The sequence below is a fragment of the Bubalus kerabau genome, chromosome 19 (assembly GCF_029407905.1).
Source record: "Bubalus kerabau isolate K-KA32 ecotype Philippines breed swamp buffalo chromosome 19, PCC_UOA_SB_1v2, whole genome shotgun sequence".
Taxonomy (NCBI): Eukaryota; Metazoa; Chordata; class Mammalia; order Artiodactyla; family Bovidae; genus Bubalus; species Bubalus kerabau.
The window spans coordinates 65,239,930-65,458,418 of record NC_073642.1 but is presented as its reverse complement, the minus strand read 5'-3'; the positions used below and the strand labels follow the sequence as shown (position 1 = coordinate 65,458,418).

General features: G+C 48.2%; 1 protein-coding gene across 8 annotated transcripts; it reads right to left on the bottom strand.

The window, feature by feature from the left end:
* Positions 1-14,322: 14,322 nt before the first annotated feature.
* Positions 14,323-211,657, bottom strand: EML1 (EMAP like 1). 8 transcript variants are annotated; one of them, XM_055556811.1, is made up of 24 exons: positions 211,473-211,657; positions 210,514-210,643; positions 100,543-100,725; positions 82,654-82,789; positions 68,791-68,925; positions 51,956-51,984; positions 50,983-51,039; positions 48,488-48,617; positions 43,068-43,217; positions 42,030-42,099; positions 38,503-38,616; positions 37,597-37,692; positions 36,020-36,154; positions 35,214-35,313; positions 33,344-33,498; positions 31,027-31,152; positions 30,425-30,556; positions 26,930-26,997; positions 24,282-24,370; positions 19,677-19,774; positions 19,480-19,567; positions 17,904-17,999; positions 16,356-16,486; positions 14,323-15,844 (listed from the first exon to the last, which is right to left on the bottom strand). In XM_055556811.1, the coding sequence occupies exons 2-24, from the start codon at positions 210,527-210,529 to the stop codon at positions 15,719-15,721; spliced, it is 2,460 nt and encodes an 819-aa protein (XP_055412786.1). In that variant the 5' UTR covers positions 210,530-210,643; positions 211,473-211,657; the 3' UTR covers positions 14,323-15,718. The 8 variants fall into 8 exon arrangements, with proteins under 8 accessions (XP_055412786.1, XP_055412785.1, XP_055412789.1 ...); XM_055556810.1 differs by lacking the exon at positions 210,514-210,643; XM_055556814.1 differs by lacking the exons at positions 50,983-51,039; positions 210,514-210,643; positions 211,473-211,657 and adding exons at positions 72,869-72,925; positions 149,562-149,728 and having other exon boundaries at positions 38,503-38,613.
* Positions 211,658-218,489: the final 6,832 nt, after the last annotated feature.

Sequence of the window (218,489 nt, the reverse complement as noted above, 5' to 3'; positions counted from 1 at the left end):
CAAAGCGCTGTCAGCTCTGATCTTTTCATAGCACTCACCTACCAAAGTCCATGGGTTTGCTTTGATAACCTTCTGGTCTCTTAGAATTTTAAAGATGTTTATAAGTCCCTCCATGGTGATGGGGGCTTCTGTGGTGGCTCAGGGGTAAAGGGTCTGCCTGTCGATACAGAAGATACGGGTTTGATCCCTGAGTCAGGAAGATCCCCTGGAGAAGGAAATGGCAACCCATTCCAGTATTCTTGCCTGGGAAACCCCATGGACAGAGAGGAGCATGGCGGGCTACAGTCCATGAGGTTGCAAGTCATCAGACAGGATTTAGCAGCTAAACAACAACAGCAAGAAATGGAGATGGTTGTGTGTTCCTTCTTTCACAGAACTGCTGCTTAATTTGGAACATGATTTAAATGTGCTTTCCTCAAATGACCCAGAACTAGGCTAGCATGCGGAGCTGATGGGCTGGTGAGGCGGGTACACTGTCTCCATCCATGCCCGCCCGCCTTTCTCCTCTGAGAAGGATGCGCTTCAGAGCCTTTCGGTAAAAATAGTTTTGTGTGGCTTCCGCCAGGAAGACACTTGAAAAAGGAGAGAGGATTCATTTGCTAAAAAAGAAAAAGCCTCCCAGATTGTTACCGTCATTTTGGAATTCATCTTTGCAAAACCTACCAGGGGACATAAAGATGTTTCTGCCCTCTAATTCAGCAATTCCACTTCCTGGACATTTGCCTTGAAGTAAATCTAAAAGGAAAACCCAGCAGATGAGGCTGTTCTCTGCAGTGTGGTTTATGACAGTAAAACTCTGGAAGCAGGAAAAGATGCAGGGTTAAGGGCAAAGGTTTAGGAATTGAATGCAAGTCCAAATGCTCACCTGCCCATTCATTCGTGTATTCCCCCTAACACTTACTGATACTCTGTCCACACACAGGACTGTGCCAAGTGCTGGAGAAGGAAGAATGAACGGATGCACACTGTTTATGTCTCAGGCTGAAGGGCTACAGGCAAGTAGACTAAGTAAACCCACACTTACAATTCAATGTGATAAGGGAAGTACAATGTGGGGAAGAACACATGAGAGAGGCCAGACATCAGACTAGGCACTCATGGAAGGCTTCCTGGAGGAGGGGGCTTTTTGGCTGAGTTATGAAAGTCATGGTGGTTGGCCAGGAAAAATGGGAGGAAGAGTGTGGGGACAGACACCACCTATAAAGACTAGTGAAGCCTGGGTGGTGAGAGGGAGAATGCTGGGGTGTGGGAACAGGGAGCGAAAGCAGTTAGAGGTGGTGTTGGAGAGGAGCCCAGAACCCCCTGAGTAGGTTCTGCGAACAACACGAAGGAGAGTTTCCCTGAGAGCTGCTGAAGGGGTTCAAGCAAGAGAGTTAGGTATTCAGAAAGCTCACTCTGACTGCCGTGGGGAGAAAGGCCAGTGTGGCTGCGGCCGGGCCAGCACAGGGGCAGCACAGATGAGAGCCTGCAGGGGTGCAGCTGATGGCTCCTTCAATCCTGGAGATGCAGAATGGCTGAATGTGGACTCTGAAGCTTTGTGGTTCAAATCCCAACTTATGCACTGTTCAGCTCTAGAAAGTCAACTAACCCCTCTGAGGGGTGGAGAGATTTCCCTGGTGGTCCAATGGTTAAGACTTCACCTTCCAATGCAGGGCGTATGGGTTCAACCCCTGGTCAGGAGCTGAGATCCCACATGCCTCCTGGCCAAACACTGAAACAGTGTTGTAACAAATCCCATAATGTCTTTAAAAATGGTCCATATCAAAAAGCCTTTAAAAAGAAAACCCAAAAGAGGGGTGGAGGTGGATGCCCACTGCTGGCTTGGGCAGGTGGGAGGATGCAGCACTGGGTGTGGGGAGAGAAGAGGATGAATTGATGTGGGACAAGAAATCGAGGTGCTGAGAGGCTCGATGGACATCCAGGTATGAGACTAAGGAAGTTGACTCAAGGATGGTTACTCGGAGGGTTATTGGAGCCAAAGAGGTGACTGAGACCCCAGGAGCCGAGGAGACAGCCAGAGTTGGGGGGGAGCGGGAAGTGAAGAGGGCAGAATACCCAGAGTTGAGGAACAGACCAGGTAGGTTGTCCTCCAATGGGAAAGGGTGAAGCCTGCTTCACTGCTGATGGAGGGAGCCTTCAGAGAGTGTCTTGTAGACAAATGCCCTCTGTAAATGTGGTCTTTATTATTTTTTCTTATTATCATCATTGCCATCGTTGGGATGACAGTGGTAAGGACAGAGTAAAGGGACAAAGTAGGTGATTAAACAGTTAACCCCACTCGGGGATTGTAAGTAGAAAAAATATGGGAGAACATGCAAGTTAATGATTGCTTAAGGAAGCAGATTTGCTTAACCACAAAACCAAGCAGTCCTGCTTAGTAACAAAACCATGCCGCAGAAGCAGGGGACGTGCCCCCAAAACAGTAAAACAAGGGAGGCCTGAGACCCGCATCCTGCCCAGAAAGCTCAGTAAGTTAATGACCCCTAGGCTGTGCTCTCTGCACACATAAAAAACAATAGTTGATGGAAAGGGGACACTTCAAAGTAAAGACCCTCGGTGTACTGAGACCTAAAATAACATTTCGATGGCCATGACACTACATGCTTGGCAATGCGGGGACAAGAAAACTCCTCTGCCCAGCCTGAAGGAGGAGCTGATGATGGAAGCTTGACTGCCACTCAAGAATGAGGGGAAAAGTGGTCTTTTTCCCCTCCCCACTTTTCCTTCGATTAATGAATCAGTAGCCCAGTAAGTTCCCAGGCTGTGGCATTCTTGCCCACCTGCTTGTAAGCTTCACCCGCGTCCAGTTCTGATGAACCATTTCTTGTCTTTGACCTTGACTCTCACGGAGTTCTTTCTGCACCGAGACATAAAGTACTATGCCCAGAGCTCTTTGGAGCAACCGAAATGACACCTAGTGGTTTCAAGAGGATTTGAACTAAGAGTGATATCAGAGAAGCCTGTTTATATACAGCAGATCAGAGTTATTTATAATGAAGTTATAATGACAGGGGCTAATGCTTATAAAGTTACATGTAAAAATCAATATAAAGCATTGTCTATGCAATATGCTAACTACAGAAACACATCCCAAAATGTACTCCTAAGGAAAAAAAATGCAGGAAGGAAATGCACTGAGAAATAGTGTTATTTCTGGGTGGGAGGGATACGGCAGGGCTTCCTTCTGAGTTTGCTATGAAGAGTATGTATTAGTTTCATCATGACAAAGTACCATCAACTTGACACTATAAAAAGAAACACTCTAAGGTGGCTTCATGTAGGGGGCGCAGTGCTGCCATCCCTGTCAGGTGACCGTGGGCAGATCCCTGTTGCCCCAGAGCTCTGGTCTCTACATCTATAGAAAGACAGGGCTGAACAAAATAGCATCCTCCCCACCGTTTGCCCTGGAGACTGCCTTGAAGACACATCCCAGGAAGGAAAGGCAGTGACTGTGGTCAGATAGTCCTGGGGGACTTTGTGCACTTGGGGGGTCTCCCCAACATGGCCTTGAGCCTCAGGTTCTCATTCTGCCACTCTACTCTCTGCTCAAAGGCCACCTTCCTGAGCGTCCTGGCTCCATCTCTGTGGGCCTGTCCTGACTGTGGCCAGCTGTGTGGCTCCACAAGACCAAGAACTGTGCTATTCTCTCTTTTTTTATAATTGTATGATCATATTTGTTTGTGAAATCCAAACACAAACTAAACTAAAAAAAAAAAAATCATGCATCATGCTTGTGGTTACCAAAGGCAGAGAATTGGCAGGAGGAAATACAGGGTTCAGGTAGGCGAAAAGTACAAATGTCCAGGTATAAGATGGGCATGCTCAGTTGCTAAGTTGTGTCCGATTCTTTTTGACGCCATGGACTGTAGCCCACCAGGCTGCTCTGTCCATGGAATCCTCCAGGCAAAAATACTGGAGTGGATAGCTATCCCCTTCTCCAGGGAAGATCTGTGGTATCCTTTGGTATCTGTGGTCCTACTATAGTGCCTGGCTCACAGAGGGGATGGTACTTACCGGATGGTTGGATGGATGGATGGATAAATGGATACAATAGTCCCTCCGGACAATGCACATCAATGTATTGATATTAAAACTCTCAGAAGACCTACACTAAAAGCCTGCTCAAACCTGTTAAATTCATTGACTCCAAAACCCAGGGTTCATTAACACTCTGTACATCAATGTTCCACGGAACACACTTGGGGAAATACTCCCCCAAGGTGCCCCTCCTGAGCTTCCCTGCAGCCCAACTGTTAAATAAACAGCCCTGCCGTTGCGGTTGGCCGGAGTACCTCGGGGGAGGTAAGGGTGCCCTAGCTTTGTAGCTTCCCCCACGCTGGACTCCAGAGCCCCCCCTCTGCTGTCCTGAGCCTGCCGGGTCCTCCCCTCCTCCGCTTCCAGCCGATGTCTGAGCCCACGAGCTGCCTCAGCCTGGAAAGGAGACGCACAGGAGTGATCGCGCCAGAACCAGGAAAAAGCCTTCCCCTCAGTGTCTGAGTTTCTGAAGGTGGTTGCACACCGGTCCAGTGCCAAGGATGACTGAAGGTGAGGATGGTGCAACCTCAGGGCTCCGGAGGCAAGAAACGTAAGGGACACTGTCTGGTTTCTGCCACAGTTAGTTTCAAATCCAGACGACGAGCTGATGCTGTGGTTTTAAACCATCACTTCTGCCGCCTGCCACTTCTATGCCAATCAGAGTAAAACAGACCACACGAGAAGAGAGTGCTATGCAGTGTGAAGGGCGTGTATGGGGGGTGGGCAGCCTGCTGGATCGTGACTCTCACAGCCTCTTCTGCTTGTCGGTCATCGTGGCTTTAAGGGTCCTGGGGTTATCTAAGGGATACAGAAGCCCATTTGGGAAAGTGGATCTCAGAAATGCCACAGACTGTGTCAAGCAGGGAGTCCAGCAATTTCGTAGCTCAGGCCTGGTAAGGAGGGAGAAACTACCCCTCGAAGTTATAAGCCGACATATTCTAAGCAAATTCGTTCCCAGTGTCTGCCATTTTGCCCCTTGCATCGCTATGGCAACTTGACTATTAAAAGGCTTGTTCTTGCCCAAAGGCTTGTTGCATTGCACCCTAGCATCTCTAGTTACAGATTCTGAGCATCAGCGAGGCTGGCTGCTGTAGACGGAAGCAGGACAGAGTCTAAAGGAAGTGGCTGGGAACACGCGAAAGCAGAAAAGCCCTTGTGCGCTGTGTCCCTGCTGGTCAGCATATGGCCCTGAAGCCCTTCCTAACACAAACGGTGGATGGAGGAGGGGATGGAGAACCACATGGCCTCTGAGTTCCCCCCTTTTTTTTTCAGCTGTGCTGGGTCCTCATTGCTGCGCACAGGCTTTCTCTAGTTGGGGTGTGTGGGGCTCTCCTTGCGGTGGCTTCTCTTGATGCGGAGCGTGGACTCTCGGACATGCAGACTTTAGTAGTTCAGGCTTTAGTAGTTGTGGCTCATGGGCTTAGCTGCTTATGGCATGTGCAATCTTCCTGGATCAGGGATTGAACCTGTGTCCATCGCATCGGCAGGTAGATTCTTTTTTTTTTTTTTTTAATATTTACTTATTTTTTCAGCTGCATCCGGTCTCAGTTGCAGCACGTGGGATCTTCGTTGCATTCAGCAGGATCTCTCGTTGTGGCTCATGGACTCTTGTTGTGGCACAAGGCTTAACTGCTCCACAGCGTGTGGGATATTTTCTTTTCTTTTTGGCCACGTCATGGGGCACGGGGAACTTCCCCGACCAGGGATTGAACCCAAGTCTCCTGCATTGGAAGCACAGTGTCTTAACCACTGGACCACCAAGGAAGTCCCAGGTGGATTCTTAACCTCTGGACCACCAGAGAAGTCTGGAGTTTCCTTTCTTCTTGGCTACTTTAAGCTCCTGGGTGATGAACCTTCTCCCACAGCATTTCCCCAGATGGAATATTCATGGCCAACAATCAGTGTATTGGGAGCGCAGGTACCCAACGCTCACATTTGGGAACTGCTGATGTAAACAGGTTTGATATGAGTTTCCTGACGCCTTGTGTCCTCGTAGACCACACACTGTACTTAGCTCATGGTGTTTCTCAACTTATCCGTAAACCTTCTCTTGCTACTCCTTAAATGGCGCTCTGCGGAGCACAGGCCTGAGAACTGGGAGTTCAGTCTTGGCTCTGCCACCAGCTCACAGAGTGCCGTGGGCATGCACCTCTATCTTTCTGGCCCTCGGGCTCTTCCTTTTGGAAGATGGGCAAGGTTGTGCCCAGAGGAAGTGGAATGATGGGAACTTGGCTGCCCTGCTGGTATGGCTGCCAAGGAGTAAGGTTGGGCAAGATCCAGTGAAGCTGAGCAGGTGTGAGCCTGTGTGTGTGCACCTGTACACGTGTGTCTGGGTGCCTGCATGCCAGCAGAGTCCTGGGGGAGGAGCTGAGACCCCGTGGACCTGCGTTCTGAAGGAGCTGCTGGGCCAGGGGCACAGTTGACAAAGGAGGTCCCCGAGAGAACTCTCAGCCTCGCATATCCACATGAAGGGTATGCGAGAGTCAGAAATTCCAATTCTTATAAAGTATTTGTTAGGAGAATTTCTTTGGGGGAAAGTTGAGCTGTTGATTCCAATCCCCTTTCTCCCAAAAGGGAGGGGTAGGCATGGTTTCTATTGAGAGCTCAGGTGTGTCCCCTGGAGTTTGCAGACTTAGTGGCTGAAAAATCTAAAGGCGACAGGGTGGCACTCAGCAGACGCCGGAGGAAGCTGTGCGGCGAGGGCATAACTAACCCATCTATAGGCGTCAGGGTGTCAGGAGCAGGACCATAGTGAGACAGGGTTGGGTCATCTTAGGTCCTGTCCACAGGGCTGTCTGCAGGGTGGTGGGCTTCCACAGAGAGAGGACAGGAGGTGGGCTTCCCTGCGCTCAGGGCTACGGGAGAGGGCAGCTGCCAACAGAACGCCTTTCCCCAGGTCAAGGGGCTCTCTCTAGGGCTGAGAGGACATGGGCAATGAAGGACTCTCCAAGAACCTCTGAAAGCTCCCTGGGAAGGGTCAGCCGAAACACCTGCCCACAGAGTGAGAACCAGCATTGTGGGATAAGAATTTCCTTTCTTGTGGAAAGATATCCCATGTTCTTAGACTGGAAGAATTAATATTGCTAAAATGGCCATACTATCAAAAGCCATCTACAGATTTAACGTCAGTTCAGTTCAGTCACTCAGTCGTGTCTGACCTTTTGCGACCCCATGGACTGCCGCACTTCAGGCCACCCTGCCCATCACCAACTCCCGGAGCCTATGCAAACTCACGTCCATCGCATTGGTGATGCCATCCAACCATCTCATCCTCTGTCGTCTCCTTCTCCTCTCCCCTTCAGTCTTTTCCAGCATCAGGGTCTTTTCCAATGAGTCGGTACTTCACATCAGGTGGCCAAAGTATTGGAGTTTCAGCCTCAGTCCTTCCAATGAATATTCAGGCTTGATCTCCTTTAGGATTGACTGGTTGAATCTCCTTGCAATCCAAGGGACTCTCAAGAGTCCTCTCCAACACCACAGTTGAAAAGCATCAATTCTTCGGCACTCAGCTTTCTTTATAGTCCAAATCTCACATCCATACATGACCACTGGAAAAACCATAGCTTTGACTAGACGGACCTTTCACAGATTTAATGTGATGCCAAAGCAATCTTAAGGCAAAAGAATAAAGCTGTGGCATAACCCTCTCAGACTTTAGACAGTACTAGAAAGCTATGGTAATCAAAACAGGCTTCTCTGGTGGTCCAAAGGTTAGGAATCCACCTTGCAATGCACGGGACACCAGTTCAATCCCTGGTCCAGGAAGATCCTGCATGCTGGGGGGTAAGTGAGTCTGAGAGCCACAACTACTGAGCCCACCCTCCCTAGAGCCCGTGATCCACGACAGAGGCGGTGGGGGTGCTATTGCGGTGAGAAGCCCTTGAACTGCAACCCTTGAACTGTGACTAGAGAGTGGCCCCCGCTCACTGAAACTGGGGAGAGTCCATGCTGAGCAGTGAAGACCCAGCACAGTGAAAAAAAAATTTTAATAGTAAAAAAAATAAATACTGTGGTATGAGCGCAAAAACAGACATAAAAGTCAATGGAATGGAATAGAGAGACTAGAAATAAACCCACACACTTATGGTCAATTAATCTTCAACAAAGGAGGCAAGAATATTCAATGGAGAGAAGAGTTTTTTCAGCAATGAAGTTAAAAGACTTCCTTATATCACGCATACAAAATAAGCTCAAAATGGCTTAAGTACTTAAAATATAAGACACGATACCATAAAACTCCTAGAAGAGAGCACAGGCAAAACATTCTTTGACATAAATCATCACAATGTTTCTTAGGCAGTCTACCAAAGTAAAAGAAATAAAAGGAAAAATAAACAAATGGGACCTAATCAAACTCATAAGCTTTTGCACATCAAAGGAAACCATCAACAAAATGAAAAGACAACCTACAGACTGGGAGAAAATATTTGCAAATGATGCAACTGACCAGGGCTTAATTTCCAAGATATACAAACAGTTCATATGACTCAATATTAAAAAAACCCAAACAACACAATCAAAAAATGAGCAGAACACCTAAATAGACATTTCTCCAAAAAAGACATACAGATAGCCAACAGACATATGAAAAGATGCTCAACATTGCTAATTATTAGAGAAATGCAAGTCAAGATTACAATGAGGTATCTTACACTGGTCAGAATGGCCATCATCAAAAAAAAAAAACAACCTATAAACAATAAATGCTGGACAGGGTGTGGAGAAACGGGAACCCTCACCCCAGTACTCTTGCCTGAAGAATCCCATGGACAGAGGAGTCTGGAGGGCTACAGTCCATGGGGTTGCAAGAGTCGGACACGACTGAGCTACTGAACCACCACCACCTACACTGTTGGTGGGCGTGTAAATTGGCACAACCACTATGGTGAACAGTATGGATGTTCCTTAGAAAACTAAAAATATAGTTACTATATGATTCGGCAATCTCATTCCTGGACATATATCTAGAAAAGATGAAAATTCTAATTGGAAAAGACATAAGTACCCCAGTATTCATAGTGGCACTATTTAATAGCCAAGACTAGACAACAAGACACAGAAGCAACCTCAGTGTCCATCAACAGATGAACGGATAAGTAAGACGTGTTGTGTACACAATGGAATACTGTGGCGTGTGCATGCTCAGTTGTGTCTGACTCTTTGTGACTCCCTGGACTGTAGCCTGCCAGGCTCCTCTGTCCATGGAATTTTCCAGGCAAGAAATACTGCAGTGGGTTGCCATTTCCTTCTCCAGGGGATATTCCTGACCCAGGGATGGAACCTGTATCTCCTTTTTTTTTTTTTTTTTTTGAATCTGCATCTCCTGCATTGGCAGGAGGATTCTTTACCACTTGCACCACCTGGGAAGTCAATGGAATATTACTCAGCCATAAAAAAGAATGAAGTAATGCCATTTGCAACAACATGGATGGATCTAGGCATTATCATATTAAGTGCAGTAAGTCAGACAGAGAAAGACGTACATGATATCACTCATTTGTGGAATCTAAAAAAAGGATACAAATAAACTTACCAAACAGAAACAGATTCACAGACATAGAAAATAATCCTATGGTTACCACAAGGGAAGGAGGGGGAAGGGATAAATTAGGAGTCTGGGATTAGCAGATACGAACCACTACATATAAAACAGATAGACAGCAAGGTTCTGCTGTACAGCACAGGGAACTATATTCAATATGAAATAACTTGTAACGGAACAGAATCTGCATATATATATATATATATATATATATTATATAACTGAATCATTTTTCTGTATACCTGAAACTAACACAACAGTGTAAATGAATAGTACTTCAAAAAAAGAACAAAGAATTTCCTTTCTCCCACACTCCTAGCCTAAGGAGGTCGGACAGGAACTGGTGAGCTGGGGAAGACAAAGGTGAGCTCTGCTTTCTGCCACCAAGTGGCGTATCTCTGGCTGGTGGGGTAGGGCTGGGAGGGTTTACACTTAAATCTCTTTTCAAGTTTTTTTTTTTGTTTTTTTTTTAAGTTTTGTTGGTTGCCTTTTCAGGGAGAAACGGTGGCTCAGACAGTAAAGCGTCTATCTGCAGTGTGGGAGACCTGGGTTCGATCCCTGGGTTGGGAAGATCCTCTGGAGAAGGAGATGGTTACCTTTTCAGCCTTCATCTTATAGGTGTTATGCACCTACTTTGGTTTTAAGCAGAAATAACCAAATTTGTTGTTAACTTCCCCACAATTTTGTGCTCAGGCAAAATCCATGTTCACGAGCTCACCCCTCCCTTAGGCTTCCCCAGAACAGAGTGCCCATCTGATGGAAGGTAGGGAGCAGAAAGTCTATATGCCACCCCACTCTTCCCCATCCCCATGGCCCGGCCCCAGCGTGGTCTGAGCTCAAGTCCCATTTTTATTGAAATATATAGAAGAGCATGGAGGAGACACATTGAAATAGCTGGGACCCCAGGGTGGGAGGCGGCGGTGGATTGAACCCCTGCCAGGAAGGCTCACCTTGAGCAGGGCTGGTTTCTCAGTCTCCTTGTTGGTTCTGGTCCTGACTGCCAGCCAAAGAGAGAAAGATCCAGGCTGGGTGACCCAGGAGGGAAGCAGGGGGTCTGGGACAGGGATGGAGGAGGGGACAGCTGAGCATTCCTCCCAGGGGTGGAGGGAGTGGGAGGGGAGGTGGGGCAAAGGGGCTGAGAGACTCAGGGTCAGAGAAGGGTCAGGAACTAAGCCCAAGTGCAGGCTTGAGTCCCCACCCACACTTTCAGGGGAGGGGGCACGTAAGGTCGCTGTATGCCCCAGGCATACATATGGCTCTCTCGCACCCCCAGTGCTTGGCATTGAGACCTGGTGCTGGTCTGACACCTGGAGAAATCTGCATATGGACCGGGTATTAGACAGTGGTGAGGCGTCGCTATTAAGTCTGTCCTCTGTGATGATGTCTTGGTGGTTACACAGAGTGTCCTCATCAGAAAAGCAACCTGAAGGATTTCTGGGTGAAATGACACGGTGGCTTGGGCTTACTTTTGTTCATTTATTTTTGGCTGCACTGGGTCTCGGTTGTTGCACTCAGGCTTTCTCTAATCGGGGGCAGCAGAGGCTCCTCTCCTGTTGTGGTGCCCGAGCTCCTCATGGCAGTGGCTTGTCTTGTTGCAGGACGTGGTCTCTAGAGCGCGGGCTCAGTAGTTGTGAGGCACAGGCTAAGCTGTCTTGCGGCATATGGGATCTCCCCCGATCAGGGATCGAACATGTGTTCCCTGCATTGCAAGGAGGACTCTTAACCACCGGAGCACAAGGGAAGCCTCTTGGATTTATTTTTAGTGTACTCCAGTCCCCCCACCCCATCCACAATCAGGAAGCTGCTGCTGCTGCTAGGTCGCTTCAGTCGTGTCCAACTCTGTGCAACCCCAGAGATGGCAGCCCACCAGGCTCCCCCATCCCTGGGATTCTCCAGGCAAGAACACTGGAGTGGGTTGCCATTTCCTTCTCCAATGAATGAAAGTGAAAAGTGAAAGTGAAGTCACTCAGTCGTGTCCTACTCTTAGCGACCCCATGGACTGCAGCCTACCAGGCTCCTCCATACATAGGATTTTCCAGGCAAGAGTACTGGAGTGGGGTGCCATTGACAATCAGGGCAGATAGTAGAAATGAGGCTTTCAGGATATCAATCATTTTTGAAGCTGGGTGAAAAGTTCTCTTTACTTCTGTGCATGTTTGAAATTTTCTATTAAAAAAATTGAAAACTAGTATGAAGACCCATTGGGAAAGACCCTGATCCTGGGACAGATTGTGGGCAAGAGGAGAAGGGGGCCAACAGAGGATGAGATGATGGTTGGATGGCATCGTTGACTCAATGGACATGAGTCTGAGCAAACTCAGGGAGATAGTTAAAGGACAGGAAAGCATGGAGTGCTGCAGATCATGGGGTTGCCAAGAGTCGGACATGACTTAGCAACTGAATAACAATGAAGAATAGCCTGGATCAGTTTCTCCCTCGCAAGAGGTACAGACTTATCTGCTCACTTTCACCAAAAAGCTGCCTCCCGGATTCTGCACTGGACAGACTCCTTCTGAAGAAGCCAGGGGGTCTCCACAAATTATTTCTTCTGTGTGCTCTTCTGTATCAAAGACCAGATGATGGTGTGTTAGTCAGCCAGTCGTGTCCAACTCTTTGCAACTCCATGGACTGTAGCTCGCTAGCCTCCTCTGTCCATGGAATTTTCCAGGCAAGAAAATACTGGAGTGGGTTGCCATTTCCTTCTCCAGGGGATTTTCTCAACCCAGGGACTGAACTTGAGTCTCCTGCATTGCAGGCAGATTCTTCTGTCTGAGCCACCTGGGTAGCCCGTTTCCAAATCACAGGAAAAACAACCAATAGGGAAAACGCACAACCTCTGGAAGCGCAAGTAAAACGTAAAACACGGTGGTGGGGGGAGGCGTGAGAAGATTCCTGAGGGGGCTTTCCGGTGAACCACAGACCGCCCCTCCCCACTGCTGTCAGGGTGCACCCACCCAGTGGGAACCACAGATGCCAGGATCTGCTGAACTTCCCCCACCACCGGCTCCAGCTGGCCCTGATGGCCCCCTACCCCACGCTTTCACCCCTGACCTCGTGCCCTCTCTCCTTCACCTGCCGAAGCTCTCCCAGTGTGTTTGGATCCCCTGCCAGCAGCACTCTGCACACAGATGCTGGAAAGCTGTTTACTCAACAAGTAAAGAGCCCACAGCAGCTCCAGAGGGAGTACCGAGAGTCAAGCCACCCAGCCGCTGAGCCGTCCGTCCGTACCGCTCAGTGCCGATCTGGTTTCTGCCGCACCCAAGCCCTTTGCTGGCTTTTCTCCTTCCTCTCTGATCGCTTGTGTTTTACCCGCCCTCAAAGTCATCTGAGCCCCGCTGGCTGGGTCGAAGGACCCCCTCCCCACCCCGACTCCTTGCCCTGGTTGCCCAGCATCTGCAGATTCAGCCACATCTAGATTCAGCCATTGCCGGCCTCCCGCAGAGAGCATCACTCACAGTGCCATCTCCAACCAGAGTTGCGTTCTGCACCTGCTGACCGAACGCCTGCCCGCACTACACTTGGATGTCTCGGAGGGCTCCTGACTTCACCCCAACTGCCCCAGGCCCCCCCATCATCCTCTTTCAAGCTCGCAGTGCTCCCCATCTTAGTCGACGGCACTAACATCTGCCCAGAGGACAGTCAGGGGCCTGGGCCTCACCCACTGCCCCCACCCCATCCACCACCAGGCCCCCTGCCGATGTCACCCCAGAAACCTCTCTTGACAATCCATTCACCTCCCCCACATTCACTGCCTGCACCCCAGTCCACGGCACCATCACTTCCCTAAGTTAGAGTCTCAGCCCCTCACCTGTCAGTCTCTGCAGTCGGACTGAGAGCTGATGTGGCCACAGGCCACTGGGAGGAACACATCTGGCTTTGCTCCTGGGGTCTCCTGTTCCAGCAGAACCCTGGGGTCCTAGGCCTTGTCTGCCTGAGAGGTGGTGAGTGGTGGTACATGACTACTGCTCAGTATGTTAATGAATACCTGCAAGGCTAATACTGGGCATTATGTTGGGCATTTTGTTTAAAATGCAGGCAAGTATGAAGGTGGCAATAACGGTCTAGATACATAACTTTTCCATTACTGAGCTTCGAAAACAGTGGACACATAGAAATACAAGGAGATCTTAGAACTTTTAAGTCAATAATGGGTTCCTTTCCCTTCTCTGATCTGGTTATTCCTCAATTATTAATTAAAAAATCATTATTTTTGCCAGTATTTACATAACCAAGTTAAATAACAACTGGATATGACAATTAAGCTGAATTCTTCTCATTTTTTATTTTTGGCTGTACTGGGTCTTTGTTGCTGTGAGCGTGCTTTCTCTAGTTGCGGCGAGTGGAGGGCTATTCTTCATTGCAGAGCTAGGACTCCTCACTGCGGTGGCTTCTCTTGTTGCAGAGCATGGGCTCTCGAGCATGTTGGATTAGCAGTCGTAGTGCACAGGCTTAGTCACCCTGAGGCGTGTGGGATCTCCCCAGACCAGGGATTGAACACGTGCCCCCTGCGTGGGCAGGCGGATTCTTAACCACTGGACTGCTAGGGAGAGTCCTAAACTGAATTCTTGGGAGTTATCTAATCTGATGAAAGCTGACACACCACATGCAAACTATAGTTTTATTTGCAAGTGACCCAGGTGAGAAAAAAAAAAAAATCTGGATATGAAACAGAATATAGTGTGAATCATATCTAATTTTAAATATTTTAATTTATATACTTTTATGATTATAGGTTCAATAAGAAATTCACTTTTCAGATTTTATTTCATTATAGAATATATTTGATAAGGATACATACAAACAGAATCATCTTTAATACATATTGTTTACTGGTGCCCGGCACTTCCGCGGCAGGCTGGAGATGTCATAAAAAATGCTTCCCAATGTCCAGCTTCATCGGCCACTCTAAACAAGCAGTGCTGTAGAGCTGACGGTTCAATTCACGTACTTGCCTAGAACAAGTAGAAATCTTAATACTCGCCTTGAAGTCTGTTTATTACTCTTCTGTTTTAAAATCTGAGATACATTCCCCAATGTAAACAATAGATTTCAATCTGTCACACAATCGAAATGGATAAGGCCTTCTTGACAACGTAAGCCACCTATTGCGTTACCCATCAGAGTGCAGTCTTAGTTCATAGTGGAACAGGCCGTCCATGCACAGAAGACAGGAAGAGAAGCTGCCTTCAGAACCTGGTGGAGCCTTCCAGACTTCTCCCGGCCACGGGTGTATGGTACGCTAGAGAGAGACCTTTGTGACTTGGTCTACTTGGTCTTAAAATACAAATATACAATGTCCATAAGCATTAAAATAGTAAAGCCTAGCCTGACGTATTTATTATGAATTGCTAAAATCCTATACAATACCATATCATGCCAATTAATATACAGAGGAAGGTGGCCAACTGCTTCCACCACTCACCCGGGTGGGGGACAGAGGGGATGAGACTGGTGTAGCGTTAAGCGGCTGACTGCATGTGGTTAGGCAGACAGTCCAGGGACTCCAAAAGGCCTGGGTACGCTGCTGCAATAGTTAAGTTAATCTGAGGCAGAATTTGCTTGACACGAGAACCTGACCCCTTTTCTCACCAGCCTCCCAGAGGGACGACTGAACAAAACCTTAGAAAATGTCAACCAAATAAAGTCTTATTTGCATTTCCTGATTCAGTTGTGCAGATCAGTTATCCATTTGCTTCTCTCCATTGATTTATCCTTTTAGGACCAATTAATCAACAGTGATCACGATTCAGTACCTCGTTATCATAAATATTTGACTCAGCAAGCTCGATGGCGAGACACTAAAGCCTATATACAATCTTTGAAAAAGGCATTCTGTGACTGTTTTTGAAGAGTTCATAGAAAAGTTACGAAGGATACGCCAGTCACTTCTCAATGTCACTGTAACGTAAACCGTGGCATCTTTTTTATATTAAATGTTTCATATATCGTACAACGAAAGAGAGACCTGAACGGCTGACCCGCTGTGACGCTCACCGATCCGCTAAGCTAAGGTGACCGGTAAAGGGCATGGTTTTCCTGAGGTTTGTGAGGACGTTGCAAACAAAGCAGAAATCACAGTGACCGAGCGAGATGCGAGTCTGAGCCCCCCGGCCGTTCTGTGTCCCCCGGGGCTTGCCGGGACTACACGACCCGCCACTGCATGATGCTTGTGTCTTTGCCGCCGGTGGAGATGAGGTGGCTGTCATCGCAGAGGAAATCGACGTTGGTGACGTGACTGCTGTGCCCACTGTACACGTGGCTGGGAGCCTGGGAGGAAAGACATGGAGGGCAGTGAACGTTAAGCCCGGGAGAAGGGTCAAAAGTGCTGGAGCACCTGCACATCGAGAGGCCGATCTTGTTGGGGGGATGGATGTGGGCAAGGAGAAGTTCAGCCCCAGAGGCTGCTGCACCAGGCACCCCAAAGGAGTGGGAACCGGTTGCAGGGGTCGGGGGTGGAGGGGAGGGGTCTCCTGGAAGGAGAGGTCAGGTCTGGGGAGGATGAGGAGGAGCGGTCCAGGCATTGGCTCAGCTCAGCAGGGTTAGAGCAGAGGGAGCTGTGGTGGAGGGCAGAAGGGTGAGGCCCAGGAAGTGCAGAGAGGGAGGAGCCAGAACCACGCTGGGGACAGGGCTCTCTGTGGAGGGCAGTTGGCTGATGTCGCCGCTGCCTGGTTTGTGCCCGGTGCTGCCACCCGCGCGTGATGCCTTTCTATTCAACTACCAGCGGCCCGGTGGGGGGAGTGCACGCCCTGTCGGGGGCGATCAGAGAAGGGGACTCTACCCGGAACTGTGAGCAAGGGTATGAAAACAGGTGCACTTTGCCAAAGTCGTCGCCGGTCGACAGGAGTTTTTTCTCGTGGGCCCGAGAGGCGGCGTTGATGTCGGTTCCATCCGAGCCTTCTGGCCACACTCCTAAAAGAAAGACCCCGGACACAGCACTGGAAACACGAGGGCCACACTGCGTGGGGACTGGCCACTGAACTCCCATGAGAATAAAAATGTCCCGGATTTAGAAACCAGGTCCAAGGAACGCTTTGTCTTGGCTGCCAGCCTCGGTGATCATTTCCCTGCAGGCCACCCCTGGAAATCCCCATGGCAAAGCCTGTTCTGCTGAATGAGAGCTGCAGTAATGGTCCTCCTGGGCTGCCACCTCTCTGGGGCCCCTTCTCGATGCTACAGCAGAAAGTGGGACAGAATCCCTGGCTCTGGACGCAGTGCCTTTCCTTTATCCCCAAAGCATCTGATGGGAAGCTGACTAGTCCTTAGCCTGCAGTTTCATAACTCTTCTTTTTGGGGGGTAACTCTTTACATATGAGAGTAACTTCTGAGACTGCCTGTGCCTTTCAGGTGTTCCTTGGTGTCAGCCCTTCATGGCTGCTGCCTGCCTGGTGGCACTGGGCAGGTGGGGTGTGGCCTGGGGTCTCCTGATCATGGCTCCAGAAAACTCTATTAGTCCCAGTAACTTTGGATATGAGAGAGTAGCACACACATGGCTTTCTCAATACAAAGTCTGCAGTAAACCCAGGGCATTCTGACATTTAACACCAAAAGATGGTGAAACGCCAGCTGTAAGGGAACTTGTGGAATGCTGACCGACTTACTGACTTATGGTCATACATAAAGAATCTCTAGGTACTGCCTTTTCTTTTTAATTCTATTAAACTGAGGCAATTTGTTTTAGATCATTTATGAATATTTAATTTAAACTCCTAAACTTTGAAGGAGGTAAAAAAATTAGTTTAAGGGTCAAAAAAACACAATCACTCTAACAAGTGACAAATAAACCGACTGGGTGCCATCTGCTTCATTGGGCGTCCCAGGTGGCGCTGGTGGTAAAGAACCCGCCTGCCAGTGCAGGAGACGTAAGAACCGCAGGCTGGATCCCTGGGTTGGGAAGATCCTCTGGAGAAGGGCGTGGTAACCCACTCCAGTATTCTTTCCTGAAGAATCCCCATGGACAGAGGAGCCTGGCGGACTACAGGCCATGGGGCCACAGAGAGTCAGACATGACTGAGCGGACTGAGCACACACGTACATCTAGCTCGTTGATCTCAGAAGTCTGACACAAGCTCGTATACAAGGATTCTACTGAATTCTCTCAGGACCCACTGTGTACAAGAGCAAAGGGCTCTGGTTCTTCTTGCCTGGCCATAGCTGGACAAGCCCGGCCCTTCCCCAGGGCAGCAGGGTGTGCATCCTGAGTCCTGTGGGGTCCATGCAGCAGCAAAGCAGCTTGAAGCCAACCAAGAAATTGCCTCACTATTGTACAGTCATTCTCAAAGCAGACACACCTTACGTTGGAACAGAACAAAAGGTGCAGAAACCTTACCGAAGACGTGGAAGCCCAACGTGCAGGTGTATGTGGCCCACTCGATGTCTCTCGTGGTCTCCACGCTCACGACTTGCTTACAGGCAGAAGGAACCCCTGGAAGGGCAGACGCAGGTCCGGTGACATCTGGGCCGAAGCCCCCCTCCTCCCCGGGCAAGGCTGGGCCCCCAGAGCCAGGCCCCATCGGCTACAGAGCCCCCTGGGAGAGGGACACCGTCCGCCTCCCAGTCCCCTGGGGACCGTGCTCACAGCCTAAGCCCCGAGGCCTCGGAGGGGACCCCTCTTTCACTTCTTCCATTTCTGCTCGTCTCCTTTTCTGGGTCTGTTCCCCTGTCTGGCTTCTTTTCTTTGATAACCTCTGGTTCTGAGACCTCCGTCTGCTCACTGTCCCCCTGGACACAACTCTGCCCCCTTCTGTCAGGCTCCCCAGCCTTCTCCCAACACACGCTTGGGCACAGGCGTGCACCTGTGCACACATATACACACGCACACACACACACAATCTTTTCAGCTCCGAGTTATGAAAGCTGATGGAAACTGGTCATAACAAGTACCTGTAACCTCACAGGTGATTCGTGTGTTCCTCAACTAAACTCTCGCTGGAGGAGTTGACCAGCGAGACCATGTCTCATACTATGACCAACTCTCATAGACCATGTCTGAGAAGATTCTAGACCCACAGCCCATCCCTGGAAACCATCCCCTGCTTCTGCCCTGCATCAGGCAGGGCCACCTGCCCCGCCTAAGGGAGACCCCTTTCCTCCTTTCTCTTAACAGGGGGGTGCCCACCTCCCCACCCACTGGCTCTTGATATCTGCACCCTTTTATCTGAGCCGACATGTCCTTGTCTCCGGAACAGGAAGAGCTGGAACGTGCTGTGGGCCACGCGAAAGCATGTGGGTGAAGCGCACTGCACTTCTCAGTGCCTGCCGGTGGGGCGGAGACCGGACCCCCCTTGGCCCTGGGACCCCCGTGCTCAGCACATGGCAGGTGCCTGACGGATGGCGGGGGCACCAGTGCAGGGAACGCAGCCTGCACCGCCCATCACCCGCGTGTGGCCTGGCCCTGCCTGGGCTCTGACTTGGCCGGGAGGAGCGGAGGGCACTGCCCATTACCCACATGTGGCCTGGCCCTGCCTGGGCTCTGACTTGGCCGGGAGGGGCGAGGGCACCGCCCATCACCAGCACATGGCCTGGGCCTGCCTGGGCTCTGACTTGGCCGGAAGGGGCGGAGGGAGAAGGAGCAGGGGCCCCAGGGGCTGCTGTCCACTCAGCAGGGCAGACCTCACGGTATCAGCTGGGAAAGGTGACGCCTTCACAGGGCTCTGGCCTCTCTCTGGCACAGCTCTGACCCCTCTTTCTGCCTCTCCCTGCAGGGCCGGCCTTCTCCTCTTCAGGGCCCAACCCCCAAGTATCTCAGTGCCAAGCAGGGGGTTGTCCAGCCTGTCTCCTCTGCTGAACAGAGGAGGAATTGAGGCCGAGAAACACGGGCAGGCAGTGGGTTTCTGCAGGAGGCCCCATCTGGAGTCAGAGTGGAGCTCCAGGAGATCTGCACCCAGGCCTGGGGAGCCACTCACAGTAGAGGATTTCGTAGTCTCCGGAATTCGACACGAGGAACTGTGAGTTGACAGACCAGTCCAGGTGGGTGATGAAACTGGAATGACCCTGGGAGAGGGAAAACTGGGTGACCTCACTCGCATCACAGATTCCCACCCACGCTGACCGGACGTGTCGAATGACACGGAGACCCACGAGGAGTGACCCGCGTGCTCACCGAGCACTTGCCGACCCGCGTGTACTTCCTCCCGTTGTCACTGACTCCATATATGTAGATGCAGTTGTCGTGGGAGCCTATGGCTAAGAAATTCCCATCTGCAAAGACACGCAAGGTTACGCTTCATTCGTTAAGAATAACCGTTTTATCAATGGCAAAGGATAATGCTAGCGGCCATCACAGATGTAGAAAAAATAGCCACGAATTATTTCAAAGAGACAATATTGCTTTTGAATGAATCTGATACCCCTAGTGATGGTAATTCAGTCTTAGCCAAGTATTTCCAAGGACTGAAATCGCTTTTTCCGAGAGTGTCCACAGAGCTGAATGTCCCGCGGATCACACAGAGAGTACTTCCTGAAGCACAGGCATAAATGATGAGGCTAAGAAACAGCATCCTACCTGGTTCTTTAGTCACTCAGTCATGTCCGACTCTTTGCGACCCCATGGACTGTAGCCTGCCAGGCTCCTCTGTCCATGAGATTTCTCAGGCACGAACTCTGGAGTGGGTTGCCATTTCCTTCTCCAGGGGATCTTCGTGGACCAGGGATCAAACCTGCATCTCCTGCATTGCAGGCAAATTCTTTATCACTGAGCCACCTGGGAAGCCGCTTACGGCACCCATTTGCCATGAGCATTTCCAGCACGCATGTTGTCAGAAAGACTCAGGAACCAACCTGAAGTGGCCAATAATGGATAAATTGTTTCACCTATCATAACCATCACAGATTGAAACATACCAAATACACTTAAGTTCATAATGACACCGAAGCTACCACCACTAACAACTGATCATTGTTAAAGTGAACAGAGGACAAACTCATTATCCTGAAACTGGAAAATAAAGTGAAAGAAACCAAGTGTCTATATCTTGACTTCCTATGTGAACTCTGCCATATATCTTGGTCATACTAACAAAATAGTATCTTGTTTAGGTAACAAAAACATATTAATATTATGGATGAAGAGAAGTCAGTCTTCACAGACGTATTATATCTGACAAATGAAGAAAGGCTAAAATGGGAAAACCAATCATCAGCCTCTGTTTAGGAACTGAAGTGTTGACCAGCAATGGCTCTAAAAGCACAGAAAGCGAGACGAGCAGACTCCCGAGTCTCGGGTGGGAGGGAGAGAGCGGGATGCACTGAGCCGGAAGAGGGTCTGCATTCCAACTGACTGTACAGGAAATACGGGGACAGAGGGACATGTGTGGACGGGGGGACGTGAGGGGACAGGGGGACGTGAGGGGACAGAGGGACGTGTGAGGGCAGACGGAGGTGTGGGGACAGGGGGATGTGTGAAGCAACACCACAGAGATGCACTCAGCAAAACCCAGGGTGTGGAAGTTGCTCCGGGAAAAACGAGCTTCTTTAACACATAAACTGTAAGCGAGGATGGCGTGTGCGTCAGAGAGGGAGACAGAGAGAGAGAGAGAGACAGAGACAGAGAGAGAGGGAGGGAGGAAGCACGTATGGATTAAAAAGACTTACAAGTACAAAAGGGGCTTCCCCGGTGGCTCTGACGGTAAAGAATCCGCCTGAAATGCAGGAGACCCGGGTTCGATCCCTGGGCTGGGAAGATCCCCTGGAGGAGGGCATGGCAACCCACTCCATTGTTCTTGCCTGGAGAATCCCATGGACAGAGAAGCCTGGTGGGCTACAGTCCTTGGGGTCGCAAAGAGTTGGATACAACTGAGCAACTAACATGAGTACAAAATGGACATATGATGACTTCCCTGAGGCCCAGTGGTTGGGACTCCGTGCTTTCACTGCCAAGGACCTGGGTTCATTATCTGGCTGGGGAGCTAAGACCCCCTGAGCTGCTTGGTATAGCCAAAAAAAAAAAAAAAAAAAAAACCCAGCCAAAATTGACATATGATCAGTATTCTTAGCATTATTCATAACAGCCAGAACACAGAAACAATTCCATGTTCCCTGTTAAATGGACAAAGCAAACATGATCTACCCATAAAACGGGATACTATCTAGATGCTAAAAGGGAATAAACTACTGACACATACACAGTAGCATGAATAATCTCACAAACATTATTCTAAGTAAAAGAAGCCAGATGCGGCAGGCTAGGTGCTGTAGGATCCATTGATAGGAAATGCCCAGAAAAGGCAATTTATAGACACAGAACAGCAAATCCATGGTTGCCTACGGCTGGGGCTGGGAGTGGAGATGAGTTACTAATGGGCAGGAAAGGAACTTTTGGGGGTGATGGAAAGGCTCTAACACTGGATGGTAGCCATCACCATCACTAAGAATCACTGGCCGCACAGTCATAAATGGCGAACTACAGTATGTGAACTACACCTCAATAAAGCTGCGGAAAAGCCTTCAGCTTTTTTAGATTTCTCTCTCTCCATATATATAGTTCTCTCTCTCCATAGAAAGATATCAGTTCAGTTCAATTCAGTCGCTCAGTCATGTCCAACTCTTTGCGACCCCATGAATCACAGCACGCCAGGCCTCCCTGTCCATCACCATCTCCCGGGGTTTACTCAAACTCACGTCCATTGAGTCCGTGATGCCACCCAGCCATCTCATCCTCTGTCGTCCCCTTCTCCTCCTGCCCCCAATCCCTCCCAGCATCAGAGTCTTTTCCAATGAGTCAACTCTTCACATGAGGTGGCCAAAGTACTGGAGTTTCAGCTTTAGCATCATTCCTTTCAAAGAAATCCCAGGGCTGATCTCCTTTAGAATGGACTGGTTGGATCTCCTTGCAGTCCAAGGGACTCTCAAGAGTCTTCTCCAACACCACAGTTCAAAAGCATCAATTCTTCGGCGCTCAGCTCTCTTCACAGTCCAACTCTCACAGCCATATATGACCACTGGAAAAACCATAGCCTTGACTAGACGGACCTTTGTTGGCAAAGTAATGTCTCTGCTTTTGAATATGCTATCTAGGTTGGTCATAACTTTCCTTCCAAGGAGTAAGCGTCTTTTAATTTCATGGCGGCAGTTACCATCTGCAGTGATTTTGGAGCCCCCCAAAATAAAGTCTGACCCTGTTTCCACTGTTTCCCCACCTATTTCCCCTGAAGTGATGGGACCAGATGCCATGATCTTCGTTTTCTGAATGTTGAGCTTTAAGCCAACTTTTTCACTCTCCACTTTTACTTTCATCAAGAGGCTTTTTAGTTCCTCTTCACTTTCAGCAAATTTGGAAAACTCAGCAGTGGCCACAGGACTGGAAAAGGTCAGTTTTCATTCCAATCCCAAAGAAAGGCAATGCCAAAGAATCCTCAAACTACCACACAATTGCACTCATCTCACACACTAGTAAAGTAATGCTCAAAATTCTCCAAGCCAGGCTTCAGCAATATGTGAACTATGAACTTCTAGATGTTCAAGCTGGTTTTAGAAAAGGCAGAGGAACCAGAGATCAAATTGCCAACATCCGCTGGATCATCGAAAAAGCAAGAAAGTTCCAGAAAAACATCTATTTCTGCTTTATTGACTATGCCAAAGCCTTTGACTGTGTGGATCACAATAAACTGTGGAAAATTCTGAAAGAGATGGGAATACCAGACCACCTGACCTGCCTCTTGAGAAACCTATATGCAGGTCAGGAAGCAACAGTTAAAACTGGACATGGAACAATAGACTGGTTCCAAATAGGAAAAGGAGTTTGTCAAGGCTGTATATTGTCACCCTGCTTATTTAACTTCTATGCAGAGTACATCATGAGAAACGCTGGGCTGGAAGCAGCACAAGCTGGAATCAAGATTGCCGGGAGAAATATCAATAACCTCAGATATAAAGATATATATATATATTTGACTCCACCATGCGTCTTGTGGGATCTCACTCCTCTGACCAGGCACAGGGAGCACAGGGTCCTGACCACTGCCCCACCAGGGAAGTCCCCAGATCCCTCTATATATTAACAGTAACAGACGAAAGGATAAGACCTCTGGGAGAGGGCTTCAAACAACATGGGAGGGCCCAGTGGGTGGAGCTACGGCTGAACAAATGGGTAAACGCTGAAGCTGGGGAATAGGTACACGGAACTCACTATGCTCTTCTAATTTTGTCCATGCTTGAAATTTTCCATAATAAAGAGTTAAAAAAAAAAACAAACACCCAAGCAACGTGCTCCAAAAGCACCTGTCAAGAAGGCCTGAGTGGGGACTTCCCTGGCAGTCCAGTGGTTGGCAGTCTGCCTGCCAATGTGGGGACCTGGGTTCAATCCCTGGTCAGGGAACTAAGATCCCACACACCATGGGGGTAACTAAGCCTGTGCACTCTGGAGCCCGTGCGCCGTAACTAGAGAGAAGTCTGTGTGCCTCAGTGAAAGATCCTGATTACCGAAGCTGGACCTGATGCAGCCAAATAAATAAATACTAAAAAAAAAAGCACAGGTGCATGAGAAGCTGTTATAATGTTAACACAAGTTCTTCTTGACACGCGGAAACAGATAAAACCACACAAGCATAGTGCTCCAAAGGAGGGAGGGGGAGAGCCCCCAGGTGCCACAATTACGTACAGATGTACTGTAAATTTCACTCTGGAGGGGGCCTGTGAATGTCTTTCTTTAGAGACATCTATGCAGGGCTTTATCTCTGGGAGTTTTATGGTGAACGGTCCGTGTCCTAACCTGGTGAGTAACGCATCACGGAGAGCTGTTCATTTCCATCCGTGTGGACGGTGACCAAGTCTTTTGTTTCTGTGTCGAACACAAACCACCTGCGTAAACATGAGAAAAAGTACAAATCAGTTGCTTAGTGAGAATGTGAAGTCAGACTATGACAGTCACAGCCAGGCTATTAAAAACAATTAAGAGCTTAAAAATGCTCTGTATGTGCTTAACAAGAACGCTTAGTCCCAGCTTTCATGTAAAGAAAATTGCCTGCATGTGAACATTTCCAAAAGAAAGGAGCAGCTGACTGGCTATCACGGGAAAGAATTTAGCTACTGACGTCATGGCAGGGCTTCTCAATGTTTGAATTTTGTCATTTACATATGAAAGCAGAGAAAACCCTGGGCAGGGAAGATGGACCAGCATCTAACCCCGGGCCTGTGGCCAGAGCAAGCGGCAAGAGGGCCACTGCACGAGCTTACCGAGAGATCTGGCCCACACCAGGCAGAAAGCGTCCAGCAGGCTGGGGCCGGGACAGCCTCGGGGCTGACGCAAGCAGAGCTGGGTCAGCCTCTGACCTTCTGCAAAGCTGGTGTGCAACCAGCAGGTGAAAGAAACGACCCGGAGGATGGCAGAAGGGTGAGAGGAGGACTGGTCTTTGACTTTAGCTTCTCTGGGCTCAGTTTCCTCAACTGTAAAATGCAGGTAAGGGCCCAGAATGGCTCTGCAGGCTCAGGATCCGATCAGTCAAATTATAACTGGACTTGGAAGTGCTCCGAATCGTCTAATTAGGCCACGGTGCTCGGTCAGGGTGTGAAGTGGTGCAGATTGAACTCTCCTGCCCGTGCGTTCTCAGGCAGTGGCAGCAGCATTTTCAGGGGAGAAAAGGGTCAAGGGCAGGAAAAGGGTCAAGGGCACCCTGCTGCTGCCGTCGCAAACTTTGATGCCATCCGTTCATCAGCGTGCCCACTGAGCTAGCATGGCCATCCACTCGGGGCCCTAATCAGTACCACTCAATGGGGCTGGTTGGCCCCTGACACCGGGGTTTGGCTTCTCAGCTTTGCTTCCTTGCGACTTTGTGTGTTAGTGTTAGTCGCTCAGTCGTGTTCGACTCTGCAACACCATTAACGGTAGCCCTCCAGGCTCCTGTCTGTGGGATCTTCCAGGCAAGAATATGGGAGTGGGCTGCTATTTTCTTCTCCACATTTATCTTTAATGTGCTATTTAACCTGAACACAGGTCAGAATATAAGCAGCAGAGAGACTGTAGGGACTGGCTATGCCTCTAAACACCGTGTTAAGCTTCCCCATTGAGAGCTAAGGCCGGGACCAGGACTAGAGGTGGGGGAAGCATGAACAGAGGGGAGGGTTGCGGAGATGCGTGTCCCTCTCTCTTCCACCCACAGGACACTGTGTGTGACTCTGACCGCCCGGCTGGCCTCGTCCCATGCTCTGTCCTGTCACAGAGTCAGCGTGCAGCTGATGACAATAACTGGCTGGCGGCCATTCATCAGAGCCTGCTTGAGTCAGAAGCTTCAGTGGTCTCTAAGAGAGGTCAGAGGTGTGTGCGTGTGTGTGTGTGTGCATGCACAGGTGTGCGGCTTTGCAGAATTCATGAAGAATTCTGTTAGATAGGTGCTCAACTCTCAAGATGTTGCCACCTATGACTTATGAGTGGTTACTCTTTCTTTACACACATGCTACAGTCCTAACAACATAATCTAAGTGGTATGCTCTCTTTTGAAACATGTACAATGTACGCTGTACCGTGTTATGTAAGTTACAAGTATACAATATAGTGATTCACAATTTGTAAAGCTTCTACCCCATTTATCATTATTATAAAATATTGACTGTGCTCCCCGTGCCGTATAACACATCCCTGTAGCTGACTTTGTACTCAGCAGTTCCTACTCTTACTCCAAGCCCTCTTTGCCCCTGCCCACTTTCCTGTCCATGAGTGGCACACTCTTTGGAGAGCAGGGAAGCACTAATAGTATACGAATCAAGCTACAGTAAGTGTAGACAGTATGAAAAACAAAATAAAGCACAATCAAATCTTATAAAACAATGACAATAATAACCACCAAAGCTGCCTGCCAGGCAACCCTAGGAGCCGCTTCATAGTCTATCTCCCTTAATCATCAGTGTTTGGCAAGGCACATATATTGCCACCATTCACAGAGGAAGAAACAAACTCAGAGAGGTCACACAACTCGCTCAAAGACACACCGCAGCTAGGTGGCAAAGCTGGGACTCAGGCACAGACCTGCCGCCCGGCGTATCAGAGGCCCTTGGCAAGTGAGGGTTAGCTGAGCCAAACACAAGGCTCAGGGACCGGGCAGTTTTTAAAATTTTGAAAGGCGGCAGGAAAAAGCATCATAAAACCCTCAGTGCTTTGACACCAAGGAGCCCACAACTGTCTGTGCATGGGGGTGGGGCCTCCTCTGGGAGCGGGGACCACGGCCAACTTTTAAGTTTTCCCAAGGTCTGAAACGGGAAGGACCACTGTCTCAGGTTTCACTTCCGAGTTCTGACGTTAATTCCTAGTCGGTCATCAGATGTTGAGCGAGGCAGCCAAGGGCTACCCTGACCGGTCGCTGGGGAAACAGACAAGCCTCTTTCCCGTGAACTCTGAGAGCGCAGGTTACCCCGACACGCACTTACCTCCCAGTCAGTGTTCCGACTGCAACCACAGACCCTGAAGGATGAAAACCAGAAGACTGAGCTGGATCCTAAAATGTTGCAAAGGAAGTGTAAATTGATGGCCAGACACAGCGCGATTACATAAACACACACAAGCACAGCTCTAATTCCTTAGGGCTACATGGCCCATTTAAAAAAAAACAAAACTCGTTTTTTTTTCTTCAGAGAGGAAAACGCTTCCTTACTTTAATGGAGGTCATGTCTCAAAAATAATACAATTTTGTCTTTTTATAATTTTTCTTTCTGCATCTCGTGCCATGAGGTATCTCAGTTCCCTGACCAGGGATTGAACCCACGTCCCTTGTAGTGGAAGGCTGGAGTCCCACCCACTGGACTACCAGGGAAGTCTCTCTCATTCTATCTTCAAAGTACAAAGTAAAAGTCGCTCAGTCATGTCCGACTCTTTGCGACCCCATGGACTATATAGTCCATGAAATTCTCCAGGCCACAATACTGGAGTGGGTAGCCTTTCCCTTCTCCAGGGGATCTTCCCAACCCAGAGATTGAACCCAGGTCTCCTGCATTGCAGCTGGATTCTTTACCAGCTAAGCCACCAGGGAAGCCCAAGAACACTGCAGTAGGTAGCCTATCCCTTCTCCAGTGGATCTTCCTGACCCAGGAATTGAACCAGGGTCTCCTGCAGTGCAGGCAGTTTCTTTACCCACTGAGCTGTGAGGGAAGTCCATTCTATCTTATATCCTTTCATATCTACAGTAATCAGATGACAGATCAACAAAGACATGCTCTTCCTCCAAGTCTTCGAAGTCCCTTTGCTTGACCTCCATGCTGAATGGGAAGCTTTGCCCCATCTGTCTGGAAATATGACCCCTGCACCCAAGACCATCAGGTCAGTACCGGATGAGCGCCTCCCACCGGGTGCAGGACACCTGGCAGTCCTAGAGGGATCTCGAGATGAGCGAGGCACACGCCAGACTTAGCGCTAGGGAGACACGCGTGTGTTCATTACTAACAAGGTGGAGCAAGGCTGATGGGAGAGATAAAGCACAAGGAGAGGAAGCACTAGGTGACGTCAGACGGGGAGCTGGGCTGTGGCGTCCTGGCTGCAGGCCCTTGACTCGGGCCTTCCGATATAGGAAGAATTGCCACTGGTGAAGGTGGACGTGGACACACCAGTATCTATTTGGATGGGGTCTTAAGGGGACAAGAATATGATTAAGGACATAGAAGCAACACAGTTTGGAGCAGAGTGCTGGAGAAGACTTGAGAGCCCCTTCGACTGCAAGGAGATCAAACCAGTCAATCTTAAAGGAAATTAGTGCTGAATAGTCATTGGAAGGACTGATGCTAAAGCTGAGGCTCCAATCCTTTGGCCACCTGATGGGAAGAGCCGACTCATTGGTAAAGACCTTGATGCTGCGTAAGATTGAGGGCAGGAGAAGAAGGGGGTGATAGAGAATGAGATAGTTGGATGGCATCACCGACGCAATGGACATGCATTTGAGCAAACTCCGGGAGATCCTGAAGGACAGGGAAGCCTAGCAAGGTGCAGTCCATGGGGTCACAAAGAACTGGACCTGACTTGGCAACTGAACAACAATAGCAAGGGAGAGTCACTGGTTTTTCAAAGCAGGACCTACAGGGAGGGAACGGGAAATCACATGGATGATGCTAGTAATGTGGGCTGCGTGGCCAGGTCAAGGACCGTGATCACCAGGAAAAACACAGTGAGAGGGACTCTTTCCTTTCACTGAAAAGAGTGATGTAATTGAATCTGTGTTTTAGGTGACTTGGTAGGAGTACTTAGGATGAATTGAAATGAAAAGAGATTAATCACAGGAAGACCAAGAAAGCAGTAACCCTGGATGTGGAAATGGAGGCACTGAGATGCCACCGGATAAACTGGAAAAAAAAGAGTGAAAGAGAGACAGGAAGGAAACTGCAGGGACTGATTATATTGTGTGCTAAGTCACTTCAGTCATGTCCAACTTCTTGTGACCCCATGGACTACAGCCCACCAGGCTCCTCTGTCTATGGGATTCTCCAGGCAAGAATACCGGAGTGGGTTGCCAATCCCCTCTCCAGGGGATCTTCCTGACCCAGGGATCGAACCCACATCTCTTATATCTCCTGCGCTGGCAGGTGGGGTTCTTTACCACTCGCACCACCTGGGAACCGGATTACATTCCTGCGGTGCTTTTCCAAAGTGGGAGCTGTGATGAAGCTCAGGGCCTTCACAGACAGAAATCACGTGCACTAGAAGGCTTTACTGTGCAGCTCATTTGAAGCTCATAACATTTTGAGAGGAAGATACTTGAGTGCATCTGCCCAGTCACACGGCCAGCGCGCAAAGGAGCTAGGACTTAAGATCTTCTTGGTGTTCGGTTTAGCACCCGTGCTGTGATGCCAGGCTGGCTGGATTGACGGTCTGGTGCTGGAGTAGCTGGCAAGGCTTTCAGCCAGGCTGCCGTGTGGACCAAGGCCGCAGGGAAGGTCATTCTCCCGGACCACTGTTGAGGATTCCTGGTTGCCAGCTGTGCACCAACCCCTCTGGTGCCAGAGTCACTTCCCCACGGCCCATCACCCCAGTGCTCAACATCCCCAGTGACCAGTCACCTCCATTCACTTGCAGATTTTCTCCAAAAGCGAAGGGCTGAGCATGGACCCAGCACACGGAGATGTGCTGGCGACTCCACGGGTGTCGAGAGGACTCGTGGCGGGGTCTGCAGAGGGGCTGCCCCTCACCCAGGCTGTTATGTGTCATGAATGGTGCAAGCAGCACGGGAGGTGCTTTGAATCACTACAGATGCAGCAGAAGACCTTGGCGTCAGGTGTGAACCGAGCGGGGTGTAAACACTGATCTTGCCAAGCCATCTGACTTCTTGAAGCTCCAATCTCCTAATCACTAAAGTCAAGGTTAAAAACTTCACCTTGCAAGGCTGCTGTCAGGATGAGCAGTAACATATGTGCAATGCTCAGTATGCAAACAGTGCTCAATAAATGCCGACACCGCTGCGTGGCGCGTAGGGAGAGGATCCTTCAGCACTCTGTTGTACGATCGGAGTTCCTTTTGCAAACTCAGAGACATGCTGACTTTAAATTTGACCTGTACCATCAAACTCAAAGTGCAGAGATAAACTGGATGCTGTTAGAATAGCTAATCCATTCCCATCAAAAAGGTGTTCTGTAAATAGAATCAAGCTCCTAACAAGGGCTCCTCAGCTTTTCAGCCAGAAGAGACTGCACTCAGGAAACCCAACAACCAATCAGAAAGGCATACGTGCTGTCTGAAAAAGCACTGGTAAACTTTAGAAATACATGAATGAGACCCCTTGGGGTGGTGTTTAAAGCAATGCAATTTGAAGGCGATAAATTAAGTGACACTTTCTTTGGGACGAATTTATATCACCACTAATCTCATGCAAAAAATAAATAAATAAACCAATGTATTGCAGATGAATTTTTATAAGAAAGACGGACTAGGACACGCAGGCCTACCTCTATGACTTTGTCCCAGACGGGCCGGTGACCCACAGCGTCCCACAGGGTGGCGTGCCTGTCGTGCCCACAGGTCAAGAACTGAGGTTTGGAGGCATGGACGGCCAGTCCCCAGAGCTCATCAGTGTGACCCTGCAAAGAACCGAGACAGACAGACGCCCCTGAAACATCACCACCAGGACGCGGGGGCCCTACAGAGCACCACGGCTCACTGCAGGCTCTGGAACTGTTCCCATCCGTTTATCTTCCACCCACTGAAGCTGAGGAAGGGGATGTTAATATAAAACACAGAAGAATCACCTCTTTGTAATGCTGTCTTATGAAAGTGAAAGTGTTAGTTGCTCAGTTGTATTCGACTCTCTGTGACCCCATGAACTGTATAGCCTGCCAGGCTCCTCTGTCCATGGGATTCTCCAGGCAAGAATACTGGAGTGTGTTACCATTCCCTTCCCCAAAGGATCCTCCCAACCCAGGGATTGAACCTGGATCTCCTGCATTGCAGGCAGATTCTTGGCCATCTGAGCCACCAGGGAGGCCCTGTCTTATATTCCACTATTACACAACATGAAGGTGTTTGATGGACTTGTTTTGCTGATGCCTACCTGAGTGATGGGTGTGAAGTCCCCCGACAGTGTGCCCTGCAGAACAAAGTTTCTGGTCGTGCCTATCAATATCACATCACCTTTTCCTTCGGCCACTGTCCGTATGGGGCCAAACTGTTCTGGAATCTGCATGGAAAAGATTTCAGGTGTCATTAAATTACTAGTTCCATCATTCAAAACACTTGTTTACTTATCATAACAGCTCCTATCATAATGACACACACACACACACACACACACACACACAACAAGGAGACAAAGTACTTGAGTGAATGATCCAAACCCCAAATCTTATGTTTAAACTCCATGCATTTTATATACCTTGAAAGAATGAGCAAGAGTAAGGTTGTAAAAAAAAAAAAAAGAGGAACAGCTGGGTGTTCTGTGTGACCTAGATGGGTGGGATGGGGGTGGAGGGGTGGCAGGGAGGTCCAAGAGGAAGGGGACATATGTACAGGTGAAGCTGATTCACTTTGTTATACAGCAGAAAATAACAGCACTGTAAAGTAATTATATTCCAACTGGAAAAAAAAACAAAACCCTACAATGAGGCACTTTTTTTTCTGGACAGAATAAAAAAATAAAAAAGACTACTGGGTACTTTACTCTTTACTTGTTATGACTTCTGATAGCAGAAGCAGGTAAAATTTAGGGAGGAAGGAATATGTAACATGCTGTAATAAGTAAGAGTTCTTAAAAATTTATTGTAACTTGCAATGATAAATCCTTTGGCAACTTTATTTAGTTTGGAAATCCACTGCTCGTGCTGGTACACGTGTGATTAAGTGTTAATAAAAACGATTTCAAAATACACCATTCAAGAACAATTTGCTATGATAAAATAATTAGAGGTTCTTGTACTTTTTCAAAGGAACAAAAATCACAGCACTGTGGTTCTGGGATGGTAAAGAGTGGCCTGTTCTCATACAAACTTTTTGCGAGTGGGTTAGCATAGATCTGGGAAAAGATGATAACAATCCATGCTGATAAAGAATTATAGATACTGAAAAATGGTAAGTATCTTCCATAATACTAGATGAGGCTTTGGACTGTTTCTTAGGATTGCGATGCTGCTTAGGTTCAAAAAAATGCTGGTCAAATATTATTATAAAAAATGCTACCACAATTAAAGTCTCCATGAAAAGAAAGTGATTTCCAAAACTCAGATGAAGGCCTTGCTTTATGAAGAGTGGTAATCAGCAAAACAAAATTCTCACAGTCAGAGCAAGTGTGATGCTGTTCTCTGCTGTCATTGTGCTGTGGGCATCTGAATTAGAAAGCTATGGTTTTTCCAGTAGTCATGTGCAGATGTGAGAATTGGACCATAAGAAAGGCTGAGAGCCGAAGAATTGATGCTTTTGAACTGTGGTGCTGGAGGAGACTCTTGAGAGTCCCTTGGACTGCAAGGAGATCCAACCAGTCCATCCTAGAGGAAATCAACCCTGGATATCCACTGAAGGACTGATGCTGAAGCTGAAGCTCCAGTACTTTGGCCACCTGATACCAAGAGCTGACTCACTGGAAAAGACCCTGATGCTGGGAAAGATTGAGGGCAGGAGGAGAAGGATGTGACAGAGGATAAGATGGTTGGATGGCATCATCAACTCAATGGACATGAATTTGAGATAGTGAAGGACAGAGGAGCCTGCATGCTGCAGTCCATGGGGTTGCAAAGAGTTGGACACAACTTAGCAACTAAGCAACAATAAAGTTCTACATGGGGTCCACACTATGCTGGAGGGGAAGGTCCTCAACCTTCAGATTGATGCCAACCTTGATTTCTGTCTGCTCATAATTTCCCAGGGCCTGGGAAAGAAAATTCAGACAGTGTGTAGAAGGAATATTGAATTTCTTGCCTCTGCCTCCTATTGGAGTCCAGGGTTGCTAATTAGGTAATAAGGAGGTGAGAGAAATGCCAAAAGAAGTCAAAGCTCTAGAGACAGTGCTGGTGTTCAGTCACGTTCAAAGCAGGTACACAGTGAATATTAGTTCCAAGTGATGATGTCTCCAGAGCAACATGCTGGCAATTACAGGGAAAAGACAATAAATATTTTAAGGATTAATCAAAATGTGGATAATACTCCCTTGTAAGATTGGTTCTATGATAATACTCTAGATGTGAAATGTGACCACCTCACCGTTTATAAATGGAATTCCATTTTAGTAAACTGCCTTCATGATTTTATATAAAATGTTACCCCATTTAGTAAAATTTTATCAGTACAGTTTTCAAAACGGTAAACAAAAGATTTCAAACTCATAAGGAAACTGGTTGACATAATAGTTTGAGTATCAGCAGTGTGACATGCTGTCTCACCTCAGTTTTATGAAGCTTCTGGTAATTTCCATCCCAAGAAATGAGCTTGCGGTCCTTCCCTCCTCCCGACACAAGCGTGCCGTCCCTTAACATACAAAGTGCGAAAATACCGCCCTCGTGGGCCCCTTGAACCGCGTAGCTTATTCGATTCGTACCTAAACACAACGAGAAAACCATGCTTAGGACGTTGTCCAGGGGCTCACCTCTGCCCATCTCATTTTTTGTTTTAAAATGAGATATTATCAGAACATCAATGCAGTGTGAATCTATAAAGGATTCAATTTCTACATGTTCTCAGAGCACTAGACAAATGAGACAAAGGCGGAGAAGGGAATGGCTACCCGCTCCAGTGTTCCTGCCGGAGAACCCCATGGACAGAGGAGCCCGGCGGGCTGCAGTCCCCGGGGTCGCAAAGAGCCAGACACGACTGAGCAGCTAACACAGACAAACACGAACTGGGTTACTTTCTAATCAAAGAAAACAGGGCAAGGGGGAGGGGGATGAACAGGGAGCCTGGAGTCAGCAGATGTAAACGATCACGTATAGGATGGATACATGACAAGGTCCTATGTAGAGGGGCTGGGAGCTGCATTCAATATGCTCTGACAAACCACACTGGAAAAGAATATGAAAAAGAATACACAGGGCTTCCCTGGTGGCTCAGTGCTGAAGAACTCGATCAAGAATTCGCCTGTCAATGCAGGGGACGCGGGCTTGATCCCTGGTCCAGGAAGATCCCACAAGCCTCAGAGCAACTAAGCCCGTGCACCACAACCACTGAAGCCCGGGTGCCCAGAGCCTGTGCCCCGCAACAAGAGCGGCCACCGCAGCGAGAAGCCCACGCACCCCAGTGAACAGTAGCTCCCGCTCGCCCCAACTAGAGAATAAAGACCCAGCACAGAAAAAAAATTATAAAAAAGAGGACACACATATATATATGTACAACTGAATCTCCTTGCTATATAGCAGAAATTAACACAGCATTGTAAATCAACCATACTTCATTAAAATAAATTAAAAAACCATAAAGGAAAACATGCCAAGATGAAGCATATAGTGTGCTAGGAGGGCTGAGAGATGAGCTGGGGGTCCCTGGACAAGTGGCCTGATTGCTCTGCCTCAGTTTCCTCCTGGGTGTTATGGGGCTGCTGCTTTTCCACGGCACCGCTTTCAGGGTGCAGTGAACCCATGTGTGTACAGAGCCCGAGGCACTCAGAGTTGCAGCGCTACTACCAAGGTCACGTGTTAACCCGACATTACCCCGGTGGCTCTGCTTCTGCCCTCACCCCACAGCCCAAACACTGAGACCCTGGAGTACAGAGGTGGTGCATTGTCTCTGTTTTCCTGGCACGTGGTAAACACTCATAAATGCTCACTGAACTAGACTCAACGTGTTTCTGAGTAAGGAGTCCTTCCTATCACGCTGTTTGCCCACTGATGCCTGCCTGACTCATCTGTATGCCCAGTGCCCAGCACATGGCTTCGGACTCACAATGAATACTCAGTCAACGTCTGCCAAGTGCTGGGTGGACCAGAGAAGTTAAATGCTGTAGAGCTAAATAGTCTTCGATGATTTTCATCATTACAAGCTGTTATCAGATCTCCTCATAAACCGATTAATTCTATTACAACCTCTTGGGCTTAAAGAACCTTTTAAAACAACAGAAGCCAACAGCTTACTAGTCTCATTTTCCTCTGTCCTGGTTTTTTGATTCCAAGTTACACACACACACACGTTATGTAGGTACCTATGTACCTTGGAATCAAATAGTAAACTTGGAAATGATATTAACGGGCAATTCTTATGGGATTTGGCTTCTTACTTAGAACATTACCCACAAGAGGCTGCTTGAGGAGCATCACTTGTTACCTTTTCCCCATACCAGGATGTTGCCACTTGAATCTCCCGTGATGGTGTCACCGTTTTCAGAAAAAGTCACACAGAGGACGAACTTTGGCTTTTCCTGCTTCTGCAGAATGTTAAAAAAGAATATATATATATATGTAAAATCAAGACATCCTTCTGTTTTTAAGAACATCGAGAATCATGGGCACCCCGAGCTGGATGGTGTCAGCTGTGGCTACCACACTTTGCGCCTTTCCTTCTCACCCACCGTTAAGCAAATTACGCCCTGAGGTTATCTGGTCTAAAGTATCTGGTACTTACACGGCTGCAGGCAGTTAGAGCAGGGGAGGCTGTTGGAATGGCTAAGGGGTGGTGTGGCCATGACTACAGCCCAGCACCGGGATAAAGCAGTCCTCCAGCTCAGCCTCTGGGCCCGCAGGGCATCAGGTGCCATGTTGGTGCTCTCATGAGGCCTCAGATGCTGGGCTAAATGGCACCAAGGTTGCCCATCACCCTCAGCAGGCTTGCACTGCAGCCTCCTGGGCACCTTCTTCATTGCTGTTTACAGTCAGCAGACCACAGTGAGGGCCATGGCCCTCTGGCACCCTGGCACTTCTCCCTGTGTTGGTCCTTCCTTACCAGCATCACCAATGTTATCCATGAGGGGCTCCCCAACTCTGTCAGGGATCTCCGGGAATAGTCTTTATCATGACACCCCCACTTTGGCCAATTAAATTCTAAGGCTATGATGCCTCAGAGCTTCCTTAGATGCCAGGGGATCACAAGCACCACTGGTGAAAAATAAAATGAGAGATGCAATTTCACCTCACCTCAAACAATCCTTGCTTCTTAATAAGGGAGCTTCCTTCTAGCGTCCAGAAGTAGAGGTGGGACTTTCCACAGGTCACGATTATATTGGTGTCAGTGGGGTGGAAATCCGCGGCAAATACAGCTTCGTTCGAACACTTTGCACAAAACAGGAGAATCAGATGTCTCAGATCTCTTGAGACACTTAAGGAAATAAATAAACTCTGAACCACAAATAAGTAACTCATCAGGGTGAGCACCAGGCCTCTTGATACTTTGCCCCTCGAATTCATCTTCTCTAGTCACTAAACTTGCATTTGTGTGCGCCGACACCTCTCCCTGTCTGTTTCCCCCAGAGCCCTGCGGACAGGACCACAGAGTCTGTGGCATGGAGCAGGCACACAGCCATGCTCTGGCTGAAGGAGAGGCTGGGACTTAAGAACTGCAAGTCTCATCCTCATCGAGTGATGGGAAGGGCCCCAGAGCCTGGATTTTATTCAGCTCCACCACTCCTGGCCCACTTTGGCTGCCCTGTTTGCCTGGTTCTGATCCCCAGGACTCTGCTGGTAGCTTGGTGGCCGAGCCTGGAGTCCAGAAGGGGAGGTGGGTCTTTGGCTATCACTTTACCACCCTCATCCTGTTATCGGTTTTCATGACTGGCACCCTGTTCCCATGAATCTGACCCTGACTGCTCCTTCTGCTTGATAATTCAGTTACAGATTCCTAAACCTAGACAATAACTTGCTCTGATTACTTCCAACCTAATAACACAGCAAGAACAGAAATACTTGAGCAAAACATAGAAGGCACAGCTATAGCATAAAAACAGGTATGCTCATGCCTTGTTCGAATACCGTCTGCATCCCACACACACAAGAAAGAAGGCTACGTAAGCCAGGTAATCTACTGGGGCTCTTAATGTCAGGTACCTCAGGTGACTCAATGGTAGTCCTATGGTTAGGTCAGTAAGGTGATCAAAGGCTAATGGATGCCAGGGTAAGAAATCTGATGTCATTTCTACAAAAATAGACCCAATCATGGTTTTAATAGGAGGAAAGCATGAGAGAGCTTAAGGAAACTTCACTGACATATTGGGACGTTCAATGGGCCCCCCGGGAGGAAAAGCCCCACTGGGAGGACCAAGATCTCGCTCCCCGTTCCTGAGTCTACTCAGCTCTGGACAAGCTTCCCTGATCCCCGGATCCCTGCCTGGCCCTCCACCTGGGCAGTGGGCACATCTCACTTGTCACCACCCTGCCAGTACTTCCTTAACACGTGCGTGAAAAGGGGACCTCGGTATTTGTGGATGATGCAAAGAACAATAGCAAGTAAGTGAGGGAGAAAGTGACCACTGGAGTGATGGAGCGAATTAAAAGGGTGGTGGCTGTAAAGGGAGGTGGACGCGAAACCCTTACAGACGCTGTGAAGAGAAGCAGGAAGCCCGCCAGGCCTTGGGAATAAGGGGAGGGGGCGGGGCCCGAGGGCTTCTCGAGAAGGGGTCCCGCTGGGGGCTGCGGCAGGGACAGAGCCCACGGCTCAGGGGAGACGGCTCCACGTGGGAAATGGACGAGGCGGCCCCGCAGCAGGTGTGCTCACAGACCTTGACGTCCGCCAGCCTCTCTTCCTTCTGCCAGTCCCACACGGACAGCACGTGGTCGTTGGAGTCGTCCACTGCACAGAGGTTGCTGCCTCCATTCTAGGAAAAAAGGAGGTATTCACAGGAAGACTACATTCGAGAATAAACCAGACTGAGCGTGATTAAAAAGGAACATAATTTTAATTTTTAATCACGAGTCTGCTACATCTTTATTAAAGTGTATTTACCCATCACTGTTGAGATCTGCTTAGGACTTGGGCAGATGGTGGGGACAGGGGAATGTGGGGGTTAACAGGCACAGGAGCAGGAGGGAGAGGTCTGGGGCGGACTTCAGTACTGCTTCCGTTAGACCTAGCCTTCCAGGGGCTGCAGAGCTCTTGCACTGGAGGAGACAGGTGTCTGCAGCTCCGGGGCACAGGGCGTGGGGCTGGTTATCGTGAGGTTGTACGAGGGGACAGGTTCTGGGGGTGAGGTGCAAGGCATACTGATGTGAACACGTATGTGCTTCTAACTAGCTGAACTAGTGCTTCAAAGGGCGGTTCATCCTGAGGAAGCCTGGGGACCACGAGGCCCCTCCAGCCCCTGCTTATGGCCAGGCAGTGGGTGGGGATGGCACAGACAGGCAGGGGAAATTCAAGGCCAGGGGAGGCAAGACTGCTCTGTGAGCCTGAGAGAGTGCGGCCACAGGGCCTCTTCTCATCACCATGGAAATGTCTGACTGGGAGCGTGTGGGACCAGGCATGTGCTCCCTCTGACTGAAGGGGCCTGGCAAGCGGGAGGTTTCAGAGTTCAGATCTGGACACACATCTGGGCAGGTACGGGCGTGTTAACCTCTCCCTCTTTAACCTTGAGCTGAGTCTCTCCTCCCTGTGTGGACTAAGCTGCAAGACCCACACGGTTCACACTTACAGATTTTGAGAACGCGATACAGGTGACGGCTCGGTCGAAAAACCCGATTCCGATGACATGCAGCGTATTCAGCGTCACGGAATCCCAGATGCGCACATGTGGGGGTAACTGCTGCTTCAGAAGAAAATGCTGGGTCACTCATCGTGCGGGGTCTGCAAATTTACCTTTGTATTGACGCTACTTCTGCTTTGTCAAAAGCCTTTTTTTTTAAAATGCTATTTCCCCCCAGTTCTTTGTTTTATCCTTTTATTTTGTAAGGCTTTATTTCAAATCAGTTTGATATTTACATGAAAATATTAAAGTTTTTTTTTTTGGGGGGGCTACACCACATGGCCTGAGGGATCTTAGTTCCCTGACCAGGGATTGAACCCATGCTCCCTGCACTGAAGTGCAATCTTAACCATGGGGCCACCAAGGAAGTCCCAAAAGTGTTTTTTTTTTCTTTTTAATGCACTTAAGACTCTGTGTTTTTACAATAAATAAAATATTCCCAATATCTCACAATAAACTGTGGAAAATCCTGAAAGAGATGGGTATACCAGACTACCTGACCTGCCTCTTCAGAAATCTATATGCAGGTCAGAAAGCAACAGTTAGAACTGGAAATGGAACAACAGACTGGTTCCAAATAGGAAAAGGAGTACATCAAGGCTGTGTATTGTCACCCTGCTTATTTAACTTATATGCAGAGTACATCTTGAGAAACGCTGGGCTGGAAGAAGCACAAGCAGGAATCAAGATTGCGGGGAGAAATATCAATAACCTCAGATATGCAGATGACCCCACCCTTATGGCAGAAAGTGAAGAGGAACTAAAGAGCCTCTTGATGAAAGTGAAAGAGGAGAGTGAAAAAGTTGGCTTAAAGCTCAACATTCAGAAAACTAACATCATGGCATCTGGTCCCATCACTTCATGGCTAATAGATGGGGAAACAGTGGAAACAGTGTCAGACTTTATTTTTTTGGGCTCCAAAATCACTGCAGATGGTGATTGCAGTCATGAAATAAAAAGATGCTTACTCCTTGGAAGGAAAGTTATGACCAACCTAGACAGCACATTAAAAAGCAGACATTACTTTGTCAACAAAGGTCTGTCTAGTCAAGACTAGACGGTTTGTTTAGTCTAACCAACAAGACTAGATGGTTTTTCTAGTAGTCATGTATGGATGTGAGAGTTGGACTGTGAGGAAAGCTGAGTGCTGAAGAATTGATGCTTTTGAACTGTGGTGTTGGAGAAGACTCTTGAGAGTCCCTTGGACTGCAAGGAGATCCAACCAGTCCATCCTAAAGGAAATCAGTCCTGGGTGTTCATTGGAAGGACTGATGTTGAAGCTGAAACCAATATTTTGGCCACCTGATGCGAAGAGCTGACTCATTTGAAAAGACCCTGATGTTGGGAAAGATTGAAGGCAGGAGGAGAAGGGGATGAGAGGATGAGATGGCTGGATGGCATCACCTACTCAATGGACATGAGTTTGGGTAAACTCCAGGAGCTGGTGATAGACAGAGAGGCCTGGCATGCAGAGATTCATGGGGTCACAAAGAGTCGGACACGACTGAGCGACTGAACTGAACTGAACTGAATATCTTCCGGAGGTCATGGCTCCTGTGGCCAATTTAGCTGTAGGGGAGGTCTACCAAGTTTTAGGGGCTTCTCTGGTGGCTCAGATGGTAAAGAATCTGCCTGCAATGCAGGAGACCCGGGTTTGATCCCTGGGTTGGGAAGATCCCCTGGAGAAGGGAATGGCAACCCACTCCAGTATTCTTGCCTGGAGAATTCCATGGACAGAGGAGGCTGGCAGGCTACAGTCCATGGGGCCGCAGAGTCAGACACAAATGAGCAACTAATACCAAGTTTCAAACTTTGAACAGTCAATTCTTGATAACTGTCCCACAGGAACTGATATTCCCATTTGTATATCTAAAGCATCTAAGTTTTAAAACTGAAACATGACAAAGAAAATGGAGTCTCATGTAAGGGTTATTCTTTTAAAGTTTGTATTGCCACTAAGGGGTAAGCATGTTTAAATTCATCATCATGACTACCACCAGTGGTATTAAGAACTTCACATCCTTGGGCCCCAGGAAATTGATAATACACAAATACAAACTTAGAATGGTTATGATTAGTTCAAAACTTTCTCAGCTGTACTAATTTTTCTCTTCCTTGATAGAAGAAAACATCACAGAACCACCAGCATATTTATCAAGAAAAGGGCTAGCTTTGTACACAACGGACGGGGGAACTGGGTTCTAGTCTGGATTTGTCTCTAAGTAGCTAGATGTTCGCAGACAGTCACTTGGCCTCTCTGGACTGCTCCCACTTGAAAATGGAAAGGAACAGCTCAGCTATTCAGAGGGCTCTAAGGTTCTGATTCCATTTCAAGGCCAGAAACTGAAATACACAGTTCATCCACTAGAGGGAGGAACAAATGATTTACTAGTGATCTCGAATAACTTTTAAAGGTCATTTAACATTTTAAAAAAAAAAAAAGAAGACTCTGTTCCCTGTGTGCTTACAGAAGAGCAGTCTGATTTCCATTGTTCCTATTACCTCCTTTCAAGTGTAGGATTTTAATGGAAAATAGCATAAATATTTAAAATTTGATATTATTAAAATACTTTCTGAAAAATGGTAGCACTCAGGATAAAAATGGAAATACTTAATGTAATTAGTTTCAGATTATACATTGTGCATTGATAGACTATACAAAAGTAGACATCAGAAAAGTTACTAGATGTTTTGGATAAAACAACAATGGCCACAGATTGTGGTAAATAAGTGGAAGCCAGTTTTGAATTGCTGTGTTTGCCAAATTCGACTAGCTCCTTCTCTGATTCCTTAAAATACAAACTGAAGTCTTTGCTTACAAAATTTTGTAAAAATCCTTCCAGCAGCCCTTGCGGATGACACATAGACACACACTCCATGGATTAAAGTCATGATAAAAAGGGACTCATTCACTGAACAGGCAAATGCCCCATAGTCAAATGATTATTTCTCATGATTTTAACTCAACATGTTAATGTGTATCACGTGAGTAAATAATATTGGAAGAATTAATGACTTCTTAGGCAAGAGCAATGCTATTTAAAAATTAGCTGAAATTAACGTGAGCTCAAGGGTTTTTTTTTTTAAGGTCAGTGTAAGAATTTTCATTTGCAATAAAAATTCAAATTAAAGGATTAAATTCAAATTTGAGCTTCCCAGGTGGTGGTGCTAGTGGTAAAGAGCCCACCTGCCAGTGCAGGAGATGTGAGAGACGCGGGCTCGATCTCTGGGTCGGGAAGATCTCCTGGAGGAGGGAATGGCCACCCACTCCAGGATTCTTGCCTGGAGAATCACAGGCATAGAGGATCCTGGTGGGCTCCAGTTCATGGGGTCGCACAGAGTTGGACATGACGGAAGCAGCTGAGCATGCACGCTCACAGACATTATATCCAAGCAGCTTATTCATCAGCAAAATATTGTCAAAAAAATCATTTTGCGTTACCAGTTCATTACAAAAACATGAAAAGATCACTCACTTTTCCATCCTTGGACGTGCCTGCGACTTGTCCTGTGGCTATTGTGACCCTATCGGGGTGAACTGCAAGGCTAAAAAGAGATCTTCATAAAACATCTGTTCTTAGGTAAGTCCAAACTCAAGTTTTCATAGTTTCATTTACCTATATTAATAATGTGTCTATGTTGATTAAACGTTTAATCAACTTTAATTTAAACAAAGAAACTTTAATTTAAACAAAGAAACTTTAATTTAAACAAAGAAAACAGAAAACATCTACTCTTTTAAAGGTAAGCTTCACTTTTCCCTTGATCAAATACACTCTGGTCAAAAATTTAAATGTGAGAAATATACAGTGTCCAACTTCTTACACACTCTTGATAAATTCTCTGGGTTTCCAAAGACCTTAGACAATTGGTACATATTTCATTTCATCTTCATTTCTTTATCTATAGGGAATTACCAAACTCAAGGGAAAAGCATCCCCTGATTGGGAAATACCACTTCGATCTCAGAACTGCTTAATTAGTGTACAGTCTTTATTAAGAAGTCATTTTGAGTCCATCAAACAGCAAAGACATCATCTTTTTTTCAACAGGATTTTTATAACTGATCAGGGACTTAGGACAAATAGAAATAACATAAACCCATCTATGTATCCACCCATCTTTCCAAGATATATAAAATCATTACCAAAGGTATAAATGAATTATAGGAATAGCAGACCCAACCAGAAACAAGAGGCAAAACATTTTTATTAAAAACTGCACACCCAAATTAGAAGCCATTAGCACGAGAAGACCTCCAGATAGGGGTCTGTTGGAGCTATCTGTTTACGTAACACGGTTGTTTAAGACAATGTGTCATGAGAAGAGAAAACCAAAGAATGGGTCTTAGAGCGCCAGGGAGCCAGAAGACAGCCCAGAGCACAAACAAGAGCTGTTCTCAAAGACCCCATTGTCTCAGCTCCCTCTGCTTCTCTGTAGTTCTATCCATCACGGAACCCTTTCTGCCAATGCCCTTTGCACAGGCGTCACAGGCATCGGTTTTGAGGACTCACCACTTCACGTCGTCATTGTGGCCCGCGTAATGCCTCTGAAGCTGCTCCTCCACGTTGTATAGCACGACCACTGATGCGATGAAATAGACGGTCTCGCCCGTCGGGAGCAAGTACAGGTTATTACGGCAGTCTCGACCCCTGTACCCGTAGCTTCGTGCACGTCAAGATAAAACTTGCCTTCTTTTAGGAGCTAACAAAACATCAGCTTTCTTTAGCTGGCACAGGCACTAAATTTCTATGTGACTGTTACCATCAATTTCACTAATTTAAAGAAGACTAAATTTGAAATACTCCATGCCAAATATTCAATACATCAAACCCCCCTCAATAGGCAGGCAATAAAGTTGCAAAAGGTAATTGATGTAGTGGAAATTGCTGATATATTTTTTTAACAATACAAAGGTGTGGGTTTTTTTGAAAGTATGAATTATAATGGCCTGGTAGCTCAGCTGGTAAAGAATCCACCTACAATAAGGGAGACCCCGGTTCGATTTCTGGGCCGGGAAGATCTGCTGGAGAAGGGATAGGCCACCCACTCCAGTATTCTTGGGCTTCCCTGGTGGCTCAGATAGTAAAGAATCCGCCAGCAATGCGGGAGACCTGGGTTCCATTCAGCTTGATGAAACATGGTGATTTGCTGTTCTACTGCTAACAGGAACTGGATCAGACGCTTGTGTAATAACTAGAAGTGAACTCTTCGATTTGGCCCATCAGTCACGGATCCAGGAAATCAGTGGCCAGGGCCTACACTGCTTTGTTGAGCTGCTGAAAGCTTATGTGGATGCGTTTCCCTCACATCTAGGCTGGGTTTAAATTTTTCCCAAGCTGGTCTCCTGAAAGGCCAGTGACCATAACATTTTGTTAGAGGTACTATCCTGACTCTAGAATCAAAGTCACCTGAAGGGTGACTTGACACTAACTTCCCGAGAATGCTGGGATACTCTGCTCATTTTTTTTTCTCTTTCCTTTCTGCTGCCTCTCTTGCATACCGTTTATTCTAGTTACCCCACTACTTGCTGAGATCTGCTGAACCATGACCACAGTCTAGAATGCGTCCACTTGCTGTCTTGAATCTAACTTTTAAAGCCAAGGGCTTGCTTCTGGGACTGGAATTGAAAGGCAGAACAGGGCTACTGAGTCTTGTCATCTTTGAACTCTCCACGTTATCGTCATCCTGAGACACACACCTGCTACAGGGGACCTGAAACTGCCGTCACGCTGGTGCTGAAGGAGAGTGGCTCAGCCGGGTTCTAGAATCATGGCTGGAAGATTACTTGAATCCTACTATGGTCAGTGGCGTTTGTAGATTGTTTGGAAAACAAAACACATCTGACAGCGTCGTGTGCGCGCAGGCGTGCTCAGTTGCGTCCGACTCTTTGCAACCACGTGGACTGTAGCCCACCAGGCTCCTCTGCCTGTGGAATTTTCCAGGCAACAATACTGGAGAAGGTTGCAATTTCCTACTCCAGTGGGTCATCCTGACCCAGAGATCAAACCCAAGTCTCTGGCGTCTCCTGCACTGGCAGGTAGATTCTTTACCACTCAGTTCAGTTCAGTTCAGTCGCTCAGTTGTGTCCGACTCTTTGAGACCCCATGAATCGCAGCACGCCAGGCCTCCCTGTCCATCACCAACTCCCAGAGTTTACCCAAACTCACGTCCATCGAGTCAGTGATGCCATCCAGCCATCTCATTCTCTGTAGTTCCCTCCTCCTCCTGCCCCCAATCCCTCCCAGCATCAGGGTCTTTTCAAATGAGTCAACTCTTCGCATGAGGTGGCCAAAGTACTGGAGTTTCAGCTTCAGCATCGGTCCTTCCAATGAATATTCAGGACTGATTTCCTTTAGGCTGGACTGACTGGATCTCCTTGCAGTCCAAGGGACTCTCAAGAGTCTTCTCCAACACCACAGTTCAAAAGCATCAATTCTTCGGCGCTCAGCTTTCTTCACAGTCCAACTCTCACAGCCATATATGACCACTGGAAAAACCATAGCCTTGACTAGACGGACCTTTGTTGGCAAAGTTAATGTCTCTGCTTTTGAATATGCTATCCAGGTTGGTCATAACTTTCCTTCCAAGGAGTAAGCGTCTTTTAATTTCATGGCTGCAATCACCATCTGCAGTGATTTTGGAGCCCAGAAAAATAAAGTCTGACACTGTTTCCACTGTTTCCCCATCTATTTCCCATGAAGTGATGGACCAGATGCCATGATGTTAGTTTTCTGAATGTTGAGCTTTAAGCCAACTTTTTCACTCTCCTCTTTCACTTTCATCAAGAGGCTTTTGAGTTCCTCTTCACTTTCTGCCATTAAGGGTGGTGTCATCTGCATATCTGAGGTTACTGATATTTCTCTCAGCATTCTTGATTCCAGCTTGTGCTTCTTCCAGCCCAGCATTTCTCATGATGTACTCTGTGTATAAGCTAAATAAGCAGGGTGACAATATACAGCCTTGATGTACTCCTTTTCCTATCTGGAACCAGTCTGTTGTTCCATGTCCAGTTCTAACTGTTGCTTCCTGACCTGCATACAGGTTTCTCAAGAGGCAGGTCAGGTGACCTGGTATTCCCATCTCTTGAAGAATTTTCCACAGTTTATTGTGATCCACACAGTCAAAGGCTTTGGCATAGTCAATAAAGCAGAAATAGGTGTTTTTCTGGAACTCTCTTGCTTTTTTGATGATCCAGCAGATGTTGGCAATTTGATCTCTGGTTCCTCTGCCTTTTCTAAAAACCAGCTTGAACATCTGGAAGTTCACGGTTCACGTATTGCTGAAGCCTGGCTTGGAGAATTTTGAGCATTACTTTACTAGCATGTGAGATGAGTGCAATTGTGCAGTAGTTTGAGCATTCTTTGGCATTGCCTTTCTTTGGGATTGGAATGAAAACTGACCTTTTCCAGTCCTGTGGCCACTGCTGAGTTTTCCAAATTTGCTGGCATATTGAGTGCAGCACTTTCACAGCATCATCTTTCAGGATTTGGAATAGCTCAACTGGAATTCCATCACCTCCACTAGCTTTGTTTGTAGTGATGCTTTCTAAGGCCCACTTGACTTCACATTCCAGGATGTCTGGCTCTAGGTGAGTGATCACACCATCGTGATTATCTGGGTCGTGAAGATCTTTTTTGTACAGTTCTTCTGTGTATTCTTGCCACCTCTTCTTAATATCTTCTGCTTCTGTTAGGTCCATACCATTTCAGTCCTTTATTGAGCCCATCTTTGCATGAAATGTTCCCTTGGTATCTCTAATTTTCTTGAAGAGACCTCTAGTCTTTCCCTGTCTGTTGTTTTCCTCTATTACTTTGCATTGATTGCTGAGGAAGGCTTTCTTATCTCTTCTTGCTATTCTTTGGAACTCTGCATTCAGATGCTTATATCTTTCCTTTTCTCCTTTGCTTCTCGCTTCTCTTCTTTTCACAGCTATTTGTAAGGCCTCTTCAGATAGCCATTTTGCTTTTTTGCATTTCTTTTCCATGGGAATGGTCTTTACCACCTGGAAAACCCTCTGACTATGTTAAGTGGCTATATTGTTTCAAATATTAAGCAGTATGAGGTTATAAATCCTATTCTAAGAGAAAAAAAGTTGAGTTTTGACATTCCTTATATTTTAAAGTATTTAAAAAGAAAATTTGCAGATACTGGTGAATGACTTTCATGTCTAAGTTATAAACCAATTATGAGTTTACTGCTTATTGTAAATGGGCACCTATGTATTTCACTTAAAACATTTTTTTTTACATTATAAAAAATACGTGTGAAAGGTGTGAACAGTATGCATGCATATATGAAGTCACCTGGCTGTCTAGTGGTTAGCTCTCTGGGCTCTCGCTGCCATGGAACGTTAAAGTATTAGTCGTTCACGTGTGTCCGACTGCGACCCCATGGACTGCAGCCTGCCAGGCTCCTCTGTCCATGGAATTCTCTGGCAAAGAATATTGGAGTGAGTTGCCATTCCCTTCTCCAGGGGATCTTCCTGACTCAGGGATGGAACCCAGGTCTTCTGCATTGCCGGCAGATTCTTTACCATCTGACCCACCAGGGAGGCCCATGTATCTATATATCAATAAAAGGTAACAAATGTAGGTCCTCCTTGTCCTAACCATCCACAGCTCCTCAGGGATAATAACCTGTTAAGATTTTAGCATATATGGTTCCAAAGCTTGAAAACTCTTTCAGAGCAAAACATCACTTGAACTTGGATGTGAAAAACCACCATTTATTTGCTGCAAATTCCACTGTTTCCCACCTTTTGAAATACGAGTTGGGAGCAGGTTGAACAACTATGTCTTGAATAATGTATTTCAGATTTGATTTAACCAATTCAAACAAGTAGTGGCTTAAAGAAGAATGGGGGTCACTCTTCATGTGCCAATACAGACGGCAAGATAGGTGCAGGTGGACACTTGGTGACATCTGAATCCGAAAAAATAAAAAAATATTTTGAGAAATTTAGGTACAGAAATAATTGCAAAAAATTTCCAAGGAATATGATTTTATAATTTCAAATAGTAATTCTTCTAAGTGAAATAACAATAGCTTCAGTTTAAACCAACTTCAAGTAATCTATTGTCAGGGTTTGGCATTAAACTGGTATTCAATAAACAGCTGTTTGAGGGTGAAGAAAGGATGTTTGCTCTTTGTCTTAAAGTCTGGATGGACTGGAAGGTGGACTCTGTGGGTTTCTAAAGTAAAACAAAATAGTAAAATAAAAAAAAAACCCAAAACAACACCTCACCCTCTTTCACAGGCTCTATTTCTTGATTTCTTGTCTTTCTTTTATTCCCTCCTTGGTAGTTCATTCACTTCCCCAAGCCTCATATTATGAAGATTCTAGCAGCTTTATTGCAAGAACGCTAGTCATATGGCTGACTCAGATTTCTGTGGCCTAGATTTTATGAGAGCTTTTTCCTTTTTCCCAGTGGTATTGTATTGATGCTATGTGTCCGTTTAACTTAAGCCATACGTTGTATTGTATTCCTTTCATTTAGTACTGAGTCCATACTCATGTTCAATTAGTCACTGTTTTTTAAGGTTTTTTATTTTTATTTTTTTTTGCTTTTTTAAATTGATGTATCATTGAGTTACAAAGTTAAGATCCCACCCTGTGGCATGTGGGATCTTAGTTCCTCAATCACGGATCGAACCCATACCCCCTGCATTGGAAGGCAAAGTCTTAACCACCGGACTACCAGGAAAGTCCCTAGTCACTGTTAACTTGAAGTTAAGATTCCCAAGGTCGGCCAAAGCCCTACTTGGTTGAGGGGCAATGCTAGTCCTTCCTTCCAAGGAGTTCCTCTTTCTTTCTTTGGATTTAAAAACTTTTTGCCATCATGGTTTAGTTTTATGGGTTTCTACCACTGAATTTCAATAAAAGCACTCATCAACTGATGACTTCAGGTCAGACTTAATGAACAAAGGATACACCCATTCCAGCTTCAGTCTCTTGGTTGGCAGTTCTACTTTTGCTTCCAAATTGTAAGAATCCACTTGATCTTTGGGCATGTACATGGTAACAGGGCGTCCACGAAGAAACATTTTTACATATCCTTCTTCTATGAAGAGAACAAAGACATCAGTGAGACACCTTGGTGCCCAGGGTACCTGAGAAAAAGTTATATTTTCTCCATCCTTCCAATGCAAAAGTAGAAACGTTGCCCTTTATGTAATTTCTGATTAAAATCCTAGGGAAAACTAACTAAAACACAAACAGTTTGAAATAAAAATGTTCACCTTGTTTGCCTTTGACATTCTGCTTACTTAAGTAATGTGAGAAATTATAATAGGCAGAAAAGAATTAAGACTCCAACAATTATTCTCCATGAGAGATTTTAGTGCCTATAGGTTCTTTATCATCAGGAGGGGGAGAATGCCACCCCAAAAAATTACAACTAACACAAGAAATCCACTTAAATTTTTTTTTATTGAGTTCAATGGATATACAATTGCAGTATCAAAATTCATAAAATATCTTTCAATATTTAAATCGGTTTGTTATAGTGCAATGTAAAAATGTGTCTTTATGTATCTTTCACATTGGATAATTCAAGTGCAAAGGGCACAAAACCGGCAGAAGTACATGCTGGGATGCATGCAAAAAGGAAAATGCTCAAAGAAAAGCTAGAAACAGAAAAGAAAAGAACAAAAGACCCATTAGAGGGAGAAGCTGGGGAATAAACCTTTCTAGAACAAACATTTTTATAACAAAATCGCTTCTGAATCTTTAATAAATTATAGGGATGAAAGTAAAATCCAGTAATACACCAACAAGGGGCCACTCCTGACTTTAAACAAAGATAAACAATCTAGGGTTTTCTGGCTACAGTTTTCAAGATATAATAAGGCCAAAGAACATGTCTTGTGAGCTCCTGATGAATTGTTTGGATTCAGAACTCACTGCATTCTGATGCTTCATTGCAGATCAAAGGACTGGGCCCCTTAATGGCATTTAAATCGGGCAGTTGGGGCTGTACCATAACTCAACAGAAAAATTATGCCCAGAGAGGAAACTGCTAAGGAAGTCATAAAATGATTATAACGTTGTAAGTACCACATTCGCAAATTAGTCTTGTAAGCCTTATTCCTGAGGATTTTCAGACAAAGCCACGTGCGATATTGCCTAAAAACTGAGAGGCCGTTGCACTTTTACGGTGTGTGTGCAATTCAGGTCTTAAATGCATGCATGTGACACACTCTCCACTCTGCATATTAAATCTGACTTTTAAGTAAAAACCAACATGTGTTCACTGCTGCCCAGTGTGCCAGCTGCTGTGTTCTGTGGTGCTCCTATGAGAGTGCTCCTCACTAGGCTCCATCCTCCCCAGGTCCACTGGGAGGAGCCCATCAGAGGCCTCCACCCCCTACCCTGGTCATCTTAGCTACCAAACCCATCAAGGCCCACACTGGATTCAGGATCCTTCTCCTGCTCTCCTACCTGCTGGACCCAGCGCTCTAACTGCCCTGCCCCCTCTTCCTGTATACGACATCACTGGCCACAACTGCCCCCCACCCTGGGGGTCCTTCTCTCTCTGTCTCTGCTACCTACACACCCACCCGCTCTGTGCATCTACCCATGCTCATCTCACCTGCCCCCTTCCCTTCCTTCATCCCTCAACCACATCTCAGCTCTTCAGATGGTGTGGCCATCACAACTGAAGACCCTAAAGGCACTCAGTAGATCAATGGAAGGGGGACAAAGAGGGGCGGGTGTGGTGGCTTAAATGACAAGTGATTCCATGAATTCCCTTTGTAAGAGGGGAATCACGGAATGCAGATTCAGAATAAAGGGAATATAATGTCACCCTGCAGCACACACCAAAAATCCATATAGATGGAATATCTACTTGAGTATATCGTTATGTACTGGAAAAGTCCTTATGACAGGTTTACTTAATGGGCAGATCTACATCACTGGACCGAGAAGAAAAGCTCTGGAGTTAGCCTTGGCACTGTTCTGGACAGCTAAGTCAGACATTCTACATCTTAAAAAAAAAAAAAAAAACAAAACCGCAGCGAGGGAAAGCAATCTTTGCTTGCTTGTTCTTTTTTTCAGGCATGTTAGGATAACAGCACACAACCCCCAAACCCAGAGGTGCCACAGGGAGCGGCCAGCAGCGGTGCAGGTTCCAGAAAACGGGGCATCCAGGGCTCGCCCTATAGCTCTCTTAACATTCATACAGATTTTAAAAAGAGTTCTTGTCATCAGCCAATCATCACCGAAGGTCTAGTTTTTAGCTCCTCAGTCAGACCCGCCCGAGTAAATGCTCAGGACTGCTTTGAACGCCCAGTAAACCCATGTGGTTTGCATCACAAAGCATTTTCATACAAGGAGGGTAGCTGGTGGCCTGTATGAAAAGAGTTTCTGCAGCCTGGGGCGCAGCTTTGCTCAGAGAGCTATGAGGCTTCAGAAATGCCGCCTACCTTTGCAGTGCGTCACCCGGCGTTTCCCTTGGGATTTCGGAGACAGAGACAGAAGTGCTGGGTAAAGAGATGAGGGGGCACTGCGAGAGTGACTGGCCTGCCTGCAGGGGGCGCTCTTGAGCCCCCAGGCCCAGAGGCTCCCCCGCCCCCACGGCTAGAAAAACCTGGACACATTTCAGGGGTTCTGACAAGTGTACACCAGACCTACTCTGCAGGCTGAGGGCAATTACATTTTCAGTGAGTAATTTCATGCTTCCTGAAAATGAAATGAATATTGAGGCACATGCGCATAAATAGGAAAGTCTGACTCTCGTGTTTCGATGCTGAACTTAAGAGGGGGGGAAAGAAACTTGGAAAATTAAATGAATTTATTTAGCCCATTGCACAAAATCTTGTCAAAGATTTTGCATTTTTAAGTATGCTTTCAAATAAGCTTACTATCCTAAAAATAGCAGCTCCCTTATTATAACACGTGTTAGAAAAGATACATGGAAAGATATATATGGACTATTAGTTGGCAGTTTAGGAAATCACAGGCAGAAAAAGAAAGTCGCTTTTAGATAAAGTTGTAACTGGATACATCAGAGACTTTCCCTTTCAAGAGAAACGCAAATGCTGGTGATGGGAGAGCCCCCATTAGTAAGGAAGGGGCGAGAAAGGCAACAGGGTGTTTTAACCGAGAAATTTCATGTAACAGCATGTCACTCTTTCTCCTTATGGATGTCTCTTGAATCTGTTTTAAATGGGGGCAAATGAAGGGTTTAGTCTTTATGACCCTTTTCTGGGTGGTCTCTAAGTGATGTGAGTCGCCAGATCCCCAGGTACAGGCTGATAGTGAGCACTCAGCCCCCAGCCCCTCCACACAGACCCCCGTGTTCCGCCCATCCCAGCTGCCCCTCAACAACCACTTTTACTGCCCCTCAGGTACCGCGGTGAGTAAGGGGCGCCCGCACTGGCATTCAACCAGCCTTACCTGCGCTGAAGACCGGCTCCTTGGGTTTGCTGTGGAGACAAAACCAAAATAGGTTTTATTTCTTTCTAAATTTATGTTTAATTGGAGGAAAATGGCTTTTATAGCATTGTGTTGGTTTCTGCCATACAACAAGGCAAATCAGCTTACGATATGTACCCTTTTTAAAGCCTTTATTGAATCTGTTACAACATTGCTTCTGTTTTATGCTTTGGTTTCCCCTGCCTGGAGGCATGTGGGATCTTAGCTCTCTGACCAGGGGTTGAACCCACATCCCCTCACTGGAAGGCAAAGTCTAAACCTCCAGACCACCAGGGAAGTCCCCCAAAACAGTTCTTAAAGGGAAGCATGGGCTGGTGGTTAGTCTCAGTCACAGAAGACCCCTCACCCACTAGCCACACTAGTTCGTCACACAGATGCCGAGTGAAGAACATATGTTAAAAAGAAACACAAAGCCATGTAACCGCAAAGAGGAACAGCGTAAACAAAAATGCTTAAAACCAAGTGCCAGGGATGACAATCCCAACTTTATCACCAAAGCTGTACTTTTTATGAGAGCAAAGAAAGGTTTGGAGAAGGAAAACGCGTGGTTAATCAAGACGGGAACAGCCCTGCCTAAATGCGTAGCAAGGTTTGTTTTTCTTCCCCACGTGCTTCTGGCAGATTATTTGAAGAACTGACTTAAAACTAGCAAACTCCTGTCTCAGGGGCTTTGGCGAGAGAACTTTAGCACCAGGCTCCCGAAAGGGGAGGAGGCTAAAGAACCTCTTGATGAAGGAGGAGAGTCAAAGAGCCAGCTTAAAACTAAATGTTAAAAAACTAAGATCATGCCATCAGGCCCCGTTACTTTATGGCAAACAGAAGGAGAAAAGGTGGAAGTAGTGACAAATTTCCTCTTCTTGGGCTCAAAAATCACTGCAGATGGTGACTGAGGCCATGAAATCAGAGGACAACTGCTTCTTGGCAGGAAAGCTATGACAAACCTAGACTGTGCTGAAAAGCAGAGACACTACTCTGCCGCCAAAGGTCCGTACGGTCAAGGCTGTGGTCTTCCCAGGGTCACGCACGGTTGTGAGAGCTGGACTATAAAGAAGGCAGAATGCCAAAGAATTGATGCCTTCGAACTGTGGTGCTGGGGAAGACTCCTGAAAGACCCTTGGACAGTGTGGAGATCAAACCAGTCACTCTTAAGGGAAATCAACCCTGAATACTCGCTGGAAGAACCGATGCTGAATCTGAAGCTCCAGTATTTTGGTCATCTGATGCAAACAGCCAACTCATTGGAAAAGTCCCTGATGCTGGCAGAGATTGAGGGCAGAAAGAAAAGAGGGCATCAGAGGATGAGATAGCTGGATGGCACCACCGATGCAAAGGACACGGACTTGGGCAAACTTTGGGAGATGGTGAGGAACGGGGAGGTCTGGCGTGCTGCACTCCATGAGGTCGAAAAGAGTCAGACACGACTGGGTGACTGAACAACTCCCAGGAGGATGGCTCCTGGGGGGAAGATGAGGGGGCGGGGGAAAGGACGGAAGAATAAGGACTATTGGGGTGTGGCCACATCCTGGGACATGGGGGGACCTCACTGTCTCAACCAGGCTGAGACCCCATGACTGCACCTGGGAAGCCAGATGCCCACCCTGTCCAAGGGCACACCACGGACGGGCTGAGGTCACCCCTAGGGGCGAGCTTCCCACAAGACGGCCTGCCTGGGGAGTCCCCCACCAAGTGCAGGAGGGCACGGTCTTCCCCGTGACAACCGGACAGCTGCCCATGGGAAGACTGCCACCTCATGCCAGACAGGGGAGGGGACCCCCAAGGATGGCAGGAAGTGAATCCTGTTCAAACACAGAGCCAGCCCTTGAACTCAAGTCTGCAAGACTCCAACGCCCACGCCGTCCTCCATGGTACCCACCGCCCGCTCCTGCCCCCCGCTTCCCAGAATACCTCCCACTTTAACATATAGAACAAGACACAGTAAATAAATGAAACCCACCCCCAAAATTTTGGGATTCCCTTGTAGCTCAGTTGGTAAAGAATCTGCCTGCAATGCAGGAGACTCGGGTTTGATTCCTGGGTTGGGAAGATCCCCTGGAGGAGGAAATGGCAACCCACTCCAGTATTCTTACCTGGGAAATCAAATGTACAGAGGAGCCTGGTGGACTATAGTCCATGGGATCGCAAAGAGTAAGACACGACTGAAGCGACTAAAACCACATCCACTCAGGGGGGCTGGGAGGACCATGGTGCTGCAGAGGCGCCTGCATTTTCCAAGTCCGCATAATGAAACATGCAAACCAGGGCAGATACCACCCTCATGCCACTTTTCTCCTCTATTTTTAACTGGGGACATGCTGAGAAACACTGCCAGCAAAAACTGCCCTTAATCCCATGATGTAACAGATGACAGCATTTATTAATGGCCTTGATTTTCAGTTGATATTATGCCATATATATGGGAAACTCTTTGCTGATGCTTTGAAAGGGGTTTAGTGTGTCTCAAGGAGGTGGATCTGCTATGGGGCAAGATTTCTGAACATGAGCCACTGGTCACTGAAACAGTACTCTGTGGGTCCAGCACACCTTTAACACAAAGCCTGCCTTCCACTGGCCCTGAAGGCCCTAAACAACATCTATGGACCCCGACGTTTTTCTGATCCCATCTCTCTCTCCCCTCAGTCATGGAGTTCCAGACGCTCTGTCCTCGCTGTCCTGTGACTGGGTTAGCACCTCCCAAGCCAGGCGTGGACCCCAGCTACCCACCCCCTGGACGCTGCCCCCTCCCCGCCAGGGACAATGCATGGCTGGGCCTGTGCTCAGATCCGCCCTGTCCTGCTCCTCACACCCTGCCCATGTGTGCGTGCTAAGTCGCTTCAGTCATGTCTTGACTCTTTGTGACCCCATGGACTGTAGCCCGTCAGGCTCCTCTGTCCACGGGATTCTCCAGGCAAGAATACTGGGGTGGGTTGCGATTTCCTCCTCCAGGGGATCTTCCCCACCCAGGGATTGAACCTGGGTCTCTTCCGTCTCCTGCGTTGGCAGGCGGGTTCTTTACCATGACCACCACCTGGGAAGCCCAGATTCATCTTCATTATCATGTCTCTCCCCATCAGGAGGGAAGCCCAGAAGGGCAGGGATTGCTGTTCACAGCTGTGACCCAGGGCCTGTAACAGCCTTCAGCTGCTGACTGGAAGCTGGTAGGGTCTGGAGCCCTCCCTGCCTCTGACTTGGCTGGCCCTGTGGATCTGCATCTGGCCGGGTGGGCTGGGGGCGGGGGCGTGTCTCAGTGGCCCTGGCCCCCGCTGCCCCCCACCACTCCCCGAAGTAGTTGGTGCTGCCCGGTGCCTGATGCTTCCTGCCATCCTCCCAGCTGGTGCTCAGGCTTCACCACGCCCTGCCCCACCAGGGCCCCTCTCAGGGTCCTCGTCCGTCCTTCAGGGCAGCTGAACAGCACCTGGTTCCCATGAAAGGCCCAGTGTAGAGCATCCTTCAGCAACTACCATGCCTGGGCTCTGAGAGGGGGGCTTCAGGACTCTGTCCTACTCCCTGGCTGTGTGGGAAGAACGTGTGTGTGCGTGTGTGTGTGTGAGCACGCGTGCACGAAGGTTCACCTTGAGCCTGGGGCTCCCGAGAGTCCACCCATGCCAGTCCATACCACCATGCCAGTCCACACCTGGCCTCGCAGGATTCTAGAAGCTTTCAGCTGCTTTCCTCCTCTTCCTCCCATTCCTCCTCTTCCTGCAGCTCTGCAAAGATTTCAGCAGTGGTCGCAGTCCCTCCTAAGAGGGGCCTGTCACTTTTGGGGTTGGAGTTCATTGCATCACTTAGTGACCGTGGCTCTATGGTGGGCTTACCTGGCTTGTTCTTGTTATTGGAGGGAGTGACACTCATGTGATTTTTTTTTTTTTAAGTGGAAGAACAAGTCTTAACTCCAAATTTTATATCTTATTAGATTCAAGGACACAAGAGGAAAAGCTAAAACAGATCTCTACAAAGCACATCCGCCAGTGAGGGAAGCTAGGCAGGGAATTAGAAGACAGGAAAGCTATTTTTTTTTCCATCATGACTTTGATCACGGAAGTAGAAAGATGCCGAGTCCGTGACACAGATATAAGCAACCTAGAACCTTCCCAAGAGATAGAAAAGAGCAATTACGGATTATGTTTATCTTAGAGAACATTCATAGGCAAATGTGAACTCCAAATATAGGGAGGCTAGTGGAATTCTGATGCTGAAGCACCGTAAGAAGATGGATAAAAGATCTCTGTTAAAAGATCAGAAAAAGGCAGCCTGAGTGTTATCAGCTGGAGGTCACTGAGAAGTATCAGGTACTGAAGTGCCCATAGTTCTTCAAATCCTGCTCTAAACGATGGGCTACCCTTTGGGTACCAGGCATCCCTGGTGGCTCAGATGGTAAAGAATCTGCCTGCAATGCAAGAGACCCTGGCTGGATCCCTAGGAAGATCTCTTGGAGGAGGAAATGGCAGCCCCCTCCAGTATTCTTGCCTGGAGAATCTCATGGACAGAGGAGCCCGGCAGGATACAGTTCATAGGATCACAAAGAGTTGGACAGGACTGAGCGACTGATACAAAGTGTGTTTAGGAAACATACCATTGCTACGTTTCATTATTTTAGAAAGTTAAATTTCTATAGAAAAATATACTATGAATATATTTACTTTAGAATCCATGATCCCTGCCAACGCACCACCCTCCTGAAAGGCAAGAGGCCAGGGAAGGGGCCTATTCCAATCACGAGTGCCTGTCTTATGAATGCAAACCTATAAAAGGACAATGAATCTTCCCAACCGCGGACAGAAGGGAAACCCACAGAGCCGATGACGACAGTGATCCGAAGTTAAAGACGCTGTCGCCCCAGTCAACATCAGCTCACGGGAGCCGGGCGGGCGCCCATCACCTGTCCGATCCTGAACTCAGCATCAGTAGAGCTGAGAGTGAGCTCCTCAGTAGAGCTTCAGATCCAGCACGCTGGAAACACGCCCGGGCTGTGAACCCACTTGGACCAAGAGACGACCGCCTCTCAAGGTGTTATGTGGTCTTTCTCCGGTCACCCATTCCGCAGAGTGAGCTCCAGGGAAAACTGAAGTGGGTGACTTCACACAGCCTCTGCAGCCAGGGCCTGGTCCCCAGGGTGGCGTGGGGGGCGGGGAGGGGAGCAGAGTGAGGCTCCCTTCATGCCCATCCAAGTCCAGAGTCAGCACTGATGGAGGTGCAGGATGGAAGTGCGCCCACAGGGGCGGAAGGATATCCATCCCGGCAGGCAGACCCTCATCTCTAGGCTTGTCTGGCATTAGGCGGCCGGGGCCAGTGTCTCCTAAAGGAACAGTGGTGCCGTCCGGTGCGGTTGTTTTTTTTGGCAGGAAGGCGGTCTGCTGAAAAAGCTTGGCTTAGCTGTACTCTGCCTAGGGCGGGACGGTTCAGGAGACTCTCTGAATGACTCCTCCTCGTATAAGCAGTACCGGGGGGTCAGAGGGGGAGGTGAGGTCACCTGGAGCCTTCCCCAGACCAGTAGCTGGATCTGAAGGCAGCGAGAGGAAGCCAGACAGTGGGCACAAAGAAAAGCTCCCACCGGAAGCTGCGAGTTCACACCCATGAAGTGGCTATAACCGCCCAGGACCAAGTCACGTGGCACCAAATCCCCGTAAATAAATATTCAGTGTGGACTTTGGGCCCCAGGGCTGTCACAAGCGGCTACTTCCCCCTTCATCTGCTATAATTCAGATGCCGCACTGCAGGCTGGGTGTGTGTCAGGGGAAGAGAGTCCTGCCAAGAATTCGTTCAGACTCGGATGCAATGAATATTCCCAAACTCTAGCCCTGTGGTGGGATCTGCACTTAGCACGTTTGTGAAAGTGAAAGTGTTAGTCACTCAGTCCTGTCCGACTCTTTGCGACCCCATGGACTGTTGCCGCCAGGCTCCTCTGTCCATGGAATTCTCCAGGCAAGTATACTGGAGTGGGCTGCCATTTCCTTCTCCAGGGGATCTTCCCCACTCAGGGACTGAAGACAGGTCTCCTACATTGGCAGGCGAATTCTTTACCATCTGAGCCACCAGGGAAGCCCTAGCATTTTCATATCTGTTACTAATTTACCCCAAAGTCCTGAGAGCAGGTCTCTGCCACATGGGTGGCCTGTGTAACAGGGCACTCTGGGAGACGGGGATTCGGGAGGACTGAAACGGGCCAGATGCTTCTGAGAAGACATGCTTGCTTCAGAAAATGATTAAGAAAGCCTGGTCGAGGAAGACACTGTTCCAAAGTCAAACTTTTTTTTCCCCTGAGACTTACTCATCTATAAAAATGGTACCTCCCAGAACACAGTACCGTGACTCCTGAAAATGATTTCACTTGATGGAATATAATCCCTGTTGGAAGTCAAAATACTCTGCTACGTAAATGATGATTCTTTTATAAACTGCCCTAAGTAAGCAGCTTTTAACTATAATACAAGTAGGGTCATTCAGGAACTATAGATTTAAAATATTTAGAAGTCACTATTGGGGTCAAAAACTACTGCTTCATAGACATCTCCAACCAATACTTCAGTTTAACACGGCAGAAGGGGCAGAGATTTTGAAGTCAGCTGGATTCGTGTTTTATTTGGGCAAATCACTTCACCTCCACAAACACTAGATTCTTTCATCTATAAAACAGGACCCAAAGCACTGTGAGGCACAGGGTAATTGCAGGATCAAATATAACACGTAACAAAGTACTTAACATGTGGTTATTAATTAATATCTTCCCTCTTCCTCCTAATTTCACTGACAATAACCTACATGTATTTTTGAGCTCCTCACCTAACAGCCTCAAAACTGAAACAAAATAAAGAATATCAGGGCTTATATATTTTAACATTTGTTAAAAAGTAAATGACCCCTTGGCTTAAAGACTGAAACAATCTTTTCATTAAAAAAAAAAAAAAATTCATTTAAGTCACCTCATTTCCAGTGTAAATGTTTTAGAATCCAAATGTAGTGTTAAAATCACCCACCAATAGGTGGTGCTATTTGCATAGTTCTTAAATGATCATAGTTTTAACAATTTAAGTATATGGGAAACATTTTTTCATTCATTCAGTGAATGTTTGTTTGAGCACTTACTGTGTGCCAGACCTGTGCAAAGTGCTAGGAATACAAAGAAGACAAAAAAAAAATGACCCAGCTCTTTAATGCCCTCCTGAAGCTTAAAGGTGTAGCGGGTGGGGAGAGGGTGGTGATGCCCCTCGCAGGTGGGGAGGGAGTCACACAGTTAATGTGTGTGTTAGTCGCTGAGTTGTGTCTGACTCTGCCACCCCAAGGACTGTGGCCCGCCAGGCTCCTATACCCATGGGATTTCCCAGGCGAGAATACTGGAGTGAGTTATCATATCCTTCGCCAGGGGATCTTCCTCACCCAGGTATCAAATCCACGTCTCCTGCACTGTAGGCGGATTCTTTACCATCTGAGCCACCAGGGAAGCCCATAAGGTTAATGGGCAGGAACAAAGCAATCTGGAGGGCGGCTAACTCAGACCGGGGCTCTCAGGCAGGCTTCCCAGAGACGGGCATCCCGAGTCGGGTCTTGCAGGATTGGCTAGAGCTCTCCTCTCCCTGCCAGGCCTCCAGACACATACATACGTCACTGAGGACAAGGGGAGCCTCCATGTACTAACTGTTAGAAGCTGTCACTCACCGAGCTGTGCATTTGTTTGATTTTGGGCTTTTTGATTTTATAATACAATAAAAAGATTTTTCTACACATGCCGTCTTCTTACTTAGATTTGCGTTACTTTAATGAAGACGGAGTTTGAACATCTTTTCCTTAATGAATTGGCTATTTGTACTTCTTTCTCGGTGAACTGCCTCTGCTCACACCTTTTACCTACTTTCCTGTTGAGTTGACTGTCCTTTGCCTCCCTGGTGTGGGCAGCAACCTTTGGAAATGGAGGACATTGACCCTTTTCAGCTGCGGGTGTCAATTGTGTCTGTTGAGAGCACGAGTCTTCGTGGGCTGCTCCTTTCCACTTCCCGCCATGCCTCATGCTGTGTCCCGCATACAGCAGGGGCTCAGTGAGTCAAGCGGTGCTGGGAAAGGGACTGAATAAGGGGGCAGAATTTGTGAGGTCTCTAATGGAAGTTGGAGAATTCTGGAATGTCCTGAAGAAGAGAGGCACTCAGGATTGAGGACTGGGGTGAGCAAAGCTGTGCAAACATCAGCCCGAACGCTAGAATGGAGAAGGCAAATAACAGTGGTGGCTATCACCTATGGAGCCCAGGGGTGGCAAGCCCCATGCCAAGGGTGCTACCGACCTACACTATCTTGTTCAACCCTCACAGCAGCCCTGGGCGGTGGGTAGGGGCCAGTTTTCACTGGTGCTGAGAGGAACCTCCGTGAGATTAAGTAACTAGTTCACAGTCCCAGAACAAAAGTGGCAGAGCTGGGATTAAAACGGATATGGCCATGACGCTCCTTAAGCCTAAATTCTTCCTGTTATATTGGCTGGGGTAAAAAAGATACATTCAACAAATACTTATTGGGTACCTACTGTTCATACTGTTCATACTGTTCACTGCAAGGAGATCCAACCAGTCCATTCTGAAGGAGATCAGCCCTGGGTGTTCTTTGGAAGGAATGATCTTAAAGCTGAAACTCCAGTGCTTTGGCCACCTCATGCGAAGAGTTGACTCATTGGAAAAGACTCTGATGCTGGGAGGGATTGGGGGCAGGAGGAAAAGGGGACGACAGAGGATGAGATGGCTGGATGGCATCACCAACTCGATGGACGTGGGTTTGGGTGAACTCCGGGAGTCGGTGATGGACAGGGAGGTCTGGTGTGCTGCAATTCATGGGGTCGCAAAGAGTCGGACACGATTGAGCGGCTGAACTGAACTGAATTGAACTGTACCTACTAGGGCTTCTCAGGTGGCGTTAGTGGTAAAGACTCCTCCTGCCCATGCAGAAGACGTAAGTGATGTGGGCTTGATCCCTGGGTTGAGAAGATCCCCTGGAGAAGGAAATGGCACTCCACACCAGTATTCATGCCTGGAAAATTCCATGGGCAGAGGAGCCTGGTGAGCTACAGTCCACGGGGCCACAAAGAGTCAGACACAACTAAGCGGCCGAGCACCTACTGTATGCCAAGCATTGTTCCAGAGGTTGGGCTGGGCTGACTGGACTAGAAAAGTTTTCCTGATTCCCAAATGCCCAATTAAAGTGCATTCATCTAGGTAAATGATGGTCCTCATCTGAGAAAATGTTGTAAGAGTATATTTCCTGACACAAAGGCATGCTTACACAGCCAATGAAAAAGAGGGTTACAAAATGTATGCAGAAGAATATAATCTATGTAAAAATTATACACACACAACACCCTAGAAATAACGTCTGGATGGAAACATAATAAAATGGGAGCTGCGAATCCTCTGACTGCCATGATTATAGAGGGTTTTCCTTTCCTCTTTTTGTATATTTGGATATCCCCAAACACAGGTTACCTTGTGTAATAGTCAATTACTTCACAGGGGAAAATAAATCCTGCTGGGGGAAGTGGGAGCCAGTGTTGGCAGATGTGGATATCAGGGCACAAGAGAGGGTGAGCAGCCAGTGGATGAAGGACTTGAACCCAGGTCAAACATTAAGATTTAGATCCCACCATCAGTGATGCTCAAGGAAAACCAAAGCAAGGCTGAGCCTTAAGGACCTGACAGACTTCATTTTCTTGGGCTCCAAAATCAGTGAGGACAGTGACTGCAGCCATGAAATTAAAAGATGCTTGTTCATTGGAAGAAAAGCTATGACAAACCTAGACAGTGATTTAAAAAGAGACATCACTTTGCTGACAAACATCCATACAGTCAAAGCGATGGCTTTTCCAGTAGTCGTGTACGGATGTGAGAGTTGGACCATAAGGAAAGTTGAGTGCCGAGGAACTGATGCTTTAGAATTGTGGTGTTGGAGAAGACTCTTGAGAGTCCCTTGCACAGCAAGGAGATCAAACCAGTCAATCCTAAAGGTAATCAACCCTGAATATTCATTGGAAGGACTGATGCTGAAGTTGAAGCTCCAATACTTTGGCCACCTGATGCGAAGAGCTGACTCATTGGAGAATACCATGATGCTGGGAAAGATTGAGGGCAGGAAGAGAAGGGGTGACAGAGGATGAGATGGTGGGATGGTAGCACCCACTCAATGGACATGAGTTTGAGCAAACTCTGGAAGATGGTGAAGGACTAGGAAGCCTGGTGTGCTGCAGTCCATGGGGTCACAAAGAGTTGGACACGACTGAGCGACTGAACAACAAGGACCTCCAGGTGTCATCCAAAGACTGTCTCCACTAGTATGGAGAAAAGGGGACCCTCCTACACTGTCAGTGGGAAGGTAAACTGTGGAGCCACTATGGAGAACAGCACGCTAATTGTTGCTGCTAAGTCGCTTCAGTCGTGTCCGACTCTATGCGACCCCATAGACGGCAGCCCACCAGGCTCCCCCGTCCCTGGATTCTCCAGGCAAGAACACTGGAATGGGTTGCCATTTCTTTCTCCATATGCATGAAAGTGAAAAGTGAAAGTGAAGTTGCTCAGTCGTGTCCGACCCTCAGCGACCCCATGGACTGCAGCCTTCCAGGCTCCTCCATCCATGGGATTTTCCAGGCAAGAGTACTGGAGTGGGCATGGAGGTTCCTTAAAAAACTAAAAGAGAGCTATTATATGACCCAGCAGTCCCACTCCTGGGCATATATTTGGACAGAAGTATAATTCAAAAGGATAACGCACCCCCATATCCACAGCAGCACTATTCAGAGCAGCCAAGACATGGGAGCAACCTAAATGTCCATCAGCAGATGAACGGATAACGAAGGCGTGTTCGTGCATGTGTATATACACAATGGAATACTGCTCAGTCATAAAAAAGAAAGAAATCACGACACGTGCAGCAATATGGATGGACCTAGAGATGATCATAATAAGTGAAGGCAGACAAAGACAAATGATATCACTTATAAGTGGACTCTAAAATATGATACAAATTGAACTTATCCATAAAAAAGAAACAGACTCACAGACATACAGAACAGACTTGTGGCTGCCAAGGGGAAGAGGGCAGGGGAGGGATAGACTGGGAGTTTGCAATTAGCAGATACAAACTATTAAATCTAGAATGGATAACGAACAAGGACCTACTGTATAGCACAGGGAATCATATTCGATAGTAATAACTCTTGTAATAAACCATAATGGAAAAGAATACATACATTATTGTACTTATATATTTGTTGTTGTTGTTCCTTCACTAAGTCGTGTCTGCCCCTTTGTGACCCCATGGACTGCAGCATGCCAGGCTCCTCTATCCTCCACTATCTCCAGGAGTCTGCTCAAATTAATGTCCATTGAGTCAGTGATGCCGTCTCACCTTCTGCCGCCCCCTTGTTCTTTTGCCTTCAGCCTTTCCCAGCATCAGGGTCTTTTCCAATGAGTTGGCTCTTCCCATCAGGTGGCCAAAGTAATGGAGCTTCAGCTTCACCAACAGTCCTTCCAAAGAATATTCAGGATTGATTTCCTTTAGGATTGACTGTTTTGACTTCCTTGCTGTCCAAGGGACTCTTAAGAGCCTTCTCCAGCACCACAGTTTGCAAGCATCAATTCTTCAGCAGTCAGCTTTCTTTATGGTCCAACTCTCACATCCATGCATTACTACTGGAAAAACCATATAGTTTTGACTATACAGATGTTTGGCGGCAAAGTGATGTCTCTGCTTTTTAAAACATTAGCTTTCCTTCCAAGGAACAAGCACCTTTTAATTTCATGGCTGCAGTCTGTGCACAGTGATTTTGGAGCCCAAGAAAATAACATCTGTCACTGTTTCCACTTTTTCTATTTGCCATGAAGTGATGGAACTGGATGCCACGATCTTACTTTTTTTTTAAATGTTGAGTTTCAAGCCAGCTTTTTCACTTTCCTCTTTCACTCTCATCTAGAGGCTCTTTGGTTCGTCTTCATTTTCTGCCATTAGAGTGGACATTGTCTACATATATATGCATAACTGAATTACTTTGCTGTGCAGCGGAAACTAACACAACATTGTAAATCAATTATACTTCAGTAAAAAGAAAAAGCCTTCCTCATTGGAGGCTGAAGTTTCAAGAAGGATGGAGCTGAGTGTCCCGCTCACGGTTCTGGACCTCGAAGCCTGGATAAAGCAGCCAGCTGCACACACTAAAGGCCATCCAGGGCAAGTCTGCACGTGGTAGGCGTCCTCACAGTTTTGAAGCTTCTTTCATATTTGTTGACTCCAAAGATGGGCAGTTTGTGTGTTACAACAAGGTTTCCAGCAGATGGCCGTAACATTTCTTACTTGAACAAAATCAGCTCACACTGCAACAACTTTTTGATGGAAACCAAGTGTCTTGCTTACAAAGTTGATATACCTTATTCCCTTCAAAATGACAATGGGGGAACCAGTTGGATAATTGAAACATTTTATCAATCTGGCAACATTAACTGTACATTCTAAATAGTAGCTGTTTTTCTGTCTGATATGAAACACTTAAAACAAACAAACAAAACCCCTTTCTTGGATTAGGCTACCGGCTACATTAGATAGTACAGGTTGTTTATCAGAGTGTTACTATCAAGTCCCTATTTAAATTTAATAAGTACCTCATTATGACACAAATCACTATATAAATAATTGTTAATATTCACAATATACCATCAATAATACATGAGGTAAATATTACATTGCTGAATATTGCTTTTGTTCTTATGAAAATTGTGTCAGTGCAAAGATTAATAAGTGCTGTTAAAATTCTGTGGCTCACTGCAAGGAAAATACTTTAAAATGTTAACTATTCTAAGATAAAAGTCTAAAGCGTCACAAGAGAGACTGTTGACTCCCGTGACCATTTCCAAAGGAAATGAGATACATGAGTAAGAAGACTGAGACCACCAGGAAGAATATAAAACATGATGATTATTCAATAAATTAATGTATCTTAGAAAATGTAAATGTTTAGGACCTCAAAACACTATTACTTTATGTTTGACAGTAAGATCTATACAATTGATAGGAAGTGGCTTTATATTTGTTGTGATTATTATTACAGAGACACAAGAATGCTGAAAGGAGCCTCTTTCTCATTTTCACCAAGTGCCAGGTGTGCTAAGACAGCTTTGCATATGGTGTGTAGTAGCTGTGAGCTTTACAGCAAATGGTTTGGGGCTGATACAAGTTCAAGCACTGCCTGGTGTGAATGACTTGCTTCTTCTCTGAATCAGGACAGACCCAAAGTCACAGCTCTAAGGTCACCCTCACTCACTCGTGTTCTGATGAGCTTTCCTGGGGATCTCAGCGCTTGAACACCAGTTCATTCTGATGTGACATTAACAACTGTGAGAATGTATGGTCAGTCCTCTGTGTCTGCATCCAAGGGATCAAACACAAGCATAAGAATCCACGGTTGGCTGAATCTGTGGATGCAGAACCACTAACTGAAGGACTTGAGCATCCATGGATTTGGGGATGGGCGTGGGGGTGGGCTCCTGGAACCAACAGCCCTTGGACATCCTGGGGCGACTGTATAATACTTTATGTCTCCCCAGCCAATTAGAATTTGCCAAAATCCAGGTTGTACTCATAAGAGTGTCCAGTGGATGTAAGTTAGTATGTGTTAGACCGAATAAAGACTAACGACTTCGGACGTCATCCACCACCTTCATCTTAGAATCGGGGAAAATCAAGTTCAGAATTTTGGAAAGCCTCACGAACTATATTTTCCCCCAACAGGCCTTGATTTACAACAGCTGCCATTGCTGAGTGCCAAGTGCTGCGCTGGGTGTTTTCTTACCAGTTAGCTCTCTGACAAGATTCAAGGGCATTAAGATATAAAATCCTTCATTCACAGAGGGGTAAAAGCTGAGGCTCAGAGAAGTGAAGTGGCCACGTTTGTTTACAAACCCAGATCTTTCTTCTACTCCAGAACCTGTGTCCCTTTCATTACATCTTGCTATGTGTAGTAATCTCACATGGACAATGGGTTACAAGGTAAGACCGTGGACAAATATTTGTGTGTGATGAGGAAGAGGTCGTGCTGTCTTAGACTACTGAGGACCATAATGTTTAAAAGCGGAATTGCACTTTTCCATCCCTTTCTTTGCCTGCTTTAAGCCCTGGAGACTGGGCATTGATCCATAAGACTCCAGCTCTGGTTTGGTACAAGTTCCGGGCAACTCAAGCGAGAGGCTCTTGATGGAGAATGGAACGGAAGGATGAAGGGAAGTGGACAGGCAGTGACGGATGCACCGGCTTGACCTTCACCTCTATTGCTTCTAGCTGCTTCTTCCTTCTGTCTGAGTTACCACTGCCATCATTTCCATGGGTCCCTAAAGGCGTCTGCCAGTACCAGCAATGACCCACAGAAGGCAGGAACTTTCTCTCTGAAACTCCTTAGGTGCAACTCAACCCGTTCAGCACTACCCGTGGTGTCGCTGTTGTTGAGTTGCTAAGTTGTGTCTGATTCTTTGTGACCCCCTGGACTATAGCACACCTGTCCTTCACTATCTCCCAGAGTTTGCTCAGATTCATGTCCATTCAGTTGGTGAGGCTATCTAACCATCTCATCCTCTGCTGTCCCCTTCTCCTCCAGCATCAGGGTCTTTTGCAATGAGTTGGCCCTTTGAATCAGGGCCCTTTGAATCAGGTGGCCAACGTATTGGAGCTTCAGTTTGAACATCAGTCCTTCCAATGAACATTTAGGGTTGATTTCCTTTAGGATTAACTGGTTGGATCTCCTTGCAGTCCAAGTGACTTTCAAGAGTCCAGCACTACATGGGTCTCAACTATTCTTGGGATCTAACAAGACAAGGAACTTATGTTTAAATGGCCATGTTCAGTTGCCTGAATTATTTTTAGAAAATGATTAGTAAATTTTCCCAGTCCTTCATTTCTAAATCAAAATTTCCTGGCATTAAAAAACAAACAAACAAACACCCTTTGTAAATATCTTTCATGGAAATATTTACCCAGCATACTGAGCTAAGACATAGGACTTAAAAGATACAACAGATCTGGAGTTTGCACAATGCAGATTCTTTCTGGAAATTCTTAATACAAATCAGATGTGCAGAGAAGGAGCCAAGTTTTTAAGAACTGCCTAGAGCTCGACATCTCAGGTCAACTTCCAAGCTTACCCTCAATTCAGAGAAGCCCACAGGCCGCCCTGCATCCCCCACTTAAGGCCGCCCTGCATCCCCCACTGACTCCTGCTCGCTGCTGTAACCACTTGGCCTCATTTCCAGGTATTATCACCCAATTAGCATAATCTTCTGATAAGAAGTCCTAATAGTCTAAATTAGACAACGGCCCCATGTCAGTGGTTTTGAGATTGTTAATTGGCTGTGGATTTGACCTGCCAGAGACAAGAGAGGTGCTTGCGATCTCTTTATACAAAGCATGTCTTTTAGGAATAAAACCAAAAAAGAGCTTAAGCTTCTTTTACAAGACTGAATCAGAGTGGACTTACAAACTTGGAACTTTTACAGCCTGTGGGTTGGAGTCCACCGCTTTATGACTAAGCCTTCTCCTTACATGAACATTTGGAAAAAAAACAAAAAACAAAACATGGTTAGCCTGTGAAGCTGAAATTTCTTCCTAAGCTTTGCTCAACAGAGAATACAATTTAAAGCACGATGTTTAAAAAGAGAGAATAAAGTATGTTGAGTAGATACATACAGAGAAACTGTTCTCATATACACAATACATTCTTAGACGTAAAACAAGCTGTTAAAATGCCCCAAATTAGCTCTCACTAATAAAATGTTGCTGCTGCTAAGTCGCTTCAGTCGTGTCCAACTCTGTGCAACCCCATAGATGGCAGCCCATCAGGCTCCTCCATCCCTGAGATTCTCCAGGCAAGAACACTGGAGTGGGTTGCCATTTCCTTCTCCAATGCATGAAAGTGAAGAGTGAAAGTGAAGTCGCTCAGTTGTGTCTGACTCTTAACGACCCCATAGACTGCAGCCTACCAGGCTCCTCCATCCATGGGATTTTCCAGGCAAGAGTACTGGAGTGGGGTGCCATTGAGTTTAACAGGGAGTTATCATAATCCATTATAAACCAACCTCAAAGAAAAAGACTCATGAAACCAGAAAGAAAGTGGTTCCTATTTCTGGTGTTAGTTCGATATTAAAAATAATTTCTGACAAATCATGCAATTACAACTTTTTACCCAATCTGTCATAGAAAATATTGTTGACAAACTTAAGCCACTAAAGTTAACTTTAAAATGGCAGCTGAGAGGGACTTTCCTGGTGGTCCAGTGGTTAAGAATCCACCTTCCAATGCAGGGGACACGGGTTTGATCCCTGATTCAATGCAGGGGACACAGGTTTAATGTCACTAGGCAGCTAAGCCTGTATGCTGCGACGACTGAGCCCTTGTGCTCTAGAGACTGTGTTCCACAACTAAAGAAAGCCCGTGCACAGCAACGAAGACCCAGTGCAGCCAAAAAAAAAGGCAGCTGAGAGCATTAGAAATATAAACTGTCCCACACTTTATCAATTCAGAAGCTTCCCAAATTCCATGGAGTTGGTACTAAGCAAGTTCTCAAGAACGCCTCCTGCATGCATAGGGAGTCGAAGTCACAGTTCTCCACCTGGCTGGTAACTGGGGTGAGCTGTGACCAGGAGCTGTCTGCCGAGCCCACAGTGACTTCCGGAGAAGGCGCACGAGCCACGAGGGCTCCTCGCTTATGTGCCGGTTCGGGGGGCCTTCGGATTCACCGCTGGGGAAGAGAGGTCACATGACATCGGAACGGCAGGAACTGTTGGGAAGACGCCCCTTACCTTTCACTGTTCTTTTTGCCGCTAGAAGAACTGCTGGTGGATCCTGTGCGGTTCCGGTTCCCTTTGGAATCCCCATAGCTTTCCCTTCGACCACCAGGAGATACCCGTTCAGATGAGCTGGTCCTCTTGACGGTACTGAAAGTGCGAAGGAAAGACAGTGAAATGAGAGAGAAGTCCTTCCCGGAGTGGTTCTGTCCTAGCGCTGAATGCGAAAACATATACATAGAACATCCTATTTCCATGTGGATATTTAAAAGATAGACTGGTTCTAAATTCCTTACTACAGAGATCAAAAATTTTTTCAGAATGTCACTTGAGATCTATGCTTCTTGCCTTTGTAATGGTTAGTGAAGTTCAAGGTCATCGGGGAAGTTGAAAGGTACCAACTCCAACAATACCATGAGTATCAGTACCATGAATATTCATGAGTACCATGAATACCAGGGCCTTAGCGGGAGGTGACCCCGCCCTTGTGTAGGCTTCAGTCTAGACCAGTGCTGCTCAACCAGGGGCGACTCTGCCCCCCAGGGACACTTTGGCTTGTCACAACTGGGGGAGCAGGGAGAGCGGCTACATCTAATGGGTGGACGCCAGGGATCTAATGGGCGTAGCAGGCACTGCTACAGCTAAGTCACTCCGGTCGTGTCTGACTCTGAGGCCCCATGGACTGCAGCCTGCCAGGCTCCTCTGTCTATGGGATTCTCCACGCAAGAATACTGACCCACTTAGAGCGAGTTGCCGTGCCCTCCTCCAGCAGATCTTCCTGACCCAGGGATTGAACCCACGTCCCTTGCATTGGCAGGTGGGTTCTTTACCACTAGTGCCACCTGGGAAGCCCCAAACACCCTTCTAAAGCCCAGGAGAGCACTACGACAAAGCTGGTCCAGACCCAAAGGTCAGCGGTGCTGCTACCGAAGAGCTCTGGTCTAAAGGCACACGTGGGACAAACACAATCCACTCTCCGTGGGATGCCTCGTTTAGAGGGGGCCCCATGCAAGTGCTTACTTCCTTCTGTATAACCAGAGGGCCTAGAGTAGTTGGAAGACTGCTGTGGGATATCTAGGGAAGACTTCCTGAAGATTGTGAATTTCTGGGAGAAAGAAAATGAGTGCCTTGGATATGTTGCAGTTACACAATAGGCGGGAGCCTGTCCTAGGAAAAGGGATACCCCCTGCACAGTAACCCACAGGGGTGAGGGGTCAGTTAGCCAGGGCAGGGGCTGTAGCTTGATGGTCTGCTCTTGGAGCCTGGACGCGTGCTACAGACAACCTGTAAAGTTTTTTTTTTTTAAATCTTCATCATCAGGTCATATGTTTCCTGAGATCTCATCTCATTTATCATTCTTGTATTCTGTGCAGAGTCTAGTAGAGAAGCTTGATAAATATTTATTAAATGAAAGGATGAAATAAATGAAACAATATACGGGAGTGTCACACCGACAAAGGAGCACAAGGAGATGCCATCATTTAGCACCTGCTCCGTGAGAAAAAAAAAGAAGGGTGAATGGAGGAGCTGCCCCTGGCAGGACTGTGTCGGGGGGGTCTGGTGTGGATGCAGAGAGTCGAGGTGCAGGTGGGCGAGAACGTAAGTCTGCAACCAGGAGGGGCTCAGGACACCAATGTCAGCGGGGGTTACTGAACCACGGACGCAGAGGGCATCTCCACGCCGGGAAGGAGAGGAGATGGAAATGAGGAGAACCTTTGTCTCCTGGAAAAGAGAAACGAGGTGGACGAGGTGGGCTGAAGAACTGCCATGGGAATCTCAGGAGGCAGAGAAACCTGGAGAGACCAGAGAAGCAAGAACCCAGGGAGGACGGTTAAGGTGCTGGGGCTGTGGGTGGAGGAGGGGACCTTGATGATGGAGCCTCAGAGGCTCCAGTGAGCACGGAGCCAGGAGAGGGTGCATGGGACCTAAAGTTCCATCAGGAGGAGACAGGAGCCCAGGAGCCCGAGACAGCGAGGCTACTACTGCTGGGCTGGATGTGCCTTCCTTTCTCACAATGAAATAGCACAGAATGGGCAAGAGTTTTGCACATGGGATGCCCCCAGTCTTCCCTTCATTCCCTTTTCCTTCTCATCTCTGCCTTCCTTCCAGCCAATTTCAGTCCTTCCTCTGTCATGTCCAACCAGTCAGTAAAGAAGCTCTTAGCATGTTTTTTTAAAACTGTAGGGTGTTATCGGTTTTTGAAAAAAACATCTCGTTCTCTGACTGAGCAAACATAAATAAGACGAGCATGATCACAATGAGTGGAAGACACTTTCTGCCTAGGCTCTTCGGTCACCGAGGAAACTCTGAATTGACAGCACCGGGATCTCACAGCTGGGATCCACACGGGTGTGCCTGAAGAGCACAATGTGAATTTTTAGAAGACTCAATTTGAGGACAAGGAAATTACAGCTCTTGGGAGAGCATTCCATTTCTGAAATTTAGGATTGAAGTCTACAAATTACAGAAGGCTTTGTGCTAAAGTTCAAGATCTTCCAGTGACGATAAACACCAAGCTCAGTTCACATCTCGAGAGTGTTCTCTGTCGAGCATCTGACATGAGGCTCTCAGGCACCCCGCCCTGGCAGCTGGCAGCCTCCAGCATCACCTCTGTGGCGTCCTTGTGGGAGTTCAGGGCAAGTTCATGGCAATTTGAAAGCTTGTATAAAGCACCCTTAAAGAGCTGAAACACCGTGACTGTTAATCAATGATAGCAAACGTTAGCCGATTTGCTAATAACTAGCACTCAACCTAGCTCCTGGAAGAGTGAAGAGGGGAGATCTTGAGTGAAGAGAGTGAAGAGAGTGATGCAGCCGTGGGCAGCAACAGTTCACATCTACGAAGAGTTTTGCATTTCATACGAATCATTGAATTTAAACCTCGAATCCCCAGTGAATGTATCATCATTCCTATTCTACAGACTTTATTTTCCTGGGCTCCATGGTCACTGCAGACAGTGACTGCAGCCATGAAATTAAAAGATGCCTGCTCCTTGGAAGAAAAGCTACGACACGCCTAGACAGCATATTAAAAAGCAGAGACATCACTTTGCCACCAAACATCCGTATAGTCAAAGCTATGGTTTTTTCAGTTGTCATGTATGGATGTGAGAGCTGGACTTTAAAAAAGGGTGAATGCCGAAGAATTGATGCTTTGAACTGTGGCGCTGGAGACGATTCTTGAGAGTACCTTGGACTACAAGGAGATCAGACGAGTCAATCCTAAAGGAAATCAACCTGAATATTCGTTGGAAGGACTGATGCTGAAGTTGAAGCTCCAAAGCTTTGGCCACCTGATGCAAAGAGCTGACTTGCTGGAAAGACCCTGATGCTGGGAAAGACTGAGGGCAGGAGGAGAAGAGGGCAACAGAGGATGATATGGTTGGATGGCATCATTGACTCAATGGATATAAGTTTGAGCAGACTCTGAGAGACAGTGAAGGACAGGGAAACCTGGTGTGTTGCAGTTCTTGGAGTTGCCAAGAGTCCCATGTGACCGAGCCGCTACACAACAACAACAACAACAGATGGGGGGATGGCTTCAGGGTATAAAGTCAAACGGCTGAGGTCACGACCCCTGGCCCTCTGCTGAATCTCTTAGTTAACAGCACCTAGGGAACTCTCTGATGATCCAGTAGTTAGGGCCCCGAGTTTTCACCACCAAGGGCCTGGGTTCAATCTCTGCTCGGAGAATTAAGATCCTATAAGCCACATGGCGAGGCCAAAAATAAACAGATCACTTGCAAGTTATGAAGCACTGCGGCTCATTAGTTTTGAGGACCTGCTGAACAGAGGTGCTGAATGTCTAAAAATCCAATAAAGGTTGGCAGGGAATACATACATGTATACGTATGGCTGAGTTCCTTTGCTGTCCACTCGAAACTATTACAACACTGTTAATTGGCTATATTACAATATAAAATAAAAAGTTTAAAAAATGCACCAAAGGTCAGTAAGTAATAACAGCTACGTGATTTAAGACTTGAGCAATGGCAGGCATCAGGTAAGACCCTCTAAGCGACTACGCTAGAAGGCAGGTGAAATGAGCAAGCAGCATCAGCGAGGGCTATGTTGGAAATCTAAGTACCCCTCACCTGGCCGGTGATCTGTTCAGTGTGTAAGCACCGAGAAGGCTCACAGACCTGTTTAATCTGTGTACGAGAGGCATGCAAACAAAGCAGAATAAACGTGAGTGTAGTAATAAAAGCATGGAAAATTATTTTGGTAAACTTCAATAAATTACAGAATACACTGCACATTAAAACAGGAAAACATTTCGGTCTGCATATATAGACTTGGGTATAATCCATCACAACCCTTTCAAGATATTTGTTATTTGCACATTTGCATTAACATGTTAATCTTTTTTTTTGTTTAATCTACTATTGTTGTATACTCAAGAAGAACAAGAAATTTCCTTTTGAGAGCCAAGGGCTCTTATGAATTAAAGAGCACTTACTAGGACTCAAAGCCAAGGACAGAAAATAGAGCTTGAAGACAAGACACTTGCAGGAACAAGGGCGGTCAGAAGGAGTTAATACTGTATACACTCTGTGAGGAGCCTCCTGCAATAACCCAGCAGGGAGTAACCAAAGAAGTTATGTTCCCTCAGGACAGCAAGGGAAAAACCACGCTCTTTATTTTCAAAGTGGTAGAAGTTCTAGCTTAGGAGAGAATGTATAATCACACATTTTTTAGTGCTTATGGCAAGTACGTCTTGTGTAGAAATGCACTAATAATACCATCGTTTCTTCTTTTCCCTTCTGCTCTCGGCCCCCACTCCCAAATTCCATACTTTCTAAGTTCTGAAAATGTAATAGTTCTTTACACTACACTGCAGTTGCATTCAATGGCTTTTGCCGACTTAAACTAAATTTCAGATGTAAAACTGTATCTCTGCAAATGGAGAGTGGAGGAAAAGTGGCCATCTTTCTTCTCAAGGTTAGATAGTAACTCTAAGTGTAATAAGCTACCATGACTGATGTCTTTCTTTCATTATGCGATCTGGAACCAAGAATTGGCTTTCCAAAATCTTGGGGAAAAGATCCCAAACTTTTACAACTGAAAAAAAAAATATGAATCTTAAGGGGAAGCTTGTACGCGTGACCAGAGATTTTCTAATGAGGTCATCTGTCATGACAGCTGGAGTGATTAACACTAGATTAGAAGAATTATCTACTTGACAAATGCAGGCAGGAAATGGCAACCACTCCAGTATTCTTGTCTGGAGAATCCCTTTGACAGAGGAGCCTGGTGGGCTACAGTCCATGGGGTCATAAAGAGTTGGACACGACTGAGCACATGCTCGACAAATACTTACTTGGGATCAACTTATACTGGGCGCTGTGCTGAGCACTGGCAAGTCAACAGGGACCAGAACTAACCTGGCTTTTGTCCTGCAAGGGTGAGGGAACTGTGACAGACTGAGGTCACCCACTTCAATAATTAAAAAAGGCTAAAGACATCATTGTAACAACAAAAAGGTATTTTCTAAGAAGCCTGGTGGTCTTAGAGAATTTGACACATGAAAATAAGTTGGGTTTTTTTTTCCTATCATATGAAGTCAACTACCTGAGCCTAGGGGGCTTCCCTGGAGGCTCAGATGGTAAAGAATCCACCTGCAATGCAGGAGACCGGAGTTCAATGCCTGGGTTGGGAAGATCCCCTGGAGAAGGGAATGGCTACCAACTCCAGTATTCTTGTCTGTAAGATTCCATGGACAGAGTAGGCCGGAGGGCTACAGTCCATGGGGTCGCAAAGAGTCAGACAAGACTGGGTGACTAACATTTCAGAACCTGAGCCCAGACTGGGGAACCGCATCCTTTCTGATAAGAGGGTAGGTGCCAATTCATCTTCCTCTGTTCAACAGCAAAATACTCCCATCTCTAATCTTGTTGCAGAGATCAGACTCAGAATATGAATTTAACACATACATCTCAGTGGATCTCAATGGTAAATATATTAGAAAAACGAAACAACCCGAAGCAGATTTAAATCCTTAAGCACCTGGCGCTGACTTCGGGGCTTTCACAAACACTGCACTAATGAGTGCAGCTATTTTTCTAAGGACTGTCAGCTGTTTGTTTGGAAACCATGGATATTTACCATACTATCTTCCAATTGGAGCAGAGCATTTTAAAAATAATGCTCTCTTTTTGCACCAGTTTTGTTCTTTTGATCTCTCTTCTCACAGCTCTGCCCTATTGTAAAGCTCTACTTAGGGGTGGAAAGAATGAGTGATTGTCTCCGTTTTGAGCCAGTGGGAATGTTGTTCTATTGTCAGCTTCAGCATCCCCACTGAGCAAGGTACGACCTACAACGTCTTCCCGGATTCTCTGCCTTTTCTTCTTTGACTAATGGAAACAAAGCTTTTCCCAAGGATTCCAAATCAAGCCCCCAATCGAAGTCTTAATTGTCAACACAAAGCACAACCCCTGGGTGCTGGACAATTTCCAAAGGGGATTTTGTTCTTCGGTACTAGGCTGAAAAAACCCGAGAAAAGAAAACAAACATATACCCATCCAGACGCCACAGACGCCCCAGTTCGTTTAATTTAGAACTCTGATTACAGAAAAATTCTAACACGATTGTACATGTACTTTAAATGTCTTGGAGGTTGTTTTACTCCTAACAGTCAGAATGCCCAGCTTGCTTCAGTTTTCAAAACTCTCTCCCCTCAGGAGAGATCTATAGGAACTTTATCACAGAGTAACTGTTAACAGGCCACTGTTTGGGTTTCCAACTTCCAGATGGATGAGAATTCAGATCCACGGAAGCCCATATAAGGCAAAGAAACAAAATAAGTGAATCACTACGCCCTATGCTGAAAACCAAGAGTTTCAGACAATCTAGAAAACCACGTATTTCTAGTTGACTGCTAAACAACAGCTTATCAAATGACTATGACTAATCATTTTGTCATAGAAAAAGAAAAGTCTACAGAGGACTAAGAATATTTATAGGAGGAAGGTTATTGTCTAAATGCTAACATACAGGGGTTTCCCAGTGGTCCAGGGGTTAAGACCTCACCGTCCAGTGCAGGGGTGCAGATCCGGTCCCCGGTCCGGGAACTAAGATCCCACATGTCTCATGGCCAAAAAGCCAGAACATAAACAACACAAGCAATGTTGTAACAAGTTCAATAAAGATTTAAAATTGGCTGATATACAAAAAAACTTTCCAAAGTGCTAATGCATACACATATATAAAGTATGCATGCTTAATTGGCTCCGTCGTTGCTCAGCGATCCTTTGGATGGTAGCCCATCAGGCTCCTCTGTCCATGGGATTTCCCAGGTAAGAATACTGGAGCAAGTACCCATTTCCTTCTCCAGGGGATCTTCCTGATCCAGAAATCGAACCCGAGTCTCCTGCGTCTCCTGCGTTGCTGGTGGACTCTTTACCCGCTGAGCCACTGGGGCAGCCCGTATCAAATGTGATGGTTACTAATTATCCTCCCTTCCTTCTTTCCTTGCAAGATAATATTGCTGAGGATGAGCCCTGTCCATAAGCTCCTTTATGCCTGGAGGAGCAGAGGACCTAGGCCTCTCTCACAGCACAGGCCTGGGTCCTGATCTAGGGGTTCAGGGCCTGCAACTCCTTATCAATGGGCAGGTCTGTCTCTCAGAGATGCAAGCTGCCGGCATCTCAGCCACCCTCACCCCTGCCTGCTGCTCCTGTCAGCACTCTCGGGGCTTCTCAGAACATCACTGTTTCTAACGAGCATCATCTACACAAGGGTACACAAGAGGGATGGTTTCCAAAGAGTAATTATATGGAGCACTTTTTTTAATAAGGAGATGCAAGCGCTGACCTGGAAATCTTTGCAAGAACCAGCCCATTACAGTGAAAGGAGTGTGAGCTCTGGCGCCAGACAGACCTGGGTTTGAGCCCATGTTCTCTCCACTCACTTGATCCCAGACCAGTTACTTCATTTCTCTGAGCCTCAGTTTACCTATTGGCAAAACAGGGATAATAATATGTCCCTTGGAAGGCTGTTTTGAGGATCAGTGATAATGGCATTAAAAGCTTGGTGCTTTGTAGGCTTTTATTATATTATCATCAAAAATGATTTCTGCCATCATCACTGATTTAAAGAGGGGCTGAAACACCACTGAGCCTCTTTGTCTCTGTGGAAAAGTAGACAGCGTATTAAAAAGGAGAGACATCACTTTGCTGACTTTGACCATAGTCAAAGCTATGGCTTTTCAAGTAGTCATGTATGGATATGAGAGGCGGACCATAAAGAAGGCTGCACACCAAAGAATTGATGCTTTCAAACTGTGATGCTGGAGAAGACTCTTGAGCATCCCTTGGACTGCAAGGGGATAGCACCAGTCAATCCTAAAGGAAATCAACTCTGAATATTCATTGGAAGGACTCATCCTGAAGCTGAAGCTCTAATACTCTGGCCACCTGATGTGAAGAGCCAACTCACTGAAAAACACCCTGATGCTGGGAAAGATTAAGGGCAAGAGGAGAACGGGGTGACAGAGGATGAGATGGTGGGATGGTATTACTGACTCAATGGACATGAGTTTGAGCAAGTTCTGGAAGACAGTGGAAGACAGAGAAGCCTGATGTGCTGCAGTCCATGGGGTTGCGAAGAGTTGGACATGACTGAGTGACTGAACAAAAACAAATCAATTAGATTCTGCAGCAGAGTACTAGTTACTTTGGATCAAACACAGAGGCTTCTACAAAAACAAAGTGCAAGAATACTTGACATAAGCTCTCATGAAATGAACTGAAAGCTAGAAATTCTATCTGCATTTCAAATTTTACTTTTATCATGTTTTGCTCTGAAAAAATTTTTTATTTTACTTAAACTCCAAATACATAAAGAGATCTCTCAATTATAAAAGTGAATCTTCAAGAATAAAGACAAAGAATCTCATTTTTCATTAACTATTTGCTACCTTAAAAAGTCAACCTTGAAATTAAACAACCCACTCTTAAACAGCTAATGGGTTAAAGAAGAAATCACAAGAGAATTTAGAAAATATCTGGAGACAAATGAAAACAAACAAAAACGATTCCAAAACGCGTGGGATGCAGAGAGCAGTACTAACAGAGAAGTTTATAGCTATGAAAACACAGAAAGATCTCAAATCAACAAATTAACTTTATTTCTTCTTCTCAAGGAAGTAGGAAAAAACAACAATAAATAAAACCAAAAGTTTGCAGAGGGAGAGTAAAAATAAAGATTATAGCAGAGATAAACAAAATAGAGAAAAGAAAAACAATAGAAAAAAATCAAGAAACCAAGAGTTGATTTTTTTTAAAAGACCAATAAAAGTGCTAACTCCTCCATTAAACTAGAAAAAAAAGAGAAGACTGAAATAACTAAAATTCGAAACAAAAGAGAATATTACAACTGATGTCACAGAAATAAAAAGGATTATGAGACTACTATGAGTAAGCAATGCCTTCGAAACGTGGTGCTAGAGAAGACTCTTGAGAGTCCCTTGGACGGCAAGGAGATCCAACTAGTCAATCCTAAAGGAAATCAACCCTGAATATTCATTGGAAGGACTGATGCTGAAGCTGAAGCTCCAATACTTTGGCCAATACTTTCTTTTGATGCGAAGAGCTGACTCATTGGAAAAGATCCTGATGCTGGGAAAGACTGAAAGCAGAAGGAGAGGAAGGCAGCAGCAAATGAGACGGTGGGATGGTATTACCAGCGCAACAGACATGAGTTTGAGCAAAATCCAGGAGACAGTGAAGGACAGGGAATCCTGGTGTGCTGCAGTTCACGGGGTCGACAGAGTAGGACCCGAATGAGCGAGTGAGCAACCGAACTGAATTTATCAGCACATTCAAAGGATTACACACCACGAGCAAGTGGGTTTTCCACCTGGAATGCAAGGACCGTTCAATATAAGAAAATTAATACAATACACTCCATTAACAGAAGGAGACAAAAATCACACCATCATCTCAACTGATGCAGAAAAAGCACTTGACAAAATTGAACACCCTTCATAATAAAAATACTCAACCAAATAGGAAGAGAAGAAAACCACCTCAACATAGTAGAAGTCAAAAAGTAAAAATGAAAAGCCCACAATGAGCATCGTACTCAATGGTGAAAGACTGAAAACCTTTCCTCTAATGTCAGGAATAAGGCAAGGATACTCCCTCTCGCCACTACTATTGAACATAGTACTGGGAGTTCAAGCCAGAGCAATTAGACACGAAAAAGAAAAGGCATCCAAGGTTGGAAAAAAGAAAGTAAAATTATCTCTCTTTGCAGATGACATGATTTTATATGTAGGAAACCCTAAAGATTCCACAAAGAACTGTTAAGACTGATAAACAAGTTCACTAAAGTTACTGAATACAAAAAACAAAACACAAAAATCAGTTCAATTTCTATCCACTAACAATGACCAATCTAAAAAGGAAATTAACAATCCCATTTATGAAAGCATCGAAAAGGACAAAGTACTTAGGAATAAACTTAACCAAGAAGTTGAAAGACTTATAGACAGAAAACTATTAAACAATGCTGAAAAAAATCAAAGAAGATACAAAGAAATGGTAAGTCATCCTCTGTGGGACTGGAAGACTTAATATGTTAAAATGTCCATACTACCCAAAATGATTTATAGATTCAATGCAATCCCTATCAAAATACCAATGGCATCGTTTGTAGAAAAAAATTCTAAAATTCATATGAAATCCCAAGGGATCCAAATAGCCAAAACAATCTTGAAAAAGGAGAACAAAACTGGAGGACTCACATTTCCTGATTTCAAAACGTACTACAAAGTAACAGTAATCAAGACAGTGAGGTACTGGAATAAAGATAGATGTTGTCATTGTTTTAGTTGCTAAATCGTGTCAGACTCATTTGTGACCCCAATGGATTGTAGACCGCCAAGCTCCATCAAATGTAAAATGGTGCAATCATTAAGGAAAACATTATGACGTTTCTCAAGAAGTTAAAGATTGAATTACTAAGTTGGTGCAGACATAACTGCAGTCTCAGACTGTGGATTTTACATCATTACAACTAGGCTCAATCATGTCTTTATTAAACAAAATAGGAACCAGTGCAATCAGGGCATTTTTGCCAATGAGAAATAAGTCTGTTTACTCCTGCCGTGTAAAGTCCGTGCTCTGGGATGTGAGGAGCTCTTGGAAAGCCTTTTCCGCCTCCTGCTGGTTGTGCAAGTGTTTTCCCTGAGAAAAGTTGTTGAAATGCTTGAAGAAGTGGTAGTCAGTTGGCGAGAGGTCAGGTGAATACGGCAGATGAGACAAAGCTTTGTAGAGCATTTTGTTCAACTTTTGAAGCACTGGTCGTGTACCGTGCGGTTGGGCACTGTCGTGGAAAAGAATCAGGCCCCTTCTTTGGACCGATGCCGGCTGCAGCCACGGCAGTTTTCGGTGCATCTCGTGGATTTGCTGAGCACAGTTCTCAGATGCAATGGTTTCACCAGGACTCAGCAAGCTGTAGTGGATCAGACGCGCAGCAGACCGCCAAACAGTGGCTGTGGCATTTTTGGGGTGCAGGTTTGGTTTTGGGAAGTGTTTGGAGTTTCTTCTCGGTTCAGCCACCGAGCTGGTCATTGCCCGTTGTATAAAATTACATGTCACAACCTGAGAAATGGTCCACTGTTGTGAGAAGAGAAGACAACATTGCAAAATGATGATTTTTTTTTTACTTTTGGACAGCTCATGAGGCACTCACTTATAGAGCTTTTTCACCTTTCCAATTTGCTTCAAAACGACTGGAGAATGGTCAACTTTGAGTTCTTGGGCAACTTCTCGTGTAGTTTTAAAAGGATCAGCTTAGATGATCCTCTCAACTGGTTACTGTCAGCTGCCGACGGCCAGTCACTGAGCCCTCATCCTCAAGGCTCTCGTCTCCTCTGCAAAACTTCTTGAACCACCGCTGCGCCGTTCGGGTCCTGGGCCAAATGCAGTGTTGATGCTGTGAGTTGTCTCCACTACTTTGAGACCCATTTTGAACTCGAATAAGAAAACTGCTTGAATTTGCTTTTTGTCTAATATCATTTCCCTAGTCTAAAATAAATATAAAATAAACATCAAGTAATAAGTCATTAGCAAAAAACATAAAGCAAGAAATGCTCATTAAAATAATATGTAACACAACCACGTTTATTTAAGAAGGTATTCCAATATCAAATGGCCAAGTTCAGCAATGCAAAACTGCAATTACTTTTGTACCAACCTAACACCAAATGATTTAACAATCCACTTTGGGGTATATACCCCCAAAGATTTCGAAGCAGGATCTCAAAGAGATATTTGTACACATACATTCACTGCAGCATTATTCCAATAGCCAAGAGGTGGAAGCAACCCAAATGTCCATCAACATGAATGGATGAAGAAAAGGTGGTATATATATGCACAACAGAATGTTATGCAGCCTTAAAAAAGAAGGAAATCTTTTCACAAGCTACAATGTGAATGAACTTTGAGCATATTATGTCAAGTGAAATAAGTCAGCCACAAAAGGATGGATACTCTGTGATCCCATGATCCCACTCATACGGAACATCTGATGTTGTCAAAATCAAAGAAACAGAAAGGAAAAGCGTGATCACCAAGGGTTCTGGGGAGGACTTACTGTTTAAGAGGTATAGTTTCAGTTTTGCAACATGAAAAAGTTCTGGAGATCTGCAGTAAAACAACGAGAATATACTTGACACTACTGAACCATACACTAAAAATAGCTGAGGTGGTAAGTTTAATGTGATGTGTTTGTTGTTGTTGTTGTTTTCCACAATGAAAAAAAAAAGAAAGGAGGAAATGGTAACAGATGACAACCCGAAACTAAAAAAAAAGTCAGAATTGTCAGCCTTACAACATCTAGATGAATAAAAGACAGTCTATATCTATCGCTGCCTGTTAGGATCCAGAAGGTCATTTCATGTTGATTATAAATAAATGATTCAAGTAAGTAATAAAAAGGTATGAAATGAGGCCAAGAATTTCATTTTAAAGTTCAAAAAGCCCTGCAAAATCAATTTTCTCAAAATTCACAAACAGTAAGTACACAGAGCTCTATCTGACAAAACACCGTGCAAATCTGCTCAATGACGAGTCTCTGTAGAAACACTCTGTACCTAAAAGATGTGATGGGGTTGCTGTATTTTCCTTCTGAGTCACAATGCAGCCTCAGATCTACTCTCGTCAACCCACGGGGCACCCCGCGCAGGGCAGGGCACACTGAATCCCCAGCACCCATACAGCACATAGCATTTTAACAAACGCTGCAAGTTCTTAGAAGAAGCTCATGAGGCCACATTGCAGAAGAATTTCTTTAACACTTTCTGTGCCAGATGACCGACAGGTGTTTTGTATTTTAGAGCATAAAAAATTTGGAAAAGTAGGCTGGCATAGAAAATCTACAATTTTAATATGACAATTGTGAAATTGTAAAAAAGTTAAAAGCAACTTACTCGCTATCTGACAAACATCAACAGCTGAAACTCCACCGTTAAATGCCATCCAAATTTTACTGACAAAAATTAAAGCTCGGTACAGCAGTCTGAATTTTGCTATATTCCAAGCCCTTGGGACCTGAGAACAGCATATTCATTTTTTTGTATAGGTCATACTCCCACTTTTTTTTTTTTTTTTAATTAAAAGTGAAGTTTAAGCAGAAACACAAAATGGTACACTGTGGCTTTAGTGAATGTAAAATCAGACTCTGTGATTATATCTAAAAAAAAAAACGCAGAATAATAAATCAACATGGTTTCTGTTTTGGCAACACACCAAATATTGCGCTTTCACAAGCTTTAACTCAAAGGAGAAATATTCAAGTGTCATACAAAAGACTAATGCTGATTTCAGCATCTGAGTTGACACAGCTTTCATCGAAGGCGCCTCTTGCCTACCTTTTGGCGGCGGCAGGCACAGCGGGCTCTCTCCGGGCCCCCGGGGGCGCTGGCAGGGAGCCACTGGGTTTCTTTGGTACCACAGTGCCGTTGTTGACCGTGGTTCTTAAAGGCAAGGTCTGCACCAGTGGTCTTGCTGGAAGACAAGCAGAAAAGGCAATTAGGACCTTTCCCTTTTCAAGGGAACTTTATGCGACTTAAGATAACGTAGAAAGAGAAAGGACGTCCGTTTCAAAATGCTAGCAGAGTCGACAAAGGTAAAGACAACTCTGAAACAACAAACCCAGCCGCTCAGAAGGGACCACTCAGGAGGGACCTGCGTGTAACCTGTACAACCGCAAAACTTCTAGATGAAAACACAGGAGAAAAATCTGTGTGACCCTGAATTTGCTGATGAGTTTTTAGATATAACACCAATAGCACATCCATGAGAGAAGAAAAATTAAAAGCTAAGGCCTCATTAAAATGAAAAACAAACAAAAACAAAACTTTAGCTGAAAGACTCATTAAGAGGATGAAAAGACAATTCCTAGACCGGGGGAAAATATTTGCAAGTCACATATCTGATGAAGGACGTGTATACAGAATAGGAAAAGAACTCTTAAAATTCAACAGAAAGAAAATGAATAGCCCAATTAAAAAAATGGGCAAAAGATCTGAACAGACACCTCACCAAAGAATATATACAGATGGCAAATAAGCATATGAAAAGATGCTCAATATCTTTTGTCATTAGGAAAATGCAAATGAAGACAATAATGAGATATGTCTATTCCACCTATCAGGAGGGCCAAAGTCCAGGACACAGACAACGTACCAACTGCTGGCCAGGAGGCAGAGCAACAGGAACTCTTCTTCGGAGCCGGTGGGAATGCAAAATGGGGCAGCCCACTTTGGAAGACAGTCTGGCAGTTTCTTACCAAACTAAGGCTTATAAACTTTACCACTGTGGTTGTTGCTTAGTTGCTAAGTCGTGTCTGACTCTTTTGCCACCCCATGGGCGGTAGCCCACCTGGCTCCTCTGTCCATGAGACTTCCCAGGCAAGAATACTGGAGTGGGTTTGCCATTTCCTTCTCCAGGGGATCTTCCTGACCCAGGGATCAAACCCTTGTCTCCTGCACTGGCAGGCAGATTCTTTGCCACTGAGCCACCTGGGAAGCCCCAAATTTTACCATAGGATCCAATAATTGTTCTGGACACTAAGTATTTACCCAACTGATTTGAAAACTTATGCCTACACAAAACCTGCATTTAATATTTGTTGCTGTTCAGTTGATAAGTTGCGTCCAACTCTTTGCCATCCCATGGACTGCAGCATGCCAGGCTTCCCTGTCCTTCACTATCTGCTAGAGTTTGCTCAAACTCATGTCCATCGAGTCGGTGATGCCATAAAGCTGTCAAAACTGGAAGCAACCAAGAGGTCCTTCAGTGGGTGAGGGGTAAACAAACTGTGGTCCACGCAGGCAACGGAATAGGATTCAGTGATAACAGGAATGAACCAATCCACACAGCCGTGGCTGAATCTTAAATCCAAATTTCTGAGTGAAAGGAGCCAGTCTGAGAGGCTATACACTTTATAAAAAGTTAAACTATAGAGACAGAAAGTGGATCAGAGCTTGCCAGAGACTGGAGGTGGTATGACCAGGTGAAGCACAGAGGTTCTTGGGGGTGGCAAGGCTATTCTGTGTGATATCATAATGGTGGACGTATGACACTACACAGCTGTCAAAACCCACAGATCCTTTTGTTATTTTATTAAGAGTGAGCCCTAATATATGCAAATAATGTTCAATTAGGAGATGGGGGAACCCCATGACAGAACGCAGATTGTGACAAAAGAATCTAACCAACTGCGTTAGAAATACACAATATGACCTCACGGAAGGGGGTGGAGAGGAAAGGGGCCAACAGAGGAATTCTGGAAATGAGTAGAGACTGGAAGACTACAAAAGGCACTGCACGTAAGTACCATATTCTAATAATAGCTGGCAAACTTGTTTCCCATGGGGCCATGGGTTAACAGCTCTGAAACCACAATGTGTGAGCATGAGAACTGAACAACTGGTGGATGCACCAGCGGATGGTAGGAACCAGCTTCTGGCCATTGGAGAGGAAGATGAAAGACCAGCAACAGAGCGGAGGAGGAGGCAGCAGCGTGAACGCACATCTAGCTTAACAAAGACAGAGACACACAGGTCCGTAATAACAGGTGAGCCTGCGCAGACATCTATTTTCTAGCTCTGCCTGCTGAGAGACCTGGGGCCCACACCTTGGTTTCTGATCCCACTCTACAACAAAAGGAACCAGGGACCCTTGGGGAAAAGCCCGAAACTAGGGCTGGGACAGGGAATATCCAGTATGAGCCTGGAGCATCTTATGGCACCAGAAAGTAAGGAAGTGCTCACAAAACCCACACTGCTGGGGGGGGGGTGGCGTGGTACAGGGACACAGGAGCCAATGGGAAGAGCCAAAGCTGGCACACACTGCACCACAGAATAAATAACATAGGACTGGATTATACCCCAAACTATCAAATAAATATCCACAGGTTCACACTGATACAAACACATGATGGAATAAACACACGAGGAGGACACACCCCCAGGCAGAAAAGTTCCAAATAATTTATGCGGATACTTTGTCCTTCAGGTAGTGGAGCATACTCTCTGCCCCTTAAGTGTGGCCTGTGCACACTGGCTTCCTCCTAAACCACACAGTGCGGAGGTGTGACAAGGGGGAGAAACCCGACAAACACACCTCAGCCAGGTAATCGAGGTGAAGGTCAACAGCGGCAAGTCACACAGACAGGATGCACCCTTGGCAGATGTGATGCGAGCACCACTGTGTCTCTGCGGTCTTTCTCCCTAAACCCGCCCCGAGTCTAATCGGGAAAAAGGCATCAGACAAACCCAAATTGAAGGACAGTACTCTGTACAACTGTCAAGGTTAAACAAGAATGAGGAAAATCTGAGAAACTGTCAGTCCAGGGGAGCCTAAGAAGCCGCTATGACTAAATATAATCCCAGATGGGATCCCGAGACCAAAACAGGACATAAGGGATAAACTAAGGAAATGTGGATAAAGTATGCCCTTGATTGATAATAATGTATCAATACCGTCCCATCAGTTGTGACAAACATTCTAATGTAAAATATTAACAATAGGTGAAACTGGGTGCAGGGGGATTCAGAAACTCTGCTCTGTTTGCAACTTTTCTGTAAATCTAAAACTATTCTAAAATTAAACGTTTATTTTAAGGTACTAGCAGAATTTATTTTGTTCATCCCCAAGTTAAATCTGCCTCAGAGTAGGCCCTTAAAAATACTACCAATGACAAGACTGCCTAGAGTGCCAACATTTCAATGCACTGAACCTTTTCAGTCTTGAAAGCGGAGGGCGGCCCACCTTCTTTTTTTTTAATTGTGAAAGAGGGTTTAAAGAGTGCAGTCAGACCCCTCCGCCCACAGCAGGACACCCTTGCCCACCCCCTCCAAGCTCTCTCTCTCTCCTCATTCTCTGAGTACCTGCTCCAGCCAGGGGCCCTAGCCCAGTGCTTGGAGTGAATATTCCTCAAGGAAAACACCACAGCTCCAAAACAGAGATGCTAAATCTTCCCTCACACACACAGCCTGCTCCCATGCTGATGTCCACTCTCTGCCAGGACAGAACCTTCTCCAGAAGAAATGCCATCCATGCCTCATCTCCACCTCCTCTCTCTACTTCACCTACCATTTCAGTCTCCATTTTGTCGGTCTTTTTAAAAAATATACGTACTACTGTGCTCGTGGTGTCTTCCCTGAGATTCACGTTCACCCAGAACCTCAGAATGGGACCTTATTAGGAAGCAGGATCTTTGAGGCCCTGCTGCTGCTGCTGCTGCTTAATCTCTCAGTTGTTTCTGATTCTTTTGTGACCCCGTGGACTGAAGCCCGCCAGGCTCCTCTGTCCATGGGATTCTCCAGGCAAGAATACTGGAGTGGGTTGCCATTTCCTATTCCAGGGGATCTTCCCAACCCAGGGATCAAACCCACATCTCCTGCGCATCTCCTGCGTTACACATAGATTCTTTACCACCTCTAGTACCAGCTGGGAAACCCCAGGTGAGGTCACACTGGATGTGGGTGGGCCCTAAATCCAATGACTCATGTCCTTATTAGAAGCCCATGTGTATATACGTACATTCAATGGAATATTACTCAGCCATAAAAAAGAATGAAATCATGCCATTTGCAGCACCATGGACGGACCTGGAGATGATCATACTAAGTGAAGTAAGTCAGACAGAGAAAGACAAGTGTCATGTGATACCACTTAGATGAGGAATCTAAAACATGAGACAGATGAACTTACCTACAAAACAGAGACAGGGCTACAGACATTGAGAGCAGACTTGTAGTTGCCAAAGGGTGGGGAGGAGGGAGGCAAGGGGAGCTTGGGGGTGAGCAGATGCAAACCATTATGTATAGAATGGATCAGCAACAAGGTCCTACTGCGTAGCACAGGGAACTACAAATCACAATGAAATACATATATATATATGAAAAAGAAAGTATGTACACAGAACTGGATCACTTTGCTGTACAGCAGAGATTACGACAACACTGTGTATCAGTTATAGCTCCATAAGATCAACAGGGGGAAAACGAAGAAGCCCATGTGAAGGCGCGTAAGGAGGGGCTCGCCACGTGAGCCGGGGCAGAGACTGCAGTGACGTACCCTCTAGCGAGGATGGCCAGCAGCCACGGAAGGCGGGAACCGTGCCACGGAAGGCGGGAACCGTGCCACGGAAGGCGGGAACCGTGCATGGAGCAGGCTCCCCCTCGGAGCTTCCAGGAGGAGCAACTCTGCCAGCACCTGAGGTCAGCCCAGCGATACTCACTTCAGACATCTGGGCCCCAGCACTGTCAGGGAGTCCATTTCTGTCTGTAGTCATTCGCTGCAGAGGCCCGAGGGGTGACTACAGCACGTGGATCAGTGCCGGGCGCCTGCCTTTCATCCCGCTGTCACCATCGCTCTGCAGAGGCTCCCTCAGTGCAACCCCTAAAGCCGAGGGCTGGTCTCCCACTGCATTCGGAGGCTCCGTCCCAGCAAATCTCCTTTAAAGTCCTAATCCTAACATCCCTCACGGATGGTCTCTAATGGCTCCTCCCAGCCTGCTGCACCACATGACAGGTCATGGGATCAGTCCAGTCGCTCAGTCGTGTCCGACTCTTCACGACGCCATGAATCGCAGCACGCCAGGCCTCCCTGTCCATCACCAACTCCCGGAGTTCACCCAGACTCACGTCCATCCAGTCGGTGATGCCATCCAGCCATCTCATCCTCTGTCGTCGCCTTCTCCTCCTGCCCCCAATCCCTCCCAGCATCAGAGTCTTTTCCAATGAGTCAACTCTTCACATGAGATGGAGTTTCAGCTTTAGCATCAGTCCTTCCAAAGAACACCCAGGGCTGATCTCCTTTAGAATGGACTGGTTGGATCTCCTTGCAGTCCATGGGACTCTCAAGAGTCTTCTCCAGGACCACAGTTCAAAAGCATCAATTCTTTGCCGCTCAGCTTTCTTCACAGTCCAACTCTCACATCCATACATGACTACTGGAAAAACCATAGCCTTGGCTACATGGCCCTTTGTTGGCAAAATAATGTCTCTGCATCAGAATCAACCAAAATGCAGAAGCTGAAACCATGATGGCAGCTCCAAGTGCCAGACATCAGACAGAGTAGTAACAACTTAAAACACGTTATCTCATCCATTGGGGACAACACGTGTGGTCCGGCTCCACTGCACACCCAGGCCTGGAGGAGGGAGGAGAGGACACTGTCCCCAGATCCCCAGGCCCATGAGCCTCCAGGCCACTCTCCATCATTTTACTCTTTTATAATACCAGGGATCAGAGCTCACTCTTCACCAGGTTTTTTTCTTTCTTTCTTTTTTAAACTATGAAAGTATGACCATACATTTACAGGAGACTTGGAATACAGAACAAAGTTATATACAGTTTCATTATGAAAGTGAAAGTGAAAGTCACTCAGTTGTGTCCAACTCTTTGCAACCCATAGACTATACAGTCCATGGAATTCTCCAGGCCAGAAAACTGGGGTGGGTAGTCTTTCCCTTCTCCAGGGGATTTTCTCAACCCAGGAATCGAACCCAGGTCTCCTGTGTTGCAGGCAGATTCTTTACCAGCTACACCACAAGGGAAGCCCAAGAATACTGGAGTGGCTAGCCCATCCCTTTTCCAGCAGATCTTCCTGACCCAGGAATCGAACTGGGGTCTCCTGCATTGCAGGCGAGTTCTTTACCAACTGAGCTATTAGGGAAGCCCATAGCTCTGCTACATATAACAATTTTTTTTTAAGTAGATATGTCAAAATTTTTAGCTGGGGTTTCAATATCAAATTCTCAAAAATTAATGGGATGAATACACAGAAAAGTAGAAGGATATAGTAGACTTGATGTGAAAACTGGACCATAAAGAGGGCTGGGCACTGAAGAACTGATGTCTTCAAGCTGTGGTGTTGGAGAAGACTCTTGAGAGTCCCTTGGACAGCAGGGAGATCAAACCATTCAAGCCTAAAGGAAATCCATCCTGAATATTCATTGGAAGGACTGAAGCTGAAACTCCACTTGATGTGAAGAGCTGACTCACTGGAAAAGACCCTGATGCTGGGAAAGATTGAGGGCAGAAGAAGGGGGCAACCAAGGATGAAATGGTTGGATGGTGTCACTGACTCAATGAACATGAGTTTGTGCAAACTCCAGGAGATAGAGAAGGTCAGGGAAGCCTGGCGTGCTGTGGTCCATGGGGTCACAAAGAGTCCGACATGACTGAGCGACTGAACAATTGCAGGAGACCTGAAAATCACCACGAACCAATTCAACATGATTAAGATTTACACAATTTTCACACAACAGTAAAATACAAATTCTATTCAAGTTCCCGTAGACTATAAACTAGGAGACACTATAACATATCCAGGGACGTAAAACATGGTGCAAAAATCTCTTGGTCTAAAGGTACTGAAATCATACAGAGTCTGTTCTCTTATCACTGTCCCCACTCGATCTTCTTTTTCCCACCAGGTGCCCAGGCTTGTCACTATCTGGGCCCCCTCCCTCTACCCACAACAAGCAAACCCACTTCACTCCCACCACCTAGCTTGTTTCTGTGAAGCAGAATCCCATGGAGTTAAAATGCAGCTCGCTGGGCCCCATTCAAGGTCTGCGGCGGGGCCTGTGACCCTGCATTTCTAACCAGTCTCCAGGCTGGTGCTGCTGCTGCTGCTCTGGGGAACGCACTCTGAGCATCACTGGTCTGTGCCAACCTCCAGCTGGGGAGGGCCTCTCCTCACCAGCCCGGCCTTCCCTGGAGGCCCCGGCTCTACAGCACACCAGTCTCTGTCTTGCAATTTAGTGCTTGATTACGGGCTGCTATTTCAAGTGGGCTAGTCTCATTTACACCCAGTTCGAGTGGGTGAGACATTCATGCTGGGAGGGGGCACCATCTAGATCCCTCTCCCTGTGCTTGGGATGTTGGCTGGACTCCATACCGAGCCCCATCACGTGCCCATGGGGCCACGGGCTGGCAGGTAACTGGGCCCTAAGAGCAGAGATGGTGCTGGGGGAGGAGCAGCTACACCCAGGGGGCGGGGCCACAGCCCACCTGGGACCCGCCTGGAAGGAGTCAGGGGTACAGCCTCTGACCTCACTCTCCCTCCCTGCAGACCCCACTGGGGATATTGCTGCTCAAACCTCACTGGAGCCAAGGGCGAGAGGCTGAAAGGTATGGTCCGTACAGCCCCGCCCCTGGGGGCAGAGAGCTGGCTGGAGGAGGGTACAGGACGTGGCGGGGCTGATGGACGATGGCTGGCCCCCTGCTCCTCTCCAGCATCTAAGCCAGGACCTGCCTCCCACACGCTTATGTGCCAGCCAAGCAAGGCTGGGTGCCCCCGGGGCCCCCACGGCCCCTGCTTTGTGCCACCTTCACGCTGTCTAGTCCCGTCCACCCCAACACCCGCAGGCTCCACGAAGGCAGCATCTGCTACGGTGCTGACGTGGAAGGTGTTCGACGTGCATCTGTTGATCAGACTGCACTAAACTTCAAGAACAAAGATCCAGCTTCCAAGAAAAGGACTTGTGTGGCCGTTTCAGACTCTTTTTTTGGCTGCGACACAAGGCATGCGGGATCCCTAGTTCCCTGACCAAGGAGCGAACCTACACCCCCTGCAGTGGAAGTGCAGCATTTCAACCACTAGACTGCCAAGGAAATTCCCTCTGAGTCACTGTTTTTAATTTTTCCTTGAGTCTTAATTTCAAAATTCAGTCTCATAATAATTGAGTACTGTTCTTCTCCCCCAAAAGGAGATGAGATTTTTTAAAGCCCATAAAAAGAACATCAATTGCACGCAGCAGGCCTTCTCAGAGGGCATAATAAACCTCACACATTAAACTATAATAGAGTAGCATCAAAAGCAAACAGAATTGTTAAAGCTGTAATGAGAAATCATAAAAGAAAAACAGCAGCTATGGAGAGGAAAGGGGCTTCCCTGGTGGCTCAGATGGTAAAGAATCTGTCTGCAATGCAGGAGACTGGGTTTGATCTCTGGGTTGGGAAGATCCCCTGGAAAGGAAATGGCAACCCACTCTGGTAGTCTGGCCAGGAGAATTTCATGGACAGAGGTCCCTGATGGGCTACAGTCCAAAGGGTCGTAAAGAGTCAGACATGACTAAGCGACTTCCCTGCTGGCTCAGACAGTAAAGTGTCTGTCTACAATGCAGGAGACCCGGGGTTCAATCCCTGTGTTGGGAAGATCCCTTGGAGAAGGAAATGGCAATCCACTCCAGTACTCTTGCCTGGAAAATCCCATGGACAGAGGAGCCTGGTAGGCTACAGTCCATGGGGTTGCAAAGAGTCGGACATGACTGAGCAATTTCACTTACCACTTTTGTGTGTAGAGGAGGGGAAAAGAAGGAAGGAGAAGAAATGGTGGTCACTGCTGGATTGACAAGAGGTTGCAAAGAGTCCCCACTCTGACGAGATCCAATCACTCACTGCTACATCTCTGTCGATACTGTGCTCGGCCTGTGTCACCACTGACTTCTTGAATAGCATCACAACTACACCAATATGTTTGCTAAATACCTATTTTGCACAGAACATCACATGAGATTTCTTTCATGTCTCCATATCTAAACATGATTAGCCACTCAAGGAAAAAATGTTGCTGCCATAAAGAAAAGTTTTGAAGAAAAGCGTATTTCCCAATGTCCAATCTGCACAGGTACCAGCCTGGATCAAGAGAATGGCAGGACACAAGAGCAGCTATAATGAGTCATTTTCAGACAAGCGATCTTGAAAACTGCAGAAGAGAAACAGCACCAGGGAAGGGAGATTCAAACACAATTTCCAGCTTATTGGGTGATAAGATAAATGGATCGCTGGCTTCGACATGACACTGAGATATGAGACATTCTTCTGGTTCAGGAAAGCTTTTTAAAAAATATTATTTCCAGGTGGTGCCAGTGGTAAAGCATCCACCTGCCAATGCAGGAGACGCAAGGACCTAGGTTCGATCTCTGGGTTGGAAAGATCCCCTGGAGTAGGAAATGACAACGCACTCCAGTATTCTGGCCTGGGAAATCCCATGGACAGAGGAGCCTGGTGGGCTGCAGCCCATGGGACTGCAAAGAGTCGGACGTGACTGAGCACACACACACACACATACATTGAACTGTTTTTAGGGGCAAAACATAGACAAACAGTCCCTTGGCTGCACTCAGATGGTGAAATGCTCTAGTCTGGATACCAGGGTGCAACCTAGTATCCTGAATGCTGCGTGAGAAGAACTAAATGCAGGATTTCAGTTATGATCAAAGCTGCCCGAGGCGGATGAAGGTCCGTGAGTGTCCTCTCTGTATCCTGCACACACACAGGCAGGGGGTGAGGAAGACCCCAGACAGTTCTCATTGCCCAAACAGTCACTCTTTTACTGGTGCCCAGATTGGGTGGAGGGAGGAGAGGACAGAAGGAGATCAGATCTGGGAGACAGGGGCCAGGGCGTGAGGTCCAGAGTGTCCCAAATTGGCAGTGTGACCACAGGCAAGACACCCTGGAACCTGCTTCCTAGTCCATACAGTAAAGACTTCATAAATGCTTGAAGGGTAGCTCTTCCTGCTCTGAAATCTAGGACCCTGATTCCTAGATTAGAGTGACAGAGTGTTCAGGAAAGAAACACCCGAGTTTCTGTGACTTTACCACGCTGTGTAACTTCTCTTAGACCCACTAACCCACTGGAAGGGAAGGAGAGGAGCCAGCAGGCTGAAGTGGACAGGCCTTGCAGGGAGCAGAGGCAGCCACATACAGAGTGTTTATGACCTGTCTGCGTGCGTACCATTTCACATAAACTCCCCCCAAACTACCCTTGAGTCAACTTCCCTACAAAATGACTCCAGACTGTGGGAACTGAAAATCTCTAACAAAGGTACTCAGAATCTCAGGTCTAAAGCATTCACACGTATGCTTGAAATGAAAACGTTTTCACCATTCGAAACGGGAGGATTGGAACACCCAGACTTTCATGAAATACTATTTTTGACAATATATTTTTAAAACTATAGCTGATGTAAACACAGACATTCAAGTATAGGTAGTCAAATCTAATGTTTGTTATTATGATATTGTTATAATCTTATGATCAAGATACCCTTTTAACTGTTGTTGTTGTTATTAAGTGCAACATTTGATAAGTAAAACATTCCATTAGGTTTCAAAATAAATTTAATTGTGAAAAGCATGACTATGTATGTGACTATATGTAGAAATTCAAAGTATGGTCATAACTGACCATTATGAACCCAGAATTCCTAACTATCTACTTCAAAATTGAAAAGTTGTATATATTTGGAATCAGAAAAGGTGACGTGCTTTTGCTAAATTATAAGACAAGGTAGATAACTACTCATGTGCTGGGTAAGAGCCTTATCACTAATTCCAAGCAATATTACAGATGCATTTATCCTTGGATCCAGCAATCCCACTTCCAGGAACCGATCCTAAAGATATACTGGAGAAATAAAAATGCCGTATGCACAAGGCCTGTTTGTAAAACAGGGATGGCACATGCCCATTTCTTTCTACTTTTATATGCATTTGAACGTATTCATAATACAAAGTTTAAAAACAATCTTTCTCAGTCTCTGAAATATATCTACTGAATATATCTACCAAGTTCTCAGTCGCTCAGCCATGTCCAACTCTTTGCAGTCCTATGGACTGTAGCCCATCAGGCTCCTCTGTCTATGGGATTCTCCAGGCAAGAATACTGGAGTGGGCTGCCATTTCCTCCTCCATATCTATCAAGTCTTTTCTACAATTCACTAACAAATGTCTATTTAAACTGGCAAAGGCAATTACAGAGGAAAATGGAAGAAACTATAGCATGTTCTGTCTAAAAGAAAGCACAAGTTATTTTCTGTAATTAACTAATTTGTAAGGAGAAAGATAAGGAAAAAGCACAGTAGATGTGAGAGAGGGAAAAATTGCTAATTTTGGCTAACCAGGATAAAGAACTAAGTTAAATATGCATTGATTTCATTCACTGCTAAGAACTTAAAAATTTTTAATTTGTTAGTTACACCTCTCTAATAAAATTTATATTGAAAAGACTATAATACAATATTTTACATAATTATATGCTGAATATGATTTATTGTATTTGGGATACTTTGCAAATTAAATTAAACCTTGAAAAAAGAACTCTCATTTCAAGTCACATAGTTATTCATTTAAATATTCGGTTTGATTTGAATAATGCTAATTTAAATAATACTGCTAAGAGGCGTGTACATCCAAGCAACACAGATGACTAAAAGAACATAAGTGGAGCCAGACCTAGAGGGGTCAAGTTCCAGATTTTCCCAAACCAGACGGACAATTTGTGTGGGGCAAATTATCCAGTGTCCTAGAGGCTGCCTTCTCATCTGTAAAACGGGAACAATAATACCCACCTCAAAGGGCTGTGCAGAAGTGACATGAATTAATATATCCAAAATACCTACTGCAAAGGCCAACACCTATCCAATTAATAAATGGCAGTCTCAGGTATGATAGTGAAAATCAGTGTTAAGTGTTAATATTGCAGAAGCTACTTAAGGATGACTTGCAGTTTGCTTTCACCAGTACTCGCAAAGACTAAATTCTGCGACGAGGTTTCGATGTCCCAGATTAACACAACTGTCTTGCTTGTCAGTGCCTCCAGCAGATGGTTTCTGCTTATAGTGATTTACTCTCTGATCTGTTGATTAATGGGACTATTAATATAAAGAACAGAAAAGTCTGAAGAGGGTATATTCAGGTTTTTAAAAAGTTAAGCTGTCAAACGACAGTCTGAACTGCCAAGCAAAATTTAAAATGAGAAATAAGAACTCTTGTTGGTTAATGTATAAAAAAGCTGACAATTCTCTCATACAAGGGACAACTAGATTTCAACCTACATTTTACAATAAAAGCCCATAACACTTCCCTAGAACTGAAATGGAAATTAGTCGTGTGTGTCAACAATGGATCTGTTATGAATTTAACCCCAAAGCACATTGCTTGTCTTCTTGAGAACACACGTGAGCAAGCTGCAGCCTCCAGACATTTGCTCTGAGCCCTGTTGCTGACCTTGTGCAGTGAAGATCACCTTCGGTGGTAAGAAAGGAGTCATTTTTAAAGCATAAATTCCTTCTGCTTATTAAGGAATGTACACCAAAGAACATTTAGTATAAAAGTATAAAAAGGAAAAAAAAATCATCACCCCATCACTCAGGAAAAAAAAAAAAGATAACTCTTGGTACACTTCACTCTTCTTTGCATAGATTTTGTCCGTTTAGTTGTAAAATACAACGTATCCAGTTTGATATCCTGATTCTGCCTTTTAATATAATACACAAACATTGCCCATGCTATTACTTAAAACAGAAGCATCTTTGAAGATTACAAAGCTTTCCCCCATATGAGGTTTTCTGGTCATGTCCCTAGTGGTTACTTATGCTTTTGTATTTTCTATACAATTTTTCTCCAATACCTGTAATTCTGTAGGGGATTCCCTTATTCACACACGTTCTTCTGCATCTACTCTCAGAAGAGCAATATAATGGTGTCTGTTCACTGCCTCCTGTCCCCCTAGTCCAACCACAATATTGAAAAAACTTTCATATTAGCAAGAATTTTAAGAATATCGGCCTCCAGAAACTATTTGATTCTCTTCTCTCCACTTTATGATAACCCAAGCTCAGCATAATTAAAACATCCCAAACCTTCCCAGTCCCTTGGACAGCAAGGAGATCAAACCCATCAATCCTAAAGGAAATCAATCCTGAATATTCATCAGAAGGACCGATGTTGAAGCTGAAGCTCCAATACTTTGGTCACCTGATGCAAAGAGCCGATCCTTGGAAAAGACCCTGATGCTGGGAAAGATTGAAGGCAGGAGGAGAAGGGATGACAGAGGATGAGATGGTTGGATGGCATCACCGACTCGATGGACATGAGTTTGAACAAGCTCTGGGAGATAGTGAAGGACAGGGAAGCCTGGCGTCCATGGGGCCACAAAGAGTCAGACACACCTTAGCAAATACACAACAACAACAAATCTTCCTATCTGAAAGTTTTATTTATTTACTTGGCTGCATTGGGTCTGAGCTGCGGCATTCAGGATGCTCCTCGTGTCCTGTGGGATCCTGGCTACAGTGTGTGGATATCTAGTTGTGGTGCGTGGGCTCTGGAGTGCCAGCTCAGTAATGAGGTGCAGTCTTAGTTGCTCTGTGGTATGTGGGATATTAGTTCCCTGACCAGGATTTGAACCCATATCCCTTGCATCGGAAGGCAGATTCTTAACCACTGGACCATCAGGAAGTCCCTCTGAAAGGTAATCCCACCCAAACAAAGCTGAGGTTCCCCACAGTTGAGATGCGTGACGGGAACAAGTGCTTCCTGTGTCTTATTTATTTATTTTAATGACATAAGAAAAGGAGGACAGCAATTCTGAGACCTAGGGTTAAGAAGAGATGTTAAATTAGCACAAAACACCAGTCCTGGGGATAGGGGAAGGTCACCAAGGAAAAGTAGAGCCTGAGACGCAGCTCTCTCTCTGTAAGCTATCTGTCCAGGGTTGGCTGCAAACTTCTCTCTGTCTCAGGAGGCCCTGAACTTGATCTGTGAGTGAGTTACTTTCACGAGACTGCAGTTCTCATTGGGGTATGAATTAAGTCACATGAAGAAGATAAAGTAAGTTAAAGCTTAGACGTCAGGATACACTTTCTTCAAGTAAGTGAAGTACTGTCGTGAAAAGGGCTTCTCAGGTGGCTCAGTGGTAAAGAATCTGCCTGCCGATGCAGGAGATGCAAGAGACCCGGGTTTGATCCCTGAGTTGGGAAGATCTCCTGGAGGAGGAAATGGAAACCCACTCCAGTATTCTTGCCTGGAAAAGTCCATGGACAGAGGAGACTGGCGGGCTACTACAGTCCATGGGGTCCCAAAGACTCAGACATGACTGAGCGTGTGTGCGCGCATGTGCGCGCGCGCACACACACACACACACACACACTGTCATGAAAAGGATGAGTATTTATCCACGGTCTCCCTGGCAGTACTGAGGCCAGTGAGTGGATGCTGCTGACATTACTGAATGGCTGATGGACGGTCACGGCTCTCACCATGCCCTTCTTTTGATGAGCCACACCAAGGCTCCCAGTCTGACCAGGCGGCCCGTTTCTCTGCGGCCCCGTCATCCCTGTCACTGGGCAAACAGCTCCACACTGCACCAGAAGCTCAAGACACTGAGCCCTAAGCTTCTGGCAACTCACCCTGGAGAGGAAATCGTTTAATATTAAAAAAATCTGAACGCCATGTGCCCAGTCTGTATGAGGGCGGCAAACCCAAAGAACAGCATGTGATAGTAATAATGTGGCCTTCGAAGACCCAAAGGAGGTTTGTCTCAAAGCTGTCTTGTCTAAGTATCCCCCAACTAAGCCACAGCTCTGGAGTGCCAGCTCCAGGTAGGGGGGTACACGGTGTGCCAACACGGCAAGCTCTGAAAGAGAAGCAGCAACTCGGAGCTTCCGATGGGATCACTTCTACTTCTCCCCTCCTCTCCTACCATCCTCTAAGTGCATATGAAAGCAGGAACATCACAGCCCCCCGCATTCAGGCCATGCCACTCACCAGCTCTCTTATGACCTTTTTTCTATTTCTTGGTGTGACTTTATCATGCTTTGGTTTATTTTCATTTTCGAAAAGAATGCTATAAAGAAACATCCAATCTAAGTATGAAAAAAAAAAAGTTAGAAGTTTCCAAAACTCAAACTTTACTCTTAATCAAGAAAAGAAAACTCCTGGGCAGGCCCCTTTATTTCCCCCCCCTCCTTTTCTAAAAATAGAAGTTTTAGAAGCCTGAAGTTGTATATAAAGCAACGACTTCAAATGTACCCTTTAGGATACAGTAGTCATCAGATTTATTTTTGGAAAGCTGCATAGGTCAAGAATACCTGGAATAACCTGGTTTCTATTTAAAATACCCTAATCGCTTTGTAACTTAGGAGAAAAAGATTATTTAAAGGGATTATTCACAATGTAGGCATCTCCCAATATGTGTATCTCACATGGAGCTGGTGATAATTACCCTGAAGGACAGGGAAAGAGATTGCTTTCCACAGACATGTGAAAATGTATCCGGGCTGGAGAAGAAATGAACAGATGCAACATCAACATAGTACCCTCTCCCGACTCCAAGGAAAAGATGGTAACTGTGAAAGGATTTGCTAAATCCCAACAAAATAAGAAAGGTAATTTTAAAGGGACATTTACATGCTGCAGACTTAAAACGGCTTAACCAAAGGAATTTGACAGCCAAGATGAATTTCGTTTTCAAGAGTTAGCCATGAGGAAAAGCGGTTCTGGCCAAAGATGAGTAATGCATATTGGCTGAAATCACATGCCAGGGTTCTAACTAGCAGGAGAGAAGCTTTTACAAGGCATTTTATTTCTACAACTGTAAGAAGAGGGTCACTACAGAGTTACTTAACACACAAATATTGCTTTCTATTTTGTTCCCAGGCACCACTGGGGAATGAAATGGTGATTTAAATGTGCCAGAAATCCACTATTTATAGGTATAGAATTCTGTCATAGGCAATGTTCTACTAGAAAAAAGAAAAAGGGATTAAAAAAAAAACAAACAGGAGGTTTTGCCTTACTAGGAGCTTATGAGCAAAGAAGGAGGGGAAGTTAGTAATAAGCTTCAGGTTCTAAACATATCAGGGAGGGGCCTGTCCTCTCTCAGCCCCTGATCAAAAGTGTTTGCTGTGCTGAACTGGACGACATTGTAAACTGAGGGCAGAGAGAGAGAGATAGGAGTCACTGAAAGTATCCAGGTGGCACAGCCTCCACAGGGGCCAAGGAATCGTGTGTGGTTTCGGTTTTGGTTTTACAAGCTCTCTCTATCTCAGAGTCTTAGCAAACTGTTTTCCGATCCACTGTGGACATTTCTTCCTTGATTCAACTGGCGTTTACTGATCACCTACAACTGTGCACGCCTGGGCTACAATTCACCAACATCAGCTACATGTCACCAACGTCGGCTACAACTCACCAACGTCGGCTACATGTCACCAACGTCAGCTACAACTCACCAACGTCGGCTACAACTCACCAATGTCCAGGCAAAAGATACCGTCACGCTTTGTGGGATGATTTCAACAATCCTACGATTGCTTCACTGTTGTTCTAAGCTTGGGTTCTCTGTCAATATTAAGAGAGCAACGTATCTCCTGGAGCAAGAATCTGCCATGAACGACCATGTGATCTTACAATCTCACTCCTGGGCGTATGTCCAGAGAAAACCATAATTCAAAAAGATACACACACCCCAGTGTCCAGATCAGCACTGTGTACAATAGCCAAGACAGTGAAGCAACCTAAATGTTCATCAACAGAGGAGTGGATAAAGAAGATGCGGCACGTTATATACAGTGGAGTATTACTCAGTCATAAAAAAGGATGAAACCATGCCACTTGCAGCAACGTGGATGAATCTAGGGATGATCATACTAAGTGAAGTAAGTCAGATGCAGAAAGACAAACGCCACAGGCCATCACTTGTATGTGGAATCCAAAAACAAATACAAATGAACTTATTTACAAAACAGAAATAGACGCATAGACATAGAAAACAAACTTATGATTCCTAAAGGAGAAAGGAGGGAGAGGGATAAATTAGGCGGTTGGGATTAACATATACAACTTATTGTTGTCATTCAGTCGCTAAGTTGTGTCCAACTCTTTGTGACCCCATGGACTGCAGCACACCAGGCTCCTCTGTCCTCCACTATCTCCTGCAGTTTGCTCAAATTCATTTCCGTTGAGCTGGTGATGCTATCTAACCATCTCATCTGTATATAAAATAGATAACCAACAAGGACCTGCTGTACATACAGTCAGAGAACTATACTCAGTATTTTGTGACAACCTATAAAGGCTTCCCAGGTGATGCACCCGTAAAGAATCTGCCTGCCAAGGCAGGAGACCCAGGTTCTATCCCTGGGTTGGGAAGATCACCTGGAGAGGGAAATAATAGCAACCTGCTCCAATATCTGTGCCTGGAAAATTCCATAGACAGAGGAGCCTGGCAGGCTACAGTCCATGGGGTCGCAGAGAGTCAGGCACAACTGAAGCAACTTAGCTCGCACGCATGTATAACTGAAGTACTTTGTTTTACACCTGGGACCAACACAACATTGTAAATTAACTGTACTTCGACTTTTTAGAAAAGAACACTTAAAATGAGAAGAAACCAAATGCACCGCTGCCGAGCCCACGGCCGGCCGCCCCCGTGCATCTCCAGCGCCCACCTTTGGTAGGCCCTTTCCTGCTGAGCACGGCCTGCTGCTCCTCGGTGACGCTCAGCCTCCGAACCACATCGGCCAGAGCCGACTTGAGCAGCTGGATGTCGTCCTCCTGCAGCTGGACTCGCTGCTCCAGGGAGGCGATGCGGTCTGTCACCTCCATGCTGCTGGCAGCAGAAGCGCTGTCATCTAGACGGAGGAAACAAGGAACAAGTGAGTCTCAACTGCTGCCCAGAGAAGTCAGACCAGAGACACACAGCAGCACGTTGCCATCACACAATAATAGTTAAAAACTAGAGACCGTGGCTTCCCCGGTGGCTCAGTCGGTAAAGAAACTGCCTGCAGTGCAGGAGACCCACCGGAGTGAAGGAGACCTGGTTCAATCCCTGGGTCAGGAAGATCCCCTGGAGGAGGAAATGGCAACCCACTCCAGTATTCTTGCCTGGGAAATCCCATGGACAGAGGAGCCTGGTGGGCTACAGTTCGTGGGGTCACAAAGAGTCAGACACCACTGAGCGACTAAGCCACCACCACCAGAGACCACAGCAAACTTGTGTGAAATCTTTTATTACAAGGAACTACAGTGCTTCATTCTGCTACTGTCTTTTCATTCTCTAGATCTGTGCTTTTCGTTTTTTTAAACTGTGGTTTTAACTGCCATGATATTTTTCTAGAGCTGGGCCATTTTATTTGCGTGATATTAGAGAACCCTAGAAGTAGAGTGGATATTAGCATATGTCTAGTACAACTTCCCACAGGCGGTAGAAATCTGCTGCCCAGTCTCTGGCTTTTGTTCCAACGATGCTACTGACAGGTCCGTGCGATGACCTCCCACCAGTCAAGACTTTAAAGGATCGGCTCATCCCACAAACAGGCTTCCCAGGTGACTCAGTGCTAAAGAATCTGCCTGCCAGGAAATGCAGGTTTGAACCCTGGTTTGGGAAGATCCCCTGGAGAGGGAAATGAAAACTCACTCCAGTATTCTTGCCTGGGAAATGCCATGGACAGAGGAGCTTGGCAGGCTGCAGTCCATGGGGTCACAAAAAGTCGGACAACACAACTTAGCAACTAAACAACAACAAACCTGACAAAGCAATCAGTTCAGTTCAGTTGCTCAGTCATGTCTGACTCTTTGTGACCTCATGGACTGCAACACATCAGGCTTCCCTGTCCATCACCAACTTCTGGAGCTTGCTCAAACTCATGTCTACAGAGTTGGTGATGCCATCCAACCATCTCATCCTCTGTCGCCCCCTTCTCCTCCTGCCTTCAACCTTTCCCAGCATCAGGGTCTTTTCCAATGATCGGCTCTTCGCATCAGGTGGTCAAAGTATTGGAGCTTCAGCTTCAGCATCAGTCCTTCCAATGAATATTCAGGACTGATTTCCTTCACGATGGACTGGTTGGGTCTCCTTGCACTCCAAGGGACTCTCAAGAGTCTTCTCCAACACCACAGTTCAAAAGCATCAATTCTTCAGCGCTCAGCTTTCTTTACGGTCCAGCTCTCACATCCATACATAACTACTAGAAAAACCATAGCTTTGACCAGATGGACATTTGTCGGCAAAGTAATATCTCTGCTTTTTAACATGCTGTCTAGATTGGTCATAGCTTTTCTTCCAAGGAGCAAGCAACTTTTAATTTCATGGCTGCAGTCACCATCTGCAGTGATTTTGGAGGCCAAGAAAATAAAGTCTGTCAGTGTTTCCACTGTTTCCCCATCTATTTGCCATGAAGTGATGGGAGTGGATGCCATGATCTTAATTTTTTGATCGTTGAGATTTTTTTTTGTTTTTTTTTTTTAATTTTATTTTATTTTTAGACTTTACATAACTGTATTAGTTTTGCCAAATATCAAAATGAATCCACCACAGGTATACACGTGTTCCCCATCCTGAACCCTCCTCCCTCGTTGAGTTTTAAGCCAGCTTTTTCACTCTCCTCTTTCACTTTCATCAAGAGGCTCTTCACTTTCTGCCATAAGGGTGGTGTCATCTGCATATCGGAGGTTACTGATATTTCTCCCACTTATCTTAATTCCAGCTTGTGCTTCATTCAGCCCAGCATTTTGCATGATATGCTCTGCATATAAATTAAATAAGCAGGGTGACAATATACAGCCTTGACAACTCATCATAGTTCTGTCTAGAATCACTAACTCATAATTTCTTAGCAAGGTTCATCAGGGCCCTCCAGGGTCCTCTTGGCCTCTCCAACTCATCTTACATCCTTCTTCCCTTCTCTTTGTGAGTTCCTGTCAAACTATCCTTTCTCTCTTTAAGGATTTGTATCTGCTGATGCCTTTGCCTGAAGCATTTCCATGACCAAGTTCTGTTCTTTCCATCTCAATTCAAATGAGTTTTTCAGAGAATCTGGCTAATAACCTTTCCTAAAGTTGTTCTTTTCAATCACATTCACCTTGTTTCTTTTCTTTTTTTTCTGGACATGCCATGCCCTGGTGACTCAGCTGGTAAAGAATCCAAGACCTGGGTTTGATCCCTGGGTTGGGAAGATCCCCTGGAGAAGGGAAAGACTACCCACTACAGTATTCTGGCCTGGGGAATTTCATGGACGGAGAAGGCAATGGCACCCCACTCCAGTACTCTTGCCTGGAAAATCATATGGATGGAGGAGCCTGGTAAGCTGCAGTCCATGGGGTCGCTAAGAGTCAGACATGGCTGAGCGACTTCACTTTCACGCATTGGAGAAGGAAATGGCAACCCACTCCAGTGTTCTTGCCTGGAGAATCCCAGGGACGGGGGAGCCAGGTGGGCTGCCGTCTATGGGGTTGCACAGAGTCAGACACGACTGAAACAACTTAGCAGCAGCATAGTCCATGGGGGCTGCAAAGAGTCAGACACGACTGATCGACTTTCACTTTATGTACAGAGGAGCCTGGTGAGCTTCAGTCCATGGGGTCACAAAGAATGGGATTCGAATGAAATGACTTAGCACACATGCATGCAGTTTGCAGATGGTAGTTCCCCGATCAGGGATCAAACTTGCAGCGGAAGTGTGCAGTCTGCATCACTGGACCACCAAGGAAGTCACATCCATCTTATTTCTTTCTTTCATAGCATCACCATGAACTATAATCACCTTGCTTGTTTGCTTACTGTTTATGTCTCCTAACTAACATGTAAGCATCATGAATCTCTTCTGCTTCTGGGTATGATAACTTCTCTTGGATACCCTGCAGAAAGGCATCGTTAAGCCTGCAAATCATACAAACAACAGAAGAAGTACTGGAGCGTGGACACAAGCATACAGACTCCAGTGGGAGTTTGCACTCGCTTGGTGGAGGGAAGATGGGGAACTATAAAAAAAACCCAAACTCCCTTTTTCATGATTTTTAGCCCTGGGCTAAGCAGTAAACTCACAGGTGGGTGAGGACACATGTGGAAAAACCTGCAGTCTTTTTGTCCCTAAAAAATAAAAAAACGAAGTCTGAAAACTGTGAACACTAGAGAGAGTGGGGAAATCCCCAAATGAAAAAAGCTAGAGGTGGGCAGGTCCCCAAACTCTGTCTCTTCATTTCTGACTGAATATCATGATATAAAATACCACTGAAAAACTCATTAGACAATATCGTTTGATTAATAACGTGTTTTCTGACCCATAAAATGATCTGCTTATGGAAAGTGAAAGTGAAATTCGCTCAGTTGTGTCCAACTCTTTTGCAATCCCATGGACTATACAGTCCATGGAATGAATTCTCCAGGCCAGAATACTGGAGTGGGTAGCCTTTCCCTTGTCCAGGGGATCTTCCCAACCCAGGGATTGAACCCAGGTCTCTCGCATTGCAGATGGATTCTTAACCAGTTGAGCCACAAGGGAAGCCCAAGAATACTGAAGTGGGTAGCCTATCCCTTCTCCAGGGGATCTTCATGACCCAGGAATCGAACTGGGCCTCCTGCATTGCAGGCAGATTCTTTACCAACTGAGCTATCAGGGAAGCCCCCAATCTGCTTATAGAATCATATTTGTTGAGTTGTCCGAGTGGACAGCAGCTTTGAGCAGGGTGCCACATCCATCGGCAGGGCCTGAACACACAGAACATGCTGGCCAGCAAGTCCTGGACGGGACTCAGTCAGCCTCTGTCATTCAACCTCATGTCTTATAATCAACATCACATAATCCAGCATGTAAGACAGGCAGCTATCTGCTGCTCTATATTATCAACATTTATGATGCAAAACAGCATTCCAGTGGCCTGTTTGTGCATGCATGTGTGCCAAGTCACTTCAGTCGTGTCCAACTCTGTGTGACCCTATGGACTTCAGCCCGCCAGGCTCCTCTGTCCATGGGATTCTTCAGGCCAGAATACTGGAGTGGGTACATGTTCCCGTCTCCGGGTGATCTTCCCAACTTGGGGATCAAACTCCGGTCTCCTGCACTGCAGGTGGATTCTTTACCATCTGAGCCACCAGGGAAGCCCAAGAACCTCCATATCCGCCTTCAAACACAAGTGATTAAAAGCTTAAACATCTGATCTGCTGAAGAGGCCCTCCATTTGTGAGACTGGCTGAAGTTCTCCCCAGGCCACATAACCCTCAGATCCTGCCGGCACCGCTGCTTTCGCCGCTGTGGAATGTCTTCTGCTCCTGAGGGCAGTGACCCTTGAGATCAGACTCAGGCTTCTGGCAGCAGTGGCAGCTGCCTGGAGTTCTTAACCTTGTGCACAGAAAAGGCCAGTGTTGTTAGAACGACTTACCATGCCAATTCAGCTGGGGCCAAGCTGATTAGCATAATGAGCAACAAAACCCCAAGCTCGGTTTAACCAACACAAACCATTTCCAACCTCTGCGCATGGCACAGCACAGGATGGGCGAGTGCATCTGAATTCTATCAAAGAAAACCTCATGAGATTGGGAATCCAGCCCACATGAAACCTTCACAGGTTATTTATTTAAGTAATTTTCATTCTAAGGCCTCTAAAGTTCGCCTACAGAGGTCATTAAGATGGTGTTAACAAGAGGGCAGCTTGATTGGTTTTCAAAGTTTTCGCATTCTTTCAAGCATCACTGCACTTTGGGGTGTGTTAGGGGAAGCTTGGGAAAAGATGATATTCTCCGTATTATCACCTCTTGAGTTTTTAACTAGAACTGGCTGTGGCCCTGCTCATTTCCTCAGGAAGACCCGGAGATCTATTTACACAGGGCGGGCAGGCTATCCCTTTATCTCAGTATCAGTAACGATCCCTCAGATGGCGATGATACTGTGCGCGAGGGGGTGGACAGGATTTAACGTGAGGCAGGACCGGCCCCACAGTGGGGCGAGGACCTCAGGGCAGATGTCTCAGCGGGCCAGCTGCTCTAGAAGACACTGTGCGTCCTCTGCCAGCCACAGACCTTCCTGGGGCTGCAAGTCCAGCCTCCTGGCATTCTGTCAAGGTCTGAACACAGTTCAGAAGACTGGGTCTTGGAAAAGATAATGATCAGGGTTACCTGCACTGGACTGTCTGGGTCCTGGGGCTTCTGAAAGGACACTGACCTGGGAGTCAAACTCAGCAGGGCTCAGCTCCTGGGTCTGGCACTTATGAACCGTGTGAGCTTGGCCAACAAGTTGACCCCTCCAGGAATAACACCATAACCTCTCTTCTGAAGTTCTTGTGAGGTCAGAGGTTAATGTATACGAAACATCAAATAGGATGATGGCAATGGGTGCTCAACACAAATGGTAGTTTAGTATTTTCTTACTTGTTCGTATTGCTTTATGGTTTTTAACTTTTTATTTTGTATCAGGGTATAGCCGATTAACAATGTTGTGATAGTTTCAGGTAAACAGCGAAGGGACTCCGTCATACATATGCACGCATCCATTCTCCCCCAAACTCCCCTCCCATCCAGGCTGCCACATAACACTGAGCAGAGTTCCATGTGCTACACAGTAGGTCCTTGATGGCTATCCATTTAAAATACAGCAGTGTGTATAGGTCCATCCCAAATTCCGTAGGTAGTCTAGGATTTCTATAGTTCATTGCTGCTACTATTGTTTATCACAGCAAAGAGCTAACACTGAAAACAGTGAAATCAACTTTAACAAGTTATTGAACACATCCTGCAAGTATGCGCAGTGCTTACCCCATGAGATAGGCTGAGACTAAAGTAAAAAGTACCATTTCTGGCTCTGCAGCACCTTGATCAAGTTGAGGAAATGTGACATAAGCTGAAGATGAAGAACAGTTTCCTAACAGTCCTCTGCCATGACAGTAGGGCTTCCCTGGTGGCTCAGATGGTAAAGAATCTGCCTGCAATGCAGGAGACCCAGGTTTGATCCCTGGGTCAGGAACATCCCCTGGAGAAGGAAATGGCAACCCACTTGGTATTCTTGCCTGGAGAATCCCATGGACAGAGGAGCCTGGCGGGCTACTGTCCATGGGATTGCAAAGAGTCGGACACAGTGAAGCGACTTAGCATGCATGCCGGTGCTGCCATGGGAAAGTGTTAGTCACTCAGTCGTGTCCGACTCTTGCAACCCCGTGGACTGTAGCCCGCCAGGCTCCTCTGCCCATGGGATTCTCCAGGCAAGAATACTGGAGTGGGTTGCCATGTCCTACTCCATGGGATCTTCCCAACCCAAGGATCAAACCTGCATCTCTCATGTCTTCTGCATTGGCAGGCAGGTTCTTTACCCTCTGAGCCACCAGGGAAGCCTTGACAGCACCTGACTAGTGGCCAAAACACGTACCAAGCATTCCATCCAGGGCTCCATCTTGACTTGCTTCTTACGAGACCCTAGCCAAAAGCCAGCTTCTTTCTGAGTTTCAAGTGATGTCAGTAGGCCTGGTAGGTCCTGTAGCCTGGTTCCGTAGGTGAAAAGGTGACCTTGAGCTGTGCCCTTACCTGGTCTTCATGCTGCTGTTTGTGGCTATGACTTTCGAGCCTAATTACCGTTTACAGTAAAAAGTGGCACAAAAAGATCTTCAGGTAACTTATCTGTTTTATTTTATTAAAAAGGCAAGGAAAGTACGCTTTTTTCTTCATTCATATAATTATCTCATTACCTAGAGATAAAAACAGACTCTTGACTCTAAATCTCCTGGTGATATGAAGGTGCTGCTGTTATCTGAATGATGTTCCAGGAGGTCAACGTGGGGCTATTCAATTTAAAAGGTTAACTGAGAATCTGTCCCCTTTATTTTGAAGTGGCCTCTCTTTTCCTTAATTATTTAAAACATTAAGGATAGCACCAAACAGTAATAGCTACCTTCACTTCCCACCCACCATGTGCCAAACCCTGGGTCTTATGGTGCATTATCTCCAGCCCATACGACTTCTTCTTTTCCTTTTTTTTTTTTTGGCCAGGCTCTGCTGCGTGTGGAATCTTAGTGCCCATACCAGGGATCAAACCCATGTCCCCTGCATTAGAAGACTCGAGTCTTAACCACTGGACTACCAGGGAAGTCCTCATACAACTGGCTCCATCTGGGTGTCATGCCTGTTTCAGAGATGAGATTGAAGAAGTTAGGCTTCTCACCCACATCATCTAAGTCATGCAGTGAACGCAGCAAGGCAAGGGCGAGCCTTTACACGGGACTCTGGAGTCCCTCCAAATGACAAATACTCATTCCAGTAGGACGTGTGTGGTACTAAGCATAAAATAAACGTATAATTTTTGCATCATTTTACCTTTCCAAAATATTAGACAAATGCTATTTAGAAAAAGTCTTACAGGGTTCTAGTATTTTAGGAACCAATCATAAAAGCAATAAAGACTAACGACGTCTCAATAATCTGCAGGTAGACATCTCACGTAAAAGCTGGCTTTCTGTATCATGCACTGTTTGCAGAAAAGTTATATCACAACGGCATTCACTAGCAAAAGAAATACGGGAACAGGCAGCGCGGACACGCAGCATGTGCTCCGTCACTCTCAGGTCTGGATTTCAGCCCTTCTGTCAGATCTGCGGCCCTGGACACCACCCCTGGCTGAAGGGTTCCAGCTTTATTTCACTTCTAAGACTCTGGCTTCTCCTTTGATCATCTGGGTAGGTCAGGAACTGAGTCTTGCTCATCCCAGGGCTGGACCTGCCACTTGAGCTCTGGCTCTGAAATTCATCACATCATAGAAAATGACAAGAGCTGACCCTATCCCATTAGTAAACCTGTTTCAAATGACGTTGAGCTCATGTTTGTATACTTGATTGTAAAAGAATTCTATAGCCCCTGACTGATATAAAATACGATATATATAAATCAGTCGCTGCCATTGTGACTGATTAAAGGAGCTTCAGCAGTCTCTTGAATCTGGAAGGAAATTGTATCAAGATCTTTTATGAGTCTTGGGTTGTGAAACAGTGGTGCTGAACACCTGAAAAAACACATAAGATCACCCCAAGAAGCAAGATGCGCCTCATCTGCATTTAGATGACACAGAGCTTAAAGCTAACAAACCTCCCATTAAATGCAACAAGATGTTACTAAGCATCTTCTGGGCCAGACACTGTGACCTTCCTAACCTTAGGGCTCCCTACCTAGCAGAACAGAGACTGGTCAACAAATATCTATCCCAGAAAAACGGACACAGACCAGAGAGCAATTAAATCGTCCCCACCCCACCTCCATCACGCACTGGGCAAAAAGCCGGCTGGAGATGTGATACAGGGACTAGACAAGCCTGGAGCAGAACACAGGTGGAGCGCAGAGCAGGGCTCCGGGCGAGCTGCTGGGTTTCAGTTAGTGCATGACAGATGAGACAGAAGAGAAAGAATAAGAACAGTCGCTTATGGAAAGCCCAGCCTTGAAATTCTCTGGTTGTGCATTTAGGAAATGTGTTGATTACTTTATCTTGAAATATGCTCTAATTTCATTTTGCCTAACGATAGTTACCAAGCCAGCAAAGACTTCCCACAGAGCCCTGAGATTTCTTGAAATCCTTAGAATGCTTATTTAACACTTAACACTTTAATGTTCATTTCTAATACTATACACACTTCTACATACACACACACACACACACACACGTGTAGACACACACCTGCATGCACACATACCCTTAACTTTGCAGAAGAAATTCTGTCTTGTAAAATGGTTAATACCTTTTCCATCCATTTTACATTTTTTTTAACCCTGAATTTTCCAGATTTAATATCTTTGACAGCCTAGTACATATCAAGCCTGATCTTCACTTCAGAGAACATGACTTTAATGAGCACAGTTCATATAAAAGCAACACAAACCTGCAGGGGGTGAATTCTGCAAGGGAGGAAAAGTATTTACAAGACATCCTTTGAGCAAACATCTTGAAGTCTCCCAGGACTATGGACCAGGATTACTAAACCAGGACTATGGACCAGGATTACTAAACCTCAGTGCCCCCAAGAGCATAAGCAAGCAATGACATTAAAATCAAGAAATTAATATAGTAATTCTAAGATCTTTGACTCTAGTGTGGTCATAAAGGAATTCTTATCACATGGGGAAAAGTGAGGTTTCTGGTAAGAGACATCCCCACTGTACAGTTTTAAAACAAACAAGAGATGCTCCCAACAATGTGTGAAGTGATCGGCCCTAAAACTTGAGCTTTGCTCTGAAGTTAAGAAGCACCACACTAAGGCAGGAATGGCATGTCCAGTCTTTGGGACAGCTGGGATGAGGCAGTGGGGCAAGGGGAGGAGGGGGAAGAGAGGGGAGGAGGGGGAAGAGAGGGGAGGAGGGGGAAGAGAGGGGAGGAGGGGGAAGAGAGGGGAGGAGGGAGAAAAGAGGGGAGGAGGGGGAAGAGAGGGGAGGGGAGGGGAGGGGAGGGGGCGTGGGAGAGGAGAGGAGGGGAGGAGAGAGAAGCCAAGAGGAGGGAGAAGAAAAAAGAGGAAAGCTTTGTAACAAAGCTCCTAGCAAGTCATGCAGGATCCCCAAATCCTTACCATAAAAGGCAAGATTAAAATTTTGGAGGTGGGGAAGGGGAGAGCAGACAGAATAACAAGCACAAGAGTGGGACTTGATAGAGATCTAAAAGCAGAGCCTACATTGCTATTTCACGTGGAGGCGAGCGCAGCATGCACTCATCGTTATCTGTTGTACACCACTCCACACGAGGTCCTCACTTCCTAAATGGACTTAACAGAAAATATCTAAAAAGGTAGCTTTAACAAGTCTTTATTTGATACAATGGATTTAAAACCTTTCAGTAAAAGAAATAAAATGAAAGCTATTCTCGTTATTTTTTCTATTAATTTCCATTAGTATAAAAATGTTTTGATTTGAAGTTCTCTACAGTTACATTACCCATAACACTGACTGTCTTCTAAAGTGAACTGTTTTGATTAGTTTTAGATAATATTCCCCTGCACGAAAGCATATGCTTTTATTAATTGAGATGAAGGTCAGAAAAGCACAATTTAAATGGCCTGAAATACACCGCTGGGGCTAAAGCCAGACCACTGGTTCTTCAAGACACAACTCTCTAAAACATACTGGAAACCAGTGCTCTGTCTTCAGGATAAGCCAGACATGACTGGTTCATGGATGACCTTACAAGGGAAAATACCCAGGTTCTCACTGTACAGATTATCTTTTAGGTTCCTATCAAAAAAGTGGAGCTACCACACTCTAAGCTTAGACTCTAAAAGGATGTTTGAACTCTAACCTCTCCCAACCACATTCTTTTCTGTAATTACCATTACTGTAAAATTTTTTCTTTCCCCCTTTTTATTGACATTGTGTAACTACTTTTTTTTTTTCAAGGTGTCATCAACTTCTGCTTCAAGCCAAGATGGAGCAACAGGGACCGGATTTGCCATCCCACCTAAAACAGCTAAAAAGAACAGACGCGATCTATTCCACTGTGGTTTGTCAAGACACAACATCAGACAGTGAGGGCCAGTGACTGCCCAGAGAGGACAAGCAAAGAGGTGAGCCCCGTGACTGCCCCAGGGCCCAGCCAGAGGAGTTCCCAGGAAGCGATGCCAGGGGGGCCCAGGTGGAGCCTGGGGGGTCTCCTGTGGTGGGGGAGACAGTGCTGGAAGTCCAGAAAAGCCAAGATGATGAGAGTTCAGAGGGCAGAATACCAAAGTGGAGAGACCCGCAAAGAGAGGACACTCCAGGGATGTGCAGAGAATGCCTGCAAGTCTTTGGCTGAGAAGACGTCAGCACTAATATGTGAGGAGATTACCCGGGTGTTGGGCAGGAGCCACCCAATAAGAATAAAGACAGCCACTCCAGAGCTCACACAGGGCCGCTAACAGTTCCTGTCAGGCTGAGCTAGGGTGGAAAACCACAAAATCCACAGGGTACTGCGTAGAGAACACAGAGGATTTTAAGCTAGACTAAATGCTACTCTGCTTTCCCCTAATGAAGCTGAAGGGCAAGACTTGAAAGAATCAAACTGTTTCCAAGTAACTTAACCACATCCCAGAACAAAGCTCAAAAAATTTATGGGAATATAAAATATCCATCTCTCAACAAGGTAAAATTCATGTCTGGCATCAAATAAAAAACCACAAGGCATTCAAAGAAGCAGGAAAATATGACCCATAAGAAGGAAAAGAACCAACTGACAGAACTAACCCAGAAAAGATAGAATTACGAGGCAAGGAAATTAAAGCTATCGTAACTGCATTGCCTACGTTCCAGGAGCTACAAGAAAGAAATGAATGTGTTAGGAAGATGCATGGAAGACATATATTAATATATAAAATAAGGAAAACTTCTAGAGATGAAAACCATAACACACTAGATGAGAGTAACTGAAAGGATGAGTGAACGTGAAGAAACAGCAACAGAAACTACCCAAGATGGAATTCAGAGGAAAAAACAGACTCAAAAGAGGGAGGAAGAGATGGAGAAAAGATGAGTGAGAATGAAGCATCGGAAGGGCAAAAGAGGGAGGAAGAGATAGAGAAAAGATGAGCAAGAATGAAGCATCGGAAGGGTCGTGAGGAAACTTCAAGTGTCCTAATATCTACGTAGCTCAAGTCCCTGAGGAGATGAAACCAGTCAATCCTAAAGGAAACCAACCCTGGAAGGGACTGGAAGGACTGTGGCTGAGGTTGAAGCTCCAATACTCTGGCCACCTGATGCAAAGAGTTGACTCACTGGGAAAGACCCTGAAGATGGGAAAGACTGAAGGCAAAACTCACTTCTGCTCCTTGATCCAACCATCCACTCTCAGGTATTCACCCAAGAGAAAACAAAAACATGGGCGCATACAAAGGCTGGAAACAGCCCAAACGTCCATCAACAAATGAATACGTAAACAAACTGCGGTATGTCCATACAATGGATATACTAGTCGGGAATAAAAGTATACTAACAACGAACAAGCAACAACACGGAGGAATGTCAAAACAATTATGCTGAGTAAAAGAAGCCAGAAAATAGAGTACATGCTGTACAATTCCATTTATATAAAATCACACAAGATACAAACCAATCTATAAGGACAGAATATCAGTGGTTGAAGAGGTGGACGAGGCAGAACGATGATGGAGGGGCACAAAGAAACTCCAGGGCTTGATGGTCATCTTCATTATGGTTATGGTTTCCTGGATACACGCATATGTCAAAACTTATCAAATTGCTCATTTAAGTATGTTCAGATTACTGTATGTCAATGATACTTCCAGAAAGCTTTTTTTTTTTTTTTTTTTAAAGGGGAGAAAAGCAGTAGCAGGGAAAACAAGAAAGAAAAAAAAAAAGTATGTACATTTTAATGATTCCAGAAAATCCAGTGTTACAAGGTACCAAAAATCCTTTGTGGAATGAGGCAAAATACAAAAGATTAGAAAATATTTGGCTTGGATAAAGAAACGAAAAGGATAAATTGAACTGTTTATGGACCTAAAGCTTATAACAGACTTTTTCTTAATGGACTTAAAAAAAAGAAAAATTGTTTTGATTAAGTTCAGTGCTATATATTCAGCAGTCACAGCAAAATGACCTTTCCCCCATCTCCCATCCCCCAATTTAACTCAGAATAGCTTTTAAAATTCTCCTGAAGTTCCTCATTCCAAATTCCATAAAAGAGACAAATTCTCTGGCTCACAGCTGCTGGTTGCCCGAAGCAAACGGTGCCTCGGAGCCCAGGGCTCAGGTCCAAGACCCTGAAGACGAACTTCCATGGTACCTGTCCCTGAGTGCAGTCTCCCCCCGACCTGGTTCTCTTTCCACTGAGAGTTCAGAGAGTGAGACAGATTAAACAACCAACAGAACCATTCAGTGAAAACACTCAGATCTATCCACAAAGACATTTCACCTCTGCACATTCAAAACCCTGCTTCCAGCCCCCACCAAAACGCACTGGCAAATGCTGCCTGGAGTACAAATCTATCACACTGTCACCGTCAAAGGGCATCCGAATAACACAATGGACAATCTAGCTCTCTAATCTTTTTAACATATTTGAAAAGGATATTGGTGCATTTGAGTCGTGGCAGCTTCCCAAAGTGAAATTCTGCAGCCTGATTCTTTATTCAAGTACCGTGTGACGTTTAATCTGAAAGATGAACTCTAGAAAAGATGAGGGGGTGGTGAGCCAAGAGAGTGGGAGGGGGAGGAGATGACTGAAATGACCTTGTCAGTCCAGAACCCCTGGAGAATAACATTCCTAGAAAGCTGAGTATTAGGAGGGGTCATCCTTTTAAGGAGCACATTTTTTTTAAAGTTTCAACCATTTTGTGCAATAACAGAATGATGAAAATGGTCAAAGGACTTGAGTAGACATTTCTCCAAAGAAAATATACAGATGGCCACTAAGCACATGAAAAAATGTTCGACATCATTAGTCATTAGGGAACTGTAAATCAAAACCACAATGAGCCAGCCCTTCATCTCATACACCAGGAGGGGTAAAATCAACAAAATTGAAAATGACAAGTGCTGGCGAGGACGTGGAGGAACTGAACCTTGTGCACGGCTTGTAGGAAAGTATTAATAAAACGGCACAGCCTCTGTGGAACACAGTGTGGCCGTTTCTCAAGAAGGTGAACACAGAATTATCAATTACCATTCCACCCCTAAGGTGGTGGTTGCTGTTCAGGCGCTAAGTCATGTCTGACTCTTTGTGACCCCAGAGGCTGCAGCGCTCCCCTGTTCTTCACCATCTCCCAGAGTTTGCTCTGACTCACGTCCACTGAATCGGTGATGCCATGCAACCATCTCTTCCTCTGTCACCCCCTTCTCCTCAATCTCCAGGGTACACACCACAGACATCTGAGGACGGGCGTCCAAAGGGCATCTGAGCACTCACGCCATAGTAGCCTGAGTCACAGCAGCCGAAAGTTAGGAGACGGGGAATGCATAAAGAAAACGAGCTCTTTCCACGAATGGAATACTACTCAGGTAAAAAAGAAACGAAGTTGTGATACATGCTACAACATGGACGGGACTTGAAAACGCTAAGCCAAGTGAAACCAGCAGTTATAAAAAGCCAAACATTGTATGATCCCACTTATATGAAGGGCTTCCCTGGTGGCTCAGACGGTAAAGAAGGCACCCGCAATGCAGGAGACTCGGGCTTGATCCTTGGGTTGGGAAGATCCTCTGGAGGAGGAAATGGCAACCCATTCCAGTATTCGTCCCTGAATAATCCCCTAGACAGAAGAGGACAGAATGTCTAGAATAAGCAAGTTCACAGAGGCAGAAAGCAGATTAGAGACCACCAGGACATGGGGCTGGGGTTGGGGAGAATGGGGAGTTATTGGCTAAAGGGGACTGTTCTGTCTGGTGTGATGAAAACATTTTGGAAATAGATGCTGGTGACGGTCACACAACGATGTGACTCTAATTAATGTCACTGAATTTGTAGACTTACAAACGGTTAAAATCTCAAATTTTGTTATATGTATTTTACCACAATAAAAAATGTACCCCCCGAACTTCACCCATTTTGAATGACTGGCAGTGACCCGTCCATCCTTTAGTTCACCTGCTCACCCGGCAGCGGAGGCTGCAGGCTGGACAGGAGCACGGGTGACGTGCAGCGCGAGAGAAAAAGCGTGACGGGGCCCTCAGACCACCCCAGAGGTGACAGTGGTCGCTGAGTTTTAAAGGCGTGAAGGAGCCAAACAGAAAAAAGGGCAGCCCAGAAAGCGCTGTGTAAGTCTGTATAAGAACAGCTAAGGGAGTGTTCCAAACAAGGGTGCACACACACGCACCTGGTATTTTAAAATAAAGAAAACCAAGGGTGCGAAGAAAAAGGAACCTTTGTGCACGGTTGGCGGGAATGTAAATTGGTGCAGCTACTATGGAAAACAGTACGGAGGGTCCTCAAAACACGGAAGACAGAACTACCCTATGACCCTGCAATTCCACTCCTGAAAATGTATCTGGAAAACACGAAAACACTGATTTGAAAAGATACAGGCACCCCCATGTTCGGAGCGGCACGATCTAACTGCCGGGAAGTGGAAGCGACCTAAGTGCCCATCAGCACGTGGCTGGTTAAGGACGATGTGGTTAACACACATACGCAGTGGAACACCACTCAGCCATAAAAAGAACCAAGCTCTGCCATTTGCAGCCAACACGGATGGGCTTGGAGGGCGTTACGCTAAGTGAAATATGTCAGACAGAGAAAGAGAAACACTGCATGTTATCACTTATCTGCGGGATCCAAAAAAAAATACAACAAACTAGTGAATCAAACAAAAGAGAAGGAGACTCAAAGACGCAGGGAACAAACCAGAGGCTACCAGTGGGGAGAGGGGAGAGGTGAAGGGGACTTACATAACGAAACCTACTCCCTTACAATGCTGGAGGCCAGAAGCCCAAGACAAAGGCGTCGCAGGGCCGGGTTCTCCTGAGGCCTCACTCTCCAGCTTGCAGACGACTGTCTTCTCTGTGTGTCCCCCCATGAACATCTGTGTCCTCATCTCCTCTTACACGGACACCAGGCAGGTTGCATCAGGGTCCACCCTAGTGACTTTTAGGGCTTCCCAACTGGCACTGGTGTCAAGAGCCCTCCTGCCACTGCAGGAGACACAAGAGACACGGGTCTGATCCCTGGGAGGGGAAGACCCCCTGGAGAAGGAAATGGCAACCTGCTCCAGTATTCTTGCTGGGGAAATCCCACGGACAGAGGAGCTTGGTGGGCTACAGTCTATGGGACTGCAAAGATGCGATTGAGCATACACACACACACCCTCATCTTAACCTCATTAACTGTATCAAGACTCTCTCTCCAAATAAGATCACATTCTGAGGTTCTAGGCGGTAAGGGCTTCAACATATGAATCTGGGAGTAGACATGATTCGGCCCATAACAGAGTGTTTGCAGCACCCATGCCTTCTAGGTCCACATGCGCTACAAGGATATTGACACAGTGCTAGGACCTACCAGGTACGGCTGCTCTGCCAGGGATATGCCAGCTGCTAAATGGCTCTCTGTGGACTGTGACCGCCTTCATCACCGTGGTGTTTATTCTGCACCTAGTGTGTGCACAATGCCTGGCTCTGAATGAATGAGAAAATAAATGGATGAATTTACTGACACTCTAGCTCGCTGAAATCCGTATCTGGAACCACCTTGAATAGTCTTCTTCGCTGTTCTGACCCACAATCGGGTTCTGTCCCCCATCAATACAAAAGTCTTTGTTTGTAGAACATTCCTGGTCACAACAAAGCTCTAAACGCACTCCGTTCCTGACTCATTTTCTCTCTTTGGCTTTGACGAGACTTCAGCTTTCTTCCTCTAAAATGGAATCACATCTGAAATGTTCAGAGTATCATGTGAGCTTTGCCCTAAGACATTAACCAAGAAGCAGGGTAATACTAAAATCAGACACCACCACCGTCTTACATAGTGACACTGTCAGTGAGCAAAGCAGAGCGCCATTCATGGTGGGAAATGAACCAGCCTCGGAGGGCTGTGGCAGGTGGCTCAAAGTAACGATGCTCGGGATGGTAGTCCCCTGATGGAGGGAGTGGTCGGGACTGGAATGCGAGCCCCTCCTTGACAGGTCGTCCACAGAACTTTGTTTTTAGTACTTATTTATTAATGTATTTATGTATTAGGCTGTGCAGGCTCTTAGCCATGGCACATGGGGTCTTCTTTGCAAGATGCTGGATCCTTTTTGTTGTTGTTGTGGCGGACAGACTCTCTAGTTGTGGCATACAGGCTCTGGAACACGCTGGCTCAGTAGCTGTGGTGTGTGGGCATAGCTGCTCTGTAGTATGTGGGATCTTAGTTCCCCAACCCAGGATGGAACCCAGGTTCCCTGCACTGCAAGATGGATTCCCAAACACTGGACCACCAGGGAAGTCTCCATCCACAGAATTTAACTGTATCCCTTTCCTGTTCAAAATCAGTCCATGGAAACATATTTAAAATGCTACAAAGTTTCCAGATGCAAATGGTCACCCCTCACAAGAATGAACACTCAGGATAAGCCAATTGCTATATGTACACTTGTGCACTAAGGCTTTTCTGCTGCTGTAGATAGGGATCTACACTTGCTTAGGGTAAAGTGTCAGTTGCTCAGTCGTTGTCTGATTCTTTGCGACCCCATGGACTGTAGCCTGCCAGGCTCCTCTGTCCATGGGATTTTCCAGGCAAGAATACTGGAATGGGTTGCCGTTTCTTCCTCTGGGGGGAATCTTCCTGACCCAGGGATCAAACCCAGATCTCCTGCATTGCAGGCAGAGTCTTTACCGTCTGAGCCACCAGGGAAGCCCAAAGTTGAGATGTAAGACTCAAGTCTTCATGTCTGTGAATCAAGATGGCTACATCTAAAACAATTTTTTTTTAAACATGAAAGAACCTTCCTTTCCCCTATTTTCTCTCCACACATATCCAGCTTGACCGTTCACTATAGTAGAATTCTGGGAACTGGTAAGGGGAAATCCATGGCATCCACATACATGGCCAGGGGCTGTCACTGCTGAAGCTGGTGATGGAGTCAGTGAACTTGGGAAAAGCTCCTGGGATGCTCCAGGCACTGCTCTGGTGCTCAGGCAACAGTCCCACCCCTCGGGAGCATGGAGGCTCACATGGAAAACCTCAGAGTCCATAGGCTACGGTGAGTGCTGGATCAGCTATGACCATGTGGTCCTGATGGACAGGAGGTGTGGTAGGCAGGGCAGAGACTGCAGTCGGACATTCAGTTCTGCCTCTTTCCAGCTCGGAAATACTGGGCAACTGTTGATCTCTCCGAGCCTGCGTCTCCTTATTATAAAGTATTATACATACTCTAAGTGTTAGACAGAAGACTAAAATTGGAAATAAGGCACAGGGAAGTCCTTGGCTCCTAACCACATTACTCAGCTATGCTGTTTCAGTTGAGCAACCAGGCAGAACTTCCTGGAGGAAATGGTACTTGACCTGGAGCGATGCTAAGCGATCCCTGGACAACTCATTCCATGTCATCTCAGTCACTGGTTCATTTACTTCAGAGGACTTACACACTCTAGGAAGCGACCTTGTTCACTCTTGCTTGCTTGCCCACTGTCCCTCTTCCACTAGGATGGAAGGGCCTCCTGGGGTTTGCTTTCTTCACTGCTCTTTTCCCAGAGCCTAGAAGCGGGCTTGGCAAGCTGGAGGCATGCAATAAAAACGTGTTGGAAGATTAAGTAAACCAACCCTCCTCCAATGCTGTGTCCACGGCCTTTCCAACACACTGTTTCATCTGTCTCCACAACGAACAGGCCATTGGGATTGATGTTATTTGGACACTTGGCCCAATTTTTTTTAAAAGATTTATTTTTGTTTTATTTTTTGGCTGTACTGGGTCTTTGTTGCTGCACATGGGCTTTCTCTGGTTGCGGTGAGCTGGGGGCCCCTCTCTAGGTGCGGTGTGAGGGCTTCTCGTGGTGGTGGCTTCTCTTTTGTGGAGAACCAGCTCCAGGCACCTGGACTTCAGTAGTTGTGGCTCCCAGGCTCTAGATCATGAGCTCAGTAGCTGTGGCGCATGGACTCAGATGCCCTGTGGCAAGTGGGGTCTTCCTAGACCAGGTATAGAACTGGTGTCCCTCGCATTTCAAGGTGGATTCTTAACCACTGACTACCAGGGAAGTCTCTAATCCAGTTTTCCAGATAATAGAAATTCAGCCTCAGAGAGGATGGACCACCTGTGGGCCCAAGGTCTCCTTCAGCTCTCATGAAGCCAGGCCCTGGCACCCTCTGCCATGCCAACTCCACCAGAAGGGGCCCCGGGTCTGACCGGGACACGGCTCTGCCAGGCCAGGGCAAGAGCATCGCCCCGGGCAGCTGACAAGGCCCACGTACAGGGCAATGCTGCTGGAGCTGGGAGCCAGTACCAGCCTAAGAAAGGGAGCTATTCTGCCGGCAGTAGGGTCTCCGAAGTGGCAATTTTGTACAAAGAAATGGAGTCAGTGTAAAAAGATGCTGGTTACACATCTTAGGGCAGCCTCCCTAGCAGCCCCTGGAGCTGACGGGCACGGCAGGACAGTGAGTCTTGGGGATGGGGGATGTGTGTGTATCTGCGTGTGGTGGTGGGGTGGGGGGGGCTTGGTCCTCTTCCCGGAGGAGACGGCTGCTGGACGGACGGCCGTCGGCGTGCAGGGACCCAGCTTGTTGAGGCCCTGGCGCTTATGTGAATCCAGAAAACACAGATGGGTTGGACTGGTGACAGCCAGCATGTCTGGTGGGGCACAGCAGGCCAAGAAGAGGGAGTGCTAAAATATGAAAAGCTCGAGAGAGGTTCCGGCAGCCTGAAACGGGGACCAAAGGAGTGGAAATAAAGACACAATTGGCAAGAGGAGATGGTCGAGGTGTGGACCAGCAGGTCCACTCCGAGGGGGCGTCCTCGACCACCGACCCATGCTGGCAAATGCAATGGCCTTTCACGTGGGATACATGACAACAGAAGGAACATTAATGGCATCTTAAAACAAAGGTGTTCGCCACAATCACCTGGGTCTGGGAGACGCGGTCCAAGAGGCTGAGAAAGGACCTGGGGTGGGGATGGGGTGGAAAAATGGAATCCATGTGAATAAAGGAAAGTGAAGGGAGAGAGGGACGGGATGGGGGGCGGGTCTCTGCTTCCCTCACCCCTCACTGGGGGGTCCACCCCCTCAGAGCATGGGTGGGAACAGTGACGATCTGTAACCCTGAGTGAAGTATCATTCCAGTGATATCTGGGCAAGAGCTGTGGAAATGTTAATGCACCTTATAAATATAAGGGATTATCACTAATGTTATTCAAACAATTGAATTGTTGTTAAATGATTATTCATCGGCCCTCGTGGTTCCCTACACACACACACACTCGCTCACTCACATATATTCTCATATATATAGCTCCTGCATTTGATATTCAAAAACGCCATTCATGACAGTACCATGGTCTATAAAGGTAGAATTTTTTTTTTTCCCCAAAAGATCCTTAGAATGACAGGTAGTCCTAACCATACTGGAAATAGACATCATCTGCCCTCCGGTTAGATGCCGGAGCTTCTATTTGCAATCGTGTGCAACCACCTCGCAGGCTGCAAAATGCCTTTGTTCAGAAAAGAGCAACCCCATCTTTCGTTTCTGCACACCAGGCTGTCTGTCTGCTTCTATCACGCGGTGTTCCACAGCGACGCGCCCTCGCTGAAGCTGTGCTCCCACCTGCCTTCCTGATTTACTGCCCTCCTAACAGGCAGCGCACGTCCTAGTTTTCTAACCACAGGTACACTCGCTGTTAATGCTCTGCGGTTAGCCACAGAGATACTTTATAGAGCCGACACGTGAGCAGACAAACGCAACTGTAGATCCTAATCTAAATGCTTGTTAGATCTGCTCCTGCTCCATGGCATTACTCACTGCCACGCGGTGTAGAACCCCTAGAATTGAGAGAGATGAGTGCCCCCTTCCTAGGGGCAGAGGGCAGCCAGGGTAACAAACAGAGCCCTTTAAGGAGCCGGAATAGGGGTGTGTTACATCAAATAAGCCCTTTAACTCTCCCTTCACTTCTCTCATCTGTACCATAGGGGTCATGATCTGATTTCACAAGGTCACCAAGCTGAGAGGCTTGGATTTAAAGAGCTCTAATATGAAAGCAGGAATAATTTTAATAAGTTAGTGCAAGGATCTATTCTTGGAGTAGGAAATAGCAACCCGCTCCAGTATTCTTGCCTGGAAAATCCCACGGACAGAGGAGCTTGACGGACTGTAGTCCATGGGGTCACAAAGAGTCGGACAGGACTGAGCGACCGAGCCTAAGAATCTCTTCTACAATAACCATATAAATTACCAGCCTCTGCTTTCACTTGCAAATGAAGTCAGAGGAGACTACCTTTTTTTTTTGGCCACCAGGCATGTTGGATCTTCCCTAATCAAGCATCGAACCTGGACTCCCTGCAGTGGAAGCTCAGAGCCTTAACCACTGGACCAGAGCAGGCTACTATCTAAAGTGGGGGATTCCTAGGTCAGGAAGTGTATAGGCTTTTTAAAAATCTCAGCCAATATCTCCTGCTGGGCCTCTGCAGGCCTTCCCCCCACGTGGCTGCCTCCCCCCAGGCTTTTTCTCATTCCCTTGCAATCACTGCACTCCGGCTCACTTTAGAGCAACGACTTGAACACAACTGCTAACGGAGCTGAACTAAAGTAAACGCAGCTTTGGCTCTGAACCTGCTCCTGGATCCTTACCTGAGGTCAGGACAAGGTAGGAACTGGCTTGCTCACAGGAAATGCAGCAGGTTAACGGAAAAATAATGCCTCTGTGTCCTCGGTCTGATGTTTTCTCTATTGTCTGAATTAGACATAGGACTTTTCTAAGAACTTGCTTCATACCAAGGGCTTCCCGGGTGGCTCAGTGGTAAAGAATCCACCTACCAATGCAGGAGACTCGGGTTAAATTCCTGGGCCAAGATGATCTCCCTGGAGAAGGAAATGGCCACTTCAGGATTCTTGCCTGGAAAATTCCACGAACAGAAAAGCCTGGTGTGCTACAGTCCACAGGTCGCAAAGAGTCGGACACAGCTGAGCACACACGCGCGGCATGCGGCTTCACACCAAAACCCTGATGCAGAAAGCAGACAGGAGGTGCCGGGAGGGCAAGACTCTCCCTCTTCATCCTCGACGAGCCTCTCCCTACGAGCTGCCAAGTGCTGGGCCTCAGACAGCTGACAGTGAGAGCTGAGGTGCGAAGCTGCCTTCTGAAGGTCTCCTCCACGCCAGGCCATGTGGCCCAGCCTGGGTTTCTCAGGACCCATCAACATTCATTACCAGCAAGAGCAACACATCATACGATCCATTTTCAGCAAACACAAAACTAAGAATATACTGGAAAAAAAAATACCACCCCTCAGCCAAAAAAAGCACACTTTGATAGATGGTTGTTGTTTGGTCGCTAAGGCGTGTCTGACTCTTCAGCAACCCCATGGACTATAGTCCATCAGGCTCCTCTGTCTATGGGACTCTCCAGACAAGAATACTGGAGTGGGTTGCCATTTCCTCCTCCAGGGGATCCTCCCAACCCAGGGATCGAACCCAAATCTCCTACATTTGCAGGTGGATTCTTCACCACTGAGAAGCCTGGGAAGGCCCACAGTGAATATATAGTAGGGCTAAAAAGCTTTAAATACAAACATTTAAAGATAGATCAACTTTCACGATCACCTAGCTGGTTGATAAAACTCTAAAACCCTTTCTGGCAAGCTGCCGGCTTATGAGGTGGTACCATCTTCCACATGGATGCCCAGTCTTTCCACCCTAACCCCTCCTGGATCCTGAGTGATGCGGGAGTCCCTTTCACAGATAGTCTAGGGCATAAGCAAATTGTCTGAGTGTCCTAAGAATTAGAAGACATTTTCACTGGTTATTTTTTATTTGATCTTGATTTTTAAAGTGCAGAAACATATTAGAAAAGATGTTAAAATGTAAAGAGAAAGAAATCATCAGCACCTCGCACCCCAAGCGAGGTTGGTCAGCCCGGTGCCAAGCCAGGGTTCGGGACCCACCTGGGTGTTACCAGGGATGCTGAAGGAGGGGAAGCCCGAGCTGTCGGTCCAGACTCTCCCATCTCCCCACCCACGTCTGCTTCACACCTTCTCCACGGCAGAAACCACGAGGAAAAGCGCCTGACACTATTCAGTTCTGAAATGAGAATGAAATCCCCTGCTTCCCTCTTCCTGCCACGGCAGTGCCAAGGCCCGCCGTGCGTCCAAACCTCACGTGACAGATGGCACTTCCGGTGTTACTGTTCCCATCTCTGGCCATCCGACAGACTGGAAATTGTAGCTTCTAAAATCACCATATACCTTATTGCCATAAAGGAGAAAGAGTAAAATTTCTGCAAACTGTAAAAACCATGGATGGGAGGAAAAGGCACTCATTTTTTTTTAAATTTATATTATGGTTGGGCTAGGTCCACATTGCTGCTCATGGGCATTCTCTAGTTGTAGTGGGCAGGGGCTACTCTCTAGCTGCAGTGCATGAAGTCACCCTATTTAAAAAAAAAAAAATGAATGGGTGGATAAGGAATATAAACCGTAATTGATATTTTCACCCTTCTTTACAGATTTCCATTCTGGTTAAGTTCAAGAACAAAAATATGTATTGCAGTGGCCATATTGCTCATAAAGCATTTGTGTTTAGTGTGAAACATTTAAAAGCATGCTCAGATTGTAACTAAACTAATTGAGGAGTTATGACTTCAAATCTTTACTTCTTCTGCACGTGGCAGGGACCAGGAAGACCCGGCTCAAGCTGTCAAGCCTGCTGACCTGCTGTGGCTTCTCTCCTGACTTGGGCCCCGCTCCTCCTGGGTGACCTCACCAGCTCTCCCGGCTGCAGCCCTGACCTCCACTGTCAGCTCCTCAACCAACATCTCTGACCAAAGCTGTCTGGAGCTCCCGATCTAACTGCATCCGCCCTCAGACATCTTCACCTGAAGACGTGGGCGTGTGCAAACGTGTAAACACACACGTGCGTGCACAGAAACGTGACACACGAAGCTAGACTGGCCGTCTGGCCTGGAACCCCTCCCCTGCTCCCTCACCTCTATGGATGCAGCGCCGTGCAGCCTCTTGTTGATATACAAATCTCGGGGCTTCCTAGGCTGCTTCCATATTTCTTACCCTCAACATCAAATCAGTCCTCAAACTCTGCTGACTCTGAAGCACCCAAATATTCAGAACATTAAACAGTCTGAGTGTCTTCAGATCTTGTCTCCAAGGTGTGAAGGTACCATCCTCCATGGTATACCCAGTCCTTCCATCATAACCCCTCCTGGATCCTGAGTGATGGGGGAGTCCCTTTCACAGACAGTCTGGTCATAAGCCAATTGTCTATCACACCCTGGTCCGGCCTTGGTCATGTGCTCTCTGGACTCCAGCCAGCCGCCACGGGCTTACCTGTCAACAGTCTCACCTGCTCCCTTCCCACCCCTTTCAACACGGCAGAGTGATCTAAAATACAAACTGGGCCATATCTCTGCTTAAATCCGCTGTCTTCAGGACAAAACACTCAGCACCCGGGATCTGCCCTCTGTAACATCTTCAGCCCACTGACGCCCCAACTCCTGTGCTCCAGCTTGAGCTGGACTGTTGTTTACTCACCAAGTCATGTCTGATTCTCTGTGACCCCGTGGACTGTAGCCCACCAGGCTCCTCTGTCCGTGGGATTTCCCAGGCAAGAATACTGGAGTGGGTTGCCATTTCCTTCTCCAGGGGATCTTCCCAACCCAGGGAACCCACGTCTCCTGCATTGGCAGGCAGATTTTTTTTTTTACCACTGAGCCACTGGGGAAACTCAGCTGGGCTCCTTGGAGTTTCTCAAATATTTCAAACTCTCTCCTGCTTCCACGCCTTTTCCCAAGCCACTCAGTCTTCGTGGGACTCTCCTCCTTGTCTTCTAACCTGGCTTACTTCTCCTTCTCCTCTCGAAGCTCATCAGCTCAGGGCTATTTTCTCCAAGACACACCTCTCACCAGCACCGCTAGGAGAGCAAGCTGGGCTGGGTGACCCTCCCACATATTTCCCGAGCATCTGCTTGCCTGACCATTATCACTGCACTTATGAAGATATTTTGAAGCCATCTGTTCGCCTGACCCCCTTCTCCACTAGACTGTGAGCTTCTTGAAGACAGGGATGGGCCATTCACACAGGGCATCTTCAGCCCCCAGAAAAACACTAGGCACAAAGCCAGTCCCCCAGGAAGGCACCCAATGAGGAGCTGTTTCTAATGTGGATGGCAGCTGTTCTCCCCGAGAGCTGCTCAGGGGCTCAACGAGTTTTTTTCCTCAAGACTATCCTCACAGTAATACCCAGATGCTACCTGCCTTTGTCATGGCCTGGCATGTGTGCTGAGCGTGCACAAGGGAGGTGGGCAAGAATGCTGTGCCTTAGCCCTTAGCTGTGCCTTGCTGCCACTGAGTGTGGAAAGTTGGGCTCACGGAAGAATGTCTTCAATGAAGCTGCACAATCAGTTCAGTTCAGTCACTTAGTCGCGTCCAACTCTTTGTGACCCCATGGTCTGTAGCACGCCAGGCCTCCCTGTCCATCACCAACTCCCAGAGTTTACTCAAACTCATGTCCACTGAGTCGGTGATGCCATCCAACCATCTCATCCTCTGTCGTCCCCTTTTCTCCTCCCACCTTAAATCTTTTCCAGCATCAGGGTCTTTTCCAATGAGCCAGTTCTTTGCATCAGGTAGCCAAAGTATTGGAGTTTCAGCTTCAGTATCAGTCCTTTCAATGAATATTCAGGGCTGATTTCCTTTAGGATGGACTGGTTGGATCTCCAATAGCCTAACATTATTGTTAAAGCGCACCCTGGAGAACACGCCTCTTTCCTCTGTGTGAGGAGTAGAAAGCATGGGGCCCCTCAGCTGCCCAAGGCTGTCTCAGGGCTGAGCATGGGCAGCCCCGTGAGCTCTGACTCCGGGAGCATCATTTTCACCTGTGCAACAGACTGCATTATTCAGACAGGGTGCTCTGCAACCATTCTCCCAAAAGTGAATGAAGTGAGCCTGTCCCATCAAGAAAAACAACTGACAGTGTTTGCTGCCAATGATAAAAATCTGAGCTCTTAAGGAAAAAAACCCAGAACATTGGAAAACTTGTATCAGCCTCCGTGAGCTGGAAAACCTCCTAATACTTTTCCGCTACTTGGTGGCGATATTAACCCATGTGATTCTTCTAAATTGTATAATGAAATGTGTCAACATTTAGAAGATCTGTGTAACAGAGTCAATATTTTTTGAGTGACCAAAGCGTGACATCAGAAAATCACGTGGGGTCCAAGGAGATGTTCAAAAGCCAGGTGGACCAAAATGTTTGAGACCCTCTAACCTCCAGACTCAAACTGAAGGACTCAGAGGAGAGAGACACAAAGGCCCACACGTCTCCATCGAATCTCCATCTCCTCCCGCCCCAGGAATCGGCCCTAGCAGTTAGAGATAACGTCCTGTACTAGCATCCAACAATGGGACTGTTGCAGCTTGAGATTTTCTCATTTCAAAGGAAATGTGCACCTTTCGAAGGCGGGGAAAACAGACGTGATGTGGATTGGAAAGAGGCCAGTGGACCAGGAGCTGCAAGAACTGTGCTCCAGCTGTCAACCAGGGGCCCGGGGTGCCACCGGATGAGCTAAGCAAACCATCCAACCTCCAAGATGGCAGTGCCTTTACCTGCTGCGGGAGGGGCCCTTGTGTGCCTGCAGGGCATGTGCATCGAGGGGAGACCTGCAGCTGAGCTCCTGGACCGCAGGTGTCCCCAGGCCAGGCGTCAGGTGTCACCCAACAGCATCTGGTATCAGTACTAATCCTCCAAAAGGCAGGGGTGTCGAAAGTCAAGGGTTACAGTTGGGCGAGGGAAGGGGCAGGGGCACCACAGGGCGGGACCGTGGGCCCCAACATCTTTGGCACCAGGGACCGGTTTTGTGGAAGATGTTTCCATGGATGGTGGTGGGGGAGGTTCAGGGTGATTCAAGCACATTATTATTGTGCACTTTACTGCTATTATTATTGCATCAGCTCCATCCAGGCATTAGATCCTGGAGGTTGGGGACCCCTGGGGTAGGGGATTAAAAGGTACAAACTACCAGGTATAAAATAAGCTACAAGGATATATGGTGTAGGGGAACATTGTTAATTTCTTTTACCATAACTATAAATGGAATATAACCTTTAAAGACGATGACTCACTATATGGAACACCTGTAACTTATATACTATTGTACAGTAACTATACTTCAATTAAAAATTTTTTTTAAAGTCAGTGGGGTGACATGGTATTGAGAAATGAAGTGGAAAAGGCTGGAACGAGGGAAAAGTTAAAAGAGCGCTTAAACATCTGTGCTCTGAAGTCAGCAGGCATCTCTGGAAGGACCAGCCGCACAGGAATCCCCACATTCTTCATCCTGCCAGATTCCTATCTCCTACGAGCCACCTTTCACCTCTAAGCAAACACAACACGCTTACAAGCGTCTCCACCACAGAAGCCGCGCCAGAGTCACCAACATGGTTTACCTTTTAAATCACAAAGAAGGGACTTTCCTGGCCGGCTCGAGCCCTGATCTGGGCAAATTCCACCTGCTGCAGGGCAACTGGGGCTTCGGGTGGCATCAGCAGTAAAGTTCGGTTGACAAGAGTTCGATCCCTGGGTCGGAGAGATCCCCTGGAGGAGGGCAAGGCAACCCAGTCCAGCATTCTTACCTGGAGAATCCCATGGACACAGGAGCCTGGTGGGTTACAGTCCATGGGGTCGCAAAGAGTTGGACACGACTGAAGCAACTTTGCACGCATGCACACATGTGCCACAACTACAGAGCCCGAGCTCTAGAGCCCAGGAGCCACAGCTACTGAGCCCACGAGCTACAACTACCGAAACCCTTGCACTGAGAGCCTGAGGTCTACAATGGAAGAACCACCAGGAGAAGCCCGCATACCAGACAGAGCGGACCCTACTATCTGCAACTAGAGAAAGCACTCCACCTGCCCCCCCAGGCAGCAACAAAGACCCAGCACAGCCAAAAAAATCACAAAGATGAGGAAGAGCCATCAGAGACACCCTGAAGATCCTCTTCATGCAAACCCAATGAAAGGCAACTCTCCCAGCTCCAGTTCTGCTGCCCCATCAAATCCTCCTCCCCACCACCGAGTGCATTCACAGAGCTGCTGCTGCATGGCTATCGAAATTAAATATCTATTCCTCCCCATTTAAAGACAAACAAGAAGCCGCCACTGTTTGTAGGGAAAAAAAATCCACGTCATTTCATATTTTGCCTAAAATAAATCAAAGCTGTATCTCTCTGTCTGGTTTTGGTACCGGGTAAACGGTGGCCTCATAAAAGGAGTTTGGACGTTTTCCTTCCTCTGCAATTTTCTGGAACCCTTTCAGAAGGATAGGTGTTAACTCTTCTCTAAATGCTTGATAAAATTCACCTGTGAAGCCTGCAGGTCCTGGACTTTTGTTTGTTGGGAGGTTTTTAATCATAGTTTCAATTTCAATGCTTGGGATTGGTTTGTTCACATAAAATAAATCAGCGTTACTTCTCAGACAACAAGTGGGGGGTGTATCATTACCTTATTAGAAGGTATGTTTTTCAAACAAAGTCTCATAGACCTCAGTTTAAGCAGCAGAGGAAATGCAAGCTCACAGGTATCAAAGTGACAGGCAATGCTCGAACCATGAAACGTGGGTTGTACAGGAATCAAACAGAACAGTTTGAATATTGGTTCTGCCCCTCCTGAGCTGTGGGATCTCAAGCAAGTGACTCTGCCTCTCTGAGGCTCAGCTACGTCACCTCTAAATATCCCAAGCCACCCCCATGACAAGTGGACACCCCTCTGCTGTATGGGGTCACCCAACCTGCCCACCACCAGACAGCTCTGAAGAGTAAGGAGCATACAGGCCTGGCACAGGGTGTGGCACAAAGTCACTCACTCAGCGGGGCTCCCCAGGCGGCTCAGTGGTAAAGAATCTTTACTCGCCAATGAAGGAGACTTGGGTTCAATACCTGTGTTGGGAAGATCCCCTGGAGAAGGAAATGGCAACCTACTCCAGTATTGTTGCCTGGAGAATCCCATGAACAGAGAAACCTGGTGGGCTACAGTCCAGGAGGTGGCAAAGAGTTGAACCCAACTGAGTGACTGAGCACACACAGACACACTCACTCAGGAACGGTCTTTGCTAGAATGACGACCACCAAGACACCTACATGACTGCTGCCTTGCACCAGACCTGCAGCTGTGGCCTGGGAAAGCGGGAAAGGGCCTGCAGCTTCTTGGCTCTGAGATAACTGGTCCATCGGGTTTGGATTCACTGAGGATGGGGGTGGGGGAGGGAAGGTGGATAGGAGGCTCTGAATTCTGTAAAATAGTGTTAACACTGTTAACACGATCCCTTATATAATCTATTATTTTTTTTAAGATTTTTTTGATGTGGACCATTTTAAAGTCTTTATTGAATTTGTTACAATATTGCTTCTGCTTTGTGTTTTGGTGTTTTGGCCACGGGGCATGTGCGAGCTTAGCTCCCAGACCAGGGATCAAACTGACATTCTGGAAGGTGAAATGCTAACCAGTGGCCCACCAAGGAAGTCCCAACTTATTCTTTCTTTTATAGTTTTATGACCTATTAATTTAAAAAAATACTTGATAATAAAATTGGCTCATTTGACCTTCTTTTTTGAACTCTTTTTTTTTTAAAAGATGAACTTTCACCCTGAATCCTTTTAGGTCTTTTCCGTCTCCAGGTTTCCATGACAACAGCAGCTCGACATCATCAGTGTTTGGGGGAAAAAAACAGCATCAACTCTTAGAAGTGGTGATAACAGAAAAATAATCTACCAGATTATTTTGTCTACAAACAACAACAAAATCGTATAAATGTATAATCTAGGGTATTTGAATTTCTGCCTCGAAGTTTAGAAGAAGAACAAAAGGTAAGCTTCTGTTCGATTTGTTTCCCCTTAAATCAAAAGCCAGTATTTCTCTTGCAGGAGACTGACATTTGCTGTCCCTGGTTGAGAAAGACAAAATTGACAAGGTTGGAACTGCAAAGCATACAAAATGGGTTTGCTCAGCATAACAAGGTTAATCATCTTCCCTTCAGAAAGGTAACTAATGAAGATTCCTGGGCCAAAATGGGGTACATTTTTTTCCCCAAGGGCGGCAACTAATTTATTCAGCCTTAAGGGGCAAGATGGGGAGCTGACAGAGTGTGGAAAGGAGTTTTTGGCAGAGCAAATTAGAGATCCTTTGGCTTATGGCCCCTCTGCCTCCTCTGCTTGTTAGCCATGGATCAGAAGAGAGAATTTTTACACTTAGAGACACTTTGTCCCGTTCACTTGCTGTAAAAACCATATAAGAATGTTTAGCTTAAAGAAAAGCAAATTGTAACAAAGCAGTTGGTAACTGAGATGCCAGTCACTGGGGAATGCCGGACAAACTATTCAGGAGGCTCTATTCAAAGGTTTATATTATTTCCTTGACCCCTGAAACATTCCGCAACCCTGCCGAGAGGCCTGTGTCCTCCTCCCACCCCCTCCCACCTCAAACCAGCCCTAAATCTTGACTCTGGGAGGCTCACTGGTATGGAGGAAACCTCTGCGCCAGACGCATTATAGTGGCCATTGTAAAGGGAGGGAGCAGAGGGCGGGGAGGAAAGGTCACCCAGAGGTGCCGGGCAGGGCAGACGTTCCCACGGGCACCTGAGTGCTGGAGGGTTCCTGCAAAGGCTGCGTGGGCTGCAGACCAACCTGCCAGCCCCACATTTAGTGCTTCCAGTCCCAGTGTAGTCAAGAAGAATCCTCATCTGGATGTCGCCTGAAATCTGCACTATTCGATTCAGCTTAGAAAGGACTCCTTGACTGACTTCTTTCTCAGTTCATACCCAGCAGTTTTCGTGTCCTAAGGACAGAGTCCCGTCAAAGCCCCCAGGCACACCTGACTGAGGAGGCCAGCCTGCCACACCTGCCAAGGTGACACGCACAACGTCGGCCGCCCCAAGCCACCCCCATGACCAGTGTACACCCCTCTGCTGTCTAACTCCTGCTGCTGTTTAGTTGTGTCTGAATCTCTGTGACCCCATGGACTGCAGCCCACCAGGCTCTTCTGCCCACGGGATGCTCCAGGGAAGAATACCGGAGTGGGTTGCCACTTTCCTTCTCCAGGGGGTCTTCCTGACCGTGGGATCGAACCTGCATCTCCTGCCTTGCAGGTGGATTCTTTACCACCGAGCCAGTAGGGAATGACTATTTATGGTTCACTCTTGAGCAGGGCAACACACACTCTCAAAAACAACCGAGGCTCTGCCCTTGAGGATGTCAAGAAGCAGAGTGTGGAAAGGAGAGGAGGTGAGCCCCAGAAAGCCCGGGAGGGAACCCCACAGGGGGGGACAGACACATCTGGATGCGGGGATGGAGAAGAATTGGGAAATACTGCACAGCGTGGTGGGGCACTATGAAGTTCACAAGGCGCGGTCTCCTAGGGTGTTTGACTTGCGGGGATCAGGAAGCCCACTTTAGGGCAGGGAAAACGGAGGTTAAATGATTGGTCCCAGGAATCCAAAAAGGAGCCACCCACTCCACCCAGCTTGGGTTTTGAGGCGCTGAGTCCTAGAAGGGAGGAATGTGTTTGAATCAACACATGATTTGAGGGCAGCAGAGAAGGAAACGCCTGGGGCCGGGCTCTGCAGACTGACAGCTGTGAGTCCTGGGCGGGGGACTTAAGCCCCAGCTCCTCAGCTGTGAACGAGGCCAAGCCCGGCCACGCTGGGGGGACCCCTGGTGCGGGGATGGGCTGAGAATGACAACACGTGGTAAGCTGCAGATACTCAGCAGATGTGGAATAGCCCTGTCCGGCTTCACAGGCCGAGAGCCAGGCCTTGTTACTGGGAGACACAGATTCCTGTGGAAGGAAGGGAAGGAGGCAGGGAGGCGGGTGTATCTAGACGCGCTGGTAGACCCTTCCTAAGCTTCGCTTTCGCAGGACAAACCTCGGCACATCTGGCTGCCTGGCCTTGCGGGCAGCTGCAACGAATGACTGTGCCACGGGGCCCTCATGGCACCCCCAGGGCACCACCCACCTACCAGCCAGGCTCTCCCATGAACGGTAGTCCAGCGCCAGGCCAGCATCCACGGAAACGGTCCTCAGCAGGCCCTGCCCTGGGCATGCACCAGCCTGTCATTGGGTCCAACTGGTCCACGGACCCTTTCCCAGTCCCCTGGGGCTTGACGGGCTTCTCATCCAGGTTTTGACTCAGAAAAAAAGCCCGCGGTGTACTACCCCCGGTACTACCCAATACCCCAGAAGGGTCTGGGGCAGCACCAGTAATCACGCTTGAAAACAGCTCTACAGAAGAGAAGAACTTTCATATGAAAAGAAAGGGCTAGAAACCCTTAAAAGCCACATGTTTCAATACAGGGGAGGTTTTTCCATGCCCCCACCCCCATAACCCTCCACCAAATGATGTCTGATCAGGCCAAGTCTAAGCAAAAATTGAGTTACCAAAAGACATATGGTGCTCAGAGCCTTCTGGGTTTTGAAATCACAGATAAAGGGTTACGGGCTGATTTAGAAGCTAGTTCTCCCTCGGGCCACTGGATCTTAACGCATCTGAGATAAACACACAGGAGGGAAACCACGCAGACACGGCAGAGCCCAGCCTGGGTTCCCCGGCACCTGTCAGAACACTGGATGTGACTTCTGGGCATGTCTCCGCCCACGTTTTCAGCCAGAATGGAAACCCACACAAGTGAGAGGCGCCGCTGCGAAGCCAGCGGTCTCCCCACTCCTTACGATGACTTGGGGGAGAAGAGGAATCAGAAATTTAAAAAAAGCAAGGCACTCTACCCAAGATGTGGCCTCCAAAAGAGCAAGATCAACATTTGGCAAAGATGATAATTAAGCAGATCAGGAAACCTACAGGTTTAAGAAGAGGCTCCGGAATCCAGTAAAGAATCTTGTAATGGCTCACGCTGCATCCAGAATGCTGGGTGTCAGGTTTTTCTAAAAGCGAGGGGTATCTATACAGAATTTTTCCAAGGTCCAAGAAAACCACCACCACCACCACAACAAACTGTACAGAACAGAAGGTACAATTATCTATATCATATTTTTACAAATAAAGTCCTCTGATCAAGGTTCATTGCCAACCAGATCAATGCAGATACTTACACATAGTAGGGCACCCTAGGATTTGTCAGGATGCTGGATTTGGGGTCTGTCACTTCCTGAACCGAGTGGTCTTGAGGAAGTAACTTAACACCCATCAGTCACCTGATGGAGCTCATCGTCTGTTACGTCAATGTGACAGGAGAGTATTTATCTAACTCTCCTCTGAGTTTGGTTGTGAGAAATAGATCCAAAGGTACTTTAAAAACTATAAAATACTAGAGTGGAGGGTTTTAGGCAGTTTTATGCTGAAGTTACGTTTTATGGTCAGTAAATGAGATGAAATAGCATGTATCAAATTACTCTTGAAAAATCCCTTCTTGAGAAGTCTACAGTATTCCCCACCATGGTTCTGCATAAACTATAGTGTCTCTCAATGAATCCTTTCAATATGGGAACAAATTACAACAGCTGGCCTGTGTTTAGAGGCCATGTCAACCCCCAAAAGGTAAATAAACAGAATAAAATTGTGTGTATATACATACATATACATCATTTTTTTTACCAAGTGTGTACACAAATATGTATAAATCCATGAATGCTGAAAGCTCACACACTGACTCCACTCTGTGATAACTAAGAGGCTTTGCTACATGCAACTGTGAGTTACTTCACTTCTGTAAACAAGAACAGCGTGTTTCTGGGAATACTGAAAAGCTTTTCAGTATCAGGAAGTTCTCCCTTTGCCTTTCGTGATAATTTAAAGATAGCCAGGCCCCTTGTCTAATTTTAGGGTTTGGTTTTTCATTCAAGAAGCATTTACTAGACACACATACGACCCAGGCTCTGTGCAGAGCGACGGAAGGAAGCAAAAAGACAATACAGGCCTCCGCCCTCAAGGAACGTGCCAGCCGGTGGGTGGAAACAAAGGCCACGCAGATAACCAGAAGGTGGACTGGAAGGAACCAAACAGCATTTGGAGGGGTATGTGCTGGAATTCGGAAATGCAGAAGTGACCCTGGATAGATCACGGAAGATTTCAGCCAGGAGATAGTGTGTAGGCTGGGTCCCCAGGATAAACTACTTCCATATGGAAACACAAGGGGATAAGGATGGATAAAGCAAGACTACAGAGCCATGGAGTCTCCTGGCATGCCGGAAAAGTGGCACACACAGTAGACAGATGGATGACTCGAGCACTGATGGGGTGCCAACATGGCATCGGGAACCAGGCTAGACCAACGCAGCTGCAACCACCAAGACAACACAAAGGTAACACACTCATAGATCTCTACATCTCAATTCCAGACAACGCTGCTGGACCTCTTGCGATTGCCCTCTGACCCTTCCCTGTCCTCTGTGCTGGGAGGCTAACCCTGGCAGGGGTGGGGGATGCAACACGGCCCCCTGATCCCCTCTGGGTTTGCCCAGTGGGACAGACAGCAGCAGATGGGCGGAAGGGAGGAAAGTGAGGTCAGGGTGTTTATTTTTCATCACTGGCAGAATCGAGATTCGAACCCAAACCTGTCTGTCTCCAAAGCCCATGTTGAACCTCAGGGATGTAACCTGGTGACAGACCTCAGGAGGCCTTGAGAGAAACACACAGCATCTTTTGTACTAATTCTCAAGAGTCAGTGACTCGTTTTGGACACATGTAGCCTACGCTTGCTCATCTTTTTAAACAGTCTTGCGAGTGTGATGCTCCAATCAGACATTCACGTCAGTAGATGGTGCCAAATGTGCAACAGCCATCTTTAAAAAAAAAAGCACAAAAACTCAGAGATATTCCAAGACTCTGGGCCAGATCCTTTCCTAGACCCTGGGTCTCACACCTGCTGTTTCCTTTCTTAGGTTCTTAGCTAGTTGAGAGAGAATGCGTGCTATTGGTGATCACAAGGCGTATGTCATGGAATTTCTCTAGCAAACATATGCCCTTCATCATCTTTCTAAACTGCCCTAAAATTTTTTCCACCACCACCTCCCCCATTCCTAAGAGAGCTTAGACACTTGTCACCATTCTCTGCTTGTCAGAGCGGCCTTTGTCGCTGGCGGGTCGTGTACAGGACAGTGTGAAGTCTGAGCCCTGTTTCCCAGGACTCTGCACCACCCTTCTGGAGCCTGGTCTCGCCCTGACATCAGGGCGGGGAGGGAAAGAGCAGATATTTTATTAGAGGGATTCCAGAGACAAGATGTTTAGACTTAACCCGGGACAGGCTGAACAGAGCTGCTGGCAACGCACGTGGGTGCGATCCAGTGACACCCAGCAGGGGCTCTGACCGCCTCGAACTCAGAGGTAATTACCCCTCTCCCCTCGCACCCAGCTTTGAACCCTTAGTCAGACATTGTTCGGTTTGGGATTCTGTAACTCGTGAAACTGGAGTTTTACAAAAGGTTCTGCAAGGGGAATAAGCCGGTTACAAAAGGACAAATACTGTAGGATTTCACTTATATGAGGTCCCTAGAGTAATCAAATTCTTAGAGACAGAAAGTGAATGGAGGGTGCCAGGGCCCCAGGGAGGGAAGAATGGGATTCATTGTTGAATGGGGACAAAGTTTCAGTTTTGCAAGATGAAAAGAGTTCTGTGGCCCGACGCTCGCGATGGCGGCACACCATGAGAATGGACTTCGTGCTGAACTGCACACTCGAAAAGGGCTAACACGGGTCAGTGTCACGCTAAGTGCAAGAGTCAGACCCGACTTACGACTAAACCACCACCCCTGCCACACTAAAAACCGAAACAGGCTTCTAAAAAGGGCCAGGGAGCGATGAATGGGATGAGGCTGCTGGAGGGAAAACAGAAAGAACCAGAACTACCGATGTGAGGGAGGGGATTTGGGCATATCTATGCTGGTTCATGTCGAGGTTTGACAGAAAACAACAAAATTCCGTAAAGCAATTATCCTTCAATTAAAAAATAAATAGATTTTTTTAAACAGGAGTGAACAGTTTCATTAACGCTTTACTATAGGAGAGGGGACAACGCACAGATCACGCCAAACCTCTGTAAGTGAGCAATTACCAGGCTGAAATGATCGCTTCCTAGTTCTACTCTGAGATGACTCACTCTTCGGCCCAGCACTCAGGGACTGAAGGCCCTGATGGGACTCCCTTCGGGATCTGCCTGTCTGGAGGGAAATCAGGGTTTGCAGGGCACGGGGACACAGGCGCCAGGCTTGGGGCCCCAGGAGAGCCTCGCCTAGATTCATTTTTGTTTTAAGACTTAATGAAATTTGTTACAGTACTGCTCCAGTTTTACATTTTGGTTTTTTCTGGCCATGAGGCATGTGGGATCTTAGCTTCCCAACCAGGGATCAAACCCGCACCTCCTGCATTGGAAGGTGAGGTCCTTTTTTTAAACCGGAGGAAAATTGCTTCCCAGTGCTGTGTTGGTTTCTGCTGTATAACAGCACGAATCAGCCGTAAGTGTACATATATCCCCTCCTCGCAGGCCTCCCTCCCTTCTCCTTCCCCCTCTAGGTCATCACAGAGCGCCAGGCTGGGTTCCCTATGTTATATATCATATAACAACTTCTCACCAGCTATCTATCCATACACATGGCAGTGTATATAAGTCAATGCTACTTTCTCCACTTGTCCCACTGGCCGCTTCCCCCACTGTCCACAAGTCCTTTCTTTACATCTATATCTCCATTCCTTCCCTGCAAACAGGTTCATCAATACCCTTTTTCTAGATTCCATATATATGCATTAATATACGATATTTGTTTTCTCTTCCTTCAGTTCAGTTGCTCAGTCGTGTCCGACTCTTTGTGACCCCATGAATCGCAGCACTCAGCCATAAAAAAGAACGAATTTCAGTCAGTTCTAGTGAGATGGATGAAACCAGGGCCTGTCATAGAGAGAGAAGGGGAAGTCCTCACCACTGGGCCACCAGGGAGGTCCCACTGCCAAGATTCAGGACATGCGAAGGAGGTGGGGGAGCTGCGGGGCAGGGAAGCCAGGGGCACAGCGTGTGGGAACACGTGTCAACCAGCCGGGCTCCTTCAGACACCACCCAGGGGGTGGCATCTTAGGGCACATGGGAGGGGAGGCCGCCTCGGGTTAGGAGAGCAGGCTGGTGGCCGTTCCCGGATGCTATCCCGCATCCTCAGGGCAACGGGCAGCTCCCTGGGGACTTTGGGCAACTCAGAGATAAATGAGACTCCTGCTCTACAAAGCGCAGCAGGCGTGCGATTTGAAGGGAAACGCGGGTGAAGACAAGGAAACGTGTCTGGAGACCCCCTTGGCAAGCCAGTGAAAGGACCTCAGATTCAACTAGTAAGTGTGCGTGGCTTCTTCCAGAAGCAAGGGGCCGAAGAAAACCATCTACATCCCTTCGTGTCTGTGACCGTCCCGTCTTTGGATCCGTCACTCACGCATCAAACATAACTGAGCACGTCATGGGCTATGGACCGGGGAGCCAAATGCCTGGGTTCAAATCCCAGCTCTGAACAGGACAAGCCAGGCGGCCTTGAGCAGGTTTCTCAAATTTGGGGGGCTCTGTTTCCTCACCAGTCACAATGGAGATGAACACGGAAGCCACCTCAACGGGGTGGTTGTTATTGTTCAGTCATGTCTGACTCTGCGACCCCATGGACTGCAGCACGCCAGGCTTGCCTGTCCTTCACCATCTCCTGGAGTTTGCTCAAACTCATGTCCATTGAGTCAGTGATGCCATCCAAACACCTCATTCAGTGAAGGTTAAACAAGGGGACAACGGTACGTGCTCAGACCATGTGACGTCTGACGTTGCCTGGTGAGACCTCCAGCACTGTCTGTGTCTCCTGCTCCTCCCCCGCCACTGCACGCACGCGCACACACACACGCGCGCACACACACACAGAGTGCCTGGCCCTGGGCAGGGAAAGATGGATGGGACACAGCCGCTACCTAAAAGCAGCACAAGCTCTGGCTGGGAAATAACAACTCTGTGTTGTCAGAGCTGTAATTAAGTACAAGACGCAGTCTGAACACACATTTTTATATAATTAAATTATATCAACTCAATATAAGGCTGTTTTCTCGGCAGGCAAAGAAATGACACACACAGCTAAATTTCAGTCTTTGAGAGCAGTGGAGTGCAGGCAAGGCTGCTTAATTCCTTTCTAAAGGACAAATTTGGTGAAGCCATGCTCACTGATCATTATCTTTATTATATGGCCCGTGCATTCCCGGGGGAGTAGTCTCCGTGTTTCACACACGGGATGGTTCAGCATGACAAGGGACTTCATGCTACATGAAGTATCCTTACTCAGTTCTCTTCCTAGGGATTTTCAACTGTTAGCGACACCGTAACCGGGGCTACTATGCACAGGCATGCGATCGATGACACTCCTAATTCTACCAGTGCTTCCCTGGTGCCTCAATGGTTAAAAACCCGCCTGCCAACGCAGGAGACTCAGGTTCAATCCCTGGAGTGCGAAGATCCCCGGGAGAAGGAAATGGCAACCCACTCCAGTATTCTTGCCTGGAGAATCCCATGGACAGAGGAGCCTGGTGGGCTACAGGCCACGGGGTCGCAAGAGTCAGACAGGACTTAGGGACTAAACAATGATAACAACAACTCTAAGCAACTGCTCGACTAGAACATATTTGTCTAAGAATGGAAAAAATTCTTGTTACACAAAATAATTTAGGGGGGGCTGATTTAACAGTTCAATCCTTTTTTATGGCCAAAAATGTTGATATTGCCAAGAACTACTTCACTGGGTCAATTCCTCTGGCTGAATATAATTTGTGTTAAGCCTATGAAACCGCCTCATGTTGTTATTCAGTCAACTGAGTTGTATCTGACTCTTTTGCGACTCCATGGACTGTAGCCCACCAGGCTCCTCTGTCCGTGGGATTTTCCAGGCAAGAACACTGGAATGGCTTGCCAGGCCTTCCTCATAAAAAAAATACATATATATACACACATTATTTCAAGGATATGTAGAAGTGGCATCTACTTAACCTCGATTTAGCATACACGTTACGAGTGAGGTGTTTTGACCGGTGCGTGTATATTTCACAAGCCCACAACAGCCATCAGGACACCCACCAGGCGCAGGCTCTGCTGAGGAGCAAAAAATACAAACGTGACCACCAGGAGCCTCTGCCTGGAAAAGGGTAACAGTCTAACGCGCGATCTGAAAATAAATCACCGTGACGGGCCTCTGGGATCATGGTGATGACAGAGGTTAGTGGCCACCAAGAAAGGACCCCTCACCAGACTCAGGAGCCGGGGGTGGTGGCTGGGGAAGCGGCTGGGAGTTGAGACACGCAGCCGCCTCTTGGGGGCTAGCATGCCAGAAAGGTGGGGGGGCCCTGAAGACTTTCCAACAGGAGGAGGTTTCCTGGCTCAGATCGGTCTTTCAGAAGGAGCATTCTAACTCCACCTTAAGTGAGCTCACCTTTGCCATGCATTCTGGTGCCATCCATTTATACACTGCAAGTGTGAAGAGTCAAAGTGTTACCCGCTCAGTCGTGTCCGACTCTGCACAACCCCATGGACAAGGGTAGCCCGCCAGGCTCCTCCATCCATGGGATTCTCCAGGCAAGAATACTGGAGTGGGTTGCCATTTCCTTCTCCAGGGGATCTTCCTGACCCAGGGATCAAACCCACGTCTCCTGCATCGCAAAGGTTCTTTACTACCTGAGCCACCAGGGAAGCCCCAATCTACGTACTGATGGCTCTCAAACATCTCCTCTCCAGGACAGACATCTTCTGGCTCCGGTTTCTGCCTCCCACGAGCCAGTCAGCCCCTCGGCTTTAGGTCCCACAGGCCCCAACTGAACCGTTGTCTGCCTGTCTGCCCTTCCAGCTCCTTCTAGCTTGGCCTGTGGTACTCACTTGGGTGGACATGTCGGGGGCCCGGGAGGCATCCTCAATTCCTCCTCCTCCTGCCTGTAAAGGCCGAAGCCCAGGTGCGGCCAGCCCCCAAGCAGCCCTCTGGTGGGAATCGCCACCATTCTCCCCGGGTTCACACGACAGCCCCCCTCTCGCCCTCAGCAGCACCTCCAGCCCCTCTTCTGCACTGCGGGGAGAGGCATTCTCCAAAACTCCCTGAAAATCTGACCATGTCACTCTATCGCCTCAAAATTCTCCACCACATTCTCTCTGCTCCCCAGAAATAAGATCAAACTCCTAACGTGGCCCAAAGGCCCCACAGGACACTCCCCGCCTCATTTCAACTCTGTCCCATTTCTCTTTCTTTCGAGGGAAGACTTTCAGTTTCCAAAAAGCTCCTTTCCCGCCCAGGGCTTCACACCCAGTCTAGAATGTTCTTTCCTGCCCTCTCCCCACCCCTGTGGGTGAATGGCTTCCAATCCCCAGGGAAAAGCTCATGCAGGCCTTTCCAGGTCCCATGCCCGGCCCCTCTCCTGAGCCTGCTTCTCAGCACCGTCTACGCCTAGGGTCGTTAAACAACTGACCGAGAACACGATGCTGAGCGTCCAGCTCCTGAAGGGCAACGCGCGCTTCCTTTTGAAAGCCAGGGCCACGTGGACTCCTCATGTGGCTGGAAGCCATAGACCTGCGTAGTGAGGAGCTCGGTGGGTACTCAAGCACGTGTTGAGTAAGAAAAAGGAGCTGAGACTGGAGGCAGAAAGGCTAGTTTGGGGCCGCTGCCCTTATAACACACCCCAGATGAGCACTGACCAGAGTCTGAGTAAAGCGGGGGCAGGAACGATGAGATCCGTGGGAGAGGAGAACTCTCCCATGGAGATGGGAGGCTGGGGGAAAGACGCACGCAGGACACTGCCGAGGGAAAACCGATGCTTCTAGGGAGGACATGTTTTCAACATTTTTCATTGTCCTGGGCACATTGTAGGGACGCACTCGAAACTGCCTCCATCTGCCAAGTGAACTTAAAGGCCTCTCTCTCCATGAATACTCGCCTGATCGTCTCTGTCCTCATTATCCTTAACTGTGAGCTGCCCATTGTCCGCGAAAGGTTCTTTGTGGGAATAATTTGCAGTCCAGGACAATGATGCCTTCCCCTCCAGAGGGCACAGAAGGAAGGATACAGCCAGTGCTGGACCCCACCGCAAGGACGCGCCACGACTGAGACACCACCCCGAGAGGCTGGCACCTCTGTTCTCCCCCTCTGCAGGCAGCCAAGGTCTCCTGCGGAACTCCCCACCTGAGGCAGGCTCTAGGCTCGGCGATCCCAGCCTCTCGCATCATCCAAGGCTAACGGTCAAATCTGCCCCTTCACAGAGAGGATGGTTTATTAAAGACAGCGAGTTTAAATCTTTTCCAGAAAGCTGGCAGGATAAATATGCTACTGCATTTTAAGACACAACTAAGTACTCTTGTAAAAATGTAGCTTTCCCCACAAATAGTATTTTCCAATAAAGACAGGGCTTGAGAGGAAACAAAATTGAAAGTATGTCTACCTAATTTTTGATTGGAAAATAAATACTTTAAAGAATGAAAATCTTCTAAAGAGCTATTTCTTTACAGGAAACCAAAGAGGGTACGTACTAGCTCCGGGTGGCGTATAAGACAGCCCCCGCCCCACACGACATTGAAACAGCTGTCGGCAGAGTATTAAACTTACGTGTCAAGCATCTAGTGAGAAAAACATGACGCTTTGGTGGGGAGAGTATATTGATAATATTTACATGTCATTTACAATTTGCAGCATACCTTTAAAAAAGTTTTCCATGTGTCTGGTGGCATTTAAAACATTTCGCTAATCCTAGAAATCCTCAATTAATAAGCTAGGATTTTAAAGATGAATAATTATAGTTTTCCTGAAAGAGACTTTTCTAAGTGGCACAAAATACTATTGGTTTTAAGTCCTTAGAGAAGATGTTTTTGCTACTAAAAGCAAAGCTTTAATGTTCAATTTTCAATGCTACCATAATTAAGTTTTTCACGCTTCTAGTTTTATAGCTCGAACAGACTTTGACAGTAAAAACAAAGATGTTATTTCTTTTTTATCCACTCTCCACTCAACTAAAATGTTTATTTTTTAAGAGACTATATGAAAAAGCTTATATTCTCTCAGAAATTAACAAGAACTGATTAATAGTTACTTTCAAGCCTGGTTTGGTGAACTTTCCATCAGAATGCTTGGGTTTGTTTATAATGCCATAAATGCTTGTGGTTTGGCTATAAAATAGATTCCCTGCCAGAATATCAAGTACACCAATTAAAAATTCTCACTTAGTATGGGTGCTTACTTGGCATTTTCCTGTAAAAACTATTTTCTTTGGTTTTTGCTAACAGAAAATCTAACTCAGTCCTCAGCCACCACAGAAGAATACATGAGGTTTGAAAAGACTTCATTTTGTTGAGTTCAGAGTGATTTCTTCACACGAGTTCCTTGACCTTGTTTCAAACCCAACTATTTGCAAACATGAAAATTCTATCAGAATTAAAGTTAACAGAATCACAGATGCCAAAATATTTCTAAGATTTTAAATAAAGTATTCTTAACTCCCTCAATATAAATGCTTAGCAATAAAAACAAGTTTTCATTTCATAACTAGAAAAATAAATGGCAGTAGCTGCGGCCATGAAATTAAAAGACGCTTAAAGCGCTCCTTGGAAGAAAAGCTATGACCAACCTGGACAGCATATTAAAATGCAGAGATACCACTTTGCCAACAAAGGTCCGCAGAGTCAGAGCTATGCTTTTTCCAGCAGTCATGTATGGATATGAGAGCTGGACCATAAAGAAGGCTGAGCGCTGAGGAATTGATGCTTTTGAATTGTGGTGTTGGAGAAGACTGTTGAGAGTGCCCTAGACTACAAGGAGATCAAACCAGTTAATCCTAAGGGAAATCAGTCCTGAATATTCATTGGCAGGACTGATGCTGAAGCTGAAGCTCCAACACTTTGGCCACATGATGCAAAGAGCTGATTCACTGGAAAAAAACTCTGATGCTAAGAAAGACTGAGAGCAGAAGAAGCGGATGACCGAAGATGAGATGGTTGGATGGCATCACTGACTCAATGCACATGAATCTGAGCAAACTCTGGGAGATGGTGAAGGACAGGGAAACCCGGGGTGCTGCAGTCCCTGGGGTCACAAAGAGTCGGACTCAACTTAGCAAGTGAACAACGACAACGAAGTCCAAAAGATTAGTGTAGTGGCTTCAGAATGTCACTGGGAGCAGGAGGGAGCAGGGACTTGACAGGCTGTGGTTATTAACAAGTAGCACCTGCAGGGGAAGTCCAGTGACATCAGAAGTGGTAGCTGAGCCATGTATAGGCTGTAGAAAGGAACATGGGAAGATGTCTCACAGCACCTTTCCAGGCAAGACAGAAAAAAAAGCTATCAGCCAGAATCATAACCTTTAAGGCAATGACCAACTTCCATGTTATTATAACACTGAAATATTTTATAAGTGTTGGGAGTATTTACAGCATTATGATACAGATTACAATTATGCTGTATTGCAGAAAATTACCCCTAAAATAAAAAAGGAAATTCCCCCTTAAAAAGAAAAGGGAAAAGTATGGAAAAAAAGGGGGGTTAGCCACAATACATGTAAAACAGACAAGAATTTTAGGTGAAAACCAATAAAAGGTAACAATGTGAAATGGCAAGCAAAAGAACAAATATAGTCTTGGGCTACATTATTAGAAGTATAGACTTTAGAATAAGGGAGGTGGAGTATCCAGCTCTACTCCGCTGTATTTAAAAACCACGCTTGGAATATGCAGATATTCAGCTGTGTCAAATCTAAAGAGGCATATAAGTGAGTGAGTGAAAGTTGCTCAGTTGTGTCCGACTCTTTGCAACCCCTGGACTATACAGTCCATGGAATTCTCCAGGCCAGAATACTGGAGTGGGTAGCCTTTCCCTTCTCCAGGGGATCTTCCCAACCCAGGGATCGAACCCAGGTCTCCAGCATTGCAGGCGGATTCTTTACCAGCTGAGCCACAAGGGAAGCCCAAAGAGGCATACAGACAAAAGAAAAGAAGTATAGACTGGGCAAACCAGAATGCTGAAGGGTCTAAAACTGTGTCTTGTGAGGATTTCTTTTTTTAAAGGTAACGTTTAGCTGGAATCAGACCTGAGAAGGAGCTATCAGGACTGTCTTCAAACATGGGATGACCTAGTACATAGAGAAGAGATTAAACCTATTTCCTATGGACCCAAGGAGCAGAACTTGGGCCAAATTTTGACTGCTTTTAGCAACTGACAGTCTGAATCACACAAAGAAGGAATGGGCTGCATGCAGAAATAGTGAGTTTCCCGTTCTTTGGAACTGCTCAAACATGGGTTGAATAACCTCTGGAACAGAGATCTCAAGCCCTGGAGGGCTGGTGAATGGAATCAGGGGATGACAGGACAGGCAAGGAGGACCAGAGACACTACCCTCTCCCCGAGTTCATCGGGGGATGCTCCCTGTGGTTTATTTGCCTGACATTTGGGTTCCTGGGTGAGCTGTACTTTGACAAAACATTCAGAGGCTTAAGAAAGTAAATCATGAGATGAGATCACCCTTAGGTCCCCTGAAACTCTGAAATTCTTGTAACCTACGGCAACTAAGCCAACGTGTACGTTGACTTCTTTTGAAGAACTGTGATTGATGGAAGAATCCAAAGTGACTCACAGAAATGAAATAGCAACAATATGTTCTTCCCACCCACTTCCTTCCCTCTTTCATCCAGTTTCTTGACTCCCCAGTCTCATACCAATAAGGTATAATAAAAACAGCTTGATGTTTCAGTTCAGTTCAGTCGCTCAATCCATGTCCAACTCTTTGCGACCCCATGGACTGCACAGGCCTCCCTGTCCATCACCAACTCCCGGAGCTTGCTCAAACTCATGTCCATTGAGTCGGTGATGCCATCCAACCATCTCATCCTCTGTTGTCCCCTTCTCCTCCCACCTTCAATCTTTCCCAGCATCAGAGTTTTCCAAGGAGTCAGTTCTTCGCATCAGGTGGCCAAAGTATTGGAGTTTCAGCTTCAACATCAGTCCTTCCAGTGAATATTCAGGACTGATTTCCTTTAGGATGGACTGCTTGATGTTTAGATTTCAAAAAATTCAGACTAGTTCCTCAAAAATGTTAAACCAGAGCTACCATACGCCTCAGCTATTCTATTCCTAGGTAAGTGTGAAAGTGCGTTAATCACTCCGTCACGTGCAGCTCTTTTCGACCCCATGGACTCGAGCCTGCCAGGCTTCTCTGTTCATGGAACTCTCCAGGGAAGAATACTCGAGTTGGTTGCCATACCCTTTTCCAGGGAATCTTCCCGACCCAGGGATTGAACCTGGGTCTCATGCACTGAAGGCAGATTCTTTACCATCTGAGCCACCAGGGAAGCCTTACTTCTAGGCATCAACCAAACAGAAATGAAAACATATGTTTACACAAAAACCTGGATATGAATGTTTCTAATAGCATTATTGATGGCAGTCAAAAAGTAGAAACAACCCAAATGCCTATCTACTGGTGAACAGAGACATAAAGCAGGGTTCTTCCTGTGGTTATGTATGGATGTGAGAGTTGGACTGTGAAGAAGGCTGAGCACCGAAGAATTGATGCTTTTGAACTGTGGTGTTGGAGAAGACTCTTGAGAGTCCCTTGGACTGCAAGGAGATCCAACCAGTCCATTCTGAAGGAGATCAGCCTTGGGATTTCTTTGGAAGGAATGATGCTAAAGCTGAAACTCCAGTACTTTGGCCACCTCATGCGAAGAGTTGACTCATTGGAAAAGACTCTGATGTTGGGAGGGATTGGGGGCAAGAGGAGAAGGGGACGACAGAGGATGAGATGTCTGGATGGCATCACTGACTCGATGGACGTGAGTCTGAGTGAACTCCGGGAGTTGGTAATGGACAGGGAGGCCTGGCGTGCTGCGATTCATGGGGTTGCAAAGAGTCGGACACAACTGAGCGACTGAACTGAACTGAACCCATATAACAGAATATTATTTGGCCATAAAAAGAATGAAGTACTGACACATGCTACAACATGGGTGAACCTTAAATCATTGTGCTAAGTGAAAACAGCCAGATAAAAGGCCACACATATGATTCCATTTATACTGAATATTCAGAATCCAGAGAGACAGAAAGATAGGTTGGTGTTGCCAAAGGGCCAGGGCAGTGGGGAATACAACCTAGTGGGTGCTAGGGTTTCTTGGGTGGTGATGAAAATGTTCTAAAATTAGACAATGTTGATGCACGCACAATTCTGTGAATATACTAAAAGCCACTTAACTGTATACTTTAAAAAGAGAGAATTTTTATAGAATGTGAATTATCTCTCTCAATAGCTGTTATTAAAACAAACCAAAAGAATTCATACTGGTATCCAAGCCTTACTAGTTGTGTGGCCTTATAAAGTTAGAAAAATCTCTTTGAGCCTCAGTTTCCTCCTATGCAAAAGGAAGGGTTTGAAGAAAAAATGGAGTAAAAGGTGGCAAGTATTTCCCAAACAGGAAATTGGCTTATAAATGACAGCTTTAGTCCACTTTCCAACTGTGGTAGTTTTTTCTTAGGCGGACAGAAGGTTGTGATTTCTAGCTCACTTTACAGAGTCCTAAACAGTTTTGGAAAAAATACTGCACACATTTCCTACTGAAATGAGACAGCCAGTGTCTAAAAGGAGCATGGATAGTCTTTTCATGAGGCTGGATACCGCCTATGTTGACATTTAATATCCATTACAAATTAAGTACGAGAGACAGTAAGGGGAAAAATACAGTGGAAACTAGAGACTTCACTCATTAGAACAACGTTTTCTCTTCCTTCCTTTTCACGTTTATTACTAACTTCTATCTTGATCGCACCAGGAAGACGTTACCTGTGGCAGTCATCCAAATAACAAGTATGGGAGGTATTTTCTGAAGCTAACAAACAACTATGACTTTTTGGTTCCTGTCACTGTCAAAAGCATGCAGTGTGCTCAACATGTGAACACGGACGGGTTCATCTACTGCATGGTGTAGTCCTGCCATTGTCATGGAAATCTCTAATTCAAAAAGCATTTTTTCTCACTGTAGCCAATAAAATACCCAAATGTTTAATTTAATGCTTGGTGAAATGGTGCTCCTGTGATCCACTGCTTTCATTGAATCATCATAGTCATTAATTGGGTTGTACTCATTTATATTTTCACTTAGCAAAGGCCTCTTAAAATGAATAATTTCTCATCCAAACATCTGGTGTCTAAAACATCACCAGTATGACACTCACTTCTACCTCAGAGACCATTCTTGCTTTAAACTTTGTTCATAAGGTAACCAAAAAAAAAAAAGCACAGAGCTAAGAGCTTTGTTAAGAAAAGTAATTTAACTGTTACGATTCAGTTGTATTTTGAATTGCTCTTATTGCTTGTTTCTAAGCTATTTTAAAGTCATTTTTTTCCTACGGGGACATGGGTAGGGAATGGATGGATCGCAAGTTTGGGATTAGCAGATGTAAACTATTATATACAGGGTGGATAAACAACAAAAGTTCTACCGTGTAGCACAGGGAATCATATTCAGTATCTTCAGAAAAACCATAAAGGAAAAGAATATAAAAAAGAATAGATATACGTGTATAACTGAGCCATTTTGCTGTACAGCAGAATTTAACACATTGTAAATCAACTATGCTTCAATAATAAAGTCATTTTTCTTTAAACTGTTAGCCATACAATATAAAACCTGGTTTTTACTTTCTTCTAGACACTTACCAGTAAAATTCCTTACCAATATTTCTGACACACACTTAATAAGAAAAGGCAGAAATCCAGAATGTTCATGAATAGATGCACAACTTTATGACTGAACTGCTATTTAGAAGCAACATGACCAGCCCCTAAACAACTGCTCAAATATCTACTTAATGTTGTGGAGGATAAAACCGTTTCCATGACTCTCAACTACATATAAGAAATTCCAATGGCCAGAAGGGCACCAAATACATTCTATCCTCCTTCAGCTCTGAAACTCTCGTTAAATTTGGAGAGCAAAAACTTTCATCCTTTCTGCTGAAGAGGCCATTACAAGTTAATGAAGGCTAACATGTGATTAACATGAAAATTACAAGCTGCCAAAACTATAAGACTATATACTCTCCCATGAAAAAGATGATAAATTTTGCCAGAGGTTAAAGGATGAATCAACCCGGTGATCTTAATTGCCAAGGCCAATACCTCCTATTTGCAAACAGGTGTCGAATAACTAGAGATATTCGCCTAAATCACAAATACAACTGCAAAATAAATTGCTCAAGTCGTCAAAGCGTCTAGAATTCCAAATGATTCCACCTGTACTAGAGGCACATTCTAGAAAATACACGATTTTTTTTTCTTTAACAAGTTTCTGAGATCCTCTAATAAAGCAATAAATCCAACATATAAAAATTTTATGGTTAACTTTTGTGCGTGAATGTTCTGATAAACCATGCAGTCTGCTGTGACTATCTTTTTCAACCCTACTAGTGAAACTAACATCTTTGAAACGTTAAGATTTTATATAATTTTTAAAGATGCCATATTGATAGCTATTACTATTTCCTCCCTGTAAACAAACAAAAAACCCCCCAAAAGTATCACCCCGTAAACAGTCGAAACACTGTGAAGCCCGGTTCACTCTGCCTGTCCATTTAAACAGCTCTAGATTGCATCAAAGTGTTGATGGTTTCATCAAAGTAGAACGGAATGGATCTGAGTCCATGCGCAGCAACCACTGCGCACATCCTCGAAGGAGCGTTTTGTTATTAAGTGATGTGTTTTCCGAGTTCTTCATCCAGACATTTCCAAACAGATGTGAGTTTGGAAGCAGAAAGCAACACGTCCCCGCGGAGCCCTGGGACGCCCGGGCCTCCCCACGCGCTGCCCGGCCGGTGCGCCCGCGCGGGTCTCCCCGGGACCGGCCGCTCCCCGCGCGCACTGGCCGGAGCCCGGAGCGGGAGCCGGGAGCCGGGAGCAGCGAGCCGCGCCGGGGCGGGGGCGGGGGCGGGGGCGCAGCGAGGCCCGGGCGGCCCGGGGGCTCGGCAGCCCAGCACAATGCGCCCGCGGCGGCGGGAACCGCGCGCCCCTCCGCAGCAACTTTGCGCGGCCTCCCCGGCCGCCCCGGCCTCGCCCCTCGGCCCGCTCCGCGCCGCGGCCCCCCGGCCCGCCCCGGCCGCCGCCCCTCCTCACCGTTGCAGAACTGGAGCAGCGAGGACGTGTCGTACAGGCTGCTGTAGCTCGAGAAGCCGTCCTCCATGCTGAGGCCGCCGGGCAGCGCCCGCTCCCCCGGCCCGGCCACGCCGCCGCCCGATCACCCCCACACTGAGCCGCGCCGAGCCGCGGCCGGCGCTGGCGCTGGGGCCGGCCCTGCCGTGGCGGCGGCCGCCGCCGGTTACCATGACAACCCCGGGCCCGCCGCCGCGGCCGCGCGAGCCGGGCGCCCGCTCCGCCCGCCAGGGGGCGGCCTCGGCGAGGGGACGTGGCCGGGCGGGGCCGGGGCGGGGCTGGCGCGCCAGGGAGCCGAGGGCGGTGCGCGGCCGGGGCAGGGGGTGCAGCGGCCAGGCCCCGCCTCCCGGCGCGGCCGCCGGCTCCGGGGTGGGCAGGGGGCGCGCTGGGACAAAGGCGAAGCGGCGGCGGTGGGGGCGCGGGAGGGGGCGCGCGGGGAGCGGGGGAGTCGCACCCCCACCCCACCCCCGGCCCCGGCCGGGGCAACCCCTCCTGCGGCCGCCGGCGCCCGCGCTCCCCCGGGGGCGCTGTCCCTGCGCGCCCCGCGGGCGGCTCCAGGACCAAACATGGACAACTCGCGGGCCCATCTCGGCCGGGTGTCCACGTCGGAGCAGCTCCACTTTTGGCCACGTCCTGCCAGGCGCGCCCCTCTCTCCGCGCGTTCTTCCGCCGCGGCCAGGCCCTGCCTCGAGTGAGAATCGGCGCCGGGCTGGTGACTCGGCTCGAACCGGTGCGGCTTCCCACGTCCAAAAGGGGCCCTCCAGATGTCAGGCTGGAAAGGCCGGGGTCTTTAAGGCTAGCTAAAACATCTCCCGGGGTCCCTCCCACCCCTGATCAGCCCCTGGGGTGGCGGGGAGATTTGTCACATGAGACACTTGTTAACTTGTTACAGGACCCACGGAAATCTCTACTTACTCTATCTCAGAGAGACAGGGAGTCGGGACAAAGTACCACAGAAAGAAAGAAACGCACAAATGCACGGGGTTGTAATGTTTCCAGTTCCTGCGCATATGTGCCAGTCACTGACTGTGGACTGAAGTGAAGATGCTCGCACGTGACAAGTGAGAGAGAGTGTGAGTTTGATGATCCTCTGACTTAGTCCTGGAGTTGGCGATGGACAGGGAGGCCTGGCGTGCTGCGATTCATGGGGTCGCAAAGAGTCGGACACGACTGAGCGTCTGAACTGGACTGAACTGAACTGACTTTGTCCAGAATAGACGGTGTAACATTTTTGCTCCTGGTTACACAGTAGTTACAGTTCACTTACATGTTCAATTCTGACTCGTTTCCAGTTGTAGGTATTAGCTCCTGTGCTGTGCTTGGTCACTCAATCGTGTCCGACTCTTTGCGACCCCACGGACTGTAGGCCGCCAGACTCTTCTGTCCATGGGCTTCTCCAGGCAAGAATACTGGAGTGGGCTGTCAGGCCCTCCTCCAGGGGAATCTTCCCAACTCAGGGATTGAACCCAGCTCTTGCGCATTGCAGGCAGATTCTTTACTCTCTGAGACTCCAGGGAAGCTCAAGGTTGAACACAAGTAGGTGAAATGAGAACTGAGTAAAAAGTTACTATTAGGAAAACCTGGGGGGCTCGCTGGGGTTCAGAGGTGGATGGGGACCTCTCTTTGCAAAAGCAGAGGGCAGGGGCAGGGATGGGACCCTGCTGCTCTGTGCCTGGCACATGGGTTAGCAGGACTGGCATTAGATGCTGTGGACGGACGGGAAAGGCTGAAGCCCCGTCCTGGTCAAGGAGACCAGGAACAGAAGCCCACAGGGATTTTTAAGAGGAAAAGTACACTGGGATGGGGGTGGAATGGGGTGGGGTGGTGGCGTGACCCTCAAGGGCCACAGGTGCTGTGGGTTTAACTGTGACCTGGGGTTGGAAGGACAGGGTTAATGACTGTGGAGGAAGCAAGCAGCAGGGGCTGCTGATAGGCCCTAGGGCTGACCTGCTGTGAGCGGACAGTCTGTATTCAGACAGTGGGGAAATGCGAGTGGCCTGAGCTAAGAGAGAGCCAGCAGAGCGGCCTGAGCCAGACCCGGCAGGAGACAGGGAGGCAGGAGGCTTGCACGCCAGCAGGTGGCTGACACCAGCAGTGCTGGAGATGAGCCTGATGCTGAAGCTGCAGCTCCAATGCTTTGGCCACCTGATGCGAAGAGCTGACTCACTGGAAAAGACCCTGATGCTGGGAAACATTGAAGGCAGGAGGAAAAGGGGATGACAGAGGATGAGATGGCTGGATGGCATCACTGACTCGATGGACATGAGTGTGAGCAAACCCTGGGTGTTGGTGATGGACAGGGAGGCCTGGCCTGCTGCAGTCCGTGGGGTCACAAAGAGTTGGACACAACTGAGCGACTGAACTGAACTGAACTGAGTGTGAATCAGACCACAAGGGCCAGGGCCTGGAGCTAGAGCACCCCAGGGTGTCTGCAGCTCTCTGGAAAGGAGCACTCAGGGCCCGGACAGTCAGAGGGAAGAAAGAAGCTGAGGGATGGGCCGGAGGGAACCTGCTCTAGGACGATACAGCTGGAGAGACAGGAAGGCCAAGCACGGGAGGACAGCAGACTTCCCACTAGAAATGCCCTGTAGCAACTGGGGATGCAGACCAGCTGGCCAGTGAAAGAATGAGAAGTGGGAATTGTCTGCAAAGAGGCTGTGGCAGGAACATTCTAAAGGAGAGGATGCAGGGTGGGAAGGGAGCTGGACAAAGCCTTGGAAAGGGAGGAGAGAAGGAAATTCCGAAGGAGCTGAGAGGCAGGACATCAGCCTAGTGGGCTGTCTCATTAAGCAAAGAGCACAGAAAGTTGCACAGAGGTGGGCCTTTCCACAAGGTTCTCTGCTGGACAAGTCAATGAGCCCGGGCAAAGGGCTTCGATCTGGTGGTAGAGGGTCCCCAGGCGACTTGGAGCATCTTGGTGAAGCAGTGGGGACCGGAGCCGAGCTGCTAGACATCAAAAGGAGAGCACATAGAGACTTCCCTGGTGGCTCAGTGATAGAGACTCCACATATCCACTGCAGGGGGCATGGCTTTGATCCCTGGTTGAGGAACGAAGATCCTGCAAGGTACACAGTACAGTCAAAAAATAAAAGGGCTAAAATTTAAAGAGAGAAAAGATGATCAACATTGCCTTTAATTTTCCACTTCAGACAATGCGAAATATGTAAATTCTTTTGATCAGTGTAAATCATTAAGAATGCTCAAAAAAAGAAAAGGAGAATGCTCGTAGATGCATGTTTCAGAACTTTGACAGAGAAAAGAAATAGAGGCCAAATACAGAGGGCAGAGGTGGCAGAAGAGTTACATGAAGCCTCTACCCCGACCCAGTACGGCCGGACCCTATGCATCCCGAAGGCAGGTGCTGGGGCTTTTTTGAATTTATTTTTTAATTGGAGGAAAATTGCTTGACAATTGTGTTGGCTTCTGCCATACAGCAATGCAAATCAGTCATAACTTTATATATTGCCTCCCTCCTGGAGAGGGGCTTTTGAAGGCTGGGGCTTTTGAAGGCTGGGACTTAACACAGGTGAACATTTGAACTTGGCGCTTCTGTTTTCTCTTTCCCATCTTTCTCCCCTTCCAGTCTGACCTTTATACTATTGCTTCTCCACTTTGACATTTTATACATTCGGATACTTTGGATAATTAGTGTTTAGAAACTAATGTGAGGCATTCTCTGGAAAGGAAGGGATAATCATGAATAAATGATTAAAAGATGATTCTCTTTAAGATGGTTAGCATTCCTGATTTATAATGTGAAAGATATGATATCCGGTGGCCCCAAAGCAGAAAGGTTGGGGAGTAAAGAAAATTCAGAAGTGGGACAGGAGAAAAATTGAGCTGGAGATTTTCTTAGAGGATTTTACTTCCGATGGAACAAAATGACAAATAACAAGAACACACAGCCCACTGCTCTGAGATGATGAAGATCATTATTACCCTCTTAATCTAGAGTATTCAACTGCTGTGTTTTTCCCCACAATGGTAAAAGCTTACTCTAACAAAAGCAAATTTTAGTATAATCACAAGGACATGCATGTTCAGTCAACTAAGTATAATCTGCACAGCATTTTTTAAAGATCTGTTGAGGAAAAAAAAAAGAGAAAGTTCAAGAAAAAAATCTCTGAAAACTTAATTAATAATGTGAGATTTTGCGCCCAAACATCTTAACAGACTGTTATTCCACATCATTTTGAGATAATTTATGGCCCGAGTGCAAAACATATTGTTGTTGTAATAAATGATGTATGCTCTCTAGGACAATATAACCATAGCATTCCATGACATTAATAGCAGCATTGGTACAACATGTGAAAAAAGAAATAAAAATGGGAGCTCTGTAGCTTTTATTCATGGAAAAGTAATAAAGAAAAATTACCCCAAAATGGAGAGCCTGTGCATCTATACTTTAATTCATCATTCCTCCGAAAATAGCTCTTCAGTTCTAGACACCATGCTTGGGGTTGGGGATACAGCACCAAAAAACACAGTGCGTTCTAAACTGCAAGTGATATGAAGTTAAAGTCACATCAGCACTTTGAAACAGAATCAACTATAATTAAAAAAAAGAAAAGAGAAGCAGAAAATTCCATTCTGGGTGTATACCCAAAGAAATGGAAAGCAGGATCTCAAACAGATGTCTGTACACCCATGTTTACTGAAGCATCGTTCACAAGGGCCAAAATGGGGAAGCAGCCCATTGTCCACGGATCAAGGAAGAGATAAAATGTGGTCTATCCATACAATGGAATATGATGTACTCGAGAAAGAAGGGAAACTCTGACACGTGCTACCACACAGATGAATCTCAAGGACATTATGCTGAGTCAAATAAGCCAGTCACAAAAAGACTCCACTTATATGAGGTCCCTGCGTGTGTGAGTCCTAAGTCGCTTCAGTCGTGTCCGACTCTTTGTGACCCTATGGCCTGCAGCCTGCCAGGCTCCTCTGTACATGGGATTCTCCAGGCAAGAATCCTGGAGTGGGTTGCCATGCGCCCCTCCAGGGGACCTTCCCGACCCAGGGATGAAACCCACATCTTCTGTGTCTACTGCATTGGCAAGCAGGTTCTTTACCACTAACACCATCTGGGAAGCCCTATATGAGGTCCTCAGAGGAGTCAAATTCATAGAGCCCAAAAGTATCAATAGAATGGCGGGTGCCAGGGACTGGAGGGACTGGGGGGACTGGGGGAGAGGGAGTTAGTGTTTAATGGAAACAGAGTTTCCGTTTGGGATAATGACAAAGTTCAGGAGATGGCTGGGGGTGATGGCTGTCCAATAAGGCGAATGTACTTAATGCCACCAGACTGTGGACTTCAAAATGCATAAAACGGCAAATTTTATGTTGTGTATATTTTACTATGAGAAAAAAAAAATAAACAAAATGGGAAATATCAGGGTGCCCTGAACATAGTAAGAACAAGTGTTTTCCCCTCAAGCATTGATCTTTACCTGAACTGTCTGTATGTGTGCTGAGCTGGGAGGTAAAGGGTATCTTTCCCTGAAGGTGACATAGAATACACATACAAATATACGTCAGTGCAAACTGTGGTGAGTGTGATGAAACAAAACCAGAAGGAAGGGTTTCACATGACTCTGGAGGGTCTGAACTGGACTGAGGAGTGAACCGAGACACAGCAACAGTGGGCAGAGAGCCAGTGGGCGCTGCTTCAGGCAAGTAAGGCTCCTCTGGGGAGCTGGACAGGAGTTGGAGTGGCCTGTACACACGGGGCTTCGGGTTTTATTCTAAGAGCAAAGAGAAGTTGCCTTTTAGTTAGTGGTTGTGCCCTTCCTCCCCTTTCTGAGCCAAGTCCCTGTTGGTTCAGATGGTAAAGTGTCTGCCTGCAATGTGGGAGACCCGGGTTCAGTCCCTGGGTTGGGAAGATCCCCTGGAGAAGGCAATGGCAACCCACTCCAGTACCCTAGCCTGGAAAATCCCATGGGCAGAGGAGCCTGATAGGCTACAGTCCATGGGGTCACAAAGAGTCGGACACGACTGAATGACTTCACTTCCACTTTCCCCCTTCATATGTTGAAATACTACCTGCTGGTGCTTCAGAACGTGACCTTTTTTGGAGACATGGTCCTTACAGAGGCAATCGAGTTAAAACGAGCTCAGGTGGGCCCTGATCAATAGGACTGGTGTCCTTGTAAGAAGAGGAAGTTAGGACACAGACGCACACACAGGAAAGATGGGGTGAAGCAGACGCAGGGAGGAGACGGCTGTCTCCAAGCTAAGGAGAGAGGCTTGGAGTCCATCCTTCCTTCCCAGCCCTGCCCACACCTTGACTTTGGTCTTCTGGCCTCCGGAAGTGAGAAACCGTGAACTTCTGTTTCTTAAGCCTCCTGGTAAGTGGCGCTTCATTACAGCATCCCTGATGAACTGATGCAGCTAGTATAGCATCTCAAGGCTTCCCAAGCAGCGCTAGTGGTCAAGAACCTGCTTGCTGATGCAGGAGACACAGGAGATGTGGGTTTCATCCCTGGGTCGGGAAGGTCCCCTGGAGGGGCGCATGGCAACCCACTCCAGGTTCATAGGGTTGCAGAAAATCAGACATGACTGAAACGACTTAGCACGCCCATATGCATAGAATCTCAAAATTAAGAACTGGGTATTCCAAAGATTCAGAAAGCCATTCACCATTGATACTAAATTATAACAGATAAATATACTTTCTCATAATAAGACTGTTACTCCATAAAATGAGAGCTAATCACAGATTCCTAACATCGATAGGAATATTAAACTCCATGGCCCCCAACCTGCCTGCTGACACCGCAGTACTTTTCTGCAACATCCCTGACAAATGGCCACTTGGACCATTTCAGAGTTTACGAGCTTGAATTATTAAAAAGGTGGTTGGTTATTTTTATTCCAAACTGTCTTTTCCAAAGTGTGCTTCATCGATCCCACTTCTGCCTGGTCCATTTCATCTCCCCTTGTCCTGAGGCTTCTGTCTGTGCTAACACCGTGTGGCCAGGTTTCCTCACTTCTGCTTACTCCAGGGTTAACTTGCCCAAAGCGGGGTTAGCGATGTCATTTCATTCTCTGACGCCTGCCCCATGAAGCACACACGTCCACGCGTGGACTTCCAGTCTGTCGGTGCTCCTGCCGAACATGCTGTCTTTGGCATCTGACACGCGGCTGCCACACCATGCACTGGGCGACCTCTACCCCTGACTCTCACTCATGCCCTGCACTTGAGTGCTCTGGACCTCTGCCCACGCTGTTCCCTAGTCTCTGCCTGCCTGCTGGCAGAGAAGCTGCCCCATCTGGGAGGCCATCGTGGGCCTGCTACACCCCCACCACGTCTCCTGGAACCTGATTGCATCCCTTACGTCAATCCACCTTGTCTTCGAGGAACTTGGGAGTGTGTGTGTGTGTGTGTGTGTGGTGTGCATGCGTGTGCGTTCACGTCTCCCAGGAGATTACATGCCTCTGACGCCCATCATGCTTGACACAACACAGAACGTACTTGGCAGTTGTAAATGCTGAGCAAATGAATGAAGGAATCGATGAACCCTCGAGACAAAATCAGTTTTCTGTTACACATGCTAGACTTGCACATGCTTTGAAGGGAGCGCTCATCTACTCCAGGGTCAAGTTCTCCATTTCTTCCCTGTCCACCATGTGACACAGTTTCTAGACCCCTCGTGCGTGTAGACATTCACACCACCTAACTGGACTCCCTTCTCCTGAATCCTTGTACCCAGACCTGGGTACAGTAACCTCAGAGGACTGACCCGAGTGGCCTTTCCCTTATATAACTTGGATATTATGATTCTATTGACACAACTGAAGTTTGTACTGATATGGTTTTTTTTTAGCCAGGCTATATGCTATTGGTTCATATCGAACTTCTGTTCAATATAAACCTATCAGTTCAGTTCAGTTCAGTTCAGTCGCTCAGTCGTGTCTGACTCTGCCAGTCTTCGTCAAATGGAATTACTGTTGGGTCTTCTCCAACCTTTACTGAGTTAATTGACGTTTTTAAATCTAAAGACGAGATTTATCTTTACCCCTGTAAAATGTCATTTTATTGGTTTCAAGCCATCCTTTTAACCAACCAAAATCTTTTAAACTCTTCTATCTGGCATCTAACACATCAGCATTGGGACAGCAGTGAGCATGCATGGTAAACACATTAAAGTCTCCTTCATCTTCATAATCGATAAATGCATGTGCAGCGCAGGGCAGGGGCTGGGCTGGGGGAGTGCAGCTCTTATGTCAGCCACATCTCACCAGGTGTATCTCCACCAATCTGTTTATTATAAATATTCTGAATGTGTTTGTCCAACCAAATATCGTCACCTAAATATTTGTTCACCCAGCCTATTTTCCCCCATATAATCCACGGGATTTTGGGCAGGCTCTTTACCGATGCTTTGCACATCCAGCCTGGTAACCCTATGAAAAGAGGGAATGGGTTTGGTTTGCCTCTTCGCAATAACATTTCCTTCCAAGTGAGTTCACACCAGCTCTTCAAAAATCTGTTAAAATTATTGCTCAGAACCCATATTAATATCAAATTTATCATCTCTGTTTTCAAGAACCCAACTTATTCTGCTTTGGGGAAAATCATGACATTTTTCCCTTCCCAGTTTTCTGTGACTCCCATCTGGCCAAATCTGAGACCTTTTGTGGAGACCTGGAGAAGGGATTCACAGTTACTAAGCTGCCCCACCCTCTATTTCCCACCTATCCTGGACCCTTGACAATTTCTCCTAAGGGACTTAAAAAAAAAAACTTTTCCCAGTTTTCAAATTACTCTCCTTATTGGAAAAAAAGAAACCTCAAAGTCCAAGATATGCAGACTGGATTTCAGAGTCCTTCAAGGCCCCCATTCCTCTGCCCCAGTCAATTCATTCTTTAAAAATATATAGAAAAGAAGAAAGGGAAAGTCGCTTAGTCGTGTCCGACTCTTTGTGACCCCATGGACTATACAGTCCTTGGAATTCTCCAGGCCAGAATACTGAAGTGGGCAGCCTTTCCCTTCTGCAGGGGATCGTCCCAACCGAGGGATCGAACCTGGGTCTCCTGCATTGCAGGCAGATTCTTTACCAGCTGAGCCACAAGGGAAGCCCAAGAATAATGTGTATTTATTTTGGCCACACTTTACTACCTGTGAGATCTTAGTTCCCTTGCCAGAGATCAAACGCAGGCCTTCAGCAGTGGAAACGTGGAGTCCTAACCACTGGACGACCAGGGAAGTCCTTCGTTCTGCTTTCATTCCCCAAACACCATGCAGGGGTCGGCCCCTGGGCTTCACTTGTGTGGCCTCCTGGAAATGTCCTTCCGCTCAGCCTCTGAGCTCGTACACTGTCCCCCACCCCTCTGTCCAGCCAGAGTCCCTGCCTCCTCCATTGCCAACGGCTGTCAGGACCTTTCATCTGGGCTAAACCAGCCTCCTTTTTGAAGTTCTGTAGAAACTGGGCACCCTGGGGACAGGGCTACGGCTCTTCACTCTGCTTTTATGCCTCCTCCTCTAGCAACAATGGCGCCCACTCCAGTCCTCTCGCCTGGAAAATCCCGTGGACGGAGGAGCCTGGTGGGCTGCAGGCCATGGGGTCGCTAGGAGTAGGACACGACTGAGCGACTTCACTTTCACTTTTCACTTTCATGCATTGGAGAAGGAAATGGCAACCCACTCCAGTGTACTTGCCTGGAGAATCCCAGGGACGGGGGAGCCTGGTGGGCTGCCGTCTATGGGGTCGCACAGAGTCGGACACGACTGACGCGACTTAGCAGCAGCAGCAGCAGCCTCCAGCAACCAACACGAATTTTCCTAGTTCTCTCCCCGGCTTCAGCCCTGGCTGGAAGCCTTACAAAGGCACGATCTCCGTAGCCCGTGAACCCAGCTCCCTGACCACCTATGCACAGACTGTCCCGGACAAACTGGTGAGTGAGTGGTGCCTGAAAGACCACGCTATGTAAAAACACACAGGCTCGTCAGCATCGTCATCCTGTCACAGAAATGCCACCTCAGAGCCATGAACTTCTGAGCCTTTCACAGATAACGGCTCACCATCCAAACGGATATGAAAACTCCTTGTTATCTCAGAAACCTAGGGGGTTTTTCCCTCAGCAGGTTATTTACTCCAAAATGTTCTTAATGATTTACATCGATCAGAAGAATTTACATATTTTGAAGTCTCTGAAGTGGAAAATGAAAAGCAATGCTGGTTGGTTTTTCTCTTTTAAAAATTGTAGCGCTTTTATTTTTTAAATTATTTTTTTATTGGAGTACAGTTGCTTTACTGTATTGTGTAAGTTTCTGTTGCACAGTGAGGTGAATTAGCTATATGTATATAAATGTGCCCTCCCTCTTGGACCTCTTTCCCACCCCCTGCCTTTTATTTTTTGGCCTAGCCATACAGCATGCAGTATCTTATTAGTTCCCCACCCGGGGATTGAATGCAGGTGCCTGGCCGTGAAAGCACAGAGTCCCACCCACTGGACCCCCAAGGACGTTCCAGTTTTCTCTTCTTTTAAATGACATTCCTTTTGGGAAACTCAGTGTTCAAATCATCTCTTATCTATACACTAATGCAGGTACCACTGTGGATGGCAAACGAAATTTCCTTTGAGGCATCTCCACCGAACAATGTCATTTTCAGGAATTTTTTCATTTGCTCCCATCATGTTGCCTGTGAGGTTTCATGGCAGTTCTTGGCATAGAGCTGATTAATTGCAGAGTAGATAGTCTAATGTTGGAATATTAGAATCACTCATTTCAGGGTGCTGGGGCAGCCGGGTTTATGCTTACGTCCTGGGTCTTCGTCAATAGTCAGTCCCTCTTTGACTCTGAATTATTTTAGTTGGGATGGCAGATTATATTGCCATCCTAGCTAACACAGAAAGATGTAGACTCTATCCATTTAATGCACTGAAAAAAATTATGGAGGTTCATACAGTTATATTTACTATGCCATCCTAAGCTGCCTCACAGCGTCAAAACTGCAAGAATTAAAGAGAACTTGCCAGAAATCTGAATTATTTATTAGGAAAGTCAAGTAAAAGGCCCTCTTCTGAGGTTTGCCTGGTCTCTTCTCATCACCCCCATTATGGCCTTTTTCATCCTGGTGGCCGAGATACATAATGTTTATTTGCAATTAACAAAGGGTCCTGGAATCCTTGCTAATTTATTTGCCTATGGTCTGCAGACTCTAATTATCCCACTGATTAAGGCAATGGTTTAAAGGGTCTTCTGAGCAGAGATCACTGGTAAGACGTTGTTCCATCACCCCCAGTTATGGGCTTGCTCACTGCACTTATTTTTTAAAAAAGAATGAAGATAAGTTGACTTACAGTGTTGTGCTTCTGGTGTACAGCAAAGTGACTCAGTATATGCGTGTGTGTGTGTGTATTTATCGTTTAGCTGTTAAGTCGTGTCCAACTCTTGTGATCCCATAGACTATAGCCCGCCAGGTTCCTCTATCCATGGAATTGTCCAGGCAAGAATACTGGAGTGGGTAGCCATTCCCTTCTCCAGGGAATCTTCCCGAGCCAGGAATCAAACTCGCGTCTCCTGCCTTGGCAGGCATATGTTCTTTAGCATCGAGCCACCTGCGAAGCCCTATGGTTTATTACAAGATATTTAATATCATCCCCTGTGTGTTCTGATCACAGATGTTTGCCTGGTGCTGACTCTTGGCTCATTCATTTGCACACGCTGAGTGCCTGCTCTGTGCCAGGAACAGGGGGCCCAAAGGAGACTAGAGCAGTGCCTGTCTCCTGAGGGCCTCGTAGTCCAGGAGGGAAGGAAACACACAGGCGGGGACCAGGCTCCCAGGAGCTCACCGGGGGAGAGGGCCAGTACTGTCCATGCGTCAGTGACTGTCCACGCCACCGGCCTGTGGGGAGGTCGCAGTGCCTCAGTGTTAGCTGCAGGGGAATCCCGCGTGAGCAGAAGGGCAGGTGAGAGCCAGGCTTTGAATCTGGCCTTGTCACGCCCCAAACCTTACTCTATAGCTCTGAACTACCACCTCTGCAGCTGAGGATGGGCTAAGAGAGCCTGGCGGAAGGAGGGAAGATTTACCTAAGAATAAAAACTGATGATCTGGTTGGGGACAGGAAGGAAGAAACACCTCCAGATAGGATGGGGCCACGGACCACATCCCGTGGGGAGCAGTCCCTGGATTCATGTGGACATGTTCAGAAAGTGTTCGCTGCTTGGGCTGGGGATAAGGGAAGACACAAGGGTTACTGAACCCCCTCCGGGGGCCAGGGCATGTGGAGAAGGAATCCCCGGTTGGGGCTGGCGGATGGGATCAGAGCTCTAGCTTTGACGGATCTGAGAGCTGAAATAATTGGAGAGGGAGACGGCGAGTCATCCAGGTTAAGGGGCTAGAAATGCACACCCAGTGTGTCTGAGAAGTGATGAGCCATCCAGCTCTGTTCAAGTCAAGGATGGGATGAGGAGGTCGGGCAGGAGGGGGTCATGCATTGTGGAGGGCCTGGGACCCCCTGCTAACGGGTTGGACTTGGCCCAGGGACAATTGGGAGTCCCTTGGAAGCCTCACAATGGACAGAGAAGTGCATGTGAACGGAACCAAAAATCGCAAGGACGGACTAGCGGCCACGGGCATAGCTCCAGGGGAGGTGGTGAGAGTCTGGGTATGGCCAGTACCCGCCTCCCAGGCGGGTGGGGAATTGGCTGGTTGGACCAGGTTACAGACACAGAAGACACCCAGTGAGGGTCTCAGTCTGAGGGGATGGAGTGGAGGGTGGAGTGGGATGTTGAGAAGAGGGGTGAGTGCCCATTTCCTTCTTCAGCAGATCTTCCCATCCCAGGGATCGAATCCACGTCTCCTACCTTGGCAGGCAGATTCTTTACTGCTGAGCCACAAGGGAAGACTGTATGTACTACCAGGTTATGGACACAGGAGAACAAGGGAGGGTCTCACTCCGAGAGGATGGAGTGGAGGGCAGAGGGGGAGGTCCAGAAGAAGGCTGAGTGCAGGGAGAAGACTGTGACCTTGGCAACGAGGGTGTGTTTGGGGATGCAGAGGCTGGACCGGTGAGCAATGGCAAGACCTGAAGACCAGCAGTGACCAGGAAACAGGCAGTCAGACTGGGAAAGGAGCAAAGAGCTGGAAACCCTGCCCAATGGGGCAGCATCGTCAGGAGGGGCCTTCTTAGGATGGGAGGAGCCAGCGTGGGTGACAGGAGGGACGGGGCAGAGGAGGGGTGATGTGAAAGAGAAAGTCGCTCAGTCGTGTCTGACTCTTTGCAACCCCAGGACTATACAGTCCATGGAATTCTCCAGGCCAGAATACTGCAGTGGGTAGCCTTTCCCTTCTCCAGGGGATTGTCCCTACCTAGGAATTGAACCGGGGTCTCCCTCATTGCAGGCAGATTCTTTACCAGCTAAGCTACAAGGGAAGCCCAAGAATACTGGAGTGGGTAGCCTATCTGTTGTCCAGGGGATCTTCCCACCCCAGAGATCGAACCCAGGTCTCCCACATTGCAGGCAGACTGGGGGCTTCCCTGATAGCTCAGTTGGTAAAGAATCCGCCTGCAATGCAGGAGACCCTGGTTTGATTCCTGGGTCGGGAAGATCTGCTGGAGAAGGGATAGGCTGCCTGCTCCAGTATTCTTGGGCTTCCCTGGTGGCCTCACCTGGTAAAGAGGAAAGGGAGTTGGTGACAATTCAAGGAGAAGGAAGATGGTGGCTGGAACAGACTTCCAAAGGAAACTGTCTATGCGGAGGAGAGGTTGGGGGGAGGGGTGGTCACCTGGGAAAGAAGGAGGGATTGCACATCTTCTGGGAAAAGGGTCAGAGGATGACAGAGGCAAGATGCCGCAGAAAATGCGAGGTTTCATTCATTTGTCAACAAATCTTTGTTGGCAACATGATCATCCTGGTAAGGACGTCCTAACAGTGACTTTGCAGGGGAAGACAGCAGAGCACACGAGCCGGTCTCCACGTTTTGCTGCCAACCGCATGCCCACGGAGCAGAGGACAGGAGAGGGCACACCCTCAGGCCAGCTTCGCAGGCTGGGAAACAAGCAGAGCAGAAGTACGATTTTGTCTGCTCCAAACAAGCTGAAACTGAAGCCAGCAGGCTGGGGGCCACCAAGGAGCACCCCACCTCCCCCAAGAGAGCCCCCAAAGATTCAGGAACCGATAGCACCACTATGGAAGTGGAGACACAGGAGAGGCTGAAATTAGGAGGGTTGACCGAAAGTCTGCAGAAGCAGCTCTGGACCGAATTGTGTTCCCCTAGATTCCTATGCGAAAGCCCCAACCTGCAAGCAACTGCATTTGGGGTTAGGGCTTCTGTGTGCTCGGTCGTGTCTGACTCAACAACACCATGGACTGGACTATGGCCCTCCAGGCTCCTCTGTCCCTGGGATTTTGATTCTCTCAGCAACAATACTGGAGTGGGTAGCCATTCAGATATTCTTCTCCAGGGGATCTTCCCAACCCAGGGACTGAACCCCGGTCTCCTACTTTGCAAGCAACTTCTTTTCCACTGAACTGCCTGGGAAGCCTGTTAGGGCTTCTAGGAGGTAATTAAGATTCCATCCGTGCTAAGTTGCTTCAGTTGTGTCCGACTCTTTGCAACCCCGTGGACTGTAGCCCGCCGGGCTCCTCTGTCCATGGGATTTCCCAGGCAAACACACTGGAGTGGGTTGCCATTTCCTCCTCCAAGGGGTCTTCCTGATCCAGGGATTGAACCCACGTCTCCTATATCTCCTGCATTGGCAAGAAGGTTCTTTACCACTGGTGCCACCTAGGAAGCCCAAAGGGGACGCTGTGGCTGCATGGGCCAGAATTAAACGAGGTCATAAGGGTGGGGGCTAATCTGATAGGATTGGTGGCTTTCGAAGAAGAGGAAGAAATGTCTTTCTCCCTCACCCAGGTCACAGACTTCCACTCTCCAAGACTGCAAGAGAGAAATGTCTGGTGTTTAAGGCCCCAGTGTGCCATATTTTGCTATGGCAGCCTGCGGTGACTCATACGGAAACAGTTAGATCCCTCCCCAATCTCCTTCCTGTCCCTGCAGAAGACTGGAGATTTAATCTCTGAAACAAGTGAACGACGGGGTTTTCCCCACAAATGGATAACCAGAAGGGAAGATGAAGAAGACGTGATGGCCTAAGGCTGAACGGTAAGACCTCCCCCAGCCCCTTCCCACCCTCAGCTCCTGCATCCTGGCAGCCCACTGTCTGCTGTCCAGGCCAGAGTGTGGAAGACCCTTCTTTAGGGACCATGACAACCTCTTGGGGAAAGACCTGGAGGGAGGGAAGGGTCAGGAGTCACAGTTGTTGACAAGTCCTCCCATGGACAAATCTCATCTGTGGACTCAGCTTCCTCCAGCTTTTGAATGTTCATCCCTAACGTTTGAATGGGGAGCCAAGAATCTCTAAACAGCTAAGAAAATGTAAAAGGAAGAAAGGGCAGGGGAATAAGAGGAAAGGGACAATGCAGAGAACAGAAGGAAATAAAATAATCACCAGCGTCCTCAAAGGTTGACGTGACTGCAGCCATAAAACAAGGACAAGAGGCTAAAGTTAGATGATAAGAATGGGTATTGGGAAATTTAAAATATGGTAGAAATAAAATCTCCACAGAAGAGTCTAAAACAGAATTAAGGACTTCCCTGATGGCTCAGTGGTAAAGAATCTGCCTGCCAACGCAGGGGACATGGGTTCGGTTCCTGGTCCGGGAAGATCCACGTGTCTTGAAGCAAAGCAGCTTGTGAGCTGCAGCTACTGAAGCCCATGTGCCTGGAGCCTACGCTCCACAACAAGAGAAGCCACAGCAATGAAAAGCCCGTGGACTGCAACGAAGAGTAGTCCCCACTCGCTGCAACCAGAGAAAAGCCATGCAGCAAGGAAGACCCAGTGCAGTCATAAATAAACACATTAACTAATTTAATTTAATGGAGCATGATATATGCAGGCTTCCGTGGTGGCTCAGACAGTAACAAATCTGCCTACAATGGAGCAGAGCCAAGTTTGATCCCTGGGTTGGGAAGATCCCCTGGAGAAGGAAATGGCAACCCACTCCAGTATCTTTGTCTGAAAAATCCCATGGACAGAGGAGCTTGGGAGGCTACAGTCCAAAGGGTCACAAGTCAGATATGACTGAGCAACTAACATACACAAGATATACACACTACTATATACAGAGAGAGAACCAAGAAGGACCTACTGTATAGCACAGGGAACTATACTCAATATTTTCTAACAATCTGTAAGGGGAAAAAAATCTGAAAAATAATATATAAATACATATACACAAATATAACCTAATCACTGTGCTGTATACCTGAAAGTAATATGACATTATAAATCACTTATATATCAGTGAAAAGAAATAAATAACAATAAAACAGTTACACAAATCTCCCTGAAAAATAGAATAAAAAGACAAAGCAATATAGAATATAGGAGAAAAGTTCAGCAGTCATATCAGGAAGTACAGTGTCTAACTAATAGGAGTTTCAGAAAGCACCAGTGAAGAAAATGGAGGGAAATCCTCAAATAAATAACTCAAGAAAAACTCCCAGGACAAGGGACATGAATCCCTGCACTGAAAGAGCAAGCTATGTTCTCAGCGCAATGAAGAGAGAACCAAGCAGGAAAATTTCTCTCTCTATTTTAGAATGCTGGAGATAAAGGGAACATTCAAAAAGCTCCCAGAGAGAAACAACAGGTCTTGGACAAAAGGGTTAAGAATTAGAATGAAACTGAATTTCTCAACAGCAATAAGAGGAGCTGGAAAACAATGTACTTAGTCACTCAGTCGTGTCCGACTCTGAGACCCCATGGACTGCAGCCTGCCACCTGTCCATGGGGATTCTCCAGGCAAGAATACTGGAGTGGGGAGCCAATCTCCTCCAGGGTATCTTTCCAACCCTGGATCAAACCCAGGGCTCCTGCCTTACAGGCAGATTCTTTACAGACAGCCACCAGGGAAGCCCCAAGAATACTGGAGTGGGTAACCTATCCCTTCTCCAAGGGATCTTCCTGGAGACCCAGGAATCTAACCAGGGTCTCCTGCATTGCAGGCAGATTCTTTACCACTTGAGCTACCAGAGAAGCCCAGAAAACAATAAGGAAATACAAGAAAGTAAATTTTAGGGGGGAACTTGATTTCAACCTATAATTTCAAACCACTCAACCAAGCATGTGAGTAGAATAAAGGTATTCTCAGTCATGCAAGTTCTCAAAAACTTAGGTACCATGTGTCCCCTTCCTCAGGAAGCTACTGAAGGGTGTGCTCCACCAAAATGAGGGCATCACCAAGAATGAAGAACTCATGAGCTCCAGGACACAAGGAACCCAGGAAAGAGGTAAAAGGAAACTCCATGGAAACAGGTTGAGAGATCTTAAGACATCACTTGTGTAGTCGACAGTAATAATTGTGCTACTGGGCAGCCAGTCAGATTGTAGCCAGGGGACAAAGGCTCTGCAGAAAGGCTGCCAAGAAGATGAAACTGGAAGCTATCGAAAGGAGATTCACACATAAGCCAGAGGACTTGGGATGACTTAGTGACAGGTACAAGGAAAACAGAAGACTCAATCCAGGACCACCAAAAATTGTAGAAGAAAGCAAACTCAATCAAATGGTGTACAGCTTAACCATGAATAGTGTTCCACAGTCCTAATAATATAAACACATAACAATTAAATAAAAAATGATGACATAGCTGTATTGGAAAGATGGGGAGGAGTATGTGTGGGTGTACAGTGAGTGATGGAAAAGAGAAGTAGGTCTTCATCTTCCGTGGTGGGAAGTAAATAGATAACAAATTCCTGAAATCCCCGAACCTGGAAAAATCAGGAAGCATCTGTATACCCGTGTTATTTCAAGAAAGATAAATACATTCCAAAAGGAATGGATGAAATATTTGGGAGGGACAGTTGATTCTGGAAAGTGGGAATGGCACAGGGAATAAGGGAAGGTAACTGCTATTTCCTTTTTTATTAAGCCGTGTAGACCTGCTTGATTTTTAAAAATCTGTGCATCATGACTTTAATAAATTTAAATTAAGTTTAAAATTATATGTATATCTTAAAGCAAATTCTTGAGCTTCAATTTATTTATTTGCTCTTTTTTCCCACACAAAATAGTCTTTTTATTTTTAGTTATCTTTTATCAAGGCCTTCATTTATTCATTCAATCAAACAAATGTATATTGGGTCTTTTTTTTTTTTTTTGCTATTCAGAAACACAATTTATTCCTTGGCTTTGGAACATTTTTGACATTTAACCCAATAGGGTAAAACTGTCTCTTGCTGATTTGCTCTTCAGTTCATTTGTTCGTTGCTTCATTCATTCATTCACTCTACAGACATTTCCTGTGGGCCTTCTTCGGGAGGTCAGGTGCCGTGCCAGATAAAGACGAGGTCTCAATTTCTGCCCTTAAAGGCCCTTCTCTTTTTATAAGAAAAACTTTAAGGAGGTTAGAGATTTATGGGCCTTTTCAGTTTGTTTTGCATATACGATGGGTTTCTGAAGAACTCTAAATTCTACATTTGTAAATCACTTGAAATCTTGGGCGAATGTATGGCTGGAGCTTGCTATTTAAATCTTTCGGGGGAAAAAAATCCTGCATAATATACGTGTAAACTCGTATTTTCATATATTGGCCAGTCTGGTGGGAAATAGATGTGGCAGCAGGAAAGGTAATTTGAGAACGAATTTATGGGTGATGTTATTGCCGTTTGGCAAGAAGGGAATTCATTTATGACCGATATTACTAATGACAACAAATGAGAATTCATCTCTATTCCATACACTGAGCTGTGGTCCTTAATTGCATCATTATGTGCATCCTTAATGATGTCATTTAGCGATTAAAAACTAACCATACCCCATAAATGGGATGCTAACATGTTCAGCTTTACATCATTGAGATTCTGCATGGATTAAGTTCACAAGTTTTTCATCGTCTCCTCTATAACAGATATGCTTGCTGCCTTTCAGCGTCATTGATGGGAGCAGAGAGGAGCACCTCTTCTATACATTTAATAAAGGAACAGCTGTGTTACCTGCTAAGATTTTATTTTTGCCTGTAGGACATTTTATCGCACCAAATTAGAGAAGCAGTAAAACATTCTTAAAAGATAGCCATCGTTTGGAAAAACCATCTGTTTTAGTTGGAAGAGTATACACAGAAACCATACCATGAAAATTTGCTGCTGAAAATGCTCTTTCTCCCAAATGTTACTTTTGTGCTATGGCTATTTATAATGTCCTGGATGAATCTCCAAAATGTTTTATTCAAAGTCCCTGTTGCTCTCCCAAGACTGCCATTATGTGGGAAAGAGAAGAGGGTTAATGAGTTCCACTCGAGTGTTAGGCATGCCTTTCAAATTGGAACAAAAATCATCCCAGAGTAATGAAGACATCTTTTCCACCTGGTGGTCAGACTGCCCGCTGAAGTGCAGTTCTGATCCTGTTACTGCTCAGCTCAGAGGTCCCCTGTGACCCCCCACTGCCTGCTGAGTGAAGAGCCGGGGGCCAGGCCAGCCTTCCCTATGCGGGATCTCACACACGTATCCAGGCCTCACATTACTAGCCTGTGAAATGGACCTATTCTCTAGATACAGAGCCGCTCAGTCCCATCCCAGCCTCTGTGCTGTCCCTTCTCTTTGCTCCCTGCTAGGGACTGGACTGTGTCTTCCGGCATTTCCAGGTCACAGCTCTAATCCCCCCTGGTGACTTATTTGGGGACAGAGCCTGAGAAGAGGTATGAAAGTTCAATGGGGTAATCAGGCCCTCCTCTGATAGGGTCTGTGTCCTTCTAGAAAGAGAAGCCTTCGTGGGACTTGCCTGGTGTCCCTGGTGGTTGGGGCTTCACCTCCCAATGTGGGGGAGGCGGGTTTGATGCCTGGTCAAGGAGCCAGGAGCCCACATGGCTTGCAGCCGAAAAACAAAAACAGAAATAGTCCCCTCGGCACCTAGTACTGTCCGGGGAACCCTAGCCCCTCCAGACCTTGCCTCCTCTTCCCAGGGGGCTCTGCACTCCCGGAGGACAGACTCACTCCCTCTGGATGCTCTGGATTTAGAAAATAGGTTTAACGTGAAAACACAGGTTCCTGTAACTTTTCAAGAAGGCTCTGGTGCTCTGCCTCCGTGTCTCGGGCCATGTGCCAGCAAACTGCGTTCCTAATTATCCAACAGTGTTAAATGCAAAGTGTGTGTCAGTATGAAGAGGAGAACCACCTCTTTTTTGGTATCTTGTAACCAGAAAACCTCTTTAGGATCACTGGACTAGTTTCCATTTTAAGCTAATTAGTAAATTGCATTTTTGGCTCTTTGGCTAGGTTAAATTTAGCTCATCTTTTCCCTTCAAGTCAAGCTGTCAGTGGGATCTTTGCAATTAAAATTTTCACTCTCAACTTTCTTTCCCATTCGGTGGGAGGAGGTTGGCAATGCACCCCCTCTTCCCATCCTTCTTCCCTTCAGCTTCTCCCCAACCCGGGGCGTCTCATGTATGCAGCCAGATGGCTACCCACTCCTCCACTTGCTGGCCGCCCGTGAACAGGGCTGACATCCCTGGGTCGTCCCCACCAGCAGGCAGGGCACATGCCCGGGGCTGCAGACCAGCCTCGGTCATGCATCAGACCCCAAAGCGTTATTAAAAATACACGGTAATCGGCAGATAGTCAGTGGGAAAGCTGTCATAAAGCACAGGAAGATCAGTTCAGTGCACTGTGATGACCTAGAGGGGTGGCAAAGAGGGTGGCTGGGAAGGAGGTCCGAGAGAGGGGACACGTGTATACATACAGCTAATACACCTCATGGCACAGCAGAAACAACACAGCATTGTAAAGCAATGACACCCCCAATAAAAGCATATGCCTCCCCCTAAGACCACGAGCAGGAGCCTGGAGGCCCCCCAGTGTGCAGGGCAGGAGCCTCTTTGCTGCTGGACGTGGGCGGCTGAGAGGTCCCAGGGGAGGAGGCTGGGGGCAGGAGGAAGGGATGCCCTAAGCAGAGGATGAGGGCTGGGACTATGCTGCAGAAATATCTGAATCTTCCAACAAATGCCAAGGCCAATCCAGGGTGTGCCCACTGACGCTGGGCGCTGCCCAGCCCCAAGGGTGCCCGAGGAGGTCATGGCAAGGGGCCCGGTGAGTTCATGTAGATGTCACAAGCCCACCCCACACGGCTGTCTCTGAGACCCCTGCTAGAATTCTACTCTCTCATCTCCAGGCCCTCAGCTCTTGGCCTGGAACTCGACTTCCCTCCCTCCCACCCTGTCGGCCCTAGAACCCCACAGAGGGGTCTTCCACAGCTGCCCCCTACCCAGGTGCATTTCAGAAGCCCCGCGCCCCAGCCCCTCAGCAGAATGGCCTGAGAGTCGGAGTTGGGGGAGCTCTCACCCAGCCTCCATTGGGCAGAAGACAGACACCAGGCCAGTTCCTCCCAGGGCGAGCAGCTGCTGCCCCTCCTCCAGTGGAGACAGGGCGTCACGGCCCAGCCTTATGAGCGCAGGGCTCACATCTGACTCCTCTCGTGGTCATTAAGGAAGATGGGCTGGCGATTTCCAAGAAGAGAGGAGGAGGGCTCCATTATGCGGGCACTAATGCCTCTCAGGTCTCCTGCACTGCTCCGGGGAGCGGGCGGGGTACGTGCAGGGGCCCGGCTGGTTCCTCTTCCCATCCACCCTCTGTTCTCTGCGCATCTGGGTGATGGCAAGTAGGGCGGAGGAAGCCCCCCCAGGGGACCGGCTGCAGTGAGTGAAATGAGCTCTGTGGCCTGGGGAGTCTATGGAGCAGAGAAGGAATCGGGGAACAAGCGCCTGCATCTTTGCAGTCAGAGCCACTTGGAATTTAGCGGAGAAGTACCTATGCCAAACTGGAAAGCGTTTGTTCCCTCCCAGGTGTGGGACCCTGGGTGAATGCCCATCCCTGTCTGGCCGACACAGGAGGGAGGTGGGTTCCAGAACGGGCCTCCCGTGGTCCCGGCTAGATCTAGAGCTCTCAAGCACCTATCCTTGGAATGATGTGGAAGGTATGGAGTGAGGTTTCCACAGCAGGAAGTGAATTTAATTTCAAGACTTTGCCTTATTCTGTGATTGTCCAGCTGACATTTTTCTAACCTTTAGTTTATGATGGCCAGAGTAGATGGTCACTATTTTTAAATTTCCTTATTCAGCAAGATGGCCAGAGATGTATGAAGTCTGTGAGTCACTTTTAGCAGGAGTTCTGGGTCCTAAAGGACTCTCACTGCAGGCTTTGGTCACGATAGCCCTGGAGGGGTGTGCAGGGGGAGGAGACACAAGTGTACCCCCTCATCTGTGGGGACAGCATCATGAGCACCCTGCTCATAGTACGCTCAGGACACAGAGCTTCTAAACCTTGGGCAGGAGACTGAGACGCTCTTGTGTTTTATTTGCTCGGTGAGCTCTTATAGTAGGAGCCCCTGCTCCTGTCTGTCAGGCGTCAGGGCAGAGCGGGTCAGATGGGATCATGACCCCCTTGTGGGTCACAAGATCAATTTAGCGGAGGACTGAGAGCAGCCTTTTCTAAATGAGAGACTGTGAAGCAGAACAGAAATTATCAGAGTAAATCATCTGCAGGAATGTAGTAGGTAAATATTAATCCATGAAACTTATGTTTCAAATATACATATTCAAATATTTTAAAATACGTATATAGATATTCTGCTTCTGTGTGGAGGAGTAAATTGCTCACAAACCAAGCATGCTACGGACAACGCGTACAAATCCACAAAGTGTGGACAATATAACAGAAACTACAGAGCCCCAGAGGGTAAACATAAGCAGAAAGGTCTTGGGGCAGTGTCAAAACTCAGAAGAACCAACCCACAAGAGGCACGCTTCCCGTTTCTGTGGCTTTGCCCTGAGGGCGTCCACCACATTTGTGGTGGGCGCGCAAGGCGACTACATTCCAGTGGAAGACCTACTGTCCTCGTGGACGGGGGAGCTGGGAGAAGGAGACGTAGCCAGCCCGAGTCCCTGGAGAGCTGGCAGGAGCCCCATGACGCAGAGAGCCGGAGAAGTAGGAACCCAGAGTTTGTGTGTAGACCCCGGCCCGAGTCTCTGGCGGAGCCCCAGGCCACACGTGCGCATGGCAGACTAAAAGCAGTCTCAGCTGAGAACTGAGCCCGCCCCCCACGACAAGGGTCACAGAGAGCAAAGTTTGGGCCTGGCCAAATTAATTCCCTACTGACACAAAAACATCAGCTTTCTTCAAAACAATATCACAGAATCCAGTTTCCACAACACAACATTCACACTGCCCACGACACGATCCAAAATTATCCTTCATATGCAGGCTCATTTTCAAGAATAAAGTCAGCCAATAGATACCGACCCTGAGATGAGCCAGATACTATAATTGTTAGACAAGAACTCCAAGCAGCTGTGACAATAGTGAGGTAAAACACATCTTAATAAAAAATATTTGACATCCGAACCCTAACCCTATCACCTTCTCTCAGTCAAGACGTATAATATATAAAGATGAGCCACTTGGTAGCATTATTCATGACAGCCAAAAGTAGAAAATATCCAAATGTCTGTCAGCTGATGAGGAAACAAGATGTGGTCTAACCGAACAGTGGAATAGTATTCTGCCATGAAAAGGAATGAAGTGCCGATACATGCTACAACGTGGACGGACCTTGGAAACATGAAGAGAAAGACGTCATTCATATAGACCACACGGCGTGACTCCATTAGTAGGAAATTTCCAGAACAGGAAAACCTATAAAGACAGAAATTAGATCAGATATTGCCAGGAGCTGAGAAGGGGAAATGGGGACTGAGTGCTAGTGGGCGTTGGATTTACTTGGGAGTAAAGCCATGGTTTGGGAATTATATGCTGGTGATGACCGCGCAGCTTTGTGAATGTTCAAAAAACCCACTGAATTGTATATGCTCAAAATCCTTCAAGTGAGGCTTCAACAGTACATGAACCAAGAGCTTCCAGATGTACAAGCTGGATTTAGAAAAGGCAGAGGAACCAGAGATCAAACTGCCAACATCCCCTGGATCATAGAAAAAGCAAGGGAAATCCAGAAAACATCTACTACTGCTTCTTTAACTACGCTAAAGCCTTTGACTGTGGGGATCACAACAAACTGGAAAATTCTTAAAGAGATGGGAATACCAGACCATCTTGCCTGCTTCCTGAGAAACCTGTATGCAGGTCAAGAGGCAATAGTTAGAACCAGACATGGAACAAAGGACTGCTTCCAAACTGGGAAACAAGTACATCAAGGCTGTATGTTGTCACCCTGCTTATTTAACTTATATGCAAAGTCCTGGGCTGGATGAAACCCAAGCTGGAATCAAGATTGCCGGGAGAAATATCAATAACCTCAGATATGCAGATGACACCACCCTTATGGCAGAAAGTGAAGAAGAACTAAAAAGACTCTTGATGAAGGTGAAAGAGGAGAGTGAAAAAGCTGGCTTAAAACTCAACATTCAAAAAATGAAGATCATGGCATCCGGTCCCATCACTTCATGGCAAATGGATGGGCAAACAATGGAAACAGTGACAGATTTTATTTTTTGGGCTCCAGAATCACTGCAGACTGTGACCACAGACTTGAAGTTAAAAGACGCTTGCTTCTTGAAAGAAAAGCTATGACAAACTTAGCGTATTAAAAAGCAGAAACATCACTTTGCTGACAAAGGTCTGTATAGTCAAAGCCACGGTTTATCCAGTAGTCAGGTACAGATGTGAGACTTGGACCATAAAGAAGGCTGAGCACCAAAGAGTTGATGCTTTTGAACTGTGGGGCTGGAGAACTCTTGGGAATCCCTTGAACAGCAAAGATATCAAACCAGTCAATCCTCAAGGAAATCAACCCTGAATTTTCACTGGAAGGACTGATGCTGAAGCTGAAGCTCCAATACTTTGACCATCTGATGTGAAGAGCTGACTCATTGGAAAAGACCCTGATGACGGGAAAGATTGAGGGCAGAAGGAGAAGGAGGTGACAGAGGATGAGATGGTTGGATGGCATCATTGACTCAATGGACATGAGTCTGAGCAAATTGGGAGACAGTGAAGGACAGGGAAGCCTGGCGTGCTGCAGTCCATGGGGTCGCAGAGTCAGACACAACTTGCTGATTAAACAACAACAACTATTTGGCACATACACAGTTATTATAGTCTGAATCATAGACCCTTAAAATTCAACATCTAGCAGATGAAACATACACAGATCGTGATAATAACAACGGAAATTGCTATGAGGAAGACTAGGAAAGGGAGAGAATTAATGTTTGCTGAATATCCACTATGTGCCAGGCCCTGTGCTCAACATACTACCCAGTTACATAATTCTTGTTACTTGGCCGGGTCTATTATCATCCCATTTTACAGATGGGGAAGCTGAGGCCCAGGGAGGTAAAATTCCTGGGTTAGTGTCAGAACTGGAATTTGAACCAGCCCTGATTCCTACAAAACGACCATAGGAGGACAGAGAAGGTAATTCCTTTACTTTTGAGGAAAGCGGAGAAGAATGTACAGGGACGTTTAGGTGCTGATGGAACAGGCAGGACAAGAGAGGTGAGGAGGAGGGAAAGCTTGTATGTGATATTGATGGATATCAGGTGCCTGGAACTTGGAGGAGACAAGAAGGACTGGTGAGAAATGGGGCTGGAGGCATCTACAGGGGCTACGTCAAACTAAGCCCCCATTTCCATTCCCAAGTAAAGGGAGAAAGGGAGGCAGTAACCAAATAAAGAGGACTTGGGGATCTCACTCATCTCCCCCTCCTTGGCTGGCTGCATGTAGGAGACACAGCCCGGGAGGAAGCTTCCCCACACTTAAACTGAGGGTCCCCAGAGTAAAACACCCTGAGAAAAGCTGAGCTTTAAGAGCAGAAACGTCTAGAGGAAATCAGACACTTGTCCAAATGCTGATGCACATATTCCCTGGTCCAGACTGACGTCTTAAAGGATGGGGATGTGAACATGTAAACAGTTAGCCTCCCCTTCAGTATCTGGGAGGCCCCCAAAATGAATGAAATCAGATGCACCACATAAACTAAGGAAGCCGGGACTGTGTGCATGAGATGCACGTCCAGGGCAGAAAGGGACTCCCACAGATGAGAAGGCACTTGGGTCCTTGCCCACTGCTAGGGAGGCCAAGGTTATTGAAGTTCAAGGCCAGCACTGCCTACTGAGGGTGACTCTGTGGAACTCCCGGCTCTGACTTCCTCAGGGGCCGCCATCGCAGGAACCCTGGGGCCTGGGCCATGCCCTTTGGGTCAATGCTTTTCTTGGCATCTCAAAGATGAACTCTGCCTGCAGGAAGACCTCAGCCTGGGTCAAGTGTCCCCCGAGGTGACCAGGATGCCATCTGCAGAGCAGGCCTTGCTGCCTGTGTGCTGAAACACCCTCCAGCCCCCAAGAGCCCAGCAAAATCCCTGCTGGCCTGACTCGCCAGAAGAGATGATTAATGCTGCTCACTTTCCTGCTTCTCAGGCAAGTATTAACAGCTGGCAAACGGAGGTCCAGAGGCTGGCTGAGAAAGGAGGACCAAAGGGTCCCTTTCCAGTCGATCCTAAAGGAAATCAACCCTGAATATTCACTGGAAGGACTGATGCTGAAGCTGAAACTCCAATACTTTTGGCCACCTGATGCGAAGAGCTGACTGATTGGAAAAGACTCTGATGCTGGGAAAGATTGAAGGTGGGAGGACGAGGGGACGACAGAGGATGAGATGGTTGGATAGCATCACCGACTCAATGGATATGAGTTTGAGCAAGCTCCAGGAGACAGTGAAGGACAGGGAAGCCTGGCATGCGGCAGTCCATGGGGTCACAAAGAGTCAGACGCAATTCAGTGACTGACTGAACAACGACGAGAAAGTGATTTCCCCTTGCCGCTGGAGGGCTCTGCGGTTCCTGGCTCCTGGCTGTCTTCAATCCACATCAGAACCACTAACCAAGGCCGATTCGGGTCACCCTGGAACCCCGAACTGATGACAAAAAAGACACATCTGCACTGAGGGTTCTGCCCAGTGGATTTCTAAGTCTTCCCTCCTTGACCTGCAGTTCTGGTGCCTCTGAGCAGGGCTCCTCTTTGTGCCCACGAACTGAGTGCTACGGTGTATGTGGTCATTCCTGGCGTGGGGCCCATCCACCCTCTCCCCACCTCCTCCCTTTTCTGTGCTCCAGCCATGTGGAGAGTTCCTGAGGCTGCATCAGGCTCTTCTCTGCCTCTCTGCCCACGACCTTCCAGGTTTCTTCTGAAATCCCTTCCTCCGGGGTAGCTCAGTCAGCTCCATAGCCCCCCACCTTCCCAGCTCAGACTCAAGCCCCGCCCCCTGGCTCACACGGCTGCTCCATGAGACGCTCTGAGCCCCCACCTCGCCACGCAGAGCAAATCCTTCCTTTCTCTGGGTCCCCTCTGCCAGCAGTACATCCTCCTGAGAAGTTCACGTCACATGTGCCGTTGATCCCTCAACTCTAAGACACATTTTTTTTCTGTTTCTGAAATAACTGACTCTTACGTCCAATGCACACCTCCTCCCCTTTCCCCACCCCCGAAGAAGGTGCTGTGAAATCACAGGCTGGTCTGAGAATCGGGGTGATTCAGCGCCCCACCCCCCGAATCACCTCTGTGCCCCCACAGCCTGGTGCAGTGAACTTGGCAAGCATTTGCTGGATCCAAATTTGAATTCAACTCAAGCATTTCTTGAGGCCTACACTAAGTGAAGTCATGTGTGCTGCCAAGTAGAGTCCAGGATAAAAAGTTCCTCCCTCTAGGAGGTCATAGGTGTGTGTATGTGTCTGCGTGTGTGTGTGAGAGAGAGAGAGTGGAGGGGGTTGGTTGGGGAGACTGTATAAAATGTCATCCACATTAACACAAGATATAACCACCTGCCATAGAACCTTGATGTGGACTAAACTTGAGGTTTTGTATTTGTTTTTGGTTCTTGTTTGTTTGTTTGTTTTTTGAATAAAATCTTACAATTTGTGTCCTTACAATAAAGTCACTTCGGTCGTGTCCGACTCTTTGCTACCCCATGGACTGCAGCCGGCCAGGCTCCTCTGTCCGTGGGAGTCTCCAGGCAGGAACACTGGAGCGGGTTGCCATGCCCTCCTCCAGGGCATCTTTCCCACCCAGGGATTGAACCCAGGTCTCCTGCACTGCAGGCAGCTTCTTTACCACTAGCTCTACTTGGGAAGCCCCATTAATGTCTTGAATTTTGTCAATCTGTTCTTCTGAGAATCTTAATTCCTCCTCACCATTTCATTTTGTGGGGAGAGGAACCAAGTGAAGAGTACTGCCCAAGGTCAATGGCTAGAAAGTGCCAGAAGCAAGACCAGTGACCCAGCTGTTCTCATTCCCTGATCCCCGCTCTCTCTTGACTAAACTGCCTCATGGGACCTCTAACTCTTGTCTTTAAAATATAAACATGAAGCCCACTCTCCAGCAGAAGTCTAATCTCTGTTCTGTGACATTAGAAGTCCTGAAGTTTTTCTTTATGCCTTCTTCTCACACAGTCGCCATGGTGATGGGAAAATATTATTCAGTGAAGGAATTATGGGAATATGAATCAGCAGAACCAGCAAAAGGGCCTTTGGAAAACCGTGACTCCCAGTGGACAGGCCGTATTTTCAAAGTAAACACTCCAGAATGATGGATTGCACGTCGCTTCCTATAGAAACCCGAAGGCCAGCCTCACTCCATTACTGATCACCCTGCTGTCTCCAGGCAAACACTGGTCCCCTCTCCTTTTTACAAGAAGAGCCCTGGCCATTTGTTAGCATGTTTGCTGCCTGGCAACACGGGGTTGTGGATATCTGCTGGCGTCATTAAATTTTAAACATTTTTCCTTGCCAAGTGGAACAAATTATTGATGTTGATTTGGGTGGATATTGAACACTGTCCAATAGAATTTCAATGGTGAAGAGGTCAAGCCTGGTTTTTAAGTCTAAAATGATGGCCAAACATTAAATATTGTTTGAACATAATGACTGGCTTATCCTGCTCTTGATAAGCTTCCCTAAAATTTGTAGTAAATCTATGTGTGATTAAAAAAAAAAACATCGATTGAGTACCTCAAAAAAATTAAACATAGAATGACCATGTGACCCAGCAATTCCACTTGTGGCTATAAACTCAAAACAATTGAAAGCAAGTACTCGAACAGATAGATATTGTACAACCATGTTCATAGCAGCACCATTCACAATAGCCAAAGGGTGGAAACAAGCCAGGTGTCTGCTGACAGATGAATGGATAAATAAAATACAGTACCGCACGAGATGGAATATTATTCAGCCTTAAAAAAGGAAGGAAATTCTGATACATGCTACTGAAAGGTTGTTGTTGAATCACGCGAATACACCAGGATTCTTGGCTCCCGGAGGAGAAGAATTCAATCCGGGGCCAGAGACAAGGCTTGATTGCTCAGAGCTTTTGTGTAATAAAGTTTTATTAAAGTATAAAGGAGATAGAGAAAGCTTCTGACATAGGCATCAGAAGGGGGCAGAAAGAGTACCCCCTTGCTAGTGTTAACAATGAAGTTATATAAGCCAAAGAATGTCTGGAGGTTGCAAAGACCTCATCAGACCCACTCCCTTAATTTACATCTTAAGGTAACACTGTCCTCAGGCAAGATACATCCTTGTAAAGACCAGGTCTACTCCCATAATTAACATTTTAAGATAACAAAAGGTTGAATCCAAAGACTGTCCTTAGGCAGGATACATCCTTGTAAAGACCAGGTCTACTCCCATAATTAACATTTTAAGATAACAAAAGGTTGAATCCAAAGACTGTCCTTTCTTCCTCCTTGAGAATTCCAGACCCCTCTCTCCTTGGGGACCCCTAGACTCCCTATCAACTTGCCTAGGAACTGACTCTCTCACTACAACACAGAGGAAACTCACGGACATCATGCTAAGTGACAGGCACAAAAAGACAAACACTATGTGATTCCACCCACAGGAAGATCTTAGAGGAATCAGATTCACAGACCCGGGAATCCCCATACTGGGCATATACCCTGAGAAAGCCAGAACTGAAAAAGACACATGTGCCCCAAGGTCATAACGAGACTATTAGAGTATCGCTCTTTACTCTCCTTTCTCCGCACCTTAGTGAGTATGACGGTTCAATTTCTGTGTCAGCTTGATGGGACTAAGGGTGCCCAGATCACTGGCAAAACATTATTTCTGAGTGTGTCCGTGAGGGTATTTCCAGAACAGCATTCGAGTAAAAGAGCTGGCCTTGGGAGGGACAGGTTAGGAGTTCGGGGGGACATATACACACTACTGTATGCGGAACACAAACAAGAAGGACCGGTACTTTCCTGGTGGACCAGTGGCTAAGACTCTGCTCCCAGTACAGGGGCCCCAGCTAGACCCCCGGTCAGCGAACTACATCCCACATGTTGCAGCTACAGAGCCTGAAAGCCGAAAGGAAAATCTTTGGTGCTGCAACTAAGATAAAATAAAAAATATAAAAAACAAACAAAACAAGGACCTACCTCTAGCACAGGAAACTATAATAAATATCTTGTAATAACCCATCATGAAAAAGAATCTCAAAAAGATTAGACACACATATATATGTGTGTATAACTGAACTACTTTGCTGCACAACTCAGATGAACACAACAGTATAAACCAACTATATTTCAATAAAATAATAAAAGTTGGCCTTCCCTAGTGCAGATGGGCACCTCCCAATTCACGGAGGGCCTGAATAGAACAAAAAGTGGAGGAAGGACCATTCATTCTCTTCTCTTGACCTGGGACACCCAGCTTCTCTGTCCGTGGACATCAGAGCTCTTGACTCGGGCTGGGACTCACGCCTCTGGGCTGACTGGTCTCAGGCCTTCAGGCCGGGACTGAATGACAGGCCCGACTCTCCTGGTTCTGAAGCTGACAGATGGCAGATCACGGGACTCCTTGACTCCGTAACCAGCTGAGCCCATCCCTGTAAGAAATCTCCTGTTTCCCTCTCTATAACACTATCGATTTCTCTAGAGAACCCTGACTAACCCCTGGGCTCTCCTCACCCAGCTGCCGGCCATCTCCTCTTGGAGGAAGCGTCTAAGGCCCTCAGTTGACCTGTGATGTTGGCACAATGTGCAGGGAAGCCCTGCCCTCCAGGGAGAGCCTCCAGGGTCAGCAGCCTCCTAGAGCCAAAGGTAAATTTGTGTGAAGGGCAGGCAGCAATGTCTTGGGTCCTTGGTGTCCCCCACTGCTCTAAGCGGCCCTTACATCACTCTCCACGCTCATGTGGGCTGTACAGCTGTGCTGAAGCCCCCAGGGGCTAAGCAGTGTGAACGCGTGTGTGCATGCTAAGCCGCTTCAGTTGTGTCCAGCTCTGCAACCCCATGGACTGTAGCCCACCAGGCTCCTCTGGGATTCTCCAGCCAAGAATACTGGAGTGGGTTGCCATGCCCTCCTCCAGGGGATCTTCCCAACCCAGGGATCAAACCCACATCTCCTTCCTCTCCTGTATTGCTAGGTGGGCTCTTTGCCACTAGCACCACCTGGGAAGCCCAAGGAATGTGAATGAAAGTGGAAGTGAAAGTCGCTCAGTCGTGTCCAACTCTTTGCAACCCCATGGACTATACAGTCCATAGAATTCTCCAGGCCAGAATACTGGAGTGGGTAGCCTTTCCCTTGTCCAGGGGGTTTTCCCAACCCAGGGATCAAACCCAGGTCTCCCACATTGCAGGTGGATTCCTTACCAGCTGAGACACAAGGGAAGCGCAAGAATACTGAAATGGGTAGCCTATCCCTTCTCCCGGGGATCTTCCCAACCCAGGAATCGAACCAGGGTCTCCTGCATTGCAGGTGGATTCTTGACCAACTAAGCTATCAGGGAAGCCCCAGTAAAAGCTAAAATCAGTTGAAATGTCTGTGCAGCTTAGTGGAGAATCAGGAGAGAAACCCCAGCCTGAGGGTCGTGTGGAGGACACGTGCTCCGCCCCCTGGGCCTGCAGTGGCCACAGGAGCTGCTCCCAGCACGTCCCCGAGGTGGATGGTGGGGCGTGGCCTTGGTGCTTTCCCAGGACAATACGGGGGACCGGCTGTGGGTGTGCCTGGGGTCTGCCTCCTTCAGCCTCTGAGACCCATCCGGGTGTCCACCTTTCTTTCCTTTTTATAGCTCAAGAGCAGTCTGCCGCAGGAAAGCCCTGACTGTGGGTCAGTTTTATTGTGGATGGACATCTGGGCAGCTTCCAGTTTGAAGTCATCATAAAAGTGCTGCTGGGACATCCCTCGTGGCCCGGTGGTTAAGAATCTGCCTTCCAGAGCAGGGGACTCAGATTCAATTCCCTGTGAGGGAACTAAGATCTCGAAGGCTGCGGAGCAACTTAGGCTCTGCACCGCTGCTGTGCGTGCTGGAGCCTCTGCACTGCAGTTAGAGAAGCCCCCCGAGCCCTGCAAAAAGACCCAGTGCAGTCAAAAATAAGTAAAAATTTAAAAAGAAAATAAAAAATAAAGAAAATAAGGGTGCTGCTGTGAACATTCTTGTCTTACAGTGAATACGTGTATTTATGTCTCTCTTCACACACACACACACACACACACACACACACCCCTACTTACATACATGTACACACATCATGCATACATACCCAGAAGGGAATTCAGCTTGAGTAGATAATCTTAGTTCTTCAAAATGCCTCCAACAGGCTACAGTCTATCAGCACCAGGCCTGAGTTCCAGCGGCTCCAGAGCTTTGCCAGTATTTGCATTTCCTCTCAATGTCTAAAACAAGCAAAGCTCATCTAGAGTGAGAAGTCTGACTGCGTTTGCCTCTGAGGGGTAGTGACTGGAGGGGGTGCCAGGGGTATTCAGGGGCTGTAATGCTCTGTCTCTTGATTGGGAATCAGGTACTGGTTACATGGGTGTGTTTTCACTGTGTTAAGCTGTGTTTTCACAGTCTGTGCACTTTTCTGTATGCAGTGATCAATGTCAATGAAGAAGTTCGTTGTTGTTGTTCAGGCACTCAGTTGCATCCGACCCTTTGCGACCCCATGGACTGCAGCACTCCAGGCTTCCCTGTTCTTCACCATCTTCCGGAACTTGCTCTAACTCATGTGCATCGAGTCAGAGATGCCATCCAACCATCTCATCCTCTGTCATCCCCTTCTCCTCCTGCCTTCAATCTTTCCCAGCATCAGGGTCTTTTCTAATGAATCGGCTCTTCACATGACGTGGCCAAAATATTGGAGCTTCAGCTTCAGTATTAGTCCTTCCAATGAATATTCAGGATTGATTTCCTTTGGAATTGACTGGTTTGATCTCCTTGCAGTGCAAGGGATTCTCAAGAGATTCTCCAACACCACAGCTCAAAAGCATCAATTCTTTCGTGCTCAACCTTCTTTATGGTTCAATTCTCACATCCATATGTGATTACTGGAAAAACCATAGCTTTGACTATACAGAGCATTGTTGACAAAGTAATGTCTCTGCTTTTTAATATACTGTCCAGGTTGGTCATAACTTTTCTTCCAAGGAGCAAGCATCTTTTAATTTCATGGCTGCAGTCACCATCTGCAGTGATTTTGGAGCCCAAAAAAATAGTCTCTCACTGTTTCCACTGTTTCCCTAACTGTTTGCCATGAAGTGATGGAACCAGATGCCATGATCTTCATTTTTTGAATGTTGAGTTTTAAGCCAGTTTTTTTCACTCTCCTCTTTCACATTCATCAAGAGGCTCTTTAGTTCCTCTTCGCTTTCTTCCATAAGGGTGGTATCATTTGTGTATCTGAGGTTATTGATATTTCTCCTGGCAATCTTGTTTCCAGCTTATGCTTCATCCAGCCCAGCATTTCACATGATGTACTCTGCATGTAAGTTAAATACGCAGAGTGAGAATTTACAGCCTTGATGTACTCTTTTCCCAATTTGGAATCAGTCTGTTGTTTCATGTCTGGTTCTAACTGTTGCTTCTTGACCAGCATTCAGGTTTCTCATGAGGCAGGTAAGGTGGTCTGATATTCCCATCTCTTGAAGAATTTTCCACAGTTTTTTGTGATCCACACAGTCAAAGGCTTTAGAGTATTCAATGAAGCAGAAGTACATGTTTTTCTGGAATTCTTTTGCTTTTTCTCTGATCTGACAGATGTTGGCAATTTGATCTCTGGTTCCTCTGCCTTTTCTAAATCCAGCTTGAACATCTGAAAGTTCTTGATTCACATACTGTTGAAGCCTAGCTTGGAGAATTTTGAGCATTTCTTTACTAGCATGTGAGATGAGTGCAATTGTGCGGTAGTTTGAGCATTCTTTGGCATTGCCCTTCTTTGGGATTGGAATGATAACTGAGCTTTCCAGTCTTGTGGCCACTGTTGAGTTCTTCAAATTTGCTGGCATATTGAGTGCAGCACTTTAACAGCACCATCTTTTAGGATTTGAAATAGCTCAGCTGGAATTCCATCACCTCCACTAGCTTTGTTCATAGTGATGCTTCCTAAGGCCCACCTGACTTCACATTCCAGGATGTCTGGCTCTAGGTGAGTGATCACAGCATCATGGTTATCTGGGTCATTAAGATGTTTTTGTTTAGTTCTGTGTATTCTCGCCACCTCTTCTTAATACCTTCTGCTTCTGTTAAATCCATTCTGTTTCTGTCCTTTATTGTGCCTATCTTTGCATGAAATGTTCCCTTGGAATCTCTGATTTTCTTGAAGAGATCTCTAGACTTTCCCATTCTATTATTTTCCTCTATTTCTTTGCATTGTTCACTTAGGAAGGCTTTCTTATCTCTCCTTGCTATTCTTTGGAACTCTGCATTCAGATAGGTATATCTTTCCCTTTCTCCTTTGCCTGTTGCTTCTCTTATTTCTCAGCTATTTGTAAGACCTCCTCAAACAACCATTTTGCTTTTTGCATTTCTTTTTTGCGGGGATGGTTTTGATCACCACCCCCTCTACAATGGTATGAACCTCCGTCCACAGTCCTTCAGGCACCCTGTCTATCAGATCTAATCCCTTGAACCTGTTTGTCACTTCCACTGTGTAATCATTAGGGACTTGATTTCAGTTATACCTGAACGGCCTAGTGGTTTTCCCTACTTTCTTCAATTTAAGTCTGAATTTTGCAATAAGGATTTTGCAATCTGCCATCTTGATTACATACATAATAACACAAAGTTTATGGAAAAAAGCAAACTTAAAAATTATCTGGGGCACAGGGGTCATATTGTGCCTCTTTTAGAGACGAAGATGCTGAAGATCAAGGTCATGACCTGGTGCTGAGTTCACCGTCACAGTCAATGCCCGTGAAGCCCCTTTCCTGACCCATCCCCACATCTGTCCAGTAAGCGCCTTATCTCTACCTCGTGTTTCTCTAGTTGGTCACCAGTTTCCGTTCACGCTCCTCTTCAGGGTGGATTTTATTGCCCTCAAATTTCATGTTAAGTCTGCCCTCAATTCTAGCCCAGGTGCGATCACTGTGAATACTCATTCTGTGATCTCCCAGGCCGCCTCCTGGCCCTGGGCTCAGTATTGTCTACGGATTTGATAAGCTTGCCTTCCACATGTCCTTCCAGACCCTCCTACAAACGCTAGGGATCTTACTCTATCTGGGGAGGGGCGCCAGGTCCCACACATCCAGTGAGAACTCTGGCCAGAGTGCCGTGGGCTCAGCGTCCCACGCTGGTCAGTGTCTGACACCCACCCCATGCCTCTGCCAGCCTGCCTTCTCCCAAATTATCTGCCAGCGTGCTATCTGGTAAGCAGTCCTCCATTGACAAATATTGACCCAGCACCTCCTATGGGAAGGCCCTGTGCAGGCGATGGTAGGGATAGAGAGCTGGACTGAATTTGGCTTCTAGGGAACTCACAGGAGCAAAATGATTGACTTTGAACTCTGGAGCCAGACACAGTGTTAGTCATTCAGTCGTGTCCTGCATTGCAGGCAGATTCTTTAGCATCTGAGCCATCAAGGAAGCCCCCAGCCTGCACTCAAATCCTGCCCCTCAAAAGTTGGGTGACTCTGCCTAAGTTACTCAGCCTCTCTGAGCCTCAGTTTCCTCATCTGTTAGTAATAGAGCCTCCAAGTGGTGTGATGAGGATTAAGTGGGTTAGCGATTGCAGAGCTCTTCCAGGAGAAAAAAGTCCTCATAAGCTTTGTCTGGCATCGCTTGTGATTCCTTGTGTCTCCTTTTCCTGCTCGCCCCAGGGTCAAGCCTTGGTTGTTTCTGTGGCCCTCAGGCAGTGAAGACTGAGACTCACACCCAAGGCCCCTGGGTTAGATGTGTTTGAATCCCAGCTCTGTACTTACTGGCTGAGCAAGACACTGTCTGCACAGCCTGCTCCACACGGGGACCAACGGCCCAGGATTGGTGCTTGCTCGGTGAGGCCAAGGTTCACATGGGCGGCTGTCAGTGTGTGTTTGGGAGCTGAGTGGGTGCGGATCCCGTCTTCAAGGTCTTTACCAGGGGGCCGGGGAGAGAAGCCTGCTTCGTGCTGCAGGGGGCTAGCAGGAGTGAAGGAGGGACAGTGGATAGAGGGTCGTCCACTAGCAACACAACGTAAGGAGTAAATTAACGAAAGGCTCCAAGTAATTTCCTCTGAACAGTGACATTTAAAATCCTGCACTGTAATGCCCGACATAATGGACTGATTTCACACATGACGTTCTGCGGTCATTAGAAGCGGTGATTGTGGACACAACATAGCAAAGTGGGAAACTCAGCACAGTGCTGAGGGGAAGGGCCAGGAGATGCCATTCCAGGGGCCGCTTGACTGGCAGCCCTGCTCAGAGTGGGAGGGCCACGTGGCAGGCGGTGCTGGGCTTCCAAATAAAGGGACTAGAGTGGATTCCATGTTCTTCTTTTTTTTTTCTTCATTTAATGAATTTTCTCTGTAGAGGCTTTATTTCTTTTCTTTTTTTTTAAGTTTATTTTTATTAGAGGATAATTGTTTCACAATGTTGTGTTGGTTTCTGCCGTACAACAGGGTGAATCAGCCATAAGTCTACATATATCTCCTCCTTCCTGAACCTTCCCGCCCCCACCACCACCCCATCCCACCCCTCTAGGTTGTCACGGAGCACCGGCTTGAGCTCCCTGTGTTATACACAGCTTCCCATGAGCTCTCTATTTTGCACATGGTAATGTATGTTTCAGGGCAGCTCTCTCAGTCCGTCCCATCCTCCCCTTCCCCTCTGTGCCCACAAGCCGATTCTCCATGTCTGTGTCCTATTCCTGCCCTGTGCATAGGTTCATCGGTACTTGGTTTCATTCCTTATACACATTTGGAAGGTGACTTTTTGAAAAACTGGAGTGGTTTAAGCCCAGCCCCTTAGCTCCTGGTCCATGAACGATGATAGTGCTTTTGAGGGGTTGGCCCTGGCCCTGCAGCCCATGAAGACGGCTGAGGCTCCGCTGGCCTGGAAGCAGTGACCGAGTGTGGGCGGGCATTCTCCAGACCTGCAGTGCCCACTCCCAGCTGCAGCCCAGGACAGACCCTTCCCTCTTTGTCCAAGGCCTGGACCGTACGATGTGCTCCAGGTTCCTGCCCAGGCTGCTGGGAGGCTCAAATGAATGGAAGGTGAAGTGGTCACACGTGGTGGCCATGCTGTAGGATAGGGGCTGGCAGTCACAGAATGATCGCTCAGAGGAGAAACCTCCTGACCCAGACATGCAAGGCCAGCAGAGCTGTAGCTGGCGAGGAGCCGCTGAACCATCCGAGAACCATGTGCTCAGTGAGGGCAGGAAGTGGGCACATCTGGCAGCAGCTGAGCAGGAGGAGGGAAGGTCCCCTAGGGAGAAGCGACCCCCAGCCAAGCGGGCCCGGCGGAGCACACCTCAAACCCCAACCCTGACGGCGTGTGTGCCCATCTTGTGCACCGCATTGCCTTGGGAGGCCGAGATGGGCTCTGAGGGTGACGGCCTGCACTGGGGGAAGCAGAGCTCCTTTCCCCCTTCCTCCTGCTGGGGAAACCTGGGCCCACCCTGAGTCCTGGCCCAGTGCTTATTGCATGAAGCTGGTTCCACCTGCCCTGAGCTCGCTCCGACCTGGAGGAGCGTGAATGCTTTAAATGACAGGTAAATTACACATCCGGGCGTCAGCTTCTCAGCTGCTGGGGCCCCGGAAAAGTCCAAGTTCAAAATCCAAGATGGATGGGCCTGAAGCAAGTCTCCCAGGCGAGCGCAGGCCTGCTCTGACCCCGACGGCCCCTCTAGACCTGCCAACCTTGCCGTCAGAGAAGCAATAGGCAGGACTCCAGACTCTGTGAAAATCAAGGAGTTGTGTTTTGACGGAGCTAGAGAGGCGTTCTGCAAGCTCATTGTGATGGGGAGGGAGGGAGGCGGAATCTGTGCTTTACAAGAAGTCCTCAGGACTAAGGCAGGACTGAGCCAGTCCCGGCCTCCTTGGCCTCCGTAGGAAACCTCCGTATCAAATGCATAATTTATGAGGACGAGCCTTTGCATATTCATGAGCTCGCTGCCTTCCAAGGCCAGTGGCTGTCTGTGAAAAATCCTCCCGTAATGAATTATTGCATGAAAGAGCTGTGGAAGCCGAGGCCAGGCCCCCAGTCCTCAAAATTACTACAGTCACTAAAGCTTGCTTTGAAGAAAATGCTTCCAACTGTGCCTGCCTTTGGTCAAATGAGGGGAGGGGGGCATCCCAAGAGGCGCTGGTGGTAAAGAACCCTCTTGCCAATGCAGGAGACGTAAGAGACGCGGGTTCAATTTCTGTGTTGGGAAGATCCCTGGAGGAGGGTACGGCAACACAGTCCAGTATTCTTGCCAGGAGAATCCCACGGACAGAGGAGTCTGACGGGCTGCAGTCCATAAGGTGACACAGAGTTGGACCCGACTGAAGAGACTTAGCTCGCACGCACCACCTTAATGAATTGCCCCTTCTGTGCCACAGTTCAGGAAGGACAAACAAGAAGTTTGCAACCACATGCTCTCTGTCCCTCTGCAGCAGAGGACATCCACAGCCTAAACCAATGCACAAACGAAGGGGGCGGGGTGCAGAGAAGGGAGGCTGCACCACAGGGAACGCCTAAGCCCCCAGACCGCATGCAGCAGGGTGCACCAGCAGCATTTCAGGGAACCTGAGGCAGGTCTCCATCCCCAGAGCAGCCCGGCATACCCAGCAGGTGGGACCCGAGACCACGCCTTCCCAAGCCTCTGATTACAGACTAGCAAGAGCCTGAAATGCCCTCTGGCCAGTTACCATCCTTTCCCGGCCTCCATCCTTCCCATCTGTTGACTGCGGAGGCTAATCCCTCCTTCCATTGACTCTGAAACACACTTTTCAGATGTGAGCACCTTGGAGATAGAAGCGTGCCCTGCCATCAATGTCTTGACTGGGGTCAGCGTTTGAATGGCAGTGTTTCCTCTTTCTTAGTGGTCTGGAAGATACAGTGTGTGTTATCATCAGTAGCGCCAGTGGTAAAGAACCCACCTGCCAATGCAGGAGACACAAGAGATGCAGGTTCAACCCCCAGGTCGCAATGATACCTGGAGAAGGAAATGACAATCCACTCTAGTATTCTTGCCTGGAGAATCCCACGGACAGAGGAGCCTGGAGAGCTACAGTCTACAGGGCCGAAAAGAGGCAGACACGACTGAAGCGACCTAGCATGCACACGATTAGTGCATCCTAGGTGCTGACGGCGCTGATTTCCATCCTAAAGGAAATCAGTCCTGGGTGTTCATTGGAAGGTCTGATGTTGAAGCTGAAACTCCAATCCTTTGGTCACCTGATGCGAAGAACTGACTCATTTGAAAAGACCCTGATGCTGGGAAAGATTGAAGGCAGGAGGAGAAGGGGACAACAGAGGATGATATGGTTGGATGGCATCACTGACTCAATGGACATGAGTTTGAGTAAACTCAGGAAGTTGGTGATGGACAGGGAGGCCTGGTATGCTGCAGTCCGTGGGGTCGCAAAGAGTCAGACACAACTGAGCAGCTGAACTGAACTGAACTGAACTGAGGCGCTGATGAAATACAGCAGTAAGCTACCATTTACTAAGCACCTACTGTATGCCAAGCACCAGGCCCATCACAGGGGCTGGCACATAGTAGGCGCTCAATAAACACGAGTTTCCACCCTTCTCAGTCCTAGGAAGACAGGGCAGCCCTGCCATTGCAATTTGTCTGGTTGAAAATCTGTTCATGAAACTCCTGTAAGTTCACGTTGTATTCAGGGGGCTTCGTGGCCTTTGAAGCTTTAATTAAGCACCAGTTGAATTTAGATTTGGGGTGGGAGAGCTGAAAAGTTTTCCCAAACTAGTCACGACCCAATTAGAATGTTACTCACGAACCCCAAGGCAGTGATCCATTTTGTATTCTGGCTGGCATTGCTTGCTTACTAGCACCTCACATGTGACTCAACTTTGATTTTGCTATTAAACATTAACCAGCACACTTCCTCATCCCAATAAAAGTCATTTTGGAAGCCTCCCTGCAGCTGAGCATGTGCACCCACAAGTGTATATTCATATGTGCCCTGGAGTGAGTTCACCCCAGAGGGCCCCGGGGTGTACCACATAGAGCCTGCCGGGCCGGCTTTGTTGACACATGACCCAGGGCCCTGTGCTCGCTTTAATCTTCTGCTTGAAATTCTTAATAATGCTTGAACAGGGACACACGCGTTAATTCTGCACCAGGCCCGGCGAATTGGGTAACCAGCCTGGGTGTACATGTGCGTGTCTGCACGTCTGTGTGGGCGTGAGTCCACACAGATGGGGTGCAGGCCTGTGCGAGGACGTGTGCAGTTGGGGGCCTGGGAAAGTGGACGCGAGGTGGCCACCGCGTGCCAGAGGGGGCCGGAGAGCACGGCCCACAGCCCATGTGGAAGCTTCAAATGCAGATTCCAGGGCCCTGAGCGTGGCTCAGGAATGCAGGACTTCAGCGAGGCCCTCCCTCGAGGTGACTACAGACAGTTTGAGAACCACCAGCCGTAGGTCTGAGGCACTGAGAGTCAAGGCCCTGACCCAGCAGCATTCTTTAAGGATGTGTTTAGAACCTCCTGTAGCTCAAAACCATCTCACCATCCACTTCATCATCTGAGTTCAGGTTCCCAAAGGATCAGCAGCCCACCAGAAATGCCAAGGAGCCTGGAGGACGCTCATCGCGGGGAACTCCGCCCAGAGCCTCCCTCAGCGTCCTGGGCTCCGAGCCAGGTGGTGACTCACGCCCGAGCAGGACAGAGTGGCCTTGACCACCAGCCCTCCCCACCCACGCCCCTGCGTCGGCAGGGTGCGGCCACAGCTGCCCCTGCTGTGACTTGGATTTATCAGCGTGGGTCCTGGAGTGGGCCCTGTTCGCCGGTGCCTGTCCTTGCCCATGTTCCTGGCCTGACCCCTCCACACACTGAGACTCCCCCTAAAGCACAGGTGATTGGCATTGGCCAATGGAAGCTCGTGCCATCAGAGATGCCATCTCGAGAAGCCCAGGGAAGGTCCTCATTGTACCCGCCTGGGGCCCAGCTGGCACCTGGTGGCCCCAGCAGAATAACTCCATGCCCAGGCTCCAACTCACTGAAAACCATCCCAGGTCAAGACGCTGCCCGCTTGCTGAGCTTGTCAAGGCTGGGAGAGAGGCTGCAGGGTAGCAGGCTGCTGCTGCCCCGGGCACCCCCATGAGCTCGCCAAGCTGCAGTTCCGTCCCCTGTGAAACAGCACATCCCTGAGCCGGCCTGGACCCTGGGCCTGGCTCCTGCCCCACCTCCCTCAGGCCACACCTTCTCCAGGCAGCCCCTGCACCTCTCAGAACCGCAGAAGCACCTTAGTTTCCCATTCCTGCCCCATGGGGGTGAGGGATGGAGTTCCCCTGGTGCAGGTCCTCAAGCTTTGAGAGGCGGACCAGGAGGGGCCCTCCATTTCCCAGGAGGGAAGTGGCCCCAAGATGGGGAGGAGGCTGACCCAGCACCACACCCCCAGCCTGAAGCCGTGACAGAACATTTTCCGCTGCCCCCGCCCCATTAAATGCTTTCTTCCATAGTCGCCACTGCCAAACACCTACGGTGTGCCAGGCACTCAGCAGGCTTGCTTCTGGAGCCTCTGAGATGATCATAGAGGTAGGCAGGGATATCACAGACGAGGCAATGAGGGCTCAGAGAGGTTAGGCGTCTTGCCCGAGGACACACAGCTTGTGAGACCCGAGATTGAAAACCCGGGCCTTCGCAGTGACGCCTGGCTTCTCTAAGCAGCGTCAGCCCAGCCCCAAGCTCCCCTGGGCCTCTGGGGCTCCCACACCACCCGAGGCTGTGTAGCTCCCATGGGTCCTCCCTCGGCTCCCTGACACAGCCCAGGTGGCGGGGAGCCCAGGCCAGCTCTTCTATTATTCACACCTCGCTCTGTTTGCCAGCAGGGACCTGGCCCAGAGGTCCCCGCTTTGCCAGGAAAGATAAGGCGTGGACACCTGACTCGTCCTCCTCTGCGCTCCGTCTCCATTTCCCCGAAGAACACGACAGCCTGTTGTTCCTGGCTGAGCGTAGGAGGCAGGACCTCCCTCTCCTGAAAGGCAGACCAGCCGTCAGCAGGATTACAGGGCTAGAGTTACGGCTTTTCCTGGGGGCCACCTGTTCTCTCCTGTAACCCTGCATCGGCACAAGGGGAGGGTGCCTGCCCACCATGGGGGCTCGAGCGGGGCTGCCTTGGCTGCCAGGAACCTGGCTTCACGCGAAGCCCGTGAAGCCCATGCAGCTCTTTTCAAGGTCGGTGCTTCGAGTCCCGTATTAGAGGTGAAGAACCCGAGTCTTGCTCAGACCACACAGCTGGTGGATGGCTTTGCTGGGGCTCCCTGCCCCATGCTGGGTGCCAGGCTGACTCATTTTGTCCTCCAAACAAGACTCGGAAGAAATGAACTCATGTATGAGTGAGCCTTGTCCACCCACACTTCTGGGTCTAACTTGATACTTGCATCAAGCAGAAATTGGCAAGAGAATAAAAATTCCAGGCCACCAATGGGAGCCCCTGAGGGTCGGCCTGCAGCTGGCCTGGGAGTGAATCAGAGCCCCGGCCAGGGGTCTGTTGGAGCTCCTGGCTCAATGGACGCCTGCAGTCTCTAAGTGTCGTGAGTATCAACAGCGGGGGAGCAGGAGTGGAGAGGTGGCCTTCCAGGCTAGGAGATGGGTCCCTCCCAGCTCCGACAGACCCCATCAAACTGATGCCACTGCTGCCCATGCCGAATCAAGGCGATGTCGCAAGAAGTGGCTTCATATTGGGACAAATTATTATCTTCAGAAGATCAACAGGCACTCCAGGGACACCTGGACATGAACAGAACATGGCAATGTCTTGTGTTTCCCAACCCAAGTGGTGAGAGTCTTTAATATCACCCACTGTAGCTCCACCTGTTTTACACATCAGAAAACTGAGGACCAGAGAGGGGAAGGGATTTATCCATGAGCCCCCAGGACTGAGGAAGGTCTCAAATGAGGGGGGCATTGGTTGGAAAGCTCTCCGGCTATGCATCCCAGCAGCCCTGAAGTTGAACCCTCATGCCTCCCTGGACTAGCCGTGTGATGATCCACATACTCTGAGTCTCAGTTTTCTTGTCCATAAAATGGAAGTGATAATAACACCTAGCTAGCAGGGTTGTAAGGCTGGCTTAATAGCTCAGTGGTTAAGAACCCATCTGCCAATGCAGGAGTCTCGTGGGTTCAATCCCTGGGTCAGGAAGATCCCCTGGAAAAGGAAATGGCTACCTACTCCAGTATTCTTGCCTGCAGAATCCCAAGGACAGAGGAACTTGGCGGGCTACATTCCCTGGGGTTGCAAGAGTCGGACATGACTTAGCGACTACACAACAACAACCACAGCGTTGCAGAGAAAAGATAACAGAGTTAGAGGCCTCGCAGACAGCTGTCACCCCTAAATGCTTCATAAGGGCTGTTGGAGGAACAAGAAGCATCAGCAGCATCAGAGAAATAACAGGACAGTTTGTTGGCGGAAAACAACAAAATTCTGTAAGGCAACATCCTTCAGTTAGAAAAAAAGAAAAGACAGTTTGTTGAGCTGTGCCAGGTGCTGGGCATAAAGAGGACTTGCACATAACCACTGCCCTCAAGATGAGAAGCATGGAGCGATGCAGGCACCCAGAGGAGGCCCCTCCTGCCGGAGAAGGAGCGGGTGGGAGGGAAGAAGGGCGCGCCTGGGAATGATAAGGCATTCCAGGAAGAGGGACCATCGCGGGCCAGGACCGGGAGGAGAGAAAGGGCGTGGCATGTGTGGCGAGTTCCATCTGCTTGGCGGCACTTGGGATGCAAGGGGGTGGGGTGCTGGCAGTCCTGGGCAGGGGCCCTGGGGGGCTGGCAGTGTCAGGCCGCCAGCGAGGGTCAGTGTGTGCCTGGCCAAACGGCTCAGACTCAACTCCAACGGGGAATTCTCCCTGAAGGGGTTCACTTGCTGATGGGGCCCCAGCCCCCTGGGCTGAGACAACAGGTGGCCCTTTGGAAAGGGCAGGGAGGGGTGGGGCGATAGCATGCGGGACAAGCACTCACCAGGCAGGACCCCCCACCCCCAGCACAGGCGGGACTCACTGTGCCACCTTCCTGGCCTCCTCTTCACGGTCATCCCAAGATGAGCCCCGAGTTACAGATGGGGAAACTGAGGCTCGGCCAGGGCCGGCACTGGGCAGGGAGTCACAGCGGGGCTACCTCCCACCCAGGCCTTGCTCTTCCCCACAACGCTGCCCTTCAGCTTCCTGGAGTATTTCTTCCATTATTCATACTGAACTGTATGGGTTTATTTCCTAACTCAAGCTTCACTACTTTAAAAAAAACTGCTGTTTCAAAATGTGCATTTTTTAGTCAACGATCTCTCTTGGTAAATGTCACATTGCTCTTGAAAACATGTGGGTTATTTTCAAATATCTTTTGATATTCATTTCTAACATAATTCGGCAGAGATACGAGAACAGACTCTGTATGACTTCCATATCTTTAGACCATAAAATTTTTTGCACCTTGTTTTATGTCCCTGGATATGTCCCAGTGTCTCCTGGCTTTACAGTCTATGGGAACTTGAATACACTTTGTGTTCTACTGTTGTGTGAGGATTATATAAATCTTCATTATGTTGAATTGGTTCATGGTGCTTTTCAGTTCTGCTATATCCTTCTACTTTTCTGTATATTCATTCTACTAATTTTTGAGTGCTTGATATTGAAACTCCAACTAAACATCTTAATTTATCTATTTAAAAAAAGAGCTGTAGTATATAGTAGGGCTATATGTAACTTTGTTTTGTATTTTGGAAGTCTCCTGTAAATGTGTTATCACACTTTTAAAAAATAAAATAGTGTGCATTTTTAATACAAATTTTAAAAAGGTAGCAGCTGATTCTTCCTGGAGTCAGCCCCCCTGCGCATCGCCTCCCACCAGCCCCATTTTCACAGAGTCATAAATCACTTTCTTAAAGGGGGCCCAAGGGGGGATAATTGCCCTTGACAAACTGCGGTTCATCAGCCAGAAGGGTTTGGGCTCTGGAGGCCCAGAGAGGCAGCAAGGAATCACTAGACCCTGAAGCAGGCACTGCTCCCCTGGGACAATGTTCCCCTCCCAGCCTGGACCGGTGGGACCAGGACCCTCTCTGCTGTTGCAAGCCTGACCTTTGAGACCCTCACCCTCACCCTCTCAGGCTCCAACCACAGGGCTCAGGGATGTGCTGGGGGAACATCTAGACCAGCTGGGTCCTCAATTCTGTGAGCCTGGGAGGTGCAGGGTGGTCATCGCATGAGATAGTCCTGGGGGTACTCTGGTTGTTGATAAGGAGCCCTACTGGGGTTCTGTGTGTGTGTGTTAGTCAGTCGTGTCTGACTCTTTACTACCCTATGGACTGTAGCCCACCAGGCTCCTCTGTCCATGGAATTCTCCAGGCGAGAATACTGGAGTGGGTTGCCATTCCCTTCTCCAGGAGGGGATCTTCCCAAACCAGGGATCAAACCCGGGTCTCCGGCACTGCAGGAAGCTTCTTTACCATCTGAGCCACCTGGGAAGCCCCTAGGTGGGCTTGAAGAATTACCCGCTGTTGATCTAAAATTCACATTGAAGGGGACACGTGAGTTCTATCCGGTAGCCCCGGTGTTGGTCACGGGAGTCACAAGGGAGTGCCTGCACATGTCCGCACCGTGTGCGTGTCGCTGGGGAGTCCAGGGACAAGGACTTGGAACTTGGAGTGTCTTTCTGGGCACAGAAGCAGAAATGCGTCTCCCGGGGCTCGCTGCCTGTGCTGTCTCTAGGCAGAGGGCTCGGAGCTCCCAGAGCGTTTGAGCTAAGAGCCAGTTGACGGCATTTTAAACCCCAGCCACTTACCGGCTCCATCAGCAGTGCCTCAGGAGCAGCTCCATCTGGGACACGGTGATTAACGACTCCAGCCTAGGCTGGCAGAAGGCCTTGGCTTTGACACCTCTCATCTTCTGATGCTCGGAATCACTGGAAATTAACATCTCCACCTGCTGTCGCTTGCTTGTAAAACCCGAGTGAGGTCCCGCCACTCCTCTGCTCTCAACCCTTTCACGGCTCCCATCTCACTAAGGGTCAAAGCCAAGGACCCCCCTTGGACTGCAGAAAGGTCCTCCACCACCTTCCTGTCCTGCCCCCCAGGCTCATCTCCCCCCATGCCCTTTTCACTCTGCCCAAAGCGCCCTCGCTGATGTTCTTTGTAAAGATCAGGCATCCCCACCCCGGGGCCTTTGCCCCTGTGGTTTCTTCTGCCGGGAACTCCCTTCCTTCGGATATTTCTAGGTTCACCCTTCAAGGCCCCCAGGTTCTTCTCAATTGTCACCTTCTTAGAAAGACCTTTCTGACCTCACTCTCTGCAGTGAGAGAGTGCTCTCTCTCTGGCCTGAGTTACTGCCCTCCAGCTTTATCACCCTGGTCACCACTGTACATCCTTTGGCTGTTTATTCTGTTCATTGTCTGTACACAGCAGTGTCAGTCCTGGGAGGGCAGGGACCACACATGCTTTATAGCTGATCAACCAATGTTTGTCGAATGACTGATTGACCAAATGCTGCTGCCGCCTCTGCTTCTGTGCTGGGTCACCCAGGACCTTCCATACAGCAGGCCTTGATTCAAGGACTCACTTTGTAATAGGAAGACCCCCATGTGAGGCTATCTCCAGCACCCTAGGGCCTCATCCCCAAGCCTGGATGGTAATGCTTTCTTGACCCCCCACTAGCCCTCTGATCTGGAGGACCCTTCCTTCTCTTACCACCTCCCACTTGTCCCTTAAGACCCAGCTCAGGATCACCTCCTCCAGGAAGTCTTCCCTGACTATCCCTCATAACTTGGAGTCACAGCAGGTGGGTCTCTGGGCTCTCACAGTCTTTCTCAGTTGTCTCCCTGCCCAGCTATGACAGACAGCCCTCTGTGTCCCAGGACCCAACAGTGGCCTGACTGACCGCTGGTGCCCAGGACACGACTGGCAGCTAAGTAAACAATGGCTTACATACTTTCTTTTTCTTTTCTTTTAAAATTCTTCTTCATAGAGCCTGGTGTTTTACTGGAAGGTCTTTACAGACACTGGCTCCAGATTGGTTCATTTCACAGGCAGGGAAACTGAGGCCCAGAAGATGGAAGGCATGGGAACTAACTCCTGTCCAGCACGTTCTCTGAACCAATCACCAGTGGCTGAGCAGGGGGTCTCCTCCCCTGCCCGCTCCCCCAGCTGCTATGGGACTTTCAGTGGCTGTGGCTTCGGGCCTCACAGCCTGCACCGAGGCCAGAGCTTGCTGGAATGCTCAGCCCAGACTGAGTCCGTCCGGAGAGAAAAGACTTGGAGCTTTCACAGAAAGATTAAGAGTGTCTGAGTCCCGAAACTTCCCTTTCCATCAGAGAAAAACCTGAAGCACAACAAGAGGGGAGGGCAGGGAGCAGAGGAGCAGGAGGGAGGGAAAAAGGCCGGAGGCTTCAGGCAAGGAGGATGCCGGCTGGCTCTCCCTTGGGATAAAGCCACCTGGGGTCATCTAAGACCCTCAGGCCATTTCCCTGGCTCCCCAGCCAGAGCTCCAGGAGGCTACAAGCGTCTCTGAGGAATCCTATGCTGGTGCTTGTAGTGGGCTGAAGATGAAGTGGACCTCAAAGATATCAGGCCCCAATCCCTGGACCCTTTGAATACTATATATGAAAAGGGCTTCCCTGGTGGCTCAGATGGGAAAGCATCTCCCTGCAATGCAGGAGACCCGGGTTTGATCCCTGGGTCGGGAAGACCCCCTGGAGAAGGGAATGGCAACCCACTCCAGTATCCTTGCCTGGGAAATCCCACAGATAGAGGATCCTGGCAGGCTACAGTCCATGGGGTCACAAAGAGTCAGACACAACGGCTCTTGTGTATGTGAGCAACTAACACACACACACACATACACACGTATGGAAAAAGGGTCTTTGCAGCTATGATTAAATGACGGATCTCAAGACGGGGAGGTTATCCTGGATCACAGGAGGGCCCTAAGACCACCACAGGTGTGCTCATAAGAGGGAAGCAGGCAGTGCTTTGATGCACAGAGCGGGCAACGTGGCTGCAGAGGCAGAGATGGAAATGATGGGGCCATGAGTCCAGGCTGGGTGGGTTCACGTCCCAACCTGAGTTACCTGGTTTCAACCTGACTCCCTGGGGCTGGGGTGCAAAAGCCAGGCCCTCTTGTCTCAGACTTCATGGTGCAGCATGTACCCCAGAGCTTTCACAGGACCTGACACAGAAAGAGAGGCGGCAGCAACATTTGATCAGTCATTCAACAAACATTTACTGATCAGGCACAAAGGAGGCGCGGTCACAGCCTGCACTGGAGTGTCAGACAACAAATAAAAGACAGCCAGATGTGTTTCTCTCCAAAGTCTGCCTGTGGAGTTGACAGTGTGTATGAATTACTACTGTTTATTTTATTAAACTATTAATGAAATAATAGTTATTAAATAACTATTATAATTAATAGTTAATAATAATAGTTATAATAGTTATTAAACTATTAATAAAATAGTGACCCTACCCCGTTTCCCTCCCTCCTTACTGCCTTCGCCTAAGAGCCTCTCGCAATAAGCCACGTGCACGGGCTAAAAGCTCTGCTTCTGTCTGATAGAGTTCCCCACTCTGCCCTTGACCACGTGTATTGCTGCATTCACACTTAGCAGCCATCCTATAAGGCAGTGATCCCCAACCTCTTTGGCACCAGGGATCAGATTCGTGGAAGACAATTTTTCCACAAACCAAGGAGATCAAACTAGTCAACTCTAAAGGTAATCAACCCTGAATATTCATTGGAAGGACTGATACTGAAGCTGAAGCTCCAATACTTTGGCCACCTGACGCGAAGAGCCGACTCATTGGAAAAGACCTTGATGCAGGGAAAGATTGAAGGCAGGAGGAGAAGGGGGAGACAGAGGATGAAATGGTTGGATGGCATCACTGACTCAATGGACATGAGTTTGAGCAAACTCCGGGGAATGGTGAAGGACAGGGAAGCCCGGTGTGCTGCAGTCCACGGGGTTGCAGAGTTGGACACGACCTAGCGACTGAACAACCACCAAGTAGGGTGGGGGTGGTTTGGGGATGATTTAAGCACATTGCATTTATTGCGCATTTTATCTCCATTATTATTACATCAGCTCCACCTCAGATCATCAGGCGTGAGATCCCAGAGGTCGGGGACCCCTGCTATAATGTATCATCAGCCTTGTTTTGCACATGAGGAGACAAAGGTCCGGGGAGATTATATGACTTTTAAAGACCACACAGCACCAGGTGGCAGAGCTCACGTGCCAGGGCCAGCCTGATTCCCTGTCCCTGCCTCCCACCTGTGCCCCACGTGTCTGTGGACCCAGTAGAAGGACCAGGAAACACCTAGGACCCCTGCCAGCTGCAGCATCCACCCCAGCCCCGGGGCCTGGGGTCCCCCTGGGATATGACCCGCCCTTCCCAGATTGTCGACTCAATTGAACATTCCAGGGTGGGCTCCAGAAGAGAACTTGATTGTTCCCTCCGGGGCGGCCTAATGAGCTTGCTGTCCGGAGGTGCATTTGTTTTCCACCCATGACGATCTGACTGCCTTCCCTCACCTCCCGCCCGGCTCCTGGCTCAGGTTTCGGCTACACAATCGGCCTGACCATCGGCACCTCCGCCAGGCCCCAGGCTCCCGCCCAACCTCGTGGGAGGACGCTCCTGGCGCAGGTCCAGAGTTCTCTATTGACAGACGCAAGCGTGCAAGTCCAGGAAGGGCAACGTCACACCCCCAGTGAGCAGCCAAGGGGAAGAGGCCAAATAACTCACGATAAGAAAAACCACAGGTGCCCCCCCTCCCCAGAAACCCAGATGACAGGCCCAGCCTGTCTTCCCTGTGCATGTGGTCTGGACACCTGCCTCGTCTGCATTTCACCAGGCTGCATAGATGCGGCCGGGTTGCTTGGGCTGCCCAGCTGAGCAGAGGTTCAAAGCTGGTCAGGAAATCATCCAGGGCTGGGACAGGGCCAGTCAGCACCTTCTCTGTTAATATTTGTCCCTTTCGTTTGGAGCTTGCAGAAACTTCCGGATTTCCACCTTTCTCCCAATCCCTCCTCCACACCAGCCCTCAGAGGTAGGGCTCGGAGCTCAGTCTGCAGCTTCAAGCAGTGTTTGCTGGCAGCTTCTCTGCACCAGGACCCTGGAATTATCTCACTGAATCCTCACCACAGCCTGGGAGGCAGGCCCTTCTGTCATTATGCCCGTTTTACAGATGAGGAAACTGAGGCATAATGTCTCAGAGCCGAGAGGCGATGGCCAAGAAGCATGGGAAAAGATGCTCAGCACCATTAGTCACTAGGGAAAAGCAAACCAAAACCACCATGAGGGACTTCCCTGGTGGTCCAATGGTTAAGAATCTGCCTTACAAGGCAGGGGAAGCAGGTTCAAACCCTGGTCAGGGAACTAAGCTCCTACCTGCCACAGGGCAACTAAGCCTGTGTGCTGCGAGTGAAACTTGACACAGACAAATATAAATACATAAAATAAAATATGTTTTAAAAATATCCACAGTGAGGCACCATTTCACACCCACTGGGATGGCTGGAATCAGAAAGATCACAACAGGGCTTCCCTGGCGGCTCAGTGGTAAAGAATCCACCTGCCAGTGCAGGAGACGCAGGTGTGATCCAGGAAGATCCCACACGCCTCAGGGCAACTAAGCCCGTGCGCCACAACTTCCGAGTCTGTGCTGGAGAGCCCAGGAGCTGTAACAACTGAAGCCCGTGTGCCCTGGAGCCTGTGCTCTGCAACGAGAAGCCCATGCGACTACAGAGTAGCCCCTGCTCAGCACGGTGAGAGCCCGCTCAGCAGCGAAGACCCAGCACGGCCAATGATAAATAAAAAGAAATGTTAAAAAAATAATAAAAGAAGCAGGAGTGATGAAATCTCTTTGAAAAGATCATAACAAGTTCCAGAAGGATGTGGGGCAATCAGGACCGTCGTACGCTGCTGGTGGGCATGTACACGGTGCAACCACTTTGCAGTCAAACGCTGCATCACTGACCCCCCCGCGGGGGCAGCCTCTTTGGAAAATATTCTGGTCTTTTTTTTTTTCAAAAAGTCAAATGCGGTTCCAGGAATTCCACTTCCAGGTGTGTAACAACCCAGGAGAGACAAAGACCCGTGTCCACGTAGAAACTCGTGCGCGACCACTCACAGCGGCATTATCTATAATAGCCAAAAAGTAGAGACAAGCTAAATGCTCATCCGCTTAAGAACGGACGAATAAAACGAGGTCTAGAACTGCACAGTCGGATACTATTTGTCCACAAAAGGCAATAGAGCACCGACACACAGCCAAACGTGAACGAACCCAAGAGCGTGACGCTGAGACAGCAGCTGATCACAGAAGGACACGTACCGTATGATCCCCCTCACGTGAAATGTCCAGAATCGGCAAATCGATAGAACCCGAAAGTAGAGTAGTGGTTGCCAGGGGCTCGGAGTTGACTGCTAATGCGTTAGAGATTTCTTTGATTATTATTTAGTAGTTAAGTCGTGTCTGACTCTTTTCGATCCCATGGACCATAGCCCACCAGGCTTCTCTGTCCATGGGGTTTCTCAGGCAAGAATACTGGAGTGGGTTACCATTTCCTTCTCCAGGGGATCTTCCTGACCCCTGGAGGGGTCGAACCCGCATCTCCTGCATTGGCAGGTGGGTTCTTTATCCCTGAGCCATCAGGGAAGCCCAGGGGTTTCTTTGTCATCAGGAGGTGATAAAAATGTTCTAAAATTGATTGTGGAGATGGTTATAAAATTCAGGTCAAATGGGTGAGTTGTATGGTATGTAAATTACATCTCAATAAGGCTGTTAGCAAAAAATTTTAAAAGTGATGGCCCAGGACTCTCCACAGAGCCTGCAGCTCTGAAAGTCACTGGTTCTACCCTCCGGCCACCCTGTGAGACTCAGAGGGGCCTGAGCTCAACTTCCATGGGGGACTCACCCCCAGCCGATCCCACAGTCTCAGGGCAGGCTTGGGTGCCTGGACCCCCGGGTGCTCTGAGCAATGACATGGTCTCCTGCTCTTCTGGGCGAAGGCCGCCCCCAGACCCCACAAGACAGAGAAATCCGGCTGTGTCCACTCCTCCCCTGGGTGGCCCTGGTGGATGTTGATCAAAGGTGAGTGGGGCTCCTCCCAGGCACCCAGGACTGGAACAGTCTCTTGATGGCTCAGCTGCAAGTCCTGGTGGAACCTATTTATAGCACTTTGCCTCCTGGGTTGGAGTCATGGCTGAGGCTACTCCTCTCTCAACAAGTTTCCAGATGGAAAGAAAAGGGAAGGAATGCATGGGGGCTGTGGGATGGGCGTGCTGCAAAAGCCCTGTGTCTGCCTCCCACAGCGCTGAGTGCTGGATTTCCTCCTGGCCACTGGACAGCACTCCCAGATGTCAGGAAGGTGCACCAGCTAGGCAGGCTTCCAACTTCCGGGTTGGAACTCAGTGGCAGTCCCTCACACAGCGGTGTCCAGGCCTGTGAGAGGGGCTCAGTGTCCCTCGCAGAGCTGTGATGGGGTAACAAGTGCAAGTGGGAGGGAGTCACACAGAGCAGGACACACGGCCGATGCTCACTAAACCGGGGCCCATGGTCTTTGGTGCTTCTCTCTGGGAGGAACTGGGGGAGGCTGGGATGGCCAAGGGGTGTGGCCACAGTCCAGGCCCTGTTCCAGCCTCAGCCACACTTCTTGGGCATGAAGGTGCCCAGAGCACCCACCAGCAGCAGTGTGGGGATGCAGTGTAGCCCTGGCCATGGGGGATGTGGCTGAGCCCACCCTGGTACAGGGGCAGAGCCAAGGGCCAGCGCTTGGCTCCCTGTCACCAAGTGAGCGGGGAACCACTCCAGCGAGATGCTGAGCCATTCAAGGCCCCTTGAGCATCCTAAGATTCTGCTACAGGAAAGACTATCTCATGGGACACTCCTGGGCCTAGATTCTCATGGAAACCTTTCTAGCAAGAGCAAAGGACTTGCTGGAGGTCACTGAGCACTTTAGTATCAGGACCGAGCTCAGGTCCAGGTGTTCAGTCTTCAACTCCAGTGCTCTCCCTGGCAGACCCTTGCCTTCCAAAGAAACTCAGAGGGAATCTCATCTGCTGTCTTGTCTCCTGATAAAAGCCCTTCTCCCAGGCCTGCTCCCTGATCTACTGGCCTTCTTTGGAAAGGACTAAAGGCCTCCAGGCCCCCCTCAGGCTGCAAGGCTGCTCGGTGCGAAAGAGGAGCCCCGGATGGGGCCAGCACCCCTGCGTCCTGGCTCCGTCTCCCCCACTGTGTGCTCTGGGGCAAGTCATTCAATGTCTCTAGACCTCAGTTTGCTCATCTGTAAAATGGAACAACAGTGTTTACCACATAGGGTTATAAGGAGAATCATGCAGAATTAGGTATGTGAAAGGACCTAGGAGAAGGGGAGGCAGCATTTATGTAGTGCCTACTATACACATTCTCTTCTACTGCTCTCATAACTTGAGCCTAGTAGCACTGTGGAGGAGGAAACTGAAGTGGGTTGTTGAAGGCAAGACTGTGGGAGGAGACCCAATTCTCCACTCCCACCACAGCACCTGGCGGGACACATGAATCGGGGTCCACTCAGACCGCGAGCTCACCCCTCCAGCGAGAAGTGGCAGGAAGGGTGTTTTCAGCAAATGCACCAGTGCTTTGACATGTTTTTCTACCTGAAATAAATGAGGCAGGATTCCTAGAAATGTGTTTAAACCTGGTAGAGAGCACTCTAAACAGTTTGGTTTAGACATTGAAATATGGGGCCCAGAACTGCAAGAGCGTCCGCACCCCAACACGGAGTCCAACAAACTCAAACTCCAGTTTTAAGTCTTGGATTTGGGTGACATCATCAACTTCTGGAAAAGGGCTCGGACCAACTCCAGTCTCTGCAAACATTATTTTTAAACCAGGTCTGATCTCATCATGCATAACAGCATGTGTTGTTCCTTGCCACAGGCCTCTGTTAGGCTGCATGTTTTTATTTAAATTTGCTTAGTTGTATACTCGGAGAAGGCAATGGCACCCCACTCCAGTATTCTAGCCTGGAAAATCCCATGGATGGAGGAGCCTGGTAGGCTGCAGTCCATGGGGTCGCTAAGAGTCGGGCACGACAGAGTGACTTCACTTTCACTTTTCACTTTCATGCACTGGAGAAGGAAATGGCAACCCACTCCAGTGTTCTTGCCTGGAGAATCCCAGGGACGGGGGAGCCTGGTGGGCTGCTGTCTATGGGGTCGCACAGAGTCGGACACAACTGAAGCATCTTAGCAGCAGCAGTTGTTGTATACTATTAAAGGGCTTCCCCTGGTGGCTCAGCAGTAAAGAACCCACCTGCCAACGCAGGAGATGCAAGATCCATCCCTAGGTCAGGAAGACCCCCTGGAGAAGCAAATGGCAACCCACTCCAGTATTCTTGCCTGGAGAATCCCATGGACAGAGGAGCCTGGCAGGCTACAGTCCATGGGGTCGCAAAGAGTAGGACACAATTTAGTGACTAAACAGCAACGACATACTAAAGTCTGGTGGGGAAGCCTGTAACTAAACCGACGATGCTGAATTTATTTGGTGATGTCGCAGAATCAAGGAAACAGGGTCTGACTGAGAAGGATGAAGTACAGACTCACAATTTTTGTTTTCCAGTATATTTCCATAACCATTTCCTTCTAAAATCACATCCTATGTTTTTATCCGACGGTCTCAGTGATTAAACTGGCTCATGGACTATCCATCCCAGCTCCCTCTTTTGTGCCTGAGGGAATAATAAATCAAGAGAGTTTTTGGCAACAAGCAGCTAAACATTTCTATTGCTTCTGCTTTTCCTCGCTGATGCTGTGACCAGATCTTTCAGAAATTTATTTTTGGACTTTTAAAGGCAAGTTCAGATCTGAGGGAGAGAACATGTTTTGAGAAATCTTGCCTCTGGTTTTGAGATCTGCTTATCAGAAGGACTTATACATTTCAGAGGCTAATTGACCATAGTGCATAAGATGTGCTCTGAGCATTTCATAATTAAAATAGGCTATTTTTTAAAAAGTCATTTGGGGGTGGTAGGAGGGAGGCTCAAGAGGGAGAGGATTTATGTATACATGTCACTGGTTCATGTTGTTGTACAGCGGACACTAACACAATATTATAAAGCAATTCTTGTTGTTGCTCAGTCTCTAAGTTGTGTCTGACTCTGTGCCCACCAGGCTCCTCTGTCCATGGGATTCTCCTGGCAAGAATACTAGAGTGGGTTGCCATTTCCTTCTCCAGGGGATCTTCCTGACCCAGGGATCGAACCCGCATCTCCTGCTTGGCAGCTAGATTCTTTTACTACTAGGCCACCTGAACGTGTAAAGCAATTATATGCCAGTTTTTAAAAACTAAATTTAAAAAGAGAGAGGGAAACTTTTTTTAAAGTCAGTTGGGAAAAAGTTAATAGGGTGCAGACATTACTAATCCATTCCCTGAAGGAGCTCTGTACCTGCCCTCTTGCCATTGGGTGTGGCCATAGGACTTGCTTTAGCCAATGAAGTGCCAGTAGAGATCATATTGACCACTTCTAGGTGGGCGCGTTTAACTGCCAGTGTGATGTCTCCGCCCCTTGCTTTATGCCTTATGATGGGAAAACTGGGTCCCTGTGGAGGCATCACACCTGCCAAGCCAACACGTAGGTGACCTGCCCTGGAGAGTCACCCAGACCTGCAATAAACTTTGCATGAGTGAGGAATACATCTTTGTTGCTTTAAGCCACTGATATTTGTGTTTTTCATAGTATACAAGCCTGTCCGGAGTGATAGAGTCAGTACAAACCAAAAGCGGCTGTCTTGACCAATGCAAAAACTGGAAATCAATAGATAGAGAAACTGGTGACTGAGATGGGCCAAAGATATGTTATTATTTGTACCTTCCTGCGTGCTAAGTCGCAGAGTCAGATACGACTGAAGCGACTAAGTACGCACGAAGGTATGGATAATAACAGATATCTTTGGCCCATCTCAGCTACCAGTTTCTGTACTTTATTTTCCCTGCATAGTTTCAAAAAAAGAAAAAAAAACAGACAAATGGTTGCAGACACCAACAGCTTTGGGTCATTTAAAAAATATAATTGAAACTATTTAAAATGTATCTTGCTATCTCAAGGATGCTCATTTAGAATGGACCCAATACTTTTAAAGAACAGAAGTGGATATTTTATTTCCAGGAGGAATTCCTAACGGCTTCTAAGCTATATTTCTTGTCATGAGTGTAAAAGCTCCCGGGGGTGCTTCAAGAGGCTGGAATGGGGACAGGAGCCACGTGGATTTATTCATTTGCTCTTCAGAGATTCTCGGGTAGGGGTGAGGGCTGACAGAGGTGGCAGGGCTCCTGAGCCCTGCTTGATGTCCCAACACAGGACACACATGAGAGCTGTGTGCTCACCTGTAGGATTCTATGGGGATAAAGGCAGACCAAAACAAACCCTGAGACCAGAAAGGGAAGGAGGCTTGTCTCAGGTCACACAGCAATGAGCCCGCAACACATCTCCCACCACCCAAGGTTCTATGAGCGGAACAGTGGTGTCCAGGTTGGCACCGGTCAAGCTATTTCAACAAGAGGAAGAGATGGTGGGGTGGGGTGGGGCACTCCAGGGGTGTGGGGTCCCTGGGGCTGCAGATTCCGGGGAAGGGTCCTTGGAGGAGGCAGGACCCCACCAGCCTGGACGACGGGCCTGCTCCGAGCAGCAGGAGGGAAGGTGTGAAGCCTGCACGCAGGTGCCAAGGGGCCTGTGTTGGGGATTCGAGTCCTGGCTCATCACTCCCTAGCCAGTGACCCTGAGCCAGTCTTTCTTTCTCTTGGGGCTCAGTTTGCCCCTCCACGACATGGCGATCCATGGGTGGGAAGCGTGGACAGGGAGTGTGGTGTGAACCGTGACGCTGGGAACCGAGGGGGGCGGTAACAGGGCATCGTCTGGAAGGTCCTCATTCGCCCCTGACCCCAGACTCCTGCATCAGATCAGATGCTCCTCGGGTTAAACCCCTCCTTCCGTCGCCAGCACAGCACCTGGACTACCAAGGGCCGTGGGTTAAAGGCTCATTCCTGGGGTCAGGAGGCTGATACCCACGCCTCCCCTGGTCCCCAGTTCATAGGAGTTTGACCGTGACATCTCATCTAACCCCCACATCACCCCTTGAGGTCATGGCGTCACCTCCACTTACAGATGAGCTGACTGACGGTCAGAGAGGAGAAGGACCCGCCTGTGTCTGGGGAGCAGGTCTGCCTGACCCTGGAAATCATCCTCTAGGGACTCCAACAGGATGTACAAACCGACCTCTGGAGCTTTGCCAGGTCACCCCACCCCACCCCCAGGCCCCCGACCCGCCTAGTGGGAGAGGCAGCATCCAGCCTCAACATTCCCCCCACCTTCTCCCCCCCAGCACTTTCCAGATCCTCCCATTCTCCCCCCAGTGGGCCTCACCCCCTCTGCTCAGGACCTACGTCACCAGCATCCTCCTGGGCCTCCTGGCCTCTGGAGTCTCTCCTGACCCTGCACCCCTACACGGAAGCAATCCAGGTGCCTCCCCGGTTCAAGACCTTGCTGGCTCCCTGTTGTCCGTAAAAACAGAGCCCAGTGACCTGTCTGGGGTGGGGGGCAGCCCTCACTGACAGGAGGGGAGCCAGGTAGAGAGATGCTGAGGCCTGGGGCCAAGCCCGCCTCTCCTGGGAGAAGATCCTTCCTCTCCAAGAGTGGGCCTGAAGAGTAAAAGCATTTTGCTTTTATCTCCTCGTGGAGATGCTCGGCACAGACCCGGGCCCTGAGGCTGGTCGGTAACCACAGAGGAGAGCAGAAAGCAGCCCATGACTCAGAGGGAGGTGGGGGCTCCCTGCGCCCTGGCAGGGGGCCCGCCATGATGACCGGGAGAAGGAAGCTCGGGCTTGTTGTCTTCGGGCTCTGGGATGCCAGGAGCTGAGTGAGAAACGGGGTGGCCACCCCAACATCAGCCACCACCTGCCCCAGAAAAACCACTTCCCACTGTGCAAACAGTGTGATGCAGACCCCAGGGATGGGGCTGGGGTGGGTGGGCAGTGGGATTGATGGAAGGTTTTACAGGAGGAGGAAGAAGGTCACTTTACTGGCTGAGCGCTTCCTCGGGTTAGGGGTGTCCATCCTTGCCACACCCTCCAGGGCAGGACAAATGCCCACCTGTCACTGAGGCTCAGAGAGGTTAACTGATTTGCCCGAAGCCACAGAGCCAGGGAATGCCAGAGCAGGGATTCAAGCCCTGGGCTCTGATGGACCTACATTCGGGTGCTCTGCTCCGAATCCAGTGGCCTGTTCTTCGGTGCTTGGAATTATAAAGCTGCTTTGCTGGAAACTTTCCCAAACATGGGAGGATCAGACGGCACAGGGGCTGGACTCTCTTCCTGTGGAGCTCCAGAGCTGAGAGGTCAGAGGTACCGCAAGGTCAGAGGCAGGGAAAGCCAAGCAGCAGACTCAGGATGTGAGGAGCCCCTCTACCCAGGCCCGTGGTGGCACCCACACACATCGTCTCCAGTGAGGGAGGTGGCAAGGACCCACTGTACGGATGAGAAAGCTGGGCCTCAGGGCGGAAATGACCCATCCAGCCTGCCGTGTCGCCAAGGGGCAGAGCCAAGTCTGGAAGCCAGGCGACTTTAGGGGAAGCACCTTCACTGGACCCAGTGACAGGCTGGCAGTTCTCGGTGCAGGCGAGCTCCTGCTATAAATATGATGCTGACTCCCGGTAAGCTTAGCCTCCAGGCTCCCCTGCCCAGGCTCAGGGCCATAAATCCTGGAGCAGGCCACCTGCCACTGTGCTCCTCGGCTGGGGAATCGTCCTGACAACCCTAGCAGGGTACCACGATTTTTTGACAGGCTCCAAATCATTGGAGGCAATGTTGGGCTAGCAGTCTCCCAGATGAGAAGGGCCATTGCTCAGAGGAGAGCCGAAAAGTCCTGCAAGATGGCCAGCCTCCCCACCCCCAGGGGAGCAGGGGGGGATTTCCTAGAAAAGGCATCTGACCTGATCTCTGCACAGACAGGGGCCAGGAAGCTGGGTTTGAAGCCCAGCTCTACCACTGACCATCTGGGTAACTTTGGACGAGTCTGTTTGTTTCTCTGAGCTTTGGTTTCGTTAGTTATATAGTGAAGTCCATTCCACCAATCTCCAGGGATTAAACAGACGGCGCGTCCACAACGGCTGGGACACAAGACGCATCAGACAGCTTGGTCCCTTTGCTTCCTTGTTTGGGTCACAGCTCATTTACTGGTTGAATAATAAAAACAGCAGCTGACAATAAGCCTGGCATGATTCTCAGTGTGCTGCATGCTCTTGGTCACTTAATTCTCCCTGGAACTTAAAGCACTGATATCCTATTATTGTCCCCATTTAACAGATGAGGGAACTAAGGTTCTGCACCCTTGAGTAATCCGCCCAAGGTCACACAGGTTGTGGGCGCAGAGCTGAGAACTTTTCCTGCTGTCCACATGGGCACAGAGACTGGTTACTGAAAACAGGTGGAAATATTTCACATCAGCCTGCCTGGCCCAATCACTGCTGCACAGAAGGAATCCGAGAAAGACTGGAATTGCAGACGACACAGCCCAAGAGATTCCATTCCCACCCCGACCCCTACCTCCGCCATAAGCAAGCATGCATCCCTGCACCCAGGAGCTGTCTTTACACCTGCCAACCTGGAGTGATCACAACCCAGCACATCAGACAGCAAAGACGGTCACACAGCATCCTACAGGCGGGAAGCCAGGAGTTGCTGGCCCAGCCAGGGTGGGCAGGGCAAGGATGCTGCCTGCCAGCCTCCAATGCAGTGGACCTTCTCCCAACCCTGACAGGGAAGGCAGTCTGCCCCCAGGCTCCAGGCCACACACACACATGCTCAGTACCCATTCCATTGCCCTGATGGGTTAATATTGTCATGGGCTTCCTGAAATACCCATCCCCACAGCAGGGTGGTTTTACAAGCTGCTAAAAGCAGGGCCATGTCCCCGGTGGAGGGAGAGAGCTATTCCGGGTTGGTGTCAGGTGTGGGCAGAGCCAGCCAGAAAAGGGCCTGTCTGCACCCCCTGTACCCCCCCGCCCCATGCTGGCTCCTTTACAACCACGGCGGACAATTCCTGGCAGTCAGCGCCACTGGCGCCCAGCAGAAGAGGGTGAGGTCAGGCCAGCTTTGTCGGTATCCCCCTCCCCAAACACACACACACACACACACACACACACACACCCTGTTCCACGCCTGACTCGGCCAGGCCCAGGCAGGGAACCGTCCGGCAGATACCGTGCAGAGTGGGGTCTCACGCTGTTGCCCCCAGCTCACCCGAGGCCCTCTCTCCATCACAGTCTGATGTGCCCAGATTCTCCATGGTGGCGTTTGACGGGTAAGGAATCCATGGGCCACAGTCATGGCTAAGGCAACGAGGCGCGGCTGGAGGGGGCCCGGCAGGGCCGCCCAGACCCGAGGGCTTCTAGCGCCAGCCCGGGACCCCCCACTTGCCGTTCCCACAAAGACACCGCTAAGCGCTCGCCACACACCTGCAGACGCTTGCATGCATCCTCGCTGTCAATCTTCACAACCACCTGGGGGTTCGTTTTCACCGCCTCCTTCCTCACCTGGAGCCACTGAGGTTCCGGGCCATTCAGCCACTTGCCCAAGGTCGTCCAACTTGGAAGTGAAGGAATGGGAATCGGAACTTGGGCAGCCTGACTCCAGAGTCCCCAAAATGTTCCCTGAATTAAGCCGTCTCCAGCCACCACCCCCAACCCCACCCAACCCCACCCCAGGCAGGTTCAGGGTGACATCCACTTCAGAGCTCGTCTTCAGCTGGACGGAGCCAGGGGCCACCAGCCAGGGACACGGGCAGCCAGCCCCCACCGTAGCCCCTCGCCTCGGGCAAGCCAGAGGGCAGAAACAGCTTCCTGCTCTCGCCCCCCTCGTGTCTGACCACCCCTCCACCTGCCTGGGTCCCTGGCCATTTCCAACCTAGAGGGTTTGGGCACCCCTGGGTGGAGGGGGTCTGCCTTGTGTAGGCAGACCAGAAGCTCAGAACTTCCTGGTCTCAGACCTCTGGGAGGTCTAATGGAAGCTGTGCGCTCCCCTGTCCCCCATCACCAAGTAAATGTTTATACACACACTCATTTGCACGTGGTTCCAGGAGCCCGCACCCTGCACCCACCCAGGGTGCAACAGAAGCCAGGGCCCCTGCGCCGCAGCCCAGATGACAGTCGGGAGGGTCCGCGGCAGAAACAGCTTCCTGCTCTCGCCCCACGGGGAAGCCGGGGCTGCAGCACTACCGAGCTTTGAGAGTCACGCACCTCCCGCCATACGCACAGCCATCCCCCCCCCAGCCCCAGGCATCGGGCTCGAGGAAGGGGGTCCAGCCCCACAGCTGCCTGCAGCCTGCTGTGGGGTGGGGTGGGCCGCGTCCTCGGTGACCAGTGGCCTTGGCTCTGCAACCGGAGCCGCGGTGGGTAAATATAGCACTGCCACTCACCGGCTGAGGGGCCCTCGCCGTCCGACATGGTGTGGGAGATGGGCAGGCAGCCGGCCACAGTCCGCAGGGACGCGCGGGGACCTCAGCGGCTGTCGCCCACCTGGTGGGGCTCCCGGCTGCGTGCGGTCCCCAGGCGGCGTCCCGCCCCAGCAGGCCCAGCCACCACTGCTACCCCCCCACCTCCGCCCCATGCTGGGCCGGGCAGATAAGGAGCTCCAGGGCCAGGAGCCTGCGGGATTGGTGGATAAATCTGGGCACTGCCCTCCCCTGCCCCCAGCCTCTCCAGCAGACTCAGAATGTTGCCGGAGAGACCGCTGCACCCCTGGGCACTCAGTCAGGCTGCAAGACCCCTCTCTGCCAGCCTGGGAGCCCAGAGTGCCTGCAGGCTCTCTCCTGGGGACTGGTCCCACCCTCCTCCCCCAACAGTGAGGGGCACTTAGGGTCCTTGGAGAAGGATGAGAGTGAGTGATGCCACCCAGAGCTGCCACACTTGTCCCCTGTCTCAGCCCTCCCGGGCAGCCACCCCTATTGTCTCCATGTCACAGAGGGCATGACCCATCCAAGGTTCCTCGGCAGGTTAGGGGTATGACCGGAGCTGGGCTCTGGAGCCAGCTGGCTCCAAGGTGGCCAGAGAGTGTGTGTCTTGCCTTTGTCTGGGAGATGAGAGCCTTGAACAGCAGGGGCCCTACTGTTCTAACTGCTCGACATGTGCTGGGGGATGGAAAAGGACCCCCAAGGGCAGCCATGTAACTCTGTCTGACACAGAGAGGGTGCTCAGGAGGTATTGGTCGAATGAACATACCACAGCAAGCCCTTAGTTTGCACTTGCTCTGTGCTTGCCTTAAGAGCCAACCCACTTCTGCTCCTGGGTCCCCCACAAGGACCAGAGACCAGGGCAATGAGGCAGGTGGAGGGCTCTGGGCTGAGTTCCCAGGGTTGGGTGCCCGTGGCTGCCCACCCCCACCCACCACCCAGGCCCGAGGTCAGCACAGAGGGAGTGGAGTGACTGAAAGGGAAGGCTTGTATCAACTCCAGTCAGAGAAATCCTGGAGGGCTTCCTGGAATAGCTGGCATTTGAGTTCCATATTTGACGGATACTACTATTAAGTTGCTTCAGTCGTGTCCGACTCTGTGCGACCCCAGAGATGGCAGCCCACCAGGCTCCCCTATCCCTGGGATTCTCCAGGTAAGAATACTGGAGTGGGTTGCCATTTCCTTCTCCAATGCATGAAAGTGAAAAGTGAAAGGAAGTTGCTCAGTCGTATCCAACTCTTAGCGACCCCATGGACTGCAGCCCACCAAGCTCCTGCGTCCATGGGATTTTCCAGGCAAGAGTGCTGGAGTGGGGTGCCATTGCCTTCTCCATATTTGACGGATAAGAAAGCTTTTTTCAGGGGATAAGAGGACATTCCAGGGAGACCAGTAGGTGTGAAAGTAAGAGGCAGGAAAGCTCAACTGGGGAGTGACACGGGGCCCTGAAGGTGTAGGGACCCCAAGGAGAGAAGAAGGTTGGTCCAGGTGGAAGGGGGGCATCCAGGGCTGGGGAAGCTAGGGGAGGCTTCCTGGAGGAGGGGGCAGATTTTCGTGCCTCAGAAAATGAGGGGCAGGGGTGGAATGGCATTCCAAGGCATCCAGCAGCTCTTCCATTGGCAGTGAGACCTTTCCCAGCCTGGAGACTGGGGGTGGGGGGGGGTTGAGGGGGTAGGGTGTGAAGGCAGGAGGGGCCCTCTTTCCAGAGATGGGAGGGAGGGCTTAGAGTCACACCAGCTGTCAGTGTGAACAGCAAAGACATTCACTCCCTGGGAGGTGGGTCTAGGCCTCTTGGCCTTTGCCTGTACTATCCCCTTGCTCAGGAATTCCCTGTCTTCTTCTCTAGTCTCCTCCTCTGGGAAGCCCTGTCTGATTGCCCCTAAAGGCTGGTCAGGGGCCCCTGCATTCTGCTCTACAAACTCTGACCTCACTGTGGTCACTGCCTGGTCCTGCCTGTTTCTACCTCTTGGTTGGCTCTTGCTCCTCTGAAAGGTGATGAGCTCACTGTCAGTGGAGGTGTGTGAGCAGGGCTAGACAGCCATTGGCTGGGGACACAGTGGAGAGTTCAGCATCAGGTAGACTTAGATTAAATGTCTCTGGAGTCCCTCTAGGGTAACTTGTCCTGGTCTCCCTGTTTTAGCCCTGAAAATCTTCATGCGTCCTGCAAAACTTCTGTCCCAGGCAAACCAGGACTGTTGGTCATCCTGGGTCCCTCCTAAACAAGATTTTCATTTAAATGAAAAAAAAAAAAGACAAAACAAGACTATCTGTCTCTGAAGCCCTAAACCTACCCCCATCTCTGCCCCAACCTCCTCCTTCCTTCCCACCATCTAGATGTTATCCTAAGACTGGGATTCTGGAGATAAAAGTGAACACCCAGCTGCCCTGTGCCTTGGGAGGACGTGCAGGGAAGAAAAGAGGCAGGTCAGCAAGGACAGGAAGCTCCCCTGGGCGCCCCCACCTGCAGGGCCGGGGGGAGTCTCGCCTGCTGGGTCTGGAGGACTAACAAGATACTGCAGCAGTCTGTGTCCCCAGGGAGGGGCTGGGACAGGCTGGGACCATGTGCCCAGGCCTCCTCCCTGCTTTCCCCTGGAGCTGCAGCGGGACAACACGAGTGGGATCAGACCGGCCTCGCTGTGTGGCCTTGGGCCAGTCGTGGTCCCTCTCTGTGCCTCCAATGCCACATCGGTGGAGCATTTACCAGCACCTCCTGTACCCAGCCCTGGGCCAGGCTTGGGGGCAGGGACCCCACAGATTCCCTGCCATCAGACATGCCCAGTCTCGGGGAGGGAGTGGTGGCTCGCAGGCTGGGCTGATGATGGCTCCTTTGTGTGTGTTCTGCAGTGCATGCTCAGGGCCCCCTAGAGGGTGCCCCCCGAGACTTCCAGAGGCCAGGCCAGGTGCCATGGGCTTGCCCAGCACTGGACAAACCACCGGGTTACAGAAAGAGCCCCACCAAGGCCCCTGGCATCCTCAGCAGAGTCCTCTCCTTGCCCACTGCCACGTGGGCCACAGCACCAGGGCTGGGGGAACGTGACGTCAGAGGGGCCGGGCTCCCATGCCAGCTTCCCCTGCCCTCCTTGGTGACTGGGATGAGCTGACCCCCGCCTCGGTTTCTCACCTGGAAGTGGGAGGGGCCTTCGGTGAGGACCGGCACCAAGGCTGAGATGCCCTGGAGGACGCTTCACCTCCCACTCTGCAGCCGTCTGTCTGCCTGTCTGCTCCTGAGTCCCACCCAAACCAGCCGCCTGGGGTCCACCCGGCTGGAGCCGGCTCCCTGTGCGCAGGCCACTTCCTCTTCCTGTCCCGGCCCCAAGTCCCTTCCTGTTTTCTTTAGTGTGGGAATGTGTCCTGGGGAAAAAACAACTTGATTCCTCAGCTCTGGAGGTCACTGCCTCAGCCACGGGCCCACTGCGTGCGTGTCTGTGAACACGTGTGCAGCAGTGGTGTGGTGCACACCTGTGTGCATGGGAGTGTGTGTATGTGTGTGTACATTCCTGCGTGTGTAGAGGTGGGTCCATGTGGGCACGTGTGTGCACGGTGTGTACTCTTGCACCTCCACCCTCTGTCTGCTTGGTCATCGGTGTCCCTGTCGTCCGACAGCATCCAGGCTGGCGTGGTCTCGGCTCCTGAATGTCTGATGCCGCTTCAGTCACCCACGGGCACTCGTGCTGGGGCCTGAGTGGGACATGGGCACAGCCTCCTGGGGGGCTCACGGGCACGTGGGGGGCAGTGGGGTGAGGGCGGGGCCAGGGAGGAGCAGGCAGGCACCTAGACAGGGAGCTGACACCCGGGCAGGAAGAAGGTCAGCTTCAGAGTGGAGGTCAGCCCTGGCCCAGAGCTTGGGGCATGCGGGGAACAGACAAGGTGTGAGACAGGGCGAGGGGCAGGCGGGCTGCCCTGCGGCCTTGGCAGTCAGCTGCAGTTGAGGTGCTGGAAGGGAACAGGGGGTTGAGGGGGTAGCCCTGAGCTGGGGTCCCTCCCGAGCCCTCCCCCACACTGTGTGGTCTCAGGGGGAAGCCTCGCCCCCTTCCCAGGGAAGGGTGACCACCAGCCTCGCAGTGACCTCGCCTGGGGACCGCAAGCCTTGCACCTCCCCACACCCCCACACCTGCTCCCCCACCAGCCCCCCGAGTTCCCACTGTTCAGCCAAACTGCACCGGCGCTGGGAGCAAGGGGACCCTGGAGGGTGAGAGGGTCAGGGCTGGCCTGATCAGAGGCAGGAGGGCATCAGAGCATGGCGGGGTCAAGGCGAAAGTCCAGCTTCCCATGGGCCCCGGCTGGGTCTCAGGGGTCCAGGAACCTCCCTCCTGCTGGAGACCTGTCTCCCTGGGCCTTGGGACCCCCTGTAAATAGAGGCAGGAAGGTTTCAAACAAGGAGCCTCACATGGGGCGTTGGTGGCCATGACTTGAAGAAGGGCAGAGGAAGTGCCCATTGGGTGGACCCCCCCCACCCCGTGTGCAGCCCTGGGCAGGCCACCTAACCTGTCGGGGTTAGGATGGGGTGTGCAATGCCCAGTAAGTGCCGAACACCAGCGGGTATTGTAATACCTCCCGGGTCTGCCCACCACCTTAGCTTAAAACAGGTCACAGCAGACGCATCCAGATGCACGCAGCCTGAGACATGCAGATATGGACGCTGAGACACACACACTCACCTCACCTGTGAGAGACAGAGATACACAGAGATGGGGAGACCCTAGACACACGGAGATACATGAGAGACACGAAGTGAAGCTGTTAGTCGCTCAGTCGTCCCGACTTTGCAACACCATAGACTGTAGCCCGCCAGGCTCCTCTGTCCAAGGAATTCTCCAGGCAAGAATACTAGTGTGGGTTGCCATTCCCTTCTCCCAGGGATCTTCCTGACCCAGAGATTGAACTCGGGTCTCTTGCATTGCAGGCAGATTTTTTACCATCTGAGCCACCAGAGAAGCCCATGAATGGACATATAGGCATGCAGCTTGCACGTGCGTGCGCACACACACACTCCAGTGTAGTCCTGGGAGCTGGTTTCCCGCACCCAAGGCCCCCTTAAGCTGACGACCACCTGGGTGGCCTTGGGTGAGCCTCTCGTCTCCAGGCTCCTGGCCAGGAGAGAAGGCTGAGGGACCCGTTAGCTGCTCTGGGGCCCCCGGCTGTGAGGGCGTGTGTGAGTTCCAATCCCCTTCCCCTGAGTGGGAGCCAAGGGGCTGCCATCACTTGGGGGGTTGGGGGGCGCGGCTGGTGGGGAGGGGCTGGCCTCCTCCTCAGGCTGTTGGGCTCACAGCAGGGGTGAGGCCCCCAGAAACAGTGAGGCCCCACCATTGGGACCTTGTCAGTAGAAAGGGGCCCAGGGTCACTGTACAGTTGGGCCTGGGGCTGGCCAAGCAGCAGGGGCTCAATGGGTGAGCCAACCCCATCATCCCAGACTCCTCCTCAGCCAGGATCCCAGGGCCACCAGAAGGCCCTGCCCCTGGGCTGGGGGAGGCAGGAGACTGCCCCTGTCCCCTGTCGCCACCCTTGTCCCCCCCAATCCTGGACCAGTAGAGCTGGGCCCGAGGACAGGGAGTGGGGAGAAGAGATGAGCCTTTGCCCCTGCCCGCCTGGCATTGACTCTGGGGCCTTCCACACCCCACCTGGGAGGCCGGGATTCTGAATGAAAGGCCCTGGACCACCCCCACCCCCACCCACCTCCTGCCCGGCCTCTCCACCCTGAGGCCCATGGAGCCTCCTCCCAGGCAGGCCTGGGACCCAGGCATGGCAGACGGGGGCTGCCTGCCCCCTGAGCCAGCCAAGAGCGGGAGGCTCAGGCCTCCACTGGTCCCTGTCCTCCGCAGAGACCTCAGGGCCCCCACCCTGGGGGTGACCACTCTGCATGACTGGCCGGGTCCAGCTCCCTAGCCGAGGCTGCCTAAGCTGGGCAAGACCAGGAAGGTAACCATGGTTTCCTCCAGAGAGAAGAAGTGAGGGAGAGCCATGTTCTGGGAGAAATGAGTGTTTTTAAAGCTCCAGACCATCCGTCCCTACAGTTTCCATGATTCAGAGAAATGACCCTCCTGGGTAAGTCTCCTGTCGCCTGCCAGAAATACCCCCAGTGTCTGCCTCTCCCCCGGCCAGACTTATTTTTGGACATCCAGCCAGAGACGTCCGGGACTGTCTGGAGCCCAGGGTAAGGTCTGGGCAGATGTGCATTTAGGGGGTCGAGACCCTCCTTGGGGTCAGACACTGGTCAGGAAGCCCCCTGAAGACGCAGGATTCTCGCCTCAGAGGAGAGCAAGCATCCGTGCAGCGGAGTGCGACGCAGGACTGTGCGACGCAGGACCAAGCCCCGGCTTGAGTCCCCTCTGGCCCCTGCCCTGAAGTCACCTGCAGGCAGCCAGCCCCTCTCGTGATCGCCCGCACTGTTTGTGGGGTCCCACCGGCTGGACTTCCCTGACCCTGGACCAGGGTAGAGGACAGCAAGCCTGCTTGGCCAAGACCACCAGGAACCCCACCCAGTGCCTTCCCGGCGGGGCAGCTCGCTGTGGTCCTCTGCCCACCCACATGGGCTGCCACCAAGGCCCTGCCCGGCAACTCCACGCCAGCACCTGCCAAGCCCAGCGTTCAGACAAAAAACACCTACCACCGGGCTGCGGCTGGGCGGGGCCACACCGGCAGACAAGGCTCCCGCCACTCCCCGCTTGGCCTGGCCAGAGACACCCCGGGGGTTCCCTCCCCCCACCCCCTGCAAGTCTCCAGACCCTTGGGGGTGGGGAGGGCACAGGGAGATGACGTCCAGGGAGCATAAAATGCAGTCGGGGTGTTGCAGCAGCTCAGCACTGGGGAATCAGGGGCGCTCGGGTGAGTGTGCAGGCTGGAAGCGTCCTGAGCGTGAGCGTGTAGACCCATCGCACCTTGTCCAGGTTGACAGAGAGGCGGCGAGCTGGGAAAGGACCGTCGCTGCCCGCTGTCCTGCGGGAAGGAACGGCAGGGCAGGGAGGGGACCAGAGCCACCTGATGCGGCGG

Bases quoted from the DNA above. Each gene is read 5' to 3' on its own strand.
- EML1 (XM_055556806.1), bottom strand. From the start codon at position 149,628: ATGGAGGACGGCTTCTCGAGCTACAGCAGCCTGTACGACACGTCCTCG. The intron at 37,693-38,502 runs GTAAGTGTGAAC...CTTTTTTCCTAG, and splicing joins GTATCGCGTTCTCAAAATCT to AATGGAGGCAGCAACCTCTG. The intron at 16,487-17,903 runs GTAAGGTTTCTG...TCTTTCTTTTAG, and splicing joins GTTGGGCTTCCACGTCTTCG to GAGTGTGGCCAGAAGGCTCG.